Below are 258,852 nucleotides of genomic sequence, written 5' to 3' on the forward strand. Positions count from 1 at the left end.
TACTTTATGGACCCAAGTCACAGAAACAGTAAACATAAGTAAATTAACCAGCAAACATGAAGTTTAAAGCAGAATTATTACTATTATGTTTTAGGTTATAAATATAAAATCCGTTATATAAACAAATGTATGTATGTATAACGAAGCTTAATCGAATTATGCCCTAGATGTATTCAAGATCAAATTACAAAATCAATCTGCGTTGAGGTGGTAGTGTAAATTGTATGAATAATCACAGACAGATTGCTTACCACCTGTCCAAGCTACAGGTGCTCATTAAACTCTGCATTGTCTCCCTAACCTACCCCCTGCGTACACCACCCTAAGGGCGTCGACACAATGGATTCAATTTGACTAACAAACACTTAAAACTCACCTGTTTTTAATTATAATTAAATGCAATTAATACATTATAATCAATATTAATTTATTAATAGATTTTTTGTATTTGTCTAGATGATGAAGAAAATTTATGAACTATATAACGGCAATAATGTTTAAAGCCGGTAAAATCATAAAATAGTTTTTTTGTTTGACTATCAACGTACGACCAGAACTTTTGAGTTTACAAAGTTGATATTAGAAATATAAGACTACTTTATAACGCTAATGTTCGCTAAGAAAATATTATAGAGCCAGTTTATCATAAAATACCACTTGCATTTAAAGACTAATGTTGTTTTAAAAAAAAACTCGTTCTAATAAAAGGTAAATATACACAGACTATAGATTTACGTTTACTATAGCTACCTGCTTACAGCCCTACTGTATTTTACACAACAGACAGTCCTTGATTAATATGTCTTTGGATGTAATACCTCACTATTTAACTTCACTGCTTTCATCCACTTCAGTTTTACTTCCAAAGTTGCGATATCAACATCGCTGTAATCCGAAATTTTCTTGCGAATCTGTAATTAATACCATAGCTTATTTAAAAATTCCGAAAATCATGCCAGTGAATGTAACATTTGTTTGTTCTGCTTTACTCCTTTTGGGAATGAAAAAGAGAAACTAGTATCTAATTTTATTGTTATTTACTCTATACTAAATTTCCAGAAAGTACATGATAAAATCAAATCAATCTTATCCAAGTAAACTTAAGAATTAAGCATTTTTGAATCGACAATAATTAAATACTACCACCGTTTCGGAAAGCAGCTTCTAGCGAGAGGAAACGACAAGAAACTCGCATAGTTGCTCTTTTCATATAAACAAATTTACAATGCTGTTATTTACAGTAATTAGTATCCTATCATGGAACCCGAGCCTAACCCCAGGCGTTTCTTTCTAAAGAGTACTCTTTTAATGAATAATATGATTTATTTATTAATTTAGTCTTAATAATCTTTTTAAATTTAGTTTAATAGTTATATGTAATTGTCAGATTTGTAGATTTCTTATTTGTTAATACAATATCCTTAGAAAGCTGAAGAGATTATTGTTGATTATATCATCAGTATAATATTTAAAATATAAACTAAACAAGTGAAGTGAATTAGTATATGGTGACACACTAGTGAATTATATAATTTGTCGTTAACGAATCTTTTTCTGACTTTAAGCTGTTCTCGTACAGTAATTATATTATAATTCTAAGCGTGGGCCTCTTTTAATAGTAGCGGTCGATAGGCATTTACTTCTATAGATAATTACGTCTGTACTGTACTGTACTGTACAAGGGACATAACATATTAGTTCCCAAGGTTGGTGGCACATTGACGATGTAAGGAATAGTTAATATTTCTAACAGCGTCATTGTCTATAAGTGATGGTGATCACTTACCATCAGGTGGCCTATATGCTCGTCCGCCAACCTATAACATAAAAAAAAACTTCTTGACTATAATACTGCTTTCAATACTAAAACTAATATACGGTATTTTTTTGTTTGTGGGAGTAAAAAAAAAGTATTTTTAATTATAATCAAGTCATCATCAACGATACGTAAATTAACAATAATCATTATTCTCTTTCTATTTGTGTGTAATCACCAATATGGCCGCATCCTACCCCCATTAGGAGCGAGGGGGCATTTGAGGATATTTCAATTATACGCCTTATGAAATAGTTGTCTCGGTAGATGTCGATTTCATGGATGCCCGCAATATTGGTGCGATGCGATAGGCGATCGGAATTCTCGTTACACTTCGCACACGATAAAAGCGGAAGCGTCTTTACACCCTTAAAATTATAAACTAAATTGATAATCACTACGTAGTATAAAACAAAGTCGCTTTCTCAGTCCCTATATTCCTATGTATTCTTAAATCTTTAAATTATGCATTTTGATGCGGTTTATTTTAATAGAGTGATTCAAGAAGAAAGTTTTTAAATGTAATATATTGACAATTTACTAAGAAGGAAGAGTGACAATTTTGGAAGTTCCCACTGTGGTGTCATATCATTGCACCCGTGCGAAGCCGGGGTGGGTCACTAGTTATATTTACAGCTTTTTGACACAAGAACAATTTGACATGAAATTTATTATGACATATAAGTAAGATTCCAAGGAGTGCATTAATTGATCCTTTTATAATATTATTAAAATGTTCAAATACACTACATACGTACTGTTAGAATTATTATATGTATATATTAAATATATCCTGCCTGGAAGTCAGCAGGTATTAATTCCACGCTTTTTTATCATCTACCAAATCTTGTAGATGATAATAAATTAATAGATGTTTAATTACATTTCGAGTAAAGACAAAAGCCAGCAAAATTTTATTAAACTAAACAATGAACATTTGAAAACAAAAACTTGAAGTGATTATTTTATTTCTTTATTGGTATTCGGTGTTAGCTTCTCTTAATTGTAAAATAACGATTCATAAGTGCTTATAAAAGCCTACTTGAATAAAGTTTATTTTGATTTTGATTTTGATTGCCATTAAAACGCTGCCAAAACCGCTCCTCTTATCACAGAGTAACGTTTCTAAAGTGCTTCACGCGCGTCGCGGTCGCGTCAGGAATGGCAGATACCGAACGGAGCGTTTTTAAATTCCTCCCAAGGATCTTCATTGGAAGGACTTCATTTATTACATTTTTATACGCGTCTATTGCTCACCTGTTTTGGAGGACAATTTTGTTTTTTAAATTTTTTCAATACATGCAAAGATATATCGTATTAGTTTTAGTTAAAAACTTTTTAATTTTTATTATAAATCAAAGGCATAATATCAGTAATACCGTCAGATATTTAATAAACAAAAATGTCTGCATACTTATACAATATTGTACTTACTCTTAAGTTAGAATCATATACAAAAAAATAATTATTTAATGTTATGTAATACTTTAGTTGTTAAGTCTTATTCAATAAATATAGTAAAATCATTGACACTTACTTTTGGTAATTACTATAGGAAAAATATTGATTGTTGTTTAATGCAACAAATATATTAACTTATGTTAGAGTTATTATTTTTTATACAAATTGTATAACTATAATTTATTAGAATAATTTAATTAATGATATATCGATTGACTATTTTTAGAATATGTGGTAATGTAATATTTATTTTTTAACGATTAATACTGGCCGGTAAGGAAAATAAATGTCATAAGAATCGAACGCGGCGGTAATATTTGGGTATAATGAGGATCATTCTTGAATAATGTAAATGATAGGCTAGATTTAAAAAATAAAATACTGGATGTATAATATGAAACACCGATTAGTGAGTAAGCCAATGTTAACAAATTAATCTGGATTCTGAAAGAATATCGTTTTCTTTTAAAATTCGTGATCATCCTAAGACTTATGTTAAAAAAATACTATAAAAGTAGCTATGCGAATTTATTTCAAATAGCTCATCAATTTTTTTTCTAACAATTAGCAACCTTGTACATAATAATTGTTTCCACAGATAAATGAAAATAACGCAAGGATTTCTTAATTGCAAATTATATATCAAAAGCTTAATCTAGTCAGCTTTAACTATAGGTAATCTGTGGTAAATCCATTCTCATCTAACACTAATCTGTTCCCCAGCGAGCAACTAAGCTAATTACACAGCCATTAAAATTACCCCACCTGTTGATTATAGACACTAAATATTTCTAATAAATTTATACCTACAACAAAATAAATAAAGATTAAATTTAATATTGATTAAATTTATGTTAATAAAACAATTAGTTTATTTCGTTGTTAATAGATGGCGTTAGGAGTTTTTTTAAATCTCGGATAAGGCCTTCTCTCTCTTTGTAGAGAAGGTTTGGAACATATTCCACCTCGCTGTTCCAATGCGGGTTGGTCGAATACACATGTGGCAGAAATTCTATGAAATTAGACTTTGTAAGTCTAAGTTCCTAACGATGTTTAACGATGGCCTTCACCGCAGAGCACGATATGAATTAAAAACACAAATTAACCACATGAATATAAAGTTTGTCTTTCTTGGGGCAAGGTATCCGTTTTTATAATAAAATTCGGCAGACATATTTAACTTCGTTAAAAAGCCTCTTCGTAAATTCAAATCTTTTATAAAAAATACATGGATAAAAAAGGCGTATTACTCGATACAAGATTTTGTAGATGATATAAAAGCGTGGAATTAATACCTGTTGACTTCCACGCAGAATTTTAATAATTTTATTAACTAACATGACTTTTTATTTTTAAATGTTGAAAAAGAGTAACTACTGAGCCCACTTGATTAAAGATTATTTTGATTTTGATTTTGATTGAACTAGCAATCATCAGTTAAGATGCAGGCGTTCTAACCACTGGGACATCTCAGCTCACAATAATTTATAAATATATTATTACATAAATAAACTAAGGTCTGTCAATCGATACAGTGCAAATTTGGACAAATTGAATACGTAAATAGTGGAAAGAGTTATCCTTATTCAGAAAAAGAGGAATAATAGGAAATATAAAGGAATAATATTCAGAAATAGGGGAAATTATTTAAATCAACTTGAATTTTATAAAGAACGTATTTCATATTTATATATGTATACACCTTTTGAATGGAACAAAACGTAAAATTATTTCTGTGATAAAAAACATATTATAATCGATAAAATTACTGTCTTTTTCCTTAGTACCCTTGAAAAAGGAAAGCGTATTGAACCTTACATCCTTCAATTAATAAATAAGACATCCAATTAAAATAAGACATATTTTGACAGGTTTGTCATTGTCAATTTAATAATGAACTTGACAAACTGTCAATTCTAAATTTTTGAATAAACATTACGTCTTACGCTGCTATATTTCTCTTTTTTACATTTTTCGCAATTTACACCGGAGTTCATTGTTCATTATTACAAGAATTTTTAAAATTTTTTGAGCATTAATTTCAGCGTCACAACCAACAACCAACTTATCAAGACTCTACAATATCCTATTTATTGAAAACATAGTAACAGTTTTTTTAAAGTATACTCATAAAAATATATATAAATTATTTAATTATTGTTGATTATCAATTGAGTTGTGAATAATGCTATTTTAATGTTTGTAGACAATGGGCAGAGACGTAAAATGCACATTTGGCACCCGCATGGCAATAGATATTCATATGCTAAATGAAATGATATACAGAGAAGTCAAGCACTTCCGTAACTATAAAATATACAGGCCTAATTTTGGATGTAAGTACATACAACAACAACAACAGCAGCCTGTAAATTTCCCACTGTTGGTAACTTATTCCACCACGTATTTCCATGCGGGTTGGTGGAATACACACATGGCAGATTTATATGAAATTAGACACATGCAGGTTTCCTCACGATGTTTTTCTTCACCGCTGAGCAGAAGATAAATTATAAACGCAAATTAATCACAGGAATATTCAGTGGTGATTGCCTGGGTATGACCCCGCAATCATCCGTTATTAAGATCGTTCGAACCTCTGGGTCATCTCGCCTAAGAATACAAGACAATTGTTGTACATTTTTTGAAAATCTGTTCGATAAGTTTACATTCGTTACAGGATTAAGTAGATTTTTTATCCATTTTAACTCTACAGTTAAATTTAATCAGTACAACTAACGATTAAAAATTTTATAAATAAATGTAATTCTGATTACAAAATACATATAATTTACGACCAAAGAGGTAACATAAAAGATGGATTCTTGGGTTTTGGCTCATTAACACTAGTCTACAAGATCAAAAAATTACTCAGCTTTTTTATGACATTATATAATGATATATTTTCCTCAGCAATTCCGGTAACTGGTAAATTCTACGCGGCCCATGATCAGTTAAAAGCAGAATCGAAGGAACAAACCGAGAAAGTTGATAACTACCATCACAACGTCGCTCAGACCAGGGCTAAGGGCCCGCATAGCAAGTATCCCTCGCCGGCCACCGAGAACCAAGTGTACATACCCATTTTTAATAATTCAACCCGAATAGACCAAGTGAAAAGTATTTTTCCACTTGAATACTATCAAGCAACATTACATTCTCCTCAAAGGGAGAACCTTCTCCTCAAAGGGAGAGGAGGCCTTTAGCCCAGCAGTGGGAATTTACAGGCTGTTGTTGTTGTTGAACCAACAATTTTCTGCACGAAAAATCTCGACTGAGGTAGCTAACAGAGGTAGCAAGCATAAAATACGTATGTTGTTGGGCGTCTTAATGAAGGTCACGAAATATTAGCTTGATAGTAATCAAGTGAAAAAATGGACCAGGTATTACTTTTCACTTGGTCAACTAATACAGCTGAAGTTCTTGAGCTGACCTAGAATAGTTTTGATTTTTTCGAAACTTACAGAGCTAAATATAGTCATCATATTAACTAGTTCATTACAAAATCGAAATTTGATTAACATATTTTTTTTTTATAAAAACATCGCAAGCAAAAGATGTAAACTTCTCTTATGGATTTTATTTTAGGTACGGTTGGTATGATAAACCTCTAGTTCCAATGGACCGCAACGATCGTCGATTCTATCATCCAAAGAGGGAAAGCTTACATACCAAGATCGAAATTGTTATCCTTATGTCAAATCCTAAGAACAGAAAATAAATTTACATCTTAGAAATTAAAAAAAAATACCACTGCAGCAAAATACTTAGTCAACAAAGCCGTCTTTAAAATGATTGGATATTAGCAAGCTGGACATATTATGGCGATCGCTGATTGGTCGGTTGCTGTTAAAATTAATTACCATTTGACCGCACCGATCAATCTGATTCGTGAAATATTCCTCTGCATTTAGAACGGCACATCAAGATTAAATAGTGATATTAACCAAAATAATTACAACAGTATATTTAATTGGGGATATGATGTATAATATTAAAAGCATTGATAATTAATTATATTTTTATTGACAATTATTCTGTTGAATCCCTGTCGTTAGTTGCATATTGATTCCAACCCTTCTTAGCTTTCTTTGAGAAATCGCCTTTGTCCAGCGGACGTAGATGAGCAGCGGCAACTCGATCTCTGAAAATGCGTATAAGAATAAGAAAACATATAAAACCTTTTCCTTGATTTTAAATTAGAGTGAGTGAGCCATTGAGTATTTATTCTCTTGCCACAGATAATAGTGGATCTGCTGATGATTAATTATCATGCCACAAATTATAACTCTTGATAATGGGAACCTTCGAAAATTAGGGAAAAATATACATATTGTAAGCTATTTAAAAATAAATATTGTTGGAATAAACAAGCAACATCAGCGGCAAGTCACACAATAACCCTTTAAAAAAAAAGGCGGGAGATTCGTAGTTGACACATTGAGATCGCGAATATAATTATTACGGTGTAATGTGATTATCGATGGTTATTTGTGTTGTAGACTAAATATTTTTCTAATGTGGTAGATTGATTGTTATTTTAAATTAAAGATAATTGTTTTAGAGGTTAACCCACTTCCTATTTCTGGTTCTAAAAATATTATGTACTGTAAAATGTGAAAAAAAAATCAGCAAGGCGGGTAGTCAAATACATTTTGAATGTAAGAAGGGCTAAAGCTTTTAAAAGCTCTGTGTGAATAGATTTACTCTCAATTCGTTTGGGGTTTTGATGGCGAAAGTGATTTAAGGTAAGATTATTGTACTAATTGTAATGTTAATTGTATTAAATAAAATGTACTAATGTTTAAATGTGTTGTGTAAAATAAATAAACTGTATCATGTGTATGTTCTGTTTTATTTTAATATAATAATAATAGTAAAACGTTAACAAGATGTATCTAATCCCATTGTCATATAAATTTTAACTCGTTAGGTACTACCCACTCATGTCTGTTTGAAGGTATCAGACAAAACAAACAGCCATGTCAATTTTATTATATGCATAGATCAGCATTATTTGACATAACATGACATAACTGACATGACAGACATAACTTAGATGTAGCATCGGCACATTCAATAAACCTGATTACTGTTGATTTATACAAGCAATCGAAATAAATATACCAATTCGCTGGGTGCGCGATGACAGCGCCAAATAGTGACTGCAAATACGGTGGCCTCCGAAATGTCAAATGCCCGGCTGTCATTACGACGAGTTATTTACAAGCGAACAATTTTAATTAAATATTTTAATTTATTTTTATTCCAATAAATACTCTAAATTTATATAAGGTAAGTCTTTTTTATTTTTCGTCTAAAATGGCACAATCAATAGATTTCGCTTAGTAGGTACATTACGGATTTTTCATGGCTGTAGTCATGAGAAGTAAGTAAAGAAATAAGCAAATTTCATCGAATAACGCATTTCATGTAAATAGCAGACGATTATTTATGAATGCTTGTTCTCTCAATAATCCATCCTTTTATGTATTTACAGTTAAATATGGCCAAATTAATCATAAAAACTGGATTCCGACCAATCACACACGACATCATTTTCCAACCACAAACAACATTGAAAGGAAAACCATTAGTTTTAGCTCAACATGTGCAAGATGTGAAAGAAATTAAATATGAAGATGCTATGATCCACACCATGTTTATTTACTAAAAACGTAAATCTCGCTAGTAATAAGTGACAGCGTCCGCCACTGAAAGTACCTTTTTTGGCCAAGACGCGCGCTGCGATCGTTTCGTGGTTCCCCCACCTTATACTTCGCACCCAGCGAATAGGTTCTAGCGTCAGCTCACGCAACACACATAAGCAAGTGCACGTAAATCGACGTGTCAAATTGACGAATACATTAGGTCATATGACATTATAAGTTATCACGTTTGTGTAAAGATCATATTCACATAAGTAATAAACATTGATAATTAGGGATAGCGTACTCGATTCGGATGTGATCGGTTTTACAAAGTTTGCAAATGCTACATCTAAGTTGTGTCATATAATAATTGTCTTACGCGAATTCTTCATAAGTCTTCGCCGTGTGAATGGCGTCGCATTTAACTTCGTTCACCCTCCAATATCGTCGATCCTTTTCCACGCTTTCCTTCAGCTGGTTCTCCAAAGCTGTTATATCGTCTTTACTCAGCGGTTTGTCCATTATATAAAGTAATAAGCTAATGTTTTAACACTCGTAAATGTAGCAAATGTACTATCGACTATTAATGACTTTATAAACAATGGCGTTGCTATGGTAATTATTTAGAAATGCCAAGCGAGAAGTTATGATGCATGTTTAGAAATAGATAAAGCCAATAAAAAAATGGTAGAAAAACCTGTATATATTTTTATATTTTTAATGTACCTATACCAATTTAAAATCGTTCGTGCAAAGTAATTTAGTGGTGAGTTATAACAAATATGATAGTGTTCTCGCTTAATGCATCAATACCTTGGAGCATACTACAATTTAAAAAAGCGTGCGATCGGCTGTCAAGGCGGCTTCGGTTTATGTTTTGGCGCCAAGTTTTGACATTTCAGATATATACTACTTGGGTTGGCTTTTGCCGCGAAATTTTGACGTTTCGGATATTTTTTTTTCATAGCGAGATTTTAGTTAATTTTTGTTATTTATTAATTCATTCAAAGTATTAATGTTATTTTTGATGGTTATTATAAAGTCAGATAACTATCCGTCTAATATTTAAAAAAAATCGTGACGTACGGGGAATCTTTGATAGACCTGAGCAAGCAGTTAACGTATCATATCTGCCTTTGTTTATGCTCCCAGATCATTTGACTACCGAATCTCTATGTATATTTCGCATTTGTACCATTCACGCTATTATTTACTAAAACTGCCGCTCCCACGATCTTACAACGCGGCATATACAGTTACTTTCGGATATTATTTAAAACTGTTAATAAATATTTATTCATTTCATACATTCACGCTGCTTAATTATTATTTTTTTTATTTATGTTTTATTGCACCGACACTTTATTCCAATAACCAAAAAATATTGAATTATCGCATAATTAAAAAAAAAAGATTATTTACATTGGAGTTTAATCAATGGAAAATGTTACCCATTAAAACCCCTAGGATGATCATACCAACGCCTTTGCCTCGTGTCGTGCTTGGATAGACACAAAAAAAATTAAAAATATCAGATGACCAATTAGTTTATCATCTTTTTTATAAATTAATTAAGTAAACCGATACTATTATATACTCGTTAAACCTTGGAAACAGTATATCTATACAAATAATTAAAAAAATGCTTTGAATTTTCAATACGGTGTATACGTAACGAATCGTATTAATTTCAATAATCTTCTTAATATTCAATATTTTATCAAAAATTAATAAAGACGATAAGACGACCTCCGTGGTCGAGTGGTGTGTACACCGGTTTTCATGGGTACGCCACTCCGAGGTCCCGGGTTCGATTCCCGGCCGATGTAGATTATCATTAGTTTTCTATGTTGTTTTGGTACTGGGTGTTTGTGGTACCGTCGTTACTTCTAATTTTCCATAACACAAGTGCTCTAGCTACTTACATTGGGATCAGAGTAATGTATGTGATGTTGTCTCATATTAAAATGAAAAATATACATTTAAATAAAACTAATTATAACGGATTTGAATCGCGTATATTAATTATTTTTTAACATCCCGACGTTTCGAGCACTTTACAGTGTGCTGTGAAGAACTTCAAATAGACAAATAGACAAATGTCATCTTAGTCTACCCGTGACCACGAACACTGTAAAGTGCTCGAAACGTCGGGATGTTAAAAAATAATTAATATACGCGATTCAAATCCGTTATAATTAGTTTTATTTAAATGTGTAATAATCGCGAAAATTTAAGACAACATTATGAAAAATATAGGTACCATAATATTATAAAAATTAATATGAAATATCAGATAGGTTAAAATAACTTGGAACCGCTGAATTACGAAAGTACATAATCACTGAGAGTTTATCAAGTTCTGAGCGTTGTTGACTAAAATCTTATAAACTATTACTACGTATAACGCGGCCACTTGATACTTATCGCTCTAAACATGATTACTGAAAATTTCTTATGTCATTGTTTTAAAAATTGACGTATTTACTTATAAACATTAATTATTAGGGATTTCATATTTTAGTGTAAGTTGGAAGACGCGTTAGTGGTAAGTGGTGTCAATGTACTCTAATAAACACTAAACAATCCTTAAATCACCAATACACCACCAATCTTGGGAGCTAAGATGTTATAACCCTTTTGTCTGTATTTAGACTGTCTGACTCACTCACCCTTCAAAATGGAACTCAACAAAATTGAGTACTGCTGAGTACTGCTGTTTGGTGGTAGAATGTCTGAGTCGACGGGTTTGACCAAACACTGACTTCTCTTTCTATCATAAATGATTTGACAATCGAAAGAAGACAGCAATATTTAACTTAACCTTAATTAACATTTGTTAGTAACGCTGTTGAATACTATTTTATAATAAGAGATAGATAAATAAAAATATAACAGAAATAACTTTGATTTGTCCCTTAGTACTTAAGGCTTGAACTGTAATGTTGTACTAAGTAGATAAACAAAAAAAAGCTAGCTAACTAACCACTTAAGAATGATTCCTGTATTGGATCATGTTCTACATGTAAAAAGGTACTAGATTTGTTGCAACCATATTGTCTCTGTAGAAACGAGATGGCCCAGTGGTTAGAACTCGTGCATCGTAACTGATGTTCGTGGGTTCATACCCAAACAAGCACCGCTAAATATTCATGTGTTTATAATAAATCTCGTGCTCATCGGTAAAGGAAAACATCGTGAGCAAACCTGCATGAATCAAATTTCATAGAAATTCTGTCACATGTGTAATCCACCAATCTACATTAGAACAGCGTGGTGGAAATGTTCCAAACCTTCCCTTCAAATGGAGAGGAGGCCTGAACTCAGCAGTGGGAAATTTACAGGCTGTTGTTGTTATTGTTGTATGTCTCTGTATTGGGTCGCATTATACTGAAATGGAACATGAAAGTGCTGGATTTGTTGCAGCCATGTTATACCACAAAGCGTGCCTCCTTTGATTCGCCACGGATTTCCACAAGACCGGCTAATGCCAACATCTCTACAGCTATGAAATTCAAATGCATTATGACCAGAGACAAAATGTATACATGTGAGTTATTATCTATTATTTTAAAGTTATTTAAATGCGTAACCATGCATGATCCTAATGACAATAGAAAAATAGTAGGTTGGTATGTTATCTGTTTATCCATAATAGTCTATGTTTTTAGCGTCCTGGGTAAAAATCTCGAGTAAATAGCTGATATATTTTCCATAAGATCTACAGACGTGTAGATGACATTAAGACAAAAATAAAAAAATAAAATTTTAAAACGTATTGTTAAATGTAAATATTACTCTTTTGGTATAGTTAGTACCTATAAGACATATTTTAGTCATTTAGACCATAAAACCACAATACTATAAAACTGATATTGATAAATTAATTTAATAATTTAACTTTAAATGAATGTGCGAATGAATGTATTTTCGGTTTGTTTTGTTTCACTTCACTTTTGTTGTTGTAGCAAGTAATAGTAATTAATAGTTTCATTAGCATGTAGTGTTTGCTTTTAAATGATTTTACATAATATTTGTATGTATATCATCTAATTGTATATTTATATTAGAATGACAAATGAAAAATCGCTAGCAAACCTAATAAATAAATAAAGAGTCCACAAGATATGCTTTGCCCAGAGTCATTGGTATGGTTAAGCCAGTTTTAAAAAAAAAATCCTTCCATCGCTGAAGTGCCAACAGCCTTCGGAACTAAGATGTTAAGTGAGTGAGTGCTTATACACTGGCTCACTCGCTCTTCAAACCGGAGTACAACGATAATAAATATAGCTGTTTGACTACGTGCGAATATCTGAAAAAGGTCACCCCCTTTTCAAATATTCCCAGCAGCTACTTAGCTACCCAGAAGTACTATTTAATCATTTTATATACTCTATTTTCTATCATTATTTTTGTTACTACAGCCACATATTAACATCTTAGTTCCCAAGGTTGGTGGCACATTGACGATGTAAGGTATAGTTAATATTTCTTACAGCTTCATTGTCTATGGACGATGGTGACACTTACCGTCAGGTGGCCCATATGCTCGTCCGCTAACCTATACCTTAAAAAAATATATAAGCCCTAATATAATTCTCTGATATTGTAATAAAGAAATAATAAATTCATTATATTATATCATTTATAAATTTGCTCTTTGATAAAAATCTCTGCTTAGATATGGACTTAAAATACCGACATAGTCCACTCACTAACTGCACATTGTGTGATGGCGTGTGAATAAGGCGTCCTAATTGTATTATTTGTTCATTTGTTTTTTAGTCTGTGCACACGTTTTTATGTGATCAAACATTAGTTTTGTGGGTTTCTTAATGTAGCTCACATTTAGCTAAAAAATTGCCATTTGATTTATTGCCCCCTACAACTTTAAAAACCTTGCCCTATTGTAGCTGGTAGTGCCGATGTTAGGGTAAGGACATAAGTCGTCAAATTTGAGGGAGCACCGAGGTCTGAAGTCTCCTGCCTCCCATCCTACATACCCTCAATACTCTATGCAAACCGGTAATGGGATACCGGTCATCCCATATTTTCCAAGATTCGTTTTTGACCTTCCCAGGCCGACTCTATATAAAACGGTCGTCAAATGCACTTCTAGCTTGGCTCCTGGAAGGTTAAAGCCAGCCCTAGTAATTGCTACTGTTATAAATTAACTTTACGATTAAAAATATATTATTTTAAATAAATAATAATATTTTAAAATAATATTAAATGTTTCAACAGATCTGCTGGTTATCTATTTCGAATTGAGACGTGGAGATTGTTTTACCAACTATGAATTATTTAGAGGCTTCGATGTTGTTACTTATAACAGCACAGCTACAACAGACACAACAACAACAAATCAACAAAATGTGACGGAAATCAAATCCAGTACAATTTTAAGCACAAGCTCATTCAGTTTCACTACAAGTACAGTAAGTTATTGGATAATTTTACGTATTGCATCAAATCATCAATCGTCAACATCTCATCATCAATCTTCAAATCTGTCATATGACTTTTAACAACAATATTTTTTTAATTGTTGAAATAATTCATAGAATTAGTGCTTAATATTAGTAAAAAATATCACTACAGGAGAAGATAAAGCGATCCTATTTAATAAGTGACAAGTCTAGTATATATTACTAACCGAGCAAACAGCTAATACTTAGTGATCAATTAAAACAGCAACATATTGCGAACTATAAAGTATTCATATCTATCACTAAACTCATATATCACTAAAACATTTCTATTACCAACGTGTAAACGATTATCACTAATGACACCAAACTCGTATAAAACGTACCATTTTGATATTACTGAATACTTGTCCGAACACGACATTATGTAAAGATTAGGAGCTATTGGTCATATTTGTGTTATTTGGACGAATGTGACAAAGAATGCAAATAGCAAACATACATTATTTTCTGTCTATTTTTGGTTTTTTAGTTACACATGGGGTCAAATAAGCCTATTTGTATTGAAGTGTTTACGACACTATGTTGCTAAATATCTGCTTAGTGTTCGGATCATCTATTCGCCCCACGTGCTTATTAGATATATGATATTTAAAAACACGCCTACCAAGATAACTTCATCAATTAACTTTTGCAATGACAATTGAAAAAAACCTGTATTACTAATACTGGTTTGATCTAGTTTAATCCGGTCATATCCGCTATTAAAAACAGTCAATCAGAGTTCAACCTACTTAATTTTTTTTTTTTACATTTTTAGAAAGCACCAACTACATTAAAGTACTTACATACCACTAATACTAAAAACGAAAAGAAATATTCGAATAAAACCTGCTTCGAACAACAGCCCTCAAACATTGGTGCATATGAAGTGCCAACGGAAAAGGATATTGTCCTTTTTACTAAAGATCTCTTCCTAAACTTGTTCGAAACATATAAGAGAGATGCTATGTCACTTCTACGAGACATTAAAGAGGTAATTATGAAAATAATGCAATGTAATGAATTCGTAAGCGACAACAGACTGCATATGGAGTGTTATTTGAATGGAGCAATATTTTTTCTTGCCTGGTTGATCTAATGTCTAGATTATAGAACTGAAAAGTCTGAGGTATTGGAATAAGAATTCGACAAAGCCATAAATAGGATTTAAGGATCAAGGAATTCTTAGTAACAAGTCGAAATTAGGCATTACACATTGTTATGCAAATGAGTTGAAGAAAAAACCTATTTGGTAATAAAAACAATTATATAATATATCTGTAGTTTGGCGACAAATGAGCAAAACAAGAAATAGTTCGATATAATATGTAATATTAAGTTATTTGTAACGATAAACTCATGTCAATTAAGCACTATTAATTAAATAGTCATTAAAAATAAGTTTTTTAATTTTGAAAATTATATTTTCTTACATTTTACTCTCAAATATACTTTGACCCTTAGATATTCAGGGCCGTATTTAGGGGAGGGCAACCGGGGCAACTGTCCTGGGGCCTCCACATGAGAGGGGGCTACAGTTTTCAGCAAGTTAACAAATACTGAGATATAGTCAAATTATAATAATATTAATATTTGATATTTTTAAAGTTACCGATACAAATACGAAACAAATCATAGCTTACTTATTGAAAAAAAAAAACTAATTAATTCATAATAATATAATTATTAGGGTGTTCACGCTTCTGTTTGTCTAGGGCCCTCACTTTTTTGTGGCCCCGGGGCCTCCACACCTTTAAATCCGACTCTGTAGATATTAACAAGAAAACATTTTTTTAATACAGATAACTAGAGGAACAACATCGATCGAGCAAAACTGTAAATACAACAAAACAGCTTACAAGCAATGTGTTAAACGTGTTAGTGTACAAAGTGAAATAATCACTAAGAGTCTCGTCACAACGCTCGAAATGAAGATGGTTGACATAACAGATCTTACAGAGGTAAAAACACTAGAGCCATGAAACCATAAATTAATTTATTTTTGTGTATAAAATAAATTTATAAAATATATAATCTAATACTGACATCAAAGATTCTCGTTAATATTGTATCTGGCAATTAATCTGATATTAAAAAAGAATGTTTTAATAAATTAATTTTAACATTATTAAAATATAACGCAATATTTAAAAGAAATATATGGCTTTTAACCTGGTCCTGGATTTCCTTGGAACCGAGTTAAAAAATCGCTGTACTAGAGGCCTGATATTTATTTTTAAACTAGTCCAGGTTCTCACGGTAGCACTAAACTAAAGTAGATAGACAGATAGTATCGTGGTGTACAGAAATGTTTGATACGTAATTAATACACTAGACAATTTTTTTTACAATTTTGTCAATTTAAGCGGCACATACCTGCCAGGTGACAAGAGTTTTCTGACAATAATTAAATTAACTAAATAAATCTGTTTAAAAAAATCTTAAAAAGCCTATACGTACAGTCGCCGTGGCAGTAAATTTTCTATATAATACAATATAATTGTGGACACTTAATATAAATTATAAAATTAAATTTTACAATGAATTAAAAACTAGATTTTCAAACGTGAATTGTTTATTTTTCAGAACACTATATGCAATTTGTCCGAAATGAAGAAAGATCCAATACCGTTGATTAAACTACTGGCACAAGAGACGACAATGTTAAAATTCGCTCTTCCAGGATTTTTGAGACACTTACACACATGTTCTATACATTGTAACAAGTATGATTTAAATTTTCTATATTTATAATCGCGATTTTCATTCGTAAATATTAATTTCAAAATGAGATTAAATGACCTTATATGTACCTAATAAATTTATTCTGCTTAGATATCAACGCACGGTGAATACAAAAAAACCGTTACGCCGTATGACGGATCAAGATCTCGTGGTAAAGTATTTTTTAACAAAAAAAGAATAATATTCAACTCATAAAAGATTCAAGACGCGCTGTCTAGCAAGAATTCAAATTGTTAAGCTGGGTGCGTTCATTCTAATCATGCTGGGCCTGTGAGTTGTGACTGATGTTTGCAACAAAACAATCGATCGAGCTTTCACGAGTTACACATACCGACCGCTAGATGGAACTCTAGTCTGTGAACTTTTGACGTGAACTTGACTAAAACTTTTTAACAACTTAACCAAAATAATCGAGCTTTTCATAGTTTTTAAAGTGTATTACTCAAATAAAAATATTTTTAATATAGTTCAATGTTAATTAAACAGTTTAAATGCATTTTCATTAATCCCACGCGTCGAAGTGGCTGTGTGAAATTTGTGTACATACTTTCTACATAATTTAAGGAATTCGAGTGATTCAGGTAAGAAATATTTGTCATATAGACTAGTTTTATTTAGTATCTGATTACTTTTATTAGTTTTTAAATTAATATACTTGCAAAATGTGTATAGAATATTTTAACCACATACTTTCTATTTACGTTACATGGTACTGTGTTAACAGACAAATAGTTATTCACACTTTAAATTTTAAAACATATGTATGTCATTTATGATAAGATAAACATATAAAAAGATCTCCCATGTTATTCGTTGCTTTTACAGATTAAAACAAAATTAGAAGCTAAATTTTGTAATAACATTAATCAATATTAAAACTATCCTTAAACAAATTCCTAGTTGACAATAATTTAATCAAGTAGTTCTTAATTTAAGTGATTTAATCTAGAACCACAACTTTCTAATTGAATGAATAAATCGTTAAAATTTAGACCAAATTTATTCATTAGTAAATGCTTTGAGGTTTGACACTTCTGACTGGGGATAAAACTTCTTTTTAAAAAAAAAAAAATAATAAATAAAAATATTAGTAAAAAATACCAAATATATTTTATAGATTTAAGATCTATATGTTTATAGTGATACTATTTAATAAATTTATTTATTATGGGATGTAAAATAAAACACAAATGAAAAAATACAGATCAATTTATTTAATGGCATTATTGAACACTCTTTAAAAGTTATTACTAAAACATTGAGAACCTAATTTCAGTCTAATCACTTTTTACTTTTTTTATGTGATTTTTTAGACTTTTTCGTTTTCTTCTTGTGTTTTCTCTTTTTTCTATCTGAATCACTGCTCTCCGATGACGATGAGCTGCTACTTGACGAGGAAGTACTTGATGATCTATAAAAAAAAAAAACTTTATTGCACACAAATAGAATTCCAAAATTAAATTATCAAACTGCACTACATCATTGAAGCACTGGTTATTCAGCTACTTAAATGTGTGCCGAGTTGTTTGTAGATATAACAATCAACTCCGCCAATGTTGTGGTAGAAATTTAAATATCTAAATAAAATAAGGTACTTAGCAAAGTATGATACATTTTTAAGGAATAAGTCTTATAGTCAAATAATGAAGGATCATTATATAAGGATTGGGTATCAACTCAAAATAGTTTATATTTCTATGTTTGTTTATTAAGCGAAAGTAGCTTCCATTTCTAGCTGTACATGTGGGGAGGAGGGCAAGTGTTACTAGCATATGCATTAAGCTAATAAAATTAATCTCTAAATTTTTGACTGAAAGAGTGATTAAAATCCGTCTATCCTAACAAACATTCACATTTATAATACTATTAGTAATTATATTGTTGTGTGTGTGTCCCTAAATATTTTTATAAAGATTAGTCACAACATTTTATATAATGCAATTATAATTGTTGCTAAACATTGACTGACAATTGAAAAAAGTAGTAGACTGTTAATGTTTCACTTTTCGACTAAGACCTGTTCTCCCTTTAAGGACAATATTTAGAACTTATACCAGCAAGCTATTCTAATGCGAGTTGGTAGATAGACATCCTGCAGATTTTCATTGAAAGTGGATACATTCAGGTTGTTTACCCTCACCGTTAAACACATGTTGAATTATAAACAAAAATTAAGCACATGGAAATACCTTACTGTTGTCTTGGAATCTAACTCGCATTCATCATTACATACATGAATACTAATCACTGGGCCAACCAATTCTCATATTATATTAGAAAAAAAAATTTTTCAAATGAATAATTAATAATTAATGAGTCGAGATGGCCTAGTGGTTAGAGCGCATCTTAACCGATGATTGCGGGTTCAAACCCAGGCAAGCACCGCTGATTCATGTGCTTAATTTGACGTTATAATTCATCTCGTGCTCAGCCGTGAAGAAAAACATCGTAAGGAAACCTGCATGTGACAAATTTCTCCATTCTCTTCTTATGTTCCAAACCTTCTCCTCAAAGGTAGAGGAGGCCTTTAGCCCAGCAGTGGGAATTTACAGGCTGTTGTTGTTGTTGTTGTTGAATAATTAATACATATTCTTTCTTTCTATATATGTTATTGTGTCGGATTTAAATTTTTTTGGGTAAACTGATATATGCAGCAATGGTTAAGGATAAAAAATAAATTATACCTAGATCTCTTCCTCTTTTTACTTTTACTCTTCTTTTTTTCTTTTGCCTTCTGTAACTTTTGCTGCAACTTCTGTCTTAATTCCGCTTCTCTTAATGTTTGCAGAGGAGTTGCATATTCTTCCTCACTGTCGCTACTTGTACTACTTACATCTAAGACAATTTCTTTATTGGGGTCCACCTGAGATATAAAACATGTTAAATAACTACATAGTACATTATATTAAACATAATAGATACTGCTATTGGAATATTGCTACCCCATAGACTTCAAATATAGAAACATAACCACAATCCTGCTGTAGCTAATCATGACAGGGTCGTGATTGTAACAAAAACCTACAAAAGTCTGCCACGGACTCATAACATTTCAATTACACCCTTAATGTGTACATAAGATAACTTACAAGAACATAGTATTTATAGTATTTTTCTATTTGAAGTAATATACAAAGGTAATAAATTAAAAACATATTTGCTTTGCCTTGCTTTTGCAGAAATATGAATTGAACTAAACCTAACCTAAAATTGTAATAGAAATGACAATATAGTATTTTTAAATATACTTATCGCTTCATATTAATTTAATTTGTATAAAAATAATAATTAACTACTTATTAATTATAAAACGCAAATTGTAACCTATGTTGATGATATCGGCCCTAATATATTAAGAGTACCAGCGCATCTGTTATGAGTTTAAAATCAAGTTCAACTATAAATAGCGTAAATTGATCATAAATAACAACTTCTAAAGTTTATCAACAACTTTGTTTGTAAATACTTACTTTTATAAAATTTCTGCATTGAAACGTTAAGTGTCCTGCATAACCGCACTTCTTGCACGCTGCTCTAGAACTATCTTTGCCTATTTTACTTACTAAATCTGTATAATTGGACATTATGTTTGGATATAGTTAACACACAAAAAAAGTAACTCTATCGTAAACAAGTTCAAGTTGACCACTAGGCTTTCTGACGTTTGCTAATTGCTGTCATGATGGTGACGCCATCTGTCAACGTTAAGTTCGGAAACGTTCAGTTGAATGCATTTAAATATTTGATTTGAAAAAAATATAAGTAATAGTAAATGTATATCTTTAATATAGTAAAATATTAAAACGTAATATGTTGTTTTTTAAATTAATTTATAATTTTGTAATTTTTCATTGTTGTATCACGTTAATTTTGAGATATTAAGTCTTTATTTTTTTTTAATCAATATTTATAATTATATTAAAAATGAGATATTATTGTTTTGTACCAACAATTTATTGAAATATTTCATTAACAGAAATGCAAGATTTATCAAGATAATAGAAGACATGTTAGAAAATGGCAGAGTTTTTACCCCTATGCGACGTTCTATTCAACGTGATATCCCTAGCAGGATACTTTTGCGACGTCGTGTTCGACCTAGTGATGGGCTATGCACTACTAGAGCGAGGATATAAATGTACCTTTGCAGCAACTATATCGATAGTTGTCACCTCTCTATTAATATCACAGGTATGTTGAAAATTCACATAGGAAATATGATTAAAAACAATACATAAGATATACATAAAAAATACCCAACAGTATAATATGTATACCTTCAAAATACCTTCCTACCTACCATCCAGCCAAACAAAACGATCTTTGCTGTCTCGTTAAGTAATAAATAATGAATACCGTCTCTATTTTTAGGTTCTATCCCTCCGATGGTACCTTCACGTATGGTGGGCAAGTGAAGGCCGAAAAGACCGACCACCCTGGCTGCCAATTGTCCTGCATTGCTTACAAATGGGCGTGCTGTGGCGATACGCACGACTACTGGTACCAGTGGAATTACGGAGGGTCAAACATCAAGTACGCGATCTTTGTAAGTATTAAATATACAAATTGTTTATTTTTTTTTATATTATCCGGTTAGGCATATGACTCCACTTCACCTGATGGTAAGTGGAAATGGAATCCAAACGCGAAGAAGACTAGTACGCACAGCAAGAATGAGCTGCACTAGTCACCTTCGCCATGCCGGCCCGCAAGATGCCTCTTCACGCCTCGTTTGAAGGCACCCTTATGATACGCTGTGAACTTCAAAAGTAGATTAGTAGGACTTTGCACAAGCATCAGATAGTCTACTAGCAAATGGCAATTTTTTTTATATTATATAAAAAATATTGGCCTAATTGTGATCCAAAGAAATAAAAAAAATTGCAGACCCAAGCTAGATCCCATGATCAGAGAAGCGTTAACAATTGCGATGGTGATCTCATTTATCTGTTAAGTAGCCTCGCATTGGTGGACTGGCGAATTGCTTGCCTGCCTTCCTCTCAAAGCCGTACTTTAAATACTCATATGCATTCTTAAGAATCGAGAGAGTCGATATGGCCCAGTGGTTAAACGCGTGCATCTTAAGCGATGATTACGGGTTCAAACCCAGGCAAGCGCCGCTGATTCATGTGCTTAATTTGTCTTTATAATTCATCTCGTGCTCAGCGGTGAAGGAAAACATCGTGAGGAAACCTGCATGTGACAAATTTCATAGAAATTCTGCCACATGTGTATTCCACCAACCAGCATTGGAACAGCGTGGTGGAATATGTTCCAAACCTTCTCCTCAAAGGGAGAGGAGGCCTTTAGCCCAGCAATAGGAATTTACAGGCTGTTGTTGTTGTTGTTGTTGATTTTTAAGAGTGCCAAGTGTGACAGGGCCATTTCTAGATATCAAGAAATATTTTTTTAGGTATGTTACGTCTAGTCCATGCGTTTTGTGAGGCCGCGCCGATGTTGCTGTTGCAACTCCACATATTGCTCAAAGATGCAGACTTGCAGTCAACCAACGAGTTGGTTGGAATCACTCCTGAGCCAACGGTTGATGAGCCATCAGGTAGGCTTGCAGGTTTGTAATTTAGAACATAGTCATTATATTTTATTAATAACTCGAAAGCTATATAACGACAACGACGACATAACTTAGATGTAGCGTTGGCAAAATTCGTAAAACCGATCAAATCCGAATTGAGTACGCTATCCCAAATTATCAATATTTATTTCTCATGTGAATATGATCTTTACACAAAGGTAAATAACTTGTAATATCGTATGACCTAATATATTCGTCAATTTGACACGTCGGTTTACATGCACTTGTTTTCTTGGGTTGAACTGACGCGGGAATCTATAGCGACGAATAGCGTCGAATGACGCGATAGGGAGCTATTTCTATTGGTCGTGTAAATCGGCAGTACTTAATTGGTTTTATTTTCATTTAATTGCATTTCCCGATTCTACATCTAATTTGTGTAGTAATTTGTAATGATATAGTACATATCTTATTATCTTGATTATTTGTTCGACTATATTATAAATAAAGCTTCTTTGGATGGTTGCACATTAATCAAGTATGGAAACCTTATCGTGGCATGTGATTTAAGATGCTTTTTATTTAATTTTTCGGAATAAAAGTATCCCAGTTAAAATATCTGTACGATTAACTCATTTATGTTGAGGATTCGATATTATTATTTCTTCCCTAAGCTGCTTTTCGGGTTAGTGGACAAAGAGCACAATATCTTCCAATTAAATGCGAATTGAATTATAACACAAATTTTATATTATTTATATAAATATTGCACAACATCACACACTCTGGTCCAAATGTAAGCTATAGTACTTGTGTTATGGAAAATCAGAAGTAACGACGCTACTACAAACACCCAGACCCAAGACAGCATAGAAAACTAATGAACTTTTCTACATCGACTCGGTCGGGAATCGAACCAGGGTCCTCGGGTTGGCGCACCCATGAAAACCGGTGTACCCACTACTCGACCACGGAAGTCGTCGATCGTCAATACTATTTGTCATTAGTGATATGTGTTTTCAATTCAAACAAAATCAATATTATTATAGTATAATAATAATAATAATAAAAATTCTTTATTTTCTTTAACAAGTTTGTACTTAAATATAAAGTTCATGGAGTCTCCTTTCAAGGATATGAAAAGCCTGTGCCAGGAAACTCCGCTCTTCCATATCACGAATTAGGTACAAGTATACAAGATATTTAAGGTACAACAATAATAAAGAAACAATATAAAAAAGTAATAATAAGACAAGTAATTACCAAAAAGAATGCAAATGTGGGATTAAAATGTATGTGTATGCATGCGTGCACGTGCGCATTTGTGTGTGTGTGTGTGTGTGCGATGATAGTATGTAAGTATGTAAGTTCATTTGTTTAAATCGATTAAAGTTATTCGCTATAAGATTAAGACGTGTCTTCCACTTGTCTGCAGCGAATAAGGCTTTCGCGGAACTGAACGTGATATCCGCTTCGCTGTCACTGTTCTCCGTGTGCTGGGCGCTGGCGAGCTTCAGCAAGAACGTGCGCCTGCAAAACGTACACCGACTCGTACTCACCTGGCTCGGAGTTATCTTTCAAGTGAGAAACGATTCCTTGATAAGATGTTTAACAGATAGACCGGGAGATGATGACACAAAATATTATGTCATTTGTACCAGTTTGGCGTTTCTTCAGGGGTCTAATTACGTAAAGGCAAGAAACGAAAATTATTGTCGAACGTTTTTTCACAAAAATAGCATTTTTATGGCATCATCTCCCGGTCTAAGATGTTTCTAAAGAGTTAATATTGTCCTTAAAACTCATATTTCCGTATGTAATGCTAAAGCTAAAATGATTCACGTTTGTCTTGCGTATTGAATCGCTCGCACAGCAACTACTGAGTTTCTTGCTAAGAAGAATCTCTGCTGAGAAGAATCTCAGAATAGCATTCACAAGAATCTACATTCAGAACTTGCACTAGCTCTAACATTAGTCTTTAAATTTGATCAAAATTGTTGGTGAAAGCCTACATAAAGCCTGTATAAAGTATGTTTTGAATAAATTTTGAAATCAAATTCATTTGAATTTTGTAGTTAGAATAATGTTTAATTGTATTTGTTTTAAGTCCAACGTGTCTAAATATAATTTGAATGAGTTATTTTACTTTAACTATTCACAATTTAAATAAAAACTTTGTTATACTGACAAATCATTTCTTCATCAGTTCTTTGGTTGGCAAATCACAAATTAGTTAAGGGTTAATGGATGTGTACCTTTATCAATAATTTCTCTTTCAGTTTTTATGGCGTTTGGGGACTGTATCGGCCCGGATATGTGCCCTCAGTGTTTATGCTCTAGTCTATGAATATTGGGTGTTTTTAGTTATAGGTAAGTTTAAACAAAAATCTTAATTTGATAAAACATACAAATCGCTAAAAATAATACTATTTTTATTATTGGTACAAAAAAAAAGCTTAATAACTTACTGGCTAACAATCTAGAGTCGAGATTCACCAGTTGTTAGAACGCGTGCATCTTAACCGATGATTGCGGGTTAAAATTCAGGCAAGCACCGTGAGGAAACCTGCACGTGTCTAATTCAAATCTTACAACATCTGTATTCTACCAACCCGCATTGGAACAGCGTGTGGAATATGGAATATGTTACAAACCTTCTCCTCAAAGGGAGAGAAAGCCTTAGCAGTGGGAACTTTACAGGCTGTTGTTGTTGTTGTAACAATGTACTCCGATTTAGTAGATGCAGTACCTTATTCAACAGGGCCGTATTAAGGGGAGGGCAACCGGTGCAACTGCCTTGGGGCCTCCACATTAGTGGGGGCCACAGTTTTCTGCAAGTTAACAAATACCGAGATATAGTCAAATTATAACAATGTTATAATTTAATATTTTAAAAGTTAACGATACAAGTAAATAAATCATAGCTTACTGATTGAAATAAAAAAGTAACTAATTCATGATAATATAATTATTAGGTTGTTCACGCTTCTGTCTGTCTAGGGCCCCCACTGCTTTGTGGCCCGGGGGCCTCCAGACCTTTAAATCCGGCTCTGTTTTTCAATATTAATCTTTTAAACTAATTCCATCAGGTCTCCACTGGGTGTCCATGTTCTTGTGGCTGATATCTCCAAAGAACGTGTTCCACGGCGAACGCATAAGTCGTCCGCGCAAGGCGTACCTCTCAGCTCTGATCGCCTTCGTCTACGTGTTCGCGTATATCAACTTGCAGGAACACAACCATAGACAAAAAATGGTAAGAAAACTAAAACTAGCTATAACGGATTTGAATCGCGTATATTAATTATTTTTAACATCCCGACGTTTCGAGCACTTTAGAGCGGTGACACGGTGTGCTAAGGTGACATTTGTCTATATGAAGAACAAAGGAAATACTATTTACAACTACCGCCAACGATTCTCAGTAAATAATAGTAGGTAGTATAGTCTACCCGTGACCACGAACGCTGTAAAGTGCTCGAAACGTCGGGATATTAAAAATAATAAATACACGCGATTCAAATCCGTTATAGCTAGTTTTATTTCAATGTGTAATCGCGAAAATTTAAGACAACGTTAAGGTAAGAAAACTATTTGTGGCACACATAAAGTTCAACACATGACTTAAAGCAGTAGTTTTCAAACTAATTTTTCTCGTGGACCACTTTCAAAATTTTATTGGTTTCTTTCTAACACATTCTTAAAGTCGCCAAAAAATAACAATTGTGTCGCTTCTGAGTACTGTTCCTATATTTCGATAGGTAAAATAAAAATGAAAAATAGTACGTTATATAACACACTTATTAAAAGAATAGAATTAGAAGAAAAAATTAATAAGGCAACATAACTATGCTTACATTTTTGCTCTTTACTATTAAAAGCAGATAAATATTCAATTCACATCACATTCCCAATTAACATCTTATGGACCCCCGTTCTTTATTTACGCCTACGTAGACCCCCATCATGTCTCCCGTGGACCCCTGGGGGTCCAACTGGACCACTTTGGGAATCACTGACTTAAAGAGTCATCACTCTTTGAATTTGCATGAACGTAGAGGGATGAAGGAGGAGAGAATGTCCTTAGAAGAGTATGGATTTGAATGTGAACGATCAGATGATGAATAATACAGGAGATTGGAGGGAGAGGTCATGCTGCGCTGACCCCAAATAGTTTAGGATATTGGCAGGGAAAGAAAGAAATTAACAATTCCTCTTAAAATATGGGCGTCCTTAATAACATCTGAGGTCGTTTTAATCTTTGCTAGTTCTATTTTAATATGAAAATCTTGAGCTTCAATTGATTGATCAAAAAACTGGAATTACTTTAGGCTCTTTCGAATTAATCTTTCACATTATAGGGATACAGTAATATATAAGTATGGCGTCGTATTATTAATTTAGGTTCATGTAAAACTGTTTTACTCTACGGTAGTTCCACAGGGTACAATACTAAGTCACATTTTCTTAAAAGTGCTTATAATAACTTATATTATTTTGTAGTAACCGACACCAAGCAATTTCTCCTAGATAAATTGTATAAATACACTATACATAAATAAATATTTGATATCATTAGAATGGAAATAGCTAAAGCACTTGTGTTATGTGAAATACGAAGTAACGACGATACCACTTTATATGAAAGCTGTACTCGATATTTTCTATGCATTAACAGACATATTACATGTCATATAACTTAGACTTTTACGTAACCTTGATTGAACGTTTATTATAAATATGAGAACATTTGATTACATCTTTTCTTTATGGTATAGGTTGACGGACGAGCATATGGGCCACCTGATGGTAAGTGGTCACCATCACCCATAGACAATGACGCTGTAAGAAATATTAATTCCTTACATCGTCAATGCGCCACTAACCTTGGGAACTAAGATATTATGTCCCTTGTGCGTGTTGTTACACTGGCTCATTCACCCTTCAAACCGGAACTTATAAATACTGATTACTAATTTGGCGGTAGAATTACTGATGAGTGGGTGGTACCTACACGGGCTTGCACAAAGCCCTACCACCAAGTAATCTAGCGATATAAATAAAATATAAATTAATATTCTATCAGCAAACTGGTAAAGTAATCCTTCGTAACTAAATAGAAGTCGCGTTGATAGGTGGTGTTCTATTGCGTGATGTGCGTGGAGAACTGCGTGCTGGTGACAGCGTGGTGGTGGTCCTGGCGCGGGGCGCTGCGTCCGGCCGCCGCCGCCGCCGGAGCCGCCGCCGCCGCCGGGGCCGGGCTCGCCTTCATGATGCTGTACTACAGGTAATGTAACCCTTTGATTGGGTTGTCTGGAAGAAATGCCTAAAAAGCCATAAGTCCGCCCGTTGTACAACACTTTTAATGTACTTCTTTTTTTTTTTTGAATTTTTTGTTTTGTATTTTGTTAATTTTATTTTAATTTCTTTTTTTTTGTTTTTTGTTAGTGGTGTGCAATAAAGAATAAAGAAAGAATAATGCTCACAACCTTAAGTTGCCAGTTTTAAAGAATTATTTCCCATTGAGCAAATCAACAAAAATTACTTTTTAGAAAATAGATCAATGTTAAATTATACTTACTAATTAAATCAGAGCTGAGATGGTTAGAACGCGTGCATCTTAACCGATGATTGCGGGTTCAAACCCAGGCAAGCACCGCTGATTCATGTGCTTAATTCGTCTTTATAATTCATCTCGTGCTCAGCGGTGAAGGAAAACATCATGAGGAAACCTGCATGTGACAAATTTCATAGAAATTCTGCCACATATGAATTCCACCAACCCGCATTGGAACAGCGTGGTGGAATATGTTCCAAACCTTCTCCTCAAAGAGAGAGGAGGCCTTTAGTCCAGCAGTGGGAATTTACAGGCTGTTGTTGAGCAAATCAACAAAAAATACTTGTTAGAAAATAGATCAATGTTAAATTATACTTACTAATTAAATCAGAGCTGAGATGGCCCAGTGGTTAGTTCAAACCCAGACAAGCGCCACTATATATATGTGCTTAATTTGTGTTTATAATTCATCTCAAGCTCGGCTGTGAAGGAAAACCTCGTAACACGTAACGTAACTGATTAGCCCAGCAGTGAGTTATTTACAGGCTGTTACTTTACTTTTTACTAATTAAATTAGTGACCCAATAATGACCAAAGTATTGTAAAAGAAAACCTTTTCTTAAAAGTTTTTTTTTTGTAGATATTTTCACGTCCGGAGACTTGGCTACATGTTAGGGGAGCACCAACAGGGAACGAATAGTACAAACGCTTCATCGCAAAACAAAAACGGTATGTAACAGACACTAAAATACTTTAATATGTTCCAAATTAAACTCGTAATAAATTGACGTTTTACTTTTATTTCAGGCAAGCCCAGCCAGGCAGACAACGCTGCTATACCGGGAGTATTTAACTGCAGGTTCTCTAATCCAGTGAATAATAGGTAAGACTTCATTATAAACCATTTATTTTGCTACACACATACATTACATAGATTATACAGGAAAAATAAAATAAAATTTAAAGAACACAGTGTAGGTAGCAAGGGGTTCATTTCAGTACAAGCTGTGCTAATGCACAGCACTGATTATCAGATGGCCCCTGACTGTTGGGTAAACATAAACATAAACATTTTCATGAGTCGAGATGGCCCAGTGGTTAGAACCCGTGCATCTTAACCGATGATTGCGGGTTCAAACCCAGGCAAGCACCGCTGATTCATGTGCTTAATTTGTCTTTATAATTCATCTCGTGTTCAGCGGTGAAGGAAAACATCGTGAGGAAATCTGCATGTGACAAATTTCATTGAAATTCTGCCACATGTGTATTCCACCAACCCGCATTGGAACAGCGTGGTGGAATATGTTCCAAACCTTCTCCTCAAAGGGAGAGGAGGCCATTAGCCCAGCAGTGGGAATTTACAGGCTGTTGTTGTTGTTGTTGTTGAAACATTTTCCGTCGTAAGTGCTCTTGGATGTGAGGATTGTGTTTTGCTGACGGTATGCGTTACAGTGCAGCGGGGTGCCGCAAGAAGAAGAAGCCCACATCGTTCGTGCCTCCCCCCGCGGCGCCCCCCGCCGCACCCCCCGCCGCTCCCCCCGCAGCCTTCTGGCGTCGACCGCTACCAGCACACCACCACCATGTGAGATATTCGTTGAAGAGTAACTACTGAGTTTCTTGCCGGTTCTTCTCGGTAGAATCTACTTTCCGAACCGGTGGTAGCTTCACTTAATTGTAAAATGACGATTCAAAAGTGCTTGTAAAAGCCTACTTGAATAAAGTTTATTTTGATTGATTCGATTTGAGTATATGAGATATGTATGTGGTCCGCCTATTATTATTATTGAGCATTGGTCAAATTGTCTTTTAAAGAATATACATTTTATTAAGTGAAAATGTCAATAATTCTAGCTGACGCTTTTGACTTCCACTTGAATAAAATAAAATTCGAAAATTTTGAAATAAAACTAGTTTTAACGGATTTAAATCGCGTATATTAATTATTTTTATTTTTATCATCCCGACGTTTCGAGCACTTTACAGCGTTCGTGGTCAAGGGTAGACTGAGGTGACATTTGTCTATTTGATGTACAAAAGAAGTATTATTTACAACTACCGCTAACGATTTCTCAATTGGTATCTTGAGTAACGTTCCGGTTACACGCAGAAGGCACTAACTGTATCTTTAGGTCTTACAGTCTGTTGGATGATAAAAATAATTAATATACGCGATTTAAATGCGTTAAAACTAGTTTTATTTCAATGTGTAATAATAGCGAAAATCTAAGACGCATGATTTACATCATAATAAACAAAAGTATTATTCTCAGGGCGGTTCATCAGAAAACGAAGGCTCGAGTGTGGGATCGCGCGTGAACATACAGCAAAAGCTTCAAGAGAAGAAACAAAAGCAACTCGCCGAGCTCAGGGTCATCGAGGAGGAAATCAAGCAAGGGAAATTAGCGAAAACCACCCCCGTGGCCGCTGAGGAGATATACAGCAGCCTACAGAGACAGCCGATACCCAGGGCGAAAACGCACGCAGAACCGCCCGCCTGGCCTAGTATAGAAATGACGCATTCCTACCAAAACTACCCCGTCCTACCCCACACGTGCAACCTCTACCCGACCTACACGGAAATAAAACCAGAATACAACGTCCCGAACTTCCAAAACAACGAAAATTCCAATGCCGATATAAAAATCCGCGTCCAGAGCATGTACAACCAAGATTCTCGAACGTTCTACGAGAACCCTTCGAATCTTCGCAGCGAAGTGAACAGGGCTCCATTGAGGTCCCCGAATTATTTAGCAATCGGCGAAAATAGGAAATACGATTCGAACGTATGCCGGAGCCCTAGAAACGTCCTGAACAGTAGTCCAAGAAACTACCTACCTGATGTTAGCACGAACAATTACGAAACAGCAGCTCAGAATACCACCAGATTACAAACCCAGAACCCTTCGAATATATATTCGGACGACAGACAAAACATCGCTGACTTTGCAGCGTATTGCGAAGATAACGGTCAAAATGTGTACAGAAAATTTGGTGAAAATAAAGAGGAATACGTATCAGCTTTACAGAGCTTGGCAAACGTCCAGGGTATGGAGAATATAAGGGGTATCTACAATGAGGTGGGAAGCTGCAACCAGTACAATCAAAACTGTGATAGGATGTTCCCTTATCCTGGATTGGGGGGTAAGAAGATGGAACAGTTACGGAAGATGCAGAGGTGTAGGACGCCGGAGATTCTGCTGGCGCCGCATTACTTAGAGGGGTGTACTCGACAAGTCTGCTGTAACTGGGGTGGAGCATATTCGTAAGTTACTCCTTTTTTTATGGTATAGGTTGGCGGACGAGCATATGGGCCACCTGATGGTAAGTGGTCACCATCACCCATAGACAATGACGCTGTGAGAAATATTAACTATTCCTTACATCGTCACTGCGCCACTAACCTTGGGAACTAAGGTGTTATGTCCCTTGTGCCTGTAGTTGCACTGGCTCACTCACCCTTCAAACCGGAACACAACAATACTGACTACTGTTATTTGGCGGTAGAATAACTGATGAGTGGGTGGTACCTACCCAGACGGGCTCGCACAAAGCCCTACCACCAAGTAAATTCCTGATATTTGTGCTTTTATTTAGCATTTAATAAATGAATCTCTTTGATCTGATTACAATAGACAATACAAAGACAAAATCACAAGTCAGTAGGTATATAACCCTTAAGATTAGAGTATTTCTTAAATTTCATGGTTTCATGAACAATTATTTATTTATTTAATATAATTTTCGAATAAAATAATGTACATACAGGTTTTACAAAAAAAGTGTCATTTTAATTGTAGGACTTTAAGGTAAGGACTTCAATAATAATTCGACGTAATCGAATGGATCTGTTCATATCGTTTACCTCTCTTTCAATTATATTATAAATTACTAAATGGTTGTTTACTAAAGTCACCGACACTAATCCAAGCCTATGTGGGCAGCAACCGCAAGAAGGAGGAGGGCGCGCTGGGGGCGGGAGGCGCGGGGGTCGCGGGCGGAGCGCCCAGCAGCGGCTCGGAGTCCGGCGAGCGAGCACGGGACACGCCGCGCCCGCCCAGCGACATCGACAGCCAGGTACGAACCCACTGGCGTAGCTATCGTAAGGCCAGGAGGTGCAGTGCACCAGGGCCCCTTTGTTCAGGGGGCCCTCTAAACTAAACCTCAAGCTTCTGTAGCTAGAAAATAACGACCCTATACACAATATTTCTTATTTCGTATCTATAATTTTAAAGGGTAATTATTAGTTAAAGAGGGCCCGATTCTTTTTCTATGCACAGGGGCCCTTCCTCACCTAGCTACGTCACTGTCCGAGCCACATCCCATATTATTATATTTCTGTGTCCCGGCTGAGTTACATGTATAGTATATTTGGACAATGCCGTATATGCACATAGGTATTAAAGTAAATAATTGATAAAGCTCACATATTCTATGACTAAAATGTTTCACATCTGTGTATCTCTTACTCTTTGATATCATGTATAAAAGTCGAAACATTGCCTATGTAAAACAGTGCGTCACGGACCTATAATAGTACCGTCCCCTCAACATCAGCCCAGCAATAGGACAATAGACAATTGTCCGAATTCACTATAATATGGCTTATGTATATTTACGTCTTGCACTTCAATAAATATTAAATTTAATCAACAGATCTCTTTGCCGCGGTCGTACACGCTACCGCGCGAATTCCGTTACTGGAGGCGGAGACCGCGACTGCGAGACGCACACGTTCCCAGCAATAATAGCAGTGACGGTAATATATCTTTAATTATACTAAATATCAACTTTGGTCCACTTTAGTATAAAGTAGTAAAGTATCAGCCTGTAAATTCCCCACTGCTGGGATAAGGCCTCCTCTTCCATTAAGGAGAGGGTTTGGAATATATTTCACCACGGGAAAGGGCTTGGAATATATTCCTTCACGCTGTTCCAATGCGGGTTGGTGGAATGCACATGTGGTAGAATTTCGATGAAATTAGTCACATGCAGGTTTTCTCACGATGTTTTCCTTCACCGCCGAGCACGAGATGAATTATAATCACAAATTAAGCACATATATATAGCGGTGCTTGCCTGGATTTGAACCCACAATCATCGGTTAAGATGCACGCATTCTAACCACTGGGCCATCTCAGCTCTCCACTTTAGTTATCAACAATCATATTATGTAACTAATAAATCATAATAAAAATAAATAAAATACATAATAAATTGTTTAGGTTCAATTAAATATTAAAAAAAAATAACAAATAAAAATGATAAAAAATCTGCAATATGTGTTACTATAAACATAAAAAATTATCTTCTCAAATTCATATCCAGGTGACGTTGACAGCGCTGATAATGACAGCGACAATCGTTCCAACTGCTCAGCGTCCTCACAAATACAGCCGCCGACGTACGGCGATGGCTTCCAGTACCGACCGGACATGAGACAGGACGAACGATACAATGAAAACGTATACGCCTGCCCCGACAGAAGACGACGGGGCTTTAGGAAGCAGGGCCCTAAGCCTGAGACTAAACTATGATAGAAAAAAAAAAACATTGGCGCCAATTATCATGATTTTTTATCTGTATCATATAGAAAATTATTTAACCACCGTGAAAATGCATTTATGATTCAAGTTGTTTAAATTAAACGCAAAACATTTCTGAATAAATGGAAAATATTTTCATATACGAGTAAATGTAAGCCGTGTAAATTAAATGTAAACTAATCTTTAATTAATAATCAAATAATATTATCGATAAAAATTATGGCAAAGTTAATATTTTGCTTAAATATTTATATAAGATATATTTAGGTCTAATAATTTTATCCTAATACTAACAAACTTGGACTGTTTTTATATAATATAAGGATTAGAAACACACAAATAACGTTTTTAGTTTTAGCGGGAAGATATTATCAAATGTACAATTCTGTTTTAAATTAAATATAGTATAGTATGATTAAAACTGAAGTCATTTAGGTGTTAATTTTTATGTCTATATTAACTTAAACGTAAAATTGTACTTACTAATATTTAAATATAATTTTAGCCATAGTTAAAATAATCTAGATTCATTTTTATGTCTATAGTTAACTCTCTAAAGTTTACTAAATAAAACTAATAAGTATTAAAACGATAACATTGTACGTACTATTGTATGATACTTGTATATTTATGTACCTATATTATTGTAGAAAGAAGATGAAAAGTAAGAAATATAGACATTTCAAATATTTATTTGATTTATTATCTATATTCCTATTGCAATGAAATTTGCCTAATACCACAATAGAATTAGGAACACAACAGGTATTGCTCGAGATTTTTTTATATATATGTAGAATGTGGCCTTTTTTTTCTACATCGATGTGCGCGTACTTTCTAGGGACTAATATTTTAACTTAACAAGTCATTAATAAAAAACTTATCAAGAAATTTTGCGAAGAATTCGGGGATGGTTCATTTAATTTTTATGTGAAAAAAAAAACGACGTCAAACATAAAATAATATTTCTTTGTATCTGAAACTACTCGTAGTAATACTTTAAATAATCTGGATATAATACTTTTAATGTTAATGTTGAGACATTGGGATAGATAAAAGAAAAAATACCGACATTTCAAACTTTTATTTGCTTTATTATCTATATTCCAATTGTAAAAGGGGGAACCAGTCACTCTATCACTCCGTGTCACTACGTCTCTACTGATCTCAGCCATTTACACAATATAAAGAAACAACCAAAAATAAGGTTAAAATTCACAAATACACATTTAATGTTGATTAAAACTATCTTATAATTAATCGGTTTGAACGCACCGAGAGTTTTACGTGGAGCGAACAAAATATAACCAATCAATAATAATTCTATTAGAATCAATAGCAGTGATATACGACATAATACGAGCAACGCGTTGCCGTGGAGACCGCGAGACTGGCGCGGTCTCCGGCCGGGAAGGCGTTGCATGGACAAGTCTGGGTGCGTTCGGACCATTTAAACCTAGAATGTTAGCTCACCCACGGACTTAGCGACAGTTCGGCCACAAGTTACACATAGAGAAAAATATATCAAATGCTATTTAAGCACCTTAAATTAAACAAAAATAATATGAAAAATTTTACAAATCGTAAAGTATAAAATCATACTTTTGATAAGCTCGGATGCGCTGTTTACATTTTTATATATTTAATAGAAGTTGATTAACATTATTGCACAAATCGTTAATTAAATTATTTCATTATACATTTATAGCTGCGTTATATAATTTTAGGGAACGTTTTATATCAAAATAATAAAAAAAATAATGCGATCGGAACGTATATAAAAATTGTAGTGTTCCGCTTCAACCCGGGGCTAGACCAAAAAGTTTTGTATAAGAATAATTTTTACTTTATCATAACCCTAATCCGATGTTAGCGAAGCGCGGTTCCCAAACGGTGCAGTCCTGTGTATTTACACATCTTAAAAGTACACTTAACCAAACCTTACATAAGTTTTGCGATAGTGCTTCGACTGCAAATAATATAGTTTACAGCCTACATTAGAAAAATAATCTTACAATCCACACCATTAAAACCAATTAACAACATTTTCTTTTTAATATACACAGACATACAATTACATTACGATGATACGATACTAGGCGAATAATTACGTTAGTCGTATGTCTGTTGAAGCCGAATCGAATTTGCTGAATTTGTACAATATTCGATGCTTACAAAATATGAAAATTACAGTTAAAATAGCTCTAGAAACGAAACAGTGGTCCCGACGCGGTACTCATCCGTTAAACAATATTATATAAAGTACAAACCATATATTATAAGTCGAGCTTCATTAACAAAGTATACAAAAATAGTTCACAAAACAACAGTGGATTAAATAAAAAAAAAATAAACGAGTTGGCTTCACGCGGATTATCCTTAGTCTATGTTTATATTTTAATATAACTTGTGTGAAAGTGTAAACAAACTTTTCAGAATGAAATATTGTTTTAGGCGACATTCGTACGTCCTTCAGTCGTAACTGCAATAAGCATCTACGTGTGTTTAGTTATAATAACTTTAATATTAATTGTTTACATTCACTACAAGTTTTATCAAAATAAATATAATGATGCCTACAACACAAATGTGAGACGGACCGCGCCGTGAGCTCAGCGGGACTCCGCGGGACTGAGCGGGACTCAGCGGGACTCAGCGGGACGCGGGTCACAATTAGTCTAACTTAACGTGGTGTAGCTTACTTTGCTAAATGTTTGCGGCCGAGGTCACCGCTCACGATGATATGAGCTGAAAACAAATGTACTGTTCACATAATATTCAATATTACTAGAATCACAGATAAACTAAATAAAATAAAAATTAAAGTTAAGACTTATGTTTTTTATTAAATAGTCTTGTAGTTAGAGCATGCCATAAAAATATATATTTTTTGGCAACTCATCATTAAGAAATTATTTAGTACGATAAAAATAGCATTTATTACAGACTGTAAAGTTACAAGCTACATATTACCCTAACACTCAACTAACTGCATGATGTATTTTGGGGTATCTGATAACAACATACAGAAAAGCTGATATGTTGTCTTTTATAGGGGGAAATATAACACAGTATGTATTGCAAAATAATATCTAATTAATATTTGAAAAAAGTTTATATTAGCAAAGGTTCCTCTCAACAACACCACACATTAATGGAATCAAAAATATTCAGCATTCATCTGTTACTGAATCTTTAAAATTATAGCTCATATTTTTTTAACATTTTTATATCTATATTGATTTATATGTAAGATTAAAAAATTTAATTATTTTTAATAAATTAATTGAATTGAATAAATTATTTGAATTTTATATCAAAGATATTGTTTAAACTTATTATTTATTAACAAATAACTTACAAAACGAAACCTTTGCTCTTATAACTTTAGATAAATAAAAAAAAAACATAAAAATATATTTAAAAATTATAATCATGCATAAATAAGCAAAAATTTCTACCTTGAAAAGAAAAGCGGGAGTTTATCCATTCCACTTCATTTCAGATAATTATTTTTTTTTCATAATATATTATTATTGTAATAATATATAACTATGTCCGTTTATAAACTATAGGTATGCTACGTAGACATCTACACTCCGCCCTTAACTCCTAAACATCTTAAATACACTGCAACAAACAAAAAGAAAAACAAATAAAAATAAACGAATTTAAAAAATAAAACATGCAACGATATAGTTCCAAATATCACTTTCGTCTATTTTTTAATTAGATAAAATTTTCACTATTTATTTTCGTACGAATTTTTCAACTTCGCGTCATTAAAAAATACTTTAAATTATATTGTTTTAGTATAAACAAAAAATATATGTTTACAAAATGATAGAAAATATAATAGTTACCTGTTCATTATCTAGATAAATATTTTAATTGAAATACATGTTTAAAAAAAAACATAACATATGTATGAAATTGAGTCTTTACTCCATGGAAAGAAGTTGAATTAAATAAAATAGCATTACCACAGCAAAATTTGCAAAATTTAATAGATCTAACCAAAAAACTGCTGCTGAATAAAATTAAACCATCATTCCATCCAACCATTGTTCCATCCACTACCACAAGTCATGTCTTGTCGAACTTTTGTTAATGTATGCCTAATAATAATTAATACTTCATCCAATGGGTTATATCTAAATTAATTGCTAAATAAATTGCTAACCAGCGTCATACTGGGAGTAACCAATATAATACTTTATTAGGTATCATTAAACTATTACTTTAATTGTTGTCCTCTTTTGCAGCTGATGTCGCGAAACTGACATAAGGCTTAACATTGACACTCCATAGCCTTACATTTTATGCAGTCTAAATAAAAAACGCAACGCGGTCCTACTTAAGAGTTAAATTCACCCGACTAATGTAAATCATATAAAGATAATTTTATCTCAAAACGACATACCCGAATTAACTATAAACTAAATTCTATATGTATATGACGAAATTTCTTACATATTTATTTTTGATAAATGAACAGGAAACTATTGATAATATTTAGTAAAAAATAAATAAATGGTATATAAATCAAAAATGCTTTATGTATATACTGTTTAAGATTTGAGATTATAGATAGCCAATATCACGGGCTAATATAATCACACTGTACTGATCGCGTCACGAAAGATTATATTATATATGTCACAAGGTGATAGTCAATATGACGGGCTAATATAATCACACTACTGAACGCGTCACGAACATAAAGCTACATATATCTCAGTGGAGTGTTTATTTACTAACCGATTTGACTGTTGCCTTGATAAAGTCCTTCTTGTGCGCGAGATCGAAGTCCGGGTAGTGGCTGTACACCTGCTTGCACACCGTCTTCATCGTTATCTGCTCGAGGTTCGCTCCCTCGAGGATCTGCTTCACGTACTTCTTAATCTCCTCATCCTAAATACATTTACTGTCTTAGATAGCGGTACTTGTTGGTTTATTGAACACCGTAATGTCGTATTATATATAATCGTTATTGAATCGTAATCGTAATGGTGGTTGGGCTTTGTGCAAGCCCGTCTGGGTAGGTACCACTCACTCATCAGTTATTCTACCGCCAAATAACTGTACTCAGTATTATAATAATAATAATTTGTTTTGTCTCAGACATAGTCCATATTTTAATTTTAGTATTACATGGAAACCTTATAACTAATGTTAGTAAAAACAAATAATAATAATAATAATAAAACAAAAAAAAAACACATACGTATTGTTGTGTTCCGGTTTGAAGGGTGAGTGAGCCAGTGTAACTACAGGCACAAGGGACATAACATCTTAGTTTCCAAGGTTGGTGGCACATTGACAATGTAAGGAATAGTTAATATTTCTTACAGCGTCATTGTCTATGGGTGATGGTGACCACTTACCATCAGGTGGCCCATATGCTCGTCCGCCAACCTATACCATAAAAACATAAAACAAACATGTCTTGTACGAGGAAGTAAAGTAACTTAAGCGCTCACAGTAGGCGGCCGCTTGGCCTTCTTGTCTGCGGGCGTATCAGACTCCTCTCCGCTCTCCTCCTCCTCGCTGCCCTCCTCCTCCTCTTCTTCCTCGCTGCCGTCTCCGGACTCTTCAGACGACGCCTTCTTACCCTTCTTGGCCGGTCGACCCACTGGCTTGGCACCACCCTTCTTTTTACCTATACAAATTTAAATATAAAATTAGTCCATTTTTTACCCAAACCCGTGGCTTCGTTATATGTTGAATTATATCGTATATAATAGTTTTCAGGCAAAAACTCTTTCCAACCTGATTATAATGGTCAATTACATGTCAAATTAAATCAAATAGATTCATCGTGATGCGAGTTTCAAAAAAAGCTATCTTATATACATACAGTTTAAACAACATTCGATATTCAGTATAAAAAATTAAATATAGATAGCCACAAGTACAATAAATGAATTGAATCTAAGTTACCTGGCGGCGTGGGAGCTTTCCGCTTGGCGGGCGTGGCCTTGGCGCTGGCTTTAGCCACGGCGCCCTTGCGGCCCTTGCCCACCGCGCCCGCCGGCCGCCCGCGCTTCGACTTCGGCTCCTGCTGACATATTACTCGTTAATTATTTCACTTAGTGACTGTGATAAATATTCCATCATATCTGATATCACCACAACAACAACAACAGCCTGTAAATTCCCACTGCTGGGCTAAAGGCCTCCTTTCCCTTTGAGGAGAAGGTTTTTGGAACATATTCCACCACGCTGTTCCAATGCGGGTTGGTGGAATGCACATGTGGCAGAATTTCTATGAAATTTGTCACATGCAGGTTTCCTCACGATGTTTTCCTTCACCGCTGAGTACGAGATGAATTATTAAGACAAATTAAGCACATGAAACAGCGGTCCTTGTCTGGGTTTGAACCCGCAATCATCGGTTAAGATGCACGCGTTCTAACCACTGGACCATCTCGACCATCTGATATCACAACATGGTTTAACTACCGCTAACGAGGCAGATAGTAGATATCTACAAACAGCCTCGTTGATCTAGCAGGTAGCTTACCAAACAATCTAACTAGTATAAGTCTGCTCAAAAACAACACAATATAATGTAATTAAATGATGATTATAGTATACGTAATATGTGGACTTACATCGGACTCTTCCGCGTCACTGCCGGACTCTCCCTCGCTTTCGCTCTCAGACTTGTCGCTTTCATCGTCACTCTCCGACTTTGCCTTCCGACCGCGACCTCTGCTTGCTCCCTAGTGTAACAATATTATATCAGGTTATTTTAAAAGTTATTTCAATATTTAATCAAATAATTAATTCGTGTTTAGACTGTGTGCCTAAACTAATATTAAACTATATAAGTGTTGAAGAATGAAATATTAGTAAAAGATGTTATTATGACGTCATAGTTTGTGTAAGATTTGTATTCCATATGTGTAGATGTCTCATATTTACCTTTCTGCCTTTGCCCTTCCTTCCTCGCTTGCCGGGTTTGCCGGCGGAGCGACGTCGTCCGGAGCTCTTACGCTTGCGGCCCGGCCCGCTGGCACCCTCGCCGGCCTCCGGGTCGAAGTCGGAGTCCGCCTCCGAGCCGCTCGGGTTGAAGGAGCCCTGCTTATATCATAGGTCATGTCCGAGATACCATTGAAAGTTCTTTGAATGATTCATGGAAATGTAATTTTATATTTAAAATCTAGTGACGGATGCTCTTATAATATAATATACTTATAATAATCATTATATTATAAGTATACTATATTATAAGAGCATCCGTCAATAATGATTATAATGATCCGTTAATAAAAAAAACTCGTGGCCATTAAAAACAACAAATCCACTCATGCAGACAGGTGATATACATACTATGGATCGCAATGGGAAAAATTAGTGACACTTACATCGGAATCCTCCGATCCGTCCTTCGCAGGCTTCGGCCCCTTGACCTTCGTCTCTGGATCGGTTTCGTACTCCTCGTCCGAGTAACCTGGGACACAGAGGGCATTATAGCAGACGTCAAGTGGAGTGCGGGTCGGGTCGGCGCGAGGCGTGAGTCGGCGCGCGTATAGTAAGACACAAATTAGATGTAGCATCGGAAAATGCAATGGAATGAAAACAAAACCGATTACTGCCGATTTACACGACCAATAGAAATGGCTCCCTATCGCGCCATTCGACGCTATTCGTCGCTATAGACTCACGCGTTAGACAAAGCAAGTGCATGTAAATCGACGCGTCAAATTGACGAATATATTAGGTCATATGACATTACAAGTTATTACGTTTGCGCAAAGATCATATTCGCATGAGAAATAAGTATTGATAATTTGGGATAGCGTACTCAATTCGGGTGTGATCGGTTTTACGAATTTTGCCGATGCGACATCTAAGTTGTGTCGTCAATCAATCCGGGTTCTTCCACCTTGGCCTAGGCCAGGGTTGGGTACGGGCCTCGAGGCGAACCTCCTTACCCGGGCGTATCCTCTACGGTAGCCTGTGGCTACCGTGTCCTTGTTTTTTGAACCAAAGGGTCAGGGTCCATTATTGGACCCTATGGCAGTCTTATAATAATAATAATAATAAATAAATAAATAAATATGAGACAACATCACATACATTACTCTGATCCCAATGTAAGTAGCTGAAGCACTTGTGTTATGGAAATCAGAAGTAACGACGGTACCACTAACACCCAGACCCAAGACAACATAGAAAACTAATGGTAATCTACATCGACTCGGCCGGGAAGCGAACCCGGGACCTCACATGGCGTACCCATGAAAACCGGTGTACACACCACTCGACCATGGAGGTCGTCAAAGAGTGTGTCGTACTATACCTCTGTTGTGTATCTTGACGGCGGCGGAGCGGCGCGGGCGGCCGCCGGGCGCGGACGCCGGCTGAGCGGCGGGGGGCGCGCGCGCCACGCCCCGCGCGTGCGGCGAGTTGGCCGTGGGCTGCTGCAGGAATCCCACCAGCCGCGCTGCCAGCTCGCTCGCGCCGCCTGCCGGACCAAACAGGTATTATATATTAGTACATAGTAACCTAAGGCACATTTAAAAGTAACATTTACATATATACAATTTGAATGATCATATATTATATGTTTAGTATAACTTTCTGATATATATATATAATTTTATTTATATAATTATTTGGTATATATAATACACATGTATTTATTAAACTTATATATATGTATTTTGTTATATATTATTTGTATTATTTAAAGTTTAATTTTTACTTGTTTAAGAATAAAACATGCTTGTTTGCACCATCCCGTTTCTCACAAACAAATTCTTACTCTAAAGGGTTGTCTGTAAGAGATTGCTTTAAGCGATAAGACCGCCTTTGCACGCTTCTCTTTTTTGTTATATGTTCTCGTAATGTTATGTACACTGTATCTTTTGTCTTTTGTGTGCAATAGTGTTCATAAAAAAAAAAAAAAAAAAAAATGAGGTAGTGACTGCGACGAACCTTTTTTGTCCAAGTCGAGCATTTCACACATTGTCCTGAGCTGCTTGAGCTCCATCTTGGCAGTCTCCTCGAGCTTGGCCTTGTATTCCGTGGAGCCGATGGCCCACTCGTACCCTTTGAACTTCTTTATGTTACGTTTTACGTTGCGGTCCAAGCAGAGTTGCTGCAATAAATGACATATTTTTATTACACCGTCAAGCATAAATGGCATCGATCACTAAAATGTACACATTATTTGAAAGTATATACCAATTATAGTTTTCCCAGATCAATTAAACACATTGAACATAACACTCACCCCATAGAGATACTGGTGAAGTATTTTCTGATCTTGAGTTTTGAACCGAGACAGTGAAACTTCAACATTGCTGATGTGTCCGAGAGGTATGCCCTTACCGGCCGGCAGAGGAACGGGAGGTTCTGTTGGCTATAAAAATAAAAAAAATGCATAATTATTAAAACTTTATACAAATATACAAAAATTAACTAAGTGTAAAAAATAATTATGCATGACGATAAACAAAATATTTTTTTTTAACCCTTCTAACTTTACCATCTCAGTTTTGTCTGGGTAGATGAAACATTTACATAAAAACATTTATATTGTAATAAAACTCTCTATCGGTCTTTGTGGCACATGCCATTAAAACTCCCAATCCGCATGATTTTTTCCGACATCTTTAACAATTATCACCTTTCAGTAAATTTACGTAGCTATTGATTTTTAAATAAATATTAATTAATCCGTCCAGCTATTTAAAACGTTTCGTAAACGTAAATAATCAAATTCAAGCTGACTTCAGTTCACGATTTTATAATAAACTTACAAATACAGTACACCAGAGATTGTCAATTGTGAAATCGTTAATAATTAACATAGGGCACGATACCTCTCTCTTAGGTTTGGGCTTAGGTGCCTCCTCCTCTTCTTCTTCCTCTTCCTCCTCCTCCTCGCCCTCTTCTTCTCCCTCCTCCTCGTCATCACCTTCATCGTCGCCTTCTTTAGCCTTCTTTACTGGTTTCTTAACTCTGTAAACATACTTTAATTTATAATACAAGTAAAGAATATTCTGAATAGGTTAACAACATTACCGGAAAAAATTATAACTGGACATGTAACACCTAAGTTATTTGTATTATATGTTTTGTAATACTTTACATCCAAATAGTATATGTCGGCGCGGAGCCACGAATTTAAGAAAAACACGTGTCCAGAAATGATTATTTTAATAATTTAAAACTATTTCATTGTTAAATGAATAATTTTTAGTGAATTTTGAAATGTTAAATTACTCTGAAATATTTTAGTGTTTGTAAACAGATTGTATGTTGAGTGAATAAGTCTACCCACCTATTCTTGTTATAAAAGATCAAGCGCCCGCCGGTATCGACAGACTTGGTCGAGCCGTCGGAGCGATCGGACCGTCTCATATTGGAATAAATCAGAGAGGATTATTTCCTGAGTTTTATTTCATACCACCGAAGATGGTTAAAGATCGAAACTCTGACACTCGTGATGTCAGCTATGCTGACGTCATGTTTTTTAAAAACGCGCTCGGACATGCTGCTCCGTTATCAGAAGTGGGATTGGAACAAGCTCCGATCTCTGCTACGTCCTCATCAGCTTCGGTTCCGCCTGTCACATAAGGATCGCTACAAGACAGAACCATATTGCGAAGTGATAAGAAGATCTCTAAGCACTTCACACTAACTGCCTGGTACATCCGAGCAACTTCGGTGTAATGGGGCCCATCTAAGTGGGAGGACCGCAAGCCATGGATCCAATAAATAATTCATCAGCTCCAAGGCCGACTAGTGCGAGAATACCCACTTCGTCCACACTTGAGGCGGCTACTTCCTACAATTAAGAACAATACGCTTCAAGGGCATCCTCATTTACCATGCTGTTCATATGTGTGGCACATCTGAATTGAAAAATCAACAAGTGACCATGTGGATCACGGAGATCATGGATATCACGGGGAAATGAGACACTTAGATAAACAACACATCAGGAAATAGCCGAGCAAATGGCGAAGTATTAAGAATTATTACTACCCTCAAAAACGAGTTAATAAAAATGAAGAACTATGAGACCGAACAGTGCATCTAGTTTATGGAGCTGCACCAGTCACTTATTACACAAAGAAAACATTGCATACCACCTGAACTTCTTAAACCTGATCGACATCAATAACCAAACAGAGGACATAATCTTGTGCGGAATAGAACAGTCGTCGCTTCTACTCTCAAAAATAAAATTAATTGTTTTCAGCATAAACATTAAAGAGTCCACGTAACCACCTTTACTTGATGTGATTAATTAATTGTGTTTTTCGAGATTTACAGGTTTCATAAGAATAACATCGCATCGCACCGCGAAGGTGGTCGGCAGAGGGCGCTCGTGATCAGCTTCGTCGTGAACCACAACGGGCGACCAAGAAATGCGACTAGTGCAGAGCACGCACCATCCTGCAGAATGTCACTAATAACACAACTACAGCAACGAATGACTCTTGTTCGAAATATAACAGTCATCTTTTCTATTCTCAGAAAACTAAAATTAATTATTTTCAACATAAAGATTAAGATTCCACGTAACCACTATTACATGATATGACTAATTAAGTGTGCCTTTCGAGATTTACAGGTTTCATAAAAATTACGACAGTGGAGAAGGTGGTCGGCAGTGGGCGCTCGTGATCAGCTTCGCCGAGCATCACAACCAGAAACGCGACCGGTGCAGAGCACGCACCGTTCCGCAGAATGGCCGAGACAGCGGGAGTTGCCATCCATATCACAAGCTGGTCAGTTAGTCCCGAGCTGGTCAGTCCGTCCGAGTGGTCAACATCGACGAGAACTAATCATCGCATAAAACTGTGAGGCAAAATTTACTTATCTTACCTCTTCAAATCTAAAAAGAAAAAGAAATAAAAAAAAAAAAAAAAAAAAAAAAAAAAAAAAAAAAAAAAAAAAAAAAAAAAAAATTTTAATTACCATTGAGATTCCTCATGCAACCATAACTAGACACGTACACTCTGGTTTGAGAGTGATACCTCTGAGCTAACCACGTGTTACCCTCGTACTACTCACGGATCCTTGATGTATCCAAAAGTGAACCATGAGATACCGTTGGGAGGCGTTGTGGAGCCGTGGTAGCCATTTATATACCGTAATCTGGAGAGTGATACCTCTGAGCTAACCACGTGTTACCCTCGAGCTACCCGCGGATCCTTGATGTATCCACAGAGAACCATGAGATACCGTAGGGAGACCTTGTGGACCGTGGTTAGACATGTATACACCACAGATCTACGAGAACCTTTGGTAGCCATTTATATACCGTAATCTGGAGAGTGATACCTCTGAGCTAACCACGTGTTACCCTCGAGCTACCCGCGGATCCTTGATGTATCCACAGAGAACCATGAGATACCGTAGGGAGACCTTGTGGACCGTGGTATAGACATGTATACACCACAGATCTACGAGAACTTTTAACAGTTATTATGACACAGTTATGAGCATAGTATGCGTAAAATCTTCCCATATTTATTACAATAAAGGTGCATGAGAGATTTCTTTGTGTACTGTTTTACAAAACAATTATCAAAGGTCAACATGATGTGTTGCTTACAGATACCTGCTTCAAAAATATTTTTGATTCGCAGATTTCCAATCGCACAACTTAGGCAGGTGCAGAGCGCGCACCGCCTGTCAGAATGGCCGTGTCGGCGCGGAGCCACGAATTTAAGAAAAACACGTGTCCAGAAATGATTATTTTAATAATTTAAAACTATTTCATTGTTAAATGAATAATTTTTAGTGAATTTTGAAATGTTAAATTACTCTGAAATATTTTAGTGTTTGTAAACAGATTGTATGTTGAGTGAATAAGTCTACCCACCTATTCTTGTTATAAAAGATCAAGCGCCCGCCGGTATCGACAGACTTGGTCGAGCCGTCGGAGCGATCGGACCGTCTCATATTGGAATAAATCAGAGAGGATTATTTCCTGAGTTTTATTTCATACCACCGAAGATGGTTAAAGATCGAAACTCTGACACTCGTGATGTCAGCTATGCTGACGTCATGTTTTTTAAAAACGCGCTCGGACGTGCCTGCTCCGTTATATACTTTAATAATTATTTGTTTGTGGATAACGTTCTGATTACTGAGTAAACTTTTTATATTTTTGACGTTTAGCATTCAAAACGAATACACAATTCACTTACTTGTCTTTAGGTTTCTTCTCTTCTTCTTCGTCAACCTCCTCTCCCTCCTCGTCCTCCTCCTCTTCTTCCTCATCTTCGTCCTCTTCTTCTTCCTCAGTATCCTATATAAAATTATTACATTATACGAATTGTTTAGCATTTGTAACCTCCTAACTTAATGTTATAAATTGTCTGTCTCCTTCATTTTGTCTGGAAAAACTTAGACTAGTTTTTTTTAAATATGGTATTTAATATTGTACCGTTTTTTTTTTTCTTTTTTTTTACAAAAAAGTTATACACACATCTTACTGATAATTTATTATCAGAATTTGTAATTTTCTGTAAATAACGGAATTTAACACAAATGTGTATCAAGTAATGTTTTAAATGAAAAACTATCGTATAATCTAAAATAACTATAAATTCTTTTTGCCATAAATAAGAAAACAAATGACGCGGATAATCTGGTATTAATCGGAATTCTTGAAAGACCAGGTCGAATTCACTTAATGTTTTTCAATTAAATCTGTGACCTGGTGATAAAAAGGCCAATATGTATGTAACCCTTACTTTAGATTATCAGAATACAAATAAAAATACACAGATGTGCTTTACAGCTTAATTTGTTTTTTCACGAAATAGTCAAAGTATTTTATTTCTGAATGAATACCAAATCGGCATCATAATATCGGCCACAAAACTATAAACATATGATATTTTCTTTTGCAAGTATTCTTTTGATACTGTCCTCCCACAAAGTACAAGACGAATTGTAACAAAAAAAATCGCTAAAGTATCCCAATTTAGCAAGTCAATCAAAAAACCCTTAAACTCATTTGATATACTTATTATAAAATAACATGCTTGAAAAAAACATGCTATTTGTAATTTCATTTTCCTTACCTCTTTCTTGGGTTTCTTTTTCGGGACTACTTTCTTAGCTGCTTTGTCGTTTTCTTTTAAATCTTCTTTCTCATTCTCCTCATGGGTTTCACCATTTTCTTCCTGTAAATAATTTATAGTTTAAACATATACCCTACATAGCACATTCATTTTAAAATGTAACATCTGTTTTCATAATAATATACCAAATGTATTTATTTAATTATTTGTTATTTTAAAAAAAATATCAAGACAAATAAATACATCTTTAGAAGTTCGTCAAAATTTTCTTTACATTTCAACAATAGTCAGCTTTCATCAAACTATAAATAGTAGTCAAACGTAACATTTACGTATTAAATTATACGTATAGACTTTAAAAGTTACTCTAGATCTAGACGCAATAAAAAGAATTTATAATTAAGTTTTAAAATTCTTAGTGATTTAAATTTAACGATCATTATAAAAATTCAAGTGCCATAATTAAGCACGTACGTTCGTAAGTACGACTACGTATTATCAACGCGTGCCGACTACGGACTACGACTACTTGCCTTATAAACCGCTCGGAAGTTGTTTACATACTGATACGTAGATATGACTATTTTTTGGGTAAATTTACAAGTTGCACTTTATACGATCACTAATTAAGTTATAAGGGTTAATCTTGGTACCAGATCTCGTTCAAAAAACTTGAACAATCATTTCACTGCTGCACTGGCTTGGCCAGTTGAAACTAGCGGATTTTCTTGTATCAACCTCTGGATTCCTTACTACCCATAAAAAAAACTACCACCGTCTTTTAAGGAAGTACCAAATACCTGGAAAGTACCAAAAACCTTTGGCAAAAGATACACAGTTTAACGTTGTGTTTTTATTTAAATTTTCTTGTCACAATGGCACAAAAAGGGGTGTGTAGACTAAGTATTTCACCCTACTGCGAGTCATTCGGGCGAACTCAAATACTATATCTCCGCTGTCAGTAAATGAACGCACATCGAGGGGATTATGTGGCAACAAAGCTTATACGAGTGGTAACACTGCGTTATTCAGTTAGAGACTTCGGCCAAGTCGATCGTCGTCGGCTGAATTTTGAAACCGAATGAAGATGGGCTACCAACAGTTAACGAATTAAAAGATGGTTACTGCTGGCAAGACTGGTAGTTAATCGACATTTTTTATAACAAACTAATAATCATATTTGACACAATTTAGCCTTTATTTACGATAGAAGAGAATCACATGCCGATTCGGTACTTTCTTTGCTTAAGTTTTATCAGTATTTATCATATGAAAATTTACATATTTTTCAATTTCATAAGTTAAATTTATTTTAAAACAACACACGTGATATGGAATTAATCGAACGTCACCGTGCATATGCCGTTTGAAAATGATTAAAGCTATATACTTTTATAAATTAACCAAATTTTACGTAGCATTAGACTATTAGGAAGAAATATAAAAATAAATATAAAACTTCAAAAACATTATTATTTTGTGCAATATTATCATTTAAAAATTACCAGTTTACAATGTACATACAGTCAGAGTAAGAAAACACTCGTCAGTTTTCAAATTCTTTCCTTTATCAACTCATAAACTCTTAGTACCTTTTGCATCTAAACTTGAAATCATTGCGACGCAATGTCATTCTCAATCGGTAAAGCAGATTATCGCTCACACTGAGCACACGAAAATAGATATTAAGGTGACGAACCTTTTCTTACCCCGACTGTACATACCAACTATCAATCCTAATGTATGTGTCAAATATATTTTAATTAGCATCCAAATCTATCTATATGTAGATACCGCAATTAAAGTCTCCACCTTTAAAGAACGACCGACGAAAACGCGCAATAAAATGTCCTATGTTCTTGCACTTCAGATTCGACTACGAGAGAAATTTCTTTAGTTAGTATAAACCAAAGTCGCTTACCACTGTCTGTTCCTATGTAAGTTTATATCTTTATAATAATATGCAACGGATTTGGATGCGGTTTCTTTTAATAGATGGTGTGATGAGGAAGGTTTTAGCATATAATACATGGAAAATACAATAGAGAAACGCTGATCATTTTAGAAGTATCTAATGTGAGGTCGTGAATAAATAAATTCTGTAGTATATTCAATATCAGCATTACACCTGTGTGAAGTCGGGGTAGGTCGCTAGTATGTTATAAATTATATTACATACAATTTATCATTATTTTATAATTATATATACAGTGTAAACTCGTCATAACGAAACTCAAGGGACTTAGCATTTTTCGTCGTTATAGAGTTATCGTTATATGGAGTGAACAAAAAAAACAATCAAATTGAACAAATAGATATCTAGATAGATAAAATATGCTTATAAATAATTGTTTACGCATATAGTCGGATAACTTTGTGTGACTTTTTTTTATATCAAGACAATTCCAGTCTTGATTAAACAACGAGAAAAAATTCTACCAACTCAGCGACAATTGGTGGTGATTCGGTTTCAGTCCACTTGACCATCTTCTTCATCTTAATAAAAAAATACTGATTGTATTAATAGCGAAAAATGCTAACTTAACTAACTTTTTTAACTCTATGCTTCGAAGATTAGATATCATTGGGTGAGCAGGGTAATAAATAGTTAGTCTAAAATTATGAACACATTTCTTCGTAATAGAGAATGGCTGTATCGCTATAAAGAGTGTATCAATATGTGGGTTTTAACCCAAACCAACCAAGTCGTGCTCACTTCTACTTTATAGAGAGTTTATCGTTATAAAGGATAACGTTATAAAGAGTTTACACTGTATATCAATTTTAATGACGTTTATACACAATACGGTTCAAGGTGCGTCCGTAAACGGAATGACGCTCTCTCAAGCCATCAGGCCCCACTCCGCCGGCCCTCTCTACTCCCTTGGTAGAGCGCGGCGCGTATACTATAATGTACTCAATGGCGTAACTATCGTAGGGCAGGCGGTGCAGTGCACCAGGGCCCCCGAGCTCAGGGGGCCCTCTAAACTAAATCTTAAGCTTCTTTAAGGGTAATTATTAGTTAGAGAGGGATGGGAAAGAGGGGGTGAAGGCCTGATTCTTTTTCTGTGCACCGGGGCCTTCCCTCAACCAGCTACGCCACTGAATGTACTTTCATTACTATAAATTATCACTAGTAGTCGCCTGCGGCATAGCTCACGTTTTAGAGTGTTGGTTGTCATGTGTTCGGCAAAAAAAGTATCCTTTGTACTTTCTTGGAGTTCAAGTTTGCTTTATCAAATTCGGTTCAGCGGTTTGTTCGTAATAACCGGCGACAGACAGAGTAACTTTCACAATTATAAAATGAATATTAATCTAGAAGTATTGACGACTTCCGTGGTCGAGTTGTGTGTACACCGGTTTTCATGGGTACGCCTCTCCGAGGTCCCGGGTTCGATTCCCGGCCGTGTCAATGTCAGATTATCATTAGTTTTCTACGTTGTCGGGTCTAGGTGTTTGAGGTACCGTCGTTGCTTCTGATTTTCCATAACACAAGTCAGCTAGCTACTTACATTGGGATCAGAGTAATGTATGTGATGTTGTCTCATATTTATTATTATTATAATATAGAAGTATAGATTAAAATCAGACGAACATATTAAATTTATTTACATAACTATTTATACATTTAAATCTCTTCTTAAAACGATACGATGTTTCACAACTCCCGAGCGTCAAGATATGAAAAAGTTTTAAAAAGGAAAATAAAAAAAAACAACATTCTAATATTTTCTGTATTGCCTAACTCGTCACACTTCTATCATAAATAAACATTTTCAACACGAGGCATTTTTGTTTGTGAGCAGGAAGGCAGATCAAGCAAAAGGATCCACTTTATGGTAATTGATCACTTCGAACGAGACGATCGCCTCCGCGCTGACTTTGTGAAATCAGTCAATAGGCCGAAGAATAAAAGATGTGAGGCATTACGATTGTTTTTACACAGGCCCATTTTAAACCTTACCAAAGATATACAAAGCAGTTACGTTACAAAATTAACATAACTTATAATGCTTTGGTATCTTCATCTTAGAATTACACTAAGCTCTACCTCCAGTGTTGTCTTTGTGATGTCTTGTGATGATTATTACAACAAACAAACAAACAACAACAACCTATAAATTACTGTATCACTGTACTTGTGCAAGTCCATATAGGCACCACCCAATCATCATGTATTCCATCGCCAAATAAGACTACTCTTTGTTGTGTTATGTTTAAAGAGCAAGTTAGCTGGTGTAACTGCAGGCACAAAGGACATTGGAGATGGAAGCAATGACTAAAACTTTTTACGTAATGTATATAGGCAGTCATGGCCACTTACCATCAAGTACAATGCTTCCATCCACCTACCTACGTTATATAAAAAAATAGATTTCTCGACTCGAATTGTTCCGGAGATATCCATAGGTGTTGAAGAGTTATAATCAATGATGTTGTAGTAAACAGATATGTCATTAACGCGAAAAAAGTGAAGACTAGAAAACGTCCTAATTGGGACGTTTGCCTTTAGTCGTTTTACGTAGTAATACGTTATAATACATCATAATTACGTAGTAATACGTTTTGCGTAATTGAAACATCTAGTTATCCTTTTACTTATTGTTTTTATCAAGCTATCCTTTTTACTTTTAACGAAATGTAAAAATAAACTAGAATAAACGGTCCCCGGCGCGGCACACTATTTTCTGTTGTTTAGTATGGATATAACATATCTGTTTATTAGAATATCATTGGTTATAATCAACAAAAAAAACCTGTGAAGTGCACCTTAATAAAATTCAAAGAGTTTCCCGAAACGGTCGCGCCTACGAATAAGCCATTACATATGTTACGAATTGTGCTACTTACGGTACAAAATATATTGGATAAGTGCATAGACGATTCGAACGAATTCGTTGTTATATATTTACACCTATATTATTTATGTTTAATGTTACTGGCCATTGCGAGTGATAGCAAAAACCGTTACTTAAAAAAAGAAAGTACAATTAAATGTCATGTATGTCTGGGAACGCGTCCTGACCTTTTTATTAAATAATTACAACCAGTATCGTATGCGATCGAAATTCAAAAGCTGTAAAGGGCGATTTTTTTTTTAAATTATAATATCAATGGAAAGCTGACTGCAATTTTTTTAATACTAATAAATTTATAGTTTAATACAAAGATATCACGTGAACTGCCTAAAGTAGACCTTAAAATTTGACGGTACTTTATTAATCAATTGAATTAATTAAACAGAGATATTACAAGTTTCCATTATTTTAAACTCCCAGCTCACTTCAAACTTGATAAACCTTCTTGTTGTTTTTTTTTTAAATACTCTCCACTCAAATTCACTCGCCACGTGATTCGATACGGGGTCCATCTATTAAAATTGACTGACCTTTTTAAAATCTCCATCCGGTTTTTCATCCTTTTCATCCTTAGAGTCGTCAGCGGGCCCGTCGTCTTCTTTACCGTTCGCCGTCGTTGACTTTGCGTCACCTGTGTTTAGAAAAAAAAAAACAATTATAGCACGAACATAAAAATACTTTATTCTTTGGAAGTATTTTTATATGTATTTTGTTGTAATCCATTGATGACAGACTTGCGGTTCAATATCATTATGACGATCATTATTAAAGAAATAAAAAGTACCAAGTATATAGACACAGACCAGACAATCCATATATGTATTTGTCAACCATATATAAACATATATCTTAACAAAAACTGTACGCACACGAAAATACATAACTCAATACCCAACTTCCCAAAAAAATTACATTTAACTAATAGTTAATACTATTTTCATATAACTTTTTACAAAATATACTTATATAAAGTAATAGTATTTTGCTGTATAAAGCCAAAACATATAAACAATTTCCTTGAGTTACTAGTACCACCCACTCATCAGTTATTATTCTACCGCCAAACAATAGTACTCAGTATTGTTGTGTTCCGGTTTGAAGGGTGAGTGAGCCAGTGTAACTACAGGCACATAATATCTTAGTTCCCATGGTTAGTGGCGCATTGACGATTTAAGGAATAGTTAATATTTCTTACAGCGTCATTGTCTATGGGTGATGGTGACCACTTACCATCAGGTGGCTTATATGCTCGTCCGCCAATCTATACCATAAAAAAAATAATCCTGTCTTCTCTGATCTAGGATAAAGAACTCTTTTTTAATTGCTGATAAGGCTCTTTGAACAACCCAAGGAAATAAACATCAGAGTTTTCGGGGAATGTAAGAAATGGTCATATTACAATGGGATGGTGATAACCACATCTCGACGGTTAATTTGTCAGATAAAATATTATGGTTTTTTTTCTATACTTGCACAAGGTTTGTTAACAGATACTCATTAGTAGCGCTGTCAACCAACTATTACATTAATTATATCGCCAAGACCGTGAAACGCGAGGCCGCTCGTGTGGTCAGACTCGAGATTATTTAATGTCATTTGATAGAAAACGAATAAAATTCTTCCGTTTTACAAAAGAGTTTAAAGAAAATTGTAATCTTTACGCATACTTCTGAGTCTATTAATAATAATAATTCACAAGGTAAATTATCATTTCATAGAGTATAATTTGACAAATTCATATTTATATTATATTGAGTCGAGATGGCCCAGTGGTTAGAACGCGTGCATCTTAACCGATGATTCCGGTTTCGCACCCAGGCAATATATAAGAGATCACTCGACAAACAGTCAGTTCGCTTTTGATTGTTCTTAATGTTTTCATGGTCTAACGTAACCAATATAAATATAACAAAACAACAATAGCAGCCTGTAAATTCCCACTGCTGGGCTAATAATGGCCTCCTCTCCCTTTGAGGAGAAGGATTGGAGCATATTCCACCACGCTGTTCCAATGCGGGTTGGTCGAATGCACATGTGGCAGAATTTCGATGAAATTAGTCACATGCCGGTTTCGTCACGATGTTTTCATTCCGCCAAGCACGAGATGAATTATAATAATAAATTAAGCACATATAATATATATATATATACATAGTGGTGCTCGCCTGGATTTGAACCCGCAATCATCGGTTAAGATGCACGCGTTCTAACCATTGGGCCATCTCAGCTCTAGTTGTCTTGTAATGCGTGTCAATTGCTTTTTAACCGACTTCAAAAAAAAGAGGATATTCTCAATTCGACTGTATTTTTTATTTACGATTAACGATCGTACTCGCAAAGTTACAATTTTCACATTATAATTACGAAAAGTAATAAACATAACGAGGAAAACTAAGTTAGGTATGTATATTATAAATAAACTGAACCGACCAATTTAAAAAATGTATTACGTAAGACGGTAAGTACACAGCGAACCGGTTCACGAAATACTGGTTAAACTTATTATTCTTATGTAATGATAAAAAAAAACATACCTTTATCTAAGCCAATGTTTATAATCAATTCATTATACAATTTAATTTTACAACCAAATCGATACACGTTTAAATTATAATTTTACGCAAAACATATTCTTTTAACTTCGTTCAGAATAGAACGAGTTTGTTTCCATCGCGATACATTAGTCTAAAACAAATAAAACTATATCAAAATATGCAGCATCGTCGTTTAATGAGCTTTGTATGAAACTGAAAATTGAGAATGAACATATGTTTGTTTACTCTTTAAAATAAATAAATATATAGAAGTAAAGATAAAGACTTCAAATCTTTCAATTATTCTCTATTTGGATTAGCGTTTTGAAAGATAAACCAAAACATACAAAGATTAAAAGGTGCCGTTTAACCATGTAAAAGGCGCAAGTTCCATCCCCTGCAAAAAAACTATTTAATTGGGTGATAAAAACAGAATATTAATTTCAAACAACCAAGATGATGTCGATTTATGATGAATATAGTTGCAGTAACGATGTTTTGTATATATAATGTAATATTTGTTGTTAATTTTAAAACCAATGGTTTAATAATTCATGTTAAAACCAGCGACATGAAAAAGCACACTGAAATGTAAATCCACAATGAAATGAAAAAAACGATACATATTCTTTTAATAAAACCTTTTTAGTAAACTATGCGTTATATATTATATAATTATGTTAATCTGATAACGTTAAACCTGTCTTTTGCGAATTGTATGAAATAATTTAGTAGGTACCTACTTTATTTATTTTTTATTAGATTTAGATTTTTTCTTTAATTTTATCTTATCCAATAAGTGGATAAGGGAAGTCTATTAGTATTATAAAAAGATATCGAGTATGCAGATTCTTTTATACAAAACAAAATTGATAGCGCGAAATATAACTACCTAGCTATTTCTCATATAACAATTACAAGTATTGATGATAATTATACTTAGTGGTATTGTTGTGTTCCGGTCTGAAGGGTGAGTGAGCCAGTGTAACTACAGGCACAAGGGACATATATATAATAATCTTGGTTCCCAAGGTTGGTGGCACATTGACGATGTAAGGAATAGTTAATATTTCTTACAGCTTCATTGTCTATGGGTAATGGTGACCACTTACCAACATATAAGCTCGTTGGCCAACCTATACCAAAAAAAAATGATGATGATTGACGCACATAGTTGATATATAAGGTTTCGTAATGAAAAAATAATGTATTATGCGTAAAATTATGATATGGTAAGCGACTTTATACTATGTAATGATGAAGTACTGCGGAGGTATTCAGTAAATAATCACTTCGAATCTCACTCGTGACATGTCGACAACCGACTTACTTATGATATGCCATTATAATACGTGTGTCCTATACAATTAATAATCAATGTATAAATGTCGCATATTACGTTCTAACAATTCACGATCGAGTTAGTTCCTAGTTCATGTTCATAGAATACCACTACACGTATGTAATAAATAGGTTTAAACGATCTTGGGTTTCATTATTATTTTAATTCTCCTTATTTCATTTACTACTAATATTACTACTCTCATATTTACTCCAAATGATATCAAAATCTATCTAGCATATAAAACTTGTAGAATTATCCAAACGATTATGAAATTAAACAAACATACACTATACTCAATATCGTTGGAATAATAACTAAATTATACGAAAACATTACACGGAGAAAGTTATAATTTGTAAATAGGTTATGTTTTCTATTCAATATAATTATGTATTTAAAAATATTATTTTGTGTGTAACACCTACGTTGCGTTGTATGTGAAAGTTAAGGATACATTTATATTATTTGAAATATAAACAAGAAATTCACGTTAGCGGAGAAAATTGTGCTAACTTATCAACCGACTATAGTGAAAGGACAGTAATGCGAACACAACATACAACAACAAAATATTAACAACCTTTAAATATTCCCACTGCTGGGTTAAAGCCTTTTATGGTATAGGTTGGCGGAAGAGCACATAGGCCACCTGATGGTAAGTGGTCACCATCACTCATAGACAATGAAGCTGAAAGAAATATTAACTATCCCTCACATCGTCAATGTGCCACCAACCTTGGGAACTAGGATGTTATGTCCCTCGTGCCTGTAGTTACACTGGCTCAGTCACCCTTTAAACCGGAACACAACAATACTGAGTAGGTACTGTTATTTGGCGGTAGACGGGCTTGCACAAAGCCCTACCACCAAGTAAGCCTCTTCTCCCTTTGAGGAGGTTTGTAATATATTCCACAATACTGCTCCAATGCGGGATAGTGGAATATGCTAATTAGACACCTGTAGGTTTCATCACGTTTTCCTTAGCCATCGAGCACGAGATGAATTATAAACACAAAGTGTAATGTAATGGGTATTATCCGTCTCCATTTCTTAAATGACTTAAGATATTCAAAATAAATCAGAATATACTTAAAATAAGTCGTTAATGCGATTGGTTGGTTTTTTTTGTGTTCCAAATTTAAATAAAAATGTTTTTTTTTTTTTTTTTTACCTCGATATAATTTGATTTGTCGTTTGACGTATAATCGGGGATTACATGAAGCTCCATAACCGAATCCGATAAAAGAAATATTTAATATAATTTTGTTCTTGATGTATAAAGCATGTACTTGTACGAGGGGAGTAGCTAATTGCATTTCGAAGCTTTATTTTCTCTGATCATACCAAATAACTACGAATATGGTCATAGATGAGATGACCCAGTGGTTGGAACGCGTGCATCTTAACCGATAATTGCGGGTTCAAACCCAGGCAAGCACTACTATATATATGTGCTTAATTGTGTTTATAATTCATCTCGTGCTCGGCGGTGAAGGAAAACATCGTGAGGAAACCTGCATGTGTCTAATTTCATCGAACTTCTGCCACATGTGCATTCCACCAACCCGCATTGGAACAGCTTGGTGCAATATGTTCCAAACCCTCTCATTAATGGAAGAGGAGGCCTTATCTCAGCAGTGGGAAATTTACAGGATGTTAGTTTACTACTTACTTTACTTTATGGTCAAAATAATGTTTTTTTTTTTTTACTTTTACAATTTCTAAACAAACCTTAAAGGTATCTCAAAACAGATAAAATATTATTAACATATCTGTATACATATTCAGATTCGAGACTATATATCCATAGCATCTCTTAGTATACACACGTGTGTAACCAAGTCTCTCTAACTTTAGCATTAGGTAAATATAGCTACAGTTTAAAGATAGTTATCGCTTCTCTTCACTCCAAATGGACGCAATCCTTACCCATGAATATAATCATGTTTTTTTTTAATATATGAGGTTAAAACATTAGTGCAAATTATAGCACTATTAAGTTAGAATTACATATATATTATTACATAGAAAATTTCCTTCAAAGACTAAACCAATATACGTAAAACTTATACCAGAATATGAAAAGCGTTGCGGAAAATGTTTAGTATATAAACATTATTAAAGTAGCTTACGTTTCAGACGATCTATGTGACAAGCGTAAAATTCATTTTCTTTAACAATGTCATTGTACCTATATATACAGAGAATAGGCTATTTGACTGGTTTTTAAAATCTATTTTATATTATTTAGTAGAGGTTAAGGAACCCAGTAAAAGTTGTTTATTTTATTTGCAGTACATATTTACCGAAAAATATCATATTAAAAATTCCATATTTAAATAACGCGCGAAAACGCTACTTGGACAATATGGCGCTGCAGTGGGGTCGGTGACGTCACTTTGATGTATTTTAATCTGTGGTACATATAGTAGAAAAGCAAGGTTTACAACAAAGTGACTTCATCATAAGCCCGGCCAATCAGGAGCGTTTTGTGTCACGTGACAAACGTTTGAAAAAATGCAAATTTTTGAATAAATTAAGTATTATTTTCAAGTTTCGTTAGTAAATAACCATTTTCAAACTCATAACTGATATACACTGATTACAATAATTCACAATCTATTTTTCGCATTGTCAAATAGCCTATTATATATTTAAATTTAGAATACTATGATTATTTCATGATACTTCTCCAAAACCTGCACTATTATCACGAGCCGTATACATACCTAAACATAAAAAGATCGCTGATAAACGCGCAACAACAATAACTTGACCGATAAGACGGAGATCAAATATTGTAAGCATTATAACACGGTCGATATAATTATACAATTTTTATAACGAGATATAGTACGATACAACTTAGATGTAGCATCGGCAAAATTCGTAAAACCGATCGCATCCGAAATAAGTACGCCATCCCAAATTATCAACGTTTATTTCTTAAGTGAATCTGATCTTTACACAAACGTTATAACTTGTACCTAATATCACGTCAATTTCCATGCACTTGGTTTTTCGGGTTGAACTGACACGAGAATCTATAGCGACAAATATCGTCGAATGGCGCGATAGGGAGCTATTTCTATTGGTTGTGTAAATCGACATTAGTCGGTTTTATTGAATTTGCCGATGCTACATCAAAGCTGTGTCGTACTATACCACATTCGAATTCGAAAATCGGTAATACTCGATACTAGAATTTGGACTTAATGAAATTATTGTTATTTCATTCCAATTTATAGAAAACAACAGAGATGCATATACTCAAGGGTAAGGCTAAGAGCCCTTATACAGGGTGATCATAAACATGATATATGTGAAAACACAAGACAGTTCAGCGGTTGGGTATAGAATCGACACCATTGGCTTGATGACCGAAGGCAATTTATTTCGCTATCTCTGTTTTACGCCATACGATAGAGAGAGGTAGCAATAGTTTTATTAGTTCTATCAAATTAGTGTCGTGAAGAACAAATTTTTGTCGTTTAAAAAAAATGATATTGTACAATTAGTTTGTAAGTTTGAAAGATGACTTACACGGAAAATAAACATTAGCGACCTCATTTATAGAGGTCGTATATATCATTGACTGATATACAAAAGAAGAAGATAAAAGAAGTAATGGTAAAAATCTCTCTTTTTCTAATTTTTTTTCACCTTTTTTTCAAGTAAAATTATTTTTATTCTTTTCGTAACTTCATATGAATGAAGTTCTTAATACTTGGAGCTATTTCCATGTTTTTTTTTATTTTTTTTTTATTGTGAATTTGTAACATCGGATACTTGCTATTGGACCCGATAGATGGCGCTACCACTGAGATAGCAATTATAATTCTCATTTCATCCGGACTAGGTCAGGTGTATTAAGAATATAATATCTAATATGTTATCATTGTTTAGTTGTATTATATACATTTATATACATTGTATTATATACATAAAATTCACTCTTTTGATTTCAATAGTTCCAATTTTAAATCAAGTGAGTTATTTTCGAAAATCTATTGCAAACGTGCATCTTCTTGTAGAAGTTTTTTTGCATATTCATTTAGTACATAGTTGTTTAAGTATTTATATTAATATATAATAAAAATAACAAAATGTAAATATTAACTTTTTATCCCATTTTTAATATTCTAATATCAATGAGACAATTTTTTTTTAATGAAAATTAGAAAATGAATGACCATGATTTTTTTTTATTTTTCTTTTTGAAATGTCAATGACGTGTTAAACAGTAAGAATATGTACAACCGTGAAAAAAAAATTAAGACAAGATGATGATGTAATTTTCTATAGTGTATTTGACTAACTATGTAAAGACAACAAAAATAAATTAAATCATATGTTGAAAGAAATATATAAATTATATGTGTGATACAAAAAATATATATATCAATGACAGATAATATAGGAGACCAAGAGTCCAACATGATCTTTATAGATTTGTTTTAAGTAATAATCAACAAAAAGGTTATTTACATTAAAATATAGTCAAATACTCTATATAATAATTGAATTTTTTTACTGGCAACACATGAGTCAAGCCCCAGGTTAGTGACGATGTAGATGACAATACAAACATGGCTGACCTTGCTGCTTGTCCTCGTGATCTACATCGGTGTTACCTTGGACCTCCGGCTCTTGGCTGTCAGCGACCGTCAGCGACTCACCCTTAGAATCCTGTGAGGATTCATCTTCTGTTGTCTGGCCATCGCCTGCACCAGATTTCTTGTCTTCATCCTGTATCAGATATTTTAAACAATATTAATTGTCATTAAAATATTAAAGAATTGTGATTGTAAATTATAATTTCTTATAGAAATTATTTAAATTAATATGCAATATTGTGTACTTAGTATTGAATAAATACATACATAATTTTTACTATATTTTTCGGTAGAATAATACAAAACTATAACAACTTATAAGGACTTAACTATTTATACGCTAATTATTTATATAATTGTATATTTATGTAAACAATAAGTTAAAATATGATACATATTCTATTTTTCATTGATTACATATAATATTACAAGTATGTTTAATGACATTTTTTTTTAATATTTTGGTATGGACAGGTAACATTAGTTTTTAACTGACGATAATTAACATTGGAACCCTCTTAAGAGTATTCCATGTTTTTATTAATTAACGCTAGTATACCTAATTAAATTGCATTTTTTTAATGTAATTACATGAAGATTGATTGTATTCCGCTATCAATTCTACATTAAAAATATCATTTGATATTTAAGTTATACATTATATTTTTCAAAATAACGCGAAATATACAAATAGTACAGAAAATTTACCTAGCAATCAATTCGAAATGTACACCATATTCCTACTAGCGTCAACTCTTTAACGCGTCAAGCAATTATAAACTCTAACTCCTTACACTTAAGGCACATAGTTCAATACACAAATACTTACTACCGTATTGTCTATGTCGTATACATAGAGCCGTCTACATAACAACTATGCAACGATATTGCCCAAAATATTAATTTAATTTTAAGGTCATATCATTTTGTTACGTCGAAAATGTACGAAAATGATACAATATTTCACATTTGCGCACATGAAAAATTACAAGACGCAAAAAAAATCGACTAGAAAAACTAAAGAGGTCACCAATAAAGGCCCCAGACTGGGTTCTTTGGTTTTATTTACATCGCCCGTCGCGTTCGCAGCGTAAATAAGTAGGCGCGAAGCGACGGTTCAGTGGAATAACATCATATTACGATACATTTGAATAGAAATTTCGCAAGAAACAAAATATCAAGGTCATGCGGATTTCCTATCAATGTCATATTATATCGTGCACATTTAACAAAGGCCCTGCAATGAATTGCAAAGGGGCGGGGGTGCGAAATATGCGAAATATTGAAAATTATCCCATTAGAATCAGTTTCGATAACTGATTAAGACCGCATTCACAGTTTTAAATGCGATATATTGACTAATATCACAACCCTCCGTGGCGTAGTTCCCGCGTTTAGCGGGAAGCGAACGTTCTGTCAGCCATGTTGAGACGCAGGCAAACATTAGTGATATAACACGGAAATAACATCACTTCACAGCTCAATTAGTCCTTATTAGATGCACATTAATATAAAGAAAATTAATATAAATACATTTTTCACAACTATACCTGATTGTCACTGATTTTTGCTTTATCGGTATCACCCGACATTTTTCCTATGAAGAAATTGAAAGCGAATTCCAAGCGTCTTCAAACACCGGACAACACAAATGCACGCACCCACAACATAGAAAAAAAAGTTTGCGTTTTGTTACGTTCAATGTAAATATACTTTTTAAACTTTTATAACAAAGTATTAATAAATTTTATTAAATTTAAGAAGATTTAATTGTATAATGTTAATAAATGAACTTATCTTCCTTAAATTTAATGTTTTATAGACTTAAAAATTACATTTTAAAAGAAAACGAAGTGAAAACAAATTGTAACATTATTTTTTTTAACATTTATAATTAACTGAGATATTAATTACATTATTAAAATAATAAATAATTTAATTTATAAGAGTTATGTGTAGCGTTTAAAGGATATGTACAATCAAAACGCCCCTTACCATAGACAATATTAAAATGATTTTTTATAACGTCACACTACATGTAAGCTTTCTCTTTTAATTATAAGCTATTAATATTTTGAAATGAAAATCTTGTAAAGTTAGGTAAAGACTATTTATCTAATAAATAAGACATAATTTTGCAAATAATATAATGTACGATTTTTAATAAGACGCTCTTAGCGTTCAACCAATAGCATTCCATAGTTATGTTTGTGCTGTAACAGGATTGGTGAATTGTGTAGTATAATTTGTAAATGACATTTTTGACAACATCTATAAAATACTTCTTTTGTTTATGGTCCGCGTCTTCTCTCCTAGTTTGTGAGACAACAGTGATATATTTTTTGGATCTTTTGATCCGTTTTAATGGCTGCCTCATTGCGCGGTTGAATGGTTGCTTTAATTTAAACATGAGTGATTATTCTTCTATGGCTACGCTTCAAAACAATAGCAAACCGGAGGGATTTGCGGCTGCTGTACAACGTGCTAGATTGGTGAGCGGATATCCATTATCTGCATAATCGTTATACTTTGACACAATGCTTTTATTACTCGTTAATATTTTTAATTTACCTCCGTAAAACATAATAAAGTATCGCATAATCTACCCCCTTTCTGATAATTTATACATGTTAAACATTATAATTCCTTACAGTGCTAACCTACTTTTTAGGCGTTGCGTACGTTTTATTAACTGTACCATGAAGTGATTGTTAGGTTTTAAAGGACATTCTCATACGTATTTAACCACTATTTGTAGGTTGCAGCTAAAATTGAAGGTAGCGGCAGTAAAAGATCATTGGAAGAAGGATCAGAGCCGATTCCAAAGAAACAAGCGTCAATTGAGTCTTCATATCCAATTCAACAACAGCAACCACAACCGCCACATCAAATGAGGTATATTTTGATCAAATCGTCTTTATTTTTAATAAAATTTGATTCCCGCGCATTTTGTTATATCTGCAAAAATGCATTATATATGACAAAAATAACTCAAAACAGCTAGTAATATAAATAGTAAAAAAAACCATATTTTATTTTGAATTTATCAAGAATTATCTTATAAAAGAATTCATTAATTGTGTACTTCAACTATGCAGTGTTGTACAAACAAGTATAAATAAGAATGAACTTAAATATCAACAAAGAAATATAACAGAACTACCTTAGCTCATCTTACATAAATTTGACATGAGTGTTATATGTTATTGATAAAGCAATATCAATAATTTACATCACAACAAAAGTTTTCCTTTATTAATTCCATATAACCTTAAAAAATAACTGAATTATCTTAATAATATTTTTTATTGAGAAATACTTTCATTAAAAAGTACTTAACATAAAAAAATTTAGAAATATTGTATAATATTTTTATAACCAAAATATTTCAAACATCAAATAAAAAGGCTATCACTATCCCGTAATTTCATATAGTATATATATGGTAATATGAAAACATTGAGTAGAGATATAGTATGAAAATCAGTGCATTACACTACATTTGAGCTTCATGTAAACTTGTCTGGATAGGGATAATCTATCATCATATATTCGGCATAATACTTAGTATTATCATGTTCCATTGTGAAGGATGAGTGAGCGAGTGTAAATGTACAACTACAACAAGGGTCCCAAGGTTTGCGGAGCAGTGACAATATATAATGGATGAAACTGTTTAATTTCCAAATTAATTTTGATGTCTTGAACTTAAATATAATTTTAGGTATACACAATGAGACTTGATATATTTGAACAGTTTTATTTCGTCTTTGAAAATTATATGGATTATGACACTTGTACAAATCCAATATCTGTGAATATTTAGATATAATAAAAATATACATAATACAGTTCAAATAAATGTACGACAAGTCATGATGACTTAACATATAAATAAAATATAAGCATAGTTTTTATGTTTAATGTCGCTGGAGAATTGCAAGTTTAACTTTGTTTATATTAACCTATATTTACAACATCAATATAGACGTAATTATATTGAATAGATTGTATATGTAATCTTGCTTTCTAATCTGTCCGTCAAGTACACAACTGACTTTGATTAAATTTGTTGCATTACAGGATACATATGCAGTATTGAAATGTAAACTGCAAGTTTTCATGATAGTGCAAAATGCATATAAAGAACTGTATTTATTTTTACTTATACAACTTGTTAAGATTTGTCGTTCTTAGAATTGTTATTTGTTAGGATTGATAGGAGAATAGTTGATTTGAAGTATTTATTTTCACTTGAAGTTTTTCTTGGTGGCAGGGCTTTTTGCAAGCCCGTCTGGGTAGGTACCACCCACTCATCAGTTATTCTACCGCCAAATAACAGTACTCAGTATTGTTGTGTTTTGGTTTGATGGGTGAGTCAGCCAGTGTAACCACAGGCACAAGGGGCACAACATCTTAGTTTCCATGGTTGGTGGCACATTGACGATGTAAGGAATAGTTAATATTTCTTACAACATCATTGTCTATGGGTGATGGTGAACACTTTCCATCAGGTGGCTCATATGCTCGTCCAGCAACCTAAACACGTTTGGTTGGTTAAACCCTTAAACAAATATTGTGTTAAACTATACCATTCAGACATTGCCAAACCTTTTTAAAGCAACAAATCCTTCATATAAAATTATTAAGCTTACCTTAAATTAGTAAATATCTTGGAGATCTCGAGTATGTATAAATTTATATGTGTTTTGGTAGTGTAACGGCGGCATCGGTTGCGACGCGTATCGCGAATACGTCAGCGGCGCCCGCACCCCCCTCCGCCCCGCCGAACATGATGCCCGATCAGACTATCAACGAGTACATCAGGGTTCCGGATAAAATGGTCGGACTTAGTGAGTACATACACTAACACAAATTGTATCAGTGAGTTGGTAAGCTTTATATCGGCCTTCTTAAGGCGAGGCCTTTGCCCAGCTGTGGAATGAAAGCAAAGTCATAAATACAAATATTTTTTATGAAGAGAAAGGATGTATAACTAACTACTCTATAGTATTATATCTTCTAACCGATAGTGTATATACTAATTTCCTTGTATAACTTTAAATTCACTTTGTTATTATTTCCTATTCGGTTCCTTTGTTGTAAAAGTCCAGTGCTAATAATATTGTATTAAAATATAAACAATTCTATCATAAGACTAGTTCAAAGTAAAATTAATTGTATCCGCAATTTTTATTAAATAACATAATTAAGTATGTCGGCACATATAAGTTTAAAGAATATACTAACTCTGAAACATCTAGCTTTTTATAATTATCCATATAAAATGTTCATGGTCTTAATGAATTCGTTACTTTTAGGTTATATAGGTTGAATATTTATAGGTTATATTTTATGGGGTAAATATTTCCCTTAAATTCGTCGTTATGTAATGTAACATAGCCAGTACTGGAAGTACTATGAGATTCTTGCCTCGTCTTATTATAGAAGACAAAAAGATGTAGAATGTAATCTGACCTTGAAAGCCGACTAAGTTAATTATTTATGTTCAGGTCATTAAGAAATGATGATTTGTCATTCTCGAAAGATATTAGCTAACTGTGCGGAATTTACGTTAGTGCACAAGTATCTGTACTGTAGTATATCTCAAATTCATCGTCCCATGAGAGTGTAAACACTGGCTAGTTCTAAGCTATTGCCTGTTACTAAGAATTCGTTATAACAGTTTGGATAAGCTAGTCATTAAACTAACTAAGCAATTTGAGACAAACGTATTGTGTCTCAACGATCAATATGAAGGTGTTAAACTAACACACGAGACATAGCTTCTTAAATATATTATAAGGCAGCAAAATTCTGCCACCATCACCAACTCCTAGATGAATGTACAGTCGGAGTAAGAAAAGATTCGTAACCTTAAGATCTATTATCGTTTGCTCAGTATGAGCGGCAATCTGCTTTACGGATCGAGAATGACGTATTGCGTCGCAATGATTTGATGTTTAGATTCAAAAGGTACTAAGAGCTTAAAAGTTGATAAAGGAATTAATTTGAAAACTGACTGACTGACTCCGTCTGTACGAGTGGCACTACAAGTGGCAACATTTTATTTTAATGATAAATTGTTTGTCAGTCATAGGACGTGGTGGCGAGCAGATAACTCGTCTGCAAGCAGAGTCGGGCTGCAAGATACAGATGGCGCCGGACTCGGGCGGTCAGCCGGACCGACTGTGCACTCTCACGGGATCCCGGGAGGCCATCACGAGGGCTAAGTATGTATCTATTATATTAATATGACAGGATTTCATTCATATATCATTTATTAAAATTACACTTTGAATGAATACTATTTTAAAATATGTACTGCCAATAATATGTAAGTAAAATATACAAATTATTTTACTTAACATTAATAATTTTGTGTAAAACAACGTCGTAATTAATAACAAAAAAAAATCATATTAATTTATTTGTAAAAATATAAATTATTAATATAAATTACTCAATTTAAATTATTTATTACCTACTTGTTGAATGAAAATGAGGCTTCAGTTAATCAGTGAGACATGTACTCTTTCTTAATTTCATCAATCATATCTTACAAATAATACATGCATTCTCATAAATTGTTAAATAACAATCTTTAGTAAAAATGAGAAACTGGCCTCAGTTTCGAAACGTTTTGCTGTTGTTATGAAGTTCGAACATTCCTCACAGGGAACTAGTCAATCAGATCGTCAATCACCGTGGTCGTGAGAACGCTCCGCAGCATCAAGACAATCCAGGTGGTGGAATGCCACCCATGAACAGGGGTGGTGGTGGTGGGCTCGCAGTCACGGTCAGTGCATAAAATTATTATAAGTTTATATACCAATTTTATAGCAAAAAACCTTCCAAACGACAAGAAAAAACAATCAAGTTTAACTTTATTTTAATTTGTTTTATTAAAAAGCACGAAACTTATAATTAATATCTTAATAACTTAACTATCAATTTTCATTAATAAAATGTCATTTGATAACAATGATGTTTTAGTGAACAGATATGTTATTAACGCGCGAAAAGTGAAGACTAGAAAACGTCCTAATTGGGACGTTTGCCTTAAGTCGTTTTACGTAGTAATACGTTTTGCGTAATTAAAACATCTAGTTATCCCTTTTACTTGTTGTTTTTATCAAGCTATCCTTTTTACTTTTAACGAAATGTAAAAATAATCTAAAATAAACGGTCCCCGGCGCGGCACACTTTTTTCTGTTGTTTAGTATGGATATAACATATCTGTTTATTAGAATATCATTGTTTGATAACAATAAAAAATAAATAAGTAGTTAACATAGAATTTTTTAACAACAAAATCAAACATTTTTTTTACTATTTACTATAATACTATATTGTTCAACAGGAAGAAATAATGCTGCCCGGCCCTAAAGTTGGTTTGATCATTGGCAAGAATGGTAAGACCATAAAGCAACTGCAGGAACAGTCTGGTGCCAAGATGGTGGTCATACAAGATGGACCTAATACTGAATATGTGAGTTTTCTTCAACAAATATCGTTTCGAGTAATCTTCAACAAATATCGTTTCGAGCGACCAAAGATAATATAGGAAAGAGCTATGTTAAATAATTAATTATGAAAATCAGTAATAGTTTACCTAAACAACAGCTATACAATCAAATCAATTTAATTCAAGTGAACTTAAAAATGAAGCATTTTTGAATCGTCCATAATTAAATTGTTGCTTTCGGAAAGCAGCTTGTAGCAAGTAAAAAACAGCAAGAATCTCGCATTGTTGCTCTTTTCAAAATAAACAGATTTACAATGCTGTTCTTTACAAGTAGTCTTATTATTATTAACAACAACAACAGCCTGTAAATTCCCACTGCTGGGCTAAAGGCAGGAGGCCTTCCTCCCTTTGAGGAGAAGGTTTGGAACCATTCCACCACGCTGTTCCAATGCGGGTTGGTGGAATGCACATGTGGCAGAATTTCTATGAAATTTGTCACATGCAGGTTTCCTCACGATGTTTCTCACCGCTGAGCACGAGATGAATTATAAAGATAAATTAAAGCACATGGATCAGCGGTGCTGAAACGCACGCGTTCTAACCTCTGGGCCATCTCGACTGTTAAAAACTTTGAAAAATGTTGATATGAATGCTGTTCTAGGAGAAACCTCTCCGTATATCCGGAGATCCGTCGAAGGTGGAGCACGCAAAGCAGCTTGTTTTTGAGCTGCTGGCAGACAAAGACATGCAGCAGGGCGGCGGCGGTCCGCGCTCGTACGACGACGGAGGCTACCAGCAGGAGCAGGGCAATGGACTCGCCACCAATTCCACTGAGGTATGCCTCTCATAACACCAACACCTGAGGTCCTGGGTTCGATACCCAGCCGAGTCAATGTAGATTATCATTAGTTTTCTATGTTTTGGGTCTGGGTGTTAGTGGTACCGTCGTTACTTCTGATTTTCCATAACACAAGTGCGTTACTACTTATTGGTATCAGAGTAATGTATGTGATGTTGTCTCATATTTATTATTATTATTTGTTATTTATAAATGTTATATTTGATATGTTAATAGATTGTTATTATTTTTCTTCAATTAAAGTTTACATACTAAAACTAAAAATATAAATATCATATTAAAGGAGGTTGTCATAATAGTCTGGCTACATTCATAGTACAAGCTGATTATATTGTACATGTATATAAAGATTTGATAGAATTCCATATTTACATATCATATGAAGGAATAACATCTAATTATTTAGATACATTTCATGATAGTAATGATAATATGTTGTTTTATTAGGTCTTAGTACCAAAAGTGGCAGTCGGTGTGGTGATCGGAAGAGGTGGTGACATGATTAAGAAAATCCAGGCTGAAACCGGCTGCAGGGTTCAGTTTCACCAAGAGAGGGATGACGGACCTGGAGATAAGAGGTAAATTATATCTTTTGATCCTTTACCTAACTCCCTAAACTTTTACAGTTCATAAAAATTCAATAAAATGTATTTAACACCCATTTTAAAATAATTTCTGTGGTTTATTCTTGTAAAAATTAAAGTAATTTATTAATCATTTAATGATACAATGAAAATTTAATCTATTATTAACAATAAGTATATATATTTTATGAGCTAATTAAGCTCATAAAAATGTTACATAATCATGGCTGTATTACCATATTATTAAAATAACATTATTTTTTTTTTTTTTCAAAACTTTAATTTTTAATTGCTGATCTTTCTTTAAACTTTTTATTAACATTATTATTTTAATGAAACAGGTGCTACTTACAAGGCAAACCTCATCAAGTGGAACAGGCAAGGCAAATGATTGAAGATTTAATTGCAAGTGTAAATGTGAGTATTACATATCATTATACAAATAATTATAAATCATAACATATTTTGGGGTATTTTGAAACCATTAATAAGCTTCCTTCCATTATAGAACTTTCACCAGAAATTAAGTAATTATTTGATTGTGTAGCATAGTTATTAGTCATTGTTTTGTTTTCAAAGACTTTAATGGAGTATTCTTAATGGTACTTAGTGGTTTTTAAATAATTTCTCTGTGAAGTGAAGGAAGTTCTGTAGATCGTGAGGATTTAATGTTTGAGTTTTTTCTAATCTAACATTATTACTATATAAATCTTTATTTTTAAATTATTTTTATCGTTTTATTGATTATTCGAAAATTATTCACCATGATAATGCATTTTAACGAACTTTCTTATCAGTCATAGGTCTATTTTTTTTTAATCTTTTATTATTTTTAAAAAGTCAACAAACTTATAAACCTAGAGAATCGCCGAGTTTATTGGTGTAAAGACAGTATGCATAACAATTACAATTCTCGTAAAAAAACACAATAAAATGTCCTTATCTTTAATGTTTATTTTTTGCATGCTAGAATAGAGAATTGTAGTAATAAATTTGTCAATACTGCAATGATGTTGTAGTAAACAGATATGTTATTAACGCGCAAAAAGTGAAGACTAGAAAACGTCCTAATTGGGACGTTTGCCTTTAGTCGTTTTATGTAGTAATACGTTATAATACATCATAATTACGTAGTAATACGTTTTGCGTAATTAAAACATCTAGTTATCCCTTTTACTTAATGTTTTTATCAAGCTATCCTTTTTACTTGTAACGAAATGTAAAAATAAACGGTCCCCGGCGCGGCACACTTTTTTCTGTTGTTTAGTATGGATATAACATATGTGTTTATTTGAATACCATTGTAATACTGTTTATATAAACGTTTATATAAACGGCGTTCTTTATTTAGTGAATATTCACTAAATAAAGAACGCCGTTCGAATCGGCGTCTTAAGTGTTAACTATTGTCTGTTCGCGTTAAGAATGCAGTGAGTTGTCATTCTTTACCGGCCTGACTCCGCCCCCTTTGACCAATCAAATCTTTTCAAATTACAAAGTCAAGTTCACATTTAATTAATTATTAACTGATATTTTTATTTTTATAATTTAAATTTTGTTTATTTATTTATTTATATTTAATTTATTCAGGCTGTACACGTAATAATTAATGTAACCTATAGCTACTAGATGACGTGTCAAAATATGTAAATTTCTACATCGAGATTGCAAGATTCGCAAACGATTGTATATAGTGTTAAGAATTTTGTTGATTAATACCCCGATTCGATTTTTTATTTTAATGTGAATTTTTTAAATTCATTATACTTAGTCTTTAAAACAAATATAATTTGTTGGAATTTTAACACAAATATGCATACACCTTCACCCTGCTGTTAAAAAAGATTTGATTGGTCAGGAGGCGGAGTAAAGCCGGTAAACAATGACAACTCACTGCATTCTTAACGCGAACAAACTATAGTCCACCAATCCTCGTTGGGCGGTTGCGAGGCGAGTAGTGTAGCGACGTAATCGATGGCTCGTTACGGTCACCCAGCTGTCTCCGCAGTTGGCGATCCGGTCGGGGCGCGGGCGCGGCGGCGCGCAGCGCAACGGCGCCGAGCGCGACTTCCAGCAGTGGCCCGAGCAGGGACAGGAGGTCCGCGTCACATTCACCGTCTCCAACATCAAGTGCGGCCTCATCATCGGACGAGGTAACTAGCCATGCCAATGACATTCCACTAATCAATCATCTACTTATGATCACTGTAATTTTATTTCGGAAGTAGATTATTCAGCCACCTGATGGTAAGTGGTCACCATCACTCATAGACAATGACGCTGTAAGAAATATTAACTATTCCTTACATCGTCAGTGTGCCACCAAACTTGGGGACTAAGATGTTATGTCCCTTGTGCCTGTAGTTACACTGGCTCACTCACCCTTCAAACCGGAACACAACAATACTGAGTACTGTTATTTGGCGGTAGAATAACTGATAAGTGGGTGGTACCTACCCAGACGGGCTTGCACAAAGCCCTACCACCAAGTGACTGTTGTTTATTTTTTGTCTTTTTATGGTTAAACGGATTACATACAAGTAATTAACCTATTTTTTTTTAGTATAGCCAAATTCTTATTATTTTTTTAAGTGGGTTATAATGTAATATTGTTTAATTTTTAATATGTTTACAAATATCGTGTAGGTGGCGATGTTATTAAACAAATCAACGCTCAGTCCGGTGCGCACTGCGAACTGGATCGCCGGACGCAGAACAACGACCGTAACAATCGCACATTCTACATACGCGGACACCCAGAGGCGGTAGAGCATTGTAAGCGGATCATCATGGAGAAAGTTGGGACGGTGAGGATTGATTAGTTATATACTTCCTATTGTCTTATAGTATCATATAACAACAACAACAACAACAACAACAGCCTGTAAATTCCCACTGCTGGGCTTAAGGCCTCCTCTCCCTTTGAGGAGAATTTGTACACCCCTACCATCCTATCTCTCTCCTCTACCAAAGATTGTCTGGAAGAGATCGCTGTTTTAGCGATAAAGCCGCCTATTGTACATTTGTTTTTTCTTTGTTTTACTCCTATTATTTTTGTCTATATTGGTGTGCAATAAAAAGTATATAAATAAATAAATAAATTCTTTGCATTTTTTTCATCTTAACCATTGTTAATTCACCTTGTTGATAACAGCCAGTGAACTTCATGCCCGATAACGGAAACGGCGGTAATGGTGGCGGTGGTGGTAACAACGGTAACGGTGGTGATTACTACGGAGGTGCGCCTGCGCCCGGCCCTCCAGCCTGGGGATACAACCCGCACTGGCATCACCAACAACAGCATCAGCCACAGGTAAATAAATATGGTCTTTGCAATCAAAGATAGCTATCTGCACCAGGTTTAATATAAAATTCGGCTTTCTTAAAGTAATAGTTTCAAAGGTAGCAATCTACAAAATTAAAATAGTTTTCATAACTCGTGTAGAATGATTTTTACTGTCATATAACATTAGTTCAACCTTATACTTATATATTATACTATTTAAAAAGTTTTGTAACCCCAAGTCAAACAAATTAACCCACAAACTGTTTTTATTGTTTTACCAACATTTGTCAAAATGTTAGATTACCACCTTTGATACTAGTCGACTCATTAATCTGCCACAGATTATAAATTATGTAGTTATGTAATGTCTTGTGTAATGTTTTTCATGAGATTAATATCACGGATTTGTATTTGTCAATCATTGTTGATTTATATGTAATTTTTAATCTTTAGTGATGTTTAATATTTCTTATTTTTAATGTCAATGAGCCACTTGATATGTGTCATACAAGACGTAGAAATGACTTCGAAACTATAATTGTTATACCTTTATTTGTAATTGTGCAGCAACAAGTCCAAATCAATCCCGCTACTGGTCAACCAGACTACTCCCAACAATGGATAGACTATTACCGGTCACTAGGACTGATGCGCGAGGCTGAAGCGGTGGAACAACAGACTAAACAACAACAGCAAGGTAAGTTTGTGATGATAAACAACAATGAAATATAATGGTATGAGAATCTTAGTACAAGGGATAATTTTAAAAATAGTTGTAGTCAATGGATAGAGTAATTAAAATTACACATACATTTTTAAAGGACATACCAACAACAACAACAGCCTGTAACTTCCCACTGCTGGGCTAAAGACCTCGTCTCCCTTTGAGGAGAAGGTTTGAAACATATTCCACCACGCTGTTCCAATGCGGGTTGGTGGAATACACATGTGGCAGAAATTCTATGAAATTTGTCACATGCAGGTTTCCTCACGATGTTTTCCTTCACCGCTGAGCATGGGATGAATTATAAAGACAAATTAAGCACATGAATCAGCGGTGCTTGCCTGGGTTTGAACCCGCAATCATCGGTTAAGATGCATGCGTTCTAACCACTGGGCCATCTCGACTCTAGGACATACCAGAAGTTACAAAATTCTTTTATATTAATTAACAGGGTCTGGTGGCGGTGGCGCGCCCACAACGCCCACGTCAGCGCCGGCCAGTGCGCAGCCCGCCTCGCCCGCGCCAGCCGCTGACTACAGCGCGCAGTGGGCAGAGTACTACCGCGGCATCGGCAAGATAAAGGAAGCCGAGGCTATAGAGGCACAGATCAAGATTAAGGTACATCCTGAAGTAAAACTTGACGATCTCCATGGTCGAGTGGTGTGTACACCGGTTTTCATGGGTACGCCACTCTGAGGTCCCGGGTTCGATTCCCGGCCGAGTCGATGTAGATTACCATTAGTTTTCTATGTTGTCTTGGGTCTGGGTGTTTGTGGTACCGTCGTTACTTCTGATTTCCATAACACAAGTGCTTCAGCTACTTACATTGGGATCAGAGTAATGTATGTGATGTTGTCTCATATTGTTTATGGGCATTTATAGATAATAGAAATGATGCTAAAATATTTATCTTTAATATAATATTATGATTATGCAACTCGCCACGCCGGTCTAATGACTAGCTTTTATGGTTGCAAATCTCAACCCGTGGGTGAAATTCCTGGTTGGGCCAAAAAAACTGAAGATATAAAAAAACTTATATCGCATGCCCAACTACTGTGTCATATCACACCGTGTGCGATCCCGATTAGAGAGTGTAATGGTGTCTCCCCACAGTCGCAGCCGGGCAGCGCGCCGGCGCAGTCCGCCCCGCAGGCCACGCCGCCCAACCCCACGCCGCCGTCGTCGAGCGCGGGCGGCGTGGTGTCGCAGTACGGCCAGTACGGCGTGTACCCGCCCGTGTACCCCGGCTACCCCTACCCCTACCCCGGCGTGCCGCCCGCCCCCGACCACGCACCGCACCAGCATCAGTAGACGAGTGAGTACGATCGGATACCACACTCGCCTCCGCGGGAGTCGAACTCCAAAGCCTCACTTGTAGACTCCTAGACGAATATCCGTCCTAATCAGTTTTTGTTTTTTTTTTTTTTTAATATCTGTAAGGGGCGCAAGTTCGACACTCGCTGGGACGCTGTTATTATGTATAATTTGTGCCGAGTGCTTGAGGAGTTGTTGAGTTGGAGTTGGGTGCGAGAGAGCCAATGTTTTTCAAATGATGCTTGTAGTTTTTATATAGTTTCATATAGTGATTATTTGATTTCTGTACTTTTATTTAATACCTGTCTTAATGTAAATGTTATTACAGTTTTGATTACAAATTTTGAATAATTTTTTTTGGTACAAATTCTATGTCCTTAAATATATTACTATATTCTCCCATATTCGTATATAACAAAAATGACTAATAGTTACTGTATGAACTTCTATTTATGTGTGACAGATCTTAGGTTATATTGTATTTCATACATTTTTGTTTTTTTTTAAAACACTTTCAAATATCTTTTTTTCACAGTGTGTGGCATGTCATATATGTAAAATACAATATACTACACGAATATATTGTAAAATATGCTTTTTTCAGACACAATAACAATATATTTTTCGATTTAAAGAAAAAAGATTATTATCATAGGGCTAGAGTTTTTATAAGGAAAAAGGAATTATAATATACTAAATAAATGTATATTAACTAATGATCTCAGTTTTACCTGTGTATATTCATTATGACGATATATAAAACTATATTGTTATATACATTTAAAAATAATTATATGTATATCATATAAACTATTCATCTTAGAGAGACAGTTGAAGATCTTTTATATTTTGTAGTATCGTTTACACCATTTGTAGTAATCTCTATATATAAAATACATCTATATTGTAACATTATTACAAGAATCTAAGTAGGTGTGTAAATTTTGATTAGTTATTTATTAATTAAATAAGTTATTTTTTTTTCAATACTAACAGTATAATGCACATTAGAAACTGCAGGATTGCCTTCAATAAAACATGTTGTTAAACTTTTCCATCATAAAGTATGACATTCTTCCAGTAACAGTATTAACATATGTACATAAATTAAACATTTCATAATTAAATATACAGCTTACCGCTGTTAACATGATAACCTAAAGAGAAGTAACTAAAGTTACATATCTATCGATAGTATTGTTAGTCTCACTACCATAGACAATGCTCTGCTTGAGTAATAGTTACAAGACTCTTTTCATAGACACACCTTCATATAAGCCTAGTGTGCATGATATAAAACATTTTACTGAGATGATTAATTAATATAATTTGTTAAATCATTTTCGGGCTACATACATAGTTCTTTTCTTATTTCAATTTTCAAATATTTATTATTTGAAATGTATATTTTTTGTTTGAAATGTGACTAATTCTTTATGTAAAGTTCACTGGACTTTCTCATATCCAATATTATGAATTATTTACAGTTATTATCTTTTCGTATGTTAACAAAGATACAATCTTATTATCAATGTGTTGCCTCATTTGATATGTACAGACCATATCATTTAATAAGTGTACATTTTGACAATAATGTCCCACATCAATAATGGCTTTCTATGCAAATCAATCGTATTATATGTACATATATTATAGATGCTATATTTAGTAATAATAAGAATTGTGTTATTTCATATTACCAGTAGTATCCATTTAGTAATCCCCAAATATAGTTCGGATAATAAAATGAAATTAGTTGAATTATTACTGTTCATATAATACTAATATATATATTTTTTTGGTATATTAATAATATATTGTGCTTAATTTCTTATGTATTTGCAGCCACACTAGATATTACTATGATCTAATTCAACACAGTACATAAGTGTTTAAATATTACAGGGATTTTTTGGTAATATATTATGTAAATGCATGATTAAATTTATACCTTTAATTCTCTTTCAGTTTGCATGATATATAAAGATGTTTATTATGTTCGTTATCATATTATATCCGTATAATCGAATTTCGAAATCATATGAAAAGTTATTGTCATGTGTGTGTGAGAGATGTGTCAGTATCTTTAAACGAATACGTTTTGTAGTGTGTGTAGTGTTGCAGATGTATTTAGGCTCGCCAGTGCCGGGGTGCCGCTCGACGCTATACAGCGTTACAATATTAGCTGTGATTTTGCCATGTTCGTTTGTTTGTCTGATTGCAGAGCCCCGCCGGACCGCCCGATACGGAACCGAGAAGATACCTCTCCATTGTAGATTATAAAACTATATTTTAAGCTGCGTATATCGTATCACCCACAATAAATAATATGACTATCCGATATATAATCAAAAATGTTTAATTTGCACACGATAATGTTATGTATTTTTATTTCTTGTGGGTACTTCAATAAATATTGTCAAATTCAACTAGACTATGAGATTATTTTTACGTCAAACAGCTTCCATTATTTATGATAAAAATTCACGGCCGTGTGGTAATTTATTGATTTTTCATATTGCACCTGCGTGTACACTCGTTATCGTTGAAACGTTGAATATGTTATTATTATTTTTTTGTATAAATCTGTGCCGATATTGATCATTGACGTGCCAGTTTGTCCAGGTTTAAACTTTAGAATGCCACACTGCCTAAAACGATGTAACAGAGTGATCCGACGGAGCAATAGAATGTGAGACAAAAGAGAAAAATGAAAGCGTTATGAGAGAGAGATTGCTTCGCCGCAGCGTGGACTCGAGGTAAATGCACTGTATCGAGTGACTAGCTTGTTACACTTCACGATGTTATCTGCCGTGTACTGCGACCTGTAATCTCAAACTTCGAATGCGGAGCGGCTCGTCTTTACGCTCGATGGTTGATCTTGATACTTGATAATTCAATTTAAGTCGTTATGTAAGCGTAAAACTTTATAATAAACTCCACATTCGACGTCTGTCGTACAGTCAGCGTCAAATAATTAGAGATACTTAGGATATTCAAATAATTAGACGCAACCAAAAAGTCAATAATATCGGTACAAACAAAGTTTCCTTATTGTTGTCAACAATATACGCGCTCAAAAAGTCGAGACGCTTAAAATCAGTCAAACCGCCATAAATATGGTTACAGTCATCTCGCCAGTGTATCCAAGCATTCTAAGTGTTCAAAAATACGAAACACGTTAGAAAAATATACTTTACAGCTATATATTTTAAATACAATTTGTCACATCTATTAATATTGAAAAGCATAATATGAAAGAGATAGAAACTATTGCTATCCTTTTCACTTTAAGCACGAGGTCATAGATGTATTGTTTTTTAAAAAAAACCGTGCATAGCCAAGCGACAACAATAAGGGAACTTTGTTTGTACCGATATTATTGACATTTTGGTTGCGTCTAATTATTTGAATACCCTGAGTGTCTCTAATTATTTGACGCTGAGTGTACCATGAACTATGTCTAGTTGTAAGTTAGGTGTCACTGGTTAGGGTGTCGTCGTGACCTCTCTCGACAGCTCATTAGGTAACTTTAATTCGTCTTAAATAAATATAGAATCATAATTTAGAATATGTATTTTTAATTAATAAAATTAGCTTTGGTAATAAAAATTAAATAAGGTACGAAGGGAAGTATCGAAAACTCGATGAAGTTGAACGCGATGTGGAGCGACGTTCCCGAAAGAAATTGTTTTTAACAATAGAATCGGTCATGATGGAACAATCGTTCACTACGGGGCGTCCCGATTAATTGTATTAATATTAAGATATAAAGTGTATGTTTATTGATGTGTTCATTTTATTTATAATCATTACTTCTCTCCACAGACCCCCGAGGTAAGTGTCCCTAATTGACGATTATATATTGAAATGAAACGATCTTTTTGTCATGTTTTATTTTTCGCTTCGTTTTATGATTTTGTTTGTGTATTTTAGCTCTAGTGAGGGCCATTTCATTATTTATTTTCGTATACGCAAATGATAAACCAATAAAAATATTTATTATTATGTACACATGTTTCCCATTTTATGATGTGTCTGAATTGATATGTCTTTAATGTTTTATTTTCTTGCTTCGATGTGAATTATTCTCGATTGAATGATGATAAAATGCTGTTATATTTATTTGATGATATTTGACTGTTTTCGCTTTTCATAATGAATTGATTGAACAAAAGTGCAATGATGTTTCTAAATGTTCACCGAAAAACACGACCATTTATATTTATATTATGCGAGGTTTTTGTGTGATTATCAAATATATTTGGTGTTTTTTTTTTACATTTGCATTAAGTATATTTTCATCTGATATGTCACTGTCTTCACTGTTATCGATCTGTTGAAGGTGACAAGCTGATATATTATAAAAACGTGTTATAAAGGAGTTTGATTTTAACTTGGAACGGTGATTGGGAATTCCAAGTCGATTTTTTAGGTAAGTACATGATGGTGATGGCTGTGCGTTGAACTGGTAAGTTCTATATGAAAAACAAATCCTGAGTAGTTCAATTACAATATAGAGTTTAAAAACAAAACTACAAAGATCGTTGAAACTAAATATAAAACTCTTGAATTCTGTTAGTTTTGTGAAATATATCGATTGAATCTACAAAATCCTTAGTTACAATGCTAATGCTATGCTATATACTAGCAAACAGTTACTAAATAATCAGACGGTAATATAAATGACATACAAAATAATTACGTTTCATCTGCAAGCATAGTTATAAAACTATATAAAGCTATAAATGTAGGCCTGGGTTTTATTTGCCAAATGAGAAATTAATTTAAAAAATGACATGATGTTTTTAAACACAAATTGGTTTAAAATAGAAACCATAATATAAAAAGCATTTTTTTTTCATAATTTGCATTTATTACACAGATACAAAATAATAATTCTCATGTGTAATTGTGCGTATCAATCTAAAAATTTCTAGTTATATTTAACGATTTTTTCTATCACTGTAGAGTGTTCGTTGTATATGTGTATATTTCATATTTAAAATCATTTATTTTTCGTGGTTTTTTTTCCTAACACGTCATAATTTTTAGGGACTTTAGGCATATTATTTGAATAACCATTAAAAGTGATGCATTTTCTGACTTATTTCTTGACATCAAAGGAACGAAGAGATTGGCAATAAAATATATTAATAAAAGAGTTGTTTTATTTTATAGTATATATTTTTTGCTATATACAAACGTTTGAGGTACTGTACGTGAATAGTTTTGATTTTAACATGACATATATTCAAATATAATAATTAATTTTTAAAATAAAGCTACGAAATTAACATATTAGTATTTCTCTGTCGAACTTTCTTCGGGTGAACGAGTTTCCATCGACAAAGAAGAACTACTCGAGCGAATCATACGCGAAATCTTCGACAAAGAGGCTGTCGCCCAGGGCTCCAACGGACTGCCCGTGTCTAACACCGGAGACACTCTGAAATTATGAATTGCTTTATCGTCATTTTTACATAACCTAAAACAGCATTGGTTTAAAGAAAAAAAAAATTGGTCTTATTTTTTTGGCTTAACTTAGCTATGTGGTAAGAGTACTCTACTGTGCTACATAGAAAATATGGCTACCATAAACTACACTATTCTTCATATTAAAAGATTAAATATTTTTACTTCTTTTAGCCGTCGTGGGTCCAGTAAAATACTAAAAAAAGAAATCGAAATATTAATACATACCTATTACATCTAGGACGAGCTGTTTTTGGTCGTTTTTTCTTTGGATCTCTAACTCGACGAATTGGAGCAGCGCTTTCTACTTCAGCACCGCTACCTGGATCTGAAATTGAACCAATAATATAAATCTGCAACCTTAACATGTCTTAATTGTTTAACGTCCTATAGAGTTGAAATATAACCAAAGGATATACATAAACGAAAATTTAAAAAAATGTTTGTAATCTGTAAAGGATTGCTAATAGAATTAAAAAATATGTATATTTAATAGGAATTAATTATGAACACAATAGATTTGTACCGATAACATATAACGAATACTCGTCTGGGGTCTGTCCTGTAGCATACTGTATGCACAAAGGCCTGGCCGCCTTCATACGATGATCGCGCCTTGTTCCCATCGCACTGCAATGAAATTGCATTCAATTTGAGTATTGTAGATACTATTTATGCTTGTCAAAGAACTTTTACTAAGAAGGTATTAGACAACTTTTAGATGATTTTTATTAAAACTATTATTTCATTTCAAGATTTGAACTCAAAGGGAACAAAATGATCTCACCATATTTGTCAATGTGCTCGGCTAGTGTAACTATGTATATGAGTCGGCTTTATGGCAATTCTAAGAAAGATTTGGCTAGCCAAGGTAATGCGCATTTTCACGGTAACAAGCGAAACGTGGCGTCCACCGAACAGACAGAGAGTTTGGTAACTCGTTTACTAGAATTTAACTATTATTTTATTCATAATTTTCACACGAATAAGATAAATACCAAGTTCCCTGTCTGGTTAAAGCTTATATTTCCTTGTTCAAAAATCGAATCGAGAATCAGATTAGTGTAGGACCATAGAAATTAAAATGAAGTTGCTGGAGCTGAAACTTGAAATTTCAAGGAAAATTTACAAATTCCACTCAATAAATGCTAATTTAAGCAACTATTGCATCGCCATTCTGGTAATTTTGGACCCCTATTTTATATTTGTTCCTTATTGGTCTAGTGAAGTTCCATATCGTGGGACATCTCCTTACCTCTACAATCTATAAGTATAATAATATCTAAACACAGATTAAAGTTAGATAATAGCTTTCAATGTCTGAAACATATATTATGTCAACGTTCACAATGATAAGCAGTAAATATGATTTAAATGTCTCACGAGTTATTTCCGGAACTGAGCTGATCTTCAAGAGGTACATCACTCTCAACCGCACTACTCTCTGATGCCACTAAATACATAGATCTGAAAAAAAAAACATTCAACATTTCCGAATACAAATACAAATCGTTTATTTAAATTTTATGGCAAGGTTTATTATTTATTAAATTAACAAATATTTAAACGTTAAGCTGACTTGCGTAAATAACCCTTAATCTTGATGAAAAAAATATATTTCGTCTCTTATAGGTATGTACGTATCCTATGTTTTAAGTTAAAAAAATATTTTGTGATTTTTCTAAAGGTCGGTAATGATTGTGCCTTCTTACTAACTTATAATGCATAGTAGCATACTGGATTTTTAAAGCAAATCTATATTATAAATGTGAAAGTAACTCCTTTGTGTGAAAGTAAACCGAATATTATGAAATTTGGTATGAAGCAAACATGAACTCTGAGAAAGGATACTCTTTTGCCTAACACATGGCAACCAACACCCTAAAACGAACGAAGCCGCGGGCGAATGTTAGTTGTTAAATATTTTCTAATATTATTCCGTTAAAATGCTAAATTTTAATACGTATGCTATTCAAATTCGTAGAAATTCGATAAAATATTTCCCGCTATTTTTATATCAATTGTCTCAAATGAGGAATGGCAACGCTGACTTAGTTCGCATTGCTACTCGACTATTTGGCTCGCGCCCAAAAACGTTTCCGGTTCCGATGTCACGGTTACGATCGATGAACTAATTGATAAAATTCTTAGCTCATTCCTTCGCCGCAAAATTTTATCAAATTTTAGAATTAATTAATGTTATTAATATTCTTCATGATATTATATTTATTTTAGTTATGAAATAGAACAATAGGCTATTTCAATGGTTTTTAAAATTCATTTTATATTATTTAGTATAGGTTAAGGAACCCAGCAAAAGTTGATTTTTTTTATTTCTAGTTCATATTTCATTAAGAAAAATATTTAAAAATATAACATCATAAAAATTCCCATTTTAAGTAGCACCCGAAAACTCTAAGTGGACAATTTGGCGCTGCAATGGGGTCGGTGACAACACGTGCTTATTTCAATCTGTGGTACATATAGTAGGTAAGCAAAGTTAACAAGCAAGTGACTTCATTATAAGTCCGGCCAATCAGGAGCGTTTTGTGTCACGTGAACAAATGTTTAAAATAATGCAATTTTATTTATGGATTTTTAAATAAATTAAGTATCAATTTCAACGCTCGTTAAAAAATAACCATCTTTAAACTAAACTAAACATGATATATACTGATTACAATAATTGACACTTTATTTTTCGCAGTGTCAAATAGCCTATAATTTTTGTATACCTGGCTGGCACGTAGAGGTGTGGTGGGGGCGGCAGAGCTCTGCGGGAAGCCGACCGCGCCCGGCGAGCTCGTGCAGCGCGACCAAGCACGATAGAGTCTAGAAAGTAGATTACCCATACATATATTTCTGAATTATTTAAAAAACATATCTAAATTATACCAAGAGTAGCTCAAATAAAGTAAAAATGATCCAAAACCAGTGCACAACAGCCTTTACTAACAGCTAACTTAAGGTTATTATTAAGATAACTCATGATAACTACATGATATCAATGAAATTAAATTATTTATCTACATTTACTTGAGTTTTATGCAAGCCCGTCTACTCTTAGTAGATACCGACCACTCGTAAGATATTCTATCGACAAAGAGTGATACTTAACTTTTGTACAGGTATAGGCAAAGGGACATTATATTTTAGGTAGAGGTTGTTGGGGCATTAATTCATGCAATATATTTCCGTGGTTGTCATTCCTTACCATCAAGTGTTATTTACTGTTAACTGCTATCTACTGTTAAGTGCTATCTACTGTTAAGTGCTATCTACTGTTAAGTGCTATCTACTGTTAAGTGCTATCTACTGTTAAGTGCTATCTACTGTTAAGTGCTATCTACTGTTAAGTTCTATCTACTGTTAAGTGCAATCTACTGTTAAGTGCAATCTACTGTTAAGTGCAATCTACTGTTAAGTGCAATCTACTGTTTAGTGCAATCTACTGTTAAGTGCAATCTACTGTTAAGTGCAATCTACTGTTAAGTGCAATCTACTGTTAAGTGCAATCTACTGTTAAGTGCAATCTACTGTTAAGTGCAATCTACTTTTAAGTGTTATGTTAACTTCTAAGTTAATAGGTGTTAATTTATTCAATATTACCCGGTACAGGATCACTGTCAGTGTGTTCCTGACGATCACGTCTCCAACCAGAATCTGGGGGAGGTATGTCAGCCGCAACTCCAAATAATCCAGACACAGCGCCTGCTACTACCAGACGGGCTGATTTAACCGCAGTCTAAAAATATGATGAAAATCAGTGAATTAAAGATATTATAATATTGTTTACATATTGTATTCGTATGTATAAACACATATACATATATAATACTCACAGACATGTTTATATCAATTTCCGGAACGCCGATGAGATCAGCGGCTTTTGCGGCTAACAATTTTAGTTTTTCATCATTAGGATCCACTTTCTGTTCCATTGCCAGTAATTCACGGAGATAATCTCTGTACACCTCTTCGCTTACAAAAACTAAAAATAACATTTCTCGAGTTTATTAAAACATCAATCAAGATCTATTGCTCGTTTTAGCTTTCCATATGGTAGACACGGTAACTCGATTAGAAACATGTATGGTCTCTAGTGGATTATAGATGGTTCTAAAGGCTAAACCTATGTAATTTTCGATTTAACCAAAAATGTTCAGTTTCAGATTCATTAAGCAATGTTTCACCTCATTTTGAATGAGAGAATTAAATAAATCAGTGTCTAAGTGAGTACTCGGTGGTAGGACTTTGTGTAAGCTCTTTTGGGTAAGTAAGAATCACTCATAATATTTTCTACCACCAAATACAAATATAGCATTTGTTAATGTTCTGGTCCTCTGAACTTTCGGTACAAGATAAATAAACATATTAGGTCACAAGATTTTTGGAACCGGATCAATTTAAGAGATGGTAAATATTTTTTCACGAGTTAATTTCCATGGCCAATAGTGACCACTTACCATCGGGTGGTTTGTTTGTCAGTCTATCTACCCAATTTTCATGAAAGTAAAATGCTAAACACCGTCTAAATTTAGACAGCTTGTAATTAGTTTTGGTTTATAGAATCAATTTATTTAATTAGTCATGTGTTTTATTTACCTGGAGGTTTTACTATTTGCACCTTCTGAACATCTGGCGACGTCAAATCAACTCGTAGAATATCAATTTCCTTTGGCATTTGAGGTTGAAGGGGCATTTGAGGTTGAAGGGGCATTTGTAAATTAGGCGGTAATCTGATTTCGAGGTCGGTTTTTGTTTGCGATTGGTTTGTCGACACTGTTAATAGGTTCTGTGAACTTATCTGGTTGGTTGTGATCAGATCTTGCGATGGAGGAAATGCTTTTGGTATTTGTCCGTTGACTAAAAGATCAGGTGCTGGTTGCTTTTGATTTTCTGGAACTGGAACAGTATTTTTTGGAAGAATTATCCACTTAAAATCATTTACTACCTATATTTACAAACATACTTTAAGTATTTTGTTTTTTTAAGCAAATTTTTAAAATAATGTTGTTTTTAAATTGATTATAATTTAAGAGATTTATTTAATATGCTTATTCAAACGCTCTTAAATAATAGAAGATTTTCGATTTGAATTTTTTAGGTAAAAACCTAAACATGACTAATATAGTCACATTTCTACAACGATATATCTACTCGTGGAGTAGTAAGTAAACATACATACTTGTATTAGTAAGGTCAAGATCATGTGTAAATGCCATAACATTAAGGGCTGATGAGAGGGCTGGCCCAACTCCGGTTCCTGGACCTTCTGCTGTACCGACTAACTCTGGGGGTGGCACACACCTGTGACAATAAATATGACTTTAATCTTAAACTTCACTCGTTATTTATTTTCTATTTAATTTACCATTCAAACTCCTCGAAACTTAATGATTTGACATAAAATATGAGTTCATAAATACTCACGCTAATGGAGCTTTAGTGGGGGTCGATATTGAAACCCTGCCCCACATGAGACGTCGTAATTCTTCACCGCTGATTCCTCTTCTGCGCAATTCTGCTATAGTTACCTTTCCAACTCTCTGTGGAAAATGAAATTTAGCTATTATACTTTTAAAACTATATCATTAATATACCATAAAGATATACCTTCCAATTAGCTAATGCCCCTTTTCGTTGCTTGGCTCTGGTTTTGGCTTTACTTTTGATGACCATAACTCCTCTCTGTTCATACCGTGGATCATCTGATGGACCCAAACCTATGGAATATTCTTGGAGATACCTGTGTGCGTCCTCTTGGGAAACGGATCGTTCTAGTGACACTACAATTTTCGCCCACTAAAAGTAAAAGCAAATGATGAAAAAATAAGTAATAACTACGATTTAAGGAAGGTTTTCCATATCAAATCAAAAGTATTTTGTCATTACCTGTTTCACCCACTCCTTCTCAGACTGCTCGATGACGTGGGCATATGTGTTGCCCATCATAGCTATAAGCATGTTCAGCAACAATATTGGCACGAAAACCATGAAAACAGCGAATACTGTTTTAGCGAGATTCGGGTAAGTCGTTAGACCAAGATCAGAGTACTGTTGGGATAGAAAAAATATACATACGCTTACCAACTATTCCAACAAAAAATAAATCATTAAAAATTCAAATATACAATACTCCAAATATACATTTTCATATGTACCTTGTGACGGATTATTTATGTAGATGTATTTCCTTACGTTATGAAATGTTTTATACAAGCTATGAAAATGGAAAAACTTACACTATAATCGCCCAATGTTATTTGAAACAGCGCCATCCACGTACTGGGATAACTTGAGAAAAGAGTTGACTGAACATTAGGAAAGCCTGCAAAAAATAAAGAAAATTGATTGTTATTGGTAGCAGGGTTTTTTTAGGAGGAAATATTTGAGAGAAACGATCCAATGATAAGTTAGGTTATGGACAAATACAAACATCTTACAACTTATTCCATCTTAGCCAGTGTAATTATAGGAACACATTTGAATACTGCTGAAATTCGTAATTAGCGGCAAATTTATGTAGCATAAGTTCCGTTCAGTATCAAAGTGTGTCAGGGGTGCCTAATTATTTAGAGGTGAATCATTTATCATTTATTCGACAGCTAAAAGTGATGAAAAAATATTCTTCTTAAGATATACCTCTGTACAAAAAATAGAAGGACTGTGAGAATCCAAACAGTACAATGCAGTAGATGATGCCGAAAGTGAACATGTCACCAGTTATCATACTGTAGATCATGGTAACGAAAGGACCGGTTAATTTCACTGCTCTGAAAAATAATTTGCTTCATTATGATTTTGAAAAGGAAACAATACAGTTATTAATTACTGTATATTTACCTTTTTTTATTTTTATTTTGTCTGAACAAAAATAAAAACCATGGTAAATATACCGTAATTAATAACACTAATAATAAAAATAAACATGTTAATTTAAAATCTTATATGAAAACAATACAGTTATAATTTCTATTATATATACTACTACTATTATACATAATTACTATACATATACTATTATAAAAAAAACGTTATTGCTTCAAACTTCTCATTTAAAAATCTAAGCTAAAATAGACTTAAAATATGATATATAGACGAAAAATATGGCATCATCCAAATAAGAATGTGCAGAAACATAGTAGAACTCGGTAATAGGCGTGTATGGCCGATTTATTTTATTTCTAAATAATTTATATGTCTTTACTTACCTATGTCTCGTTGTTATAAAATGAAACGGTAAAGGCAATAAAAATAATTTTAATACAAAATGAAAATGATTTTGTTTGACTAATATTGATTTAAGTTACCCAGCAAAGAACATAAGTAGAAACCAGGATCCAGGTAATACGAAAATAAGTATCGCTTCTTCGAGTGTTGTTCGTCTACTTAGCCTTGCTGGAATACAAGCCAATAAGAGCAAATTCGATGCTAGAAATATAAATTTCGCTGGTTCATGAATCTGAAATTTTAAATCTTTTGAGAAGAATATATTGGTCATCATCACTACATATACATAATATAAAACAAGGTCGCTTTCTCTGTCCCTATATCCCTATATATGCTTAAATCTGTAACGCAACTGATTTTGATGCTGTTTTCTTTTATAGAGTAATTGGCGAAGAAGGTTTTTATATATAATACATGTACAATATAGTAAAGAAACACTGATAATTTTAGATTTTTCTAATGTGATGTCGTACATAAACAAATTCTGTAATACACTTATTATCAGCTTTGCACCCGTGCGAAGCCGGGGCGGGTCGCTAGTATACCTATATAAACATTTTTTTCTAGGATAATAACAATCATACCAATTGCTTGAAATACGCAATAAGCCCTTGATTCTTAATTTCATCCCCCTGCTGCAGAATGATATAACACAATGTACTAATAATAGTCCCCAACTCCGTCGCAAGTCGTATGCCACTTCTCGCGTCGTTCGCTTCGAGCCCCCAGTCGGGATGAGCATCAGCTTCCAGACTACTGTGTCTGAGATACACGGAGATTGAGAGTAAAAGAAGATGAAGCATTAAAATTAGTAGACGCTTGAGAAATTTCGTCTGAAACAATGTAAACATTATTATCATATGTTAGAAGTTCCTACTTTGTCGTAACGATTGCTTGGCCAAATTATATATTTAATGAGAGTTATCCACCAAACACCAGAGCTCGGTTGTTAACCGACATGCATTTATGTCATCCTCCACTTTCTTCAAACGATAAAATAATCTTTGAAGTAACTGGTCGTGCAACTTTAAGCAACAAGGCAAGATGTCAGCCAATATCATGCTCATTGTGAGCTATTAGACACAGCTGGACAAATCAGTAGATTCAGAAATAAATGAGAAAAGTTAAGCACGAAAGTTTTTCAAAATAATACAAACACGGTACACAGGACTTATGACAAGGGATGGCCAGAATTAATAAAAACACATATACTACCAAAGTTTCGGAGTATTAAAATCGTTTACCCTTGCAAATGTTTTCCATTTCTCTTCCAAAAGTCTTTGAATTATTCCTCCATCGAGCATATTAAGATGCTCTTGTTTTGTACCGTTAAGGATAATGAAGAGAGCCGAGTTCCAGTCTGCATAGAATAGTCACAGTTATAATAAATTTGTTTTTTCTTTTCTAAGAAATTCTAAATGTTTTCATTTAACCAAATCATTTAATTTTGTAAAATCAGTAAATAGGTTAAAACAATATTGTTAATCAATAAAGTACAAACATCACAATGCATAACATATTATATAAAATTATATTTTATTTACTAGTTCGTCCATCCGGTAAAAGCGTATCCAATGCATTTAGAGGATAAGCAGAACATGTAATGTTGGAATATCTCCAAAACTCTCTCGAAGAAAGTTCTAACATCTCCCTAAAGACAGAAGCTCTACCCAACTGGCAGGCCAATGTTAACGGTGTAAAACCAGCTTTATTTAATCTGCCGTTACTTGCTGGAAGTTTTGGATGGCGGAGCGCATAGCCAAACATGTCCTGAAAATATAAATTTGGTAATGTCTCGGCATCTGCTGACCAAGTGATGGAATAATAAATCTAAACTAATCTAAACCTTAATTTGTATAAGTCTACTGTAATACTATTTTTAACAAAAATCTTGTTGATACAGTAATTAACGTAAATAATCCTTGTTCACAAATCGATAAAATTATTTGTTGTCTTTTTGATTATTTGGTCTTCGTTACTTCATTATGCTATTTTCCAGCGACAATTTGATAAGTTCAAATTTTCGTTAGATTGACTTGAGCAACATACCAATTTATCACAAACTACAACCATATGAAGTATCATGTTTCCAAAAGAATCTTGCGAATCAGGATCAGCTCCTGAGTCCAAAAGAAGGTTATATACTGCTTCATTAGCGCAACATGCAGCCCAGGCGAGTGGATACTCTCCCAGATATGCTAGACCTTCGTAATTTGTCTGACGAGCTGGAGGAACACGCTGTTGGTCCCGTGGAAGAAAAAAACTACCTAAAAACGATGTACATTTAAAGTACTAAAATTGTATGCATTGGATCAACTTGAGTGGTTTTCAATATGTATTTTACCGATAGCTTTTTGATTTACGTCTGCTCCAGCTTCCACTAAATCTTGTACTAATTCATTATTGCTATAGGCAATGGCTAAATGCAAGGAACTCGCACCTGAAAGAATCTTTATGTTAAAGCGTGAAGAGAAATTAAGTATTGCTTTTTGGGCATTATTTGCGTTAGATGGACTGTTATATGAGACATTATTAATGTTTTAAGAGTTCAAATTAATTTATAATATATATTAGGACCGATTTTCGAAACAAAGGACTTAGTCTATAAACTCTAATCTAATCTATAAACATATATATGAAATAACTAATGTTAAGGAATACTTTAAAGCGTTGACTCACCCAAATACTCTTCACCTTCAACCACGTCCAATGACAATTTAGGAAAACATTTTACGAGTGTACGCGCTAAACGCGTATGTATCTGAAAATTGTAACCAAATAATGAGACTGTTTTAGAAGAATTTCTATTTTAATCTTTGGAATAATTGAATGGTGTACACAAAATAAAAATTGCACTCTATGTTTGATGATTTAGTGGCTGAATGAAAAGGCTGTTGATCCCGAGGCCAAAATTCAAATTCGGCAACGGTCTAGAAGGGTATAGGGTTTTCTGCCAATAACTTATCAGTAGCAACTCTGAGATTGAAAATTCTCAAATAGCACAATAATATCCAGTTTTCTGGTGTCCATAGAGAATGGCCCCGTCTTTGCAATCATATCAACTATCTGTATGAAAGCCGGACAATATATTTTTTTTAATTTTGGTGAGTTGATAATATATTGAAAACATGCACACAAACCTTAGTGTCGCATATAATAAGAACATGTAAAAGGGACTCCCCTAGCGCTCCACGATAACTCATCTGCCAACAAGCGGTGTGATCCTCCCATTGTGCGAGCGGATCGTGAGGAGAGAGTGAGGCTTCTATTGGCAATACCACCTAAGGATTCAAATAAGTTACTCACATTTAACGACTCTAACTTATATTAAAACTCATATGATTTGCATACTTGTTCCTGATCCCTAAATTTCCACCGCAAATACTCTGCCCTGTTGATAACCCTTCCTCTTCCACCCGCGTACATATATGCCGAGAACTCTTCACGAATTAATCTTTCTGCCGCCATCATACCACCTTTTGCGTAGGTCTCCAAAAGAAGACCGCCTAATTTGAAATACGAATTTGCTCATTATCGAGTATTTGCTTATAATTTTGTCTTATAATATTTTAAAGTTTAAAAAAGTAGGATTATTTAGAAAATAAAAAAAAAAGATTTTTGTTATTCTCATTGATACCTTTTTTATAATCAGCAAGTTTGTATAGAACAGTGTGGTCCTCGCTACTAGGTTGTGAAATTACTCGGTCAAGAACAGATCCAACCGCTTGTACACTTGAAGCTGAACAAAGCTTGCCCAAAGCGTCACCCATTTCACTGAACGATCTTAAATATAAAAAAAGATAGCTGATAGACGCAGTACTTATAAAAAAATAGAAATTTGTAAATATTTACTTCATTTTAAAATTAAAAACTTACAAGTACTTATTATTGTGATTTCATAGAAATGTGTTAATTATTATCATAAAATCTCCCCAGACATAATTTTCTAATTTATAATATTTTTTCAATATTTTTGTGGAGCATCATACATCTGAAATATCTGTGAAAAGGAAAATAGATTGATAGTGTGACAGTGACAGCAAAGTCAAAATAATTATTTTGTTTATTTGCGTTGATTGAAGTGATTTCGACTAACTTTTAAGTATCTCATATTTTAACTTAATAAACCAGAATAAGTAGAAAATATTTTTAAAATGATGTATTTAGTAATTAACAAATTATTTTCATTACATTATAATATATATTAATTTTTCTTGCAAACTTTTATCTCCAATTGTGTATGAATGGATAACTCTAGGAAATGTAGTATACGATATTGTAACAGACATGAAATAGCACACACAATAAGTTATAATAATTGGAAACAATTTTTCAGGTAATTAGCAATTTAAATTAAAAAAATATATATATTTTGCAGAACTATTTTAAAGTGAATTATCAAATCAATTTCAAATATAATTTTAGGAATTTTTATATCGACAATAAAGATATGTTTACTAGTTAAATTACTACACTACAAGCTTTATTAACATATTTCATTATGGTATCTTCTATCCAAAGGATTTAAAATCAGGCAAGCACCAATTCCATCGTATCCCAAATATCCACCCAAAAATGGTGGAATCTAGTCTTAAATGGGTTAATTTGGATCAGATATGACTTTACCCTGCATACACATTCCTGCATACACATTTAAGTTACATGTGTTACTGTTATACTTTGTCATGTATTATTTCATATTCATTATAACACACTACTTACCTGCTAAGACTTCAGTGTAATGTAAACTCCAGTGCAAATATGTAACACTCACACTAACAGCTATTAAGATACATATCGAAAATCACAAAATCTTCCGAAGAATATTATTATGAAACATTTTTATTAAGACAATCAAAATTAAGCAATAAATAATCATCAATGTATATTGCCTTACAAAATAGGTCACACTTGTTAAAACTAAATAATTAAGAATATATTTAAACAAATGTAATAAATAAGTTAAAAAATTTAAATGTAACAATGAACACAATGTTTCTTAGGTATTTGTACTTTTAAAGACACTTAAATAATATAAAAACATTAAATATTTTTGTTTTCACTACAAATTACTGTTACAGATTAATATTAACTATAAACAAAATGGTTACCATGGCAACTAATTACATGGTAAAATAGGGTAGTCAGCAGTTACTTAGCAAGTAATTGTGTTGAAAAGTTAATGAAAAGTTATTAGTGATAAAAACATGGTAAAAAAGGTTTCTTATTATCAATACATAATTTAAAATATGCTTTACAACATATGAGCTTCAAAAAATGTATCACAATTTTAATATTTTCTTTTAGAAATAATACCTTTCAAATAAATAATGCTAGCTAACTAGGATATACATAAATTAAAGTTATACTTGAAAATTTATACAATCAAAGATACCCTATTCTCAAATAATAACCAATAAATATAAGTTTATTTATATATGTAAAATCACATATATATGATGCAATATAAAATTATTCTAACATTAACAAAAAAAGAATTAATTTAAACATACTTTTGTATTTTTATAAATCATGTTAAAAACATTCTTTGTTCATAGGAGATTGAATATGAAGAAAAATGTAATGAAGAATTAAAGAATACAATCAAATTATGTAACCAGGAAATTCAATTTGAAAATATGCAGAATCTAGAAGAACTAGCAAATCATATAAAAGAAGAGGTGGACGATGATTTAAATGAAATGTATAACAAAACAAATAATGAGGTTGATTTTGTATGTAAGGTAGAAGGGAAAAGAAAACAGACAGTACCTGACTTAAATATTGAATTGCAAAGTCCGGTAATAAAAAGAAGCAAAACTAAAGGCAATGGTTAGTATTCCTATGTTAACGTTATGGGTTTGATACTTTACTGTTGAGATTGCCACTCTTTATCGTAGATATAAATAGGTAAGTAGCATATAATATCTTTGGTTTTGTTTTTTCATTTATTAATATTGTTGTGACATTAAAAAGAACATGCTACAATAATCACATTTTACAACAAAATTTTGAAAGAGATTTCATAGCATTAAATTGCAGCTTATCAATAATACTAGTGTTATTACTCCCAACTGGGTATTTTCTGCATCTTAATTATTATATGTAATTGAACTGCTTTTGGGTAATCTCACTCTCTTCTCTCTATAACCTTCTCCCATATTTTCATGGTATGTGACATGAGGGATAGACCCTCTATAGTTGTTATTATCCTGTACATACCCTTTATTTTTGAAGATAATCTTTCTAACAACTTAACTTAAAAATATATATCATCCTCCTGCCCTTATCCGAATATTATTTGGGGTCGGCACAGCATGTCTTCTCCTTCCATACTTCTCTGTCAGACGTCATCTCACAAGTAACCTTCTTTCTAACCATATCCTCTTTTCCACAATCCATCCATCGTTTCCTTGGTCGTCCTCTACCTCTATATCCGTCCACATCCATGCTCAGGGTTTTTCTCATAATATGTTCCTTAAAAATATATATATCAATAAAATTTTGAATGGCGTTCTTTTGTAGATTCACCAGTTACAGAAGCGACCGAAATAAAACCACATAATTCACAATTGATTATATTTACAACAAGATTAGATGAAATGTGTATTTTTAACAAGGATTTAAGTAGACTTAACCGATTACATATATGGAAAGAAATATTAAGAGAAAGTAAACCAATGTTATCTCAGTATAAACACAATGTCACTACCCAAACAATACACAAGTATAATAACTTACATAAATTGTATGATGATATAAAAATAATTAATGATAAAAATTTATGTCATATTAAAGTAGAGAATGATGAAACGACTGTTGATAGTACAAATGAAGATTTTATACAAATAAATGTAAATAATAATGATAAAGAAATAGACGAAGGAAAGCTATCATTAAATGATTACAAAAGAAGTGTTAATGAAACAAGAGTAATAAATAATAATGAGGAAATCTTGAATATACCAAATAATCAAACTTCAACTTCTGATGTTTTGGAAAGAACTCTTTCAGTAAAACCAAATATTATTTTCAATTCAGAGCGGGAAACTTTCAGTCCAAAAATAATAAATGAATTTGTAAAGCCCACTAATGGTTTAATTGAAAGAAGAAAATCCGATATTCAAGGTTTGTATTTTCTTATTTATAGTTAAATTTTAACTCAGTATAAAATGTTAGGGATAGAATCATTAGTTTCTTGCCAGTTCTTCTCTTTCGAATCTACTTTCCTTACCGGTGGTAGCTTTACATTACTCGTTAAAATTAAAAAGTGCTGCTGTGAGCGGTGGCGTAGCTATCGTAGGGCCTGGTTGTGCAGTGCACCAAGGCCCCGGAGTTCAAGGGGCCTCTAAACTTCTGCACACTAGATTTCTTATTAGGTATCTATATTTTTAAAGGGTAATTATTAGTTGATTAAGAGGGATGGGAAAAAGGGGATGAGGGCCCGAATATTTTTCTATGCACCGGGTTATATATTTAGCCTATTTGAATAAAGAATATTTTGATTTATTGGGTAAAATGTAACTATGTCTAAATCTCATCGTATTTAATTAATTCCAAACATAAGAGTGCTAATAATGTACTCTTTAATCAAAATCTCAGATTATAAAACAAAAGATACATACAGAGCATGGAGCAGAATAATGTAGTAACGAAAGTCAATACAGTAACAATTTTTCCGAGTAGTGTGACTCTGAATTAACATTCGTCAATAATTAATAACTAGTGGGTAAAAGATTTTTTCTGTAAAAGATTTATCTTATATAGCCCTATACAAGTTAACCTGATATTTGGACCTTTTTATAGACGATAAAAAAGGTCAAGGCCGGTTCTTCTCGGTAGAATCTACCTTCCGAAACGGTGGTAGCTTCACTTATTTGACGATTCAAAAGTGCTTGAAAAAGCCTACTTGAATAAAGTTTATTTTGAATAAAACTAATTATAACGGATGAATCGCGTATATTAATTTTTTTTTTTTTAATTATTTTTTAAACATCCCGACGTTTCGAGCACTTTGCAGTGTTCGTGGTCACGGGTAGACTAGAAAAAATAATTAATATACGCGATTCATCCGTTATAATTAGTTTTATTTAAATGTGTAATAATGGCGAAAATTTAAGACAACATTAAGTTTATTTTGATTTGAATTTGATTTGACAGACGAGCTAGTGATGGAAACAGAAAATATTTAGTAGTCCAAAATGTAACGTTTGTAAAACATTGTAACTGACGCGATGGTGTGTATTATGTGTGTAATTTTTGAATTCACTAGACATATAAAATATTGGGTAGATAGGCGACGGATCAGAAAATTCACATCTGTCAAAAAGATCAAGCTAACTTGTACAGGGTATAGTACCGCTCCTAGCCGGCCAGTAATTTATACGCTCCAGAAAATTGTCATTACAGATTTTGAATCTTATTAGCCTGTATTAAATGGTGTTTTTTTCTCCGCATTTAAAATAAATCGTGCCATACCCAACGCACTTTATTTACTTATCAAAAAATCAATGACGCCGAATTAGTATTTCATCAAAGACATCGTCCACATTTCCTTGAGCATCTTTTGCCATGGTTACAGATTTCACCATCCACGTCCCGTTAAAATATCACCTGTTCCATTGCGAGGGTATTTTGTTTTAATCATTCCATGATTGTTAGGTAATAGTCCATTCGAGCTATCTAAGAAGTATAGCAAAATTTTGACGCGATATCATTACTCGAGATCTTAGATAATGTCTATGATATTGATAATATAATCTATATACGATTTGTTTTGTATGTCGGTGATATTCTCAGAAATTTGGAAGTGAAATTAAGTGTACCTAAATAGTGAAATAGAACAGCGTTGTGTTCTTATATATAACATAAGAAATCAACGCAACACAAATTAAGCTATGTTATATAACATAGCTTAATTTTTAGTAAATCGCCGGTCATCTAATTGGCCAATTGATTTCATAATATCGTCCGGAAGTAACAAAATTGTTTTGTTAAGTAAAATCGCGTAGCTACTGACAATGTAAAAATAACGTCGGTGTTCCTGTATAAAAACGCATATTCTTGTCACTAACTTAACGAAGATGAAGCGGCTATGGCTGACATATAATTTTTTATAGTACAAAATAACGGAATATATTATGATGTATGTCGTTTCTTCAATTGTTTAAAAATCGAATTGTATTATAGTAAAACTCAATCGAACTGATATTGCTTGAAAACCCAACTAAGTTAAAAAAAAACATACAAGGAAATGAACGCGTGTAATTCTACTCCCGTGATTGAAATTTAACTTTGAGCTCAAATGTTGTTTTAAAATTTGTTTTCCTGTGGTTATCTCTGTACCAAATATTAATTACTTTAAATTCAAATTATTTACCTACATCATATTTTGTCACAGGCCTTTTAAACTTTTCCCATTCGATAAAAACTTTAACTGACTATTCTGTAGGTATAGTCTAATCACATTTGTTTCAGATTCAACAGCATTATTGAGAAGTTTGTGTAGTTCAATAGTTTACACAACGAGACTGGATAATATGTGTATAATGAGAAACACAATAAAATATCTAGATGGTAAATATGTATTAGAAGAAATATTACGAGAAAGCAAACCAAATGTTATTTTTAAACAAAAGACAGCACCATCGTCTATAAATAAAAAGAACTTTAAGAGATTAAAAGCTGAATTAAAAATACTCAACAATAAAAATAAAATTAAATCTTTAGATATTCGTTCACCAAAATATGTCAACATTAAATTAATACCTTCAGATGTTTATATTCAAATTACAAATCAATCTTCCTACGCTAAAATACTCGTAGATCCAAAAAGATCCAACGACATTGACGATCTCAGCAGTACAGCAATCTGTGATGTTTATATTTATAACCCAAAAATTAGGTCTATAGAAAAAGTCGAAGCGAACCGTGATATTGCCTTTCTGGTTCACAATAAATTCCGTGACATGACAGAAGTCTTCGTTACGGACGATAACGGAAATGTCACTGAACTTCGTAGATTTAAATCTCGAAATTCAGTCGAATTAAATAAATTTATAAACAATATCGATTCTAATAAACGGAAATTAAAAATGACAGCTTGCTGTTGGTTTCATAGAAACACGAATATCGATAAAGTTTGGTCGAATACAATCGCTCGATTCTTCAAATCGATGCATACTTGTCGACCAGGTAGCTGTGAGTGTTGTTGCAAACCACATCTAGATCGCCAATCGTTTGATACATCACCCAATATAAGTACTTGTACTGAAGTAGATAACTCATCCATCGTTAAACTTGAAAAGAATAGTTTAATAGGAAGATCACTTGATTTTCGTAAACCAATTCAAGTAATTAAAACTAATAAACATGATACAAAAATAAGACCATTAATGGTAGAAATTAATAAAACAGAAAGGATAGAACATTACGCTGTCGATTCCAGAGGACATATAAACTGGCAGATTACTTTACGACCATATAATAATAAACAATTAGATAATACAATCGCACAATTAAAAAACAGATCAAAACATATACCTCAACTAAAAGAAACTATAAACACTACAAAAGAACATGATATCTTTATTAGTAAACTTAGAGCACGAAATGTACCCTTTAATGTTATAAATTATCTGAAGTGTACGATTTTGCCGAATAGTAACGATAATATAGCATCTACGACACCGAAGCTGAAATTAATTAAAGTCATACATAATATAGAACACACAAGAACATATACATTACCATCTTTAATCAAAATATCACAAATATTGAAATCTAAATCTATGTCGAAAAAGAGACCAAAATTCGATCACGTGAACAAAATAGGCACAAGAGTTCCTGGAAACAAGAAAAATCTAGCACAAACTAATTCTGGACTCAATTCTCCTGCGAATGAGATAATTTCAGGTATAGTATTTAATGTTTTTCTACGCGTACAAAAGTTAACAAAATGTGTTATTACTTCCGAGCTTAGATCATTTTTTTATTATTTACAGTTAAGTTTTCATATTATTTGGGTTTAATTTTATTAGATTAATCATGTAGAAATATTAACTGCTAACTTATAACTCTGTATATCCTTGGAACCAATAACCCGAGCTAGGACAAGATAAAATCATGATACTATAATTTGTAAAGAAATGAAATGAATTTATTTTCATCTCCAAAGCTAGATATAAACTGCAATATCGCTAGTAAGTTTAATACTTTACTGTGTCACAGGAATTGTCTTCAAAATGGATCCAGTTTACCACCAAGGGAAAACAAATGATTCCTTTTCACCCCATAGACTAAGACCTCAACAATGGCTGGAGTCCATGCAAATTCATAATCCTACCACAAGCAAGATTATCAAAGAAGAAGTTGATGTTCAAGATGGCGATGAGACCAACGACAATATTTATAATAATAAAACGTTTGAGTCTTTTATTAAAATAGAAAATAATAACACAGATATAGCTATGCCCGTTATATCAAATGTATTTTCTCTTAATGATAATGATGCAAAGGACGAATTACTATTACGACAGGAATAGGTATTCGTTTGACAGGACACGCAATAAAAAAAAACAACGCCAAAATCCGTTAGTGGTGTTAGCCTGTCAGCAAATAAAAAAAAAACAAAAGTACGTGATATTATATGTACGTGATTTATAAAATGTAACCTATACCTACCCAATTTAAATGACATGCCTACTGAATAACAATATTTACGACCTATCAATCGAAGAAAGAGTAAAGTTAAACTAAATTTGGTTTTACGTATTCAGTAGGATGACACGTGTTATTTGTCTTTAGTTCTCTTATTATTACGATATAGATAGACAAGTAGGTGCTTTGAGAAATATTTACCATTAAAATTATAATATTTAGAACTAAAATGTTATGTTCCTTGTCCTTGTCGTTACACTGGCCTCATCACCCGTCAAAACAGACCAGTATTGCTATTTGGGGGTAAATATTTGATGAGCGTGTGATACCTATACTGGGTTGCACAAAGCCCTAAGACTAAGAAAAGTATTATTCACACTTTCGTACAACGCTCTATTTTTTGAAAATATGCTCTACATAAGTATATATTACAAAACCAATTCAAGCATAATGTAAATGGGAATATGTGTAGCTGTAATACAATTTATCTTAACAACTATGTTGGTGTTGTTATTGTTGATCTTTATGTAATAACAGGTGGAAACAAAATAAAATATATATTTCATGCTTAATGTTTTATTTTTGTTTTTATATATTATATGTATTCAATAAATGATTTGTTATTCAGGACGTACCTACTCACTCGTGTTTTGAATAATATTTTTTGTTTCAGTTGGTTTTTAACTTTTGTTATATATAATGATCAAACTTATATATGTGTCAAAGTATTTAAAATATAGATTTTTTTAGTCTCTGATAAAATTCTTCAAAGAAAATCTTATGGGAAAAAGTTATCGTCCGTGAACACCCGATTGGAACGTAATTGTTTTCGCTATATTTTGTTTAGTAACAATGAAATGAATTTACAATATTTGAAAAATGACGAGAAATAAAATTATAACCAAAAATTACGTTTAAACAATGTTATTGTCACTTACATAAAAAGAAAAGGTTGTTTGCACGTTCAGTGTAAGCCGCGTAATAGAACTTTATTCCAAAAATAAATATTTAAATTAATTACGAACAATATTTTATATCATAAATTAAAGTTAGACATGTAGTTTCAATTGATCTGTGGAAATTTAACACAGTTTTACGTATAAAATCACATAATATAATGCCTAAAACTTAAACATTGTAATCATAATCATGACAAGCTATTCTTTCAGTCCTCTGTATTATATAGTGCGTACAATATACAACACATGCATTTGTAATTATTTTTTAATATTAAAAAAATATGTATACCTACTGTTGCGGTGAGGTGTGAGGTGAAGAGGTGTGTTAATGATAAAATTACTGGTGATAAAAATTGAATCAAACAATCTGTTTTTCTTCTTTTTTTAGTCGGATTTTCATCAGACTTAACATGCTCACGATCTTCTTAAGACGAGCGCTATTTGATTTATAAACATTAATAAAGCACATGAAACTACAAATTAGTGTAATTTAGTTATAATTAATTTATAATCTATAGAAACTTAATAAATACACGTAATCATTGCTTGATGGTTTAAAATGCTTTGCTACTATGAAATCCGACACTACAATTTTTATTAGTAATTCTCTAGGTCTAATTATAAAACATTTGAACCTGGTTTATTTAACTTTGTCACACGATTAAAGTCCAATCAAATACAATTTTGGAGGTATATTCAAATAAAATAAATTTACTAACGTAAGACCAAACCGTTATGAGTGCGAGACGTGAGTACGAGCTACGAAACCGCGTACCTACATTGAATCGGTAACACGCTCTAAAAATAGAATTTTTTCGATCCCCTACCATTGAAACGTTACTCTCCCGAGTCTGTAACTCAAATTCTTTCTTGATAATTTACGCGACTGCCTACAACGTAATGTTATAACGATGATATTTTTATTTAAAGAAATATAAAAGTTATTATAAACTTATCACACTAACTACATATTATGTTATAGTATATAACATTAATAAATAAAGTGAAATCTAATTAAAGAAATAAAATTATGAAAGACATTAAAATCGAATAGTTAAAATGTAACTAAACAAATGGAAGGGTTATATTTATTAATTATTTAAAAGATAACAACAAGCATTAGCGCGATTCACGTTAATTAATTTTGTTTTTTTTTTTTTTAATTAAAACTATTAAATCGAAAACAATAAGTAAATGTAATTTACATAAATGTTGGTATCTAATGCAACAAAACGTTTTAAAAGATTGGTTTGAACTTTCACTAGGGTAAAGTAATATAAACATATTTATTAATTTTGTGTTAATATGAAGTGAGAACATACCTACCCACGCTTATATAAAACTATTTAAATCGCTCAAAAACATTGTATTAAACTTTTATAAATTAAATTAACTTCGACGTAATTATTCACGTAAGCGAAACAAAAATAATGTAGATATAGTACTAGACGTCTACTCCGCTCGACATTTTGTTCACAAATGATTAGAAATCAATAGGACGTCACAGTATCCCTTTCTTTTCCCCCACATGGCTCTGTCCTTCACTCAAATGCCACAGGTACGAATGAAATAGAAACAGCGGATCTCCCGTTTACGCCTAGCGGTTATTTCTCTACAACGCTGCGGCAGCGGACGAAATGTTTAACTTCGCCATTTTGTTTTCAAACGTCACAGTGAACGCGGCTCCGAGTGTTCATTCCATACGAAACAAGATTTGGTCTTGGCGTGTCAAAAGTAGTGAAATTAACTATTCGGTGTGTTTAAATGTGCTAATATGAGGAATATAATTATTGCCGTGTGCAGCTGATATAGGTAATTAACATTCATATGGAGTTTGCTTTTCGTTACTGGGTCGATGTTATTTTCACAGAAGCGCTCAGTGTGTTAAGACGTGTCGCGTGGCGCAATGTCACTTACCATTTTATTTTATGTCGATGTTTTTTCTCGATTTAATTGAACTATTGTTAAAATGTTAAATTAAATTTAACTTTAAAAACTATAAATGTACTTCAACGGGAATATAAACGGAGTCGAAAATATGAATGTAATATTTTCTATTACTTGATCAAGAAGCGTCCGTCTGTTACAATGTGTTACCTCGTTCTGTTCATTTTACCGACTGCACAAAGAAGGATTCGCTTTAAAAATAAGGTTATTCATGGAATGCATAAAGAATTTTCGTATATTGAAATTAGAATATACATTTGAAATACAAGGCGATTGATTATTAATATTTATTACATTAAAGTAAATATTTATTATGAATATTTATAATTTAAAATATTTTTCTGTACTTAATATTGACATACAAATAATTTAATAATTTTAAAGATTATGTACAAAATAATATAATCAATATAATATATTTTGAAAATAAAACATTTATTTAAAATATTTATCAAGGTTCAGAAAAAAAGGCAAATAAATTATGATAATAGATAAAAATGCATGCGGTTTTAATATTAAAGAATGTTGTTTTTAATGATTAATTAAATAAAGGGAGTAAAATATGAACGGTATATTTAGAATATTATATAATAATATACCTACCTACTAAATTACGTAATAAGTTTATAATGACTTATTTCAATTCGGCAGATCAATAAATCGTTTGGATCCAATATCTGTGACGCCGGAGTTGCCATATGTATTATTTATTTATCTATTATAGAAATGTTATACTTAATTAATTAGAAGTGTTCTACTAATTTTGTTCAAATTATTATATTTATTATTGAAAAATATATTAAGAAAATGATAATTTCTAAATAAATCCAAAATAAAAAATATATACATAATATAATAATAATTATACTCCATTACAATAAAGTGTGTTTGTATGTTTTTTCCACATTCGCGCAATAATAACTTAAAAGATGCCGAAAGATTTTATGCTAAACAATATTTTTTATTTTTCTCATATAATAAATTAACGAAGTTTTTTTGTACAATAAATAATTGTACAAAAAAACTTAGTTGAATTAGTTTAATCGTTATCTTACATAACAGTTACAGATTAGGGCATGATTTATCAATACAATCGATTTCCTTTTAAATAAAGTAATTAAAACGAAAAAAGTAATACGTTTCAATATTTCTCCGTCCGTATGTGTTATGCAAAGAGTATAAATGTTATGTTTATTGTAAGCATAAATACTTTTGACGTTTGCACTTTTTAATTTATAAACTATATAATAACTAAACCAAAGATTGATGTCATACAGCCTATATTGAAAACGTGAAGACTTTATACTGGTTTAATGGGGTTTATTCTTTTATGAGTTGTTTTTCTTTTAATTTTATTTAATATTTCGTTTCGTTATTACGCTTCATAGTATCGATCAGTTATCACGAATTTTTACACATGTCACTTTCAAATGCAGGCAAATCAGCGCTCGACCAATAGTTTATTTTTAAAAATAATTTTTTTCGTAATTTAGATACCTAAATCAATTAAAATTAATTGTATAAATGTAAGGTGAATTGTGGTATAGACATTTATTCGATCTATGTATACACCCTTATTGTAAAATTTTAATCACTTTTTGTGACGTAACACTCGCATATCAAACGGATATAGGCGGCACATCTGCAATAATGGAGTCCCGTGTAATTTAGAAGATGTTTAAAGGTGTTTCAGCTTTAAACATCTGTATATATTATTTAAGTTTTGACAAAGAATATTTTTTTTTAATACAGCATACATATAGAAACGTAACTATACTATGTATTTACTTATCGAATTGTATCTTTACAAATAATTTCACTCACACGAATGTAGTATATAATATACTATAAATAGATTAATTTAAATAATATCATAATATTTATACTTCAACTAATATTTGGATTTGGTTCCCACAAGTGTTACCTGTTATATTAAATGGTTCGCGGTTTTATCTTATTACTTGTTACGAAATATGAGTATTATTATCATATTTATTAATATGAATTAATACTTTACAATAGTCTATAATTTTTTTCATAGTTTATGTAAGTTTTTATCGTAAAATTGTTTAAGAATACAAAATAAATGTAAGATGAAAGTTGTATATTTAAATGTAAATATATAAAGTAATAAATACAACTTTTTAAATAATCGATATACCTACTGAATACTATATATCAAGACTTAGCATAAGATTAAGAAACTTTACCTTAATATGTTGTTTACCGGAAGCCGAAACTCGCCTTAAATAAAAAAATAAAAACTTCCAATAAAGTTAGGTACAAAAACATAACAGACATTCCTTTTGAACGAATGAGTTTAATAACAATAACACATTACAATTTACAGTTGACTATGCATGCTTCGGAAACTTTTATTTAATCTCTGATAATTTACAGTTTATATTTTAAATCTTCATAGTAATCGTGTCTTGTTTAGGGGTGATATGTCTGTCTGTCTTTCGAATGTCCAGTTAATGATGTAAGAAAAAGATAATTAACTTTTAAGTACTGAGGTGGTTTAGTCAGATTTAATGATGACGTGACGTCTATCAGACGGTTATTTAAAAAAACCGAAATGGATTCTTAATATTTACTAAAATTCACATGATTTTAATTGTATTATGATCCGTTTATTATTTATTTACTAAGTAAATTTAAAAAATAACAACGTTTTCGTATGTGATCATCAATTCATAAAAATAATATTTCGCTCTTTTTAAGAAAGCTTTCATTTCTTCACGATCGGTGGGTTTTAGTTCAACTTAATTTAGATTTCTATACTTTTTGCAAAAGTTTTTGATTTAACAATTGCATTAATCATCGTCGTGTTAAACAGTTCAAGCCATAAAGATTCCGAGTCGTTGAATGTTTCGGGTTGTAGTCGAGGATTTTCAACAATGTTGTGACTTCGCTCTACTCATAGATAATACATAATATATATATATATATATATTGTAATCTGGCTCGACTGATCAATCGTCACGTGCGATCCCGAAGCTACAGGAAAGGGCGCGCGGGTAACTTTAAAGGCGCGGAATTAAGGCTCATATTTGTTTTTTCACCGTCTTTGAGACACCCACGTCAGTACTTAAAGGTCAAGTTCAACTCAACATCCCTTTGAATACTAATATTTAAGGTCGTAATAATCAAAATGATCGATTACTAGTAGTCCGTATTTGGAGTCGTTCTTGGAGTTCAAGTTTGCTTTATAACAAATTTCATCAAATTCGGTTCAACGGTTTGGTTGTGCAAAAGCGACAGACAGACAGGGAGAGAATTAAAATGTAATATCAAATAAAAAATATATCTACACTTCTATACTAATATAATAAAGGGGAAAACTTTGTATGTTTGTAATAAATAGGCTTAAAACCTGCTGGTTAAAAAAACTCTTTCACTATTTGAAAGCTACATTATTCACGAGTAACATAGGCTAAATTTTATTTTAGGTAAAATATGGTTCCGTATATATATTTGAGGTTTTCGGACACAAGATGTTAAATATCAATCAGAAGCATTATTTATTAAGTTTATTCCATTTTTTTATTTTATATCTGTATGGGTTATTTTGATTTTCTCTCGAGATACGCATGCTGACAAAGTCGCGGGCAGAAGCTAGTATATTTATGAACGCAGTACTGAATTATTGCTAACGGTTCTAGAACGTATGTGCAATCATTGCCTCCACTGAATTTCTATAATTGATATTATAGTTTATTAACATAAGAATTAATAACATTAAATGCTTAAATATATACAAATTTGAACTTAACTGGTTACTGTATAAATCTTGACCGCGTGGAATGGTGGCAAGAATGCTAGCAGCACATCCCCGTTGAATCGCAATTCCGATCCTCTGGGCTAAAAACGAACCAGCCCTCCTGTCACCAGTGGAGGCAATGAGGCGAGGTGTTATACTTTTGATGAAGCTTTTTGTACCACTACTCCAAGGGTCAAGCGTTTCGACAGCAAATGGAACAAAAAAGTAATTTGATTTAATAATAATTGATTATTGCTATTAGAATGAATTAAAAAAATGTTGATATTTAAATACTAACTAATATAACAATAAATAGGGTAAAACGCATGTCGTATTTGATATCCGAATATAATAAAGATTCAAGGTCGCGCTTGTTACCATGAATATTCATAACGGTTTTTATAAATGGCTTGTAACTTTTGTTTTCAAGAAGGTATTTTAATAGCCTCATTGAATTATTCGACCCGAGATGGCCCAGTGGTTAGAAAGCGTGCATCTAAACCGATGATTGCGGGTTCAAACCCAGGCAAGCACCACTTTGTATATGTGCTTAATTTTTTGTTTATAATTCATCTCGTGCTCGGCGGTGAAGGAAAACATCGTGACGAAACCTGCATGTGTCTAATTTCATCGAAATTCCGCCACGTGTGCATTCCACCAACCCGCATTGGAATACCGTGGTGGAATATGTTCCAAACCCTCTGCTTAATAGAAGAGGAGGCCTTATCTCAGCAGTGGGAAATTTACAGGCTGTTACGTTACTTTTAACTTTTTTTACAAAGATTTTCAAATATTTATGTGACTACTGACTGTATAGTTATGTAATATATCTCTCAATCAATATCTCTATAGTATTGTAATTAGAAGCCGGATTAAAAAATTTGGTCAAGAATGTTTTTTTTTATCGCGTTTCATTAAAATCGGTCCATTATTTCTCTTTTAAGTATTATAGTTCCAACTTTCCATGTATTTGTATTTTCAACGGATAAAGAACTTCTTAGCTTTAGTAGAATCCGATAGATGTCGTTGTCATTAAGTTTTTAAAAATAACAAATACCTACTCAACATTATATTTGTTTTTGTTAAAATAGTTAATTATTAGTTAAAATTATTGCAAGCAGTGGCGGGTTTTGATTTATTTGGATATATATTATAGTAGTATCCCATTATAACTTGGTCACCGCCCGTCAGTAGTTATCAAAAAGGGTACCATTGAAAACCAGCATTAGGTGTCCACACCTATTAATTGCTGAATGGTACACCTATTTTGGACACGTCATATATATTTATTGTAATATAGAATTTTTTTTTTTTTTGTTTCTTTTAACCCTTTTTTTTGTATTAATTAATTTTTTATTGTTAATTTTTTTAAATGTTTTTTCGTGTAAATGTTAATAGTAATTTAAGTTGTTTTTCTTTAGTCACCTTTTTTTTATTAATTTCTAATTTTGAAGTAACTTATATATATTTTGATATTTTTTTGTACGGTCCCAAATAAAAGTGTTCTTTCTTTCTTTCTTTCTTTTCTTTCAATAGGCTAAGTAGGCTGGAGCATAGGGCGGCAAATTTATGCCATAACTTGTCTGACAGAAATTAAAAAAAATATATATAATTACATGTATACACATTACGTCTACGGGTTTTAGACATTAAGTAATAAAAAAAACTCTTATATGCGTGTACGCTACCGTCGAAATATTGGATTACAATAAAACGACTTTAATTATCATCTACTCATTTATTTATTTAATATCTGGGAACTTACCCCATAAGAAATCAATGGGAAATGTGCTTCTCCCCTGACAGAATGACATTAATGGCCAATTGAAGTTGAAAAAAAAAGATAAATATTTAAATTTAATTACCGGAAATTAAATATTTACATCAGTCTAGTTACCCTCTAAGTCGGGGAACGACAACACGTTATACTTTATGCGCGGAAACCTTAAAAGGTCGCCGAAGAATATTGAATTCAAGATCGTGATGATAAAAAAAAACGAAAACGTCATATAGGTCGCCATTTTGTTTATTATTTGAATGTTCGGTATAGAACAGAAGAAGAACAAGAACAACAGCCTGTAAATTTCCACTGCTGAGCTAACGGCCTCCTCTCCCTTTGAGAAGAAGGTTTAGAACATATTCCACCACGCTGTTCCAATGAGGGTTGGTGGAATACACATGTGGCAGAATTTCTATGAAATCTGTCACATACAGGTTTTCTCACGATGTTTTCCTTCACCGCTGAGCACGAGATGAATTATAAAGACAAATTAAGCACATGAAACAGCGGTGCTTGCCTGGGTTTGAACCCGCAATCATCGGTTAAGATGCACGCGTTCTAACCACTGGGCCATCTCGACTCTCTATGTTCGGTATAGTGCGACACAACTGATGTAGCATCGGCAAATTCAATGTTTAAAAAGACAATACATCAACCTATTATGACGAGAAAGTGTTTAATGTTATATTTTCGTGTATTTTTTTTTATTTGTCACAACCCGTCATTCATCAAAGGGAAAAGAAAGTTTAATATCAACACATCGTTCTATTAAAGATGTATAGCACGACACAACTTAGATGTCGCATCGGCAAAATTCGTGAAACCGATCACATCCGAATTGAGTTCGCTATCCCAAATTATCATGTTTATTTCTTATGTGAATATGATCTTTACTAATAACTTGTAATATCATATGACCAAATGTGTTCGTCAATAGGCTATTTGACTGGTTTTTAAAATCCATTTTATTGTTTTGTTTTTATGGAATAGGTTGGCGGACGATTATATGGGCCACCTGATGGTAAGTGGTCACCATCACCCATAGACAATGACGCTGTAAGAAATATTAACTATTCCTTACATCGTCAATGTGCCACCAACCTTGGGAACTAAGATGTCATGTCCCTTGTGCCTGTAGTTACACTGGCTCACTCACCCTTCAAACCGGAACACAACAATACTGAGTACTGTTATTTGGCGGTAGAATAACTGGTGAGTGGGTGGTACCTACCCAGACGGGCTTGCACAGAGCCCTACCACAAAGAAATCCATTTTATATTATTTAGTAGAAGTCAAGGAACCCAGTAAAAGTTGTGTTTTTTATTTCTAGTACATATTTGCCGAAAAATATCATATTAAAAATTCCATATTTAAATAGCGCGCAAAAATGCTACTTGGACAATATGGCGCTGCAATGGGTCGGTGTCGTCACTTTCCTGTATTTTAATCTGTGGTATCTCATATAGTAATCTCATATAGTAGAAAAGCAAAGTTTACAAGAAAAGTGACTTCATCATAAAAGCCATCAAATCAAAAAAGCGTTTGAAAATTTACATTTTTATTAATGGATTTTTGAATAAACTAAGTATTATTTTCAACTCTCATTAGTAAATAACCATTTTTAAACTCATAAACTAACTGATTACAATAATTCACTATTTATTTTTCGCATTGTCAAATAGCCTATTTGACACGTCGATTTACATGTACTTGTTTTTTCGAGTTGAACTGACGCGAGAATATATAGCGACGAATAGCGTCGAATGGCTCGATAGAGAGCTATTTCTATTGGTTGTATAAATCGGCAGTAATCGGTTTTATTAAATTTGCCGATACTACATCTAAGTTGTGTCGTATTGTACTTGATATTATTTTTCTTATATTAAATATTATATTATTATTTTGCTGGTCCAATAAAATTGCAATTTCCATCCTATTAATAATTTAATTATTTCCATAGTTGCGGAGGAAACTGCGTCCGTCGGTGAAAATGGACGTAAAATTCTTGTAGACCAAGAAAATATTCCAGACAAAAAAAAAATCAAAAGTTTAAATTATCCTATAATCCCCATAATAAAACGTGTAAATGAAACAATGGATTATATATACGAAGTTCCGATCGAAGAAACGTCTTCTGCGTCAGAACGCGATTTTCGAAATACCACACAAAACATAAATCCAGTCGTCGCAGAAAGACTACACCCACAAGTTAATGCCGTAAAAACTGTGAATGTAGCTGATGATGAAAATCAACCGGTCAGGGTTAATGAATTAGATAAATTCAAAAGGCGAATGATAAGAGCTATCGCGAGATTGATGCTGGAGGAGAAGAAACCGGAAGCGGAGATATGGGACGAACTTAAGAAGGAAACTTCATGTGATTGTAAACTACTTTGGTAAGTACCCTACATTAAGTATTGCTTAATTAATACTTCATTTTTGATGGTAAGTCACTATCGACCATCTGACGATGTACGAGAATTTATGATGTTATCTCAAATTACTCGATCAAGTGTTCTTCTGAATCTGACGTTCAAACTTGGTGACGTATGATTTTATAAGATTATAAAACGTACAGTTTACCTTATTTGTACGTCATTACTTAAAACTTTGTTAAACAATCCGTTTACCAAAGTTATTCGTGGCTTTTACGCCTAAAGTCTAATGACTGATGACCAAAAAACAAATATTTATGTGTCTTATTTACTTATTTCTCAACAATCATACATTAATAAATCAAAATCCCTTTCCTCAGGACGCGCATGCGCGCTCTAACAATTAAGAAATTGAAGAGGCTATTAGATGCCAATGATCGTAATGATAATGTAACTAAAATCGCTCGCCTATCTGTCACCGACTGGCTACTGTTTGATCTGACATTAGTCCATGAAGATATCGACGTAATAGGACAGGTAATTAAAAATTGCAATTTTATCTCCAAGTTATATCCCCCATGGATAGTTATCTTAGTTAGTTAGTTAATTAGTATATGTTAGATTAGTTATCTATCACCGTAAAATTGTAAATGCTGTTAGATTATAATCTTGCGCAATTGTAAACTGTCGAAAGATTGTGAACCTTTATTCAACTTACAATAAAACACACACAATTTCGATAGTTTATAATATTTTGGTTAGTGTTTTTATTATTTAACTGAAATTTACTACTAACCAAACTTACCAAAAAATAAGGCGTCAAATTATAAGCATCTACTACCGTTCACAATATTTCGACAGTTTACAATTTCGCGAGATAGATTATAATCTAACGTTATATACAATTTAATGGTGACATATCCAACATTTCAATTTTACCTTCCACAGCCGAGTAATGGGCCATTTATTAGCTATTATTTAACAATGCATTAGTAATGTTCAAAATGTATTACCATTTTTGTAAAAACAATCAATTTCTCCATGCTCAGAACAATAACTATTTCGTATTGCTTCAAGGATAATGAAAAAATGAAAAAGGATCCGCAGATCCTAGCAGATCTGTTCAAATTAGTTGTGAAGTATAAGATTGAGTATTTGTTTGGGGAGCCGCTAACAGTTGCCTGGAATGACTTAACTGCTGAATATAATAGTCGGTGAGTTGTTTCTATTTGTTCCTGTAGCTTTCGAATCGAAGAACTAGATCCTGTATCCCAATTTTATTTGGGGTCGGCGCAGCATGTCTTCTCCTTCCATACTTCTCTGAAGAACGTCATCTCACAAGCAACATTAGGAAGACTTCTATATCGTTTCACTTTCATGCTCAAACCCACCCTTACCGGTGCCACTCTCAAACTTCCAAAATATGTCTTAAAAATATTTTAATGGATTAAAACTAATAGATTACCAGAATACTGCTTGTGGTGCAAACATTTCTGTTTATAATACAACAATATTTCACGCAAATATTAATCGCTGTTTTAGCGAATCGTTTACGATACGCCTTGATTAAATAATTTCACTAAACATATTAACGTCAAAATATATAATTATTTTAATATGTATCGATGTTTTTTAGAGGACGAAAATGTTCCCAAATGTTACTACAGCGGCGCTGGTATCAGATGAAGCAGCAAGTCCGTTCCAAATTCTACAAATTTTGGTTCGAATATCGCGGTGCTTTTAAAAACTTGGAGCAAGCAGAGAAATATAAACCGACTGATTTGGATGTGGAAATCGTTAAAGTGTAAGTCTTTTTAAGGCATTTTATAGACGATATGAGCTGTGCCCGCGACTACATGCACTTTTAAAGTTAACTAAAAAGTTATTATTGTAGTCTTAGTTACTTCTTGTCAAATCAACAAATTGCCAGCGAAAGTTCCGTTGGCCTTCGAAAAAAATCGGTGCTATATCAGAGATTAGCCAGAACAAACAGGCAGATAGACGAACAAAAATTGTAAAAATAGTTTTATTTTGGAATGCGTTCTGTACTTTTTACTACATGCATATAAATTTTATATATGCATTTAGTAAAAAAAAAACGATTATTTTAATATTACAAACAGACACTAAATGTATAAATATAATTTAATGACGTTAGTGGCACGTTAATTTTTTTTTAAATTAATAATGGTGACCAAGAAGTATTTAGTTAAGTAAGGCAAAATATAGTTTAATGTTTGGATCAGCCCTATCATGCTATTTACTTTATGAAGTTCTTTTTTTATTTTAATTATTCTAAGTCGCTTTTAATTTTTTTTAAATTGATAAATATTCTTCTTATTTTGCACACAATCAAATTGATTCTTTTTAGGTATATAAATAAAAATGATATTGAAAATACTATTGTTTTTTAGATTCATGACCATCGTTACACATCCATTTCCAACGTGGCAGCAGTTAATAGAAAATAAGAGAGTTTCCTTGCTAATGGATTTTGTAAGTTATTGGTCTTTAATAGAAATGTAATTCGTTTGCATTATGTCGTGTAATAATTCATTTCTTATTTCAGGAACGTCTCCAAAGGGCTAAGAAACAAGTCGCACAGGTTATTGGTAAGAATTTCACATCCAATCTAATTAACTTATTTTATAATAATATATCAAAAAATCAAAATCAAAACTATCTTTATTCAAGTGGGCTTTTGCAAGCACTTTTGAATCGTCAATTAACAATTAGGTGAAGCTACTACCGGTTCGGAAAGTAGATTACTTACTAACCTACCGAGAAGAACCGGCAAGAAACTCAGTAGTTACTCTTTTTCAACATGTATAATTTAAATTAATGTATTATTTCCAGATGATGAACCAGATGTTTTACTAATAGACACTCCAGTTGAAACAATTGACTTAGGTCTCGATTCTGATGAAGATACTAAAGATTCAAATGAATCAGTAAAAGATAATAAGAATGATACTGTTGAACCCAATACTGCAAATAGTAATGAAAATGAAAGTTTGTCTGTTGTCAAAACAGAATCAGTATATGATATATGTGATGAAGACGAAGTTAACAAACTCGAATCAATGCATATACCACTAGAGTCAAAGGTAAATTTAGTAATAAATCAGTGCGATGAAGAAATAAATGCAACGAATTTGGTAAAAACAAATGTTCCATGTGAAGAAGTTGTGTGTGACGATGAAGTTGATCTAATTGTTAATGATGATGATATAGTTAATACTCAGCAAGCTCAAGAGAACGATTTCGAAATCGTTATGCCAAAGATAACAAGTATAACAAGTACGGCGGAAATACTAGAAATTGATGCTGAAAATGATAGCACTGATAAAGCGCAAACTGAATCCGATGCTGCAACTAATGATAACTCTAAAAACGTAGAAGATATTACGATAGATAGTAATAAAATAAAACAACCGAGTTCGTATAATGAGGACGTATCACATGATATACATTTAATTGACGGAATCGAACTAGAAGATGATGGCATTGAGTATATCGACGAAGACCAACATATGATAGGTATCAGAAATTATTTACAATATTAAATATTATGCTTTCTTAAAGCCCTTTCAATTTTAACCGTATGTTTTCACTTAGAATTCCTTTTAGATTATATTAGTTATAATTCTTTATAAGTTCATAATTATCTTTGAACAATATCCTTAACGAATGTCGAACGGCGACGATGGTTACTGATGATTGTTTTATTTCAGAACCAAAAGAAGAAATAAAACTTGAAGTTGATAATGATGATATTTCGACAAAGAATGAAGATGACGACACACCTAAAATCGACCTAAAACTTTTACTCGATCCGGTAGTTTATACAAAGAAACTTGATCATATGGATGTTTTCCGATTTATTGATTTTATGACGGTGAAAGATAGACGTGTTTTGGAAAATGCTGCGATTGAAAGCAAACCAGTCGATAGGAAAACAGTTAAAATTGAAACGATTTCGAAAGAATCTTGTGACGTATCAGAAACAAATGGATTTAGTGACGAAGCATCGGAGTGTAGTACTAAAAATGAACAAGAAACCACAAAATCTACAAGCTGGTTATTTCGAAAACCGAAAATTACAACATATAATCCAATACAGCTTTGCAAAAATCCGGACTTTAATACTCGATTGAAAAGACTGACAGCGGGTTTTTTTAGTTCGCAACGTAACAGACAGTTGCTAAATAGCTGTAAGCCTTTAACTATCGATGTTCATAAGGCTTTTGAGGCGAAGCTTGTTAATAATTCATTGTTTTTAGAAAAAAGTTTTGTCTTAGAAGCCAAAAGTCCAGATATAAAGAGTACCGTCGAAAAAACTGTTCTACCGTCAGAATTACCAGGTCAAAGTTTAAATTATGATATACAAAATGTAACATCTATTCCGACAGCGTCGACATTAGACCGAGTACCACAAGTTGAAATTATTCCTGAGGCGCCCCCTGTTAAAGCAAATAAAGTTATAAATCTTCCTGATTTGGATCAAATTCGTCGTAAAAATGAAGGATTACTTAAAGCAGAGGTGACACCACTTCAAGCTGTAAATGTCACTAGTAAACCACCAGTTTCAATAGTTCAAAAAAACAAAACGATTGAAGATAACCTCTTAAATGTCATACAAGTTGACAATGCTGACATCGCTAAAGATTTAAATAATATTCAGGGAATTACAACTGCTGTTGGTACGGCTGAATTAAAAAATAATAATTTAAATACTAGCGACACTCGTGCTGAAGAAGCAGAAATCTTGTGTAATGATTATAGAAGTGATATCAACCATGTTAAACATAGTTATAATCAAGCTACAAGATTTGTTAATAAAACAAAGAAAGCTGTCGTTGCTAAATACAAAGTAGGTAATGTCGCCGTGTCGTGGAATTCAAGAAAAGGCTCCAACTCTCATTATAATGAACAGGATGACCGTTTGTTAGCACCAGATACTGTGGAAAGAATAATAAGCGTGTGTAACGGAGTACATCAGAATTTCACAAGAATGCAGAATATAGCAAACAGAAAGAAGTATTACAAATCAGTACCAGGAGATTCTATACTAAAAAAAATCGATTGGGAAGAATCCGGCTTTATTAGTCGAAAATCACAAGAGATCAAAGAAGAGCAAGAAAAACAACAGCCAGCAACAATCCAAAACGACATTGTCCAACAAAGGGCAATTGAAACGAAAACGATAGAAAATTGTGGAACGACGAAGAGTAACTACGATCGTAGAACCGTGAATGATGGAATCAAAGATCAGAGAATTGGTAGAAGACGAAAAAACTTTTATTGCTGCTGGGCGCGCGGAAAGATATTATTTTGGAACAAACAAATCCCACGCGTAAGTCGTCACTTGTGCCCACCACAAAAATGTACTTGCTGTTGTTACAATTTTTACAAAGCACAATTAAAGCAAAGGAAACATAAAAGACACACAAACGTGTCTTCGATCTATAACCTGGTTTCAGACGATGATAGTGATCATAATACACAGAACTTAAATGAGCCTCTAAAACCACTTAAAAAGAAAGAATCTTCAGAAAAGATAACGCAGAAAACATGTAAACGTTTAAATAAAACAACCAATAAAGTTGATGTGGGTACTAATACAGATTTTGATAAAGAATTTGAAGAAAGTTATGCAGCTAATGTTAATCTTTCAAGTGCTGCTAATTCGGCTAATGAAACTCAACCAGTTATTACTGACGGACTCTCTTTACATAACAAAGGAAGTAACAGTAACTCGACGCAAACATTCACATATACAAAAAATGTATCTGTTCCAGCGTTAAAGGGCTCACAAATCTCTGACATAATGATAAAAGAAAAATCAGATTCCAATGTTGATGTCGAAAGTGATGCATTAAAAAATATTTCATCACCATTGAAAAAGGTAATTATAACAAGAGATAAACCAATAAGATATGGGCCAAAGTGCAAAACGATCGTTCGTGCTGCTACAAATTACCCACAAACAGCTCCAATCGTGTCAAACACAGATAAAGATAGTTTACAAAATGAAGATGCCAACTACGTTCATGCATCTTCAAATTATACACCAATAGCGCCAATCGTGTCGAAACCAGATAATGAAGGATTATCAACTGAAAATCTTAATAAAGTAATTGTTTTACATAAAAACGCTAAAATGAATGTGTCACAAAAACCGATATGTTTAGGCAAAAACAAAATCTTACTTTGCTCATTACAGCCATTAAGTAAAACCAGTATGATTGACGTTACTCATTTAGTTGAAAATATTAAGCCTCAAATGATCAACTGCGGAATAAATACACCAATACCAACTCTTATACCAAACGGTGTACACTTAGTGTTACTACCTAATCAAGAATTGGTACTTTCTATTGATCCTGGGGTTGAATTAGATCCAACACAAATAAGTCATTTACCTACTGTCTTAAATTTGGTACAGCAGCAACTTTTCGCCCTAGGTGCTATTAATAAATTGCCAAAGACGATACTAACATCAAGTGATGTCATTCAACTATCTGACGAAGAAACAGAAAATAAAGACTCCGATAAAGGACATGATAATATTACTAGTTTAGAAAATATAAAGGAAGTTCTTAATACGAAGTTAAGCGATGTACAGAATAAAATCTCTCTTACGAAAACGGATACTGGTGCGGATAAGAATCCGGACGATGATAGCTCTTCGAATATTGCGTCTTGTAATACTCTACCCGTGACACTTAATAATGAAATTGGAAATGAAAATGAAAATATACCTAAAGTTGATAGAATGGATGCCGAACCTTGTAAAGATTTAAGTGAAGTGGATAAACAACAAAATACACTCACCGATGAATCGACTGTTACTGTAGATGCAGTTTTAGATGACACCAAAAAAGACGACGTAAAGGATACTGCAAAAACGTCTAAAAAGACTATAATATCAGATCTTATGGAAATGTCTGGGATATCGTTAGAAGATACTGATGCTACAAATGTTGAAAATCCTATAACTTCAATTCCACCACCACAGCCAATTTCTATCGTACAAGATCAAATAATAGAACCTAATAATTTATATGGTAACAAGGAAGATACTAGTGATATATTTAACAATCCTTTCGTTCAAGCAGCATTGACAAAATGTCCGGAATTGTATATTGTTTGTTCTATTGACGTTTTAAAATATGCCTATGAAAATAATGGTCAATTTTATAAAATGAACATTGAAAATGGAATCATAGTACCGATAAACGTATCTATAAGAAAACAAATGACCAGCAAAAGTTCAAAATTAGATAAAACGCTAAAATCAGTGATCGACTTAACTGAAGAAGATAATACCGATGACAAAACATTAAGTACAGAATCAAAGTCCGAGGAAAGTACTGTCGATACTTTCGTAGAAAAAGGCTTTGACGCGAGTGCTGTAAAACCGATTAAATTTTTTAAATCCGTTCACCCATCAATATTGAGACACAATTTTAATACGTTATCGACGCTACAAAACAGTGCGGATTATAACTCTAAAATACTGACGAAGAAAGTGATTAAGATTGTCAAACATAAAAGAAAACAAGTTATCAAAACGCGAGAAGCGAAAACAAATAACTCGAAGAAGTCTGTACATGAAGTAGAAAAATCTAATTGCGAATCAGAATCCGACGATGAACCACTAGCATTGAAAGCCAAGCGCATTAGACGAAAATCAATCGAAATATCAAGTAACATTGATGGTGTAGATAGCCATTACGAAAACAGGCAGTTAGAGGTTCGGCCGCTATATGAACAAGGGGTGGGTTGCGATGAGGCAACTTTACACAGTGTCCCTATGTCAATAGAAAATCAAGAAGAAGGTTCCAGTCATTTACCAATTATATTTCAATCCAATAATGATGAATCTTCGGAAGAAGACTGTATTCTAGGTGTATAAATAGCTCTTAATTTTCTAAGATGTTTCTTTTTATCTTTATTAAATAATGCCAAGCATTCTCATGTAGATAATAAAATTATGAAACAAATGTAAAACTTATATTCTTGCACTTTATTCGTAGTTATTTAAATTCCTTGGAACTGTGATATTATTTTTAGGGTTCAGTAGTCAAACGATTTTCTAATCATTGTTCGTGATTCTGTTGTATCTTCTATTGAAATGTTTGACTTTAGAACTCAATAGGTATAGTAATTTACTTAAGGTGAAAAAGTTGAATTTTAAGATGTAATAAATATGTTATCAAGATAATCTCTGTAATGTTTGTGTGATTTATCCGATCTCATATTCTTGTCCAAGTCATATCTTAAACTTATAATTTTATTAGCTAAGGGTCACTGAAAAGTAGCGTCATTAGTATTTTAACAATTTCGAACATTGGTACTAAATTATATCTTCTGATATGTAAGTTTGTATAAATGTATTTATTATACTTGCAGTATTTAATACATTATATTTTTTGTAGTCTGTTTTCAAACAGCAGGGTTGATATATAATGTTATACATAAGGTAATGTATATATTGTAAAATATTCTTAATATTTACCACTACTAAAGTAATTGAACTTATTAGCTTACTTGTTACGTTTGTAAATAAGTGAATTGACGGATTAAAGTTTTGTTACAGTTATGGTACTTTTTTTTATACGTCACCTTTAATTCTTTTTATAAACTGTCAGGTAAAGTAGAACAATCACATACCTCGTTAAGTATACACCTATAACTAGTAAATTAAATAGCCTGTTTCCTGCCTTGTATGAAGCCTTCCATGTCATAGGTATACCTTATATTTGATGATGAAGAAGGGGAAAATCTTACAATAAATATCTCAATTCAGTCTTTAATCATCGTTTTAATAATGCGTATTTTTTTAGACAATATGTCGCTGCAATGTGGTCGATGAAGTCACTTGCTATATTGTCCAAGTAGCGTTTTCTCGCTCTATTTAAATATAGAATTTTTAATATGTAATTTTTCGGCAAATATGTACAATTAAAAAAAAACAACTTTTTTTGGGTTCCTTAACATCTACTAAATAATATAAAATGGATTTTAAAAACCAGTACTATTAATAATTATATTTTTTTTCAATGGCTCCTATAAGACAACAATATATCTCTTTATTCTACAATTTTAATATTTCTTTCATAATAAAAAACTTTGTCGTCTGTATCAACTATTATTTAATAACGAATTTATCTAACAACAATATTAAATGCTTTGGTGGCTGCATTTTCGATTTCTTTGTGAATTTTGTTAACCTCCGCCTGCGTAAGTGTGCGTTCTAAATGCCGGTACACTATGCTGTAACAAAGACTATGTTTCTTTGTCTTTGGATGAATAAATTTATCTTTTAACTTCACCTGGAAAAAAAGAGTAAAATTAAAAAATAAGCATTGATTAATAAAAACTTTTTAAAATATTGTTATCAGTATTTCTTTACTATATTGTTCATACATTATATATACAAAAACCTTCCTCTCGAATCACTCTATAATTTAAAAATAAAAAGAAAACAATAAAAAAGTCCATCGCTTAATTCTAAAGATCTAAGCATACATAAGGACAGACAGCAATAAGTGACTTTGTTTATTTATACTATGTAATGATAATGAAGTAAGACAGTATTATGCATACATACCTGTTCAATAATATCTCCACCAACATCCCTGACTAGATCATAAAAATCATTACTTGTAAATGTATCTATTGTAGTTGTTGGTGGTAGCCAGAAAGATAAGTCATTTGTACATTGTGGATAGATGGATACTGGTTTATAAACAATATTTGCATTGGCGTTCTTATTCTGAAATTGTGCCAAAAAACCTGAATCCGTACTCCACATCAATCTTATATCTGGTATTTTATATAAAGCCATTGCAAGTCTTTCTAAGCCTATTCCAAATGCGTATGCTATGGTGTTATTTGGCCCTGCATTTGCGAGAATTTCATTCCTAACAATACCGCAGCCTAGAGTTTCCATCCAGTCATTTTCGTAATAAATTTCCAGCTCCCATGATGGATGGGTGAATGGGAAGTAGGCATCAACCCATCTATATTGAATATCTTCACCGAACAAAGACCGTACCATACCAATTAAATGGTTTTTCAACTGAGCTTCCATTAGCTTTGTCGCTTCTAATGTGTGGCAGCTCTGCTTAGCAGGGTCTGATATTGAGTTCTGATAAGCATGTGGGTTTGTTCGGTCAAAGGAAGGTTCAAAGATATCTAGATCTGGATGATTCTCAAATAGCTGTTCTTTTCGTTGCGACCTCACTGCATCTATCTGTAATATTATCATTAATATATGTTGGTCATTAATTTTAATAAATATGTGGTGAATATCACCAAACAAATGTTATGAATTTTAAATTAAAAATAGAAAATTATGTATGAGGAAAGCAAATTATGTCATTATTTTTTTACTTACTTGATGAAACACGGGAAAATGTGTTGAGTCTATTTCATCTCGTCTATATACATCTCCAATCATTAAAAAGTTATCAAGCCCGGCTCTCAATAGCTCACTCTGATGAGCAGTCATATGAGCTCGCAAGAGTGTTGTACTGTTTATATAATAACAGTCAGACTTGGCTCGACTCGGATGGTCTTCTGGTATTAATAAATCATCGAAGTTTTGCTTCGTCGATACTACAGGGGATACGTTATCGTAAACACTAAATGTAGGATTTCCTCCATGTGTAAAGGACGAATAAAAATAATTTACAATTCGTTGACGAACTAAAGACAGAGGATTATCCTTTTTTAAATGCAAATTACGATTTAAATAAGACAATATTTTAGGTGTTATGTTAGTGTATTCATCCGTACGATATTCTTTTTCGCCTATACGCAATGTAGCTAAGGATTTCGGCGCCGTACTATAGTTATTTTTGTTGAACGATAAAAAAAGTATCCTTCTATTCTTAAATAAGATTTTCATGATTCTCATTTAAAATTATTATACTTATATTAAAAGGTACATAAGTATCTTAAGTAAATATTTTAGCACCTATTTCCCTATTAGAATCGTAACTTGTCAAATATCAGCTGACATTAAGATATTTTGACATTTTGAAAGAGATGGCAGATAAAAATATATTTAGTTGAAAAATAGCCTTCTCAAATAATGTTTCGGTTTTCCCACTTTATTATAAATCTTTAATAATGGCGTACACATTTCTGAAAAAGCTTACACAAAATATCTATTATCCAGATATTGATTTTATGGCCATTCAGTCAGTAAGCATTAGCAGTTGATAAGGGTCAGAAGATAAACAATAAACATTATTTAAATACCAAATTGACAATGTGATATTTGACAGTTTAAATTAAAGTTATCTAACCTCGGCGAAAAATACTTACAAATAATAAAGAATTAATATAAATTATATGCAATGTTTTCAAAGCGAATATTACATATCGCTCAACTTGGTGCGGTCGGCGTAGCGGGATATTATATAGGTTATAAGGAAAAAATTAATAGTTTAAATAATACAGTAGTTATCGATGGCAAAACTTTAAAAAGCATGCCTGGTTTGCCAATATTTGGCACGGTATCCGCCGCGACACCATATACAGAGAGCGGTTCTCCTCAAGACAGGGTAAGTTTAAGTTAGAAAATCATATTTAATGAACAGTAGATTTAAATTAACCGCAAAGTACAAATTATATTAATTGATTAAAAATATTGAGTTAAAAATTAAATAAAAATATATATATATATATATATATTTAAATTATATTTTCAGATATCGCAAATAATGAAATACGGCTTTCCCAGTTTGGATAATGTGCGTTCCTATGATGACTTCGTTTTATCTTACGATCGTCGAAACAGGGTGCCAAATTGGGTGTTTGAACATATTACGAAGGGACATGTCATGAAAAATGATGCTGTAGACAGAAGCAAATGTGACTTTAAACCTGATGAAAGTATTCATCCTTTCTTTAGGTATTTTTTTCTGTTCTTAAACTATTAATTTCAATAATTGTTTTGATAGCCAATATGTAATACATTAAAAAATTTAAACTTTTACTATTTTATGTAATACTGCTTATAATTAATTAATAATAGAAATTGTCATTGGTTTTTTAAATGTAATTAAAAACAGACACCTATTATAAAGACACTAATGGTTTACATATCATTTTTAATTTTTATACTTTGTTAATTTACTTACAGATCTCAAAATAGTGATTACAAAGGATCAGGGTTTGATAGAGGCCACATGGCAGCAGCTGGCAACCATCGTCTCGCCCAGAAACATGTGGATCAAACCTTTTTCCTAACAAACATGGCTCCTCAGGTACCAATAACAATACACCACCAAAAACAAAATAATTCTTTTACTTTCTTTGAAGTACAAATTCAAATAAAAATTTAAATTTCTTTTTCTTTTAAAGTATAAAAAGAGAACCATAATAATTTAAAAAAAAAAGTTTTATTTTTTATATTAGTGTATCAATTATCCAATATTGTAATAGAATATGATGTAACTTTAAATAAAAAATTAAAATCTGACCAAACCAATCTAAGGAAAAAAAAGAATTTGGTTCTCTATGGAGTATTAAAATATACATAAATATATAATATTTTTGAGTCAGGTTAATTAAAAAGTCATTGGAATGTCTAACAATAGCAATTATAAAGTAGACAAAACTCACATATGGGGCAGATTTTTTTCTGGTCATGTTAGTTTGACATGCCATTGAATTATGAGTGTGAGAGTGAGTGTACTTATGCTTACATGACATTGCATTATAATATATATTATGTAGCAGGCTAGTCAGAATATCTACCACTTTCATTTTTATTATTACCATATGCATTTGACTGGAAATTATCTATTCATAATTATAATAAAACAATATGTTTGAATAACCAGGTCGGCGATGGATTTAACAGACATGCTTGGAATCGCTTAGAGAAACATGTTAGGAAACTAACCAAGGTCTATGACAATGTGTATTGTTGTACGGGTCCCCTTTACCTTCCTAGGTAAATATTAATCTCTTTAAATTATATTGCAATAAACAATTCTTATACCCAATGAAGTAACTAAAATATATGTTTGGCTAATAATAGTAAAACAAAACTAAAAATATAGCTTGTTGTTATTTCTTTCATCAAAACTCAAATGAACTTCATTGAAAAAGGCTAGCTTTTGATTTTCTGTCCTGTTTACTTCTTCAAAGTATTATCCTAAACGCTAAAAGAAAATTGTAATTTTAAAATCATTTTTTTTTAAGTTAATGTCTTATATATAGATTTTAAAAAATAGCAATTACAAAATACTTTATACTAAAATACCTGAGTACCTAAGTTCTTATGTAAATGGGCACATATAATATCTATCTGCTGCTTTTTATGGGAGGACAGGGCTTTATTAAAAAAATGTGTAGCATAAGATCAAAGTCAAATAATTATCATTTAAATTTTTATTTCAATTAATAAAATGTTCGATTGTTTTTTTAATTTCAGAAAAGAAGTAGATGGTAAATCATACATTAAGTACCAAGTGATAGGTGCCAATACAGTGGCAGTGCCCACTCACTTCTACAAGGTAGTGGTTGCCGAGTCCCCAGACGGCTCGTTGGACATGGAGGCATATGTCATGCCCAATCAGAAGATACCAGATGAAACACCAGTCTCTTCTTTCATGGTAAATTTTTATTTTTTTTATTTTATGGTTGGAGGACGAGCATATGGGCCACCTTGTGGTAAGTGGTCACCCTCACCCATAGACAATGAAGCTGTAAGAAATATTAACTATTCCTTACATTGTCAATGTGCCACCAACGATGGGAACTAAGATGTTATGTCCCTTGTGCCTGTAGTTACACTGGCTCACTCACCCTTCAAACCGGAACACAACAATACTGAGTGTTGTTATTTGGCGATAGAATAACTGATGAGTGGGTGGTACCTACCCAGACGGGCTTAAAGTTTTTATTACAGACCTTTTTATTCAGAGAATTTATTATTGTTAATTTCAAATTGCTAAAATGAAGATCATCAATTTTTCTCACATTACAATTGGTTCAGGCACCCTTTAATTTGACCCTATAGACAACATAAAAAATATTATGAGTATCCACCCAGACTCATTTGCACAATATGTAGGATATTGTGCAAATGAGTCTGTCTCCAAGTAAATTATACAATCTAAATGTTAAAAATGTATTGTTCTTCAAACCTTTTCAGAGATTGACATATAATCTTAGGTGCCAAATTGAATCCTTTATTTGACCAGACAATTTATATTTAGTATTAAAGAATAATATTATTAATTCAATATATATAAATATTAATTAACTTTGACGACCTCCATGGTCGAGTGGTGTGTACACCGGTTTTCGTGGGTACGCCAACTCTGAGGTCCCGGGTTCGATTCCCGGCCGAGTCGATGTAGATTACCATTAGTTTTCTATGTTGTCTTGGGTCTGGGTGTTTGTGGTACCGTCGTTACTTCTGATTTCCATAACACAAGTGCTTCAGCTACTTAAATTGGGATCAGAGTAAGTTGATGTTGTCTCATATATATTTATTTATTTATTTAATTAACATTCAAGTGTTACTTTTTTTTAAGGTGCCACCGGAAACGATTGAGAGAGCAGCTGGTTTGCTATTCTTCGATAAAATACAAAGAAGTAAGCTCAGCAGAATAAACGGGAAGAAAGTGTAAATGATCAAAGAACTCTAAAATATATTTTATTAGCTCAATTCTATTTATTAGATTTTTAATGTATGTGTAAATAATGTAAATGACATATATAAAATATTTTTAACCTAAAATAAAAGACTTTTAATTGACATATGATTTTGAAATTGTTTCATTTGTTAAAAAATCTATACTAATATAATGTGAAGTTGTTTGTTAAGCTGCTGATCCTATTTGGATCTATATTGAGATATATATTGGATGGCATATGGGATGGAGACCCAGGGATAGACATAGGACACTTATTTAATTCAGCCCCAAGGGGGTAAGGGGTTTATGGTTGGCGTACTATATATAAAGTTTACATATGACTCTATAAATGATCTATGTATAATCTATTTTTAGAGGAAACATAAATATAGTATATCCACACCTCCCGCGCTTTAAGTCAAGTGAAATTTTTTTTAGCAAACAAAAACAATACTTGTTAAGCCCAGTGGCGCGTCTATCGTAGGGCAGGTGGTGCAGTGCTCCAGGGCCCCTAAACTAAACCATTATATTTGGTATCTATAATTTTAAAGGGTTATTATTAGTTAAAGAGAATGGAAAAGAGAGGGTGAGGGCCCAATTCCTTTTCTATGGACTAGGGCCCTTCCTCACCTAGCTACGCCACTGGTTAAGCCAATGTTGTTTTAGAGATAGAAGTAAGATAAGTGTTACTATAGGCACATTCTCTCAAGATTGCGGAGCATATCAAAAAACAATTCATTACTCTTCACAACACTTCTTATTAATGACAACAAGGTTTTGCATATGAAAGTACGAGACTTTCAATGTATAATATTCGTAATAGGGTTTTGTTAAGAACTCATGCTTTATCAAATGTTTACTATGGTGATTGATAAATAAAAAATAATTTTATCTTTGAACGTTATGTACTTGATATTTTTTCGATTCATGCGATGCGGCCGATAGCTAGTTAAATATAAAAATAAATAACCATTAGGAACATTAATAACTGACATAAAATGAAACGACAAGCGTTGTATAAAAGGGTTGTATATATATTTATATTGGAGTCACATCGTACGAAACGATCAATTGTCGTCGTCTTCGTCGGAGGCGCCGTTCTGTTGCGGTTCTTCATCCATACCGGCGTCACCCATACCTGATAATATAGGAAACGATTAATTAAATAATATACAACAACAGCCTGTAAATTCCCACTGCTGGTCTAAAGGCCTCCTCTCCCTTAGAGGAGAAGGTTTGGAACATATTCCACCAAGCTGTTCCAATGCGGGTTGGTGGAATACACATGTGGCGATGTTTCCTCATGATGTTTTCCTTCACCGCTGAGCACGAGATGAATTATAAAGACAAATTAAGCACATGAAACAGCGGTGCTTGCCTGGGTTAGAACCCAAAATCATCGGTTAAGATGCACGCGTTCTAACCACTGGGCCATGTCGACTCTATAAATAATATAATACATTTAATTGCATATGTATTGCATTCGGGAAAACCAGTAACTACTGAGTTTCTTGACGAGGCTACAGGTCATACAATTGGACATAAATTGTGGTTAATTTAGTCATTCAGTGTATATAGTAAATTGACTTGTATACAAAAATATTAAAATAAACAGCACTAAGCTACACAGCTAGTCTATAATGAAGATTGAGTCTGAATTTTTAATTTTAATTTATTTATTCAAAACACATCACAATTGTATAGACATTGACATCTGATTGCAATGCATAAAGGTACAAGGTATATGCAAATAGAATCTACTGTCCCTGAGCTAGGTATAAACCTGTATTTCAGGCGACAGTACTCTCCTGTTACAAAGGATTCATTTTACCAAGTTGACAAAAGTGAAATAGCGAAAAAAAAAGTCTACACAATATGGTATATGCCAAACGTATCGTTAGCTTTAACTTAGAATATAACTAGTAACTAGTAAAGTAAAATAAAATTAGTAGTAGGTATGTGTAAAATTGAGCATGCGTATATTTGAGGTGTGTGTGTGTGTGTGTGTGTGTGTGTGTGTGTGTGTGTGTGTGTGTGTGTGTGTGTGTAGAGGGGGGGAGTGTACCTAAGACTTCAAGCAGCTTTTCAGTTTCGTCGTAAGATTTTACTAGCAACCATTCTTTTAATACTTTTTTACACTTATTTCTATTAAGATGATATATATTTATAAGTTTGTTAATTTTATTGTATAATCTGGAGCTAATAATATAATAATGCCTTCCTGCAAGTTTACTTCTGTGCTTTTCTATCTGGAATATTATATCTACTCTCCTTTTATCACGATTATCAACATAAGTTAGGGGTATTGTGTTTGCGTAAAACAGTTTCATAAATAGATAGCTGTCGAACGGATAATACCTTGCAATCATTATATAGTTCGTTTGTCGGAAATCTATAGGATCTATTAGTCATCACTTTCAATATTGACCTTTGAGCTCTTTCTAGCTGTAACAAGGATGTTTTATTGCTTCCTCCCCATACTGTAATACAATACATAAGCAGAGATTGAACTATAGCATAATATACCATGAAGATAGTAGATCTTTCCGCGGAAGCTCTGAGATTTTTGAATATATATACTAGTTTTCTTATTTGGGTAGTTAGATTAGTTTTGTGTAATTTCCAAGACAAAGTGTTATCAATTTGTAGTCCAAGATATTTTATATTAGAAGCATACTCTACAGTAGGGCAAGAGCAGTTATTATTGATTGATCGCTCATTGCTCTGCTTTGCAAATATTCTCTGTAAAATATACCTATATAATCTGTGGTAGCCTTTTATCTTTTAATTTAAATTAATTTTCATTTAAATACTGAGTATACTGTTTTGCCAACCTTGGTCCTCATTCTCCTCGGCGGAGTCTCCGGCCACTTCAGCGTTCTCGGCCTCAGCGCGTTCCATCTGTCGCGCCAGCTCAGCCTCATCCGTGGCTGTCACCACTTTAGGCTGTAAGAACAATTACATATTACTGACAATACTGAAATGAAATTTATTTTGCAAGAATATGGTCACATAAGATCTTATAGTAATTATGTCCTTATCATATTCAACCGATTTGGTATGCAAATATCATACTATATTACACTCAATCAAACTACACAATTGAATTAATTAAGGCAGCCATCATGACTTGAATGAAATATTTATACAATAAAATAATGTCAATATCTAATAGAAACTGAATATCAATCTAAACAATATTGGAATAAATAAACATATGTTTACACTACTTATCATTGAATTGAAGAAATTTGTATTTGTCATGCGGTAACTGTCAATTGTTTACTATCTATGACATTTAAATAGTGAAATACAATATCTAGATATTAATGGGATGTGATATTATATGAAATAATAATAATATGTAGTTTAAATAACCCTAAATAAATAAATATAAAAAAAATTGGACAACATCACATACAATACTCTGATCCCAAGTAGCTAAAGCACTTGTGTTATGGAAAATCAGAAGTAACGACGGTACCACCCAGTCCCAAGACAATATAGAAAGCTAAAGAACTTTTTCTTTATCAACTTGGCCGGGAATCGAACCCGGAACCTCGGATTGGCGTACCCATGAAAACTGTACACGAAAACTGTACACACTGCTCAACCATGGAGGTCGAAATCTTATATTTGAATTTTCATAAACCAAATTGTGACTGGTTTGCAAGTGCAACGAATAGTATGCCGAATATTCGGTGAGCCTTGCCGAATATTCGGCAAAAGTATTCGGCCGTATTTTAGCGTCAAAACTTGTGCACACATTATTATTTCGAGTTCGACCGCTCGTTTGTTATAATGTATATGAGCGGGCCGCATGCGGACGCGAACATCTCCCTTGCGGCCCGTGACTGTTTTGTAAAAAAGTTGACAAATATATTAAACATACAAAAAATAGCATCTGAAATACAACCTCAGACATCACACTAAAATTAGGTCGTTTGTAGTTTTCATTTATTTATTTTTCTATGCTCAAACATATACACATAATGTAAGTATTATGTGTACGAATTAAACTCTGTATCTTTTAACAATTTTCAATAGCATTTTTCTTTTATCTATGGAATATGACTAATTAACACTAATTGAGCGTGCCTATACTTTATTTTGCCACCTTCTGGCCTTTGCCTACCAAAAGGTTGCCGACCGCTGATGTATATTGTTCACGCACTGCTTGTTTAGATAAGTTTATTTCATGGATGTAATACGTTAATTACTCTCAGTTCTAATTTGTTTAAAAGTGTAATAGTATGAAATTTAACAAATATATAACGTAAAGTAAATAGTAACACCTATCAATACCCACTATTAAGCTAAAGCATTTCCTATTTTTAAAATATATGTAGGATACGATTGTAAGTACTTACAGCCATTTGCACGTTAAACACACCGCCGGCCGTGGTGATTGTTTCTTGTATTTTATCAATGGCATCTTGCAGCGCTTTGAGACCGTCTGTTTTTTCTGGTGTGGAAGTTGTCATTACTGAAAATTAAACAAAACATTATGATATTATTTAAACAAACAATTTTAAAAATGTATATCATCCCATTATTTTTATTTAATGAATAATTTTGAAAATCTTATAGATTATAGAGACACACAATTTATTTTATATGTATTTTATTTGATACTAAAAACAATAAGTATTGCCAAAGGGCAATAGTGTAAAGACACTATGTATTATAAAACAATTAACTGTCTGTCTGTATGCGATAAACACAAAATTATCAAACAGATTTACGTATAGTTTTTACTAATAAAGTGATTAACGACTAAAGGTATATAATCATCATTATGATTTGTATATAATCTCGCCGGATGGCTAGCTAATATTTTAGAGATCAAAGCTTACCATACAAAGGAGGTGCAATAAGATTTATCTTAATCGGCATCTCGGCTGTGGATAGAGCAAGTCCAGATTTTAATGCAGCTTTGACAGCATCGATTCCTTCGTATCCATAACAAGCACACTCAATATCCGCACGGATTTTTACAGCTTGGGAGGTAAGTTTCCTCTTAATGTTTGCTAATAATACTTCCTTTGTTTTCTCATCAATACCACACTCATTAAGGACTGACGGGTCACTGAAAATTTTAATATTTAATAAAATAATTATATCGTACAGATTATAGAGGTGGTGCATGGTGGAAACTTATCTGGGTACCAATAAGTATCAAAAAATGATTTGATTAAAATTTCATACGGCAGCAATGTCTTTCAGCAGTAGTGACCACTTAGCATTAGGGTATATTATAGCTGTAAATTAACAAAAACAACAGGATCAGTCTCTTTACTTTTCACTTTAACTAGCAATAAATCAAAATAAACTTTATTCAAGTAGGCTTTTACAAGCACTTTTGAATCATTAAAGTTATTAATTATTTTTGTTCGGTGGAGCTCGATATTTCGACATTGTCTACGAATGTCTTGTTCACGAGACTGTCTCGTGAACAAGACATTCGTAAAAAACATGGTAAATATCCCGAAATTAATAACTTTAATGATAAAAATAACCATGTTAATTTAAAAAAAAAAACACTTTTGAATCGTCATTTAACAATTAATTGAAGCTACCACTGGCTTGAAAAGTAGATTCTACTGAGAAGAATGTCAGCTGAACAGAATGCCAAAATTAAAAAGTGAAACATGTAATTGACTACTCTGTCATACTTTATCTATTAAAGAGGTTTGTTATAATGTAATATCCATACTTCAATTATAACTTCAAAATAAAAAAAAAATTGAAATAGAAACTCACACCGCAGCTTGCTTGAAGAAATCATAAGCAGATGCCTTTTTCTTATATTTCTCTTCAAAGAGCCATGCTGTCTGCTTGTATAGTTCCTCCAGCTGTTCTGAACTCTGGTAATGAAGAAGTTCAGCGACGTGTCGAAGAATCGAGTTGACGGCTTTAGCCTTGGCATATCTCTCTGTGCATTTGTCTATGTCTTCTGCAGATACACGACGCTTTGATAAATCTATGTAACCTGTAAATGTTAATAGTATTATCATTAGTACTGGCCAATAACTGTCACTTACTCATACAATGATACTAAATAAAAAAAATATATACTGAAAATGTTGGAGTCTATTTAATATTATAAAATTTGATTTACACAAAACCTCAATGAATAAATGTTAGTTATCATTTTATAAAAAAAATTTTTACATTTTGATATTTTGTCGTTACCAAACAGCATATTTCATTTATAAGTTTGTTGGTTCTATTAAGTAACAATACAGATGGATATTTGATTTCGATTAAATTGTTTTACTAAAATTTTTAAAATCAATATTCATAAACAGTATTTTATGGGAACTAGAAAAAAGAAATATAATAAAATGAATTTGCATTTTTTGCTTCAACAAACTATATTATAAATTGTTTTAGTTAGTAGGTATAGGTAAGTACCATATGCAGATAGCTTTTTTCGAAAAGTTTAAATTGGAATATGCGCGTTTAAATGTTCCTTACCTTTTTCTTTATCTACTCTGATAACCACGACTGGTTCAGTCTTTCCTACACGAATTAACTTGTTGATAGATCTTATACGCCTTCTCGACAATTCGGAGAGCAATATCATACCCTCTATATTATTATACTCAAGTAAATGTACGTAGGCACCCATTTCGGCGATTGATCTTACGTTTACCATTACTACATCTTCCACTTCAGGATATTTTTCTTGGTAAAATCGACAGGACAACGGCATCTGAAGTTAGAAAATCATAACCTATATGTAGCAAAAATTTTACTCTATAATAAAATATGTGTTGAACACAATTGTAATACTAACTTTTGTGAATGATCTGAACTTTTTTTTAAGGAATTATAAGAGTTTATTCTAAATAAAATGATGCAATTTTATTTGTTCACGTTGAACCTCAACAAAGTCAAATTGAGTTGACAGATTGACAAGTTAGCACTTAGGAATAGACAAAGCACAGATAAAATTTATAACACCCTAAATAATAATATAATGTAATTATAATATAATATTCACGTTATTTATATGGTAATTAATTAATTTAAATGAATATTTTGACCAAATATCATGTTTAAATTAAATATATTCAACTATTATATGACAAAACCGAAAAGTATAAATGTTGTAATAATGTTGAAGAAGTTTGATTAAACGTTATAATTAATTCTATAATAAGTAATATATTATAAATTTTAAAATTTTAATAATGAGTTATTTCGAATACATAATATTTAGATGATATATACAGCAGTTAGGCATTAAAAAGTCTTATTCAGTATAAAGTAATTAAATTATAGGGATGGATGTGGCTTGTTTATAGTTATGAACGATAGGACAAGAATGTATCTTTAATTAACGTTTGTTTATTGCCTTATCTAGATCTGTAATTGAATTCTTTTGAAGTATGCGTTGTTCTGTTTGTAGTTTGTACTCCATAAAATATTTCCGGTAGACAATACATCGTTTACTTGAATTAAAACCAATTTGTAATGTTTGTATTATTATTATAAATGTCTCTCTTGATTTTTCTGAGAAATTAAAGTCTAAAGACCATTATGGGTTTATATTTGTCATGCGAATTATTAAGAGAAATTAATTTTTGTTTTTAATAATTTTGTGTAAATCTATATTTGAAAAGATATCGACAGATACAGATGTATTTTATTTTTATTATATATATTTATTTTAAACATAGATATTTGAGCAGAGTTTTGATTAAATATAGTTAACTGAATTTGTAACAACTTCTTAATTTTTTTTTAAAGGCCTAATAAGTAATCGGACTGAGATATTGGCCGCTGATGCTAATTGGTCTTTACTGCCAACTATAGATGGATTAAATATTTGAACTATAAGAAGTAATTTCCCTTACTACGTCAATGAGCCACCAATCTTAAACTAAATGACGCGGTAGGATATAATATGATGAGTGAGGGGTACCTACCCAGACGGGTTTGGATGAAGCCCCATCACCGAGTAATCTGTAAAACATTTATAATGATGATGTTATACAAAATAGCATTCAAAAAATAATATGCCTGTGATGTTAAAGGCGGTAATACAAAAAAAATACATTCATTAATTTAGCCAATGGATTTTTCTTTTCATTTCATTAACTTACAATATTATCGAAGATATTTTTTCATAAATAGTAGCGGTCAATAACTTACGGCCAAAATAGGTCAAACGTTACCGTTCTGAACTGTTCATTCACAAAATTATTAACCTAAAGTAATACCGACTGGAGACAAAGGGGCTGTGCGGGGAGGGGGAGCGGGTATGGCCATCGCTCGCTCTGCCACGCGGCTTTGTCGTTTTTACAGGTTATTGAACTAGTTTTGCGAATTGTGTTTTACTTTTTTTTAATTTCCGTGTGATTTTTTTAGGATATTTGTTTTTTAATAATTTATTTTTTTTCGATAATTTTACCAGCCTGATCATTGAAAGATAATTTATATATTGACGAATATTAATCTAAGTTTCATTTTCTGCGATGAAGTCGGAGCCACTCTGTATAATTATTATATCGAAGTATATATAAATTTTTATATCGTTTTAATATAGGTAACAAGTGAAAAGTGAAACCTTGTTCGTATCGTTACTGTTTATTACAATGTAGATCATCTGCTGACCAAAGAATACGTCCAGAAATCATTATCAGCAGTCATATTCTGTAAGAACTCACTTCGACATTAATCTCACGCTCATGCGTTTGGCGATACGTTATTTTGATGCGTTTTTCTTTTAAATTATAGTGAATATCTAGGGTCTTATTTAGGGGAAATTGCCCCGAGGTCTCCACAAGAGAGAGCCTTAACAATACAAATTCCGACTAGTTAACAATTTTAATTTAATATCTGTTAAGGCAGAAATAAAAATGTTAATTTTATATAATATTAATTTGCAAAAATAATAATTAGGGCCTCTACTCTTTTGCTCCAGGGTTTCAACTCATTTCTGGCCTCAGAACCTGCAAACCTTTATATCCTAAGCACTTTGAATTATTTGATATTTCACGATCGTATTCTGCGGTGAGTTCGAGTGTCTTTACAGAATAGCTCTGCAGATCTCTATAAACACTTGCTATGGCAATTAAAAGTGTAATTAAATCCTTATGTATGGATCAAGATTACAGTCACTTGTGATGCGTTATATCATTTTGTCATTCACACATTCTGAGAATGCTAATTTCTCTGTTTTGTATGTGTCACCGTAAGATTACAAAATTCGTTACATTACAATCTGACCAGACAGTTTATAATCTGTCGTAATATTGTGAACCGTGAAATATGATTTAACGTATTATTTTTCGCTATATTGTTATCTGTCAATGGAAACCGGTCAAATTGTGAAATGGCGTAGAACGGCGATCCGTCAGATTGTGATTTAACGAATTTTGTAATCTTACTGTGACATATAGATTAAGGCCTAGTTATTATTTTAAGTGACGATTTGTTTGCTTACGTTCGGTAGAACTGTCTTCGCGGCGTAGTATAATAATGTCAATATGAAATGGTTTCAAAGTTCTATGTAATAAATATGTAAAAAAAATCTGTTAAACTACTTAAACTAATAATTCAATATCGATTCGTTACTAATGTACGATAACTATTCGTTAAATAACACAACGTAAGAAGTAAGAACTTTTGCCAATTTATGTTCCGTTGTAATCATTATTATATTGTTGGAATAAACAAGCAACATCAGCGTCAAGTCACACAACTCCCCTTTAAAAGAAAAAAAAGGCGGGAGATTCGTAGTTGACACATTGAGAATTGCAATGATAATTATTACGGTGTAATGTGATTATCGATGGTTATTTGTTTTGTAGACTAAATGGTTTTCTTTTGTATTGATTGTTATTTTAAATTAAAGATAATTGTTTTAGAGGTTAACCTACTTCCTACTTCTGGTTTTAAAAATATTATAAAAGTATAAAACAAAGTCGCTTACCGCTATCTGTCCCTATGTATGCTTAGATCTTGAAAATTACGCAACGGATTTTAATGCGTTTTTTTTTAATAGATAGAGTAACTCGAGGGTAAGGTTTCTGTATGTAGTACATGGAAAATATAGTAAAGAAACATTTTAGAAGTTTCTAATGTGATGCCGTAAATAAAAAAAAATTGTGGTATGTTTAGTATCAGTATTGCACCCGTGCGAAGCCAGGGCGGATCAAAATCAAAATAAACTTTATTCAAGTAGGCTTTTACAAGCACTTTTGAATGGTCATTTTACAATTAAGTGAAGCTACCACCGGTTCGGAAAGTAGATTCTACCGAGAAGAACCGGCAATAAACTCAGTAATTACTCTTTTTCAACATCTAAAAAATACAAAGTCATGTTATTTCAAAACAATTATTTAAATGAATATATGCAGCTTGGAAGTCAACAGGTATTAACTCCACGCTTTTTTAGGATTTTACTCTTATTTATAAAACCTGTCACTTTTTACTTTTAAAATTAATAATATCTCCTTAAAGTTCAGAAATCGAAATAAATATTTGTAAGAAAGAGACGGAGCATTTAAATATATAGCGTGTGAGTGGGACGCATATAGCATTAAAGTTGATGCGTTTAGACTCCAGTGAATATAAGCATTAAAAAGCCTGTCAGAAAAATTAATTGATATATATCATTCTGCGTCAACAAATCTCAGTTTGCTGATTAGCCTGCGCCCATTGAGCATACCAGTACAAGACTCGGTCTATAATGGTGATGCCATATAACAAAATGTGTTCTTAAATTAAAAAAAAAAAACTCATTCAAATATTGTTCATTAATTATGGATATTTTTAGGTAAGTTGTTTTTTTTTTTTAAACCAGTTAAAATATTGTATCTTAGCTGTTTGCGCTTCTGTTGCCAAATTGAATCGCCAAATATTCAGTTAATTGGTTCAGTAACCGTTGAAGTTGTAAAATTCTAATTAAAAACGCGTAAAATGAAGCCACGCGATGACGTCAGCGTTTTAAAATGTTTTGTTTTAACTAAACGCTCAAAGTTAGTGATTATAAATATTTAAAATGTTAAATTTTTCAATTTAGATTTGTTTGTGTTTAAAATATATCATGTACTTATGTAACCAATCTGTACCTGGACTGGATATTAAAAAAAAGTTTTTTTTTTAATTAAGTCATTTTTATGTTCGTTTTAATGTACATATTAATATTTAGTATTATAATTTTGAAACTTTGACAGAGATGTAAAAATGATTTTTATTTTTTTAACTATGTTAAAATTAATTGTGTTATACGTTATGATGCGATGAAGCAAGATATGTAAACAACCAACGTGTTTATTTATATAAATCATAAACTATACTATTTTTGATATTACCCACCGACTGCAAATATACCTGTATAATGTATAAGGCAACTGAATATTACAGTAGCTATACTCAAATCAAATGTTTGAAAATCCATTATAAATATTCCGTAAGAATTTTTTCCGTTTTTACAAGTACAGTAACAGCCTGTAAATTTCCCACTGCTGGGATAAGGCCTCCTCTTCCGTTAAGGGTTTGGAACATATTCCATTTCATTTTTACAAATAGTAAGTTAATCATTAATTTCTGTGCCTTAGCTCATCTCCAAATCCGTGATAATAATTAAGGTTATGACATTATTATCACGGTTTCAGTTTCATAAAAGTATGCACGTAAATTAGTGTTATTTTCTTTAATCATACACTATTTCATGGAATATTTATCTCATATAGAGATGATCGTTTATTACATAACTAAACCTATTTTACTATCTAGTGTTTATAAAATGCATGTAATATATTTTTATAAATACGTTAATTTCCTTACAATATTTAGCAATTACTATTTTTTTTTATAACGAAGTATTCAAATTTAAATCATTCAGCCGATACTTATGTCTTTTCAGAAGCCATTGAGATCAAATTTAACTGAAATTTTTGTGAGACTGATGAAGACTCATCTTTGACAGCTATTAAAAAAAAAAAACTTATTTCTGGTCGGAAATCTCCGTCTAATTTTAGTCCAAGATCTGCACCTGATTCTGTTCTATAGAAGTGGGACAAATTTAATGGTTTCTTGAAGGTCAATTAATTGTTAACCTTACGGTATCGAGATTTGATGACCCGCTGAATTGAGCCGCGAGGTCACATTGATTCGGTTTGATTGGCTGTTACATATTGACTGGAATGATAGAAAATTTATTGTTTTTCAACAACCTTTTGAGTTGAAATTAAAAGTTTTTTATATTATAATTCTAAATTCAAATCACATATTTTGTTAAGAAATTGAGGAGTTTATCGTCCATAGATTATATAATGTTATTACCAATCATGTAATTTACTAATATTTTATGAATACTCGAAGTCACCCCAGGATTAAAGACATCACTATTGAGGGATCAAATCTGGATAAACGTTATATATTAAGTTATTGCACGTGTAAATAAAACTAATTATAACGGATGAATCGCGTATATTAATTATTTTTAATTATATTATTATTTTATATATATTATTAACAACTACCGCCAACGATTTCTCAATTGATATCTTGAGTTCAATAATATTTCCTTTGTTCTTCAAATAGACAAATGTCATCTTAGTCTACCCGTGACCACGAACACTGCAAAGTGCTCGAAACGTCGGGATGTTTAAAAATAATTAATATACGCGATTCATCCGTTATAATTAGTTTTATTTAAATGTGTAATAATCGCGAAAATTTTGTATCAGATGATGATTTGACCCTTGCATCCATGAATTGGAGCGTGGTGTCATAAGCTCTAAGCCAAGAGACAAACGCACGAGCAAATCATCCTGGATTCGCAGAAGACAAACATACAATAACAACAAAAGCCAGTAAATTTCCCACTGCTGGGCTAAGGCCTCTTCTCCCTTTATGGAAAAGGGTTGCAACATATTCCACCACGCTGTTCCAATGCGGGTTAGTGGAATACGCATGTGGTAGAATTCTATGTTTTTAGACACATGCAGGTTTCACTTAAATATTCAGTGGTGCTTGCCTGGGTTTGAACCCGCAATCATCGGTTAAGATGCACGCGTTCTAACTACTCATCTTTGGGGCATCTCGGCATACACATACTAAGAACTTTATTTTATTTTTGGGGCCAGAGCCTTGAACACCCAACAGTGTTTAATTACAAGCTGAATTAATTACAATTAAGAAACGCACAGAAAAACAAACGAACATCATTTTTTATTTATATGGAGTTTAAAGAAAATCCATATGACGCTTTATATAAAATAAAATATCATTTTTATGGTACAGTTATGCGCTCATTGGGCCATTAAGGTCGGTTCAATTTAAAACAGTCACTTGACCATAATAGAGCCATCATTAGCTTAGCTGGATACGATCTTACATTTTAAAATTATTATAACATCATTCTTATATTTTAAACTAGCTGTGCCTACGACCTTGTACGCGTTTGAATTTACAAAAATGTACAAAAAAGAAATGTTATTGTAGCCTGAGTTACTTCCTATTATGTCAGTTATCTGCCAGTGAAAGTCTAAAATCGGTCCAGCCGTTCCAGAGATTAGCCGGAACAAACAGACAGACAGACAGACCCACAAAAATAGTAAAAAAGGGCTATTTTAATATTACAAACAGACACTCAAATTTTGTTATATGATGCTGATACTATATATAGTACAGAATTTGTTTATTTAAGACATCACATTGGAAACTAATATTATCAGTGTTTCTGATTATATTGTTAATTTAATATACGACCTGGCTTCGCACAGGTGCAATGCTAATACTAAATGTAGTAGAAATTGTCTAAATTATCAATGTCATACGATATGATATGTCATATAATACGTCAGTAATTTTGTCTGTCTGTAATGCATTTCGATACTAAATATGATATATTTTTTAAATGCTTTGATTTTTTTTATATGTTTCTTAGACTAAATATTCTTATAATATCAGAAGTAATACCAGAAATATCTGTAATATAATAAAGTAAATATTATTGCACGCGCAAAACTGTGCATGATTAATAATCAGCTGCAGAAATATTTCTGAACTAGTGAACGTCATCAGGATAAAGATCCAGTTATAATAAAAACGAGAAATACAAATGTATAAAAACTAAAATTAATCTTAATGGATCCTAATTTGTATGATTCTGTATGTATATTGTGTGACTAGTAATAGTAGTGGTAGAATAATATGATCTGTCATGGATGTTGGGAAGGTGATGCTTTTGAGGCGCTTACGTCATATACCCCATAAATCTTCCAGATTCTGCATCTTATATTACCCGCAAATATTCCACTTCTAAACAAAAACCACGTCTTACTGTTTATTTGTTTATTGGGAAACAAACAGTATTACAGTCAATCAATTGAAAATAATTCATATAAAAATAAATACATAAACCAATTAAGTTTCCACCGATTACAAGTTCATTTGGAGCTAAGAAGAATAAAACGTAGATATAAACACACGTTGGCCAAAATAGAAACCACAGATTAAAATTAAAATATAAAAATTGATGACATTGAGCAAAGGAAATTAAGACAATTATTCAAAAAAAAAAAAAAATCATGAGTTAAACATAAATTATCAAAAATAAAATTAATTAATTACAATTTACAGGCATTACTAATTTCTTTTTTTAAACTTTTTTTTGTACACATTGTAAAATCTATATTGGCAAAACATTTATTATACTTATCACAGGCACGGAAAATAAAAGTATTTTGAGCATATTTGGTTTTTATGATAGGTAAATGAAAAAGGGACTGATGACGCGTATTAATTTTAGGTCATCTAAAGCATACATTTTGTAACAGATAGGGTGAATCTACAAAATTTTGAAGTATCTTAAATAAAAACAATTGATCTCTTTCCATGCGACGGTATTCTAAAGATGGAATGTGTGAAATATTCTGATTATGCGGCAAAAACTTGTAACTCAAATGTTTAATAAATTTGCGCTGAATTTTCTCTAATTGCATAATATGGCATTTATAAAAGGGATTCCAAGCAGTTGAACAATATTCGAGGACCGATCTAACAAACGAATTATATAAAAGTATTAAAGTATTTGCGTTTTTAAAATCCCTACCTACTCTTAAAACAAATCCAAGCATTCGGAAAGCTTTAGCTGTAACGTAATCAATGTGGGACTTAAAAGTTAGTTTGCTATCAATGTAAATACCCAAGTCTCGCACCTCGGTAACTCGTGCAATAATATTGTTATCTAGATGGTAATTGAAGTTAATATCTTTAGTTTTACGAGTGAAAGAGATAACATTACATTTCTTTACATTTAAACACAAATAGTTGTCTGAGCAGTACTTACATAATCTGTCTAGGTCATTTTGTAGGAGTTTGCAATCAGAAGTTTGAGTTACTCGTCTAAAGATTTTCATGTCGTCATAAAATCGGTATAAAGTCTGTATAAAATCGGTGGTGACCATTTACCACCAGTTGGCCCAGTCACTCGTTCTCCAACCTATATAATAAAAAATGGTCGATTGGCTTTGAACGAAGCTGCTTTTCTACAGTCATCAGCATAAATATTTTTGGTCATTTAAAAAAGCTTGTTCCAAAAATGTTTTACTATTTATTTCGTTAAAAACTTGCAGGTTTCATCTCCGTCATGATATGATAAACATAAACCAATCAGAACACACGATATATCTATATATCTTGGCTTATCAGTTTTTGAACTAAATTTAATAAAAAAAATATTAATTTCAGGTATTATTGCATCGTATATTTCATTTACACTACACGATTGAAGACGGCAAATGCAATAGGTAAGTAAATATTGGAAAATATATATATAGTGATATAGAATGACACAACTTAGATGTAGCATTGGCAAATTCAATAAAACCGATTACTGCCGATTTATGCAACCAATAGAAATAGCTCTCTATCGAGCCATTCGACGCTATTCGTCGCTATAGATTCTCGCGTCAGATCAACCAGAAAAAGCAAGTGGATGTAAATCGACGTGTCAAATTGAAGAATATATTAGGTCATATGATGTTAAAAGTTATTACGTTTGTGTAAAGATCATATGCGTATTAGAAATAAATATTGATAATTTGGGATAGCGTACTTAAATTCGGATGTGATCGGTTTAACGAATTTTGCCGATGCTACATCTAAGTGATGTCGTACTATAAAATGTTGTGGTATTCAGAGCAATCGACTAACACCACTTTATTTTGCTCTGTTGCGATGTGAACCGTCACTGGACTAGAATATCCGGATATATCCATAACAAATGAATGTTTAATCCTAACTTATATAAGTATTAAATATGAAAGTTAGATGACCTTCGTGGTCGAGTGGTGTGTACACCGGTTTTCATGGGTACACTACTCCGAGGTCCTGGGTTTGATTCCCGGCCGAGTCGATGTAGATTATCATTAGTTTTCTATGTTGTCTTGGGCCTGGGTGTTTGTGGTGCCGTTGTTACTTCTGATTTTCCATAGCACAAATGCTTCAGCTATTTATATTGGGATTAGAGTAATGTATGTTATGTAATCCGATATTTATTTATTTAGTGCCATGGTTAAACCATCGAACTGAATCTGGTGAAATTTGGTTTAACACATGCTTGAGCTATTCGGAAGATTACAGGTTTTTTTATGCCTAATCGACCAACCCCAAAATGGTACGATGTCCATGTACAAATACAACAGCCTGTAAATTTCCCACTGCTGGGCTAAGACCTACTCTTTGAGGAGAATGTTTGGAATATATTCTATCACGCTGTTCCAATGCGAGTTGTTGGAATACACAAGTAGCAGAATTTCGGTGAAATTAGGCACATGCAGGTTTCTTCACGATGTTTTCCTTCACTGCCGAGTGTTCATATATGAATATGAATTATTTGAAACCTACTAAAAGTTACATAAACGAAAGATAAGATTTAAAAGTGTTGACAAAAGGTTTTATCGTTAAGATAGAAAAAAAATGATCTCGTCGGGCCAATCTCCGGAAAAGTTACAATTTGACTAAAGCTAAGGCTCAAATTGTAATATAATCAATTGAATTTCCAGGTAATGCAACATCCGCGCCACCACTGTCATCGTGTTCCTCGATCGGTGGTACTGATGTGGACTTTCAAACGGTAGATTTGATAGCAGTTTACCAATTGGACAGATCCAATACCACCGGCGTGACACTCGTCCAAGGCTCGCAGGATTTGCAAAGGGCCTACAGAATTGGGGATGGAGCGAACCTTACTTTGCCTTTACGGTAAGTTGCCTCGATGATATTATTTGAGAACGTGTAACGTCGTTATGTATTTACACGTATACGACCTTATTTATTAGAATGACAATAATAACACACACCGTGATTTAGTTTTATAGGTAAAAATCTGCTAGTTGATGTTCCTTTCTTGAATGCTCTTGATCGCTTGGTTTTGGGACAGCTACAGACTGAATTAGCAAAATCAACACCCATATGATTCTGCGACATATATGTAGTAGTATATAAGCAATACGAACACTGTGATTTGTTTCATTTGAATGTTTTAAATAAATCCTGACGTACACAGAATTAATATAAGCAAGGAAGATAGAATTCTTATATACATAGAGCTAGTAATTCTGTTATAGGAAAAAAGCTTTTAAAATAGGTACTCAGATAATTTAAAAATGGTGGCTTGCGAATGGTAATTTTTAAAATAGCAACGAAACTATGATCAAAAATAATAATTGGTGTTCAGAAAAATTTTACTGAGTTTTTGATGCTGATTATTTTCTGGTTTTGTTATATTTCCTAATCGGATAGATTCTCGGCTCGACGACTTCAAATAAACAAGCATCATATCGAATTATCAGAACTGACAACAAATTCGTTGATACAAGAAAACGTTCAGCAAGGGATTGGATTATTAATTCGATATAGCTTTGCGGAGAACAACACAGATTCAAATAGGCCCTTTTATCTTGCTTCACTTACGATAACAATGAAGAAATAAACGAAACAAATATAATAAGAAGCTTTCATGAAACGGAACGTACGCTTCGTATACATTATTAATTTAATCCCCAATTGCTAAACCAAAAGTTGAAAGAATGCTTCGAAATTAAATTCGAAATTTGCAAATTCTCATGATCAACCAACAAAGAAATATCTAGAATATTTTTAATGTCAGGCGTAAAAGCGTTGTATTGGATTATTTGTATTGATCCGAGAGGTAGCGTTGCAAATGCAAAAGTCATAGTAAGCTGCTGATATTAACGTCGATAGTTGATCTTATTTGACTAATAAGTGAACCGAGCGTCAACTTGCCAAGTGGCAGTGGGTGTGGGTAAAGGAGGATTCGAAAGAGGTGAAAAAAAATATATAAATGAAGTAATAGTACGCCAGCTCAAACTTTTTCCATGAATAGTTGACTTTATACTGAACTGAAAAAAAAGTCAGGTGCATCGTAGAGGAGGGAATATGCGTCAGCTGCTCGCATGAACTTGTAAAAAAACAATAACGTTATAGTATGCCGGATGAAATTGAACTACGTGATTGTTTAAATAATTAAAATTACGAAATTACCAGTCCAGTCCCAGTCAAGATTTAAAATTGTGGAGTATTAGTAACTATTCATGGAAAAAGTTTGAGCTGGCGTACTATTACTTAATTATTTTATTTTTTTACCACTTCCGCAACCTCCCAATTCCACACCCACCGTGAGTGGACCAGACGCTTGGTTCAGTATTAATATTTCGAGATAAATAGAAAAAGAAGGCAAACGTCGGCGTAAAATTACTGCAAACGAAACGACATCTTGTTTCGTTGTCTTGAGACCCCCCGGTTGAAACGAAGCTGTTTTCGCTGTATGTTGTGTATCTCCGAAATGAAGAACAAGAATCTTCTTCTGCCTGGCAATTATTAATCCCAGCTATTGTCAGGGTCTGCCTTCCGACAAAGTCTACCCCACTTTCCACGATTTTTAGTGTCATTCTGTGTGAGTCCATTGGCTCAAACAGCACCTAGTTCTAGGTACAAATATATGAAGAACGAAGTATGTTTGAGAGTAATTATACGTCTAGACAAAAAGGTTATTAAAACAAAATTAAATATAAAATATACATACAATAACAAAAAAAAATATTTTTATTACAACCTATATATTAGTAAGTATATAATAAAGACGAGAGGAACGAGATAAAAATATCTTTTAAGGCCACAATCGGATTAATAGTTAAGCAACGCATAGAGGACAAACGTACTAACATCAATTTTTGTGTCAATATCACTGGGTGGGGAGTATCTACTTCATCTAACGTATTGGCTTTCTATTTAAATGCATTGTATCTTTTTTTTCAGGCAAGTCTTTCCCAATGGTCTGCCAGAATACTTCAGCGTGATAGGGACCTTCAATGCTCATAATCACCGAAGGCCTTGGAGCTTGATCCGCGCTAGATCTCAAACGCTTCAGTTCTCGATAACATTACTGCCGAATCTGAGGAAATTTGCTGTTTTTGTGCAGAATTCTCGAGTGGTCTTCTCTTCACCAGAGGTAAGATGTTAATTTGTTTAAATTTGCTTATAAAAGGAGCCGAGATAGCCCAGTGGGTAAAAAGCGTGCATCTTAACCGATGATTGCGGGTTTAAACTCAAGCAAGGACCACTGTATAATTATGCAAATACTTAATTTCTGTTTATAATTCATTTCGTGCTTGGTGGTGAAGGAAAACATCGTGAGGAAGCAAGTCTAATTTCATAGAAATTCTGACACATGTGTATTCCACCAACCCGCATTGGATCAGCGTGGAGGAATATGTTCAAAATCTTCTCCTTAAAGGGAGAGGAGGCCTTAGCCCAGAAGTGAGAAATTTAGAGGCTGTTGTTGTTGTTATAAAAGAAATAACTTTTTAGAGAAAATTTAGAAACGTTTTTTAAATCATCTTGTGAAAAAAAGTTGTTGCATCTGTAGCTCGTTAAGTACAGTCTAATCCCAAGATGGCGTTCAACTAGAGAATTTTAAAGTTAGAATTAAAATAATCATAGTTGTTACCCGTGGTTTCTATCTCGTATATTTTTCTAGATAGCGGTAACTTTTATCTTATGATAAATGTTGATTCGCTCGGTCAGTGAATGAATGAATTCAGATTTGGGAATCCATAGTTATTGTCATAGACTATTCATGCTCTCGACCAATGATATTGCGTCAATTAGATGTCAAATTTTAATTACAAAGATCGAATAGCATTTTTTAAAAAGAAACACCCTTGCCGATCGAAGACGCTTACTGTCCAGTAAGCATCATGACATGTTCATCTATAAACTAATTAAGGGCACTTTCGATTGTCCAGACTTATTATCACGGATATATATTTCTGCATAATTGATTCTTTGTTTGTATATTTATTTAATATTTTCGTATTTATTAGGCATCTAATTAACTTATAGGAAAGAAAAGGTACTGGAAAATTCATACTACTAAATAATTAAATAAGCTTATGACTTATTTATTTTTATTAATTATTGGCACTTGTAAATGAATCTAAGAATAAATCTTGTCTATCATTTAAATAAAACTAATTATAACGGATGAATCGCGTATATTAATTATATTTGAACATCCCGACGTTTTGAGCACTTTGCAGTGTTCGTGGTCACGGGTAGACAAAGATGACATTTGTCTATTTGAAGAACAAAGGAAATATTATTAACAACTACCGCCAACGATTTCTCAATTGATATCTTGAGTAACGTTCCGGTTGCACGCAGAAGGCACTAACTGTATCTTTAGGTCTTGCAGTCTGTTGGATTTGGGATTTTAAATTTTTAATAACTTATTAAAAAAATAATGTTCAAAAATAATTAATATACGCGATTCATCCGTTATAATTAGTTTTATTTAAATGTGTAATAATCGCGAACATTTAAGACAACAATAAATCTTGTCTATCAATTAAAGTCTTCGAAAGGTTGAACTGGAAAATGTTTCCTTCGTTCCTTCGATGTTTAAAATTAAACAGAATATAAATATTTGATATCTGAAGACCTTTATATAGATACACAATAGTATATCATTACATTGTAAAAAAAAACGTATTGCAATGCTTGGCTTTCTTCAGCTATTAGGCCTAAAATGTAGATACTCTTTAAAAAGTATTTGTCTATGGTTATTTGATATATATCATTGAATTCTTGGTGTTATTTTTAAATTAATATTTACAAAATGTTTCAGCTATTCAGACCAGGATGGCATAAACTACACGTAGCTATTACCAATGACACCGTTTACGCGGCTGTAGATTGTATTGAGGTAAGAACTAGACCTGTGTTATATATCATACATTTGCTTAAAACTTTTTTACACACCAAATATATACTACAAACGACAAACGCTACAAGCATTATTCCAAACAACCTCGGGAAGTGTAGAAAATGTTTCAAACTTTCAAAATGTTTTATTAATAATAATAATATCACATACATTACTCTGATCCCAATGTAAGTAGCTGAAGCCTGAAGCACTTGTGTTATGGAAAATCAGAAGTAGCGACGGTACCACAAACACCCAGACCCAAGACGACATAGGAAACTAATGAATATTTTGTACATCGACTCATTAGGGACCCAGGAGCTCGGAGTGGTGTATCCTTGAAAATCAGTGTAAACACTACTCGACCGCAGAGGTCCTTTCATTATTAAAGGGATATACAAATATGTTATTTAGATTAGTTTCAATGTAGAGTTTCATTAGAGCAAGCTCAATTAACTCTTAATGGAGGGGAAGCGAGTATCTTGAGCTTCGTAGCGCAGTAATGGTTGAATTTGGGTTTAAATTATAATATAGGGCTTTGTGCAAGCCCGCCTGGGTAGCTACCACCCACTCATCAGTTATTCTCCCGCCAAATAACAGTACTCAGTATTGTTGTGTTCCGGTCTGAAGGGTGAGTGAGCCAGTGTAACTACAGGCACAAGGGACATAACATCTTAGTTCCCAAGGTTGGTGGCACATTGACGATGTAAGGAATAGTTATTATTTATTATAGCGTCATTGTCTATGGGTGATGGTGACCACTTACCATCAGGTGGCCCATATGCTCGTCCGCCAATCTATACAATAAATATAAATATATATATGTATATGTATATATATATTTAGAGGCGATAGAGAATAATTGTTTCACAGAATAAACACGTATTAAAACGTTAATTTTCGTGGAACACGCTTTAATATCTGAACTATTATCAACGTATTTTGTTCGTTCATAGTTCGTTTACACAAACAAGGAAACTATTTCCAAAATAAGGAACCTGACTTCATAAAAATCAATTTAATAGTCTTTGTATGGGAATTAACAAAAAACAAAAAAGTAACACAAAATTAATAAGATATAAAAAAAAGAATATAAAAAAAGAAGAACATTAAAAGTGTTGTACAATGGACAGACTTATGGCTTATTAGCCATCTTTTTCAGACAACCCAATCAAAGGGAGATTTCAAAACCATCGGCGTAGACGGTGCAGTCATAAACTTACATACAAATAGTTACACACTAATACTTATACTTCCTACATATATAGATATTATGCATAAATAATATATATCTCTATCATACATTAATACTTAAGATAATAAAATGATATAAAAATACATAAAATTACAAATGTTATACATAATAATATACCCATATTATTATCATTTTACCATACATACATCCAATATATAATTAATAATATTACTATAGGTTTATTAACATAAGAATTAACAACATTAAAGGCTCAATATATATACAAATATGAACTAAAACTAGTTACTGTATAAATCTTGACCGCGTGGAATGGTGGCAAGAATGCTAATAATAATAATTAATAATTGAACTAAATCATACTTATTTCAAACTAGTAATCGCCCGCGTCTTCGCTCAAGTTTTAGTTTGGCTGTCATGTGTTGGGCAAAAAAGGCTAAGCCCTTCCTTGAAGTCCAAATTTGCTTCGTATCATATGACATCAAAGTCGGTTCAGGGGTTTGGTCGTGAATGAGCGACAGACAAACAGAGTTACTTTCACTTTTATAATATTACTAGTAACCTGCCCCGGCTTCGCACGGGTGAAATGATATGACATCACAGTAGAAACTTCTAAAACTATAAGTGTTCTACCCGTGACCACGAACGCTGTAAAGTGCTCGAAACGTCGGGATGTCAAAAAAATAATAATATACGCAATTCAAATCCGTTATAACTAGTTTTATTCCAATGTGTATGTTTATATCAATGAAAATTTAACACAACATTATTATAAGTGTTTCTTTAAGAATTTGTCTATGTATTATATATAAAAAATTTCTACTAGAATCATTCTATCTATTAAAAAATCGCATCAAAATCCGTTGCGTAGTCTTAAATATTTAAGCATACAAAGGGATAGGGACAGAAAAAGTGAGTTTGTTTTATACTATGTAATGTATAGAAGTATAGATAATGCTTGTAGACAAGATACAAGTTCTAAATTATTCTTTTTTATTCTTGATGTTCCAGTTAGAACCGGAGTATATAAGTCCTCACGACTTTAGCAAAGCGACGTCTATCACCATCATCAGCAACGACGATGGAACTCCAGCTCCGGTAAGGAATTACAGAACTGAACTAATTGTCAAACGATCACAGCCTCGACTATACCAATTTTATTTACGATACTAGAGAATCTCTTCGGATGTCTTTAACAAAGTAGGAAAATTTATTGTGCGTCACAATATATTTACAACAACATTATGTATTATTCATAGTAACATTGATCAACAACAACAACAGCCTGTAAATTCCCACTGCTGGGCTAAGGCCTCCTCTCCCTTTGAGGAGAAGGTTTGGAACATATTCCATCACGCTGTTCCAATGCGGGTTGGTGGAATACACATGTGGCAGAATTTCTATGAAATTTGTCACATGCAGGTTTCCTCACGATGTTTTCCTTCACTGCTGAGCATGAGATGAATTATAAAGACAAATTAAGCACATGAATCAGCGGTGCTTGCCTGGGTTTAAACCCGCAATCATCGGTTAAGATGCACGCGTTCTAACCACTGGGCCATCTCAGCTCAACATTGATCATTTTGATAAAATTTGTGATAATCATTGTATGTGCACAAGAAGTAAGGATAAACTACAAGTTTCCGATTCCGCAAAGTCAATAAATCCTTCTTGGGGAATGGTATCCGTTTATACAATAAAATTCCGCACACATTTTTAAATTTGCCGTTTCGTAAATTTAAATAACTTGTAAAAAATTCATTGGCAAAGAAGGCATATTATTCAAGATTATTATATAAAAAACCGTCGAATTAATACTTGTAGACTTCCAGACAGGATAAATTACATACATTTATAATGGTCATTAACTAATATGACTGTACTTTTCAATGTTGAAAAAGAGTAACTACTGATTTTCCTGCCGATTCTTCTTGGTATAATCTACTTTTCGATCCGGTAGCTTCATTTAATATAGTTGTTAAATGACGATTCAAAAGTGCTTGTAAAATCACTTGAATAAAGTATATTTTGATTTTGTTTTTGATTCTGATAGTGTTTTTGATTGTCTTTTCAAAGATAAGCTTCATAACAAAGACACACGGTTCATTATCACAATCTGTTTCAACGTGACATACTGCATTATAAAAGTGACCTGTGCCCTTGAGTCACTATTGTTCAACGTTATCTTAGATCTAAGGATGAGTGTTCAACGATCTTTTCAGATTGATCTCCAGTGGTTATCTTTGAGCTGCAACCGTTACAACCTGACAGATGAGAGCTGTGAAGAAATCGTAAGATTTTTGATTTGAAAGATTTTTTGTGTTACAGTTATTACCATTTTGATGTCATTGTTAATTAATTGTCTCAAGGCTTTGCTTGACTTTTAAGCGGTTAGGCAACAAAAGTAGCATTTCAATTTTAGTTTAAGCTTTATTAAATAAGGTTCATTGACTCCGCAAACAAAGAAATAATAGACAAACTGAAGTATTTTCGCTTTTCTAATATTAGTATAGAATATATAATGTATAGCTAGAATGTATAGCTAAAGGTTATATATCCTTTCCAAACCTCAGACACCAAATATGCCAAATTCCATGGTGGTCAGGATACTCAAGATGTGAGAGAATAACACACAAACAAACTCACATTCATGTTTATAATATTAGCTACGGTTTGAGTTTTGATTTAAAGCGTTATCAAAATACTAAAAAAATTAAAGCAGATTTTTCAGTTTGGAATTTAAATCCATTTGAATTTTATGCAATGTCAGTTATATGGGTACTAATCTGCTTTACCTATGCTGTAAATCATCTGCTGATGATTTACAGCATATTTCACTGTTATAGGTAAAGGGAAAATCTTATTCCATGAGCTCATGGAATAAGATTTTTGCCCAGCTTTGGGACTGTTCTTTATTGTGTTATAATTAGTGAATAAGCGATCTTGTTGTCATTATGATTTTATTGGTTCATAATTTGTTTGTTTTCAGGAAATACCCGAATTTTTGATTGCTACCGTACCTCCAGTAAGTACATTCATAATTTACCCGGGGAGAGGGGATTATTAGGTGGTAATAGTAGATAGTTGAGTAGTTTTGCTACCATCTACCAACAAAATTAATTGACAAAATAATTTGACAGCTTAATTAAATTTATTGACGCATTTTATTGAAGAGTCGAGATGGCCCTGTGGTTAGAACGCGTGCATCCTAATCGATGATTGCGGGTTCACCCAGGCGAGCACCGCTGTTTCATGTGCTTAATTTGTCTTTATAATTCATCTCGTGCTCAGCGGTGAAGGAAAACATCGTGAGGAAACCTGCATGTGACAAATTTCATAGAAATTCTGCCACATGTGCATTCCACCAACCGCTTCCGCATTGGAACAGCGTGGTGGAATATGTTCCAAACCTTCTCTTCAAAGGGAGAGGAGGCCTTTAGCCCAGCAGTGGGAATTTACAGGCTGTTGTTGTTGTTGTAATTATTGAAATATGACGTCATCAAAGATCAAATATGGTGGATGAAGCAGTTGGATAGTAAATTTATTACTATATATATAACAGTAGAATATATTGTTTGGCCCGATATGGTCGTTTACATTGTCACTATCATTCGTAGGCGTAAATTATTGTTAGATTATCTCACTAACTCAATTGCCCGATGTGGCTTATGGCATAAACTCTAAGGGCGTAATTGTGACGTCACACTATTATTATTTGTTATTTTAAAGTAATTTGTTTTATTTAAATTATTTTGTCATAATGATTATTAAGTTAGTGGGTCGCATGCAAACCTCCCGTTAATTTCGTAGATTTTTGCGAATTTAAAAACCTAGGACCGATTTAAAATTAATGACATCTGTACGCACGTTGTACTTTTTTTTAATATATATATATATATCCTATTGCTATTCAATAAGCTACTTAGTTAATAAACTAATAAATTAACACTATTTTTTTTTCAGTTTCCCATCGTGCCGCCCAATGTTGACCCTTATTTGGAACAAACGTGTAACCAGACATGTCCACCGGTATGAGACTTCACCACATAAATACTGATGTAGTTCTTATAAGTAAATTTGCATTAATAACTTAAATTTAATTTTCAAGGGTCCTGAAGGGCCCCCAGGCCCAAAAGGGGAGGAAGGTATTAGAGGTTACACAGGATTGCCGGTAAGGATGTGTTATATTATATCTCTGATTTTGACATACTTTAAGTTTTATTACTTTAAAGTAATTACTTTATAAAAACTTGTAGGGAGTACGTGGCTTGCAAGGGCCCCCTGGTATAGAGGGGCCTCCAGGGACTAAAGGGGAGAAAGGAGAAAGGGGACCAGCGGGAAACGCTAATAACGTATGTATTTTATTGACTATTTGTAAGACTATAATATATCGTACGTACAAAAATACAGATTATGGAGCTAATTTCCAAAGACTATTCAACTATGCAAGAGTACAAATTGTGCGTAACTTAGGGCGTTGTACTATATGTCGGTTGTTTGCCCAAATGGGATAAATCTGGCACAGGGTTTGATGTACTTCTAATGGAATGTAATTAATCTTTCAATTAAATATATTATATTAGTAAAAGAATGTATTTTTTTTGTCTCTGATCAGATCAGACAAGAGATTGTGTATTCAGAGAAAAAGCTGAATAACATTACTGGTCCGATTTAAGATATCAAGAGCATTGCATTAAGCGTTTTGAATGAAAAAAATCTTTATTTTTGCGATATTCTAGGTGACAGTAGTTCCTGGACCTCCAGGAAAGGACGGTCCACGAGGATCGAAAGGCGAAAAAGGAGATCAAGGCTTTAAAGGTATATATTATTTCTTTCTTATAAAGACTCAAATATTAACCTTTCTCAGTTGTAAGCAATGAATAGTCATAACACATCATTAATTTAAATTCCCTTTGAAACCAAATATGAATAATATTCCATTTCAAACCAGCTAGCTAGCAAGCTACTGGTAATTTAGATTCAAGTATATTTATCACTACTAATAGGCTATTTGACTGGTTTTTTAAAATCCATTTTATATTATTAAGTAGAGGTTAAGGAACCCAGTAAAAGTTGTGTTTTTTATCTCTAGTACATATTTGCCGAAAAATATCATATTAAAAATTCCATATTTAAATAGCGCGCGAAAACGCTACGTGGACAATATGGCGCTGCAATGGGGTCGGTGACATCACTTTGCTGTATTTTAATCTGTGGTACTATATGTACCACAGATTAAAATATAGTACAGTAGAAAAGCAAGGTTTACAAGAAAGTGACTTCATCATAAGCCCGGCCAATCAGGAGCGTTTTGGGTCACGTGACAAACGTTTGAAAATATGCATTTTTATTTATTGATTTTTGAATAAATTAACCCTTATCGTGGCAAAAAATTTTTTTCAAAGAAAAGCAAAAACAAATTATTTCGTTGGTTTCTTTGGGTTATAACATAAAAACATAAAAAAAATAAATTAAAAAATCATGATATGGAAATTTCGGAAAAACAATATGTATACTATAATATACATTGCTACGTTTACTGTGATTAGCGCATTTTTGGGACTGTATATTATACTATACATTGCTTTATTTAGGCAGGGTTTGAATTAAACTGCTTTTAACATTTACCAAAAAATAAACGGCATAATTTTAAATAAAAATACATATATTACTGATAATAAAAATATTTAATTAAAAAGAAATATTTTTTGAATAAAAACTTTACCTAATTAAAACCCTAAAAATGTTTTTATTATAAAAACATAGACTCTATTGCTTGTTGGTGACTCTAAAAAATAATTTAGTTTTTTCACATAACAAAGGTGAACCTTACACATTTGCCTATAATGCCTACAATTGCCCCTACAATTGCCTATAATGATATTAATCGCCAAAAAATCTAGTATTTCTTCTTTTGTAACTTTTATGGATCTTCCAGTTCTTTGTGTGCTATTTAAATTAGTGTGAGTTATAATGATATCTACTAAGTCTTCTAAAAAATCTATAAAATTTAACTAATGGAGACCAATAAGATGGTACATTTTTCAAAAACATAGGTTTGGCTATTTCTACATTGTTTTTGAACTGTGCTTTTTGCCAACGAAAGGTAAATTGATTTTTCTAGTACAGTAAAGAGGGTAAAGATGAAATTGAAGGTTCTGCGTCATAATTAGTCTCTGATGGATTAGGAAACACCTGTTTAAGAATGGAAGTAAGAAGAACTTCAGTTGTTTTGGCATAATTGTAATCTGTATGCGTTCCGTCATCATCAGAACTTTGTAAGAGGTTTAACCTTTCGTAGCTGGAATTTATCGAGGCTGCTTCGGAACTTTCTGCCGGTCCAATCATTCCAGCTTCATCACGCTATTTGTCCCATCACTTGAGTCAGAGTCTGCATTCTTTACAGGCACTAAGGATAAAATCCGCCTATCTTTTTCACTCATAGCAGTCTAAAACCAAAGCAAAAGAAACATGCAAAACAACCATCCCAACCATCATTCTAGTAAAGCAATAGTGTGTTATAGATAGGTAAATACTTTATTATTGGTCCCATAATGAAGAAAATTATCATGCAGTATTAATAAATAATAGAGAACACAAAATAATAATAAAAGAAATAATAATTTTATGGAAATCGAGCCCACAACCTCGTGAGTATCTCAGCAGACGATTTCTAAAATCAACAGGGTAGTAGGTTCTTTTTAAATTATAATAAAATTGATTCAGTAGTTCAAATAGAAAAGAAGATTGCAAGTATCTTAAATTTATTTTAAAGTTTAGTAAGTTTAGAGTAAAATAATATTGATCCCGTGAAGTTAGCAATGTATATTATTCTATACACATCAAATGAAAGGTAAATTACTCCTTTTGTGGCATTGTATAGTATAATATACGTTAGTAAAAAACACGACAAATTCATGCTAATTCGTATAGAGAAAACAGTAATTTTATAAAAATATGTAACTTCAGACATTACAGAATGTTTATTTTATAAAATACATACACATTAAGGCGCATAATAATAAAAATAAAATAAAACTTACCTTGGATAAAAAATAACGGTTCATCTTGACAGTTATTTTTCAAATTTGATTTAACATTATTACAGATAATGTAATATTTTTATTTTTTAAGTATAAAGAAACGTCTAGAAATGTCATTTGTTCAATAAAACTATGTTAAAATATATTTGTTATAATAGTATATTTTTGTGAAGTTATATGTATAATATACTATACAAAATAAAGATAAGGGTTAAGTATTATTTTCAACTTTCGTTAGTAAATAACCATTTTTAAACTACATAATATACACTGATTACATTAATAAATTTATTTTTCGCATTGTCAAATAGCCTATTGGGCCCTAATTGATTAATAAAAATAATTTCGTAATAACTAACTAAGATATATTATTTTTCACTCGGTCGTACTGTTAATATCATGCATCTTTAATAACTTCTGTATATTTATAAACAAATTATTTATTTTCACGTATGGACATCATTAGAAGATCACTTAAAACGTCGAGATTCTAATATCGTAGCACCTTAGTGAGCGGTTAGCGTATTTGGTGACTGAAATTTAGACTTATCTTGGTGGTAGGGCTTTGTGAAAGCCCGTCTGGGTAGGTACCACCCACTCATCAGTTATTCTACCGCCAAATAACAGTACTCAGTATTGTTGTGTTCCGGTTTGAAGGGTGAGTAAGTCAATGTAACTACAGGCACAAGGGACGTAACATCTCAGTTCCCAAGGTTGGTGGCACATTGACGATGTAAGGAATAGTTAATATTTCTTACAGCTTCATTGTCTATGGGTGATGGTGACCACTTACCATCAGGTGGCCCATATGCTCGTCAGCTATAACATAAAAAAATGTAGCAAATTTTTGGTCAAGATATTTGAAAATTCAACGATTATATCTTTAGTCAATGTTCATCAAAATTTTGAGTAATTCTCCACAATTGACCATTTTAATTATAAAGCCGAAGTAGTGAATTGGGTGTGTTAACTTTCAACCATACCAAACCAAGAAATCTTTCGATGAAGTGAAGATTCATGCTAAATGAAGTAGAACATTTGTTGTATATAAATACATATATATAAATGTAAATACATATGAGACAACATCACGTATAGTACGACACAACTTAGATGTAGCATCGGCAAAATTCGTAAAACCGATCACATCCGAATTGAGTACGCTATCCCAAATTATCAATATTTATTTCTCATGCGAATATGATCTTTACACAAACGTATAGTACGACACAACTTAGATGTCGCATCGGCAAAATTCGTAAAACCGATCACATCCGAATTGAGTACGCTATCTCAAATTATCAATATTTATTTCTCACGCGAATATGATCTTTGCACAAACGTAATAACTTGTAATATCATATGACCTAATATATTCGTCAATTTGTCGCGTCGATTTACATGCACTTGCTTTCTCTGACGCGTGAATCTATAGCGACGAATAGCGTCGAATGGCGCGATAGGGAGCTATTTCTATTGGTCGTGTAAATCGCCAGTAATCGGTTTTATTTTCATGCCATTGCATTTTCCGATGCTACATCTAATTTGTGTCGTACTATACTAACTTGTAATATCATATGACCTAATATATTCGTCAATTTGACACGTCGATTAACATGCACTTGCTTTATCTGACGCGAGGTTTTATTTTCATTTCATTGCATTTTCCGATGCTACATCTAATTTGTGTCGTACTATACATTCCTCTGATTCCAAAGTAAGTAGCTAAAGCACTTGTGTTATGGAAAATCAGAAGCAATGTACCACAAACACCCAGACCCAAGACAACATAGAAAACTAATGATAATTTACATCGACCAGGGAATCGAACCCAGGACCTCGGAGTGGCGTACCCATGAAAACCGGTGTACCCAACTCGACCACGGACGGTCGTTATTATACTACCATATTTATCCATATTCCTCAGTTCTTCGACGATTTAGTGTGTTGTTGGTATTTTAGGTGATCCAGGTGAGGCTGGGTTAGTTGGCTTAGCTGGACTTCCAGGAGTAGACGGAAGAGACGTAAGCATACAAAATCAAGATATTTTTCATTTAAGACTCTTATGAGTTGAATCGTCGTTTGGTTTGCATTGTATTTACATTTGACTACTTTGAAGAATCAAATCAATAACGCGTGCATCTTAACCGATGATCGCGGGTTCAAACCCAGGCAAAAGGCTGTTTCATGTGCTTAATTAGTCTTTATAATTCATCTCGTGCTCAGCGGTGAAGGAAAACATCGTGAGGAAACCTGCATGTGACAAATTTCATAGAAATTCTGCCACATATGTATTCCACCAACTCGCATTGGAACAGCGTGTTGGAATATGTTCCAAACCTTCTCCTCAAAGGGAGTTGAGGCCTTTAGCCCAGCAGTGGGAATTTACAGGCTGTTGTTATATTATTATATTATATACTTTGAAGAATCAGCAAGAGACAGCAAGAGATTAAATACTCTCTCATATGTAGTACATAGTCCAGTTAACATATATACATATGTTATATTACATTATACATTGTTATACAGTGAATACAAGCATATTAACAAACTTTGGACTAAGTGATAAAATGTTACTAAAAACATTAATTTAAAGTAAAATAAATTAGTGCATCTAATTTTAATACTTAAACAAATGACGTCATTAACAGGGTGCCCCGGGTCCCCCTGGTCCTATGGGGCTTCGCGGAGAACCAGGCCCCATAGGCCCTCCCGGTCCAGCAACTAACATCAACGTTCCATTAACTCATGGTATTGTATAACAATTTAATATATAATTTATATTATCGAATTAATGAAACTAGAAACTACTTAGATATATAACTTAGGAGCCAAGGAATCATTAAGGTATAGATTTGAAGAAATTAAGATATTAACTGATGCTTCTCAATACTATATTTTGTAATGTTTTTATGAGAAAATGTGATTCTCATATCATCGGTACAAGGAACAAACACAATCTTGTTACTCCTGTTACTCGACTGCAAAGAGTCAGTAACTCTTTTGTGGGGCAATGTGTACGGTTTTACAACAGGATCCCAGAAATCGTTCAAAATGCCTCTGTTGCCAAATTTAAAAAAAATTGTTAAGGAACGCTTGAGTGCAAAAGGTTACTATACAATTAGCGAGTTTATGTTTGATAGCACACCTTGGGAATGAAACGATTTCACGACGACAAAAAAAGACCCGCTGAGTTTCTTTCGCCGGTTCTTCTCAGGTCAGGGTGTTCCTTTTTCCGAACCGGTGTTAGTGTTTATTTGACAATCAATAAGTAAGTGTGATGCTTCTATAGTGAATAAAGGAATTTGGGTTTGAGTTTGAGTTAGATACTATTGAAAATTAAAGGAAAACATATTATGATAGAATCCAGCTGATTCAGTAGTTAAAATGTCTGTCTTAATCGATGATTGCTGGGTCATATCTAGACACTGAATTTTGAATCATCACGTGATAATCAGCGTCGAATGATGCAATAAGGAGCTACTTCTATTAGTTGTATAAATCAGCAGTAATCAGTTTTATTGAATTTGCTGATGCTATACTTACTTCTGCCGTTTTATACATGTGAATCCAAATCGAAATGCAGTGTATTCAAATAATGTCCAAAATGATTTTTTTTTATTTATTTATATACAGGGTTATTGGTAACTCGTTGTATATCCGTTAGGAGGTGATAGGGGTGACTATTTGCAATAAATTTAACCCCCATATGCATAATCCAAATGTGACCCATATTTTTGACAAATATTGAAAAAAGCTAAAAGCCGTGATAACTCAAGATTGGGTCACTTTTGGATTATGCATATGGGGGTTAAGATTATTGCAAATAGTCACCCCTATCACCTCCTAACGGATAAATAAATAAATATGACACAACATCACATACATTACTCTGATTCCAATGTAAATAGCTGAAGCACTTGTGTTATGGAAATCAGAAGTAACGACGGTACCACAAACACCCAGACCCAAGACAACATAGAAAACTAATGGTAATCTACATCGACTCGGACGGGAATCGAACCCGGGACCTCAGAGTTTCGTACCCATGAAAACCGGTGTACACACCACTCGACCATGGAGGTCGTCAAATGATCGATATACGTCGAGTTACCAATAACCCTGTATATTGATCAAGTTATTCCACTAAAGGTCAAAAGGGGGAGAGAGGTCTTCCTGGAAAGCCAGGGCGTGATGGAGTACCTGGGCCGATTGGACCACCGGGGTTGTCCGGTGTCGCTGTCAGTACTTATTATTTTATTTGTTTATCATTTTAAAATCAATGAGGAAATGTTTTCCTTTGTAATGTATACAAAGTTTTTTTTTATTTTTATGTTATAGATTGGCGGACGAGCATATGAGCCACCTGATGGTAAGTGGTCACCATCACCCATAGACAATGACGCTGTAAGAAATATTAACTATTCCTTACATCGTCAATGTGCCACCAACCTTGGGAACTAGGATGATATGTCCCTTGTGCCTGTAGATACACTGGCTCACTCACCCTTCAGACCGGAACACAACAATACTGAGTACTGTTATTTGGCGGTAGAATAACTGATGAGTGGGTGGTACCTACCCAGACGGGCTTGCACAAAGCCCTACCGCCAAGTAGAAAGAAGCTGCGTTTCGCAGTTTCTTTCTCACTTGTGAAATATTAACAACCGATGTACAGTCAGAGTAAGAAAACCTTCGTCAGTTTTTAAATTTATTCCTTGACAAGTCTTAAGCTCTTAGTACCTTTTGCATCTAAACATCAAATAATTGCGACGCAATATTTAATTCTCGATCGGTAATGACAGATTATCGCTCACACTGAGCACACGAAAATAGATCTTAAGGTGACGAACCTTTTCTTACCCCGACTGTAAAATGATACGCCATTTTGTTACCTGAATGTATCCTATTAATTCTGATATTTCGATGGTGTTCTGCAGTGAGATTCGAGTTTCTTGTTACAGAATTACCTTTTAGATTTAGATTTCTTAGTTGAGATGTATTTTTATGTCATTATTTCTATAAATGAAATGGTTTGGTAAATGTTTTTCTATAGATAAGTTCAATGGTATTTATTATTTTTGCTAGGGTCAACCAGGTATACAAGGTCCACCAGGTGTACCTGGTATACCAGGAGGCAGAGGGTTGCCAGGCGTGCAGGGATCTCCAGGCGAAAGGGGCCCTGAAGGACCGCAAGTAAGTATATTTTTTGCCACCATTTTGGTATAAATGCCATTAATATAATACCAATCATTAGCTCAGGACATATGGAATTTGCAAATCGTCGGCTGATTTAGAAGATCACATACCCAAAAGCTAAAGGCTGGTTAAGGTTGAATTTTTCGTAAGAAAAGTTTTAGTAGCAGACACGTAGAAGGCAATATTTACACTGCAGTGCTTTGGTATAGTTACACGAGTACTTTATTCAAGTAGGCTCTTACAAGCACTTTTGAATCGTCATTTAACAACTGTATTAAGTGAAGCTACAACCGTTTCGGAAAGTAGATTCTAGCGAGAAGAGCCGGCAAGAAAATCAGTAGTTCAATGACTTTTATGCTCTTTCTGGACCAATGCCCTATACCCAATGATATTCTAATAAACAGATATGTTATATCCAAACTAAACAACAGAAGAAAATGTGCCGCGCCGGGGACCGTTTATTTTACATTTCGTTACAAGTAAAAATAATAGGTTGATAAAAACAATAAGTAAAAGGGATAACTAGATGTTTTAATTACGCAAATTACTACAAAATTATGATGTATTATAACGTATTACTGGTATAATTATGATGAAAACGACTAAAGGCAAACGTCCCAATTAGGACGTTTTCTAGTCTTCACTTTTTGCGCGTTAATGACATATCTGTTTACTAGAACATCATTGCCTTGACCCCAGATTAGGAAAGTTACCTATTTAAAAGGATACTAATGCAAGGTAATGGAGTCGTCATCGTGTGGATGTTGGTTCAACGTGATGACACGGGTTTGAGAAAGAATTGAAAATAATAGTATAGTCGGGGTAAAAAAAGGTGCGTCGCCTTAAGGTCTATTTTCGTGTGCTCAATACGAGCGATAAAATCTGCTTTATCCACCGAGAATGACATATTGCGTCGCAATGATTTTATGTTTAGATTCAAAACGTATTAAGAGTTAAATACTTGATAAAGGAATGAATTTGAGAACTGACGAAGGTTTTCTTAGTCTGACTGTACAATCAAATAATAAAAAAAAGACGTGTTAAACAAATTTTTAGACACTGTCTATGAGTCAAGATGGCCCAGTGGTTAGAACGCGTGCATCTTAACCGATTATTGCGGGTTCAAACCCAGGCAAGCACCGCTGATTCGTGTGCTTAATTTGTCTTTATAATTCATCTCGTGCTCAGCGGTGAAGGAAAACATCGTGAGGAAACCTTCATGTGACAAATTTCATATAAATTCTGCCATATGTGTATTCCACCAACCCGCATTGCACCAGCGTGGTGGAATATGTTCCAAACCTTCTCCTCAAAGGGAGAGGAGGCCTTTAGCCCAGCAGTGGGAATTTACTGGCTGTTGTTGTAGTTGTTGTTGTTGACTGTCTATGTTACCAGGGTCCTGAAGGGCCGAGAGGATTACCCGGAGTACCTGGTCCACCTGGAATAACTGCATCACCATCTATTAGTTTACTTGGGTCACCTGGACTTCAAGGGGAGAAGGGTCAGGTAAGCAAAAATTTAGATTTCAAGATATTTTCAATATCGGAGGAGATATGGCCCAGTTGTTGGAACGCGTGCATCTTAACCGATGATTGCGGGTTCAACCCAGGCAGGCATCACTTATTATTCATGTGCTTAATTTGTGTTCATAATTCATCTCGTGCTCGGCGGTGCAGGAAAACATCTTGAGGAAACCTGCATGTGACAAATTTCATAGAAATTCTGCCACATGTGTATTCCACAAACCCGCATTGGAGGAATATGTTTCGAAACTTCTCCTCAAAGGGAGAGAGGTCTTAGCCCAGCAGTGGGAAATTTATAGGCTGTTGGTGTGGTGGTGGTGGGTTCAATTTTGGACTTGACAATTCTGACAAAGCTTGTTATATCCAATTTTGCATAAATTAAGTCTCATGAAGAGTTATCTTTACAATTTTTAATAATTTAAAATATTATGTATGTAGCTTTATATTCCAAAACTTTTTGGGGTAGAAAGGAGAAAGCGGCCTTCCAGGATTTCCAGGACGAAATGGAATAGATGGTGTTCCAGGCGTTCCAGGACAGAGGGGACTACCGGGTTTGCCAGCACCCAGTAGTATCGTTACTCAGGTAAGATTGCAATGATGATTAAGTTTACTAGTCGAAGAAATATAAATTTTAGTTTGATGGTAAAATTCGATTTCAATTACACGTTAGGCAATTTCCTGATTGTAGTGCTCAATGATATTCTAATAAACAGATATGTTATACCCATACTAAACAACAGAAAAAAAGTGTGCCGCGCCGTGGACCGTTTATTTTACATTTCGTTACAAGTAATAAGGATAGCTTGATAAAAAAACAATAAGTAAAAGGGATAACTACATGTTTTAATTACGCAAAACGTATTACTGCATTATTATGATGTATTATAACGTATTACTGGCATAATTATGATGAAAACGGCTAAAGGCAAACGTCCCGATTAGGACGTTTTCTAGTCTTCACTTTTTGCGCTTTAATGACATATCTGTTTACTAGAACACCGTTGGTCGTGCTGCTTTAGTATTTTAATATGTATTTGTTCTAGCCATCGTCAATATCAGAGAATGAAGTTAGAAATATCTGCGAAGATCTCATTAAAGGTAAAATGGAATTGTATTTATAAATTGCCCTATAAGGCAAGATTACCTCATTGGATATTAGCTATATTACAAGGCAGCAGATCTCATAATCTTGGACAAATAGATAGATAAAAAATCTACGTAAACATAGAGCATGTTTGAAATTTGGGAGCCAGCCACGTCTCGGACATTTATTAGTGCTGCATGTGAACCAACCTAGTCGAGATGGCCCAGTGGTTCGAACGCGTGCATCTTAACCGATGATTGCGGGTTCAAACCCAGGCAAGCACCGCTGATTCATGTGCTTAATTTGTCTTTATAATTCATCTCGTGCTCAGCGGTGAAGGAAAACATCGCGAGGAAACCTGCATGTGACAAATTTCATAGAAATTCTGCCACATGTGTATTCCACCAACCCGCATTGGGACAGCGTGGTGGAATATGTTCCAAACCTCCTCAAAGGGAGAGGAGGCCTTTACCCCAGCAGTGGGAATTTACAGGCTGTTGTTGTGTTGTTGTTGTGAACCATCTAGGGATATCTCTAATCGGGCTAAAAGATTGAGAGACTAAGAACAGCAACTTTGTACTCTTGAGTTGCTGATAATTTTGCTGAGATGCTTTTTAATTTCCTGTGCTGTCTCTTGGGTGACCCATCCGATTATAAGAGGGAGGTAACCTGTTTGTTAATCTCTTAGATTGTTAGCTATTCACTGTAGAAAATGGCTGCTGAGAATTAAATCGAATCCATCCCACTTTTGTTGTAAATTTTAATTGTTTGTTTGTTTTTTTTTGTATAGGTTGGCGGACGAGCATATGGGACACCTGATGGAAAGTGGTCACCATCACCCATAGACAATAACGCTGTAAAATATATTACCTTACATCGTCAATGCGCCACCAACCTTGGGAACTAAGATGTTATGTCCCTTGTGCCTGTAGTTACACTGGCTCACTCACCCTTCAAACCGAAACACAACAATACTGAGTACTGTTATTTAGCAGTAGAATAACTGATGAGTGGGTGGTACCTACCCAGACGGGCACAAAGCCCTACCACCAAGTAAACGTTGGATAATTTTTATATATTATTATTTTTTTATAAATAGAACGATTCAAAGAGTTGGCAGCATCATTGGTAGTACCAAATATAGCGCCTGTTGAGGGTAAACGAGGACCTCCGGGCAGACCAGGGCCTCCCGGTAATCCAGGTATGTCTTTAGAAGTAACATTATCTTTCACAATCCAGTAAGATTTATTATATATTTAAGGCGTTATCAGCTGTTTATTGACGACCTCCGTGGTCGAGTGATGAGTACACCGGTTTTCATAGGTCACTCCGATGTCCCGGGTTCGATTCCCGGCCGAGATGTAGATTATAATTATTTTTCTATGTTGTCTTGGGTCTGGGTGTTTGTGGTACCGTTACTTCTGATTTCCATAACACGAGTGCTTCAGCTACTTACATTAGGATCAGAGTAATGTACGTGATGTTGTCTCATATTTATATTTATTTATTTATTTTATTTACATCTTGAATTACTATTGCAGGCTAAATATTGGCGGAGTTACGTTGTGTGATAATTTTGATAATAACCTATTGATTTGTAGCCATTTTCTTTAGATATAGTTCTTATATGGACTATGATTAGCTGAGCGACGAGTTTGAGACCTCCTAAAGAAAGTGGTTTAAATAGGTCTTTATAAGAGAAATAAGCTAATTTTTCTGATTTTCTTTTTAAATATATTTACGACCTCTGTGGTCGAGTGGTGTGTACACCGGTTTTCATGGGTACGCCACTGTGAGGTCCCGGGTTCGATTCTCGGTCGAGTCGATGTAGATTACCATTAGTTTTCTATGTTGTCTTGGGTCTGGGTGTTTGTGGTACCGTTGTTACTTCTGATTTCCATAACACAAGTGCTTCAGCTACTTACATTGGGATCAGAGTAATGTATGTGATGTTGTCTCATATTTATATTTATTTATATTTTGTTACTTTCTCCTAGGAACACCTGGTGACTCTGGTCCAATGGGGCCCCGTGGTTATCCTGGAGAGACCGGAGAGCCGGGAATTCCCGGTGCCCAAGGTCTGTCAGGAGACAAGGGTGATAAAGGAGAGAGAGGTGCAGATGGTATTGGACTACCAGGACCCGAAGGCCCGGGTGGATTATCAGGTGCGTTTTATTATTTTACGTTTAGAGAGCTTATTCATAGGAGGATAGGTTCCCAATTGACCATGCTCCGCTCGGCTATGATGATTCATCATAAAAAAATCTATATTTTTTTATTGTCTTTTTTTTATGGTATAAGTTGGCGGACGAGCATATGGGCCACCTAATGGTAAGTGGTCACCATCACCCATAGACAATGACGCTGTAAGAAATATTAACTATTCCTTACATCGTCAATGTGCCACCAACCTTGGGGACTGAGATGTTATGTCCCTTGTGCCTGTAGTTACACTGGCTCACTCACCCTTCAGACCGGAACACAACAATACTGAGTACTGTTGTTTGGCGATAGAATAACTGATGAGTGGGTGGTACCTACCCAGACGGGCTTGCACAAAGCCATACCACCAAGTCTTTTTTTTAATTATAATGCATTCATATAATTGCCCTTATATATATTTTTATACACTGGCTTTTGCAAATTATTTCATAATGCAGAATTTTAACAAAACTTATTCATGTACAGGAATAGAATGTTATATTCGGTTTTTATTTTCGAATGCACTTAGGGGTTTGAAGGCCTGGCTGCAAAATAAAGAGATGCTAATGTTGTCTTAAAGTTTCGCGATTACACATTGAAATAAAACTAGTTATAACGGATTTGAATCGCGTATATTACGGGTAGACTCTACCCATGACCACGAATGCTGTAAAGTGCTCGAAACGTCGGGATGCTAAAAATAATTAATATACGCGATTCAAATCCGTTATAACTAGTTTTATTTAAAGAGATCCTGGTCTAGAGGCACTGGAACCTTAAAACATAATTAAACTTTTGAAATGAAAATTAATGTTGAAATATTATTCCATTATGTTACATAGATATGGCCAAAGGGGCATACCAATTCTACGTCTAATTTCTATTTCAAGATAAACTGTTTTGTTGTTGCTTTGTATTTAAAAAAAATTTTTTTATGGCCCAGGACCGATGGGACCACCTGGACCAGAAGGCAGATCTGGTCAACGTGGTGATCCTGGGAGAGAAGGTTAGTTATTGTAATAAATTTATAATTTTTAGATTTATATCCGGTCCTATTACAATGTGTTATTACATTTTGATTTTGTCAAGGAGGTGCAAAATAAATATGATAAAACGAGTGTCCGTATTTGTGTCTGTCTGTTTGTTCCGGCTAATATCTGAAACAGCAATTCAATTTTGGACGGAACTTTTACTGATGGATAGCTGATGAAATAAGGAGTGACTTAGGTTAAAACAATAACTTTTTTGTTAAATTCAAACACGAAGTCATGGGCAGAGCTAGTATGACAGTAAACTGATTAATGGGTAGCACCAAAAAAGGGGCCTATACAAAGCCGTAAAGTAAAGTAGAGTAAAGTAACAGCCTGTAAATTTCCCACTGCTGGGATAAGGCTTCCTCTTCCATTAAGGAGAGGGCTTGGAACATATTCCACCACGCTGTTCCAATGCGGGTTGGTGGAATGCTCATGTGGCAGAATTTCGATGAAATAAGACACATGCAGGTTTCCTCACAATGTTTTCCTTCACCGCCGAGCACGAGATAAATTATAAACACAAATTAAGCACATATATATAGTGGTGCTTGCCTGGGTTTGAACCCGCAATCATCGGTTAAGATGCACGCGTTCTAACGACATGGCCATCTCAGCTCACAAAGCCGTACCTCTTAATAACCTTCAACATATATATGTATTATAAATGCTTATCAAATTATAGGAGCAAGAGGTCCAAGAGGCGTTCCAGGTCCAAGAGGAACCTGTGAATGCCCCAGCGTCGGGTACTACGCCTACTCACCCCTCGGGAATAACAAGGGGCCATAGATATGTGTTCGTAGTTTAATCTAAGTTAGTTTTAGTGTTTTTGCTCCAATATTTTAGACTATACAGTGTTCCCTTGCTTTATATTTGTAGACAAATGTACTTAAGTTTATTTGAATTATACGATGAGAAATAAATAGTCTTTCTTATGATTACCAAAACAATCCTTACTAATATTGTTAATATGAAAGTCTCAATCTCTCTATCAATACGCGTTTATCAATATACTGAACCAATTTTGATGAAATGGTACGGAAAAAACTTGAATTCAAATAGAACCCTTATGGGTATAATAAGTTAGTACTTCATTTCCGATCACCAAATATCTTTGAGGTCAAGAAAGAGCCTGTCCCATAGATATGTAATTTTTAAAATATTGAAAAGCTCGCAGGTCTATATTATCTATATAACATCATAATGATTTATTCACAAAATTTTATACATTAATAAAAAAATAGACTTTAAAGTCTAGTCTGTACTCTCTGACCGTTTTTAGATCTGTATTTTGTAGTAATTGTAACGTAACATTTTCATTGTGATACGATTAACAAGAGTTTCGTTACCCAGGGATCGAGTTTAATTTTAAGAAAGAGTACCTAACACTTAGGTATTATATTCATACATTCCATGCGATACGTACTACGAAATAAGAAAAGCAGTGATCGATTAAAATATTTCTATGACACATAAATAAATAAAAAAACAAGGTCAACATCATATACATTACCTTGGAGGTCGTCAATGATAATACATAACCAAATCAATTAACCACTTACATCCACTACAATTTTACTTTCAATGCACGCACACTAAGACATACACTCACACATCTTCAAAACATGGCTGTCACTCACACGAATGCACGCTGACAATAATTTAACGACGCGTTAACATTCAACAAAATGCTGTTGCGTAAAACTAAGACCTTAACTCGTGAAAAAAAAAAGAATTATAAATATATTTGGGTCAAGAACTGCTCAATTTTAATTAGAAAAAATGATACTTCTCCTATTTAACAAATTAATACCGATATTCATTTAAAAAAAAATATCTGTACTTATAATTTATATTTCTCGATGCATATATTTGAATATTTAATTGTTAATCTGTTTTTAAGAATTGTATTGCTATATTTATGTAAAATATATCGACCAAATCACATGAAACTATGCCCATATTCTGGACATTATTTCCACAGTATGTTTATATATATGAATACGGGTTGCTTATGTTTAATAATCTTGGTATTATCAACTAGACGGTTACTTAGAGTAACACTAGCCTCCATTACGGTGTTATGTTATTTGATTCTATATCGTAATTTACTTTTTTATCTACAATTATTATTATTGAAAGTAATTAATTCATAATTTGTACAACTATAGTTAATATTATTTTATATAGATTTGTATTTAACACTGGCATATAACACTATTTCTTATTTTAAAAATCGAGATATTGTATCGATGTAATTTTATTTTTTCATCCTGAAATTACAGACATAACTTCATTAGTGATTATGGTTTGAGAAAATATTTTAAACGATAATAAATTGCTTAAATAAAACAAAATTTCAGTTAAAAATTGACTTTATAAAATATAAAAATACGTTAAAATTAATTCGTTACAAAATAAATAACAATTAGAAAACTCTTCATAAAGACAATATTCATCTAAATTAGGCGTTAACTGGCTCGATTTCTCGAACAGTATCGATTTCAGCTTTACAAAAGAAACACTGTTTGCTGTTCAGGAGATGTTGCATTATGCATGCCCTGAAACAACGCAATGTATAGTACGACACAACTTAGATGTAGCATCGGCAAAATTCGTAAATCCGATCACATCCGAATCAAGTACGCTATCCCAAATTACCAATAATTATTTCTTATGTGAACATGATCTTTACGTAAACTTACAACAACAGCCTATAAATTCCCACTGCTGGGCTGAAGGCCTCCTCTCCCTTCGAGGAGAAGGTTTGGAACATATTCCACCACGCTGTTTCAATGCGGGTTGGTGGAATACATATGTGGCAGAATTTCTATGAAATTTGTCACATGCAGGTTTCCTCACGATGTTTTCCTTCACCGCTGAGCACAAGATGAATTATAAAGACAAATTAAGCACATGAAACAGCGGTGCTTGCCTGGGTTTAACCCGCAATCATCGGTTAAGATGCACGCGTTCTAACCACTGGGCCATCTCGTTTCTACGTACGTAAACTTAATAACTTGTAATATCATATGACCTCTGCTAGAATGCTCCTGGAGTTCTACTTAATAGCAATGAATATTAAGTAATTTCAAAACCAAAGGAAAAGGGTACAATGGGACTGACGTGTCTGTGTTGGACAAAAGTCCCAAAATGAAATAAGATTAAAATAAATAAATCAAATGACCTATTATAATATATTCGTCAATTTGACATGTCTATTTACATACACTCACTGTCTCTGGTTGAACTGACGCATGAATCTATAGCGACGAATAGCGTCGAATGGCGCGATAGGGAGCTATCTCTATTGGTTGTGTAAATCGGCAGTAATCGATTTTATTGAATTTGCTGATGCTACATCTAAGTTGTGTCGTACTATGCTAAGCGAACTACTGTGAAATGAGAATACGAAAATTTCCAAAGACCTTTCGGTATATTTACTGAATTATTACGAATTCGTTACATTTCAATAAAGTTTTTACATTAAATTCCAATCTAATAGATATCTACGGGATTTTTTGTATGCTATTGGTTGGCGGACAAGCATATGGGCCACCTGTTGGTAAGTGGTCACCACCACGCTATAAGAACCGTTAACCATTCCTTTCATCGCCAATGCGCCACCAACCTTGGGATCTAAGATGTTATGTCCCTTGTGTTTGTAGTTGCACTGGCTTACTTACCCTTTAAACCGGAACACAACAATATCATGTACTGTTGTTTGGCGGTAGAATATCTGATGAGTACTGACCCAGACGGGCTTGCACAAAGACCTACCACTAAGCAACTTATTATTTGTATTGTTTTTCCTAAGATATACTATCTTAGGAAAAAAAAATATCTTTATATAAACACAGTTATCAATATTATATTATTTTTTGGTCGAGTGTAAGAGAAGTTTTAATTCTGTGTGGCCATAAATTAATTGTATCGAAGGAAAAATATCATTGCGAAGTATTTTATCGGTCACACATAATTAAAAACTGTTTCATAATTGAATTCTATTCACATGTGTCGTGCATAACCACATAAGTAGAGTACGACACAACTTAGATATAGCGTCGGCAAAATTCGTAAAACCGATCACATCCGAAATAAGTACGCTATCCCAAATTATCGATATTTATTTCTTATTTTAATATGATCTTTACGCAAATGTAATAACTTATATTATCATATGACCTAATATATTCGTCGATTTACATGCACTTGCTTTCTCGGGTTGAATTGACTCATAGCGAGAAAAGGAGTTATTTCTAATAAATCGGCAATTATCGGTTACATCTAAGTTGTGTCGTACTATACATGGTTTCCAAATAAACAGGACCACGCCCGCTGTATTTTGCTATAGAGAAATACCTGCAAGAGTGATGTCCGCATGGCATGAATGCTGTATCCGCAGGTCTGGCGTAGCAGATCGTACATAGCAGGTCTGACTGCGTCCCGCTGGACCCCGGTGACTTTGTCATCATTTGGGCATCCCGCGCCGCTCGCAATCTCTCAACTAACTTTTCCAGAGAACTTAGTTCCTCTGCACTCACATCGTCTGGGACTGATATTAAGAAATCTATATTAATATTATAAATGTGTAAGTAGCTCTGTCTGTCTGTCTGCCCCTCTTACACGGGCAAACCGCTGAACCGAATTTAATGAAAGTTGGTGTGACGCTGAACTCGGACTCCAAGAAAGGACGTAGGCTATTTTTTTGAATAACACATGACAAACAACACCCTAAAACACGAGCAAAGCTGAGGGCCACTACTGGTGAACTACTGAAAAAAAGTTCTAAACCAATTAACATTTAATCCATGCAATAAGATGGAGGGTGTTCCGTATGAAGTTTAAGTACAAAATTAGGCAAACAATGTATGAAATAAATATACATGCATTCGAAAAAGGTTTAATATACTTTTATCATTAATCAAGAGATTATGGAACTTATGAAATGTAATGTGGTCTGACGATCTGTGTTTATAATCTTTTGGGATTGACTGCTATGCTGAACATTAAGAGCATTATCATATAAAACATCAAATGTACAGTCAGAGTAAGGAAACCTTCGTCAGTTTTCAAATTAATTCCTTTATCAAGTCTTATCTCTTAGTACCTTTTGAGACTAACGCACTAAACAGACAACTGCATATAAAATTAAACTTACATAGTACTCTGTGACTTATAATGACATTGCGACGCAATACGTCATTCTCGATCCGTAAAGCAAATTATAAATCGTACTGAGCACACGAAAATAGATCTTATGGTGACGAACCTCTTTTTACTTTGATTGTACATGATTATGTTGTCTTAAATTTTCGCGATTATTACACATTGAAATAAAACTAGTTATAACGGATTTGAATCGCGTATATTAATTATTTTTGACATCCCGGGTCAGTCTACCCGTGACCACGAACGCTGTAAAGTGCTCGAAACGTCGGGATGTCAAAAATAATTAATATACGCGATTCAAATCCGTTATAACTAGTTTAATTTCAATCTGTACATTATTGTTTTTTTTTTTAAATAAATATAAATAAAAAGTCATGTCATGACTTTATTGACATCTCTACCAATCAGCAGATTGGTATATCTCACCCATCTGAGCGTGTTTGAAGATTCATTCATACAAACAACCTTTTACATTAGGGCCATTAGTGAGATTTAAAAATACATATTTATACGAACATTTGTAGAAGGAAAAATTCTTATTTTTATCTTTCTCCAACATAAACTCGAGCCCGTCCAAGCGGAATAGCGGCTCGGTTACCAGCGAATTGGTAACTTTGCTCAGGTGCTGAAATGCGAAGAATATATTTTCAAACATTATGTAAAATTGCTGAGTTAGCCCAGTGGTTAGAACGCGTGTATCTTAACCGATGATTGCGGTTTCAACTCAGGCAAGCATCATTAAATTATCATGTGCTTATATGAAGGAAAACATCGCGAGAAAACCTGCATATGTCTTATTTCAGAGAATTCTGCCACATGTGAATCCACGAACTCACATTGGTACAGCGTGATGGAATATGTTCCAAACCTTTTCCTCAAAGAGGAGGCCTCAGGCCTCAGCAGTGGGAAATTGACAGGCTGTTGTTGTTGTATATAAATTTGCAAATTTTTGCTTAAGTATACATGAAAATACCTTCTCCTCAAAGGGAGACCTTCTCCTCAAAGGGAGAGGAGGCCTTTAGCCAAGCAGTGGGAATTTACAGGCTGTTGTTGTTGTTGTTGTTGTATACATGAAAATATTCGTCAGTAATTATTGGTGCTGATGTGGTTGTACAGTTTTTTTTATATTTTTCTATCCCTACGGTACGGGGCTTATTATACCCCGTAACGTTTCTAAAACTCGATGTGTTGTGTACGAATTTTATTTCTTTAGTGCGGTACGTGGTCAAAGAGACTCCGTATTTAAACAAGTACCCCATATTATCATATATATATTTTCAATAGGCATCATATAAATATATTTATCACTTTCCTACAATATAGCAAATAGACGAACGACGAAGAAATCTATGTTTTTCCTAGCTGCACCACAAGGGAAACACATACGAGGCGTATTAGACCTCGCTCTGCTTGCCAAAATTGCCAAAATCTCATGATTGGCTCTGCCATTGGCCAAAGTAAGCAGATGTGTCACAATGATGTAGGTAAGTTTTTTTACTTTTCAGGGTTCACCCATGCAGCCTATGCCAAATACGCTAATGCTTAATCGTTTGCCAATTTTTTAATAGGTGTTTCAGTAGGATGTTTCAGGTGTTCAGTAATTTGTAGTGACTTCATTCTCCCGTAAATGTTATAGAGATGATGGTATTACATATAAATCTAGTTATTTTTAGGAACTGTACTTTAAAATTAAAAGGCTTCATCCATAAACATTTTAAGGGAAATTATAATCATTCGCAATCATAGTATTACGGTATATTGGTTCAGTTGGTTTCATGAGCCGAGATGGCCCAGTGGTTAGAACGCGTCCATCTTAACCGATGATTGCGGGTTTAACCCAGGCAGGCTGATGCCTGATATTTTTTCTGAAGTCGAAATTTTCATGTGCTTAAAATTTGTGTTTATAATTCAACCTGATCTCGGCGGCGAAGGAAAACATTGTGAGGAAACCTGCATGTGTTTAGACACGTTAAAATTAGTTTCAACGAAATTCCACATGTGAATCCATCAACCTTCATTTGAACAGCGTGGCGGAATTTGCTCCAAACCTTCTCCTCAAAGGGAGAGGAAGCCTTGGTCCAGCAGTGGGAAATTGACAGGCTATTATTGTTGTTTTTGTGGTTACAGTAATCATTATGGAAATATATTTTAAAGAAAAAATAAAGTCGTTTCTCAACTTCCTCCAGTCCTCAGCCCAAAGTTGCTTGGAAGCCTGGAAGAGATCGCTGTTTTAGAGATAAGCCCGCCTGTTGCTTTAAATATTAATCCTTAGGTATAATGTAGCATTAAGCGTTGATGCAATAAAGCATAAATAAATTTAAATAAATAAATTTCGTAAAAACATTTATTTTTTCCTTTGAAAATCTATTCAATCGAGAGGACTACGATCAAAATTTAATTGTTGTTAAATGTTATTTATGTACAATTTCGACTTCAGAAAAAATATCGTATAAAATATTATATCGTATAAAATTTACTTGGTGGTAGGGTTTTGTGCAACCCCGTCTGGGTAGGTACCACCCACTCACCAGTTATTCTACTGCCAAACAACAGTACTCAGTATTGTTGTGTTGCGGTTTGAAGGGTGAGTGAGCCAGTGTAACTACAGGCACAAGGGACATAGCATCTTAGTTCCCAAGGTTGGTGGCACATTGACGATGTAAGGAATAGTTAATATTTCTTACAGCGTCATTGTCTATGGGTGATGGTGACCACTTACCATCAGGTGGCCCATATGCTCGTCCGCCGAACTATACCATAAAAAAAAAGAAATTTCTTACCATGAAACAAACAGTAAATTAGATTTATGTATAAGTACTGAATAAAAAGTTAATTAAGGGTGTACAATTTACATTTAGTAGTCTAGTGTTGGCGCTAAATGAGACTTAATTAGTACCAGAATTAAAACTGCCTTACAATGGAACAGACTATAATTATACTACTTATGGAATAATTCATCTTATATTTAAAACTTAATTAGAAGCTTAATTAATCACGCGGTTTTCAAGAGAACTAAATATTTTTTTTAATCTATAAACAGTAAAGTAACGGTAACAGCCTGTAAAATTCCCACTGCTGAGCTAAAGGCCTCCTATCCCTTTTAGGAAAAGGGTTGGAACATATTCCACCACGCTGTTACAAGGCATATATATAAAAAAAAAATATTTTATATATTTTTCTTATTATGCAGGTTTCATGTCTTTTATATCACAAAATGAGAATATCTTGATAAATTAGGCAGAGGGTTTTTCGATCTGTGATATCTAGTAATTAAGACATGTTTTATATTTCCACAGATTAACTATAACTACTTGTACATGCTTGTACCCAAAATTCTAGGAAAACACCTTACCTCTTGTGGCAACTTTGGATCTAACATTCTAATTAGGCATCCGGCCACTGGTGCCAGTGCGACGTAATAGTGCACCCGATCCGTGTCTGGCAGACCTCGAGCCACGAGTCTCCTAAAGCCAGCACCACCACCTCCTCGAACGCATATCCGAGACACAACTGCCATTAGAATCTGCAAATTGACCAGCTTCTTAGGGTGAGGTCACACGAGTACGTTGCAGAGACTTATATAGCCTTTAGGTTCCGTCGTGCTGTGAAAGCGATCCCGTAGCCTCTCCGTTTTCGTGTTGATAGCGGCCATCGCAGGGGTTTTTAGTGAGTACAATCTCACATAACCTGTTTTCCCCCCAGGAGTCGGGTATCTATTAAGATTTAATCTGCGTCAACAAAAAAAAGGTTTCGTAGTATTCTTATCAATATCGGACACACTTATAACAAGAGTGGCTTATACTGTTAAAATGTTTTAATCGAAAAAAACCTATACTTAAATATATTGTCGCTCAATTTGACACATCCCACAGACGACATGTTATGACACTCGTAGTACCGGCGCCATTTTGTTGTGACTCTTGTGACATTGTGGCACTTTATTGCGTTGTTATTAGAGTAGTTTTTACAAAGACAACGCAGAGTACTGGCAACGTCCTTGTTTTCTCACTCTATGTTTGTCCAAAATACTTTTGAAGATCAATTTTATAAAATTAATAAATCAGAAAGCTTGCGTGGTTTGGATAGTAACTCCACTGCAAAGGACTTGTCATAAACTCGTTACTTACTAATTAATGGCATTTTTATAAATTAGTATTTAATTATAAATATAAATTATGTTTAGCGTGAGAATGTAACAAATTCAAATTTTTATTATGTATATTTTATTTTATCGAATAAATAAAAGTGTAATTCACGAAGCAAGCTATTTAACTTTTCAAGCAATCTTTTATTCGGGGCAATTGTACAAAATTCTGAAAACTTTCATAAAAATGATTGTTATTGTTTTTGATAAAGATCTAAACAGGTCAGACTGTGATGCGAGTCTTCCAATTCACGGTGGCCGAATAAAAGGAACTTTTGCAATAAAAGACAAAAAAAATCTCGATCAAATTTCGGCTGCGACATTGTTTCCTCTGCCAAGAGGAGATTAGAGCGCGCGCGGGCCAGTAATTCGGCTGAGCTGTCGGATTTCAATGGCTCGTGAAAACGACCGGCCGCCGTCGGTAAACTAGCTCTTTGTTATTTGAATGTTGCTTTGTACAGCTTATTTTGGTATAATAAAATCGAGCCTTATTTTAGTTTTAAAAATAAAAGGTTAGAAAATTGTTTTTAAGATCAAGGACAATCACTCTATTGATATTCTCCTAATTGAGATGAAGATTATAAGATTAATGCAAAGATCAAAATCGTCAAATCTGCAGCCGATTCCGAGTCTCTCTGGGCGAGTACCACTTGCATGACTGCATCAATATAGTTGAAGGTATAACCTGCATTAAGTATAACCTGTATCTTAAGCACAAGAAGTACCCGGATGCAAACAATGGCAATTCTGGCAAATCTCATTCGTCAAAAAAGATTATTAAGTGACCTTTTTGCGTGCCTCACCGATGGTATTAGACTTGACTATTATTGGTGAGGCACCTCTTGCCGTAGGGCTTTATGCACCCTGGTTTTAGGTAAGTTTTGATTGTTGATGTTTGTTTTTCACATTGCTATATACGAAAGGCTTTTAATCGAAAAATGCGAATATGATTAATCAAATATCCCAAGAAACTAATTTCAAAAAGGCTCCAAATTAAACAAAAAAATCGAACCTGACACGTTCTTCCCAAAAGTAGTTCGTTTTGATTGTCACTGGAGGTCGACTTCGTCAAAAGCTCCGGCGCTAATGCAAGGGTCATCTCCAAGGCTCGGGCGAGCCCGTGGTAGAGGTCGAAGCAGGTCGCGCACAGCTTTATGTGACGGGGTTCTAAATGGGCGTCTATTTGGACTCTGTCCATCTGAAATGGACATTACAAGTAATTGGAGTACAGTTGGATATAATACAGAAATGATTTTCTATATCAATACCATAATCATCATCATTACATAACATCTTTTAAATTACGCAACGGATTTTGAAGCGGTTTTTTTAGGCGATAGAGTGATTCGAGAGGAAGGTTTTTGTGTATAATACAATAGTAAAGACACACTGATGATTTTTAGAAGTACTAAAGTGAGGTCGTAAATAAACAAATTCTGTAGTATATCTAGTATCAGCATTGCACCCGTGCGAAGCCGGGACGAATCGCTAGTATCATACAATTAAGAAGCACCAAATATCAGCCTTTGACCAACTGGCATTTTACTTTGAAATCTGTTGATAAATGAAAAATAGAATTGTGAAAATTTGGGAGGATTGATAATAGACCACACATTTCAAACTAAATCAAATTTGGTTAACATTAACCGCTTAGTTTATTGGTACTGTAAGAGACTATAGGTTTTTTGGTTTTAAATAAAGATGAAATGAGCCTAGTCAGGCTTTGCAAGGGTACTTGATATGTATCGTTATATTATGACTAAATTACATAATATAATTATAAATTGTAGTCTATGTGTTATTGTGATGTATCTATATTACTGTAAAATTTCATTCAAATCCGTGCAGTAGTGTTTTCTTGAAAGAGTGACAAACATGCATACATCCTCTTCTTTATCCCATCCTCAAAAACTTTCACATTTATAATAGTAGTAGGATAATGTGACCTATTTATATAAAGTATCGAACACCTTTCGATGTAATTTCAAAACGAAAGGCTATGACAAGTGTCGTGCGTATAGAACGACACAATTTAGATGTAGCATCAAATTCAATAAAACCGATTACTGCCGATTTACACAAGCAACAGAAACTGCCTCCTATGGCGTCAATCGACGCTATTCGTCACTATAGATTCTCGCGTCAGTTCAACCAGAGAATGCAAGTGCATGTAAATCGACTTATCAAATTGACGAATACATTAGGTCAGATGATGTTACAAGTTATGTTTGTGTAAAGATCATATTCTCATAAGCAATGAATATTGATAATTTGGGATAGCGTAACTAATTCGGATGTGATCGGTTTTATGAATTTTGCTGATGCTACGTCTAATTCGTGTCGTACTATACCTGTATGAGTACGTGCGAGCACGTGAGTGCATGTCTGTGTGAGTGAATCTACTTTCAGACAAATATGTCTTAAAGACACGTATCAGTATAGTTTTTAATATTACCACTTCTATCTATATTGTATAATAATTATTTCTTTAACATTTAAAAATTAATTATTGTTAGCTGTGCCCGCGACCTTGTACGCATTTGAAAAAATTTTAATCTAAGTTAGTCCCTATTATATCAGTTATCTGCCAGTAAAAGTCCCGTCAAAATAGGTCCAACCGTTCCAGAGATTAGCTGGAGGAAACTGACAGACAGACCGACAAAAATTGTAAAGAATTTTATTTTGGTATATGTGCCATGTATGCATTGAGTAAAAAGAGGTTATTTTAATATTACAAACACACACAAAGACACTCCAATTTTATTATATATATAGATGTTATCTTTTATTTTCACAGGCCGTCACAACCACACAGGGTACCATTGAAAATCGACGTTGGGTTTTTGGAACCAAACTTGGAAGCTTGGCGGAGAAATGGTCTGAATGGAATGAACACCTTTAGGACACGTTAATTGTCATTGTTTTGTTTTGTTGTTTTTTGTAGATTAAGTAAGTAGTTACAATTAGTTAATATGTTCTAATTATTTTTTATGTTTTTTTAGTATTTTATCATTGTTTCATGTCCTAATAAACATTTCTTTTTTTTTTATCACGACATACATGAACGCTTCATAATAACATAAATATTAACTGATAAAATAAAATAAGTTACTTTGTATATATTAATTCATACAAAATTAAAAGTTCGAGGAAGTAATTAAAAGACAATTTCCATCGAAGCATCCTCCCGTTGTGTTATTGCAAAGTTGGAACGGTGGAGAGGTCACGAGGCTAGACTGCGAAGTTTGCGAGGCTTAAAGCGCTGACATAAGTAAATTAGACTAAATTGCAAAACTAGTTGAGTATGCTCTCGAAACATCGGGCAGATGCATACAAAATGATTTTATGGTTAAAATTTCATACTTAACATCTTAACGTTAACATATGTCTGTTACCGTAAGATTATAAACATCGTTATTAGATTCAATATATCTCAAATCAAATCAAATCAAAATATATCTCGTTAGAAAGATTTAATCTAATAACGTATAGACGTCAGACGGATGTTGGGGGCAGATGCCCTTGCTTTAATCAGGGAGATTGCCCATTGCCTTAGAGAGCCTTAGTGAGAGAGAGATTTGACAGTCACTCCGGGTCCTACCTGGCGCAGAGGCTGTCCATTGCCGTAGAGCGTGGAAATGCAGCCTGCCTTATGGGCAGCTTTGCGTCGGGTACGAACCAGAAGAAACTATTTTTAATTTGACTACGTATAACGACTGTATATTATATTCAATTACTATTGTATTTGTAACTGATCAAACGATTTTAAATTATAAAAATAATCATCTCGTTAGATTACATTCTATCTTATTAGATTACAATCTATCTCGTCAGATTGCAATCTATATCGTCAGATTACAATCTATCCCATTAGATAACAATCGTCAGATTATAAACGGTCGAAATATTGTGAACTATGGAATATGATTGCGATTTAACATATTATACGAGCTGAGATGGCCCAGCGGTTAGATCGCGTGCATCTTAACCGATGATTGCGGATTCAAACCCAGGCAAGCACCAATATTTATATATATGTGCTTAATTAGTGTTTACAATTCATCTCGTGCTCGGCGGTGAAGGAAAACATCGTGACGAAACATGCATGTGTCTAATTTTATCGAAATTCTGCCACATGTGCATTCCACCAACCCGCATTGGAACAGCGTGGTGAAATATGTTCCAAACCCTCTCCTTAGGGGAAGAGGAGGCTCCAATTATTAACGTATCTACTGGCTTATCTCAGCAGTGGGAAATGTACAGACTGTTATTTTACTTTACTTTACTTTTAACATATTATTCTTCCCTATATTGTAATCTATCGATGGGAAGCGGTTAAATTGTGAAGTGGCGTAGAACGGAATAGTATTCCGACTAACGTTACGCAAACAAACTCGTACTGTTGTTATTTGTATAAAAGCATGTTATTCTACGAAATGTTTATGTGCATCTATGTTGTGTGTGTAAACAGTAATATACTAATTTCCCTATTATGCAGACGGAACATTTGTGATTGGGAAATGAAGGCCGCTGTTGAACCGTGATAGTAACATGTATTATTGTTAATTTAAAGAACTTTTTAAATTGTTTTCGCCTTTTTTAAGCAATATTATTCAAAACAAAAATTTATATATAGTGTAGGGGCGTTTCACTTGCTTAATAATTATCAAAAAATATTTTTCAGACTTAATTTAATGAGGGCGCGAGAAAAAATTTAGAGCCGAGATGGTCCTGTTAGAATACGTGTCCTTTGATTGCGAGTTCAAATCCAGGCAAACATCATAGGAGCAGCGTGGTGGAAAACCTTCTTAACTCAAACATTCTTGCAATTTTATGGAAATGCACCTCGGATGATATTCAGCTAACCGTTAATATATATAGTCTATAATATAAACTGACCTGCTAGAATAAATAAAAATTTTAACAAAAAGAAAAAACCGACTTCAAACAAAATACTATTTTAAAAATAATGTGCACTAAAAAGTAATTAAGATAATTGGGTATTCAACATATTTTTAGACTCCTCCTTAGTAAGATGAAATGAAAAATATTAGACTACTTAAAAGTCGATTTACGATTATATAACGTAGTAATATTTATTGTTATATTTGGAGCCGGTATCAGCCAACCCTACAATATATCTATCAAAACCAATACGAGAATACTTTGAAAAATATTTTTTCGTTTGAAAGTAAAAAAACCCAGTTTTCTGAAAAGTTTTCTGAAAAAACTCGGTTCACCCAGTAAAAAGTTATGAGGTAATAAAAATAAAAAAAAGAAATGCAGACCAATTGATAACCTCCTCCTTTTTGAAGTCGGTTAAAAATAGCTCCTCACTATTTGGCTTTAATTATTATTTGTGAAATTAATCTTTATTTGTTCGAAACAATGAAAAGAGTTAACGACGTATTTAATTTTGTCTGACTTAAATACAATACAACGTACATACATATATCGTATCATAATTATTATATTAATGTTCTTTAAATAAAGAAATAAGGACTCAGTGTCGGTATTGACATTTAAAGAGTATTTAACTGTTATTGAGTTTTCAAAATTTGCAGAGTAACAACCGAACAATCTACAAACTTGGCAGCGTTACAGGATTCCTTGTTACTGAATGCACGTTTAACTGTAGGGCACTCTCCCATTTTTAAAATTGGGCTGATAATGATTGTTCAAAATATTCACAAATATTCAGTGTTTATTCATTATTATAAATCAGGAGAAAAAAAAGTTTTTTTAATGTTATTTTTCACTAAATAATTTTTTTAAAGTTGCAATTTTGACAATTTTTTAAAAAAGCTAAAAAATGCGATAACTCGAAAGTGGGTCACTTTTGGATTATGCATATGCGAGTTAAAATTATTGCAAATAGTCACCCCTATTACCCCCTAGCGTACGTAGATACATCACGTCGAATTATCAATAACCCTGTTTTTGTACTTGGAACTAGGCCTCCTGGGCACCCCAGGAAGCGGTGGCGGTATGCCATAAAGAAAGACATAAAAGCCAATTGACTCAATCAGAATTAGCGTACAAAGTGGAAAAGGCATACCCTGGCAATCACTGGCTTTAATAATTGCCAGACAGAAGAAGAAGAATACAAGTCTGTGCGGTAATCTGTCAGATCAGTCAGTCATGAGGGAGTCCAATAATACCCATATTTCTATAATATATAAGTCACTAGTCAATATGATCACTGTACAACTTACCTCTTGCATCATAGTAAAGAACTCCGAGAAGGCCCAGTTCAGCTGACTGAGGAGCGAGTTTAAAAATTGTGCAGCCTCTTTCTGGTGGTCGTTCAAGTAGTCCCTGATACGACCTTGTATCACTTCCGATGGACACGGACCTTTAATTTAATATATTTATTTATTTATCTTACACACAAGCTTTGTTTACATTGTTTCATGTCAGTACTGAAATCCAAACTAGCTTTCGCTGTGTTTTTGAATTCAGTTACTTCCCAGATGTTAGGTTCCAAAATTTGTTTCTTGTTATAAAAAAAAGTAAAAAAAAATAATAAAAATAATAATAATCAAAAACACAAAAATAAATTATTTACCAATCTAAGCAATTAATATATAATATAAAATAATAGTTACTATTATGTGGGCACGCGTGTGTGTAAGTGAGTAATATGTGTATTTATGTATGATGTTGCGTGCTATGAGTGGATATAGTAATATGTGTATATACGCAACAATTATTCATGCTTCATTTCAGCTCTTTAAATTACAATAGTCTTGAGTCAACAACTGCTCAGTTTACTTAAAAACAAAGTCCGTAAACCATTATTTAATTCTTTTTTTTATTTGATAGTTAGATAAGTTCCTTTTTTTATATTACTAAATATAAAAAAAGGATATAAAGTTTGTTATATAGTCATATAAAATAACATGAGCTGAATGACATATACATCATCGCCGAGCATAAACTATTAGTTAGGAGTTTGAAATTCGGTGAGTAGGATCGATTTATTTAGAAGACGACCCAAAAGGATGGAACTTTTAAAATTCTACCCTTTAGGAGGTGAAATAGGGATTGTAGGAAAGTTTTAAGTTAGACATCGAAACATTATTTTTGGGATGTTGATTCAAGATAAGTATTTAAGCGTTGGTAAATATTCTACCCCAAAGCGTGACAGGTACAGCAGTTCTTTGTTTAAGACGATGATGATGATCACCATTGCTGATATGGTGCCCAATGGTGGTCTAGTAGTATTTGAAGAGTTCACATCTTACCGAAACATTGGCTCATCAATCCGGCGTCGACTTTCGCCCCCAAATTGTTAACCGTCGGTTCTCTATCACCGTACCTATAATTTTCACCAAATTTACTAAATCTTCACTTAAATGTATATATAATTATATCCATAGACAACGAAGTGAACAGAAGAAAATAGACCATAGCCAACAAGTCTTCTTCAGTTTAATTTTTTTAAGATGATTGAAACACAAAAAAAGTAATAATAATTTATTGTCTCACAAAATAAATTGTTATTACTTTTTTTAATACTCAAAAAGAAATTTCACTTCCGTGTTACACTTCACTTCACAAAAGAGTCGGACAATTATCTTAATTACGAAATTTTATGTTGACGCTGAATTTTTTTGAAGTAATTTAGTCGTTATGGAAGGAACAGATTCTTTTTTTTTAATTTCAGAATGAATAAAAGCTCTCATCATGAATTACAAAATTCGAAAAGTAGACCGAAATGTTACGTTTTACAATAGTAACTGTAAAATTCACTTCACTAGGTGGTAGGGCGCAGGCACAAGGGGCATAATATCTTAGTCCCCAGGTTAGTGGCGCATTGACGATTTAAGGGATAGTTAATAATTCTTACAGCGTCATTGTCTATGGGTAATGGTGACCACTAACCATCAGGTGGCCCATATACTCGTCCGCCCACCTATACCATAAAAAATGTCACAATGCTGGTCAAAAGGGAAATCACACTGCTCTAATAGGTTCACAGACATGATGTTTTCTTCGTAACTGAACAGAAAATGAAAAAAGATAAAAAATAAATTTATTCAGGTGCTCTGTGCGAACCTGCAGTGCATTGTTTATGGGTATGTAATTTGAGATTTGAGACATTCTACTCTCAAACAGTAAGACTTAGTATTGTAGTGTTCCGGATTGAAGAGATTAACCAATAACATAAATATTTGTATAAATATAATAATTTGTATAAATATTTGTATAAACATTTGCATTAGGGTCGAAACAATGTTAAAAATTTCTTACAGGTCTTGTCTATGGGCAAATATGACCACTTAACGTTAGGTAGAGCTTTATGCAAGCCCGTCTGGGTAGATACCACCCGCTCATCATAGATTCTGACTGAACCGGTGTAACTATAGGCACAAGGGACATAACATGTCAGTTCCCAAGTCTGTATGGCATTAGCGATGTAAGGAATGGTTAACATTTCTTACAGGTTTTACCTCTATGGGTGGATGTGACCACTTACTATGAGGTTGATCATTAACCCACCTAGCTATACAATAAAAAACAAACACACAAATACAAAAAAGCTTGTACTTACCCAGGTTTCAACGCATAATCTTTTATCTAATGGTCTCTCTTGTAATATCATATCACAAATATTATCTTATGAAGGTATTTCTCGGTGAAATGTTGATATATGTAGAATTAGTTAAGAAAATATGTCACCTGGCAGCCAGATGTGGCCATTGTCGATGTCGGAACCCGAAACCGGAACCGTGCCAGAAACGAACCAGCACCCAATTCGACTGCGCCCACGCGCGGTTTTGATATGGACGCACCAGCTCTTCCACCATGCACATTTGTCTGTATTAATAGATACATAAATATAAATAAAGAAGTTACGTCATAATACGTCATAATGAGAGTCGAGATGGCCCAGTGGTTAGAACGCGTGCATCTTAACCGATGATTGCGGGTTCAAACCCAGGCAAGCACAGCTGATTCATGCGCTTAATTTGTCTTTACAATTCATCTCGTGCTCAGCGGTGAAGGAAAACATGGTGAGAAAACCTGCATTTGGAACAGCGTGGTGGAATATGTTCCAAACCTTCTCCTCAAAGGGAGAGGAGGCCTTTAGCCCAGCAGTGGGAATTTACAGGCTGTTGTTGTTGTTGTTGTTGTCATAATACGGTAAAGAATTATATACAACAGATTAAATAACGCATAAAAAATAAAAAGATCTTTGCCGATTATAACGATGAAATTCTCGGCCTTTCTCTACTATAATACGTGAGTTATATAAATATAAATAAATAACTTTCTTTAATGTAAGTTATCATACAGGTTATAATTTTTAATATGTTTTATACAATTACTTTGTTTTAATATAGATATGTTACTTGGTGGCAGGGCCTCGTGCAAGCCCGTCTGGGTAGGTACCACCCACTCATCAGTTATTCTACCACCAAATAACAGTACTCAGTATTGTTGTGTTCCGGTTTGAAGGGTGAGTGAGCCAGTGTAACTCCTGTAGTTAAGGGACATAACATCTTAGTTCCCAAGGTTTGTGGCACATTGACGATGTAAGGAATAGTTAATATTTCTTACAGCGTCATTGTCTATGGGTGATGGTGACCACTAACCATCAGGTGGCTTATATGCTCGTCCGCCAACCTATACCATTAAAAAAAAAAGGATTGTAAATTAAAACAAAAACCAAAGTTGTTTATATATAGAGATTTTTTTGGAAACAGATCGTTTGTACTCTTTGTCCTATTATTATTAATTACTGACATGTAAAGAGAAACAACATTTAAGCCATTCCTGAAATATAATGACAATCTGAATATAAATTATATCCTTTAAAAACTATGTTATTTGTACCAAGCCATAGATAATATTCTTATTGATAAATTTCTAGTACGGACATCGAGCAAATTGCTGCTAACACAGATTATATTTTGACGTAAAAACTCTAAGATAACTTGGAACTATATTATTAATTGAGAATATTACTTTCAATTACAGTTAACTATTATGATGCCATCGACAATCCTTACTCGAAGAGCTACATCTAGAGATTTGGAAACAAAGCTAAAACACACCCTTTTAGAATTAAAGGAATCAAAACAACAATGTGAGCAGCTTATGAAGGAAAGAGAAGATAGTGAAGATGAAATACAACTAGTTATAAACAAAAACTCTCAATTGAAAACACAACTAGTAGAATTAGACAGGAAACTTCAAGACAAACTTTATGAAAATCATCGTCTCCAGGAAGAAATTGCCTCATTCAGGGAATGTAGTGTTACTCACGAAAGGGCCCTGTGTCGCATCAATGAGTTGGAACAGAGCTTGTGTGAGGCACAAAAGTCAATATCACACTTTGAAAATGTCAAAAGTTGTATAGACTCCGATGCCACACAGAGTCTTTTCAATGAGCTTACTAATTATGACTCGCTTGGTATGAACAACATCACCACTATTGACTTAACGGAGGATGTATCACAGTGTGAGAGCAGAATAGTCATGGGAAGTCGAACAAAAATTAAGAAATACATTAAAATTAGCAATATGATCAAAAGAACAAGAAAATTAATACAAAAGTCTAAAAATTCTAAAAATGTAATATTGTTAAGAAAAGAAAACATGAGTCTAATTAATGCTCTTAATTCTTGCTCTTTTGAACTTCAAGAATCAAAACATAAATATGAAACTGACTTAGAGCAGTTCCAAAATGAAATTTATAGACTAGAATCTGCTCTAAAAAATATTAGTAATAAATATGAACTGGCTCAAAAACAAATAGGAGAGCACATTCTTGCAGCTAATGAGCTATTGAATATCAGCAACTATAATATGGAGCGATTCGACTCCCTAACAAATAAGCACATAAATTGTAACTGTCAGTCCGTTCACACTGTGCAGCCACTTCCTATGGTCAATGAGTCACATAGTGTCAAAGAAAATAGTATTACCAAAACCATTTCCCAGAAATGTGTCACTACCAATATTAATAGTCCAAATAGTCTGGATACAATGTCTGACACTGTCTGTAATACTTATAATACATATATGTACTCGGACAAGGTAGGCCAGGGCATGGGATCATTATTAAGTAAGAATTTGAAGCAAAAAGTAATTAACATTTGTAGCCCAGGGATTCCATACATAGAAATGATAAACAAAATTAAGCAAACTAAATATAAGGAAAACTCTAATATTATAATTTTCTATGGAGACAGTTTATCAGTTAGGAAAAAAGATGTCTTAAAATCAATAAACATCCTTCTTGACATAAATAAAAATTATAAATGTAAATATTTACTATGTGCTTTCCCATATTCTAACTTATTAACGGAAGCACAAAATAAATACATCTATAATTTAAATCTATTTTTACATAGCATGACATGCCGTCATAGTGACGTATTTATTAATTTTGACATAAATAAATTTATATTTAACTTTAAGCTGACAAAGGATACAATGTACCTGCCACTTAAATATAAACGACATATAGCTACATTGTTAGCTTACAATATATTTGATCCAATTGTAGACACTACAATTAAAAAAAATATTATACCCTTGATTAGTAGTTGTGCTACTAACAATAATAAATTAAAAAACTAAGCAATAAGACAACGGATAAGCACTGTAAATATATTATTAGTATTGTACATCAGAATATACAGAGCTTATCCAGCAAAGATAACGAAATTGAATTATTTTTAAAGTACTATAATATTGACATATTTTGTATTAGCGAACATTGGATCTTGTCACATCAGCTACCACCTAGTATTAATAACTATAAATTGTCAAGTGCGTTCTTTAGAAAATTAACTAAACACGGAGGATCATTAATATACACAAAACAGAATATACATTGTAAAGAGCGAAAAGACATTGTGGATCTTTCAATAGAGCGCACTGTTGAACTGTCATGCGTGGAACTCGAGCATACTATAGCTATGTGCGTATACCGACCTCCACAATCGGATTTTAACCTTTTTGAATGTGTGATGGAGGACGCCCTTAAGCGAGTCTGTACTGGGCGAAAGAATATAGTTATTTGTGGAGATTTTAACATTGACATTTTAGTGCAATCTTCCATAAGTACTAGGTTCATAAATTTATTTCAATCTTATAATCTAAATAACATATTTTGTGAACCTACAAGAATATCAGCGACTTCCGCAACCTGCATAGATAACGTGTTTTGTAGTTGTGAGGCCGTTAATAAGAAAATCTTATCAAACCTTACATCAGATCACTTTGGCCAAATGGTGTCAATAGGTATAAAAAAAAATCAAAAGAAACGAAAAATCACTTGTAGGCCAATTACTGTGAAAGGTTTAATCAACTTCAATAATGCTTTACACTGTAGCCTTCCAAAATTGAATCTCAGCTCAAATGATCCCAACTCTTTATATAATTCTCTTTTACAACTAATTAATAACGAATTCAATAAAATATTTCAGTTAAAAACCTTTTATCAAAACAATGAAATGCAGTTCTCAGACTGGGCCACTACCGGTATCTATATAAGTCGAAATAAATTGTATGAGCTATATGAACTTAAGAAATATAATCGTGATTGTAAATTTATCAATTTTGTTAAAAAATATTCCAAGTTATTTAAACAAGTTTGTCAAACAGCTCGTTCGTTGCATATTAAAAATAAAATCTTAAAATCTAATAATAAAATGAAAACTACTTGGGATATTATAAGTTCGGAAACAGGTAGGTTGAAGTTTGATGCAGGGCAGTTATCCCTTAGTATAAAAGGCAAAATTGTAGGCAAAGATCTAGATGTGGCCAATGAATTCGAAGAATATTTCTCTAATATTCCTCTGAATATTACTAAAGGACTTAATGCGTCTCCTAATGACGCTTTAGACCTACTCAAATGTTATGTTCCCCAGAATGAGTTAGAATTTTCTTTTGAGAATATAACTCCGTACGAAATATTAAAAATATTTAAAACATTAAATCTGAAAAAAACCTGTGATCTTTGGGATTTATCAGTCACAATTATTAACAATGTAATTGTTGACTTGGCTCCTTATTTAGCTATAATCTTTAATAAATGCGTACAATCTGGTATTTTTCCTGATATGTTGAAATTAAGTAAAGTAATCCCATTATTTAAGTCCGGTGATAAAAATGATCCAACAATTACAGACCGATCTCTATTTTGCCAGTATTAAGTAAAATTTTTGAGAAAGTCATGCTTAATCAATTGCTATTATACTTTAACTCGAATAAGCTATTGCATTCTCAACAGTTTGGTTTTACTAAGGGTCGCTCGACTGCTGATGCGGGTGTAGCATTTGTTAAGCACATTTATGATGCATGGGAAAAATCGCAAAACGCTATTGGAGTTTTTTGTGATTTATCAAAAGCTTTCGATTGCGTTAGGCATGATATTCTCCTAGAAAAGCTTAAATATTATGGTATCAGGGGCCCTGCATTGAAATTAATTTCCTCCTACCTTAGTGAAAGAGTTTTGAAGGTTGTGGTTAATGGTGCAAAATCAAATGGCGCTGTGGCGCAAATGGGTGTACCACAGGGTTCAATTTTGGGACCTCTCTTGTTCTTAATATATATAAATGATTTACCTTATTTCGTAAAAAATACTTGCGATATTGTACTGTTTGCAGATGATACATCCCTAATTTTTAAACTTGATAGAAAAATAAACAACTATGACGTTGTAAGCAGTGCCCTGTCGCGGGTTCTTGGTTGGTTTGACATAAATAATTTAGTACTAAATGCTAAAAAGACTAAATGTGTTTTGTTTTCCTTGCCAAATGTCAAATCAAATCCTTCTGCAATAACTTTGAAAAATGAAAGGCTTGAGTTTGTTGAGTCGACGGTCTTTTTAGGGATAACCCTTGACTCCAAACTGCAGTGGGGCACCCATTTGTATGCCCTGGCAAGAAAACTAAGTAGTGCCATTTATGCAATAAAAATAATTAGAAAACTTACGGACATAAGTACTGCTAGACTAGTTTATTTTAGTAATTTTCACAGTATTATGTCATATGGAATGTTGTTATGGGGTAATGCAGCAGAGATTGAAGTTGTTTTTATTCTACAGAAAAGAGCTATCCGATCTATTTACAATATTAGCTCCAGGACATCATTACGCGAAAAATTTAAAGAAATAGGTGTATTAACGGCTGTTTCACAATATATTTATGATAATATAATCTTTATACAAAAGAATATTAAAAATTATTCTATCAATGCTGATGTACATACTATTAATACAAGAAATAAGAATAAACTTGTAACCCCCAGTTTCCGTTTGCATACGGTAAATAGAACGTTTTTGGGCAATGGTATACGCATATATAATAAGATACCGGAAAATATAATCAATTTACCATTTTCAAAATTTAAAAATATTATTAAGACTAAATTAATAAATAAATCATACTATTCATTAAAAGAGTACTTTTTAGAAAGAAACGCCTGGAGTTAGGCTCGGGTTCCATCATAGGACGCTAATTACTGTCAATAACAGCATTGTAAATGTGTTTATTTGAAAAGAGCAACTATGCGAGTTTCTTGCCGTTTCTTCTCGCTAGAAGCTGCTTTCCGAAACGGTGGTAGTATTTGATTATTGACGATTCAAAAACGCTTCATTATGAAGTTTACTTGAATAAAATTGATTTGATTTGATTTGATTTGAACAGTGTTGTGGAATATGTTCCAAAACCCTCTCCTCAATGGAAGAGGAGGCTTTATCCCAGCAGTGGGAAATTTACAGGCTGTTACTTTACTTTTACTTTACTGTCGGAGGAACAGGATGCCGATCAGTTTGGATCGGGGATTGACCCGACATTGGGAAGGCTATGTGGGCGTGCACGATACTATGGTGTCCTTGGGAATAGAATTGGATTCCAGAATTCAGTGGAGTCCCTTCAGCTTCGCAGCATACGCGGTTAGAAAAGTTAGACGACTAACTGATATTGATACCGCCCGTTTAGTTTATTTTGGTTATTTTCACAGGATTATGTCATATGGCATATTACTTTGGGGTAAGAGAGCAATCCAGTCTATTTATAATCTTGAAGCTGGAGACTCTCTTCGGGATGTTTTTAACAGAGTAGGAATACTCACTCTTGTGTCGCAATATATTTACAACAATATTATGTGTATTCACAGTAACATTGATCACTTTGATAAAATCAGTGATAATCATTGTATATACACTAGAAATAAGGATAAGCTCATAACGCCAAGTTTCCGACTCCGCAAAGTCAATAAATCTTCCTTGGGGCAAGGTGTCCATTTTTAAAATAAAATTCCGCAGACATTTTTTACTTTACCGTTTCGTAAATTCAAATAGTTTATAAAAAATACATTGCTAAAAAAGGAATATTATTCGATACAAGATTTTGTAAACGATAAAAAAGTTTGGAATTAATACCTGTTGACTTTCAGGGAGGATACATTACATACATATATAATTGTATTCAACTAAAATGATTGTATTTTTTAAATGTTGAAAAGAGCAACTACTGAGTTTCTTGCCGGTTCTTCTCGGTAGAATCTACTTTCCGAACCGGTGGTAACTTCACTTAATTGTTAAATGACGATTCAAAAGTGCATGTAAAAGCCCACATGAATAAAGTTTATTCGGATTTTGATTACACAAAACCCTTATAAATAAAATCGCTTACTCCAATCTTTAAAATCATTTACTATTTAATTAATTTAGTCATTATATTATGTAACAATTATATTTAAACGATCATTGGATTCAAATTCCTAGGATGAACTTCCTCTACATACATATTTTAGGTGATGAATTAAAACAGAAAAATTTTTTTAAATGACCCAAAAAACCAATTTTTGTACATCTCATATCATATACTACGAATTTTATATAGCATTTTCCCTATTCTACCCCTGTAGAAGACGAATTTTGATAATTCCTTCATTTGTGCAATCAGCAATGAAGCTCGTTCAAAGAATTCCTCATCCGGTTAGACCCGCTTTAATCTAAAACGTTATCAAGTGGATTCATAAAATACGTTTGGAACTCAAATTAATTTAAGTTCTGAGTTTCTTTCCTGTTATTCACGACAATCAACAAACGGTTCTGAACACTGAAGCTTTTGACATATTTGCCATTTTATGATATCTTGATTTTTTTATGGTATAGGTTGGCGGACGAGCATATGGGCCACCTGATAGTAAGTGGTCATCATCACGCATAGACAATGACGCTGGTCACCACAATGACGCTGTAAGAAATATTAACTATTCCTTACATCGTCAATGTGCCACCAATATTGGGAACTAAGATGTTATATCCCTTGTGCCTGTAGTTGCACTGGCTCACTCACGTATTATAGTTATACCATGAGACACGGCAACGCTATAGCCTTACATGTAATAAATAAATTACCTTAGAGTGACGTAATAACATCCATGTGTTATGGAAATGAAGGCTTTTCCCGTTATTGGTATGATTATAAACTAGATGATATTTCTGTCAGTTACTAGATTTTTTTTCTAACCCGCTATGTAGTGACGAGTATACTGATTATGGACGTAATGTGTTTAGATATAATTATAAGCTTTTTTTAAATTTATGTAAGATAATAACAAATTCGGGCAAAATTTGCCGCCCCTCTAAATCTGCCGCCCTAGGCTCCAGCCTACTTAGCCTATTGGTAAATCTGCCACTGCAAATTAGTATTCGAGAAGATTTTTTATTATTTTATTATTGTTTTACACTGCTATTATAAAACATTATTAAAAGTAAAAAAAAACATAATTTGACATTTTATTTTGAATATAGAATGTATCACGACACAAATTAGATGTAGCATCGAAAAATTCACTAAAATCTGCTGATTTAGAAATAGAGCCATACGACGCTATTTTCAACCGACTTCCAAAAGGAGGAGGTTATCAATTCGTCTGTATTTTTTTTTTTTTTTTTTTTTTTTTATGTTTGTTACCTCATAACTTTTTACTGGGTGGACCGATTTTGATAATTTTTTTTTGTTTGAAAGGTAGTGCTTCCCGTGGGGTCCCATTTTTTTTATTTTTTTTTCCGATGATGGTATCCATGTGAAAACGACATAAGTCTTAAATTTGCCTTATGTATATGCGCGACAAATAGGTGAATAACTGAAAATCACGTTAACCAATTTTGATCATTCTTTTTTTATTATAAAATATATACTTCTAGGGTAATTTGGTGAAAGTTTGGTAAGGTTCTGAGCACAGGATCCATGACAAAGTAACGGAACGGAAGGGAACGGAACAATTCTGAGGAGCACGTTAGCGATACTCGGTCGAATCTTTTATTTATAGGTTATTTGGATATTTGAGTCACCTTCCGTAATGTGGTTATGTTTATGTAATTATCATAGTCGAATATTATTATCAACTAGCTACCCACCCCGGCTTCGCACGGGTGCAATACTGATACTAAATATACTACAGAATTTGTTTATATACGACATCACATCGCAAACTTCTAAAATTATCAGTGTTTCTTTACTATATTGTTCATGTATTATATACACAAACCTTCCCATTGAATCACACTATCTTTTAAAAAAAACCGCATCAAAATCCGTTGCGTAGATTTAAAGATATAGGGACAGAGAAAGCGACTTTGTTTTATACTATGTAGTGATGGAACTCCTATACGGCTCGCAGTTAGGGTGCGATATGGGGCAGAATTTCTTACTATCTTTAATCAAATTTTGTGTATATGATGTGATGTCATATGATGTACGAAATATAGTTGGTCTTTTTCAAAGTTTTTTTGCTGAGTTCGATTACAGCTCTTTCGAGGGATCCTTGTAGTTTACGCCGCGTGACGTATTAAATCCGCATTTTCGAAAGTCTATTTTTGCTTTATTCGCAAGTTTCCTTTGAAATTGTCCTCGAAGTAGTTTCTGACTCATATAAACGGAACGCTTAATCTATCCATATTAAAAAAAAATAGTTAGTCAACATCAGCTTCACTTAAAATCAAAAAATAAATAAAATTTTAACAAAAAGAAAAACCGACTTCAAACAAAACACTATTTTAAAACAAATGAATATGCACGAAAAAGTAATAAAAATAATTGCGTATTCAACATATTTTTAGAGTCTTCCTAAGTTAAATGAAATGAAAAATATTAGACTACTTAAAAGTCGATTAACGATTATATCATGTAGTTATAATTATTGTTATATTTGGAGTCGGTGTCAGCCAATAAAACCCTACAGTATATCTATCAAAAAAACAATACGAGAATACTTTAACAAATATGTTTTTTACAAATTACCTTTTACACAATAATATACAGGATCAATCAAGGGGCTCGTATCGCTTCTTTCTTTTGATTGTTGGGGCAAGGGCACCGTGGCTGACACCGGCTCCAAATATACCAATAACTATAACTACATGATATAATCGTTAATCGACTTTTAAGTAGTCTAATATTTTTCATTTCATTTAACTTAGGAAGACTCTAAAAATATGTTGAATACGCAATTATTTTTATTACTTTTTCGTGCATATTCATTTGTTTTAAAATAGTGTTTTGTTTGAAGTCGGTTTTTCTTTTTGTTAAAATTTTATTTATTCGCTATAGATTCTCGCGGCAATTCAACCCGAGAAAGCAAGTGCATGTAAATTGACGAATACATTAAGTCATATGATATTACAAGTTATATTACGTTTGTGTAAAGATCACATTCACATAAGAAATATATATTGATAATTTGGGATGGCGTACTTAATTCGGATATGATCGGTTTTACGAATTTTGCCGATGGTACATCAAAGTTGTATCGTACTATACGTATATGCTAACACTGGAATAAACGGGGTGATCTTATTTAAAAAACAAAAGAGAAATATTTTGAAACACGAAACCTATTTTATAATAAATGTAATAAAAGAGATTACTGTTGCAAATGAGATTATCAAACGAAAATCTATATCTAGTAATATTTTAATCAATTAACGTTATCGAGTGTTGATTGAAATACTATTTTTTGAATTTGGAACAGTTCTGTTCAAAGATAACGATCATCTATCATCATCTGATGACTTGACCTTATCGCTGTGACCATTTTGACGGTTCTTACGTCATAGGTAGAGAAACGATTCCCAACTAAGGCTAAATTTGTTATGTCCATTATACATATGTACAGTCGGTGTAAAAAAAGGTTCGTCACCTTAAGATCTATTTTCGTGTGCTCAGTGTGAGCGATAATCTGCTTTACTGATCGAGAATGGTATATTTCGTCGCAATGATTTGTTGTTTAGATTCAAAAGGTACTAAGAGCTTAAGGCTTGATAAAGGAATTAATTTGAAAACTGACGAAGGTTTTTTTACTCTGACTGTACATATATACTACTTATACATTTTACAAATACATTCATAGTATATATGTGTATATATTTATGTATATTTAAGCATGAATGTACATAAAACGTATCGCATCTAATAATATTAAATAAATAATATTAGTAAAGATCATGAAATCTTCGACCAACGAATGAAAATGCGTTAAATTTAGACAAAAATATATACACACACAAGTATCACTCTAATAAATAAAACACATCAAAATCCGTTGTGTAATTTTAAAGATCTAAGCATACATAGGGACAGACAGCGGTAAGCGATTTTGTTTTATACTGTGTAATAAAGTATTTACTATTACTGGTATACAGTCAGACGATCAGACGACCTCCGGGGTCGAGTGGTATATACACCGGTTTTCACGGGTACGTCATACCGAGTTCCTGGGTTCGATTCGATTCAATGTAGATTATCATTAGTTTTCTATGTTGTCTTGGGCCTGGGTGTTTGTGGTACCGTCGTTACTTCTGATTTCCATAACACAAGTGCTTTAGCTACTTACATTGGGATCAGAGTAATGTATGTGATGTTGTCTCATATTTATTTATATTTACAGTATCGCTATATCTATTGTTGCTCTATACGTCATAGGGTAGCCGATTTCAGTAGTCCACCCTTGAATGAAAAAAAGGTACCATCACTTTTTATACATTGTTCGAATATTTATCGCTTCAAATTTCGAATTCGACACAAGTCAATACTAGTTTTATCAGCTTGTATTGTTTGAGAAACAAGGTGCTCGAATCTGGCGGAAATTCGATCGATACGGCCTCACCTCAATGCACTGTAAAAAATCTAAATATAATAAAAATGCATGAAATAACTTGAAAATTTGGTGATAGTGGGTTCTGGCTTTAGGTTTGTTATCGACAGATAACGATTACTATAAATTTGTTTGAGTTTTAACGATCTTTACATTTGTAAGAAAGGCTGCAAAGATGCTAACCCTTGTAGCTCTTGTGTCCTGTATTTTCCTGGTGTCAGCCGGGACAGTGCCTGAGTTTAAGGAGTTTAAAGCGGGGAAATTACGAACTGGTAAGCCATTAATTAATTATTAAGAGCCGAGATGGCCCAGTGCTTAGAACGGGTGCATCTTAACCGATGATTACAGGTTCAAACCCAGGCAAGCACCATTGAATATTCATGTGCTTAATTTGTTATTATAATTCATCTCGTGCTCGGTGGTGAAGGAAAACATCTTGAGGAAACCTGCATGTGTCTAATTTCATCGAAATTAAGCCACATGTGTATTCCACCAAACCGCATTGGAACAGCGTGGTGGAATATGTTCCAAATCTTCTCAAAAGGAGAAGAGGCTTTAGTCCAGCAGCAATATGAAACAACAATGTGATACAATCAATGACAAACCATATCGGAGGCTAGGGTTACTCTCTAACAAAAGCTTAGAACGTTGCTTGAAGTTCAAAGATTCATATTTGGAAGAACTTCATCGGAAAAGGTTTTTTATTTGCAATGATTTTCAGACTACCGACCACGAGGTTAGTGCGACCTTCATAATCCACGTGTACTATATACGCTGGCTCGGTGAAATAGCACTAAATGTACCAATAATTCAAAGCAATCTTTCAAATAAATCATGAAATCCATAACCATTTCGAAGATTGGCATTAATGACCAATTTTGATGCGTTTGTCTTTCATAAACACTTTGTACAGTTTCAATTATATTCAATTACAGCTAATATTAATTGGGTTATTAGGAGATTTGATTTACAGTTATTTAACAAATGAACGTAATTTTAACTAACAAACGCAATTTCAAATTCGTTATATATTTTGAAGCATTTTGAAGTTTTACAGAAACTACTTTTGTGTCAAAATATTGCAATGAATTAATTAGAAGGCGATTACAATATATTTTGAGTTCATTAGATCAGCAGTTCTGGAAGAACTTAGCAAGAGATGAATTATACGAAGCTCTGAGAGTGAGACAGAACTATGGGAGGGCGAAGAACGTGATCCTGTTCATCGGAGACGGTATGGGACCCAACACAGTCACGGCAGCCAGGATATACAAAGGAGGCGAGGGTAATCGCTTGGCATTCGAGAGATTCCCTCACATGGGGCTGCTAAAAGTAAGACAAATCATCATTACATAGTATATAACAAAGTCGCTTACCGCTGTCTGTCCCTATGTTTGCTCAGATCTTCAAAATTACCCAACGGATTTCGATGAGGTTTTTTTAATAGATATAGTGATCTGATAGGAAGGTTTTTGTGTATAATACCAACATAGACAATAAAGTAAAACCCTGATAATGTTAAGAGTTTCTAATGCGATGTCGTAAATAAAAAAAATCTGTAGACCATTTAGTATCAGTATTTAAGTCGTGCGAAACGTGAGCTGGTCGCGAGTTACAAGTAAGTAAAATAAAAGACTACGAACGTACTCCAATGTGTAATATGTAGACATAATATATGTAGGTTACCTCACGGTGATTTTTTCACTGTCGATGATGAGATGATAATGGTATTATGATCATGAATTTAAATAAATATTCAGTGGTGTTTGTTAGGGTTTGAATCAAAGGCCATCATAGCTGACCATAATGTTTACTGAATGCTTTGCTGTTAGTTTAAGAAAAGAAAGTTGATGAAGATGAAATAAATTTAAAGAATGATTTTTTCCCTTTTTCTTTTCAAAATTTATGGCGATACCTCTGAATATGATTCTGTTTTTTATCAAAGGCATGATTCGAAACAATTCTCTATGAATAGAGATTTTGTGACTGATTTTGTAGATTAATATTGACTTGAATTGAATTCTTCAAAACTTCTTCATCTTCTCCAACTTCTTAATTAACTTCTCCAAAACTTCTTTCCTTTAAGACATATTCAGCCGATCAGACAGTATCCGATTCGTCGAGCACCGCCACGGCTCTCTTATGTGGTGTCAAGGTAAACCGTGGAACATTTGGCGTCGACGCTTCGGTCGGATTCTGGGATTGCCCAGGCTCTTTAAGACCTGAAGCTAGATTAGAATCACTAGCCGCTATTGCTCTTAAGGCAGGAAAGAGTGCAGGTACGTGGTAGTCAGTTGAAATTAGTTTCTCAACATATGAACAAACCTGTCTGGATAGGTATCATCCATTTATCCAAAATTCTACCACCAAGTACAAATATTTGGAATAAGTTGGAAGGTGTTGGAAGTTGGAAGTGAGTGAGCCAATTTAACTACAAGTACGAGTGATATATATATCTTTGTTCCCATGTTTAGTTTTTTTATTTGTCGTCAATATCTGTTTTTTTTATGTGGTTGGCGGACGAGCACATGGGCCACCTGACGGTAAGTGGTCACCATCACCCATAGACAATGACGCTGCAAGAAATATTAACTATTCCTTACATCGTCAATGTGCCACCAACCTTGGGAACTAAGATGTTATATCCCTTGTGCCTGTAGATACACTGGCTCACTCACCCTTCAAACCGGAACACATCAATACTGAGTACTGTTATTTGGCGGTAGAATAACTGATGAGTGGGTGGTACCTACCCAGACGGGCTTGCACAAAGCCCTACCACCAAGATGGTGGCTGTTGGTGGTGATTTCTTATCATCAGGTAGCCATTTGCCAGTTTGATTTTACATTTTAAGTAATTAAATCGATTTGATACATTAGCTTCATATATCAACAGTTACGACGGTAATATTCTGAGAATTTCACTTCAAATTATATTAGTAAGTAAATTATTAGTAAATGCTTGTTTTATATATTTTATAGAATTAAAAATATTATTATTCTATAACACAGGTGTAGTGACGAACATGCGCATCACACATTCAACTCCTGGGCCCCTCTATGCTCACAGCGCCCAACGCAATTGGGAGTGTGACGCCAAAATGCCAGAATCTGTGCGAGCTTGCAAGGACACCGCTAGACAACTCATTGAAGACTTCCCTGGTAGAGATTTTAATGTGAGTAACACTTTTTTATTAATTAACGACCCCCTTTGCCGAGTAGTGCGTACACCGGTTTTCATGGGTACGCCGGCCGAGTCGATGGAGAAAAAGTTCACTAATCTAATATCTTGTATTGGATATGGGTGTTTGTGGTGCCGTCGTTACTTCTGATTTTCCATAACATAAGTGCTTAAGCTACTTACATTGGGATCAGAATAATGTATGTGATGTTGTCTCATATTTATTATTATTATTTATATTGGGATCAGAGTAATGTATGTTGTCCAATATTTGCAAAATAATGATGATGGGAAAAACAAAGAATTTTTGAATATGGAACGGGGAATATATTACGAAAAGTATAGATAGAATAATCTAGTCTAGCGCAATTACAACATACACCTTATCAGGTTGTCCCTTAAAATTTCCGCAAAGTGCGTTCAGAACGATATTTAAACACTCATACACACCATCCAATTCTATACTAGTAATATTATAAATGCGAAAGTTTCTGAGGATGGATGTATGTGTGTTTGTTACTCTTTCACGAAAAAACTACTGAATGGATTTGGATGAAATTTTACATCAATATAGGTTATACATCAGAATAACACATAGGCTACTGTTTATAATGATTTTGTGGAAGTCGGGTTGGGTCGCTATTAGGAAACATAAATGTTTGATGATCGCAACGTTTAAAAAGAATTTAAATGAAAAATCAATGATATACCGTATTTGTTTCAGTTTTATTTATTTCACGCGAGCGAAGTCGTGTTCTCATCTAGTGCAAAATAATTTCGCGATCTGTTAAAAGTAAATCTGCGGGACGTATTTTATCGACGTTAAAAATACGGCAGAGTTTTGCACGTATTATTTTGCTATCCGCCAATGTTTGCTTTTCATCTGCTGTATACATAAGTCTAATGCTGATGCATATTTGTTCTTCTCTAGCTGTTTACTTTATTTGTGAAACGGGTTTACCGAATATCATGAGTGAATAATCATATCTAAACAAATTATTTTAGTTAAATTGTTTACAAATATTATCTGAAATAATACCTCAAGCTTTGTTAATTGAGTCTTGTTCAGGAAACGGATTTTTAATATTTAAGTTGTATATTTGACAGGTCATATTGGGCGGCGGTCGTCAAGCCTTCCTCACCGATGTCACCGAGACTCCAGACGATCCTATCGATTCTTGGGGTTGCGTCAGAGAAGATGGAAGAAATCTCATCGAAGACTACAAGCTGGACAAACAGCGGAGAGGACTTAGAGCGGCTGTCGTGAATAACAATTTAGAACTGAACAGTTTGAACCTTAACAATACTGATTATCTTCTAGGTAAGTACAATAATTAAACCATATTCTTGTTTTATTGAATAAATTATACACGCGATTAACAACTTTAAACCATACGCTCTAGAGAACGTTTTAGAATGACACGTAAGATGAAACATCGGAACGTACTGTACAGTTGGGGTAAGAAAAGGTTCGTCACCTTAAGATCTATTGTCGTGTGCTCAGTATGGGCGATAATCTGCTTTACCGATTGAGAATGACATATTGCGTCGCAATGTCATTATAAGTCACGCCTAGCAAAGAGTACTATGTAAGTTTAATTTTATATGCAGTTGTTTAGTGTTTTAGTTTCAAGGTACTAAGAGCTTACGACTTGATAAGGGAATGAATTTGAAAACTGACGAAGGTTTTCTTACTCTGACTGCAATTTCTTTTAATGAATTTTATTTTGGTTACATCCTAAATGTTTAAAAAGTCCATAGAAAAGTAAATATTTATAATTTTTGCTTTGATGAAATTCGTCTAATAATATTGTGGTTAGAACACGTGCATCTTAATCGATGATTTCAGGTAAAAACGCAGGCAAGCACCACCATATATATGTGCTTCATTTATTTTGACGTGACAACGTCTTATAAATTGGTTTGCCGGGTGACACTTCAAGAAACTGCGTTACGCTCCGCTCACGTTTTGCGCTCACAATGAGAGCGAGTGAGAGGCACGCGTCCCTTCCACTCGGGCATGGTTAGCCCGCCTAAGAGCGAGAGAGACAGACATAAAAAGTCGTTGTTTTTGAATTTAATTTAATAAATGTTGTTAATTGTTACTATTATTTCATCCTCCTTCCTACTATACGAATGAATATTCACATTAAAATTATTTTACCACTCAAAGTCGTTGTCACGTAAAACTTTCGCCCGTATACCGACTTTACAGGCAACAGGTAATTTTTTATAATACATCTCGTGCTGGGCGGTGAAGTAAAACATCGTGAGGAAACCTGCATGTGTCTAATTTCATCGTAATGTGCATTCCACCAACCCGCATTGGAACAATGATATGGAAAATGTTCCAAACCTTTTCCTTAATGGGAGAGGAGGCCTTAGCCCAGCAGTGGAAAATTTATGGACTGTTACTTTAATATTCTTTTTTACAGGACTTTTTGCAAATACTCATTTGAAATACGAGCACGAACGTGACGCCGGTCCCAATGGGACTCCTTCTCTGTCACAATTGGTAGAAGCTGCTGTCACTGTGTTGAGGAGAAATGAGAAAGGCTTCTTTTTGATGGTCAGTATCATGTTTCATCTGATATTATTTATATCGATGATGATATGGACACTGATACGATCGGAGTGAGTGAGGGGTTTGAGGTGATTTTAGAGGTCCTTGAGTAAACAATCTATACATATAATAAAATTGAAATGTCTGTTTGTCATATTAAAAATAACCCATTGTTACGACATGCATATTTATGTATAGAAATAATATGCCGAAATAACATATTTTTCACTTTCTGTTTGCCTATTTGTTCCGGGTAATTTGTAAAACGGGTGGAGCGATTTTGATAGGAATTTCACTGGCAGATAGCTGATGCAATACGGAGTAACTTAGTGTTGTAGACACTATATTTTTTGTAAAATTCAATGCTCACAAAGTCGCGGACAAATCTAGTATCAACTTTAAACTACGGGCTGTTATTGAAAATCGTGACAAAAACCCCAAAAGGAGCCCAACGTTTTATTAAAGACATAACTTATAATATCTCTAATTATTATTGCTTGTTTGATAGGTTGAAGGTGGAAACATCTCAATGGCCCACTTCAGAGGTCGTGCCAAGAAGGCTATCATGGAGACCTTGGCGTTCGAGCAGGCTGTGTTGAAGGCTATGGCGATGACAAACGAGGAGGAAACACTCATCATTGTTACCAGTGACCACGCTTTTACTCTAAACATCAACGGTTACCCGAGGAGAGGCCAAAGCATATTCGGTAAGAATATTTAACTGCGATTATAATATTGCAACATCGAGCATTCTGTCACGTGATTTTACTAATTGTTTTTTAAATATTTGAAAAGTAGATTGAATGTATTTTTTTGTCTTTAATATTTTAAGTCAATTGCTAAATTATTTCAAAATGATTACGCATCTTAATAGATGTGTGAACTCAAGTAATAGCCTGTAAATTTCTCTAAGCCTCCTCTCCCTTTTTGAAGAGGAAATTAGGAACATATTCCAACTCGCTACTCTAATGCGGGTTGGTGCATTTACATGTGCCACAATTTCGTTGAAATCAGACACATGCAGGTTTCCTCGGGATGTTATCCTTCACTGTATGAGACTAATTATAAGCACAAATTCAGCACATGATAATTTAGTGGTGCACGCATACATGGTGTACGCGTTCTAACCACTGGACTGTCTAGGCTCATAACTATTTTACACCGAACATGAAATGAATACTACTTGTTATCTTCCAACTGGCAACCAAGTTAAAGTTTATTCATTCCAATTAAATTTAATGACAGGTATTGCGATGACATCACCACACGACCATCGCAATTACACAACGCTATCATACAGTGTTGGTGGCCCCGGATCCTTCCACTACGAAATCGAGAACGGAAGCAATGGTATCCAGCAGGTTGTGAGGAGAGATCCAAGCACTGAAGATATTGAGGACGAGAACTACGAACAGATCGCTGCGATACCACTCGATGAAAGTGGTCACGGTGGTAGCGATGTTACTGTTTATGCACGAGGTAAGTTGCAATAAGACAAGAAATGTGATCATATTAATAGTTCTAGTACAATTCAAATTGTTGTTGATAATCAAAGTAAAAGTTACCAAAATATCGCAGAAGAAAATACTTAAATCTGGCAAGATTTTGCAACAGAGACTCTGAGTTAAAGATAATAATAATAAATAAATACAACATGACGTACATAACTCTGATCCCAATGTAAGTAGCTAAAGCACTTGTGTTATGGAAAATCTGAAGTAACGACGGCACCACAGACACCCAGACCCAAGACAACACAGAAAATTAATGAACTTTTTCTACATCGAGTCGGGATATCGGAGTGGCGTACCCATAAAAACCGGTACACACTACATTATCACGGAATTTGTCTAATCGTTTAAAGTTTACTTCTTCGATTATCTATATTTAAAAATCATCATCATCATCAGAAGCCCATATTTGTCCAATGTCCAATATGTCCAGACATAGGCCTCTCCAAATGCACGCCGCTGTGGTCTTTCTCCGGTTACTCGCATGCAGCTCCTGCCTGCCGCCTTGCGTAAATCGTCACTCCACCGTGCCTGAGGACGTCCTACACTACGTTTGCCGAGACGCGGTCTCCACTCTAGAACACGTTTTCCCCAACGGTTATCGGTTCTATGACAGATATGACCAGCCCACTGCCACTTCAGCTTACTAATCCGGTAATATTTATACATATAAATAATTAAACTTTCTTTATATTAAAGGTCCATTCTCACATTTGTTCCACAACATTCATGAAGAGCACTACGTTTACACAGCGGTGTCGTACGCAGCTGAAATAGGTGATTTCGTCAGACCGCGGCAGATTAACTAAACTATTAATATAATTAACTAGTAACTCGTCCAGACTTCGTACCGGTGCAATACTGATACTAAATATGCTACAAAATTTGTTTATTCACGACATCATACTATAAACATTTAAAATTATCAGTGTTTCTTTACTGTATTATCCATGTATTGTATACATAAACCTTTCGCTCAAATCACATCAAAATCCGTTGCGTAATTTTAAAGATCTAACATACATAGGGACAGTCAGTGCATAAGCGACTTTGTTTTATACTAATGTATGTATATATATGTATATATAATGATTTCCCAGTTAGACGTTGTGTAGTCGATTTAATTTTGAACAGTATCCAGATTTCAATTTCACTTATTATTTAGAATACAGTCTACGTACAGATGCCTATATTTTTGTATAAATCTTGGGTCAAATAATATCATTAGGAATGCTGTATAGACTAACAGCAGATCTAATCGCAGATTTAATAAATTTTCTTAAATACTGAATTGTTGTTTTCATTTTCATTTTATTTAAAAATGAATTTAGTGCAGTCTGAAAACACTATTATCAGACATTATATGAGCGCCCCGCCATAAATCGTACTTAGTAGAAAGAATTTTGTAAATAGGAAGTATTCTTTTAAATTTTTAGATAAAACTTGCAACGCTCTCCGTTTTTCAAAAAGTAAACCGTGATAGTGTGAGTGTATTTTGCACTTCCCACTGCTGGGCTTAGGCCTCTTCTCCCTTTGAGGAAAAGGTTCGGAACATATTCCACCACGTTGTAATACGGGTGGGCAGAATACACATGTGGTCAAATTTCTATGAAATTAGACACATGCAGGTTTCCTCACGATGTTCTGATGCACGCATTCTAACCACCGGGCCATCTCGGCCATACCGGCATGTATAAATGTTAAGTTTCATTGAAGGGTGAGGGAGCTATTTGAAATACAAGTGGTATCAAATTTCATTTCCCGAAATTGGTGGTGCATTCACGATGTAAGCTATGTTTAAAATTATTTATGGCGTCAATGTTTATAGGCAGTGGTGGTTACTGACCACCAGTTGGCTCATTAGCTCAAATGCAATATTTTTATAAAAAACCTACCCTACCAATTACGTATTGATTTAAAAAGTATCCGTAAAGATTTGATAATTCTTACAGGAGTCACTCCTGAGGATGAATAAATTTATATTTAGTTTAATCCAAGAATTAGTCTTTATAGTCTTATAAGTTGATGCTATTTGTTTTAATATAGATCCCTCACTGCACTCTCAGTATAATTTAACATTATCAAGCAATAAAAAATAAATTAGCTTATTAAGCTACTTCTTACTTATATTAATTGTAACTTGTATTTAATAGTAATAATGAATTATACTAAAAAATATAATATTATAACGTCATAGGAGAAAATAGAAGCTCTGAAAGCAAAACAGACTGAAAATAAGATCTCCTCTGAAAAAGTATGACGATTAAGAGGTACTCACTGTTTTAATGGTACCCTTTCAATAGCGCGCATAGTTGCAGGTTGTGTAGCAAATGAAGCCAGTGTCTGGACGAGGGACTCTCGAGTGCTGGCCAGTACGATCCGAGGATCAGCAAACTCGGAGCACAGGAATGATGCACACGATACGACTAGTTCCTCCCATTCTGGATCAGATAAGATTAAATGAAGATGAGAAGATTTGATAATATTATAGTTAGCTATTATATCCATCAGTATGTACGTATTTTTCTATTTGTATCTAGTATCGTTCGTTGTCTTTCACATACTTAGACAAATTTTAATTTAAAAATCATATTAAGATATATGCATTAAAATGTTAATCTTGATTATCTTGCTGAAAGTCAGGTCAATCATTATCAAGTATTTGAGGCAATGTAATTTTTTAAAAATCTTTGCCTATTCTATACTTTCCGTTGTTCGTGTCAGTTCAACCCGAGAAAGCAAGTGCATGTAAATCGACGAATATATTAGGTCATATGATATTACAAGTTATTACGTTTTTAAAAAGACCATATTCACAAAATAAATAAATATTGACAATTTGGGATACCGTATAGTACGACACAACTTAGATGTCGCATCGGCAAAATTCGTAAAACCGATCACATCCGAATTGAGTACACTATATCCCAAATTATCAATATTTATTACTCATGCGAATGTGATCTTTGCAACAACGTAATAAGTTGTAATATCATATGACCTAATATATTCGTCAATTTGACGCGTAGATTTACATGCACTTGCTTTCTCTGACGCGTGAATCTATAGCGACGAATGGCGCGATAGGGAGCTATTTCTATTGGTTGTGTAAATCGGCAGTAATTGGTTTTATTTTCATTCCATTGCATTTTCTGATGCTACATCTAATTTGTGTCTTACTATATTTAAATGTTAATCTTGATTATCTAGCTGAAAGTCAGGTCAATCAGTATCAAGTCTTCATATTCTATACTTTCCGTTGTTCGTGTCAGTTCAACCCGAGAAAGCAAGTGCATGTAAATCGACGAATATATTATCATCATATATATAGGTCATATGATATCACAAGTTATTAAGTTTGTAAAAAGATCATATTCACAAAACAAATAAATATTGACAATTTGGGATAGCGTACTTAATTCGGACGTGATCGGTTTTGCGAATTTTGCCGATGCTACATCTGAGTTGTGTCGTACTATAATAAATTTTGGTCGCATCACCTGCCACTTGCTGGACGGGAACCGTCGGGTGCATGTACAGCCTTAACGTGTTACAAAGTTCCAACATGGCGTCCACGTGGTACTCCGGCACGAAGGCGAACAGCGACTCTGAGAATTCCGGATTGTTGCTGGTTGCTGAAAACCATAATCATAATTTAGTGAACAAATTCTCGTACATAATGGCGTTGTAAATATGATATATTTCTATCAGTGCCAGTTTTAGTAGCAGAAATATCTTAGTGCTCTCAGCTGATCTATTTATTGCTGTTGATATGTCATCTATTTGCTAACTAGCGATCCGCCCCGGCTTCGCACATAAGATACTTCTTAAGTTATCAGTGTTTCTTTTCTATATTGTCCATGTATTATATACAAAATCATTCCAGCCTATCTACCGGTATGGTATGCGCGAGAGCAGTGGCGGATTTACAAATCTGCCGCTAGTAGGCAAGTAGGCTATTCAATTTTAGCCGCCCCTACTTTTTTTTGCAACATTATGATTTGTGTTCTATCGTCTTCATTACATGGGTTTTTCCCCGTTATTAGTATGATTATAAAGTAGGTGACATTTCTGTCAGTTACTACATTATTTTTTAACCCGCTATGTAGTGACGAGTATACGCATTACAGACGTAATATGTATACATATATATTAGTTATAAGTTTTTTTTTTATTTCTCTAAGTGTAACTACAGGCACAAGGGACATAACATCTTAGTTTCCAAGGTTGGTGGCACACTGACGATTTAAGGAATAGTTAATATTGTCTATGGGTGATGGTGACCACTTACTATCAGGTGGCCCGTATGCTCGTCCGCCAAAGTATACCATAAAAAAAAATAATAACAAATTTGGTCTAAATTTGCTTCACTACCTCTGAAAGTCTGGTCCTACTTAGCCTATTGTGAAATCTGCCACTGCGTGAGAGACAGGGATGCCAGATAGGCGCCGTAACGCGTTACGTAACGGTTTACCGTCAATAAGAAGTTATCACTTCAATACTTACGGTTCATTTCCATTTGTGTATTCGAGCACGTGCGTGGTGAGGCAGCTCTCGAAGTAGGTGTCTGAGGACTGAGAATACCAACAATTTGTATTATATTAGAATAATTATATTCGCATACCACTATACAGGGTTATTGGTAACTCGACGTATATCCATTAGGAGGTGATAGAGGTGACCATTTACAATAATTTTAACCCCCATATGCATCATCCAAAAGTAAAACATTTTTGAGTTATCACGTTTTTTAGTTTTTTTCAAAATTTGTCAAAAATGCAACTTCAAAAATTTATTTAAAAAAACGTTTCAATTAAAATCTATTTTTTTTCTTCTGTTTTATTAAAACGATTAAACACTGGATATTTGTCAATATTTAAACAACAATTATTATTGTTCCAAATTTAAAAAAGCGAGACGGAAAACGAATTTATTTCAATATATTTTTGATGCTTTTCCCTCAAAAATGCCTGAAAAACTAAAAAAATCATTATGAGACTTGGCCTGCAGATTAGTTTAAAAACAAAACCGTTTTCTTAGCTTTTTAAAACTGTATAAAAAGAAGGAAATTATTTCAAAAAAATCGAAATAAAATCACCAGAAAGGACGCTGGCGGACATTTGTTTTCGAACATGAACGAATTCGTACTAAAGGTCACTCTTTAAAATTCTCACAAAATTAACTAAAAATAAAAATCAATGAAAAAAAACTTACTGACTTACTAAACTGACATACTTAATAGAAATTTAAAATAAAATTTAGAAACAGAACAGTTCAATAGCTAAGTTATAATAAATACATTTTCTAATATAGCTTAAATTAAGTATTAATAACAGCACGGCAGCACACACAGCATGTTCTAATATTATTAATGCAGGATTCTATCCTTACTATTATCTTCACGAAAAAGTCTCATATGGGGGTTAAAATTATTGCAAATGGTCACCACATTTTATTACCTCCTAACGGATATACGTCGAGTTACCAATAACCCTGTACATATATATCCATACTTCCATACCAATATTATAAATGCGAATGTAACCCTGTCTGTCTGTTTCGCTTTCACGTCAAAACTACTGGACCTATTTAAATGAAATTTGCTGCACATATAGTCTAGAACCTGAGAAAGGACATAGGGTAGTTTTTTCAAAACAAAGGAGTAAGACCTTTTTGTGTACCGATCATATAAATACTAATATATTAGCAAACCCGCGGATAACAGCTAGTTTACTATATATATAATAGTAACTTGTTGTTGTAATGAGATGGCCTATGATGAGATGGTTAGAACGTGTGCATCTTAACAGATGATTGCGGGTTCAAAGCCAGGCAAGCACCACTATACATATATGTGGTTAATTTGTGTTTATAATTCAACTCGTGCTGGGGGGTGAAGGAAAACATCGTGAGGAAACAAGCATGGGTCTAATTTCAAAATTCTGCCACATGTGTATTCCACCAACCCGCATTGGAACAGCGTGGAATATGTTCCAACAACAACAACAGCCTGTAAATTCCCACTGCTGGGCTAAAGGCCTCCTCTCCCTTTGAGGAGAAGGTTTGGAACATATTCTACCACGCTGTTCCAATGCGGGTTGATGGAATGCAAATGGGACAGAATTCCGTTGAAATTAGACACATGGAGGTTTCCTCACGATGTTTTCCTTCACCGCTGAGCACGAGATGAATTATAAAGAAAAATTAAGCACATGAATCAGCGGTGCTTGCCTGGGTTTGAACCCGCAATCATCGGTTAAGATGCACACGTTCTAGCCACTGGGCCATCTCGACTCGCTCACTTGTTGTGTGAATAATAAATTATTATATTTAATATCAAACACGTTCCAAAATAATACTACACACAATAAATAAAATTTTAACAAAAAGAAAAACCGACTTCAAACAAAACACTATTTTAAAACAAATGAATATGCACGAAAAAGTAATAAAAATAATTGCGTATTCAACATATTTTTTAGAGTCTTCCTAAGTTAAATGAAATGAAAAATATTAGACTACTTAAAAGTCGATTAACGATTATATCATGTAGTTATAGTTATTGGTATATTTGGAGCCGGTGTCAGCCACGGTGCCCTTGCCCCAACAATCAAAAGAAAGAAGCGATACGAGCCCCTTGATTGATCCAGTATATTATTGTGTAAAAGGTAATTTGTAAAAAACATATTTGTCAAAGTATTCTCGTATTGTATTTTGATAGATATATTGTAGGGTTTTATTGGCTGACACCGACTCCAAATATAACAATAATTATAACTACATGTTATAATCGTTAATCGACTTTTAAGTAGTCTAATATTTTTCATTTCATTTAACTTAGGAAGACTCTAAAAAATATGTTGAATACGCAATTATTTTTATTACTTTTTCGTGCATATTCATTTGTTTTAAAATAGTGTTTTGTTTGAAGTCGGTTTTTCTTTTTGTTAAAATTTTATTTATTTTTTGATTTTAAGTGAAGCTGATGTTGACTAACTATTTTTTTTTAATATGGATAGATTAAACGTTCCGTTTATATGAGTCAGAAACTACTTCGAGGACAATTTCAAAGGAAACTTGCAAATAAAGCAAAAATAGACTTTCGAAAATGCGGATTAAATACGTCACGCGGCGTAAACTACAAGGATCCCTCGAAAGAGCTGTAATCGAACTCAGCAAAAAAACTTTGAAAAAGACCAACTATATTTCGTACATCATATGACATCACATCACATACACAAAATTTGATTAAAGATAGTAAGAAATTCTGCCCCATATCGCACCCTAACTGCGAGCCGTGTAGGAGTTCCATCACTACATAGTATAAAACAAAGTCGCTTTCTCTGTCCCTATATCTTTAAATCTACGCAACGGATTTTGATGCGGTTTTTTTTTAAAAGATAGTGTGATTCAAGGGGAAGGTTTGTGTATATAAAACATGAACAATATAGTAAAGAAACACTGATAATTTTAGAAGTTTGCGATGTGATGTCGTATATAAACAAATTCTGTAGTATATTTAGTATCGGTAGCTAGTTGATTATAATATTCGACTATGATAATTACATAAACATAACCACATTACGGAAGGTGACTGAAATATCCAAATAACCTATAAATAAAAGATTCGACCGAGTATCGCTAACGTGCTCCTCAGAATTGTTCCGTTCCCTTCCGTTCCGTTACTTTGTCATGGATCCTGTGCTCAGAACCTTACCAAACTTTCACCAAATTACCCTTGAAGTATATATTTTATAATAAAAAAAGAATTATCAAAATTGGTTAACGTGATTTTCAGTTATTCACCTCTTTGTCGCGCATATACATAATGCAAATTTAAGACTTATGTCGTTTTCACATGGATACCATCATCGGAAAAAAAATAAAAAAAATGGGACCCCACGGGAAGCACTACCTTTCAAACAAAAAAAAAATTATCAAAATCGGTCCACCCAGTGAAAAGTTATGAGGTAACAAACATAAAAAAAAAAAAAAAAAAAAAAAATACAGACGAATTGATAACCTCCTCCTTTTGGAAGTCGGTTGAAAACACATTCACACACGCCCACAGTCAATACTTATATACAAGTAACTAAGCAATTTGATACTTCTATGCTAGCTAACCTCTTTGGAACTAAGTTATTTTACTTGGCTTATAGTAAATTGAACTGACCGACATCCTCACGCAAGGAAAAGCCTTACATAAGCGACCCTCTTTGTTATTGTTTTAATTCACACGGGTTTTATTAACAACTTTATTTCTTATCATTTAATTAAAATAAAGTTCCGTTAAATCGATTGAGTCGTGATAGATTGGAACAAATGGACAGACAGGCAAAAATAGTTATTTTGGTATATGTACTGTGTACAAGTGGATATTTCAAAATTACAAACTAACACTCCAATTCTATTATATGTATTGAAATACATATAATAGAATTGGAAAAGAAATAATTGAATATTTCTTATATTCTATTCATAAAATGATTTAATTAATTAATTTACAAATATGTAGTTTCACTCCGGCAGAATGAGGGATTCTAACCATACCGCTTAAATGTAAATATATGTATATGAATTACTGATAAATTATTTTTTTTATATCTTAAAAATATATGGATATATTTTTATCGCCTTTCTTGCCTGAACATATTATATATTTAGATAGATGTTCATTCATAGTCTTAAGTCCTACATTCTTATTGAGCAAAATTACTTTCCAACCGATCTAATATACGGGATTGACCACAGTTTGAGAGAACCACTAAAATATGAGCTAAATTTGAATTCGTTCATAGTGCATTTAATTCTATTCATAGAAAACCTTCGAGTATTTCAACAAACAAAATTTATAAAGCTAGTAATTCTCTTAAATTGATTTAGTCTCTTTGAATCATTTTTGATTAAATTTAGAGTGTAATGGCTGACATATAGGCTACCTATAAAGGAAAGTGTAACGACGTAGCCACCACATAGGCTGCCTATAAAGGCCAGTGTAACGACGTAGCCGCCACATAGGCTGCCTATAAAGGCCAGTGTAACGACGTAGCCGCCATATAGACTGCCTATAAAAGCCAGTGTAACGACGTAGCCGCCATATAGACTGCCTATAAAGGCCAGTGTAACGACGTAGCCGCTATATACAATGTCTATAAAGGCCAGTGTAACGACGTAGCCGCCATATAGGCTGCCTATAAAAGCCAGTGTAACGACGTAGCCGCCATACAGGCTGCCTATAAAGGCCAGTGTAACGACGAAGCCGCTATATACACTGTCTATAAAGGCTAGTGTAACGACGTAGCCGCCATAAAGGCTGCCTATAAAGGCCATTGTAAATATACTACTGCCTATAAAAGGAGGTAAATATACTAGAATTAAAAAAAATTGAGATGATTGGATATTCTACTGTCCAACAGTAACTCGGTATATTTGTACACTTTAAAGGGGAACACGTGGAGTTACGACGTTTGCATAAATAAAATGCAAACGTAGACAAACAACACTTTAGATCAATTACTTTAATCGAATATAGATAGAAAGTTTATTTATTTCTGATTAATAATTATTTATTTTTGAATAATTATTACTGATTACCTATCATACAATTTTGACTATAGATGAAGATATAGATACTTATTCTATTTTTTTTGGGATTATGGCAACGGAATGATTACATAAGTGAGTGAGTTCTTGTGTGTGAGTGAGTGGAGCTACCAAGTACCCTACGTTCTTGGTAGGCTCTACTCATCAGATATTGTACAGCTATTATTGTTGTGTTCCGGTTTGAAGGATGCAATGCTGATACTAAATATACTACATAATGTCTTACAAATTTCACAGCTATTTGTCATAACACAAAAAAACCGCTATGTATCTGCGTTTTAAATCTGTAATATCTTCGAGAATATTTATTTAAATTACGTGCTGTAAAGGGCCATAATTATGTATATCAAATACACGATTAATTTAAGGTACTGGGTAATTAGATAAGGATTAATGTATTGCATTATTTTTCGAAATTAAACTATTAATTCTCGTAAAACGTAAAGGGTAAAAAAATTTCCTTGTGGGGTATCCCTAAAAGATAGATAAATACCATCGCGGACTTTTTTGTAGACCTTTTTACTGTACAATACTGTAGTACATTATTTTGATCTATCTCTTAGGGTTCGGCCAGCGTTTGTAATGTGAGCGCAAAAAATATGGTAATTTACAACCTCACTTTGAAATACTCTTAAATTATCAGTGTTTCTCTGTTATATTGTGCATGTGTTATTCATATAAACTTCCCTGCATTCCCGAATCTGTCTGTCTATTGAAGTCAGTCTGTCAATAAACCCTTCTTGGGGCAAGGTATCCGTTTCTATAAATATAATTCCGCATTTTTTGTAATAATATGCTTTTATTACAAAAAAATAATTTGTAATAAAAGCATATTATTCGATACAAGATTTTATAGATCATATAAAAGCGTGGAGTTAATACATGTTGACTTCCAAGCAGGATATATTAATTGAAATAATTGTATTAACTAACATGACTTTGTATTTTTTAAATGTTACTACTTAACGTTACTTTAGCTACTGAGTTTCTTGCCGGCTCTTCTGGGTAGAATCTACTTCCCGAACCGGTGGTAGCTTCATCTAATTGTAATTAAAAGATGCTTGTAAAAGCCTACTTGAATAAAGTTTATTTTGATTTTGATTTTGATAATTACTTCATTTTAAAGATTTAAATATAGGAACAGTAAGCGGTAAGCGACTGTCTATACCATGTAATGATTTGCTACCAATATCATGATAGTGGTATTATACACCAATCATTACAAAGAAAATATAATATAATACATATTTCAAATAATAAAAACGTGTTTCTTATTGTGTATGTAACATGATATTAAAAAAAATAGATCCCGCTGAGTTTCTTTCGCCGATTCTTCTCAGGACTGTGGCGTTCAATTCCGAACCGGTGGTTAATTTTTGACTATCAATAAGAAAGTCTAAACACTTGACTTTCATAATGTCTACTGCACTAACACACATAATGCCTAATGCACGTTCGCCAGTGTGTATGATAAAAAAAGGAAATTAAAATAAATGTTTTTGACTACGCATTTACGATTTAGCTTCTTGTTATCTTTAATGCGATAAATAAATCGGTGAAGACATTAGCGGTAAGCGATTGCCTGGATGTTCTGTGGATTGTAAGCTTTACAAAATTTATCATTCGAATCTTATTTCCTGATACTTATACAGATTTTTTCTTGGTTTCTTAGAACTCTCTTAGCGCTCTTTATAAAACGACGTTCAGAATTCATTTACAGATATAATATTATTTTAAATTATCTTGGTATAACAGGAGTTTAAGCTTATGATGTTTGTATTTTTTGGTTGAACTTTTAAAATGAATGAATTAATAAATATTGGAAACGGTATCGAGTACTAGCTAAACATGCGGTTTTACTCGCGTGAAATTTATAAATCTTTACCTTTAACACAAAAACCGTCACTAATCATTTTAAGTCTTCGAGAAGTGCTTTGAAAATAGGAGCATATGTAACTGTCTTGTGACTCAAACTATCTCGACACGAAATCAGCACTTTAAGCGTGAAGAGATAACAGATAGAGTTACTATCGCAAACTAGGCAGACTCATTTTCTTATGTCATCACCACATACGTTAGTACTGTAATTTATTATATAATGTAGGTAATGGAATAAGCAAATGGACCACCTGAAGTCAGAAATATTAATCATTCCTTGCATCACACACAGCTCCACCAAGCTGGGAGCTGAGATGTGATGTTCCTTGTGCATATAGTTACACTGGTTTACTCACCTTCTAAACCAGAAAACAACAATACTAATTGTTATTTGGCGTTATAATATCTGACGAGGGGGAGCTACCAATCCAGTAGGGCCTGGCACCACATTTTTTACACATTGGTTAATCCACGCTCGAATCTATCTATGAGTCGAGATGGCCCAGTGGTTAGAACGCGTGCATCTTAACCGATGATTGCGGGTTCAAACCCAGGCAAGCGCCGCTGATTAATGTGCGTAATTTGTCTTTATAATTCATCTCGTGCTCCGTGGTAAAGCAAAACATCGTGAGGAAACCTGCATGTGAAAAATTTCATAGAAATTCTGCCACATGTGTATTCCATTAACCCGCACTGGAACAGCGTGGTGGAATATGTTCCAAACCTTCTCCTCAAAGGGAGAGGAGGCCTTTAGCCCAGCAGTGGGAATTTACAGGCTGTTGTTGTTGTTGTTGTAATCTACGCTCATGATTCTAGTCTAGATTTTAATCACAATTTTCAGACTAAATGCGAAGTATCTTCATACATATTATGCCTCAAGATCAGTAACATTTAATTAATGGTCTTCCAGAATACCTTTGATCAGAACTAGACGTATATTCCAGCTGTAAAGATGCGTAGCTCGCTCCTCCTATTATTGAGCTCTTGCCGGGTAGTATTTCCTTACTTGTGGCCTGTGAAGAGTGATAATATATAAATGATAGAAATCTCCAGCGGCTTCCTTCGCGCTTTAGGGTGTAGATGTTAGGCAAAAAAGTACCTATGTCCTTTTTCGGAGTCCAAGTTTGCTTGATATCAAATTTCATCAAATTAAGTTCAGTGGTTTGGTCGTGAAAAAGTGACAGACAGACAGACATTCTATTAGATTATCTTGGAATGCTAAAATTAGTGTAATAGACTCTGGATTGTCATTTTGCAACACAAATAAAATTTAAAGCGGTGATACCAGCTCTGATTGTAGATTTTACGAAAAAGATGCGGCAAAGTCTTTCATCAATGATATATAAATATGCATGCATATAACATATTGCATACCTTTAATCATACATAAATGTTATATGAAGTATGGAGTCCATCATAAGCGGGGTCTGCATATGGCATATCACATATTTGGTATAAGGTCTAGGAGCTGCATATGGGTTTTTGGGGTTCAAGTGATAACTCAGTATTTCCCATATATATGTATTGCGAATTATTGTACAGTTAATACAAGGCAGAGCATGTGCTCAACCCGAAGCGTGACTATGAAGTGTGTCGTTGTAGAACTCGAGTACGCGTTATATATGATCGCGGCGGCAACTGCTCAAAAGACACAGGCGGTACCGGGCGGCGTTGATTGGCAAGGCTGTCGGCATTTGGCTGTGGATCAAACGGTGTTTGCATTTCGCCGACATTTAGAGGTGCGGTGCTTTGAGGCACTGCCACAGGTTATATCAAAATGATTCTGAGATCAGAGATTAGAGAAATAGTTTGAGCATTGTTACCTGAACATGAGCAGCGTATTCTGGGTCTGAAGCGTAGCGCAACGAGTGAAGAGTGCCAGTGAAGTGCTTTGCCAGCTCCTGCTGCCTCTGCTTCGTCCATATCGCTCCAATAACCCAAGCCATTTGAAGAGCACTTGCTTCTAACTTCTCCTGATTAGAAATATGACTTTGGAGTAATTTTAAGTAATGGTACTTCTCAATTAACGAAATTGGTTTAATTTGTATATAATATTGATAGCGTAAGTTAAACAACGCGCCTCGAAAATATCAGCTGTCAGAGTCATTAGTGTCTGGTATCGTATCATTAAATAATAATTTTACAATTTTTGTTTAACACTTTTAAACAAAAAAGTAACTTTAAGTATTTTCCACTATCGTGAATATTTGGTTTACATAAAGGTTAGTTGGAAGAGTCAAAGTCAAATGTTATTCTTGCTCATTGATTGCCAATAATTTACCACCGAGTCGGAGATAAACATCTCCCGTAATAGAAACATAACAGGTTTCTTTAAATGTAATACAAAAATATGTTTTCATTATCTATAACAGCAGTGGGGAGAACTTATGGGTACTGGTCCACCAATTCTTATTTGCAATTATTAACATTAAAAAAATATTAGATATAATTATTATATATATATTACTTAGATTGGTAAATAATTTCTTTTGTGTTTTGATTGTTATTATTATTATTATTATTATTTTATATATTTTCCATTTACTTTTACTTTTATAATAAGAAACAATTTGTAACCTAAAATCTGGGAAGGAACTGACTTCCAAAACACAGCGAAAGCTAGTTTGGAATTCAGGGCTGGCATTTAATAATGTAAACATAAACTTGTGTGTGAAATAAATAAATAAATAAATTATTAATTAATTGGTCAGCGACTAATGCTAGCGCTACCGTCTTTGCTTTTTGCCAAAAATCATTAAACATTCCTTTCAATTCCAATGACATCATGTTTGGCAAAAAAATAATTTACTCATTCTATTTATCTATTCTTCTAATCGAAACACAACTTATAACATGAGATACCTATTCAGGTATACTTGCACTAAGATCTATACCATCAAGCAATTTATAATTTTAAATGAACCTCGTAAACAGCTTTCGATCTTTCCAGCTCATTCAACATCTTCTCTGTAAGCAGTTTCCTTATTTTTTCTGATTCATTCAATTCAGTTTTAGTACCTAGAAAATGTATTGAAGTGAAAATTACTTTTAGATATATTAAACGATTTTCGGAAAATCTTATGATGTGGTTCGATGTGTTGTTTGGAACTTAAAATTACAATTTAATAGTGCTCATTAGAGGTTGATTTTAGTACATATAAGTACATATAACATATATACTAGCAGTTCCCCGTAACTTCATTCGCGTTTTAGAGTGTTGGTTGTCATGTGTTAGGCAAAAAAGTAGCCCATGTCCTTTCTTGGTGGTAGGGCTTTGTGCAAGCCCGTATGGGTAGGTACCACACACTCATCAGTTATTCTACCGCCAAATAACAGTACTCAGTATATTGTGTTCCGGGCGATTGAGCCAGTGTAACTACAGGCACAAGGGACATAACATAGTTCCACATGTTAGTGGCACATTGACAATATAAGGAATAGTTAATATTTCTTACAGCGTCATTGTCTATGAGGTGATGGTGACCACTGACCATCAGGTGGTCATATGCTCGTCCGCCTACCTATATCATAAAATAAACCAAATTTCATGAAATTCGGTTCAGGGGTTTGGTAGTGAAAGAGCGACAGACAGACAGAAAGACACATTTGCTTGCACATCAATAAAATTAATATAGATTAACAAATATAACAAATTTAATACATTTGCAAATAGGTGTTATAAAACTCAAATTGCAATAGAAATTATGTTCTTCTAAAAATAGACAATGTATTTAACCCAGTTAATATTGCAACAACGCCCAAGCTTTTGCTTTACAAATCCAGCATAACCTTTACAAATGATTCAAATCGTTTTAATTACACAATAAATATAAAATCAAATCACCTTCAACGGTTTGAAGTTCATTCGTAACTGTAACCATCCGTTGTTCTATATCGTGAAGACAATCGGCCATGTCCAGTTGGTTATCGCGTAGCTCACAAAGCTATAAATTATTTACAACTTTAAATAATAATGATAACATAACATGAGCCGAGATGGCCCAGTGTTTGAACGCGTGAATCTTAACCGATTATTGAAGGTTCCAATTGAAGTAAGCACCATTGAATATTTATGTGCTTCATTTGGGTTTATAATTCATCTCGTGCTCGGCGGTAAAGGAATACATCGTAAGGAAATTTGCACGTGTCTATTTTCATAGAAATTCTGCCACATGTGTATTCCACCAACTCGCATTGGAGCAGCGTGGATATGTACCAAACCTTTTCCTCAAAGGGAGAGGAGACTTTAGTGGGAAATATAGACCCCGTAACGTTTAAGAAACTAAAGGTCGAGATGATGTGTAGTGATCGAATTTGATTTCTTCTGTGCGGTAGGTGGTAAAAGAGACCCCGTATTAAAGTCAATAGGTACACCAAAGTATTCTGTTTTAAAGTATAGGCATCATATAAATATATTTGTCACCTTTCAAAGATGCTACACACAACAGAGAAACCTATGTTTTCTTAGTCGTACCGCACATACGAATTATACTTTGACACAGAGACACATGCGTACTAGACCTCTCATTTAAAGTGTTAAAAAAAAACAATTTATATAACACTTAAGTCAAATAATAAATATTATACCTTTTCTGCATGTTTGATGGCTATTCCATGGTACAACGCCAACAGTCCATCCATGAGTCTCAAGTACGCCGTCCTAACATCGATACACCCAGCACCGGGCATCATTGACCTTGTCCCTTTAAGGGCTAAGGCCGTTTCACCAGTCGGCCTTGAGTATAAGCTATGGATATTAAAATAGTTATAATTTTCATTCCTTTATAATTATCATTGCATTCGATCGTTGAAGATTTGGGAATCATCTTGAAGTTTCAAGATCAATAACATTGATGTTTCTTTTTCTTTTTAATAGTATTACTCTAATGTGCTATACAACATTTTTTTTAAAGTTTTTGTTTAATAGTTTTATTGTCAGGCAGTGTCACAAGTGTGTTCTGAGTTTATTTGGATGGTATTTGGCCAGGTTATCCATGACTGGTTCATTTATATTATTCATCGTCAATTTTAGCATAAATTTAGAGTCTTTTTGATAATCATAGATAAACGAATACCTGTTTGCCATTGGTGGCATCGGTGGATGCATAAATCGCGCCATTGATGATATAACTTGGGGTAGCGTTGCCAATCCTGGAGAGCCTGCTGCCATATCGTTCACACCTAACCAAGATTTTCCACATAAAATTATGGGAATTAGATTAATGTGAATATTATTGTGACACTCCTAAACCATTACATATCTACGATACGACATGGGAACTTTCAAGAAAAGAGCGTACTCCTTTCTTAAAAGCCGGCAACGCACCTGCAAGCCCCCTGGGGTCGCAGATGTCCATGGGCGGTGGTAGTCACTTTCCATCAGGTGAGCCTCCTGCTCGTTTGCCACCTATCAGTCATATATATGTATGATCAGTAATATGAAAAAACGATAAAATAATACATAAACCAATAGGCATGTGTCCGATATATCGAAACTAATCAAAGATCGAATGTCGTCGGAACTACCACCGCCCATGGACATTTGCAGCACCAGGGGGCTTTCAGGTCCGTTGCCGGCCATTACTGTACTTGATTCTACTGTTTGTTTCCATAAAACAAATAAATAAATATATATACCAGCATCGATTCCTCCTGATCTATTGTAATTCGGTTCGAAACTTTGTATAAACGGATTCTCCTCGCCGAGAACCTGAATAAGATCCTGCCTGCGGCAAAACATTTCAATTAATTTTAATTGCTCAAAACAACGTCTAGTATTTCACGTTTAATTTGTCTATTCTTAAATTGTTTGAATTATTTAAAAGTTGTATTTTATGAATATAATATTACAGTAACTCACTTTTCACAATTTCGAGTTTATTAAGTTAAGGATTTCAAACGCGAGTCTTACTAACGTGGATTTTATCTGGTATTTAGGTACAAGATATTTCCTACACCGCTATTCAAGAGTAAGAGTTCAATAAAAAATGAAAGAAAATATGATGGATGTCCGGATTTGTCTATTTCGGCATAAATGTATACTGTATAGTACGACACAGCGTAGAGGTAGCATCGGAAAATTCGATAAAACCGATTACTGCCGATTCATACGACCATTAGAAATAGCTCCCTATCGCGCCACTTGACGCTACTAGTCGCTATAGATTCTCGCGTCAGTTCAACCCGAGACAGCGATTGCATGTAAATCGACGTGTCGAATTGACGAATATATTAGATCATGTGATATAACATGTTATTTCGTTTGTGTTAAGATCATATTCACATAAGAAATAAATATTAATAATTTGGGAGACCGTATATATTCGGATGTAATCGTTTTTACGAATTTTACCGACGCTACATCTAAGTTGTGTCGTACTATACTGAAATATTGTATTTTCTATACTTATTTTCATCAATTGACAACCAGAACCAAAACGATTATACAGTGTACGTTAAAAATTATTGTAATACTTTATATACTTAAACCACAATTTAGGCTAAAAAGAATTTACGACCTTTCTGAAACGAGCCAACTTATTCATAATCTCACAAATATCAGACAACCAGTTTAATGGTTTTATAACTGAGCACCATTAAAAACAGTCATGAAAGGGAAAATAATTGGTGATAAAGTTTTACAGTGAAAGTGACGATTTAGTGAATGAGAATAAAAAAGTCAATAAAATCTCGCCGTACAGACCGTAAAGTCCGGACCAAGAACGGCAGGACTCCTCCCAGACGATCGACGTTGTAAAAATCAAGTTCACCGTCTATAAATGTTCTCGCTGGTATGTGAGGTGGTAGGTGCCTTTAAATGACAAATTGGATAATCAGAACAAAGTGAACTATTAGGGTATAGGTATTATCACTACATAGTATACAACAAAGTCGCCTTCTCTGTCCCTATATCGCTATATATGCTTAAATCTTTAAAACTACGCAAGGGATAATGATACGGTTTTTTTATTAGATTAGATTCGAGTGGAAGGTTTTTGTATACAATACATGAAACACTGATAATTTTAGAAGTGTCTAGTTATGTGCCGTAAATAAATATAGTCTATATGTAGTATAGCAGTACACCCGTGCAAAACCATGGTGGGTCGCTAGTAAAATAATATAAACAAAAGGTTTTTTTTCTTTTCTTTGGGAAGCCAAAGGGAGCAATTATAGAACCATTGGTAGACGTTCATTAAAAACATTGGCATTTTGTTAAATGTAAATAACCGACTATTTATAATACCATGACTGAATCAAACATGGGATGTAAAATGTTATGAATCTCGTATCAATCCAAATGTAATGTCTCATGTGAAGTTTGCCTGGACCTCATTTCCTACAAACTCTCACGTAACCAAAAGACCAATAAGCTACAAAATGTTCGACGTATATTTCGTTCTTTAAGTTCTATATTTATACATAACTTACTTACATACATATTTGTAATGGAAATATTATTCAACTAGCTGTGACCGCAATTTCGTTCGCGTTTGAATTTAATACGTTATTAAGTTTGAATTTAGTAATTTTATACGGCGAAATCTGTCCAGACTCTCCAGAAATTAGCCGGAACAAAGAGATAGCTATCTGTCATATTTTTACAATTTTCTCTATAATAAATAAAAAATTTAAGAAAAAAGAAAAACCGACTTCAAACAAAACACTATTTTAAATATAATTGCGTATTCAATATATATTTTTAGAGTCCCCTAAATAAAATGAAATGAAAAATATTAGACTACTTAAAAGTCGATTTACGGTTATATAACGTAGTTAAAGTTATTGTTATATTTGGAGCCAGTGTTAGCCACGGGCACGCTCCTCAACAATCAAAAGAAAGAAGCGATACGAGCCCCTTCATAGAATCAGTATATTATCGTATAAAAGGTAATTTGTAAAAAAGATGTTGCTTAAAATATTCTCGTAGATCTCTTGATAGATATGCTGTAGGGTTTTCTTGGTTGACAACTTTAATTTAAAAAAATCATCAGTAAAAGTAAAAGTCACATCTATTTTAAATTATCTTTTTTTTTAATTAATAAAGTTTGTCCTAGGTCGTTTAGTGGATGTTAAATCAGAAGCGAATAAACGGTTCTACAAATTAGACGAGCTGTTTGGACGTGATCTAATTAATTTGGGTAAGAGAATACTGTTCCCCCTCTTTAGGCTAGTGTCTGGAAGGCTAACAAAATTAGGGACCATTTGAGAAAACTGCAATTTATCGACATTTAACTTTGATTAAGTTATAGATACTAAGAGTATCTACTAAGAGTAACTTCATTACATACTATAAAACAAAATCGTTCTTTCTGTCCCTATATCCATATGTATGCTTAAATCTTTAAAACTACGCAACGGTTTTTGATGCGGTTTCTTTAATAGATAGAGTGATTCGAGAGGAAGGTTTTTATATATATCGGAGAAGCATGTCCGACCCCTCTTTCAAAAAACATGACGTCAGCATTGCTGTCACAAGTGTGAGGGTTTCGATCTTTAACCATCCTGGGTGGTATGAAATTAAACTCAGGAAATAATCTTCTCTGATTTATTCCAATATGAGGCTCGCACATGCCTATCGATACCGGCGGGCGCGTGGTCTTTTATAACAAAAATAGGGCAGACTTATTCACTCAACATAACAGCTGTTTACAAACACTAAAATATTTCAGACTAATTTAACATTTCACAATTCTCTTAAATTATTAATTTAACAATCAGTTGTTAAATTATTAAAATAATCATTTCTGGACACGTGTTTTTCTTAAATTCGTGGTTTCGCGCCGACATACATAATACATGGACAATTTCTTAAAGAAACACTGATAATTTAAGAAGTTTCTACTGTGATTTCATATCATTAAACTATATATATATTTAGATATATATATAAGTTTCTTCGGTAAGGCTTTTAACAATTTGGCTTCAAATGATTGGCGTAAATACTGAATAAAACTTCAGTAATTTTTTTAATATCTAACTAAACTAACTCCCACTCTACTTCACACACGAGCAATACTGATACTGAATATACTACAGAATATTTATATACAAAGTTCACAGCTTTTTTGTCATGACATAATACAAACCACTATGTAACCTACCCGCGTTTTTAATCTGTAATATCTTTTGAAATATTCATTTGAATCACTTGCTGTAAACAGCGATATTAATGTACCTTAAATGCACAATTCATTGAGGGTACTTAATTGAAAAAGGATTAATGGTGTATTGCTTAAAATCTCTTCGTAAATGGGTAATTACTTCTCATAAAAAGTAAAGGCTAAAAATGATCACTTATGGTTATGTATCTATAAGAGAAAGAAATATAGAAAATTATTTTGATCTCAATCTGCTTTTACGTTGTATGCTGTGTGTTTTTGTATATTGTGCTTGCTAAACATAAATAATCTTTCACTAGAATCATTCAATATATTAAATCCTCTAAAAAATCCCACTTTCATGTTACTTAGTTTAAAGACCTAATCATACATATGAACGGACAGACAACAGAAGCGACTTAGTTTTATATTTTGAAGTGATTGGAATGAAATTGTATTCGAAATTTAAATTACTTGATGATTTCCTTTTAAAAAGGTATGTTTTGTCTGTCTTTAATAATCTATACAAATGATAAAATTGCAGTGTCTATTTGTTATATTAAATAGCCCTTTTTTACTCAATGCATATGCATTACACGGTACATATACCAAAATAACATTTTTTTTTCACTGACAGATAACTAATATTATAAGGAGTAGCTTAGGTTACAATAATATATTTGTTTTTATTTTTTTTAAGTGCTGTAATATCGAATTGTGACACAATCCTGTAATGATATTTATACAGTGTAGCATAATAATAAATAAATAAAATAAATAATTTTTTTTTTGTTAAATTCAAACGCGTACATGGTTGCGGGCACAGCTGGTAGTAAATTATTTTAATCTCAACCAGCTTTTACACTGCGTGCAGTGTGTTTTCAACCGACTTCAAAAAGGAGGAGGTTATCAATTCGTCTGTTTTTTTTATATTTATTACCATAAAAAAATACAGACACCGGCTCCAAATGTAACAATAACTATAACTACGTTATATTCATGTGTAAATCGATTTTTAAGTAGTCTCATATTTTTCATGTTAAATATGCAATTATTTTATTTCTTTTTAGTGCATATTTATTTGTTTTAAAATAGTGTTTTGTTTGAAGTCGGTTTTTCTTTTTGTTAAAATTTATAATTATGTATACTGTGCTCTTATTACACACAAACTATCTTTCACTAGTATCACTCAATGTATTAAATCCTCATTGAAATCCGTTACTTAGTTTTAAAGAGCTAATTATACATATGGACGGACAAACAGCAGAAGGGACTTCGTTTTATATTATGAAGTAATTGGAATGAAATTGAATTCGAAATTTAAATTCCTTTTAAAAAGATACATTTTGTATATTGTCTATGATTTTTGTTGTTCAGATTATTCCAAAGAAAATTCTTATAATAATAATTACCTTGTTTATTTTTAATTAATACGTAATTAGTTTTGTATGGAACGTTCTCGAACGTTCTCGAATAAATCACCCTTAAATACGTTCGAGTTAATACAAGTCGTTAACTAGACTTTAATCTAAGGCTTTGCTCTGCGAGAATCTCGGGCTAAGATCTAAATGGAGTATCGTTGTTTTTCCAACGTGATCGTAATACGGAAAAGGTCCGCATAGTGAGCTCTTCGAGAATATTCGATTGTAATTGAGTGTTCTTTTTAATTAATTTTCAGTAGGTTGTCTTTTTACTAAGAAAAATGTAAGTAATATTTTTTTTATATATTTTTTTTGGGTTTTTGACAATTGCATGTTGCGGAGATGAGAATGCTGAGAGGAATGTGTGGTGTTACGCGAATGGATAGAGTAAGGAATGAGTATATAAGAGGAAGTTTGAAAGTGACACCGATAGCCGAGAAGTTATGTGGAAGGCGGCTATCGTGGTATGGGCATGTAATGCGGAGGAATGAGGAATATATTGTGAGGAAGGCCTTGAGCATGGATGTGGATGGATATAGAGGTAGAGGACGACCAAGAAAGCGATGGATGGATTGTGGGAAAGACGATATGGTTAGAAAGAATGTTACTTGTGAGATGACGTCAGACAGAGAAGTCTGGAAGGAGAAGACATGCTGCGCCGACCCCAAATAATATTGGGAAAAGGGCAGGAGGATGATGATGATTTTTTTGGGTTTTTGTTTGTATGTGTATGACTGGCTCGTTTCTAAATATTTAATTGCCTGAATAGATTTAGCTGTGGGCGGTAAAGTTAAAAGTGGTCACCACAAATCATGTAAATTAGCACTGTAAGAAATACTAACCATAAATGACCGTCTTATCAATACGCCACAACTTATACATTAGTAGCAGTAGTAATAGTAGTTGTAGTAACAGTCTGTGAATTACCCACTGCTGGGCTAAGACCTCCGCTCACTTTAAAGGAAAAGTTTGGAGCATATTTCACTGCGCTGCCCCAGTGCAGGTTAGTGGATGAAATTAAATACAAATATATGTATATATTATATACTTATGACGACTTTTTTATCATCATTGCGAATACTGATAATCAATCAATCCGTAAGAACTACTGAACGTCTTTTTATGAATATAAACTATTGACTCGAAATAATCTGTAGATGATTAGAGTATATATATACTTTTTAATTCCATTGATGGTTCCCCTTTTGTATATAACGCGAAGCGTACGTTTAACAGCCAGTAATGTATACTAAAAATACTTACGGATTATTCAGAGGGTTTTCGTTCCATAGTCGCAACACAGCAGTGAGAAGGCGAGCATGACAGCACCAGGAAATAGCTGGCGAGTTTCTGGACACGTTGAATAATCTCTGAAAAAAAAAAACTCATTTGCATCAAGGACTTTAAGTTAAATAATGTAAAGATGAAATGAGGTGACTTGGTGGTAGGGCTTTGTGCTAGCCCGTCTGGGTAGGTACCACCCACTCATCAGTTATTCTACCGCCAAATAACAGTACTCGGTATTGTTGTTTTTCGGTTTGAAGGGTGAGTGAGCCAGTGTAACTACAGGCACAAGGGACATACCATCTTAGTTCCCAAGGTTGGTGGCACATTGACGATGTAAGGAATAGTTAATATTTCTTACAGCGTCATTGTCTATGGGTGACCACTTACCATCAGGTGGCCCAAATGCTCGTCCGGCAATAAAAAAAAATAGATTATAAAAAAATAGATTATATAGAATAGTTTGAAACGACTTATTGTTCCTTATATGTTACTCGAATAGTTAAGGTTATCTGCAGTCATTTTGTAAAATATAATGTGGTCAAACGACTTAATTACAGTAATCTATATTTATATTACTATTGTTAATGTGAAAGTAACCCTGCCTGTCTGTCTGTCGCTCTATCACGACAAAACCGCTGAACCGAATTTGATGAAATTCGATATGAAGCCAACTTGAACTCTGAGAAAGGACATATGGTACTTTTTTCCCTGATACATGACAACCAACACCCTAAAACGCTAGTGAAGCCTCGGGCAACAATTAGTACGCCAAAATTTATAGCCGATGTCCCCAATACCGTAAAACGTGAGCGAAACCTCGGGCAACAATTATTACGTCAAAATTAATAGCCGATGTCACTTTCTGACATTCGAAGCTCGTGTTCTGCTGTGAGTTTCGAGTTTCTTCTTACAGAATCCCTCTACTAGCTAAATTAGCTGGTACTGCATTGTTTGGGTCAAATGTTTAATTACAATTTGCATTGTATAAATATTACTCACCATATCCAAGATACAATTATCCATTATGTATCTCCTGAACTTTTCCAAGAAGATTTTCCTCGTCGATGGTACCATGGTTGTACCATCTGTGTTATCCAGTAACATGAGCAGGAACTCCAACTAATTGATGAAATGGTAAATTACTTATTTATATATTATAATGTTCAAGAGTTTATAGTTTTAAAGGGTTCTTCTTCTAGTTATAGTACGACACAATTTAGATGTATCATCGGCAAATTCAATAAAACCGATTACTGCCGATTTATACAACCAATAGAAAGAGCTCCCTATCGCGCCATTCGACGCTATTCGTCGCTATAGATTCTCGCGTCAGTTCAACCCGAGAAAGCAAGTGCGTGTAAATGGACGTGTCAAATTTACGAATATATTAGGTCATATGATATAACAGTGTTTTCTTTCAGTGTTTTTCTGTGGGTGGTGAATTATCATTAGGTGGCCAATATGCTAGTTCTTTTACCTATTTAAAATAAATTAAAACACAATCTTACAGGATTAAACACTTTTTTTTTCGAATTAATGGACTCGTAGAGTACATTCGATAAATTAATTATATAAATAATATATTATATAATAGTCTTGTAGAACTATGCATAGTCGTGACCAATAAACGTGTATTTACAGGATTTTACTTAAAGTAACAAGCCTGTAAATTTCCCACTGCTGGGATAAGGCCTCCTCTTCCATTAAGGAGAGGGTTTGGAACATATTCCACCACGCTGTTAAAATGCGGGTTGATGGAATGCAAAAGTGACAGAATTCCGATGAGAATAGACACATGCAGGTTTCCTCACGATGTTTTACTTCACCAACGAGCACGAGATGAATTATAAACACAAATTAAGCATATATATATAGTGGTGCTTGCCTGGGTTTGAACCCGCAATCATCGGTTAGGATGCACGCGTTCTAACCACTGGGCCATCTTAGCTCTTAAGCTGTTAACAATACCTATTAAATAAGAAATATTTTTAAATATTAATATTTGCTGTAAACTGCAGAGATGTCTGTCGCGTCAAAACTAAACTGAAATAGCGCTTAACCGCTTAATTTAATTAATTGTTAGTTGCAAGGAAAGTGTTCAGAGGAATATTTAAATGGTAGCTTTTGATTCGTGCTAAAAATTGAGACTAATCTTAAACAATTTGATTTCCCTTAAAATATCTAAATATGAATGAGTTTGTTAAGACATTTAGCATGGATGTGATGGATGTAGAGGTAGAGGACGACCAAAGAAACGATGGATGGATTGTGTGAAAATCGATATGGTTGGAAATTATGTTACTTGTGAGATGACGTTCGACACAGAAGTATGGAAGGAGAAGAAATGCTGCGCCGACCCCAAATAAAATTGAGAAAGGTAAAGATGGATGATTATGAATGACTTTGATAAAAATGGGATTTTTTTTAGTTTGCCGTCTAAAAGTATTTCAGAATTTGATCCTAATTACTGATACAATGATCTTAAAATACATTCTTTTTGAAAGACCAGAATTTATAGGCCTGAAAAATGGATTCATATATACATAAATAATACAATTAGTTTAAAAAATTTTTTTCGTCACAAAATTCGCTATCCTTTGGGTTTATTTATCGTTTCCACTTAAAAGGTTCACCTGCTTACATAATACGCAAAGTGCGATCGGCAATGAGGTTCTTAGAAAATATGAATAATTTTAATAATTTAACCTAAAACATAAGCCACGATGAACTTTATGCAAATTGCTCTGAATAAATTTACCTGTATACGCTCCAGAGGTGCGACGGCTTTTGTTATTTTCTCACAGTCTTCTTTATACTGAGCCTCTAATGTTGAATCATCTCGATATGATGGGAGTGACTTGGATGTATTATCTACATTTTACACAAGAAACCATTACTTAATGAAAATAAGAATCTCATTTTTACTTAGGAGGCTTTGAACTTGTCTTGCCTTGTGGAACTACTCACGTTTAAATTACAGTAGATATGTTATCGTTTTTTGAGCACAAATTAAGCACATGAATATTCAGTGGTGCTTGCCTGGGTTTCAATCCGCAATCATCGGTTATGATGCACGCGTTTTTACTACTGGGCCATCACGGTAGTATCACACTAGGCCTCCTCTTAATCCCTCCTCTTCCTTTGAGGAGAATGAGAGGTTACCATACCACGCTGTTCCAATGCGGAATGGTGGAATTTCCGGTGAATGAAAAAAGCTGATTTCTCTACGACGTTTTCGTTCCCCGACAATCACGAATTATAATCACACACAAATTAGACCCATAAATATTTAGTGATGCTTGTTCGATTTACAATATTTGTCCAAGATTGTCTAATTTAACGACATTTCGAAAAGCAAGTTCTAACGATATTCTTATTTTAAATTTTAGTTGAACATTTTGAAAAAGGATCACAAAATTTTATTTCCATCCTCAATATTTACTTAAATTTCAATGGCCTCTACTCTACACTAATGTTCATCCAGTTTACGAGATATACCTGCCCCAGTTGGTGTGAACGTGGAAGGTCTCGTGCCCTTCTCCGCAATTTCTACAAGGATAAAAATTTCTGTTACGTAAGCTGGAAATGTTACGACTAAAATTGGAATTTTCGGAAGAAAATCTGATCTTTCCAAAACGATTACATTCAGACGACGATAAAACGGCTTATGTTATTTTTATGAATTCCATCATTGTTAATTACGTATAACTTTTTATTAATTTTTATTTTTTTAAGGTTACTAAAAAAAAATATCAATATAAGTCTCTACTACTACTACTGTAAAATCTGTTTGAAAAATTCTCACAGTCCTGACTGTTAATTTGGCTCAAATAGTAAAAAATATACTTTTTTGGTATCGAATACGTATAAAAGATAGATTTAAAAAAAGTTTTGGTTTTAATCTTTGCGCTTCCCACACGTGTGTTCTCCTTTCATACATCGAACTCACTTACATTATCATTCCATTTTTATAATTACTAAAATAAAGAGAATAAGTCTTCATTTATAGTTGAAATTTTCTGAATCTGTTTCAAAATAAATCATAATTAATCAGAAACAAATAAACTATCTATGTATATTCACTTAAAGTAATTGATCTAGAGTTTTGTTTGTCTACGTTTGCATTTTATTGATGTTTATTTATGCAAACGTCGTAACTCCACGTGTATCCATCGATCCGTCTAAAAAATACTGAAGAAAACTCTCACGTACAACCGACAACATTGCAAATACATTTAGGTTAGGTTACAACTTTATGAAGCAACTTGTAGTCGCCTGTGGATTCGCTCGCTTTTTAGAGTTTTGTCATGTTTTATACAAAATATTAGCCTATATGTATATATATCGAAGCGTCAAAAAGTTTAATTAGGATTTTTTGATTTTTGTCGTACATACTGACGACGTGAGTATAACTTAGGACACATGACAGCGAAAAAAGTTATATTTAAAAGAATATCGTAAGAAAGATATAACGAACGTGAACAACTAGACTTATATTTCGAATATCTTCATGTCTGATAACGAGTTTGATGCCTGACTACTCATTTTATACATTTTCTTTTTGGTTGATAAAATGAGGGATCATAGTAGTTCCAATCTTTAATTTCAGTTCAATCAGTCGAATTTCTAAAAAGGATTATATAGATTTTCATCCCCTATTTTATCACCTTAGGGGAGAAATTTATCAAAATCCTTTCTTAGCGTATGCCTACGTTATAACAACTAACTGCATGCCAAATTTCAGCCCGATCCGTCGAGTGGTTTGGGCTGTGTTGATTGATCATAATGTCAATCAGTCAGTCACCTTTGAGTTAAATGTTCTTTCGTTACAGAGTATAGTAATGTTCCAAATTTAAACATTTTTTGAAATTTCGTAAGTCAAATCCTACCCTCACTGGACTAAGAATAGTAACCCATATTTGAATATAACTTCACAGACCATTGGGTAAAACACACGTGTGCAATATAATAGGCCATCTTGGATATCATGGATTCAAATTAATTGGAATTATTTCCCATTATCATCTTTCATAGCACTTAAGATATTTTACGATGGAATTAATGACATACCAGCAATTTGTGGATCCGTTTCTCCTTGTACCGACATAGGCCTTTGCCACCAAGGCTTCCGAATGATCGAACGCAGTACTATCTCGTCTGGGCATTTGATGTTTAGGAAATTATCGAACCTTAGAAAAAAAAACAATAATTATTTTAATTTTTTTTTTTTTTTTTTTTTTTCTACTTTATTGTTAAGGGTTTTTTATCCATCTGGCATGTCAAACCCATCATAACTTAAGCTATATACACATCAACTTATATTTAAGTAATTAATTTCCAGAATAAAATTATTGATGAATAGACAACATCTTGCATATTGCTCTAGCCACGTCAGACGTGGGATCAGTCAAGGCGCTTTGCATTATTCCGACGTTGATTTTATTTAAGTTAAAACTATTCATCAATATATCTCTGGCGTTTTTATATTTATGACATTCTACTAGGACATGATATATGTCATCTATTTTATCTTCATAAGATAAAGGAAATGCTTACATGGATAATGACCTGACCGAAGTCTACATAATATGGTAGTGTAAAATCTATTTATTTTAATTAATTCAAACCAAGGTATTCGAGGAGGCTGACAAACGATCGTTTTGTACCAAATGCCTTTGTCTCTAGACCGTTGATCAAAATATTCCTGCCACAAACGCCAATTTGCGACCTTAAACTTTGATAAAATCTCTGTAAAACTAGGTTGAATACGAAAGACCCTTCCTTGAATGCATGCGATTTTAGCTCGTTTGTCAGCCTCCTCGTTACCTCGTAGCCCAATATGAGACGGAACCCATTGCAATTTCAGCTGTCGTCCCTGTTCGAGAATATCATGTATTTTGTTAATGACATCATAGGCTATCGGTACACCTCTGCACCCAGAGGCGCATCGAGCCAAGTGTTGTAAGGCACTCTTACTATCAGATAATATAACTATTTTATCGTTATTAACATTGATTAAGGCGTGTGTCAAAGCTTCTGAAATTGCAATGAGTTCCAACGTCATTATAGAAACATTCTCCAGTATTTTAAAAATACCGTCACAATTTAAATTAGGGTCATAATATGCAGCTCCCGAAAGATTACTGGATCTAGATCCATCGGTAAAAATTTTATGCCAGCCACTATATATTTTGTTTAAGCTCGAAAGAGTATTCTGTTTCAAAGAATTAATCTCATACATATTTTTAGAACCCTTAACATCATCAAGATCGATTTTAACAACATTTTTAATTCCAATCGAAGAGATCCAAAATTGTAGGGAGAACATTTCCAACGGCTCTGATGAATGTACGCGATAAGTTTTAGCATCATCGTAGGCTTTTATTAGGAGGGGCTTATTTTTATTTGACCAGTATTTACTATTTTGCAGAGTACTAATTGATTGTAATATTTCCAGTGAGACATTATTTGCAAAAGAAAAACTCTTAAGAACAAATTTTTGAGCTAAATAAATTCGTCTGACATGTAAAGGTGGTAAACTTATCTCGCTTTCCATAACATGGATTGGTGTACTTCTTAAAAATCCACCTATAATACGAAGTGCCTGATTTTGTATTTTATCAAGCTTAGAGAGGTTTGTATTACAAGAGCTTCCTATCAAAAAACTAGCAAAATCTATTTTACTTCTAATAATAGATAAATAAATTCGTCGTAGATGCTTAGGATGAATTCCCCAGCTAGGTCCTGTCAAAATTTTAATAATGTTGAGGAACTTAGAGCACTTTTTGACAATTTCGTCTATATGGATTTTCCAACGCAAACTTCGGTCTAACCACACCCCTAAATACTTAATACAAGTTGATGAAGGTATTGGAACACCGTTAATTTTAAGACAAGGTAAAATTCTTCTTGCACCTCTACTAAAATAACAAAAGTAACTTTTGTTATTAGAAACCTGCAACCCCAAAGAATTCAGTTTTATTACAACAGAATTTAGAGCTGATTGAATTTTTAATTCACACCTGTGCAAATCTTTATCACTTATATACAAGACAAAGTCATCAGCGTATTGAGCAATATATACTTCCTCAGAAAGACATATTTGGTGGGTAGCAATATTAAATAATAAAGGAGACAGAGGATCTCCTTGAGCTAGACCTCTATCAGTATTGCGGGAAATCTTTTTTCCGTCCTCGGATTCAATAAATAACTGGCGATTGCAAAGAAAATTCCATAAATATTGACAAAATTTGCTACCCACTCCTAAATCATCAATATTCTTGAGGACGTTTTCAACGAGGATATTGTTGTAAGCATTTTCGATATCTAGAAAACATGCTAATGTTGGAATGTTCTTGACAAAACCAATTTGAATATAAGTTATCAGTCGTGATAACGAATCTAAACAGGAATAACATTTTCTAAACCCAACCATATATGGTGAAAAGACGAGCCTTTTCTCAAGAGACCATTCTAATCGTTTCGCCATCATTGAGTGAAACAGTTTGCAAACACACGATATTAGCGAGATGGGTCGCAGTTTTAAATCGCTACTGTTAGAGCTAGTTTTAGGGATTGATAGTATTCGAATTTTAAGCCATTGCTCTGGGACACAACCTGATGTAAAAATTAAATTAAATATATGGAGTAAGAACTTTTTACCATTCTGTGGTAGATTGTATAACATCGAATAAGTTATTTTATCTTCTCCAGGAGATGTGTCTTTTTTCTTAAGACAATTTTCAAATTCTTCTAGTGTAAATTCTGCCTCCAAAAGAGTATTTGATGATAAGAAATTAGGACTACAATTCGTTACAGAAGTAGGAGTTAAAGATTTCAATAAAGTTTCTTGTTTATCCATAGGTACTGTAATGCGACTCCTTTTGAATCCTTTAATCCAACCCATTCGACGCCACATTTCTGTACTCGTCATGGTTTCACCAATAGAATCACAAAATGTATGACGATTATTAATTTTAGCTGCCTCGATTGCCAACTTAACTTCCTCTGACTTTTGTTCCAATTTATCTAAATTATCAGGCGTCGGATTGCGTCGAAAAATACTTAGAGCCAGTCTTCGCTGAGCTACTGCTAGCGATAAAAATGAAGTCCAATAGCTGCGAGGCTTAAACCGCGATTCTGGGTCCGTGCATATTTTAATTAAGGGGACACTTACATTAATAGCTTTAAAAATTTGTTCTAAGAAAAAGTTATACATCATCTGAATATCATTACTAAAAGTACTTGTATCAAGATCAAGAAAAGATTGCTGAAGAGAAACTATATATCTTGCCCAATTAATCTTTTTAAAATTACGTTTTTCTAAAAATGACCGAGTCATTAAACTACAATGCGTTATTTTGATCATAAGGTGGTCACTCCCTAAATTTTCATTTAGCACATTCCAATCAAAATTAATTGCTATATCAGAAGATAAAAAAGTGATATCAGGTGCAGATTGTTGTAGCTGAGTGTTTACTAATTTAATACGGGTAGCCGAGCCGTTATTGAGAGCAATGAAGCCATATTCAAGTGCTGAATCTTTAACCTGTATTCCTCTACTGTCAGTTTTATTCGACCAATCACTATGATGTGCATTGAAGTCACCAGCTATAACTGTCTTTTTACTAAAACACGAAAACAATTCGTCCCAATCGTTCCTGTTAGTATTTACTGAAGAAGGACAATAAATTGAAACTATATTTTCAAAAATTTTACAATTATAAAGCTTTACATATAGTACTTCAATGCCTCTGTTGGAAATGTTCACCTTTTCAACTGTACATTTAACAGACTTATGTACCATTATTGAGACCCCCCCGTAAGAATCAGTCCTATCTTTTCGATAAACATTATAATCTTTAATAAATAACTCTTTATCAGAATTCAACCATGTTTCACTAATTAATGCAATGTGGACTTTCTCATGTATTAAAAGTGCATCAAAAGAACTAAGTTTTGGCAGTATACTCTGGGCATTCCATTGTAAAATATTAATTTTTAATTCTTTTAAACTATCCATGATTAAGTAGATTTAAAATACCTTCAAAACATTTTCCCCCTAAAAATATCTTATATAAAAATTGTTTACATTCTTCAAAAATAGCTAAAATTACACCAACTATTTTCTCTTCTATTTTAGTGTTTGAAATAACTATAGTTTTAATTTTATTCAATAACTTTTTTAATTCAAAAATCTTCTCTGATTTTTCTTCTGTATCTGAATTTTCACGTAAATTTCTGATCGATGAGACTTGTTCTTTATTTTGATCTACTTTAGTCTTCACTAACTTCTTCTTTCTTGTGGCAACTTTTTTAGTTTGTCTTAATGTAGCTGTTTTTATTACTTCTGAATCATTGCTGTCCTGACTAATATCCACATGTATATCAGCTGCAGTAGTTATTTTTCTATAAGAAGGAACAGAATTAATAGACTTTTCATTTGTTACTATGTTAATGTTTTGTGAGTCATTATTTAAACTTATTTCAGATCTTTTATCTTTTTCAGATAGTTTGGTGTTATCTAAGACTTGTAATGCTTTTTTGTATGTTATATTTTCTTTACTCATTATCCATCTTAACTCTTTTTCTTTAATGAATAATGGACAGGTTTTATCCAATACAAAATGTGGCCCTTTACAGTTGAGGCATTTTAAATTTGTCATTTCGCAATTTGAATGTGCCGTACTTCCACATTTAGGACATAACATCTTTTTAATAGGACAAAATTTTAAAATATGTCCAAACTTCCAACACCCTGAACATTGGGTTACAGGGAAAACAAAAGGAAATACTTGCATTCTACAACCATAAGCTATAACATATTGAGGTAGAGAAGAACTGTTAAAACACACTCTTACACTTTCACTATCAGTCCATTTTCCATGTTCAGACATGCGTTTCAACCTTTTGACGGATAAAATCGTATATTCACATTCCAAAATCTCAAACAACTCTTTTTCATTCATGTCTAGGTCCACTCCTTTAATAAGCCCATATGAAATTCTTTTCTCCAAAGTTTTTTGACACCGATAATCCAATTCTTTAAACTTCTTACACTTCAATAAATTCTCCGCATCTTGTTCTGACATAAATCTAATAAAAATTTTATATGGTGACCTGTACTTTATTTTCTCAATACCCGTAATGTTTTCACTTCTTAGCAGTCTAGCCATAGCCATTTGTTTGGGTAATTCGCTCAAAGAAGTCACACAAATTTCATGTACATTTTCAACCTTATCCGATGTCATGTCGTTTGACACATTATTAATATTGGCAGAGTCACTCCTTACAAAGCGTTTCGGTTTCCTTCTTGTGACAGTAATAAAACCATCATCGCTATTGTAATCTTCTTCTCGCTCTTTTCTTTTTTCCACCGCCTTAGTCTGACCACCTTCACATTCTCTCATATTTAATAACGTGCGTTCACATTCTTTTATAATCTCAGAATCACTTTTATCACTCAAATTAAATGAATTATCTTCTTCACATATGTTATCTTCCATTTTTTACATATGTGGGTAGATGTAAAAAAGGTATTAAAAACGAATGTATAGTTGGAACGGAATAAGCGCGTGCACACCGAACGCAAGCTCGCGTAACACTGAATTATTTTAATTCAAACTCGATTATTACAAAATATAAATTTTTACCACGATTTTTTTTATTGATTGAGCTCGATATTTCGACATTATCTACGAATGTCTTGTTCTCGTAAACTTGGCAAAAAAATGTACCATTTTAAATACCTGTTTCAACTATTTATTTTTCAATGAAAATAATTTTAGTGGTATCATTTCAGGAAACTCTAACGAGCTTATTTTTACACTGCCGATCACACATCGCTTTGAAAGCGGCAAGTTCAATTCATCTTTGTATATTGCAGCCAACTTTGTCGCTCAGATAAAAGGTAGAAAAGTCGTGCTGACTTACACAGTTACAGGAACATTTTTTTTGAGAAAGAATTGTGTAGGGACACAATAATTGTAGTAGTGTGTGTAGTGTATAATGTATGTAACAAATGCTACTTGACAAAATGTGCCTATAAAAGTGCATGCAATACGAAATGTGTATAGAGTAATCATTAAATATTCAGTCTGTATTCAGTTAGTATTAAGAAGTCATAATGTGAACACGCCAAGTAAAATACCGAAACAAACAATGATTATTATTTGTCTCCCGTTTAACCTCCACTTCTTAAAGAAAATAAATTAGGAACTAAATATAATGGTATAGCCCCTAAAAATGGCAACATTTACAGCTTTGAAACTCGCTTAAACTAAACGATAAATCTGTTAAGTTATTAAAACTTCAATTGAGATTATAAAACTTTGCTTCATATCTAGACTAACACTATAAATGCCAAAGTTAATCGGTCTGTCTGTCAGTTGTTCTCTTAAGGTCTTTTTTACTTGGTGGTAGGGCTTTGTGCAAGCCCGTCTGGGTCGGTACTACCCGCTCATCCAGTTATTCTACCGCCAAATAACAGTAGTCAGTATTGTTGTGTTCCGATTTGAAGGGTGAGTGAGCCAGTATAACTACAGGCACAAGGGACATGACATCTTAGTTCCCAAGGTTGGTGGCACATTGACGATGTAAGGAATAGTTAATATTTCTTACAGCGTCATTGTATATTGATGATGGACACCACTTACCATCAGATGGCCCATATGCTCGTCTGTCAACCTATACTTTAAAAAAATAACTTTAAATTCGAAGAAAGGTAAAATGCCTTTTAAGACTGTTTATGGCGATTATCTGACGAGCAATATTTAAAACGCAAACGATGTTGTAGCCGATAACTTTTACTGTATACAAACCGCTATGTCTCTGCCTTTTAAATTCATAATATCTTCAAAAATAATCATTAAATTACATACTGTAAAGTACCATATTTATATATGTTAAAACACAATATATTTAAAGAACTGGATTGGATAAAGATTAATGATATTTTGATTAAAATTGCTTTGAAAATTAATAATTTTCGTAAAAATTAAAAGTTGACAAATGGTTATTGATGGTTATCCCTAAGGGATAAACGTATACCATATGGGACTTTCATTTTCTAGATTTTTATATAAGAACACATAATGGTAGACAGATAAGCAAACATACTTTGTTTTATACTATGTAATGATTTATACATATTTTTTTGTGTCCGTGTCTATTTCTATTAAAATGTCCTTATTTTTCTATGAATTAATAATATGACTACAATATTACTTCATAATCACACTAACTTCATAAGTTATACGAGTTTACTTCTACGTAATACTGCCATCAATTTCGCAAACAATGTCAACGGAGCTAATTAATTGACGATAAAGCTGTCCGAATACCGAGGTATCTTTTTTATAGCCATTGTTGTTTTATATCTTCCAAGAAAATCAACAATGAGTTGTACTAACGTGATCTTATTGAAGAACACATATTTGACGAGATGGTGTCTCGTATCTCGATGTTGCATCAGACCACAGAGTACGTATAGACCTTCTATCTGCTGCGTGAAGTTCATGTCCTATAAAGAGTATTTCAAGTATTTTAAACTTGGTAGAATCTCTAAGCTAACCTAACAAGAACATTTATAATTATGACGTCACACATTTTAGTACAGGAATTTTAGCACCAAAAATCGGTCTGCTCTGCATAAAATCCTTCTACGTGATTTTTCGATTGGATTATGTCGGAGGGGGGCACCCTCCGATATTTACTTAAATATATCAGAAAATATCAACAATAGGAGGAAAAGTTTGATATGAAAAAGGAAATTTTGTTCTCTACAAAAAAGATTCCTTCGGTTTTTAACTTAAAACTTACCGTTTCCGAGATATATGCAAAAAAACTTTTTTCCAAGATGGCGGCTAACGCTCGCGGTTTCGGGCGACAGAAACTCGGTTTTATACTTGGGGGGCACCCTCCGACATAATCCAATCGAAAAATCACGTAGAAGGATTTTATGCAGAGCGGATATCTAAAAATCTTGGACTATTTAAATAGAGAATGTGAAATTCGATTCAATTCGATCTTTGTATCTTCCATTCCAAAAATGACCTGTAAGTTGGAACACACCAATATGTCCAAAATATTTGGCACACCCAAAAATTAACCGATTTCAATTGTTTTAAAAGGTTTACGCAGGTTGTTTGTAAGTACATGCTAGAACTGAATATAGAGATAGGGGACAATCAATGAAACGAAGGATGGATTGTGTGAAAGGTGATTTGGCTGGAAAGAATGTTACTTATGAGATGACGTCAGACAGGGAAGTATGGAAGAAGACATGCTGCGTCGACCCCGAGTATTGGGGTAAGGACAGGAGGATGATGATGATGTTTATAAGTACGTATGGTGTAAATCTATATAAAGTAAATTATGATACTTTTGTAACTGGCTAGAAAAATTGTACGAATGAATGTAGTTATCAAAAAAAGAAAAAAAAACATACCGGCGACACAAGATCGTATAGCAGACACTCCCTCACGACACAATGTTCTAACACGTCACACAGGGCTGCTTCTTCGAGAAACGTCCAGAGTAAATCCAAAAGAGAACAAAGACGAGGCTGAGGCTGAGCTAAGAACTTTTGAGCGAGTCCGTTCTAAAAACACAACAAACATTATTAGGTCTTATTATTACCGGCATAAAGGTCAAGTTAGTTTAATATTATAATCAACAAGAGATCCTATATCACCGAAGTGAATCACTAGTGAAATAAATAACGCATAGCTTTTTCCGAAGAAGAAATGCGGCTAAACAGAACCTTAGATTAACATACTCCTTGTAATTGGTAATAGCTCAGCTTTATCGAGATTACTAAGTGTCCTAGATAAATTTGTCGGAGATGTCAACAATACGGGAGTTGATTTGACAAGCCGCAAGCGTTTTCAGTACTATATAACGCTTCGACGGAGTCTACATCGGTCGGTGCGAGTCGGCAACATCACACTTCAGCGCCAGCCGCCGTACGTACAACACGTCTAGGAACTTTCTGACTCGGCGTTATTATTGTGATTAAAAGTGTTTAAATGTTAATCGTTTGAGTGATTACAGAACTGTTAATATTAATTCGTACCCAGATTACGCCCACACATTATGTCTTATGGTGAAGACATCGACTCAGATCAACGACCCCAGCTGTCAAATATATCTTTGTTCATAATACTACCCAATGATGAATGCTGTTTTTTGGCTTTTGTTCTCTTGTGGTTGAAATACAGGTTCAAATATACACATAGATGTTCTTACAAAATTATCATCCTTGGCCTTGACGTAGAATTCAACAGCACTTTGGTCGACACTCAACGCTCGGTTCTTCAGACCAAGCGTTCCTCTGAACCTCGGTAGCAGTTCTGATACGACCACGTATGTCACGCGCAGTACTGACCCCATCTCTGCCACTATGAGACGTGCAAGTGACATTAAAAACGCCTGTTTGCACAAAGAAAGATTTTATAGATTTAAGGAACAATCAATAAAGATTTTTCGTTATTTGTTAGTCAAATTAAAACAACAATGTTATAAATATTTAATGCAACAATTTATAAATATTTGCTTCGCGGGTTCAAACCCAGACAAGCGTCACTAAATATTCATGAGCTTAATTTGGGTTTTTAATTTATCTCGTCTTCGGCAATGAAGGAAAACATTGCGAGGAAAACTGCATATGTCTATTTTCATAGAAATTCTGCCACATGTCCATTCCACCAACCCGCATTAGATTAGCATGGTGTAATTAATCCAAACCTTCTCCCCAAAGAAAGCAGCAAGACTAGGCCACCAAGCTGAGGGTAATTTACAGGCTGTTGTTGTTGTAAAACTATCAAGAAAAAATAGGAAGCTACGAAAAAATAGAAGGAAAAAAAACACCTACTAAAAGTTCCAAGACGTTTCGTTTTTTAATCAAATTTACTTTCCAAACTGTAACTTTACATTTAAAAGATCTTTTAAGAACGCAATTAAACTAAGTATTATTTTATTGGTTAATTTTTAGATGTTATTGCTGTTTTGGCCATTGCAAACTCACTGAATCTTTTGCTTTTAAATAGCTTATTATTGGATATGAGATCATGTTTTTAATTAAAATGATTTCTACTTAAAGCGAGGTACTTTTTTATAATTATGTATATATAAATATAAATATTATATTTACTTTTGAAGATTTTCTTCCCTTATTTTTTTACTACCGTAGAGAAAAAATAAATAAAAAAAAGTAGAAATGGATGTCACTGAAAACCAGTTTTGGAGTAAAACTCCAACAATAACTGAGGGACATTCCTTTTCGGGGACATTGTAACATTAAAGATAGAAGCATTAATTCTCGTTATTAATTTTTTTATTATTAGTTTTTTTTTATAGTCATGTTTTTTTCTTTTTCTCTTTATTGTTGTAGGTATATTTTTATTTAATACTTGCATGTTACATTTGTTTTTATTGTTTTTCCTGTTAAAATTTGTTACTATTTTTTTTTTATCTTTTGTATTTCTTTAATTTGTAAATGTGTGTGTTCCCGAATAAACAGTATTCTATTCTATTCTATTCTACTTAATACTTAATTTTTAAAATAAGGGACTATCTTAACTCTTTTCGACATCTTCTTGACTTCCGTGCTCTGTGCATCTACCATGCTGTGCGGTGAGGATCGAGGGCTGTATATGGAGTTCGAGCTATGGATGCGAAGAGCCACTTCAACTTCTGCCTTCGACGAGTCAGATTTCGCCTGAATCACAATATATTAAAACATCACTTAAAACTTTATATATATTCATGTATACTTAAATGTTATGGATTTTGATTAGGGAAACATATATTTAATAAAAATATATTTAGTTTTTAAATTAAAGTTCACAAACTTAGACTTTATATAAGTCTTGATAGACTGTCAAAGCTGAGTACGACTCGAAAATTTTTTTTGTGGTAAGTTTGGCCAAGTACACGCACACCAGTTAAAAGTAATGAAGTGTAAAGCGCAGTTTTCACGTACGCTTACACAATAAAGTTAGGCCGTTTGTACTAATTCTTTTGTAGTGTGAATCTATATAGACATATCAGTAATCTAAGGATACGAATCTATAGATGAATGGCAATATTAGACGTTGATTTTGTTTACACTTAACTTTGCATTGGATCATAAGCGTGGTGAGCCGAGATGGCCCAGTGGTTAGAACGCGAGCATCTTGACCGATGATTGCGGGTTCAAATCCAGGCACTGAATATTCATGTGCTTAATTTGTGTTTATAAATCATCTTGTGCTCGGCGGTGAAACATCGAAAGGAAACCTGCATGAGTCTAATTTCACGGAATTTCTGCCGATAGGTTTGGAACATATTTCTGGAGAGGAGGCCATAGCCCGGCAGTGGGAAATTTACAGGCTGTTGTTGAGTTTGTTTCTACTTTAGAATATATTATCATGAATACTTGAATCCTTACTTTACTAATCTTAGCTGTTACTGGTGGCTTGAGATTGGAGAGCCTATTGAGTTCGTCTAGTAAAGCATCCAGTGATTTAAATAAAAGAGTGGCGCGTATGCACTCTCGAATTGGAGGAGCTTGAAGTGGAGCAAATCCCTCAATTGGGAAGCTGTTCAAGAGAAAATATCTATTGAAAATATAGAAAAATATCGTAAATTCCTAATAATATAAATGGAAAAGGAAGTTTATTTGTTTTATGCTTTCACATCTTTATAATTCAGATACACGTTGTCAGGGATACAGAAGAGGTCATAGGATATGTAACAGCTGTTCTCTCTATTATGCAATCGGAATCGCGGGCTAGAGGCAATAAGAAAAATAATAATCATATACCTACATATAATTTAACAGTGTAAAACGATGATTTTAGGGTGCTCTTGTAAGTCTATTTGAATAAAGAATATCTTTATTTAGATTTTGATCACTCATCACAAACAAAGCTGGCACTCTATAATTTTTATGAGTTTAACTTGTAAATACCCTTGCGAGACTTATAGTGTCAAATGAACATCCACCATGTGTATCCATTGCATGTTGGATCAAAAGCGTGATAAGATAATCTCCAATCTTTCTAATAAGGAGAGCAGACGTTGACCCATAAAAAATCTATCACAAGCGACAAAGAATTCTTTTCGTACAGGAAATGTATTTAATGCATTTCACAAAAATATTACTCTCAAACCTATAATTTGTCTGTTTTTCCTAGCCTATTAGTAGGCTACAGGTAAGTAGTGTTACGAGAGTAACCTTCGCCTTCAATACGGTGTTATGACATATGATTCAATATCATAATTTATATCACATTACTATTGCATATTATGAATATAACAGGGGCTATTGAATTTACTTTATTATATACTATTAACATTGTAATTAATTGATCAATAATTTGTAAAACTGTAATTAATATTATTTTATATGGCATAGCATTTAATACTAGCATGTAACACTATTTCTTATTTTAAATATGATTGAGCTGTCATTAGAAAACAATTGGACGATAGCGTGGCATTGTAACAAAAGATAAGAGAGATTGAAGCATCATTGTAAAACGATAATATTATTTTGGCCATCTCGAACTACTGAAATTACAGTAGCTAACTTATGCATGATGCCTCGTTAATAATTCGACTATGAGGAATCAAAAGGAATTTCTTGATAATAATAATCGGGCACAAACTATAAGGATATTAACATAAATGGTACGTGTCCAAAATTAGCATAAAGATGTTCCTGCATGGCCAGTGAAACCGCCGGGAAGTACGCCAGACCAGAACCATGGGCGACTTTATCGAAGGCCAAACCCAGAGATACACCGTTTCTGTAAAAAAGGAAACTTAATTCGATTTACACTTTTTTTAGATAACAATGTATTCAAAACTCCATTACATACTATTGTTAATTATTATAGTAACTGAACTTTGACCTCAGATAATTCAGATCTTACTATCAAAAATACAAACTTGGTATTATTTATGTTTTTTATTGCAGGATGAGTGAGCCAGTATAGAGGCACTAAGAAAGGCAACACATCTTAGGTCCAAAAAAATTTGCATTGTTATAACACCAATGTCTATGCCAGTCATTTGCCAGCTAGTTAACCTATTATATATAAAAAATATGCATTTAACTGCCAAGTCAGTGTAAATGTATGTTGTTCAAAGATTACCTGTAATATTCTAAGGTGCCCTTGTCCAAATCTATGCATGATCCAATAACGTCCCCTGGCAGCCAAGACTGACCGTATTGCGAAGTGGCAACATTCCACTTCCTTACTCTTCCACCGTCATAAGCGTATGAATGAGCAGTATCTCCCACTCCTGTGTCCATTGAGAACGTACAAGATGATGTGCACCAACCAATCTACGATTTGTTTTTGATGAATAAAAATGTGGCAAATATCAATTCTAGGCGGCATTGTGGCATTTTCTGGTGTCAAAGCTACAACAACAACAACAGCCTGGAGAAGGTTTGGGACATATTCCACCACACTGTTCCGATTGCAGGTTGGTGGAATACACATGTGGCACTATTTCTATGAATTTAGGCACATGCAGATGTTTTCCTTCACCGTCGAGCACGTCGTGATGAACTTTAATCAAGAATTGTGGTAAATTCGGAACAAGCGCCATTGATTTTCATGTTCCTACCTGGGTATTATTTTAATTTTATTTATTGAAATAGTTACCATCAACTTATCAACTGTTATAAATAACGTTCAAAGTGAACTGTTTTTATACTTGTAAACAACATTGAATGAATTACTAGTGCCTACAAATGCGAGAAGATTTTTTTTCTACCATTGACAACTTGTATGCAAAATTACACGATAATAGGAATAGTTAAGACGTAAAAGTGTAACAAATAAACAAACAAACATAGTAACATTTGAAGTGTCGCTTAAATATTCAAAAGAACTTGCTAAATAAATTTATCTTTGCCGAAAATTATTTTGACATATGTTCTTTCATCATCATTTGCTTGCAACATTAAACAAGATTTAAAAAAAAGCGATTTCTGTTCAGAATTGTTCCTTTAACTTGTCTATTGCAAATAAAGACAAAATAAAAACATTCTTTATTTGAATGTTCATCGTACGAACTAGACAATTGGCCGATGAGTCAACCATGAAATCAAGTAACGCACGGACACACATCCATTAACGTCAGAGGCAGGAATCGAACAGTACGCTTCACTTAAATCCAATTAGGCGCCCTTTTAACCAATTAGCTGTGAAGTATTTCGTACCGAAATGCATATAATCAAACCGCGCTCTGCGTATTATTGGGCTGCCTTTTTGACGTATGCTCTTTGATGAAATACTTAGAAGGTGTAGTACGACACAACTCAGATGTAGCATCGGCAAAATTCACAAAACCGATCACATCCGAATTAAGTATAGTAAGACACAAATTAGATGTAGCATCGGAAAATGCAATGGAATGAAAATAAAACTGATTACTGCCGATTTACCAACCAATAGAAATAGCTCCCTATCGCGCCATTCGACGCTATTCGTCGCTATAGATTCACGCATCAGAGAAATATGATCGGTTTTACGAATTTTGCCGATGCGACATCTAAGTTGTGTCGTACTATACGCTATCCCAAATTATCAATATTTAATTCTTACGTGAATACGATCTTTACACAAACGTAACAACTTGTAATATCATATGACCTAATATATTCGTCATTTTGACACGTCGATTTACTTGCACTTGCTTTCATAGCACGTAGTAACTGTTACAAATGTCGATTACAGAAAATCATTATTAACTTATAAATATTATATAAAGTTTAGTTTATATTATATACATATATAAAAAAAAAAAAATTACCCTTCCATAGAAAACTGCTCAATTTTGTATGGAAGGTCTGAATCTTTTTTTCACTTTTCGACCCGTGTTCTTTTGGAAAGTTATGTACTTCCATTGTCTGAACCAGCTATACCAGCTTACCTGCATAATTCCCTTGGTGCCGAGTTGTACTTCGTACATCCACTTCCCGGAGAAGACGCAGGCAGTAGCCCTTATTGTCGCGAAACTCGACAAGCCTTGTATACTGACACGTTCATCTCCAACTAGGACCAGTCTACCTGTTCCTGGAGACGAGTAGGATCGTAAAATTCAATATGAAAATATTTTAATCTTAGAAATTTCTAATATTATGTCATTTTATTTTGCGCTTACATTGCAAAAGCTGTTTGAATCCTACAAGATAGATCAAAATGTACTACAGTATTGTATTATTTAAAAAGATCTACAAAAAAATCACGATGGTATGTATCTATTTCTTAGGAATAGCCTATAGTAATCATTTTTTGTAAGAAGTAATGCCTTATTTACGATTTCAAATTGCTTCTTAAATGGCTTATTTGAGAATCTATTTCAAGCAATACAGCATTAATCCTCATCCAATTAAGTACCCTAGATACATGGTGCATTTAATATAAATAGGGTCTTAAGCAGAATGTAAAAGCTGTGTACGTTGTATGTAGACATTCTATTATGAGCTATTCACCCGTGTGAATCAAAATGTGTATGTGTAAAGCCTGGGCGAACTGCTTACCAGTAGACGCATCAAAGACTACTAGTTTGGGTCCAACCCTGCCCGGTCTCTCGTCATTTGATTCTGCTGTCTGAAAAGAAATAGAAATATTGTACAACATCACATACATTAGTCTGATCCCAATGTAAGTAGCTATTGAAAATCGGTGTACACACTACTGGACCACGGTCGTTATATCTTTTAACTAAATAAAACATCTGCCTATTGCGAGTTCATTTATGCAACGATGGTTTCGTAGAATTTTATTAACACATTAATATAATAGTTTTCAAGTGAAAAGCTTTCTAATTGGTGTTAAACATTAATCACCTTCGAAAAAACCAACATACAGTAAGATAAAATCAAGCAAAAGTAGAGCTATAATATTAATAGATTTCTTTATTAGCTGATGAAATATGGAAGAAAAGGTGGACTAACATTAAAGACTCTTATGATATTCCTTGAAATTTTCCTTTGTAAAACTTTTGCGAATACCCAACCCAATACTTGCTCATTGCAAACTTAAATATTTAATGTACGCACACCATTACAGCTTTGTTATATAAATATTGAATAAATCCTTACCTCCGTTGTAACGTTTATGTTGTGTTGTTTCTTAGTCGATTTAATCTTGTAACTGTTTACCTTTGCATCCAATATTTTGGAAAGATTTTCACTTATATAGTTCACATATTTGCTTCTTCTGAAAGAAAAATATTGGAACTATCGTGTAAGCGAGCTGGAGACTAATTCTACTATCAATTTTGCTAATATGATTGGGAAAATATTGGCGCTGTAATAAATATTGCCAATGCCTATTTGGCAAAATTTCTGACAGCTACTCTTCCAACCGGACAATAATTTCAATTTTAGCTCTTTGATTCCAGATGGCCCAGTGGTAAGAACACGTGCATCTAAACCGATGATTGCAGGTTATAACCAAGGCAATTGCCGCTGATTCATGTGCTTAATTTGTGTTTATAAATCATCTCACATTCAGAACATTCAAATAGCAATTCTGTCACATGTGTATTTCACCAACCCGCATTGGAACAACGTAGTGGAATATGTTCCAAACCTTCTCCTCAAAGGGAGAGGAGGCCTTTACCTCAGCAGTGGGAATTTACAGGCTATTGTTGTTGTTGTTGTTGTTGTAGTTATCTGTTACATGTGTGATATCTTACAGGCGGAGAGGGTTACATAAAGTCAAATCTACAGTGTCATTTTATCCCAATCCATCTAGTTGAGATTGCGATTGCGCAACCGATATAAATTAGTAGAATTATCCTCAGGTAGGAATCAGCTGAGATTAACTTTTGTGACGAGTATTCGAAGTTCGAAATAGAATTAGGAATATATTTTAACGTTATAAATTACAAGAACGGGCTTTATAATACTGACTTGTCATAATCTAAAGGCTTAAAATATGAAATGAACGAGTAGATTTCGCCCGGATCCCTATTCGCGTGTAAAGATTTGTCGTCTTTCGAGGCTTCAGGGGATTTTTGGTGTCAAAATATAGGCGATGATTTTACTTGTGTCCAAAGGACGTGAAAAAGTATTAGGTGGATATACAGAGTTACTCGCATTTATAATATTAAGTATAGATATTGATTTAGATAAGTTACAAAGTGACGTTGCAGTTCGTGCTATTTTAGCTAATTTTGATACTTTTAGGACGTAATCTACTTCACAACTGAATACGGTTACAGTGCTTTTTATTTTGGTACCTCAGAACTCCGTCATTTATGTATTGAATTGTACAATACTTTTTGTCTGTTACTTCCATTTTTCCAGTTAAATTTTAATGAAATAGACCATACATAAGTGTAAATGTTTGGGTTGAAATCGTGTTTATAAGTTAGATTTATATTGATAATTTAATTTCCCAGAGCATTTTCATTCAAATGTATGTGGGTATTGAATGTGGTAATAGCCTGTAAATTTCCTACTGCTTGGCTAAGACCTTCTTTCTTTTAGAGAAGAAGGTTTGGTTAGGTTAGGTTAGCTTTACCACCGCACTGCTCCAATGACGGTTGATGTATACCCATGTGGCAGAATTTTGTTGAAATATGCAGATTGCCTTACGATGTTTCCCTTCACAAGACGAGCTATAGCCTGAATTTAAATCAGTAAACAATCAGCAATTCTCATTCTAACCATTGGGACATCTCGGTTTGTATATGAGTACACATATAAAACTTCTTTAATGTTTTTTATCGATTATTTATATTCTTAATGTCTTACTGGGTATGTTTGTCCGTGTTGTCTTTCATCACCAGTTCATTGCCGAAGATCTTCTTGATCATATCATGTACTTCCCCCTTCTCAGTGGAACTGCTACATACCCCGAACATAGAACGGAGTACGTTCATCATCACCGTTCCGATATAAACTGAAAATTTTGGGTATTTTAATGGTATAAGTATGCGGATAAATTAATGGGCCATTTGTTGGTAAATGGTCACCACACCAAAGGCGCTGTAAGAAATAGTAGTAGTGCTTTACCAATTCCATATTCCATATACAATACCAATTAGGGAACTAAGATGTTATGTCGTTTGTGCTTGTAGTTAAACTGGCTCACTAATCCTTTAAAAAGGACAATAATACGAAGTACTGCTGTTTAGCGGTAGAGTATCTGATGAGAATAGGTATATAATGGTGATCGGAGTACACTAGTGCATATCATATCTTGGACAGCATGATGAGCGATTTTGGGAAAACAAAGGAAACGGCGAAGGTTTGATTATTGATTACAACAATATGTTTGTTGTGGTTTATTTTGCTAGAAAGCTTAGATTCATAAATTCAAAATGGACCCAAAATTGACTCTGATAACTCTGGCTCAAAATTATCTTGTACGTCTTACTTAGAGTGCTCTTTAAGAAACTGAAGTCGCGAAGGGTATATAATCCATGGCATTGAAGGGCTTAGTTTCAAAATTATTGATAAACAACCTAATTTTAATTAGTGTTTATTTTTGCCAATATTACAGGAACGAAGCGTTTTAGGTAAGGTTAGGTTATAATAGCAATATTAAACAAATATCGTTTAGTGTGGCGTTATCGCAGAATTTTTAAGGTGGTATTAATAAGCAAGTACCTTATTTATGTAATAAAAAAACTTTATACTATATTATACTGCGGTTGACTAAAAAAAGGGAAGGGAAAAAGTACGTAATGAAATTTCAATAAATCAACGTAGATTAAATTATTTAGATAGACGAAGGAAATAAAACAAGCACACACAATTGTAGAACATAAATCAATGTATAGCATACTAGTAGCCAAACGCAGCTCCGTACGCGTTTTAGGGTGTAAGCTGTCATGTGTCAGGCAAAGAAATTAGCGTATGTCCGTCCTTGGAGTTCCAGTTTGCTTCATACCAAATTTCATCAAAATCGGTACAACGGTTTGGTCGTGAAAAAGCGACAGACAGACAGACAGAGTTACTTTCAAATATATAATATAGTATAGAAGTATAGATTAATCAAAATTATAAACAAGTCTTACAAGAACTACCCTCTTCTCAAACAGGACCGAGTGGAATCACATAAATACGGCAGAACGCTTAGTAACGGTTTGTCCCCCTCCGATTTCGTTCTGAGCCGAGGTGCGATCTCATAGGAGACGCCCTCAGGACGAACTTTAGTTTTAATTTAGTTTTAATTTAGAGCCCCGCGCTCAACCTCAGGGCAGGGGACATTAGTTCTCGCCCGAAAGACAGGTGACGCTGTGAAGGCCAGTAGGGCCAACAGCAATACACAACACACAAAAAAAAAAAAAAAAAAGTAACGGTTTAATGTTCGGTTGACTGTCGGTCGATTAGGGTCGAGTCTGTTTGTATCGGTCGTGGTATTTACTGTTCTAACATACATACCTACTAATTAACCGTTTATGTATTGAAATATTCTTGTAATTGATTAAAGTTATGTAGTGATGGTAATTGTGTTCAATTATAAATAAATAAAGAACTGAAAAGTATAGGAATTACGTAGGGCTGCCGTTGAGGATGCAAAATGAAACCGAACGAATTTAACTTATACGTTTATTTAAATAATTTAATTTAACAATTAATTATTTCTAATTTATAATATACGTGACAGTCTGTTCGATGTTAGAACAAAAAGTGAAGTTCTGTAGTCTGAATTACATATTTATATACGAAATCGGTAAATCACTGAATGGTCCCCACGGTATGGTGATTCTTGGTAGCGCTCGATGTTCGGGAGGTCTTGCGAAACAAAGCAGCGACGCTGGCAACAGGTGGTAGCTTCAAGGAATGCATGGTGTGATTATTTCTCACGGTATGGTAATTCTTGGTAGCGCTCGATGTTCGGGAGGTCTTGCGATTATTTCTTAACAACTCCCTCCGCAGGATCAGCAGCTATTTGGAGACTTTTGTCGAAAATAGTGCTGATAGAGACATAGGATCTCTGGGGCTGTCCTGGACTTCTTGTGTTCTGGTTGCCTCATTGTCCTTCTGGTTGGTATTTCTTAAATGCATACATTTGCGACGAATGAGGACGATGCTAATAGTGAGTACTGATGCACCGATGAGTAGGTAGACAGGTATAGTCGTGTGATAGAGCGTGTCTAAGTTCGACAATTCCAAAGTCACTGGTTCTTGAGAGGCAATCCTGGTATTGGTTGAATGTAAGTGAGTCAAATCTATACTGTTCAATTTCAAGATGTTCTTCGCTGTCGCTTTGTATGGATCTTCATTACTATATTCTATATTCAACATTTTCAAAACTTGTCCTTTTACTTGATCATGGTGGTTAGTGATGGTGAAGATGGACGTTTGTAGAGCACACCCTTTAGGTATTTCAGCTAGATAGCTTCCGAGAAGGTTTTTGTATTGATCTTGAGAACAGGTTAAATGAACTTTCGTTAAGTTGGGAAAGCTCAGAACATAGTGACGATCATCCAATTGTTCCATGGCTTGAGAAGATAAGATTACTGGAGTAACCCGACAGGTTTCATGGATATGTTGCTGGAGTATAAGATGTTGAATGCAGCTCGTTTGCTCTCCATAGTGTCGGTTTAAGTTGTCCTCGCAAAGATGACCGTGACTGTACTTCGGACATTCTGTCTCTATATACAGTAGATCTTTCTCGTTAATTGCTACGTATGGATAGGTAGGGATTATAATTTTATCATTACTATTAGGGGCTAAGGATAATTTGTAAAGGATGTAGTTATTGGGATTCATGATTGGAAACTTAATTACCAAGATTATATCATTATCTTTATAATAATATCCTAATCTTAATAGATCTAAATATTCCCTAAAATTAATATCTAGCACTACATTTGAATTGTATAAACCTTTTAGTTTATTTAACATAACTATATAAGTGTCGTAATCGAGAACGGAATAATGGATGCTTTTAGCTCTTATGAATGCCAATAGATTCTGTAGTTTTGACAACTCTTGTGACAAATTGTCTATGTCATCACCTAGTATTGTAAGTAGCTGGGCTAAATGAAAATACTTAATTGCATCTTCTTCTTTCCTAACATCATTATCTAAGATGGTTTTAATAATGTTCTCTATTTTCCTCTGGTTTTCTACTATCCTATCTGTAACATTTGAACTCTGAGATGCCCACTGCTTGCTTAAACTTATTTGATGATTTATTTCAATGGCTAAGTTATTTTCGTTCTTTTGTAGAATAGCAATGGCATTTTCGTACTTTAGTGCGTCCGTATAATCTAAATTTCCGGAGATTAGGTACCCGTTTCAGGCGCGACTTGGGTACGGGTCCTCTCTTTCTCTTTGTATAAATATGTATAGGTAAATCTGTTACAACCGTATCGTTCGTATAGCGGGCAGCTAATTTCTGTCTATTAGCTAGGGGATTTCTGACATAGATTCGTTGATCAGGTGCATATGTTTTATTTTTTATGCCATTTCTATTAATGTTCTCGGTTATTTCAGTACGACGCTGAAGGGCGGTTTCATTAATGATTTCGTATACCTTTAACATTCGCTTACGGTGATCTAGTATATATTCCTGCAATAGGTGCTCTGTTAAATAAGGATCGTAATAATCGGCATATTCATCGTATATAGAATTGTCAATGAAACTATTGTAATTTACTTCTTTAGATTTAAAGTAGTTCGTAGGGGGTGGGTTCCCGGATTTTGAACCTTGCGATAAAATAGCTAAATCGTTATATAGAGCGGTCTCATCTCGTTGGTCCGCGAAGTTGTTCACTAAAGCAGTTCGAATGCCTTGCCAGTCGGATGGAATCCCATTAGAATTAATTAAGCGAGCAGCAGAGCCTGTTACTTTGTTAAGAATTCCGTTGAGAAGAGCACACCTACTTAATTCACTACTACTATCACTACAAAACTGTCCTACCAATTGATCACATAATTTTAAAAATCTAGTAAGTACATTTGGGTTCCCGTCGAACTCGGGTACCAACCTTAAGGCTTTATAAATGGTGTCTAACTCAGACATTTCCGTTTGTTCTTCTATACTACTTAAACTAATATCTCTTCTATTATCTACGAAAGTTTGCCTACTACTAATAACTATCCTAGGTTCCTTCGATTTTCTTAAATGAAAAATCTTGGCAAATTTTATTAACACACAGGTTAGTTAGGCTAGGATTGAGCAACCACTAAAAAGAATCTAGTGTACTCACATGAACATGTTTCGGTCTCTCTGCGTTATCGATGTCTGGATACCTCTCGTGCAGCACTACTCGTAGATTCGGATGCTACGGATGCAGCAGCTAGACAAGCTACGGCGGGGCTTCACGCGATTACGGAAATCTTCTACGCGAAACGTTCCGCGAGCATCCTACCGACTGCGCCAATTACGTAGGGCTGCCGTTGAGGATGCAAAATGAAACCGAACGAATTTAACTTATACGTTTATTTAAATAATTTAATTTAACAATTAATTATTTCTAATTTATAATATACGTGACAGTCTGTTCGATGTTAGAACAAAAAGTGAAGTTCTGTAGTCTGAATTACATATTTATATACGAAATCGGTAAATCACTGAATGGTCCCCACGGTATGGTGATTCTTGGTAGCGCTCGATGTTCGGGAGGTCTTGCGAAACAAAGCAGCGACGCTGGCAACAGGTGGTAGCTTCAAGGAATGCATGGTGTGATTATTTCTCACGGTATGGTAATTCTTGGTAGCGCTCGATGTTCGGGAGGTCTTGCGATTATTTCTTAACATAGGTTAGTCATTCGTGTTATATATTTTTTTTATTTTATTTAATTAATCATAGGGTTTGTTAGACAAGTTTAAATAAAGCTTAAATCCAAGAGTTATAAAGTTATATAAGTACGCCATAAAACTCACCACTCACAACAAATACACAAAAAAAAAATCCTCTACAAAATACGTAGTTATAAAATTAAAACTGTCAGATTAAAACGTAATATCTAAAGAGTTCGTAAACTTTCCACGGGATTGTCACACTTGACATTTAATCCGTTTCATTATGCAGACTCTTTGGTTTGCATATATGGTGAATTAAATCAAATAATTTGTAAAATCTTGAAACCCTTAATAATATTACTTATTTAATATTATTTGATACGATACATTTTATGTGCATTCATGCTAAAATATACATAAATATTTACATATATACTATTAATGTATCTGTAAAATGTATAATTAGTATATATGTACAGTCAGAGTAAAAAAACCTTCCTCAGTTTTCAAATTAGTCCCTTTATCAAGTCTTAAAGTCTTAGTACCTTTTAAATCTAAACATCAAATCATTGCGACGCAATATATCATTCGATCTGTAAAGCAGATTATCGCTCACACTGAGCACACGAAAATAGATCTTAAGGTGACAACCCCGACTGTACAAATAATATAACTTTTAAATTATTTTTATCTGTCAATTAGATTAATTAGTCGTTCAATTGACGGTCTAGTCCTTTTACTAATCAGCGTCGTTCAACTAGCGGTGACTGACATTCCCCGTGGCGTCTGTTGGAACATTTAATGAAGTGACTGACGCTTAGGCCACTTATACACTAGGGTGACCTCGTGACAAAATAATACGAGATATTTGAGATTCTTAATTATTATTTATATAATTAATCACTATATAGTATATAACAAAGTTGCTTTCTCTGTCCCTAATGTTATGTATGCTTAAATGTTTAATACTCGATGGATTTTGATGTGTTTTTTTAATAGATAAGATAAGAGTGTTTCGAGAGGAAGGTTTTTGTATACAATACGTGAACAATATATTATTAAAAAAAAAATACTAATAATTTTAGAAGTTTCCAATGTGATGTGAATAAGCAAATTCTGAGTATTGCACCCGTGCAAAGCCGGGCGAGTCGCTAGTATATAATACAACACATTGTTGTTCGGTATTAATAAAAAAATATAAGGTAATTCAATAACAAAGTACTCTTGTAAATAATGAAAGTATTATTTGGTGACGATCTGGTGAAGGTCGCGGGAAGCCGCTAGTTGCGAGTTGCACAAAACCGGTCGTTGCGGCGATCTCTGTGGGAGGCCTATATCCAGCAGTGGACGTCCTTCGGCTGACATGATGATGATGACGATGATGATTATTTGTTAACACAAGTCAAACTTCCATGGCATTTCGATCCGCAAGAAACTTTGTTCTTAAAACAAGCGCATCTATTATTGCGGCACTGACTCAAAGCGGGCTTACAACTACACTTCTGGGATCCCTGGCCACCGAGAGGCGATTGACTTGCCACAGCCATACTTAAAGTAATTGGACTTTCTGAAATTTCGTCGCCATATGTTGTATCTAAATATTCCAAGTCTTGTCGTGATAACCACTTTTTAATAGTACCATACTTAGTTGCGACTTTATAAGCACCGTTTTTAGTATCAACTATTTTTCCGTGAATATATTTCACGTCCAGAGATCCGCGGTCAATGTTGGGTACCTTTACCAAAACACTATTACCGACGTCTGACCTGGGTATTTTTTTAATGGTGGCATCAATCTCTTCGGCTATACGTTTAAGTCCTTTGGATTCTGCGTCTTGTTCTACTTTTATATCCGGTTTAACCTGACACATGATGCATACGACTTTGGAATCGTTACCCTCCACGCCAGCAGTTATTCCGCACATTGTGTGCACAGTATTACAGGACTCGCACTTGTGCACAGTGGCATTATGGCATACCGCACAAGTGAAGTTCGATTCTACTTTATCAGTATTCTCTATTGAGGTCTTCGAACTGTTACTATCGTTGTCGTACTCATTGTTCTCAGCGTCAACTGGTTCTCTCTCTATAAAAGTTTTTGATTGCTCATCTCTTTCTATTGTTAAGTCTACTGACGTTTGACTGTCAGATACATTTGAACCCACTATGGGTTCACGCCCAAATAAAGCTTTATATGGAGATTTACCAATTATTTGATTAATTGTAGAATTTTTTAAATATTGCACGAAGAAGCAACCCACAGACCAGTTTGTTGATTTATTTTCAGTCATCCAGCCTCGTAACATATTCTCAACGTCTTGATTGGTTCTTCCGACGCTGTTTTGAGTTTGGGAACGAAGTTGATTCTCGTGAACAATTTTACACTCGGGCCACATTATAACTAACTCTTTTATTACATTTGTAGTGAACTCATTATCAAAATCGGATTGTAAATTGCAGGGTGCACCGAATAATAAAAAAATCTTCATCAGCTCTGAAGCTACTTCAACGGCTCCTTTCGTTTTAAGAGAACGCAGATTTAGAAATTTCGTTGCGTTTTCTTGGTATATTAAAAGCCACTTGTACTCCCCATCAGGACAAGACTGAAAATCAATAAGGTCAAATTGTCCTTTTAAATTAGAATCACTTGTGACGTTTGTTTTCGTCACAACACCTTTGCTTGGAGCGATTCTTTTAGATTTACATGTGGGACAAATAGAAACAAAAATTTCCACTGCTTTCCTCGGAATATAGAATCTATTTCTTATTTCATGGAGTATTTTATCTCGCCCGCCATGGCCGCAAGATTCATGGACCTCTGATAAAACATCAAAATACTGTTCTCTAGGTAAAATGCGTACCGCCGGACCAGAGGCTAATTTTCTTTTAAAAATTAAACAGTCTTCATTTCCGATAGTCATAGTGTCGTATTTGCTCATCCAGTAATAGTCCATGGCCGTCCTTCGCTGTCCAGAACTCATGGACACCTGAGCGTTTTGTATGTCGCTTATTACCTTTGAGATTCGTTCCGACGTCCAAGCTTTTCGATGTGAACCTAGATAAAACAAATTAAATTAATTATATTAATTAAGCTGATTACTTTCAATTCACACAAGTTGTAATAGTAACACACAAACCTTGATGCTGATCGTCGTAAGCAATAAGTTTACGATAGAATTTTTCTTTGAAATTTAAACCATCCGAGTCAGCCATTAAATTCACATTATTTTTATCACAACTCGTATCCATTGTTCTATTTATTTGCGTAAAATCAATCAATTACGAGAAGCACGAGCAATATGGTTGCTCGCCGTCGCCATATTGGCAGCGTGCGGCTTTCAGCGCTAGGCGGCAGGAAATGGAACTAAATGAATATGACAGGGCTAGGCGTGCAGTTGAATGTTGTAAAATGAAGCTGAGACTTATGTATGTGTTAAAATCTTCCACGAATCAGATTTATGGAATATAATATTTTAAATTAAATAGATTATTTTAATTACTACAAGTATTTTAAACGGGATTCGTTATTTTTATTTTTTTGTTGTACGAATGTTTTGTTCGCGTATTTTATGGAATACTAGTAGTAGCCCGCGGCTTCGCTTGCGTTTTAGGGTGTTGGTTGTATTTTTTTTTTTTTTTAATTGTTTTTTAAATATGAGACAACATCACATACATTACTCTGATCCCAATGTAAGTAGCCAAAGCACTTGTGTTGTGGGAATTCAGAAGTAACGACGGTAACACAAAACCCAGACCCAAGACAACATAGAAAACTCATGATAATCTACATCGACTCGGCCGGGAATCAAACCCGGGACCTCGTAGTGGGGTACTCATGAAAACCGGTGTACACGCCACTCGACCACAGAGGTCAGGCAAAAACGTAGCCTATGCCGTACAGTATGAGAGTTACTTTCACATTTATAATATTAATATAGAATTTCATTTATTTCTTTCTGTCTTTTTGTTTATTAATATATATTTATTAGAATGAAGATGTTCTTCTTATAGTAGAGTGAACGGTGAGAAATTAATTCGGAAACATTGTTATACTCCAGGTGAATTTTCGCTGTCTCTTTCTAATGTAAGTATACTTTTTTTTGGGACTATTTTAATTTTAATAGGTTTGCGGTCGAGGCTATGAGCCACCTGATGGTAAGTGGTCACCATTACCCATAGACAATGACGCTGTAAGAAATATTAACTATTCCTTACATCGTCAATGTGCCACCAACCTTGGGAACTAAGATGTTATGTCCCTTGTGCCTGTGGTTACAATGTTTGTCTGAGTTCTGTTAATTGGCGGTAGAATATCTGATGAGTGGGTGGTACCTACACAGACGGGCGAAAATACTAGATATTAACTACATTTCATTTCAAAAAAGTAGTAATAATTATAATAATACTATGATCACAAGGCGATATAATTTCTATTTGAATATATGTTTCGAAGTCCCTTTCACATAGATAAGAATAACAAATTAATGTAAATAAACACTTTATCGTCTAGAAGGCATTTGAAAAATAAAGAAGTTTATCTTCGATTAAACAGGTCTGTTCATAAATTTTAACAGACCGTGAAATTATTGCGCATTTGCCTTTATTATCTTGGACAACTCGTCGAGTTGAAAGGATGCCTAACGAAAGATTATCCATCTCTGTTATATTACGTAGAAATATAACATAACAAAAGTATTAGGCATAGATAGTAGTATGTGGCGAGATGGCCCAGTGGTTAGAACGCGTGCATCTTAACCGATGATTGCGGGTTCAAACCCACCACTGAATATTTATGTGCTTAATATATGTTTATAATTCATCTCATGCTCGGCGGTGAAAGAAAACATCATGAGGACTGCATTTGTTAAATTTCATAGTAATTTTCCCATATGTGTATTCCACCAACCCGCATTAAAACAGCGTGGTGGAATATGTTCCAATCTTTCTCCTCAAAGTGAGAGGAGGCCTTAGCCCAACAGGAAATTTAAAGGCTGCTGTTGTATAGTACGGAAAGTTGAAAGTTGTTCTGTTGAAATTTGCGAATTGATTCATACAGTACTACTTACATTACATATTCGCATACGCCAATGGTATTAAAAAAAGGTAATAAAGACTCACAAAGTCTAAAATTCAAAAGTTCCATAAGAATACATAGTTTCATTGGAATAGGACTTAGTCTTTTTAACGCAACGGTATATTTCAGACTGTTATATACCTTGTCAGCCTAATATTTTGAATAAAGAACCAGTTTTAGTTTTACTGTTCGATTTAAGCATATTTCTAGTTCACTGGTTTACAT

At 33.6% G+C, this 258,852-nt stretch overlaps 16 protein-coding genes and 1 pseudogene across 24 annotated transcripts; 9 read left to right on the forward strand and 8 right to left on the reverse strand.

Annotated features, from left to right (window-relative positions):
- The first annotated feature begins 5,486 nt into the window (after positions 1 to 5,486).
- LOC124540165 (protein FAM183A-like) lies at positions 5,487 to 7,427 on the forward strand. Its single transcript, XM_047117622.1, has 3 exons — positions 5,487 to 5,613; positions 6,191 to 6,350; positions 6,866 to 7,427. Exons 1-3 carry the CDS (start codon positions 5,487 to 5,489, stop codon positions 6,996 to 6,998), a joined length of 420 nt encoding a protein of 139 aa, XP_046973578.1. The 3' UTR covers positions 6,999 to 7,427.
- LOC124540166 (coiled-coil domain-containing protein 103) lies at positions 7,296 to 9,535 on the reverse strand. Its single transcript, XM_047117623.1, has 2 exons — positions 9,308 to 9,535; positions 7,296 to 7,421 (listed from the first exon to the last, which is right to left on the reverse strand). Exons 1-2 carry the CDS (start codon positions 9,448 to 9,450, stop codon positions 7,310 to 7,312), a joined length of 255 nt encoding a protein of 84 aa, XP_046973579.1. The 5' UTR covers positions 9,451 to 9,535; the 3' UTR covers positions 7,296 to 7,309.
- Positions 9,536 to 13,145: 3,610 nt separating this feature from the next.
- On the forward strand, positions 13,146 to 17,362 carry LOC124540240 (annotated as a pseudogene).
- A 110-nt stretch (positions 17,363 to 17,472) lies between these two features.
- LOC124540163 lies at positions 17,473 to 34,467 on the forward strand. 2 transcript variants are annotated; one of them, XM_047117619.1, is made up of 15 exons: positions 17,473 to 17,725; positions 21,121 to 21,335; positions 21,516 to 21,690; positions 22,558 to 22,713; positions 24,113 to 24,258; positions 24,957 to 25,047; positions 25,767 to 25,930; positions 27,810 to 27,961; positions 28,872 to 28,960; positions 29,039 to 29,114; positions 29,684 to 29,813; positions 30,502 to 31,493; positions 32,173 to 32,305; positions 32,885 to 32,987; positions 33,557 to 34,467. In XM_047117619.1, exons 2-15 carry the CDS (start codon positions 21,162 to 21,164, stop codon positions 33,763 to 33,765), a joined length of 2,790 nt encoding a protein of 929 aa, XP_046973575.1. In that variant the 5' UTR covers positions 17,473 to 17,725; positions 21,121 to 21,161; the 3' UTR covers positions 33,766 to 34,467. The 2 variants fall into 2 exon arrangements, with proteins under 2 accessions (XP_046973575.1, XP_046973576.1); XM_047117620.1 differs by having other exon boundaries at positions 17,474 to 17,725; positions 22,558 to 22,701.
- On the reverse strand, positions 18,338 to 20,808 carry LOC124540164 (protein SREK1IP1-like). Its single transcript, XM_047117621.1, has 3 exons — positions 20,615 to 20,808; positions 19,829 to 20,007; positions 18,338 to 18,555 (listed from the first exon to the last, which is right to left on the reverse strand). Exons 1-3 carry the CDS (start codon positions 20,726 to 20,728, stop codon positions 18,426 to 18,428), a joined length of 423 nt encoding a protein of 140 aa, XP_046973577.1. The 5' UTR covers positions 20,729 to 20,808; the 3' UTR covers positions 18,338 to 18,425.
- Positions 34,468 to 34,843: 376 nt separating the features above from the next.
- LOC124539956 (protein DEK) lies at positions 34,844 to 62,865 on the reverse strand. 6 transcript variants are annotated; one of them, XR_006967107.1, is made up of 17 exons: positions 62,745 to 62,865; positions 61,177 to 61,327; positions 53,230 to 53,330; positions 47,841 to 47,942; positions 46,959 to 47,059; positions 43,614 to 43,752; positions 43,022 to 43,150; positions 42,724 to 42,886; positions 42,086 to 42,250; positions 41,148 to 41,233; positions 40,705 to 40,863; positions 40,392 to 40,502; positions 39,718 to 39,838; positions 39,258 to 39,436; positions 38,536 to 38,688; positions 37,236 to 37,404; positions 34,844 to 36,522 (listed from the first exon to the last, which is right to left on the reverse strand). XR_006967107.1 is itself a non-coding variant. In XM_047117324.1 (16 exons), exons 1-16 carry the CDS (start codon positions 62,784 to 62,786, stop codon positions 36,508 to 36,510), a joined length of 1,836 nt encoding a protein of 611 aa, XP_046973280.1. In that variant the 5' UTR covers positions 62,787 to 62,865; the 3' UTR covers positions 34,844 to 36,507. The 6 variants fall into 6 exon arrangements, 5 of the variants coding, with proteins under 5 accessions (XP_046973280.1, XP_046973279.1, XP_046973278.1 ...); XM_047117324.1 differs by lacking the exon at positions 37,236 to 37,404 and having other exon boundaries at positions 61,258 to 61,327; XM_047117323.1 differs by lacking the exon at positions 37,236 to 37,404 and having other exon boundaries at positions 39,718 to 39,835; positions 40,705 to 40,860.
- Positions 62,866 to 63,468: 603 nt separating this feature from the next.
- On the forward strand, positions 63,469 to 78,191 carry LOC124540168 (far upstream element-binding protein 3). 3 transcript variants are annotated; one of them, XM_047117625.1, is made up of 16 exons: positions 63,469 to 63,686; positions 63,953 to 64,089; positions 65,911 to 66,047; positions 67,289 to 67,427; positions 67,855 to 67,993; positions 68,558 to 68,686; positions 69,324 to 69,497; positions 69,969 to 70,099; positions 70,447 to 70,522; positions 72,102 to 72,258; positions 72,752 to 72,912; positions 73,260 to 73,418; positions 73,959 to 74,088; positions 74,567 to 74,733; positions 75,232 to 75,433; positions 77,657 to 78,191. In XM_047117625.1, the coding sequence occupies exons 1-15, from the start codon at positions 63,603 to 63,605 to the stop codon at positions 75,427 to 75,429; spliced, it is 2,118 nt and encodes a 705-aa protein (XP_046973581.1). In that variant the 5' UTR covers positions 63,469 to 63,602; the 3' UTR covers positions 75,430 to 75,433; positions 77,657 to 78,191. The 3 variants fall into 3 exon arrangements, with proteins under 3 accessions (XP_046973581.1, XP_046973582.1, XP_046973583.1); XM_047117626.1 differs by having other exon boundaries at positions 72,114 to 72,258; XM_047117627.1 differs by having other exon boundaries at positions 67,873 to 67,993.
- Positions 78,192 to 80,608: 2,417 nt separating this feature from the next.
- On the reverse strand, positions 80,609 to 93,426 carry LOC124540170. The gene is made up of 26 exons (XM_047117628.1): positions 92,863 to 93,426; positions 92,017 to 92,140; positions 91,778 to 91,923; positions 91,492 to 91,646; positions 91,281 to 91,421; positions 90,820 to 90,901; positions 90,485 to 90,580; positions 90,190 to 90,407; positions 89,685 to 89,910; positions 89,385 to 89,500; positions 88,725 to 88,973; positions 88,221 to 88,372; positions 87,553 to 87,683; positions 87,153 to 87,238; positions 86,803 to 86,964; positions 86,524 to 86,712; positions 86,341 to 86,456; positions 86,096 to 86,217; positions 85,513 to 85,812; positions 84,750 to 84,898; positions 84,517 to 84,652; positions 83,643 to 83,739; positions 82,291 to 82,374; positions 81,434 to 81,537; positions 81,136 to 81,235; positions 80,609 to 80,881 (listed from the first exon to the last, which is right to left on the reverse strand). The coding sequence occupies exons 3-26, from the start codon at positions 91,908 to 91,910 to the stop codon at positions 80,734 to 80,736; spliced, it is 3,492 nt and encodes a 1,163-aa protein (XP_046973584.1). The 5' UTR covers positions 91,911 to 91,923; positions 92,017 to 92,140; positions 92,863 to 93,426; the 3' UTR covers positions 80,609 to 80,733.
- Positions 92,196 to 100,365, forward strand: LOC124540167. The gene is made up of 5 exons (XM_047117624.1): positions 92,196 to 92,476; positions 93,699 to 93,972; positions 94,666 to 95,268; positions 97,618 to 99,054; positions 99,370 to 100,365. The coding sequence occupies exons 2-5, from the start codon at positions 93,780 to 93,782 to the stop codon at positions 99,681 to 99,683; spliced, it is 2,547 nt and encodes an 848-aa protein (XP_046973580.1). The 5' UTR covers positions 92,196 to 92,476; positions 93,699 to 93,779; the 3' UTR covers positions 99,684 to 100,365.
- A 2,042-nt stretch (positions 100,366 to 102,407) lies between these two features.
- Positions 102,408 to 119,230, forward strand: LOC124540016. The gene is made up of 9 exons (XM_047117415.1): positions 102,408 to 102,569; positions 110,208 to 110,643; positions 111,003 to 111,159; positions 111,700 to 111,836; positions 112,259 to 112,426; positions 113,037 to 113,118; positions 113,192 to 113,234; positions 113,479 to 114,162; positions 114,357 to 119,230. Exons 2-9 carry the CDS (start codon positions 110,342 to 110,344, stop codon positions 118,541 to 118,543), a joined length of 5,760 nt encoding a protein of 1,919 aa, XP_046973371.1. The 5' UTR covers positions 102,408 to 102,569; positions 110,208 to 110,341; the 3' UTR covers positions 118,544 to 119,230.
- A 538-nt stretch (positions 119,231 to 119,768) lies between these two features.
- LOC124540192 (probable phenylalanine--tRNA ligase, mitochondrial) lies at positions 119,769 to 121,593 on the reverse strand. The gene is made up of 3 exons (XM_047117653.1): positions 121,031 to 121,593; positions 120,242 to 120,886; positions 119,769 to 119,963 (listed from the first exon to the last, which is right to left on the reverse strand). The coding sequence occupies exons 1-3, from the start codon at positions 121,550 to 121,552 to the stop codon at positions 119,796 to 119,798; spliced, it is 1,335 nt and encodes a 444-aa protein (XP_046973609.1). The 5' UTR covers positions 121,553 to 121,593; the 3' UTR covers positions 119,769 to 119,795.
- Positions 121,594 to 121,874: 281 nt separating this feature from the next.
- LOC124540307 (endonuclease G, mitochondrial) lies at positions 121,875 to 125,423 on the forward strand. Its single transcript, XM_047117789.1, has 6 exons — positions 121,875 to 122,204; positions 122,352 to 122,554; positions 122,786 to 122,909; positions 123,489 to 123,601; positions 124,085 to 124,265; positions 125,193 to 125,423. Exons 1-6 carry the CDS (start codon positions 121,998 to 122,000, stop codon positions 125,286 to 125,288), a joined length of 924 nt encoding a protein of 307 aa, XP_046973745.1. The 5' UTR covers positions 121,875 to 121,997; the 3' UTR covers positions 125,289 to 125,423.
- An 884-nt stretch (positions 125,424 to 126,307) lies between these two features.
- Positions 126,308 to 132,231, reverse strand: LOC124540180 (eukaryotic translation initiation factor 2 subunit 1). Its single transcript, XM_047117641.1, has 7 exons — positions 132,097 to 132,231; positions 131,775 to 132,012; positions 131,058 to 131,286; positions 130,151 to 130,383; positions 129,665 to 129,780; positions 128,129 to 128,240; positions 126,308 to 126,432 (listed from the first exon to the last, which is right to left on the reverse strand). The coding sequence occupies exons 2-7, from the start codon at positions 132,010 to 132,012 to the stop codon at positions 126,362 to 126,364; spliced, it is 999 nt and encodes a 332-aa protein (XP_046973597.1). The 5' UTR covers positions 132,097 to 132,231; the 3' UTR covers positions 126,308 to 126,361.
- Positions 132,232 to 135,966: 3,735 nt separating this feature from the next.
- Positions 135,967 to 166,772, forward strand: LOC124540320 (collagen alpha-1(IX) chain-like). The gene is made up of 23 exons (XM_047117806.1): positions 135,967 to 136,086; positions 141,012 to 141,070; positions 142,328 to 142,526; positions 144,603 to 144,795; positions 146,473 to 146,550; positions 148,775 to 148,861; positions 149,986 to 150,054; positions 150,753 to 150,788; positions 151,727 to 151,792; positions 151,872 to 151,934; positions 152,020 to 152,115; positions 152,503 to 152,581; positions 156,769 to 156,830; positions 157,458 to 157,557; positions 158,959 to 159,047; positions 159,895 to 160,002; positions 161,401 to 161,511; positions 161,995 to 162,111; positions 162,572 to 162,626; positions 163,712 to 163,813; positions 164,610 to 164,777; positions 165,758 to 165,820; positions 166,531 to 166,772. The coding sequence occupies exons 1-23, from the start codon at positions 136,073 to 136,075 to the stop codon at positions 166,632 to 166,634; spliced, it is 2,118 nt and encodes a 705-aa protein (XP_046973762.1). The 5' UTR covers positions 135,967 to 136,072; the 3' UTR covers positions 166,635 to 166,772.
- A 1,537-nt stretch (positions 166,773 to 168,309) lies between these two features.
- Positions 168,310 to 248,734, reverse strand: LOC124540241 (E3 ubiquitin-protein ligase RNF123-like). The gene is made up of 35 exons (XM_047117706.1): positions 248,604 to 248,734; positions 246,942 to 247,059; positions 246,378 to 246,447; positions 245,768 to 245,910; positions 243,976 to 244,169; positions 243,502 to 243,627; positions 242,265 to 242,415; positions 241,416 to 241,553; positions 240,083 to 240,265; positions 239,283 to 239,435; positions 238,246 to 238,355; positions 230,906 to 231,024; positions 229,334 to 229,384; positions 228,594 to 228,706; positions 226,835 to 226,954; positions 225,812 to 225,918; positions 220,730 to 220,837; positions 219,664 to 219,752; positions 219,102 to 219,207; positions 218,614 to 218,773; positions 217,871 to 217,970; positions 216,950 to 217,044; positions 215,850 to 215,999; positions 214,942 to 215,039; positions 207,052 to 207,119; positions 206,046 to 206,180; positions 204,824 to 204,986; positions 183,847 to 183,984; positions 182,409 to 182,482; positions 181,377 to 181,516; positions 176,174 to 176,359; positions 174,370 to 174,540; positions 171,534 to 171,642; positions 170,208 to 170,400; positions 168,310 to 168,406 (listed from the first exon to the last, which is right to left on the reverse strand). The coding sequence occupies exons 1-35, from the start codon at positions 248,732 to 248,734 to the stop codon at positions 168,310 to 168,312; spliced, it is 4,407 nt and encodes a 1,468-aa protein (XP_046973662.1).
- LOC124540204 (alkaline phosphatase-like) lies at positions 195,466 to 203,425 on the forward strand. Its single transcript, XM_047117666.1, has 9 exons — positions 195,466 to 195,563; positions 196,421 to 196,623; positions 197,378 to 197,570; positions 198,303 to 198,466; positions 199,579 to 199,792; positions 200,907 to 201,040; positions 201,543 to 201,741; positions 202,280 to 202,513; positions 203,245 to 203,425. The coding sequence occupies exons 1-9, from the start codon at positions 195,467 to 195,469 to the stop codon at positions 203,352 to 203,354; spliced, it is 1,548 nt and encodes a 515-aa protein (XP_046973622.1). The 5' UTR covers position 195,466; the 3' UTR covers positions 203,355 to 203,425.
- A 5,926-nt stretch (positions 248,735 to 254,660) lies between the features above and the next one.
- LOC124540148 (KRAB-A domain-containing protein 2-like) lies at positions 254,661 to 256,866 on the reverse strand. Its single transcript, XM_047117600.1, has 2 exons — positions 256,691 to 256,866; positions 254,661 to 256,608 (listed from the first exon to the last, which is right to left on the reverse strand). Exons 1-2 carry the CDS (start codon positions 256,800 to 256,802, stop codon positions 254,939 to 254,941), a joined length of 1,782 nt encoding a protein of 593 aa, XP_046973556.1. The 5' UTR covers positions 256,803 to 256,866; the 3' UTR covers positions 254,661 to 254,938.
- Positions 256,867 to 258,852: the final 1,986 nt, after the last annotated feature.

This window comes from Vanessa cardui, chromosome 24 (genome assembly GCF_905220365.1).
Source record: "Vanessa cardui chromosome 24, ilVanCard2.1, whole genome shotgun sequence".
NCBI classification, from domain to species: Eukaryota; Metazoa; Arthropoda; class Insecta; order Lepidoptera; family Nymphalidae; genus Vanessa; species Vanessa cardui.

Bases quoted from the DNA above. Each gene is read 5' to 3' on its own strand.
- LOC124540180 (XM_047117641.1), bottom strand. From the start codon at position 132,012: ATGCCGTTGTCCTGTCGATTTTACCAAGAAAAATATCCTGAAGTGGAA. The intron at 130,384-131,057 runs GTGAGTTTCTAT...TAAAATTTTCAG, and splicing joins TTCTTCAAGCAAGCTGCGGT to TGACCCGTCAGTCCTTAATG. The intron at 126,433-128,128 runs GTTGGCAAAACA...CTATATTATCAG, and splicing joins CGAGGAGAATGAGGACCAAG to GTATGGGTGACGCCGGTATG.
- LOC124540165 (XM_047117622.1), top strand. From the start codon at position 5,487: ATGGGCAGAGACGTAAAATGCACATTTGGCACCCGCATGGCAATAGAT. The intron at 5,614-6,190 runs GTAAGTACATAC...TATTTTCCTCAG, and splicing joins ATACAGGCCTAATTTTGGAT to CAATTCCGGTAACTGGTAAA. The intron at 6,351-6,865 runs GTACATACCCAT...ATTTTATTTTAG, and splicing joins CCGGCCACCGAGAACCAAGT to GTACGGTTGGTATGATAAAC.
- LOC124540163 (XM_047117619.1), top strand. From the start codon at position 21,162: ATGGCAGAGTTTTTACCCCTATGCGACGTTCTATTCAACGTGATATCC. The intron at 22,714-24,112 runs GTTTGTAATTTA...ACTTGTCTGCAG, and splicing joins GCCATCAGGTAGGCTTGCAG to CGAATAAGGCTTTCGCGGAA. The intron at 27,962-28,871 runs GTAATGTAACCC...TTTTTTTTGTAG, and splicing joins TTCATGATGCTGTACTACAG to ATATTTTCACGTCCGGAGAC.
- LOC124540016 (XM_047117415.1), top strand. From the start codon at position 110,342: ATGGATTATATATACGAAGTTCCGATCGAAGAAACGTCTTCTGCGTCA. The intron at 112,427-113,036 runs GTAAGTCTTTTT...ATTGTTTTTTAG, and splicing joins GATGTGGAAATCGTTAAAGT to ATTCATGACCATCGTTACAC. The intron at 113,235-113,478 runs GTAAGAATTTCA...TATTATTTCCAG, and splicing joins ACAAGTCGCACAGGTTATTG to ATGATGAACCAGATGTTTTA.
- LOC124540167 (XM_047117624.1), top strand. From the start codon at position 93,780: ATGCAGAATCTAGAAGAACTAGCAAATCATATAAAAGAAGAGGTGGAC. The intron at 93,973-94,665 runs GTTAGTATTCCT...GTTCTTTTGTAG, and splicing joins AAGCAAAACTAAAGGCAATG to ATTCACCAGTTACAGAAGCG. The intron at 95,269-97,617 runs GTTTGTATTTTC...CATTTGTTTCAG, and splicing joins AAGAAAATCCGATATTCAAG to ATTCAACAGCATTATTGAGA.
- LOC124540320 (XM_047117806.1), top strand. The intron at 151,793-151,871 runs GTATGAGACTTC...TTAATTTTCAAG, and splicing joins GTAACCAGACATGTCCACCG to GGTCCTGAAGGGCCCCCAGG. The intron at 152,582-156,768 runs GTATATATTATT...TTGGTATTTTAG, and splicing joins AGGAGATCAAGGCTTTAAAG to GTGATCCAGGTGAGGCTGGG.
- LOC124540166 (XM_047117623.1), bottom strand. From the start codon at position 9,450: ATGGACAAACCGCTGAGTAAAGACGATATAACAGCTTTGGAGAACCAG. The intron at 7,422-9,307 runs GTAAGACAATTA...ACGCATTTTCAG, and splicing joins AAGACTTATGAAGAATTCGC to AGATCGAGTTGCCGCTGCTC.
- LOC124540148 (XM_047117600.1), bottom strand. From the start codon at position 256,802: ATGGATACGAGTTGTGATAAAAATAATGTGAATTTAATGGCTGACTCG. The intron at 256,609-256,690 runs GTTTGTGTGTTA...TGTTTTATCTAG, and splicing joins TTACGACGATCAGCATCAAG to GTTCACATCGAAAAGCTTGG.
- LOC124540164 (XM_047117621.1), bottom strand. From the start codon at position 20,728: ATGTCCAATTATACAGATTTAGTAAGTAAAATAGGCAAAGATAGTTCT. The intron at 20,008-20,614 runs GTAAGTATTTAC...TTTATATCTCAG, and splicing joins AATGCAGAAATTTTATAAAA to GTGGACCCCAATAAAGAAAT. The intron at 18,556-19,828 runs GTATAATTTATT...TTTTTTTTATAG, and splicing joins AAAAAGAGGAAGAGATCTAG to ATCATCAAGTACTTCCTCGT.
- LOC124540170 (XM_047117628.1), bottom strand. From the start codon at position 91,910: ATGGGTGACGCTTTGGGCAAGCTTTGTTCAGCTTCAAGTGTACAAGCG. The intron at 89,501-89,684 runs GTAAATAAAATA...TATTCTATGCAG, and splicing joins TTTACCGGATGGACGAACTA to ACTGGAACTCGGCTCTCTTC. The intron at 82,375-83,642 runs GTATACAAAAAT...TTTTTTTTTCAG, and splicing joins CACCTCTACGTGCCAGCCAG to ATCTATGTATTTAGTGGCAT.
- LOC124540241 (XM_047117706.1), bottom strand. From the start codon at position 248,734: ATGATGAACGTACTCCGTTCTATGTTCGGGGTATGTAGCAGTTCCACT. The intron at 242,416-243,501 runs GTTAATATCCTT...TCTCTTGAACAG, and splicing joins TTTGGACACGTACCATTTAT to CTTCCCAATTGAGGGATTTG. The intron at 238,356-239,282 runs GTATGTTTTTTT...TACTCTTTATAG, and splicing joins TATACGATCTTGTGTCGCCG to GACATGAACTTCACGCAGCA.
- LOC124539956 (XM_047117319.1), bottom strand. From the start codon at position 62,786: ATGTCGGGTGATACCGATAAAGCAAAAATCAGTGACAATCAG. The intron at 42,887-43,021 runs GTGAGTGTTATG...CATTTATTGCAG, and splicing joins TTCACCAGTATCTCTATGGG to CAACTCTGCTTGGACCGCAA. The intron at 38,689-39,257 runs GTGAGCGCTTAA...AAATGTATTTAG, and splicing joins AGGCCAAGCGGCCGCCTACT to GATGAGGAGATTAAGAAGTA.
- LOC124540192 (XM_047117653.1), bottom strand. From the start codon at position 121,552: ATGAGAATCATGAAAATCTTATTTAAGAATAGAAGGATACTTTTTTTA. The intron at 120,887-121,030 runs GTAAGTAAAAAA...ATAATATTACAG, and splicing joins ATTTTCCCGTGTTTCATCAA to ATAGATGCAGTGAGGTCGCA. The intron at 119,964-120,241 runs GTATGTATGCAT...CTTTTTTTCCAG, and splicing joins GTGGAGATATTATTGAACAG to GTGAAGTTAAAAGATAAATT.
- LOC124540168 (XM_047117625.1), top strand. From the start codon at position 63,603: ATGAGTGATTATTCTTCTATGGCTACGCTTCAAAACAATAGCAAACCG. The intron at 70,523-72,101 runs GTGAGTATTACA...ACGGTCACCCAG, and splicing joins ATTTAATTGCAAGTGTAAAT to CTGTCTCCGCAGTTGGCGAT. The intron at 74,734-75,231 runs GTACATCCTGAA...GTCTCCCCACAG, and splicing joins AGGCACAGATCAAGATTAAG to TCGCAGCCGGGCAGCGCGCC.
- LOC124540307 (XM_047117789.1), top strand. From the start codon at position 121,998: ATGTTTTCAAAGCGAATATTACATATCGCTCAACTTGGTGCGGTCGGC. The intron at 122,205-122,351 runs GTAAGTTTAAGT...TTATATTTTCAG, and splicing joins GCGGTTCTCCTCAAGACAGG to ATATCGCAAATAATGAAATA. The intron at 123,602-124,084 runs GTAAATATTAAT...TTTTAATTTCAG, and splicing joins GGTCCCCTTTACCTTCCTAG to AAAAGAAGTAGATGGTAAAT.
- LOC124540204 (XM_047117666.1), top strand. From the start codon at position 195,467: ATGCTAACCCTTGTAGCTCTTGTGTCCTGTATTTTCCTGGTGTCAGCC. The intron at 198,467-199,578 runs GTGAGTAACACT...TATATTTGACAG, and splicing joins TCCCTGGTAGAGATTTTAAT to GTCATATTGGGCGGCGGTCG. The intron at 201,041-201,542 runs GTCAGTATCATG...CTTGTTTGATAG, and splicing joins AGAAAGGCTTCTTTTTGATG to GTTGAAGGTGGAAACATCTC.